The sequence below is a fragment of the Bufo bufo genome, chromosome 4 (assembly GCF_905171765.1).
Source record: "Bufo bufo chromosome 4, aBufBuf1.1, whole genome shotgun sequence".
Lineage (NCBI taxonomy): Eukaryota > Metazoa > Chordata > Amphibia > Anura > Bufonidae > Bufo > Bufo bufo.
In genome coordinates, this window is record NC_053392.1 from 572,270,260 (window position 1) to 572,558,617 (window position 288,358).

A 288,358-nucleotide genomic window follows, 5' to 3' on the forward strand; every position below is an offset into this window, starting at 1 on the left:
AACCAATAGAAAAGTTGCCTACCCCTTAGTATATAAATGAAGACACTCCCCAGCAGCCATTTTGTGGAGTTTTATGTGAGAGAGAGAGAGGAGCTTGAATACTGTGCTGTGCTTTTTCATATTACATCCCAAATCTCATATAAATAATCCTGATAGTTAGTGTTAGATAGTAATAGGGAATTGTGTAGCTGAATAGCTGATAGGGTCCAGTGCTGGGTGTAGTGTAGTTATAGAGTTAGTTAGCTGAAATATATAATCCAGATAGTTAGTGCCAGATAGTGTAGGTTAGTTAGGGAATATTTTTGCTGAAAAAAAAATTAAGTATTAGGTATTTAAAGGTCAAATATTAGATTTAGGGCTCGTGCACACGAACATGTGCCGGCCCTTCCGTGCATTGGGGACCACAATAGAGGTCCCCAATGCACGGGCAACATCCGTGAGTCTGCTGCAGACGGATCCCAGACCCATTCACTTGAAAGGGTCCGTGATCTGTCCGTTCCGCAAAAAAATAGTGCATGAACTACTTTTTTTGTGGTTCGGAGGCACAGCCAGAAACACCACTCTGAGGTGCTTCCGTGGGATTCTGCACCGCATCTCCTGGATCGCGGACCCATTGAAGTGAATGGGTACGTGATCCGTGACACAGGGTGCACTCGGCCGGTGGCCGTGTATTGCGGACCTGCTGTATGCAGGCCGCAATACGGCCACGGGCAGAACACGTTCGTAAAGTTACCGTTATAAGATTGCATTGTATTGCTTTTGTATGTGTGTGGGGTCGGAGCAATCGTATATTGGCCAGCCTTAGCAGATGTACCTGTCTAGTGAAGTGAAGGTACGGTATGGGGTGTACAGCTGGTTCGCCTCCCCGTGGTGCACCCTGGGTAACGCTAAATGAACCAGCAAATTATGTCAGTCAGACAAAGAAAGCTTCTCCTGACCAACAGGACAAAAACTTTAATCTATAGACTATGTATGTGTGGGGTATATAGTGTGTGTTATTATATATATATATAGTGTGTGGCAGGAAAATAAATGTGCAATGTGCACGTGAGAGATATTTCTCTGCTGTCCATACCTACATGCTACAGAAATAGTGCTGTGATGTCACAACAATACTAAGTTCAACAATCAGTATTATGTTGTCAGACCTGATTAAAGGTGACGTTGTATGTATTGCGCTAAAATATTCGAATCAATAGTGGCGATTTGCGCGATCTCGAATACTTTGAAAAACTCTATCTGCATCTAAAGCTATTGTTATGACATGCATGGGATTTAAATCTAAAACAGTGCTGTAATGTGCAATTACTTACAGTGATCAGGAGTTCTTCCTCACCATCTTGAAAGTTGCTGCCAACCATTTTCATGACTTATGTAGCTATTATCTAATAGTGCGTGTGTGCGTATGTACGTGCGCGTGCGCATAATAGCGCAATCGAAAAGAATTTCACGAATATCACGAAATAACGAATATTTGGCGAATATTCGACTAAATATTCGTGATATATCGTGAATTAGAATATTGCCCCTGCCGCTCATGACGAGGCTAATCTGGCCCTGTCTCTGGCCAACCACTTCTCCAGAAGCTGCAGCAAGTATGTTCTGCTACTAGGGGCAATACCACTTGAGCTGCAGCACTGCAATGACAGAAGCTTAGACTGGACTCACAGTACTCTTCTGATTTGGTGGGACACTTCTCTTTTAAAACAGATTTGCAGCTCCACCTCCTGGTGATGTCACTGATGTAGTCTGTTGTCACTAGGAGTCCTCACCACCCCATGTTACTTAAGTCAACATGTGACTGGGTGAAGAACCGCCTTCACACAATAAACAGACATAAACCCTTGGCAACCCAGACAGTTTGTCATAAAAGCGGAAGAAACGCATAAAATGTCCAAAAATTATAAAATGGCAAACACAGTACTGGTAGCAACATTAACCCCTTAGTGACCACCCATACGTGTTTTTACGGCGGTCACTAAGGGGCCTTAGGCTGGGCCGCCGCGTTTTTACGGCGGCCCAGTTTAAGCGCCGCGCGGCTCCCCCGTGCAGCGGGGAGCGCGGACCTGGCTCTCACATGAGAGCCGGGTCCCTGCTCTAACAGCCCGGAACGGCAGGAGTGCCGATCCGGGCTGTTTAACCCTTTACATGCCGGGCGCAATGGCGCCCGCTGCATGTAAAGTGGTGACAGAGGGAGCGGACTCCCTCTGTCTCCCATCAGCACCCCGAAAATGCGATCGCGGGGTGCTGATGTGCTGGGAAGCTTACCTTGCTTCCGATGAGGGCCCGAGCCTGTCTTCAGTTACTTCCAGCAGGCTGTGCCTCTCTGGCGCAGCCTGCTGGTCAATGTTCGAATAGCATTGCTATTGAAATGCAATGCATTATAGAGATAATGCATTACATTTTAAAAGCAATCAAAATACTGTATATTATAGTCCCCTTGTGGGACTATTAAGTAGTAAAAAAAATAGAAAAAAAAGACACATTTATTAAATAAAAAAAATTCCATAAAATAAAAAAATATGCCTTTTTTTCCATTGAAAATACGCTTTTCAATAAAAAAAATTGCAAAAAAAAAATATCCCCCATATGTTTGGTATTGCCGCGTCCGTAACGACCGGGACTACATAAATATTACATAAATTATCCCCTATGGTGAACGCTGTAAAAAATAAAAAATAAAAAAAGACAGAATTTCGAATTTATTCTTAGTTTCCACCGAAAAAAAACGTAATAACAAGCGATCAAAAAGCGGCATTTACTCCAAAATCATACCCATGAAAAATACAAGTTGTCTTTCAAAAATCAAGCCCTCACACAATTCCATATAAAAAAATAAAAAAAAGTTATGGGTCTTGTGAAGTGGCAATGCAAAATAATTTTTTGGGTTAATAAAAGGTGTTTTATTGCAAAAAAAGTAGTAAAATGTAAACAAAATTATAAGTATTTAGTATCACTGTAATCGTACTGACCCAGAGAATAAAGATATTATGTTATTTGTACCGAAAAATGAACGCCAAAAAATGTATAATGTAAAAACGCAGTGGCAGTATTGCTATTTTTCCCCATCTCCCTCCCAGAAAGAGTTAATAAAAGTTAATCAGAAAGTTATGTGTACCCCAAAATGGCGCCAATAAAAACTACAACTTGTCCCGTAAAAAACAAGCCCTCATAAAGCTATATAGATGAAAAAATAAAAAAGTTATAGCTCTTGGAACGAGACCATAAAAAAAGGAAGAAAAACGCTTGGTCATAAAGGCCCAAACAGGCTTGGTCACTAAGGGGTTAAGGGGTTTTCTGGGACTTGGATATTGATGGTCTGTCCTCAGAATAGGTCATCAATATCAGATCAGTGAGTGTCTGACAACCAGCACTACCACCAGGCAGCTGTTTTGGGCAGCCATCAGAAACTACACAACGGACAGAAGGCTCCGTCTACGGTGTATTTTCCGTTGCCAGTGTACTGCAGCTCAGCTCCTATGCCCCGGCAGTGGCGCTACACAGTGGATAGAACCGTGTGATTTGGGTCCCGTCCACTGTATCGTTTCTGGCACAGGCAGCTGCCCAACAGCTGATCTTTGAGGTTGACCAATATTATATTGATGACCTATTTTGAGGATACTATAAAATTAACGAAAAATCCCTTTAAATTATAAGGTGAGTTTTGCTACCCCATTACATGTTTATTTCAGAAAGAATATGGGGGCACATTTATTAAGACCAGCGTTTTAGACGTTGGTCTTAATAAAGCTCCATAGATGGCGGTGGATCCGCTAGAGATATGATTTGGAGGATTTATCCCTGCATCTATCTGCTTCCCATCTATCTGCCAAGAGGCAGTATTTGACATGGTCATTAATCTCCTGTATATTCGGTACCGTTGTTGATAGCCAGTGTTTGAGAATACATCGTTTAGTGGCTAGTAGGACAACATGAGCCACCAATGGTGTCTGAGGAGCGGTTATATGAAAGAGGAGTTCCCCAGGGGTTCGATCTAGTTTTGTCTAGTTTATTATTGAAATCCTGTATTATATGTCCCCATAAGTCTGCCACTGGCTTACATTACCAGATGCAGTGGTATAGGTCAGCGCTGGGGAGCGTGCAATTAGGGCATATTGTCTGTCTTCCCCCATAAGAGATAGCTTTACTTGTCTTAAAGGGTTTCTATCACTTCGTTTCACCTATTTAGCTTTCAGACACTAGCGATCCGCTAGTGTCTGCTTTATCTAACCATCCTAATATAAGAGCTTATTGTCCTGCCGTTTAGCTAAAAAAATAACTTATATAGATATGCAAATGAGCCTCTAGGTGCTATGGGGGCGTGATTAGCACCTAGAGGCTCCGTCTACCTTAACAAACTGCCGCCGCCCAGCGCGTCCCTCCAGCCCGCCCATCTCCTCCGGAATGCGATGCTCCTCGTATTCGGCGCATGCGCAGTGAATGTCTGATCGCTTCCCTGCTCAGACATCTCCACTGCGCCTGCGCCGATGACGTCATAGTGCTCCGAGGAACAGGCGCAGTGGAGATGTCTGAGCAGGGAAGCGATCAGACATTCACTGCGCATGCGCCGAATACGAGGAGCATCGCATTCCGGAGGAGATGGGCGGGCTGGAGGGACGCGCTGGGCGGCGGCAGTTTGTTAAGGTAGACGGAGCCTCTAGGTGCTAATCACGCCCCTATAGCACCTAGAGGCTCATTTGCATATCTATATAAGTTATTTTTTTAGCTAAACGGCTGCCCAATAAACAGTTATATTAGGATGGTTAGATAAAGCAGACACTAGCGGATCGCTAGTGTCTGAAAGCTAAATAGGTGAAACGAAGTGATAGAAACCCTTTAATATTAAAACCACATATGGCTTTGTGTATAAATTTAAAGTGCGTCTCCCTCCATGTTTCACTGGAGACAGCTTTTTGTACATTTTTCCATTCTCTCAGGATGTCCTTTGTGCGTATGTGAGAGTTTAGATTCTTGCCCCATCCCTTAAAAAGGATGTTTCTGTTTTAGTGTGTTAGACACTTCCTGATCTCACCGTATAGAGAGGCTATGGAGATGGTGGTATGTTTGGGTAAGATCATGTCATCAAAATCATTTGGAGAGAATTCCAAATTCTGGGTGCCTCCATGGGGAGAGGTATTTAGAGATGAGGAAGGGTAAGCGATTTAGTGTTCTGGCCGCTTTCCAAGCTGCCACTTGTCTTTAAGTAATACACTTTTTTGGGGGAAGGCTGAATATCTCGTGTGTAGTAAGACTCCATGGCTGTATCAGTTTTGTCTCTAAGGTGAAGTTAGAGAATTGAGATGTCCTCTTGATCCAGTCTATGCCATGTCACACCAAGCTGGCTACATTGTAGTGGCGTATGTCAGGAAAGCCTCTATTCAACATAAGTGTTGGCAATGAGATTCTTGGTCTTTTGCCCGCCCAAATAAAGCGACGAAAGTCTGCATGAAGAGTATTAACATCTCCGTGTTTTAACAGTAGTGGTATTGTCTGCAGCTTATATTGTTTTTTGGGGAAACATTAATTTATATTAAATAGCATCTGCCCATCAGGGACAGAGGAAGATGTTTCCATCTCTCTAGGTCAGATGACATGCGTTTGATCAGATCAGGGTAGTTTAGATGGTACAGAGATTCTGGCCTTTTGCCTATGTGAATTCCCAGGTATTTGATAGAGCGATGGGCTATTTTCACCGGGAGAGTTTCCCAGGTTGTGGATCCTCATGCCTGAGTCAGGCACAACATTTCACATTTAGATATATTCACTTTGAAGCCCGAGAAGGAGCTAAAGAGGGTAAGAAGATTGAATAATTTCGGCAGGTCCGTTTGCGGACGTGCCAGGAAAACCAACAGGTCATCCGCGAATAGCGCAAGTTTAACTTCAGTATTGGCCACTATGATGCCTCGGATATCTATGTGGTGATAGGGGGCAGCCCTGGCATGTGCCCTTTTGGAGTGTGAATCTGGGGGATAGAAAACCTAGAGTGCACACCTGTGCCATGGGGGTATCATATAGACCTGTTAGATAATGGCAAAATGGCCCCACCAATCCCACCGAATCCAGCACTTTGTGCAGCCATTCCCAAGCCACGTTTTAAACGCTTTCTCTGCATGAATTGCTATAATGGCCGGGGACTGGCCGACCCGAGGTCACACCTTAATGTCATCCAGCACCGCCAGTACTTTTCTAATGTTCGTTACCACAGCTCTTTTTTGCATGAAACCCGCTTGTGCTGGTGTAAGAAGTTCAGGCATCATCTTAGCTAGCAGACCTGCTAGTATTTTAGACATTATCTTTATGTCTACATGTATGAGGGATATTGGCCTATAACAGGTTGCCATTAAAGTGTCTTTGCCCGGTTTTGGTAGCACTTTTATATATGCGGTGCTCGTTAGTTTTGACATCTGTTGACCCGACATATATTAATTGTACAGGGAGGTCAGTAGGGGTGCAATAGTGTCTCTCATTGTTTTATAGAATTCTCCTGTAAAGCCATCTGGGCCTGGGGCCTTATTGGATGTCAAATTCCCAATAACCTCTATTATCTATTGCAATTGGGGTGTTCAACGCGGCCAAATCTACAGGAGTAATTTTGGTATAACAAAAACAAAGACAGGTGCACTCTGCGGTCTTACTAACCCTCATACTGGTGTAAAATTGAGAGATTAGCCAACATATCCTGCTTGGAGGACATGTCTGAGCCCGAGCACCGCACCAATCTCAAGTAGCTTGGGACCTAACGCTAAACCTACCTGGGCCGTATGGGCAATACCAGGAGCCAGTGGGCAAATAACAGGAGCGCAAGGTCCGACTCACAGCAATCTCCCAGTAACCTCCAGCCTGTGACCATGCATACAATGGGAGGAGGCAGAGAGCTCTGAGCCCCACCCAAGACTGGCTGATATAGCCTGGGCCTCACATGTGCACCAGAATGCTGGCTGTGGATGGAAATAAAGGCACATTTAGACTAGGAGTTTCTACACCTCCAAAAAATTAAATAAACAGGGTATTAAAAAGCAGGAAGTGCTCAACCCCATATGCAGTGGTGCATCTATACCGGGGGGGCAGATCCTGCACTTGTGGTCCGCTGCTAATGGCAGTTCCCAGCAAAAATGCATACAATGGAGGATGCCTGCAGCGGACCACAAGTACCACAATGGACATCCTACACAGGATAAAAATAATATAAGAAAAACAAAGACAGGTGTCCTCCAAGCAGGATATGTTTGCTAATCTCTCAATTTTCACACCAGTATGAGGGTTAGTAAGACCGCAGAGTGCACCTGTCTTTGTTTTTGTTATATTATTTTTACTGTTTATCACATCCACACATTTGCTATCCTGTGTAGGATGTCCATTGTGGTACTTGTGGTCCGCTGCAGGCATCCTCCATTGTATGCATTTTTGCTGGGAACTGCCATTAGCAGCGGACCACAAGTGCAGGATCTGCCCCCTTCCCCCCCCGTATAGATGCACCACTGCATATGGGGTTGAGCACTTCCTGCTTTTTAATACCACGCCAATCTGTAGGAGTAATTTTGGGCAGGGGTGTGCGAATGAGCCACTCCTTTGCCTCATCTGAGTGTATCCCTTTTCATCTTTTAGAGCCAGGATTGGGGGAGTATGGAACGGTCCCCTCGCCAGACGCGCCAGTAGTTTTCCTGCTTTGTTCCCATATTTAAATAGTTGGGCTTCAAATTGTGTCCTATATATAGTTTCTTTTTTATGTACCCATTGCTCATATGCCGCCTTCGCCTTAACCCATGCCTCTTTGTTCTGGGGGTTTGGGGAGATTTGATATTTGGTATATGCATCTATAAGAGTGTGACTGCATTTTTTTTTTTTACCATGAAGCTAATGTATTCTTCCCACCATTTTCTCGGACTCAAATTCACCATTACAATTCAAGGCTGATGAAAATTTCCAGACAAAATCCAACCCTCTGGGGATTGTGTCTGTTAAGGTAAGTTGAACTGGGGCGTGATCTGAGATTACTAGGTCCACCATCGATACTGACTTGGTTCTAGTTTGTAGGGTAGCTGATAGTAGGAAACAGTCTAGTCTGGACCATGAATCGTGGGCATTAGAAATGTGGGTGAATTCCCTTCCCTCAGGGTGTGTAGCTCTCCATATATCACATAGTGAATGAGGAATCCCTACCTCTCGGGATGATCAATTAGCGACGGTCTTCAGAGTGGCTGTACACCGTGTTCATGTCGCCTGCTATTATTTGGTTTTTAGTGTCATTCAGGAGTCTGTGTCCTAGTTCAGCATAAAAAGAGGAGTTAGCATAATTCGGCCCATATACATTATACAGGTGAAACTCGAAAAATTAGAATATCGTGCAAAGTTCATTTATTTCAGTAATGCAAATTAAAAGTTCAAATTAGATCTATGAGATTACATGCAAAGCAAGATATTTCAAGCCTTTGTTATAATTTGGATGATTATGGCTTACAGCTTATCAAACTCCAAAGTCACAATTTTGAGGTACCCTTTGCTCAGGGGATATGGATTCATTAGCTGACTAGAGTGTGACACTTTGAGCCTAGAATATTGAACCTTTTCCCAAAATTCTAATTTTAGGCTGCATAAATGCAATTCCTTTTAATTTGCATTACTGAAATAAATGGACTTTTGCACGATATTCTAATTTTTCGAGTTTCACCTGTATATGCTTATATAGTCAGACGGAGAGTGTAGGCAGACCCGCAATATCCTTCCCTCCCCATCCGAGGAGCATGACTGCACAGTATATGGTGTCAACACCCCTGCTGTGGAATTTATGGATGGAGAGCACAAACCTTTCCCCACCCACAGTTTTTGCATTCTATTAATGTTTAAACATATTTTATTGAATTTTGATCTTTATAATTCAACGAAAAAAGGATTACATTACAATTCAGCTAAATATTTGCAATTTAAGTATATAAGTACAGGTAATCTTCACAATACCTTTCTGTATATCAAGAGCTAAATGATACATCAAGTATAATAAACTGAACAAATATGTCATATGATGGATACATTTAGGAACAGAAATCGAAAAATAAAAAAGAGAAAATTAATAAAAGAGAATAAAGAAGGAGAGAAGAGAGGAAGGAGAGGAAGGAGCGGGCAGGGGGTAATTATATGTGTCTAACAGGAGTGACTCCGCAAAATTGTGACTTATCCCACAAAGGTCATCAAATCAGGTGGCCAGCAGAGAAAGAAACTCTGGGGAATCTTGTGAATCTATCCAACATGCCCATGTCTTTAAATACTTTGCGGACTGATCCAATGCCTCTGAAGAGTTCTCCTCCATTCTGGCAATGCATAGCATTTCCTGAAACCATTCCCACATAGTTGGTATATGTGTTGTGCGCCAATGTCAAGGAATAATCGATCTAGCTGCTGTAATGCAAAATCGCAATATACAGTACTTCTCTTTTGAGAGACAATGGATCCCGGTAGGATGGAGAGGAGCGTAATCTGCGGAGTATTGTCCACTGTTTTCCTAGTGACACTATGGAATATATTAAAAACCCCATCCCAAAATGGTTTTATCCTTCACACCCCCACCAAATATGTAACATAGTGCCTCTTTCTTTGCCACAACGCCAGCAAGAATCTGAGACATTAGGAAAAATTCTATGTAGTCTGACTGGGTATCTGTACCAACGTGACGTGATCTTATAATTCTTTTCCTGAGCAGAGCATGCCATGGAAAGTCTGTGAGAAAATAAGAATGCTTTTTGTAGCTCAGTGCGTTCTATTTCGGTATCTAGTTCTTTCTCCCAACCCTTAACAAATTTAGGAGTTTCTTTATAGAGGTCTGTCAGCAAGTTCCGGTCAGGTGTGTTGGCGGAGAGGACTGGGTAAACACAGTTTTTGCATTCTATCGCTGTCCGCCTCACTCAGATGTGTCTCTTGAAGCAGAGCCACATCTGCCTTTAGCCTTTTTAAATGGACTTTACAGATCATTCTTTTTTGAGGAGACCATCATTCTTTTTTGAGGAGATTTTAACCCCTTCACATTTCAGGTTATCACCTGCATATATTTTCACTTGGTGCACTATAAGATACATCAGCCACAGCATCTCTCTCCTTCCCCAGAAACTGATAACATTAACAGAACATGTTGCACAAAAGAGTATTTCTGTAAAAATAGAAAAGAATAAAAGTAGTAGAAAAAGGGAAATAAAATAAAAAATATCAATAAACAGCCGAATGGGGCAACCATGAGGGATAAGGGCCGCCATCTTGCGCAGCTGCTAGAGACTCCACTTTTTTCAAACATGGTGGTCCAACATTAACACCAAAACTCAAGGTTAGACTCCAGTCTGTCACTTGTTAGAGTTCAAAGAACAAGCCTATCGACCCCTTCACTTCAAAAGATCATCCCCTGTAGATCACCCCCACACCACTATAAATGCATTGACTATAACCAAAGGATATATACAGGGAGTGCAGAATTATTAGGCAAGTTGTATTTTTGAGGATTAATTTTATTATTGAACAACAACCATGTTCTCAATGAACCCAAAAAACTCATTAATATCAAAGCTGAATATTTTTGGAAGTAGTTTTTAGTTTGTTTTTAGTTTTAGCTATTTTAGGGGGATATCTGTGTGTGCAGGTGACTATTACTGTGCATAATTATTAGGCAACTTAACAAAAAACAAATATATACCCATTTCAATTATTTATTTTTACCAGTGAAACCAATATAACATCTCAACATTCACAAATATACATTTCTGACATTCAAAAACAAAACAAAACAAATCAGTGACCAATATAGCCACCTTTCTTTGCAAGGACACTCAAAAGCCTACCATCAATGGATTCTGTCAGTGTTTTGATCTGTTCACCATCAACATTGCGTGCAGCAGCAACCACAGCCTCCCAGACACTGTTCAGAGAGGTGTACTGTTTTCCCTCCTTGTAAATCTCACATTTGATGATGGACCACAGGTTCTCAATGGGGTTCAGATCAGGTGAACAAGGAAGCCATGTCATTAGATTTTCTTCTTTTATACCCTTTCTTGCCAGCCACGCTGTGGAGTACTTGGACGCGTGTGATGGAGCATTGTCCTGCATGAAAATCATGTTTTTCTTGAAGGATGCAGACTTCTTCCTGTACCACTGCTTGAAGAAGGTGTCTTCCAGAAACTGGCAGTAGGACTGGGAGTTGAGCTTGACTCCATCCTCAAGCCGAAAAGGCCCCACAAGCTCATCTTTGATGATACCAGCCCAAACCAGTACTCCACCTCCACCTAGCTGGCGTCTGAGTCGGACTGGAGCTCTCTGCCCTTTACCAATCCAGCCACGGGCCCATCCATCTGGCCCATCAAGACTCACTCTCATTTCATCAGTCCATAAAACCTTAGAAAAATCAGTCTTGAGATATTTCTTGGCCCAGTCTTGACGTTTCAGCTTGTGTGTCTTGTTCAGTGGTGGTCGTCTTTCAGGAGGTATAGACCTAACTAAATGCTGAATTGGTAGTTGTACGTAAGAAATCTGTCACAGAAACCAACTACCTAAAATGTAACTTTTAATCAAAATAGGCTAAAATAAACACATTATCCCTCACTAGGGGACTGATAGACAAACAGAAGACATATACAGACAAAAATAGAGCCAAAACAAGGACCAGGTAAGGGAGGGCCAATGTGGTGATATGGCAGGACCAAACACAAATGGGTCACTAAGTGTATCCCTGTGATGTCCCTGTGTTGTTCTTAGCCCGGAGATGAACCCTGATGGTGGGAACACTCCGTCCCCGTACCTAACCTAATTGTCCTTGGAAAGCCCTAATCTCAAAAAAGACCCATATAGATGTCCGGGTCCTGGGATATCTACTATACAAACAAATATAGTGTCTTATCAGACAATCCAGAAATATGTCTGGATAATTTAGAGACAGAGTCACAACTAATACAGATAGCTACAAAGTGGCGCTCTGAAACCGGGTCTCGACGCGTTTCCCCTCAACAATATGGTTCATCAGGAGACCAATGACATAGTGATAAATTATGATAAACACATGGAGTATAGATGAATAAGTTGCCTTAACGGTAAACCGACAACAATGGTTTTTCAGTCAAATGACCGCATCGGAAGATAATCCGTACTCACGGTCAAACCAACAAAAATAGAGAAAACCATGGGAGCCACATCTTTAATGCCCCCTGGAACACCCCATGCTGCTGTCTACTGCCTGCTGAGTCTACTAGAAGGGATAAGTATTTTATTACTATCAATGGTCCTTCCTTTGTGATGTTAGCTTTGTTGCTTTATTTCAGACAGTGCGGTGCCGCATGGCGGTGCTCCAGCTATTTTGGTTTTCTCTATTTTTGTTGGTTTGACCGTGAGTACGGATTATCTTCCGATGCGGTCATTTGACTGAAAAACCATTGTTGTCGGTTTACCGTTAAGGCAACTTATTCATCTATACTCCATGTGTTTATCATAATTTATCACTATGTCATTGGTCTCCTGATGAACCATATTGTTGAGGGGAAACGCGTCGAAACCCGGTTTCAGAGCGCCACTTTGTAGCTATCTGTATTAGTTGTGACTCTGTCTCTAAATTATCCAGACATATTTCTGGATTGTCTGATAAGACACTATATTTGTTTGTATAGTAGATATCCCAGGACCCGGACATCTATATGGGTCTTTTTTGAGATTAGGGCTTTCCAAGGACAATTAGGTTAGGTACGGGGACGGAGTGTTCCCACCATCAGGGTTCATCTCCGGGCTAAGAACAACACAGGGACATCACAGGGATACACTTAGTGACCCATTTGTGTTTGGTCCTGCCATATCACCACATTGGCCCTCCCTTACCTGGTCCTTGTTTTGGCTCTATTTTTGTCTGTATATGTCTTCTGTTTGTCTATCAGTCCCCTAGTGAGGGATAATGTGTTTATTTTAGCCTATTTTGATTAAAGGTGGTCGTCTTTCAGCCTTTCTTACCTTGGCCATGTCTCTGAGTATTGCACACCTTGTGCTTTTGGGCACTCCAGTGATGTTGCAGCTCTGAAATATGGCCAAACTGGTGGCAAGTGGCATCTTGGCAGCTGCACGCTTGACTTTTCTCAGTTCATGGGCAGTTATTTTGCGCCTTGGTTTTTCCACACGCTTCTTGCGACCCTGTTGACTATTTTGAATGAAACGCTTGATTGTTCGATGATCACGCTTCAGAAGCTTTGCAATTTTAAGAGTGCTGCATCCCTCTGCAAGATATCTCACTATTTTTGACTTTTCTGAGCCTGTCAAGTCCTTCTTTTGACCCATTTTGCCAAAGGAAAGGAAGTTGCCTAATAATTATGCACACCTAATATAGGGTGTTGATGTCATTAGACCACACCCCTTCTCATTACAGAGATGCACATCACCTAATATGCTTAATTGGTAGTAGGCTTTCGAGCCTATACAGCTTGGAGTAAGACAACATGCATAAAGAGGATGATGTGGTCAAAATACTCATTTGCCTAATAATTCTGCACGCAGTGTAGTGTTGTTTGGGCATTAATGGTTACTTGCACGGTGAGCATCGGGTTCCCCAAGAGTTCTCATGTTGGTTCTGGGGGGTATCAGGTGTTCTGGTGGGTATTATTCTCTCTGGACTCCGCGACAGACCAACGTGATGTATCTTCTTGGTTTTCTGGCTTGTCTGCGTATTTTCCGGCGGGTAGGTGATTGTTCCGTTGCAGAGGAGATCCTCGTCGCTGCGGCCCAGGGATGTCATTGTCCAGGCTGTCTTGCGCTTCTTTTATGGAAGTGTAGGTTGTTGCGGTCCCATCCGCATGGAACACTTTAAACAGCGCTGGGTATAGTAGAGCAAATCTGATGTGCCTTTCATACAACTCCAAGCATATGATGGAGAATTCCCGCCTTCGTCTCAGCACTTACGCTGAGAACTCTCCGAAAATCAGGAGTCTATGTTCTTTAACCACCTGCCATCTGGGCCATTTGCCCCCTTCCTGACCAGGCCAAATTTTGCAAAACTGACATACAGTATCTCACTTTATGTGGTAATAACTTTGGAACGCCTTTATTTATCCAAGTCATTCAGAGATTGTTTTCTCGTGACACATTGTACTTCATGATAGTCATAAATTTGAGTCAAAATATTTCACCTTTATTTATGAAAAAATCCCAAATTTACCCAAAAATTTGAAAAATTCGCAATTTTCTAAATTTCAATTTCTCTGCTTTTAAAACAGAAAGTGATACCTCATAAAATATTTATTATTTAACATTCCCCATATGTCTACTTTATGTTGGCATCATTTTGGAAATGTCATTTTATTTTTTTAGGATGTTAGAAGGCTTAGAAGTTTAGAAGCAATTCTTCAAATTTTTAAGAAAATTGCCAAAACCCACTTTTTAAGGACCAGTTCAGGTCTGAAGTCACTTTGTGGGGCCTACATAGTGGATACCCCCATAAATGACCCCATTGTAGAAACTACACCCCTCAAGGTATTCAAAACCGATTTTACAAAATTTTTAACCCTTTAGGCGTTCCACAAGAATTAAAGGAAAATGGAGATCAAATTTTAAAATTTCACTTTTTTGGCAGATTTTCCATTTTAATCAATTTTTTTCTTTAACACATCGATGGTTAACAGCCAAACAAAACTCTATATTTATTACCCAGATTCTGCGGTTTACAGAAACACCCCACATGTGGTCATAAACTGCTGTATGGGCACACGGCAGGGCGCAGAAGAAAAGGAACTCCACATGGTTTTTAGATGCCATGTCCCATTTGAAGCCCCCTGATGCACCCTTACAGTAGAAACTCCCAAGAAGTGACCCCATTTTGGAAACTAGGGGATAAGGTGCCAGTTTTATTAGTACTATTTTTGGGTACATATGATTTTTTGATCATTCATTATAACACTTTATGGGGCAAGGTGACCAAAAAATTGGTTGTTTTAGCACAGTTTCTATTTATTTATTTTTACAGCGTTCACCTGAGGGGTTCAGTCAAGTGACATTTTTATAGAGCAGATTGTTACGGACGTGGCGATACCTAATTTGTATACTTTTTCTCATTTATTAAAGTTTTACACTATAATAGCATTTTTGAAACAAAAAAATTATGTTTTAATGTGTCCATGTTCTGAGAGCTATAGTTTTTTTTATTTTTTGAGAGATTTTCTTATGTAGGGGCTCATTTTTTTGCGGGATGAGGTGACGGTTTTATTGGTACTATTTTGTGGGACATATGCGTTTTTGATCACTTGGTGTTGCACCTTTTGTGATGCAAGGTGACAAAAATTGCTTGTTTTGACACAGTTTTTTTTTTTTTTTTTTACGGTGTTCACCCGAGGGGTTAGGTCATGTGATATTTTTATAGAGATGGTTTTTACGGACGCGGCAATACCTAATATGTATACTTTTTTTTATTTGTTTCACTTTAACAGAATAATAGCATTTTTGAAACCAAAAAAATGATGTTTTAGTGTCTCCATGTTCTAAGAGCTATAGTTTTTTTTTTTTTTTTTGAGAGATTTTCTTATGTAGGGGCTCATTTTTTCGGGATGAGGTGACGGTTTTATTGGTACTATTTTGTGGGACATACGCGTTTTTGATCACTTGGTGTTGCACCTTTTGTGATGCAAGGTGACAAAAATTGCTTGTTTTGGCAGTTTTTTTTTTTTACGGTGTTCACCCGAGGGGTTAGGTCATGTGATATTTTTATAGAGCTGGTTTTTACGAAAGCGGCAATACCTAATATGTATACTTTTTTTTATTTTTTCTATTTTTAACTTTTTTTTTCATTCCTTACTTGGGGACTTTTTTTTTTTACATGTGAAACTTTTTTTTATTTTTTATTTTCAACCTTTTTTTTTATTTTTTTTTATTTTACACTTTTCGTCCCCCATAAGGTCATACAAGACCTCTGGGGGACATTTGCTTCACTTTTTTATTTTTTTTTCACTGTTGATTTCTCCTGTAACTGGGGCTGACATAGTAGCCCCAGTTACAGGACAAATACACCCCTAGAGAGGCTGTACAGCAGCAATCCAGCGCTGTACAGCCTCAGAGCAGGGCTGATCGAGGTCTCTGAGAGACCTCACACAGCTCCTGCACACTCCGGTCACGGCGGTCACATGACCGCCGTGCCGGAACAGGAAGCGCACAGCGCTTCCTTCTCTGCAGACACAGCGCTCGGTGAGCGCTGTGTCTGCAGCGATCTAGAAGGCAGGGACACCTGGGAACTGTCCCTGCCTTGTCTTAGGGTTGCCCTGCTGTCACTGACAGCGGGCAACCCGATCAGCAGCTGCACGATTAGCGTGCAGCTGCACTTTCTGAAAAGACGTTCTGGAACGTCCGTTCAGAAATAGACGTCCACCCATAGGACGTTTATATCCTATGGGCGGACGTAAAGCGGTTAATCTTCACCGCTGAGCGGTTTTGTTTGTAAGAGCGCAGTTTTATTGCTGTTTTATCTATAAAGTACAGGTATTTTACTAATACTGGCCTGGGGCGCCTCGCCAGTGCACTTGGGGCCTTCAAGTTATGGTCTTTTTCCGCCTCGTAGGTCAGTGACAAATCTGTGTGCCCTTTCTACTTTGCACTGGTTCGGTAGCCCCAGCACTACTGGTATATCACACTTACATGATCTGCAGGTTGTTCCTGCGGGAGCGATTCTCAAGGTCGTCTACCTTGTCTTTTAATAGTCTATTATCCCTCAGCACTGACTCTAGGTGAGTTTTCTTTTCATGGCAAGAGCCTTCAAGTAACTGGATCCTGTGCTTGGCTCCGTCGAGTCTGGCGCCATGTTCAGCGGCGGAGGCTTGAAGTGTTTGCAGCGTCGACCCTATAGTAGTAGCGAGAGACTCCTGGACGTCTGGTAATATTCTGTTGGCTACTTCAATTGCCACCTGTTTGAAGTCAATTTGCAGTTCCTCGCCGGCTATGTCAGCTTCCATGCATGTAAGCTCTGCTTGGGCGCTAGAGGTTTGCGAGGTCGGAAGTACTAAGTCATCCTTTGCCATTTTTGATTCCCGAGCTGCAGGTTTCAACTGTTCGCTTTGGCTTTTTGTCTTGTTCTTGCTCCCCATGGTTAATAAAAAACGGTCCATAGGTGGCCGCCAGCCAGGTGATGATGATGGTCCCGGTATTTTTCCGGTTTGTAGGGGAGAGTAAGATTTTAGAGTTTCACCTCATGGAGCTGCAGCTACTTGCGTCTCACCATGTTGGCGCCGGAACCGAAAGTTCCAGAGCACTTTCTGAATAAATTCAACCCAAATCAAAGTTAAAGAGAATCTGTCACCATGAAAATGCAAAGACAGACAGACATCGTGTGACAGTGCAGCAGGGTTTGCTGAGCAATTTTATATATAGTTTTGTCGGAAAGGATTTAGTAAAACTTGTATTTTATTTATTGAAATGGAACCTGTTGCCTTGAAAATGCAGTGCAAGCTGCAGGCAGCATGTTATAGAGAAGGAAGAGCTGAGCAGATTGATGTATATTTTTATGGGAAAAGATTCAGTATAAACATGTATTTTATTCATTTAAATTCCTGCTCATTCTAAGATTTGAAGTCCAGGAGGCGGTCCTATCAGTGATTGACAGTCTTCCCTCCCTCTATGACTGTGTATACAGAGATAGCTGTCAATCACTGATAGGACCGCCTCCTGGACTTCAAAGCCCAGAATGAGTAGGAATTTAAATGAATGAAATACAGGTTATTCTAATTTTTTTCCCAATAAATCTATACAGTATATCTATCTGCTCAGCTCCTCCTGCTCAATAACATGCCACCTTCAGCTTAGACACCATGTTACACATGATAGTTTCCCTTTAAGAAATTTGCTCATCTCTATTTAATATTAATTTGTAATATTAAAATTACAACGGCGACATTTAACTAGCCTCCTGTTTTTCTCCCTAATTTTTAGGATTATACCTACAGAGATGTAATATGCTCAACGTAACTGGAAAATAGATGAACGTATAAGGAAGGAAAGTGTTCTTCTGGAATACAGACCTCCTGGTGATGATTATACCTTTGAAGTTTTAAAGGAAGATATTATTTTAAATAATGACCTGGTATCAAATGTCAGAGCGTTACAGGAGGTAGAAAACTGAAGATATTGGTGCTTTTATTTGCTGAGCTTGTGAGAAATCAGTTCAAAGCAGCAGCACCATCAAGATAACCACAGTCTTAAAGATAAATCTCTTGTGAATACCAATGAGAACTAGGACTTCATCGGTTTGGAGTGAAGGAACTAGATTAAAGGAGTACTCTAGGCTTTTTTTATTTTATTTAGAAAGCCATATCTATGCAGCTGAACAGGAAGACTTTGGAATTGGAACACATCCGGTCAGGACCTGAGCAGAAGAGTCAGCAGCTAGTCTAAGTGTGGTGGCATTGGCGGCACAGAGGACGAGCAAGTACTGAGTCACAGGTGAGAAGAATGTGAGATTTTCAAAAAAAAAGCCTGGAGAACCATTTTAGACTGATTTTACTGCACCAGACTATCATCAGGTCATGTATCAAAAAGTGTTTATGGCTCTTTTGTGGTGTAAAAAAAGTTGCAAATTATGGCGCCTACCATAGTGGCTCTGGTGCCGGCATACTGCAGCTCAGCACCCATTCACTTAAAAAGCATTTGTACCTGTGAAACTGGCTGACCTGTAGCATGTGTGCTTGGCAGCTGAAGACATCTGTGTTGGACAGGACCAGGGGTGATGAAGTTTTCACTGCATGGCCCTGTCAATCAAATTGCAGAGCAGTTGTTGTAGAGAGAGCAGAGCCTTTAGCTGTAACGGCAACGCTCCTGTTGCTCCTAGAGGCTCATTTGCATATATTAAAACTCATATTTCTCAGTAATGCGGGCACATATGAACATTGGACCAACACAGATGCCTTCAGCTGCCAAGTGCACATGTAACAGGTCAGCCAGTGTCATAGGTACAAAACTGCTGACAGATGCCCTTTAAATGGGATCTGAGCTGTAATGCGCCGGCACGGCCACTACACAGTAGACAGAACCTTCTGCTTCTGGTCCTACCCATCAATATCTAAGTACCAGAAAACCTCTTTAATTGTATAGCGCTATTCGATTACACTATATATGGAGCTGTTATTTGGTCAATGTGTATTGTGTGCACTACTGCTGTGTGATATATTATTATTGCTATGCATGGTGTGGCTGCACTATTTAGCATTCTTATTTAGGCAAAAATATGGAGTGTTATTTGGCTAGTTAATGCACTATAACATTTGGTGCTCATACTGAGGCACTCTCAGGGGCGTAGCTATAGGGGAAGCGGCTGCTTTGGTGCCCGAACTCAGAAAGGGCACGAACTCAGGAGGAAGACTAAAAGATTTTATTTTCAACAGTATTATACAATGACATTATATAGAGAGACACTATGGGAAATGGGTGGAGCGGCTGCCAGGCCTCGTCTGAGAGAGCGATCTTGACTAGCCACAGCAGTAGGGGCTACAGGGGAGTAGGAGGTTGCGAAGAAGTTACTGGGGGGGGGGGGGGCACATTCAAAAATTTGCTGTGGGGCCCAGTCATTTCTAGTTACGTCACTGGGCACTATAATGCAATGATTTACATACTGTATGACTCAGCATTACATGAAGAGAGGAGACACCAACATAATGTAAAGTCAACCTTGAATACCAGCATGTAAACGGGGTATTTGGCAAAGTTTGCACAACCCTGGAGAAGACCTTTAACCGTCTACTAGTTGCGGCTTCAAAATATGTCGGCAATTTGTAAATTCTAAAGAATAGTCAACAACCTGCAACACAGAAAAGCCAGATAATCCAAGCGGCACATTCCCATTGTGCCCTATGGTGGATATCAGTGTGCATGCAGTTACAATGAGCTATCTATAGGAAATATCATGCCTGGGTAATTTTACCTACTACATACACTACACTGGTTCCATACATTTAGATGTAAAAAAAAAGGATGCAATAAGATTCTACAATTCAATAAAGCTGACACCAGGATCTCTTCCACTGGTGGTTGTGCAATCATTGAAATCAAAATGATTTCTCTATGGGAACCATACCGTATTTAGCTGGAACAAAATGGATAAAAGCTTAATGCTGATAAATAATAGCATGCTATTAAAAGCCCGCAGAATTAGGAATGCAAAAAAAAAAAAAACTTTTATAGCAAAGTTGTTTGGAGAACAATAAAAGTCTTTTTTTCTAAAAGCTCTGTAAAATGTCAGCTTTAGACAGATAATTGCATAGCGCCGACTACCTTCCCTTCACTAGGATGATTTAAATAATGCATTTAAAATAATAATAATCAAGTATAAGACAACATGTAATGTTACGTGTCACTGTGCAGCAGATAAAAAGCTTCTCATGACCAAATATGTCTGTCTTTGTCGCACTCGGGTAATAATTATGATGTTGGTTAACAGGAAACTTAACTATTCCGCACTCGCTGCTGCTTGATGGAAACTTGAACTGAAGTTGTTGAACAGAGCGAACGTGGAATTGTCTTGTAAAATGGAAAAGTCTCAGAGTTTAGAAGAGGACGGCACGTTCACGGGATATTGGTGGTAATTTAGTAAATGAGTCCCATTTATTGGCTTATGTGAAAATGATAGTAAATGTATAGTAGGATTGATCTAATCCGGTGTCACTCTTTAGGACTTGGGAGATGGCAGCAATTAAATTTATGGATTATCAGGTGGCTTTATTTATTTATTTGTTTATTTCTTTTCTTAAAAAAATTTTTTATTGGCTTTTTGAAATCTAAATCATTAATTAGTAAAAGTGGTGGTGAGTCCAAAGAAGTATTCACGCTGGACTAATCATTTTTGAATCTGCCTGTCAGAGCATCATTTTCTAACCAAAAGAGAGAAAAAATCTAAGGGGGTAATTTATTAGGACCGGGGTTTTAGACGCCGGTCTAAATAACCCCTATATCTGGCCGGCCTCTACATAACTTTGGCGTATCCAGCACCAGTCTAAATGTAAGCCATCTTCCTAGCTGTCTTAAATTTTAGACTATTTTCTACGCCTAAAACAGGCGTAGAAAATGATGACTGAGACGGGCAGCCAGACCCACCCACGGCACAACCACTTTTTTAGACCTGGAGTGAACAGGGAAAACTCACAGATCTGCACCAGAAATACACCTAATATAGGCGTATTTCTGGATAATACATGAGCCCCTAAATCTATGTGTAGTGAGAAAGAATAATAGGGTACATAAGAATCTCTGTCTAGAAAAAAAGTCTCGAAATTTTAAACATTCCTATTTTTTGATAATAGCTCCCATTTGCGCAAAACAGATGGTCCTTTATGAGATTTAAAAGCATTTAAGACCTCAAAGTCATAAGAATTATTAGGCACAATTGATACAGTAGTTTCCACAATTTAGCTATTTGGGAAGATGCCTCTAGAGTATGATATGACCAACTACAGATATTCCCAAAATTAAGGAAACATAAAGCAATGTAAGAAGATACAAGGAATCATCGTGAATGATAGGTACGTGTCACCGAGGTTCCTGGCCTCAGTGGAGAAAGAGCCGGTTTTTATGTGTCAGCAGCAGTTGCTGTTTGACACCTTGGTACTTAGCATGGGCTGTAATAGCTGATCCGGGACGGCTCTTACTGGGAGTAGTCAAAGTGCAGGGTGGGTGACTACTCCCCACATTATTCCAGGCCGGGTTTTGCCAGGCATAAAAACCGGCCAGCACTGCCAGGTGTGGTGGATTTACCTTCATCTGACAGTGGAGCTCAGGAGTCTGTGTACTGTGAACTGAGGGCTGTGCTGGGATTTGAGGTTTGCGCTGGGCTGGAGGACTCAGGCCCCTATAAAGGCGAACAGGCCGCCTATAGCCTTGATGAGGCTGAATTGCTAACAGGGTGTGAATTAACACCCAGGAGAAAAGGTGACTTTTATTGTTTATGGACTTTCCTTGTGTGTGAACAAACACCATGCCACCTGCGTTTTGTGATACACCTTATCTGCATTTTGTTGTACACCAATGTGTGAATAAACACCGATGTTTGATTCAAGAACTGTGTACTTTGCCTCTATACTGCATCCGCTAGTCCTAACTACCAGAGCGAATCCCCACAGCAAGCAATGGATCCAGGGTGATTTATACTTCATTGACATTGAATATTATGCCGAAGCTCCCAATTAGAGATGAGCAAACCCTTGAAGATTTGTTTTGTTAGAAGAGATAGAGATCCACACACGAAGGACATGTTTAATTCAGCTTTCTCTTCAAAAGGGTTGAGAAACCCTGATTGTTTCACAATGGCAGCATATCCTTCCAGTCATTGCTCAGCCTTTTAAACATACCTATGTAGTAAAACTAGAAAAATATTTAAGCCAGCCTCATATCTGCAACTAGCTTTTTCAGAATAAAAGAAATGTTACGACCAGTGGATGGGTCCTACTGGTTAAACCAGAGAGTGTGTCAACCAAGGGATGGCAGCCACTAACCCCTAGGGCTGTGATGGCTAACTTCCGGCACTCCAGCTGTGGTAAATCTACAACTCTCAAGATGCACACTTGCTTGGCTGTTCTCAGAACTTCATAGAAATGAATGGAGCATGTTGCTAGTCGTAGTTTCACCACAGCTGGAGTGCCAGAGGGTAGCCATCACTGACCTAGGGTGTTATTCAGCACTCTCACCGAAGACAGGACAGAAAGCAACAAGAGAGAAACTGAACCACTACCCACAGGATTAGCTAATATGGTTGACAGCTGACTCATTGAGTTAGACAGGTAACGCTCCAATAGCTCTAGTTGCGGTTAGAGCCGCAGTTAGTGTGAACTGAGTCCAATAGCAGACACGGTGGTGAGAAGTGGTATTGCAGAGAAGACTGGAGTAAAGGCAGCGGCTGATGATGATGATGATGATTGTCAGAGGCAGAAGCTGAAGCGTAGTCAGAGACAAGCCAGAGGTCAGAAGCTGGTATCAGATAGTAGCGTGGTACAGAGGATCAAACAGGTTCAGGGTCAGACAGGTCCAGTAGTCAATGCAGGCGGCAGGCAAACAGAATGGTCAAACAGGCAGGGTCAAACACAGAAGATCAGAACAGAACACCTTTTCTATTACTGATAGTAACTCAACGCTCAGGCAACTTCCTAGGAGAGGAAGCTGCTATTTAAACTTGTAAAAGGCATAACAAGTCCTTTATCAGAGCAAATTAGATAGAATGAGCATTTCTAGTTAAGCGGCCTTGGGGGGACCTCTGGGTAGATACTATTTCTATTATGGAGATCAGTTAATATACTGTACATGATGACAACTGTGGGCTAGGCAAAGTTACTTTGGGTTTCTGTGAAAAAAATAAATGAAAATTAGCACATCTTACATTTGCTTGCATCAGAAAGGCTTAGGCCCCTTTCACACGGGCGAGTATTCCGCGCGGATGCGATGCGTGAGGTGAACGCATTGCACCCGCACTGAATACCGACCCATTCATTTCTATGGGGCTGTTCAGATGAGCGGTGATTTTCACGCATCGCAGCAAGCTCTATATTCTGCGTTTTTCACACAACGCAGGCCCCATAGAAGTGAATGGGGTTGCGTGAAAATCGCAAGCATCCGCAAGCAAGTGCGGATGCGGTGCGATTTTCACGCACGGTTGCTAGGAGACGATCGGGATGGAGACCCGATCATTATTATTTTCCCTTATAACATGGTTATAAGGGAAAATAATAGCATTCTGAATACAGAATGCAAAGTAAAATAGGGCTGGAGGGGTTAAATTTTTTTTTTTTTTTAATTAACTCACCTTAGTCCACTTGATCGCGCAGCCGGCATCTCCTTCTGTCTCCTTTGTTGAATAGGACCTGTGGTGAGCATTAAGTACAGTTACAGGACCTTTGATGACGTCACTCCGGTCATCACATGGTACGTCACATGATCTTTTACCATGGTGATGGATCATGTGATGACCGGAGTGACATCATCAAAGGTCCTGTAACTGTACTTAATGCTCACCACAGGTCCTATTCAACAAAGGAGACAGAAGGAGATGCCGGGCCGCGATCAAGTGGACTAAGGTGAGTTAAATTATTATTATTATTTTTTAACCCCTCCAGCGCTGTTTTACTTTGCATTCTGTATTCAGAATGCTATTATTTTCCCTTATAACCATGTTATAAGGGGAAATAATACAATCTACAGAACACCGATCCCAAGCCCGAACTTCTGTGAAGAAGTTCGGGTTTGGGTACCAAACATGCGCGATTTTTCTCACGCGCGTGCAAAACGCATTACAATGTTTTGCACTCGCGCAGAAAAATCGCTGGTGTTCCCGCAATGCACCCGCACATTTTCCCGCAACGCCCGTGTGAAACCAGCCTTAGGGAAGTTAATCTGAATATGTTTCCCAGAAACGCAGAGGGACATTACCTGGCCTGCAATACTCCACACATGTACTATGCATACCAAGTGCTTTTAGTAATGAGAAAGAGTACTGCCCAGACAACGCATATATATATTGCCAAGAAACCCACAGTAGCATACTAGTCTCTCTGTCTCGCATCTCTCTCCAATTCACCTGAAGAAATGAATCACAAAAAATTTGGGTTTTTTCCTATCCAAGTGTATACTACAGAGCCATCCCATAGAAGTGAATGGGATGGCTTGTAATAACACCTGCTCACTGCTGCGTTGTTGACGGCGAGCAGGTAAATGATGAAGGGAAGGCTGCGCTCGCATGGAGTGCGGCCTTCTCTTCAACCAGCTGATCGCAGCGGCTGCCGACTGTCGAACACCTACCGATCTGATATTGATGACCTGTCCTGAGGATAGATTACCAATATTAAAATCCTGGAAAACCCCTTTAATATACTGTTTCCAAATAGTAGCAATATCAGGCTGGGAGCCCATTTAAAGTTATATACAGGCAGCTTATTAACCAATAAAGGCATTAGTGAGGCTCCTCGTGCTATGATTTGCTCTATAGTAGCCCATTTTTTATCTGAATTCCGTGTCCACCATTGTTTCATTTGGTCAAGAGGTGACACATAATAATACGTGTTTAAGTCTGGTAACCTCGTACCGCCATGAATCCATTTATATGTCTTAGTGAGAAATCTTATTCTAGATTTGCCGCCAGACCTTATGAAGCTATTAGTAATTCGTTGTAAATGTGAAAAATATAAATCTTGTAATGGAATTACTAATGTAGGGAAGGCATTACCATCATTTTAATTATAGTGATTTTCCCCACCCAGGAGGAGAAAATGCGTTTATAAGAATCAAGGAGCTAAGGGACAATATTAAGCAGAGGCAAATAATTGTGCTTGAAGAGACTATCAGATCAGCAGTGTGAGGGAGACCCCTAAATAGAGATCCATTGAAAAGGAAATTGGGAAATTATTTTTTGCTTCACTAAGTCGGAGACACCAATATTTTATCAGATGGTTTTAAATAAGGGCAGGACAAGATCTATTGATGGCTAAGGCAAGGGTTGCCAAGTGCATGCAAATAGGTTAATTTGGAATTTAGATTGTGAGGCCAACAGGGATAGATACGGATGTGGGTGATGACAATATCTGTACAGTACTGAGAATATGTGGTGCTAAATAAAAGAGTATAATAATCATTTATTTAACTCCTTCAAGCCTGTAACGGATCCGCTTCCGTTAATGGACGCTTCCTAGCTTGCGCCAAGGACCACAAGCACCGCACTGGACACCACAACCACCGCAGACTCCACAACCGCCGTAGCTTAACCGGAGCCGTGCCGTCTTCCTTCCACCCTGAATGAACCTCCAGCATTCAGGACCGTGTGGGAAAGATCTCTCCTCCAGGGAATATGCAGAGCATAGCAATCCCCAGCGTGATGCAGCAATTCCCTCCAATAACGAGACGAGGCTGCGTTTTGAAGGGTTAGAAAAACATGAACTGAGCTGAACTCTTTATTGAGGGCTACCCGCCTGTATTTATGCAGGTCCCCACAATGCATCATGGTTTCCTCCTCTCTGCCCTGGATACACCCGAAGTACCATTCAATTATCTCCCAGGACAAAGGGAGATCACCAATACACATGTGGGAACAATAGGAGAGGAATCCCCACCCGAATACACAAAATCCTCCCTTCTGTTTGGGATATAATTATGGATTAACATAACTATCACAGACAGTAAAAATACAGTTTTTAAACATACACTGTAACTTTAAAACCATACATTCTATCTCCATAAAAATTACATATTTAAACTCAGCATACATCAAACATAAACACTTCCAAAAATCACACAAATCCCTCCAGCGGATCAAAAGTTTAGTGGAAGTCCTTTATGACCGACCGCAAGCACAATTTCCTGCCCAAAACAGTTCCATAGATTTGGGCTGTGCAGTCGGTCAATTTCATGCAGAAAAACGACTAAGTCCCCTCTTCGAACGGGACTTAGTCTCTGGAGCTGAAAGTTCAGTATGGAAGAAGGAAATATGTCCCGGGGCCATAGTCGTAGGGCAGGAGGCTAGCCATAAGTCCTCTACAATGCCCAGTGGCAAATGGCAGTTTGTCACACATCTCCCCTTTGGGGGGAAGACTAACCAGGCACCTGACCTTCTGTCGGTCAGTGCCTCCGTTAGTCGATCCACCAACCCACAGTAACCAGATGCCCGAGTAGCCCACCCACAACAAACAGGTACAAGGGTGACCCACCCACAAGAAACAGTTACACCTGGGTATTTTGCTGTGGTGATGGGGCAACATGCTGTGAGGACTTGAGGGAGGGCAGAGGCCGACTGCACTCTGCCCAGCTGCCAGCTCTTCTGTTGGGGTGCTGAGACCATAGTCTGGCTCAGTAGCCAGAGGAACATGGGAGTCAGCAGGGGTTAACATCGCCTCTGTTAACCCTGAGGCCACGTTAGGAGTTAACTGGGGAGGGGAATTTGTACTTACCCCCTCCTCCTGTTGTCCTGGTGAGGGTAGTGGGGGATCTGGACAGGCTGTCCAGCATCCTGGTAGGTCAGGCGCAGAGACCACGGTCCCATCTGCGCCGTCTGCGCGATTGATGTCTCCCCTTGTTATGGTAAGCTGCCGCTGGGGAGAGAGGGTGCTTCGCTCCTCTCCCTGAAACACAGGCTGCTGCTGGGGAGGAAGGACGACACCTTCCGCTCCCTGGGGTACACACTGTCGCTGGGGGGGAAGGAGGACACCTTCAGCTCCCTGGGGTTCACACTGCCGCTGGGGGGGAAGGACGACACCTTCGGCCCCCTGGGGTACACACTGCCGCTGGGGGGGAAGGATGACACCTTTGGCCCCCTGGGGTACACACTGCCGCTGGGGGGGAAGGACGACACCTTCGGCCCCCTGTAACTCACGTTTTTGCTGGGGCGCAGGGACGGAATACTTCGCCATCTCTGCCCGATATTCTGCTTCCTGCTGCAGATACTCCGCCAGTTCTCTCCTCACTTCCGGTACCAGTTCCTCTGTTAGGTAGGGCCCGTAGATAGCCAACTGCCTCTTCAGCATAGCGTCAAACCGTACGTGGCTATACCAATACTCCAGCTCTGCTTGGTGTTCCCAGGATGCTGCTCCTCGCACTAGGGAAGCCACCCCACCGCTGCCACCAATGTAACGGATCCGCTTCCGTTAATGGACGCTTCCTAGCTTGCGCCGAGGACCACAAGCACCGCACTGGACACCACAACCACCGCAGACTCCACAACCGCCGTAGCTTAACCGGAGCCGTGCCGTCTTCCTTCCACCCTGAATGAACCTCCAGCATTCAGGACCGTGTGGGAAAGATCTCTCCTCCAGGGAATATGCAGAGCATAGCAATCCCCAGCGTGATGCAGCAATTCCCTCCAATAACGAGACGAGGCTGCGTTTTGAAGGGTTAGAAAAACATGAACTGAGCTGAACTCTTTATTGAGGGCTACCCGCCCGTATTTATGCAGGTCCCCACAATGCATCATGGTTTCCTCCTCTCTGCCCTGGAGACACCCGAAGTGCCATTCAATTATCTCCCAGGACAAAGGGAGATCACCAATACACATGTGGGAACAATAGGAGAGGAATCCCCACCCGAATACACAAAATCCTCCCTTCTGTCTGGGATATAATTATGGATTAACATAACTATCACAGACAGTAAAAATACAGTTTTTAAACATACACTGTAACTTTAAAACCATACATTCCATCTCCATAAAAATTACATATTTAAACTCAGCATACATCAAACATAAACACTTCCGCAAGCACAATTTCCTGCCCAAAACAGTTCCATAGATTTGGGCTGTGCGGTCGGTCAATTTCATGCAGAAAAACGACTAAGTCCCCTCTTCGAACGGGACTTAGTCTCTGGAGCTGAAAGTTCAGTATGGAAGAAGGAAATATGTCCTGGGGCCATAGTCGTAGGACAGGAGGCTAGCCATAAGTCCTCTACAATGCCCAGTGGCAAATGGCAGTTTGTCACAAAGCCCTATATATATTTTATATATAGGAATAGAAGACAATGGCAGCACAGCAGGCCAAATATAAATATGGAGGAGCGAGCCAATGGATCCAGCAACAAATCCAGGACAATATAAAAATTAAAATAAGTGGAAAGAAAAATACTTTATTCATCCATGTGGTTGCATCGTCTCAGCTCATCCATAGAGCCTTTCTACTTTGAGGGTAGAACGTAGAAAAGGTTGCCATTTCCTCCATTCGAAATGGAAGTTAACAGGATCAGTGGAGGTCAAGAGAAGGTCTGGAAGACCAAGAAAATTTTCAGAGACAAACTCGTATGATTACTAGACAGGCATTTTAACCAGGGGTACCCAAAATTATGCATGCTACTGTAGTGTCCAGAGCATATGGTGTCAAGATAAATTGTGTCAAACAGTGTCCTGATAGTATCACATAAGCTCCTTTACCACTGCATGAAAATGACTCAACTTTACCCGACCCTACACTTTTTATTTTTTTCACTAGACTAAAGTTATACCTGCTACTTTTTTGGTATCTGATCTTAGGGGGTTCCTAATGAGTCAAGATGTTACCCTGAAATCATGTGATCACACTGCTGACAGTGTCCGAGGGAATCTTCACTACACTGCTACCAGCTACACTGAGGGGCACCATCTTCACAGTGGAAAACAAACCACCTGTACTTTATTTCATGTTGTCTGGAGGTGCTCGTCTGACTTTCTCTTTTGCATTGTACATTTGGGGAAGTGACTGCCTCCATTTGGACTTGAACTCCTGCCCATCTGCCCAGGACTTTTAATCAGAGTATAATATAGCTAGATTCTACATTTGCCTGAATTTATTTAGGCTTAGGCCCAGAAGAGGCAAGTCTTATAGTGTAGATCCCATCTGTTTTTAGCCACCTTGTCACTGGTAGATGGGCCCGACACAATTTTGATCAAAAATGTGCGTTAAGAGCTTCTAATTTTCAAATAGTAAGAAAAGCAGTGATGTAATTTAAATGTATTAAATGTTTTCAGCATTTGCATTTGTCTTTGCGCATAAAGCAGTGTGAATTTGTGCGGTTCTTCAGCTATCTGATTAACTTCGAACAGTCAAACAAATGGTAAAACATGTTAACATACAGTATACTGCACAGAGCTACTCAACTGAATACCCCATTTGGTAAGCAGCCTTAAGCAGCAGGAGATATTTTACCTGAGGTTAACTGCATGTAAATCAGGTGCAGTCATCAAAACTTTGAAAGTGCTAGGTCTATCTCCGAAATCTATTTTCCCATTGACTTTTATTGGAACATGACATGCTGCGGTTCCTAACCACATCATGACCACACCATGTGGTCATACCCTAAGACCTGTGCTGGTGACCTAATTTCCTTGCCAGAGCACTTGGGCACCTAGGTTGCTAGTTCCTGCTAAGGCATTAGTTTTCTGATGTCTGCCATATACTGACCTGTGCCTAGTTACCAGATTCTGCCTCCTAGCTGCCTGTCCTGATCTGTGCCTGTTTGTCGTTGTGAACATCTTCTGCCATTTGTGACCTTGGAGCTATATCACATATTTGCAAGAACTCAGCCTGCTCTTACTATCTCTTTACCTGTTCCTTCGGTGCCTTGCTTCGGCGTCTCTGACCCACGTGGGTCAGCTGTCAACCACACCGGGACTACTCTAGGAAATAGCAGTATGGTGGCTGACATCAGCGAAGTCCAGATACCTGTATAGGGGTTAAAGGGTGAATATCAGGCATATCTCTCTAAGGTTTAGCCCAAAGTCAATCCAGTTGGTTGACACAGTTTTAATGTCACAATACCATACCTCCCAACTTTTTAGACGGTTTGAGGGACACTTATGGTTCATGGTGTGAAAGATCCATTTTTCCTGCATATTTATACACTTCAATATTTTTCTTAGGGCATAATAGTGCAAACATTATACCTGAGATAATAAACACAGTGATGTCACAATACAGGGATAATACACACAGTGATGTCACAGTACAGGGATAATACACACAGTGATGACACAGTACAGAGATAATAAACAGTGATGTCACAGTACAGAGATAATAAACAGTGATGTCACAGTACAGAGATAATAGACACAGTGATGTCACAGTACAGAGATAATAAACACAGTGATGTCACAGTACAGGGATAATATACACAGTGATGTCACAGTACAGGGATAATATACACAGTGATGTCACAGTACAGGGATAATACACACAGTGATGTCACAGTACAGGGGCAATTAACACAGTGATGTCACAGTACAGGGGTTATAAACAGTGATGTCACAGTACAGGGATAATAAACACAGTGATGTCACAGTACAGGGGTAATAAACAGTGATGTCACAGTACATGGATAATACACACAGTAATGTCACAGTACAGGGGTAATACACACAGTTATGTCACAGTACAGGGGTAATAAACACAGTAATGTCACAGTACAGGTATAATAAACACAGTGATGTCACAGTACAGGGATAATAAACAACGTGATGTCACAGTACAGAGATAATATACACAGTGATGTCACAGTACAACTATAATAAACAGTGATGTCACAGTACAGGGGTAATAAACAGTGATGTCACAGTACAGAGATAATAGACACAGTGATGTCACAGTACAGAGATAATAAACACAGTGATGTCACAGTACAAGGATAATAAACACAGTGATGTCACAGTACAGAGATAATAAACACAGTGATGTCACAGTACAGGGATAATAAACACAGTGATGTCACAGTACAGAGATAACAAACACACTGATGTCACAGTACAGAGATAATAGACACAGTGATGTCACAGTACAGAGATAATAAACACAGTGATGTCACAGTACAGGGATAATAAACACAGTGATGTCACAGTACAGAGATAATAAACACAGTGATGTCACAGTACAGAGATAATAAACACAGTGATGTCACAGTACAGAGATAACAAATACAGTGATGTCACAGTACAGAGATAATACACACAGTGATGTCACAGTACAGAGATAACAAATACAGTGATGTCACAGTACAGAGATAATACACAGTGATGTCACAGTACAGAGATAATAGTGTCGTCACAGTACAGAGATAATAAACAGTGATGTCACAGTACAGAGATAATAAACAGTGATGTCACAGTACAGAGATAATAAACAGTGATGTCACAGTACAGAGATAATAGACACAGTGATGTCACAGTACAGAGATAATAAACACAGTGATGTCACAGTACAGGGATAATAAACACAGTGATGTCACAGTACAGGGATAATATACACAGTGATGTCACAGTACAGGGATAATACACACAGTGATGTCACAGTACAGGGGCAATTAACACAGTGATGTCACAGTACAGGGGTTATAAACACAGTGATGTCACAGTACAGGGGTAATAAACAGTGATGTCACAGTACATGGATAATACACACAGTAATGTCACAGTACAGGGGTAATACACACAGTTATGTCACAGTACAGGGGTAATAAACACAGTAATGTCACAGTACAGGTATAATAAACACAGTGATGTCACAGTACAGGGATAATAAACACAGTGATGTCACAGTACAGAGATAATATACACAGTGATGTCACAGTACAACTATAATAAACAGTGATGTCACAGTACAGGGGTAATAAACAGTGATGTCACAGTACAGAGATAATAGACACAGTGATGTCACAGTACAGAGATAATAAACACAGTGATGTCACAGTACAAGGATAATAAACACAGTGATGTCACAGTACAGAGATAATAAACACAGTGATGTCACAGTACAGGGATAATAAACACAGTGATGTCACAGTACAGAGATAACAAACACACTGATGTCACAGTACAGAGATAATAAACACAGTGATGTCACAGTACAGAGATAATAAACAATGATGTCACAGAACAGAGATAATAGACACAGTGATGTCACAGTACAGAGATAATAGACACAGTGATGTCACAGTACAGAGATAATAAACACAGTGATGTCACAGTACAAGGATAATAAACACAGTGATGTCACAGTACAGAGATAATAAACACAGTGATGTCACAGTACAGGGATAATAAACACAGTGATGTCACAGTACAGAGATAATAAACACAGTGATGTCACAGTACAGAGATACTAAACACAGTGATGTCACAGTACAGAGATAATAGACACAGTGATGTCACAGTACAGAGATAATAAACACAGTGATGTCACAGTACAAGGATAATAAACACAGTGATGTCACAGTACAGAGATAATAAACACAGTGATGTCACAGTACAGGGATAATAAACACAGTGATGTCACAGTACAGAGATAACAAACACACTGATGTCACAGTACAGAGATAATACACACAGTGATGTCACAGTACAGAGATAATAAACAATGATGTCACAGAACAGAGATAATAGACACAGTGATGTCACAGTACAGAGATAATAGACACAGTGATGTCACAGTACAGAGATAATAAACACAGTGATGTCACAGTACAAGGATAATAAACACAGTGATGTCACAGTACAGAGATAATAAACACAGTGATGTCACAGTACAGGGATAATAAACACAGTGATGTCACAGTACAGAGATAATAAACACAGTGATGTCACAGTACAGAGATACTAAACACAGTGATGTCACAGTACAGAGATAACAAATACAGTGATGTCACAGTATAGAGATAATACACACAGTGATGTCACAGTACAGAGATAACAAATACAGTGATGTCACAGTACAGAGATAATACACAGTGATGTCACAGTACAGAGATAATAGTGTCATCACAGTACAGAGATAATAAACAGTGATGTCACAGTACAGAGATAATAAACAGTGATGTCACAGTACAGAGATAATAGACACAGTGATGTCACAGTACAGAGATAATAAACACAGTGATGTCACAGTACAGGGATAATAAACACAGTGATGTCACAGTACAGGGATAATATACACAGTGATGTCACAGTACAGGGATAATATACACAGTGATGTCACAGTACAGAGATAATAGACACAGTGATGTCACAGTACAGAGATAATAAACACAGTGATGTCACAGTACAGGGATAATAAACACAGTGATGTCACAGTACAGGGATAATAAACACAGTGATGTCACAGTACAGGGATAATATACACAGTGATGTCACAGTACAGGGATAATGCACACAGTGATGTCACAGTACAGGGGCAATTAACACAGTGATGTCACAGTACAGGGGTTATAAACAGTGATGTCACAGTACATGGATAATACACACAGTAATGTCACAGTACAGGGGCAATACACACAGTTATGTCACAGTACAGGGGTAATAAACACAGTAATGTCACAGTACAGGGATAATAAACACAGTGATGTCACAGTACAGGGATAATAAACACAGTGATGTCACAGTACAGAGATAATATACACAGTGATGTCACAGTACAACTATAATAAACAGTGATGTCACAGTACAGGGGTAATAAACAGTGATGTCACAGTACAGAGATAATAGACACAGTGATGTCACAATACAGAGATAATAAACACAATGATCGCACAGTACAGAGATAATAAACAGTGATGTCACAGTACAGAGATAATAAACACAGTGATGTCACAGTACAGGGATAATAAACAGTGATGTCACAGTACAGAGATAATAAACAGTGATGTCACAGTACAGAGATAATAAACAGTGATGTCATAGTACAGAGATAATAAACACAGTGATGTCACAGTACAGAGATAATAAACAGTGATGTCACAGTACAGAGATAATAGTGTCACAGTGATGTCACAGTACAGAGATAATAAACAGTGATGTCACAGTACAGAGATAATAGACACAGTGATGTCACAGTACAGAGATAATAGACACAGTGATGTCACAGTACAGAGATAATAAACACAGTGATGTCACAGTACAAGGATAATAAACACAGTGATGTCACAGTACAGAGATAATAAACACAGTGATGTCACAGTACAGGGATAATAAACACAGTGATGTCACAGTACAGAGATAACAAACACACTGATGTCACAGTACAGAGATAATACACACAGTGATGTCACAGTACAGAGATAATAAACAATGATGTCACAGAACAGAGATAATAGACACAGTGATGTCACAGTACAGAGATAATAGACACAGTGATGTCACAGTACAGAGATAATAAACACAGTGATGTCACAGTACAGGGATAATAACCACAGTGATGTCACAGTACAAGGATAATAAACACAGTGATGTCACAGTACAGAGATAATAAACACAGTGATGTCACAGTACAGGGATAATAAACACAGTGATGTCACAGTACAGAGATAATAAACACAGTGATGTCACAGTACAGAGATAATAAACACAGTGATGTCACAGTACAGAGATAATAAACACAGTGATGTCACAGTACAGAGATAATAAACACAGTGATGTCACAGTACAGAGATAACAAATACAGTGATGTCACAGTACAGAGATAATACACACAGTGATGTCACAGTACAGAGATAACAAATACAGTGATGTCACAGTACAGAGATAATAAACAGTGATGTCACAGTACAGAGATAATAGTGTCATAGTGATGTCACAGTACAGAGATAATAGACACAGTGATGTCACAGTACAGAGATAATAAACACAGTGATGTCACAGTACAGAGATAACAAATACAGTGATGTCACAGTACAGAGATAATACACACAGTGATGTCACAGTACAGAGATAACAAATACAGTGATGTCACAGTACAGAGATAATAAACAGTGATGTCACAGTACAGAGATAATAGTGTCATAGTGATGTCACAGTACAGAGATAATAGACACAGTGATGTCACAGTACAGAGATAATAAACAGTGATGTCACAGTACAGGGATAATACACACAGTGATGTCACAGTACAGGGATAATAAACACAGTGATGTCACAGTACAGGGATAATAAACAGTGATGTCACAGTACAGAGATAATAAACTGTGATGTCACAGTACAGAGATAATAGACACAGTGATGTCACAGTACAGAGATAATAAACACAGTGATGTCACAGTACAGAGATAATAAACACAGTGATGTCACAGTACTGGGATAATACACACAGTGATGTCACAGTACAGGGATAATAAACACAGTGATGTCACAGTACAGGGATAATACACACAGTGATGTCACAGTACAGGGATAATAAATACAGTGATGTCACAGTACAGGGATAATAAACACAGTGATGTCACAGTACAGAGATAATAAACACAGTGATGTCACAGTACAGAGATAATAAACACAGTGATGTCACAGTACAGAGATAACAAACACTGTGATGTCACAGTACAGGGATAATAAACACAGTGATGTCACAGTACAGAGATAATAAACACAGTGATGTCACAGTACAGGGGTTATAAACAGTGAGGTCACAGTACAGGGATAATAAACACAGTGATGTCACAGTACAGGGATAATACACACAGTGATGTCACAGTACAGGGATAATAAACACAGTGATGTCACAGTACAGAGATAATAAACACAGTGATGTCACAGTACAGGGATAATAAACACAGTGATGTCACAGTACAGGGATAATAAACACAGTGATGTCACAGTACAGAGATAATAAACACAGTGATGTCACAGTACAGGGATAATAAACACAGTGATGTCACAGTACAGAGATAACAAACACACTGATGTCACAGTACAGAGATAATAAACACAGTGATGTCACAGTACAGGGATAATAAACACAGTGATGTCACAGTACAGAGATAATAAACACAGTGATGTCACAGTACAGAGATAATAAACACAGTGATGTCACAGTACAGGGATAATAAACACAGTGATGTCACAGTACAGGGATAATAAACACAGTAATGTCACAGTACAGGGATAATAAACACAGTAATGTCACAGTACAGAGATAATATACACAGTGATGTCACAGTACAGGGATAATAAACACAGTAATGTCACAGTACAGAGATAATATACACAGTGATGTCACAGTACAGGGATAATAAACACAGTGATGTCACAGTACAGGGATAATAAACACAGTAATGTCACAGTACAGGGATAATAAACACAGTAATGTCACAGTACAGAGATAATAAACACAGTGATGTCACAGTACAGGGATAATAAACACAGTAATGTCACAGTACAGGTATACTAAACACAGTGATGTCACAGTACAGGTATACTAAACACAGTGATGTCACAGTACAGGTATAGTAAACACAGTGATGTCACAGTAAAAGAATAATAAACTTTGTCTAGGATTAATGCACACAGTGATGCAATAGAACAGTGACAATCCGCACTTGGCAGACTTGGAGGCTATTTTTAAGCCTCTGCTTGTCTAAGTAACCATCAGCACCCTGTGTAGGAATGCTACCTTTCCTGACAAAAAAATACTGACCAATTGTACATGGAAAAAAAAGGGGTGGGGTGGTTTTGGGGTTTGGCTTAATGCAGGGTGTTATTTGACACCAGTGGTTTCTTCATACTTTTTTAAAGAGCTAATTTTGTTCATCATTTTTGCAATAAAATTAATTTTATATTTGATACTTTTTTTATATTATACTGTGTGCCCCCACTTGTCCGATCCTGGTAGTTAGAGCAGGAGTTTTCCCCAGGAGGTTCAATCGGGTTCTCTGATTTCTCCAATCTCTGCTCTTTGAGCAAGAGCATGGTTGGCCGCCTGCTCTCTTGCCCACAGGGAGCCCATGCTGCTTGTTAAAGGGCATCTGTCAGCAGATTTGTACCTCTGTCTTCAGCTGCCAAGCGCACATGCAACAGGTCTGCCAGTTTCATAATTACTAAACTGCTGACAGATGTCCTTTATTGCTCATGCACACGAACATATTTTTTTTCCGTTTCCGTTCCTTTTTTTTTTTATGGACCGTATGCGGAACCATTCATTTCAATGGGTCTGCAAAAAAAACGGAAGTTACTCCGTGTGCATTTCCGTATGTCCGTATTTCCGTTCCTCAAAAAAATAGAACATGTCCTGTTATTGTCCGCATTACGGACAAGGATAGGACTGTTCTATTAGGGGCCAGCTGTTCCGTTCCGCAAAATATGTAATGCACACGGACGCCATCCGGATTTGTGTTTTGCGGACCACAAAATACATACGGTCGTGTGCATGAGCACTTTAAAAGGTGCAGAAATAAGGTGTATTGTGGTTAGTGACATTCACTAGAAAACCCCTTTAAGTACTGGTAGGAGTTTGACATGCTCCTGAACTGACCTATCCCCTGAAAAGAATTCCTTATACTTTTGTTCGATCTGAGACATTGTTAATAAAGTTTATTCTTTTCCTTCGTCCACTCTCTTTGACAGGAAACTATCCCTGAGATCCGGTTCTGTCATGATAAATAGAGGTCAGCTGGTAAGTACGTACAGCAGCAACACAGGAACAGCTCATGGTTGGCCCTATCCGGTTCGACTGTCCCACCACTCTCCGGAATACAGAGGGGGGAGCACTTTTTACTTTACAATCTTGGCTGTAATAAACATACACACAAAGTACAGACTACAGCCTGGTATAATATAGTACAGAATATTTTCGCTTCTGCTCAGTTTTTACAGCCTAATCTACTTGTCGCCCTCAGAATCGCTTTCCCGTGACGTCACTCCTCCCCTTCCTGTGCATTGGGAGTTTCGGACGGTCACGTGCTCTCCTGTCCTTGGCCGGCGTGCGTTCTGATCAACATGGCAGCTCTTCTGGTTTGTGCCCGGCTTGTTCTGAGACAAGGAGTGCGCCTGATGCCTGTCTATGCCCGGCGGCAAAGCGCGGTGCCAGTCAGGTCATTGCTCTTCTGTATTTCTTATGTATCTGTGTCTATGCGTCCTCTAAAATATAGGAGAGGCCGGTAGTGTGCACCGTGCATGGCAGGTCTAACCCCTGTAGAAGGTTATTCTGTGCTTGGATGTATACCCTGCTCTGGTGCCAGGGTGCGGGGTTCATGCTGGGCTCTGGTGCGGGGTTCATGCTGGGCTCTGGTGCCAGGGTGCGGGGTTCATGCTGGGCTCTGGTGCCCTGGTGCGGGGTTCATGCTGGGCTCTGGTGCCCTGGTGCGGGGTTCATGCTGGGCTCTGGTGCCAGGGTGCGGGGTTCATGCTGGGCTCTGGTGCCAGGGTGCGGGGTTCATGCTGGGCTCTGATGCCACGGTGCGGGGTTCATAGTGGGCTCTGTTGCCCTGGTGCGGGGTTCATGCTGGGCTCTGGTGCGGGGTTCATGCTGGGCTCTGGTGCCCTGGTGCGGGGTTCATGCTGGGCTCTGGTGCCCTGGTGCGGGGTTCATGCTGGGCTCTGGTGCCCTGGTGCGGGGTTCATGCTGGGCTCTGGTGCCCTGGTGCGGGGTTCATGCTGGGCTCTGTTGCCCTGGTGCGGGGTTCATGCTGGGCTCTGTTGCCCTGGTGCGGGGTTCATGCTGGGCTCTGTTGCCCTGGTGCGGGGTTCATGCTGGGCTCTGTTGCCCTGGTGCGGGGTTCATGCTGGGCTCTGGTGCCCTGGTGCGGGGTTCATGCTGGGCTCTGGTGCCCTGGTGCGGGGTTCATGCTGGGCTCTGGTGCCCTGGTGCGGGGTTCATGCTGGGCTCTGGTGCCCTGGTGCGGGGTTCATGCTGGGCTCTGGTGCCCTGGTGCGGGGTTCATGCTGGGCTCTGGTGCCCTGGTGCGGGGTTCATGCTGGGCTCTGGTGCCCTGGTGCGGGGTTCATGCTGGGCTCTGGTGCCAGGGTGTGGGTTTTGCGCCTGGATGTGATGCCGCTGGTTCGGCTTTGTCTGTCTATGGTGCATGTTCCGGTTTCCATCCATTGCACAATTGCTAAGTGCCGTTTGCATTGCTTCCTTTTAAGTGTGATTGTGTCAGACTGCATGAGCACCATAGACGAGTTCACTGGGCCACTGATGTATGGGGTACCGCGCCACACGGCAATGCTCCCTGTCTCTCCCGGATTTGTTTACCACGGTGACCTTGACTATAGTATTAGAACATCTGTAGAATGTGACTGGTGGGCGCGGGTGCTGATTAGGGGCTTTAGGCTACTTTCACACTAGCGTTACTCTTTTCCGGCGCTGAGTTCCGTCCTAGGGGCTCTATACCGGAACATAACTGATCAGTTTTATCCCCATGCATTCTGAATGGAGAGCAATCCGTTCAGGATGCATCAGGATGTCTTCAGCTAAGTCACTAAACGGCGTTTTGGACGGAAGAAATGCTTCGGTATTATCTCCGTCCAAAATTCTGAATCAGTTGCCGGAATGCTGGATCCGGCATTAACATAGTACATAAGGCCGAAAAAAGACATCTGTCCATCCAGTTCAGCCTGTCATCCTGCAAGTTGATCCAGAGGAAGGAAAAAAAAAACCCTGTGAGGTAGAAGCCAATTTTCCTCACTTTAGGGGAATAAAAAATTCCTTCCCGACTCCAATCAGGCAATCGGAATAACTCCCTGGATCAACGACCCATCTCTAGTAGCTATAGCCTGTAATATTATTACGCTTTAATTTACATATTAGTGCCGGATCCGTCCTTCTGATCTGCGCATGCACAGACCGGTAAAAATAAGAACAAAAATACATAACAGATCCGTTTCTCCAGATGACATCCGGAGAGACGGATCCGTTCTTGCAATGCATTTGTAAGACGGATCCGGATCCGTTTGCACGCTGATTGCCGGATCACTCTGCCGCAAGTGTGAAAGTACCTTAAACATCTTAAAGGAGCTCGGTTGGAATGCTTCTGAATGTGGGGCTGTGACCTTTGACTTCAGGAAGGTCACTGTGCGTCCTGTATGTTCTCTCCCCTCCTGTCAGCAGCAGTGAATGGCATTCCCTTTGTTTTGGTGGCTGTTACCAGTAGGAGTTGACTTAGTAACATTGTTGCTTGTAGGATCACGTCTGATAAAAGGGATGAATGTGTGAATGCAGAGGATGTCCCTACACGTTCTGATGCTGTCCAGTTGGTGCTATCCATGTCAGACTGTGTATGGAAACATCCTTTATAACATGGGGAATGGTAATTCCCAATTTATTCTTTACTTTTTAGATAGATTCATTGCAGAGGAATTGCACAATGCTAGAGTACCCCTTTAATTTAGAATACTCAATTTTTTAAAAGAGGTCTTTACTCCGAAATCCCTGACGATCAGTTATCGGATACCGAGTAAATGTACTATCACATATCGGCCGTTCAGATAAATGTCTCTGTAATACATGGATGGGATGAGTGTGCCAGAACGAGCCCCACTGTTTTTTGCTTTCCTCTATGGGTCATAGAGGGGGGCGGGGGGGGGGGGTTCCCTAAATAGGGCCTATAGGGAATATGGACAGAAATGTTTATGATGAGACAACACCTTAATTCTTTAATGATTTCTGTTAAAGAAGCACTCCGGGATCTTTTTTTCTTGCCTGTTGATATGCCATTTGTGGGTTGTCTGCCATCTTGATTCCTTCTTCCCCTCAGATATGGTTTCCCTAATGAATCCTATGATGCCTGGCTTTACAGAGAGAGAAGGGACGGAGTCTCGCCACACTGCACTGCTCTGTGTAATGGCAGCCATGACAGATCAGTGACAAAGAGCCGCTGTCCCCTCACACTGCAGGGTCTCAATGCCCTCCTATGTGATGCAGCTCCCATCTCTGTCCTGTCATCTCCCCTCTCAGCTCTTACATGCAGGGAGACCTACATAGAACTACACTGGAGAGTCAGCCCACACAGATGGTACAGACCGTCCGTGTGAGTAAGGAGGGTTATATAACTGCAGCTAATCACTGTATACAATCACCTGTTATATTTCTGCACTCCTGGTTCTTCCCATAGGGGAGGCATTAGATGTTCAACAGAACACAGGGGTCTACAGAGGAACATGGAGGGGGAAGGGGCCTAAGAGCTGCCAGGAGATATATAGTCCAAACTTCTGGGCAGCACCACCAAATCAAAGTAGAGACGGAGTGCCAGAGGTTAAGGCGGTGGTCCTACCACCCATACATCTACAACAAAATAAGGAATTGAACGATTCGCTCATCCCTAGTGATGATGTCATTCTGTGGTTCACAGGAAGAGACTGAGTTCCTGGCTCCACAGTAGAGCAAGACCTGAGCTGCTGGTCAGACTTGAGGTCACATGACCAGTTTCCCATAATGAAAAGGTTCATGTATGTATGTAAATGCCCAGAGTGCTTCTTTAAGGAAGATGCAAATTTTTGGGGGAGAATTCCATTAAGGGTCCATTCACACATCCGTATGTGCTTTGCACAAAACACGGACTGCACACCGCCGGCTTTATAATAGAAAATGCCTAATCTTGTCCGCGATTGCGGACAAGAATAGGACATGTTCTATTTTTTTCGGGAACGGAATTGCAGATCCAGAAGTGCGGAAATGAATGGGTCCGCAATTCCGTTCTGCAAAATGCGGAACAGAATTGCGGAGGTGTGAATGGAGCTTAACTCGTATATGTATGTGTTTCTTCATTATCTTTCAGGTGTCTGAGCAGCTCGTCCAGATTATTCACACTCGTCGCACAAGAGCAGGGGACCACAGACGCAGAGTCTGCCCCAGTCGCCAGGGTCCGGTCATGGCAGGAAGGTCCATGGTCCATTCATCTGATAGGGTCCAGGCTGAAGAGAAGTGGTCGTGTTGGCAGACAAAAGCTTCTTAGAACTTTTGAAGAAGTTTGCAAAACAGGTAAAAAGACGGTATTTAATAACACTGTCCAAATTGCAAGCGTGTTACATCTTTTTTTTTTTTAACCCCCTCCAAGTTTACAGCTCCTTTGCTGTCCTATGTGCACCAGTTAAAAACCACAGTCTACCCTTGGCCGTGGTGTGTTCCTGCAGTTGTACGTGAGGCTACAATCAGACGGGTGGCATTGGGGCATCAGAGCCAGATCGCAGAAGTTAAAGTGCATTTAGATGCGTTGCGCTAAATGCACTTTATCGGGAAGGGATTGTTCCATCCCGACAATTGCCTGCTCGTCACTGGAGGTGAGGAACTGCATTTACACGTAGCATTCATTTCCACTGCGTGGGGACGAGCAATGGCAACTGCAGTTGCTTTTCCCCAGTGTGGTGGTGGTGGGGGGGGGGGGGGGCGACCTCTGTTTTCCTTGCACAGGGGCGGCCACAGCCACCCGCTTGTGCAGGGAGCTTCAGCCAGGCCTAATTACTTGAGTAGGGCCTTACTGTGTCTCTCCGCACATTGGTTGGAAACAGATGTGGCGTCTTGCCAGAGTTGTAGCTCCTTCATTCTCAGGATCTAGCAGCGCGCTGTTACTTTGGACGCCGCCTTAAGAGGCTGCAGGTCCCTAGGATATACCCTCCTTAAAGTGAAGGAGAGCGCTTGTACTGTTAGCTCTATTCATGTCTACTATGGTAGTTGTGAAAAAAGCCGAGCCATCGTTCTTGGCTGTTTTTGGAAGGCCCATAGAAATGACTGGAGAACGCATCACGCAAACGTTTCCACCGGTCTGGTCACTTCTATGGGACTGCTCGGCGATTTGTAGTAGTCCCATATTAATAAACGCGCAGTTGTTGTCCTCTTATTATTTTGCGGGGTCCTCTTCTGAAGATAGGCGCTGGGCCCACCTCTGAGACCTGCACTTATCAGTGGCATATCCTAGCTATATGCCGCCAGCGTTTCAGATGAGACAACCCTTTTAATGTCTCTACCATGTAGGCTAGAGGTTACACTTGCAATATTATGGAGTAAATTCTTAAAGTGATTCTCCCCTATATTAGATATACCAGTATTTAGTGATTGGATAGGGTCGACTGCTGCAACCCCAGAGTCGATCAAAGGTGTCTTTAGGGCTACGCTTTGCACTTTTCAGTCCTAACCCACGTCATGTTGGGAGTGGAGTTGTGCGGGTCAAGTATGGATAATGGAGTCCAGACCTGAAGGTAGGCACGGTTTGGCGGACATACCTATTGATTTTCTGAAAAGTTTTACAGTTGTGCTGACTTGATACAGTTGTAGCAGGTTCTAAATATATATGGACTTTCTTTCGGAATATTAAAGGTTCACGTTCCCTCACGGCAAACGGAGATCTTGAAAATTGTTCTTAATAGAAGCCATATTCTATGTTAGAAACTAGAAAGCCCACTTACTATCCCTTATCTATAGTCACATGTCTATATGTGATATCTTTTACAATCATTTTTTTATATATATTTTTTATTTAAGGTAAACCCAACAGCAACCAGGCCTGGTTCTTTTTGCGGGCCTGCGGCCCTTTTATGCCAGAGGTGCCCCCGGTGGAGCGGACGGAGATGGCAAGCAGTATCTGGAACAAGCTGAAAGAACTGGGTACGGTTTACTTTCTTACTGCTCGCTCATTGCGCGCTTGTACGGTGCAGTAACTTTAAAGGTATCTGTAGTAAGTATATGTCGACCGTTCACACGAGCTGACTCCAGAGTCCGGCAGAGGGAAAGGGGCTGCTTGTTAATGGCTCATCAAAGGGGTTTCCAAGCAGGGAGACCCCCTGTATGATGTTTCTATGGAATAATGACGCATAGGGGCGATTGCTGACTTCATGATACCTACCCTTTCATGGTCAGGCATTACCATTATGGTTTTGCATATTTAAAAGGGTGCCGATGCAACCAGTCGGTCTGCACCTTCCCCATTGCTTGAATCTTTTAGGGAGGGGAATAAATGAGCCCCACCTCCAAATGCTGATTAAAGGGTGATTCCCCCATCTCATAAAGTGATAGCGTATCAGTTGGTTATACCATTGCTTTGTGATCTGCGATAGTCTGATCTCTAGGACCTCCACCGATCCTGCGAATGGGGCCCACTTCAGTTTCCTGCACAGCCAGGGCGCTACTGTGCTGGAAAAAAACAGTGGATAGACCTGCATTATGTCCCTTCATTCCCAAGATCGGTGGTGCTCCTAGAGGTAGGACCTGCACTGTTGATAAAGTAAAGACCTATATTTAGCCATGTGCCATCGATTTTCGTTCAGTCCGTATTTCCCTTATGGTAAGAGCCTATCAATATGGCGGTATTAATACCTTGTATTCTTGTTTTCTAGGTGTGGAGTTTAATGTCAACCATTACAACACACTGCTGGAGGTCTACATCCACAACGAACATGTCTTTTCACCCACTGAATTCCTTGCCAACATGGAAGCGGCTAATGTGGAGCCTGATCAGGTGGGTGTTTTATTGTTACCCAGAAGACATCAGTCAAAGACTTGGCTATTTAACCCTACAATTTCAAGGTCTCGCGTAGTGGCCACGATGCAATTTTACTGTAGATCTGCCTGGTTGTGTGGTTTTGCAGGAAAAAAGCATTTTCACTTGCGAAACCACGTGGCCATTGACTGATTGAAAGGCACACAGACTTGTGGCGGAACCGCATCTCACTGCAGGTTTTGGCCACATTGCCACTGCACCTCAGTCCCGCTGTTGAACATGCTGTAAAGTAAGGCTACTTTCACACTGACGTTTTGGCTTTCCGTTTCTGAGATCCGTTCAGGGCTCTCACAAGCGGTCCTAAACGGATCAGTTTTGCCCGAATGCATTCTGAATGGAAAAGCATCCGCTCAGAATGCATCAGTTTGCCTCCGATCCGTTTCCATTCCGCTTTGGAGGCTGACACCAAAAAGCTGTTTGCAGCGTTTTGGTGTCCGTCTGACAAAACTGAGTCAAACTGATCCGTTTTCTATGACACAATCTGGCACAATAGAAAACGGATCTGTCCCCCATTGACTTTCAATAGTGTTCAAGACAGATTCGTCTTGGCTATGTTACAGATAATGCAAACGGATCATGCGGTTGTATTATCTGAACGGATCAGTCTGTGCAGATCCATGACGGATCCGCACCAAACGCGAGTGTGAAAGTAGCCTTACCTGTCTGACGATTCATGAAAGTAGCCATGTACAGGAACGGAGGCAAAATTAGAAATGGCTCACGAGCATAACAAAAGCGGCAGAACATGCCTCGTAGTAATAATTTTGCGGCCTCTGTGTGCCAGGATGTGAAATGTATGCAGGAGCCGGCATAGGTTCCAGCTGTAATTTACATTAGTTTTTAAGTGTAACTGATGTTGGACTTGTTGGCCCACATAAACCCTGCTCACTTTTTAAAAAAGCGTGGGATTAAAGAGGGTGGAGATTTCAAGTTTTGGCGCAAAACAGGGTGTGCATAAAAAATGGTTTTTTTTTTTGTATGCAGGAAAACTGGCAAGCAAGCTTTATAAATTCCTACATGGTGTCTGTAAAGTCGCTCAGTGTTTTGTGCAGAGTTTAAGCGTGAAACACTTTATTCACTTTGCATTTATAGTGTACATCACGTCTGCCTCTGATGTAGTATATGCCACTGTATAGGCATACCACACCTATGGGCTCCCAAAAAAACAAACTGTACCCAATAGAGATCATAGGAGCAGTCTGTTGGCCCCTGCCTGGTCCAGAGTGGGTTATTGAGATGCTTGAAACATTTGCTGCGAGCTTCCCCAGAATACACTCGCTTGTCAAAATCCAATGTATTTTTATAAAGAGTGAGGGCTGTATTACAGTGGCTGATAATCGCCAACTAGTGTTCACATGAACAGTCGTTAGCGATCTTCTTGCTGTGTAATACTAGTGCTGATTGCCCGCTCGTTCATGGGGCAATTCAATAAACATGTTTAAAAATCAGCGCATGAAGGCGGCAGATTGTGCTGTCTAAGGCTACATTCACACGTCAGTATTTTTCTATATCCCGATTTTCGGTCAGTTTTTTGCGGATCCGTTGTTCCTGAAAATGTTTCCGTATGTCATCCGTTTTTTGCGAATCCGCAAAAAACGGAAACATGTATAAATTTCAATAAGCAAATAAAGTTGTTTGGATTTCTTTGAAAAAAATAAAATAAAAATTTAAATGTAATTTCCAGGAACGGAATCCGCATAAAACAGATGACATCCGAATGTCTTCCGTTTTTTGCGGATCCATTGACTTTGTATTGTACCAGGATCCGAATTTTGCGGAAAAGAATAGGACATGTTTTATATTTAAACGGACATACGGAACAACGGAAACGGACAGCACACATTGTGCTGTCCGATTTTTTTCCCAGGACCCATTGAAAATGAATGGGTCCAGATCTGTTCCACAAAAAACGGAACAGATCAGGAAAGAAAAAACGGACGTGTGAATGGACCCTAATAGCGATCTGCCGCCGACATACCACAAGACAGCAGGTGGACAAGTGATGACATTCTGTGGAGACGATCACTGTATGTAATAGCAGCAGTCTGCCACATCAGCCTGTCTAATGCAGGCTTTACCCATTCAAGCGACAGCCAGTTTGGACCAAATACCGGAGCCCCATTTTTCAAATCTGACATGTCAGTTTATGTGGTAATAACTTTGGAACGATTTTACTTATCCAAGCCATTCAGAGATTGTTTTCTCGTGACACATTGTACTTCATGTTAGTGGTGAATTTGAGTTGATACGTTTTACCTTAAATACATAAAGAAAAACCAAATTTGCAGAGAAAATTTTCAAAATGAGAATTTCTCCGCTTTTAAGACAGATAGTGATACTTCATAAAATAGTTATTACTATACATTCCCCATATGTCTACTTTATGTTGGCATCATTTTGTAAATGTCATTTTCTTTTTTCAGGAAATTAGAAGGCTTAGAAGTTTAGAAGCACATTTTTAAGAAAATTGCCAAAACCCACTTTTTTAAGGACCAGTTCAGTTATTTTGTGGGGCTTAATTAGTAAAAACCAACCATAAATGACCCAATTTTAGAAACTACACCCCTCAAGTTACTCAAAACTGATTTTACAAATTTTGTTAACCCTTTAGGTGTTCCACAAGAATTAAAGAAAAATGAAGGGGAAATTTTAAAATTTCCTTTTTTTTTTTGTGTAGCAGATTTTCCATTTTAAGCAATTTTTAATGTTACACAGTAAGGGTTAACAGCCAAACAAACCTCAATATTTATTGCCCTGATTCTGCAGTTTACAGAAACACCCCGTATGTGGTTGTAACCTGCTGTACGGGCACACGGCAGTGCTCAGAAGGAAAGGAGCGCCATATTGTTATTGGAGGGCAGATTTTGCTGGAATGGTTTTCAGGTGCCATGTCACATTTGAAGAGACCCTGAGGTACCCTTAGAAAGAAAACCTGCAAATTTGACCCCATTTTGGAAACTACACCTCTCAAGGAATAAATATAGTGGTGAAGTGAATGCTTTGACCCAACAAGCGTTTCATAGAATTTAGAAACGCATGGCTGTGAAAATGAAAAATTAACTTTTATTTCCAATATAATGTTGCTTTAGCCCCACATTTTTTATTTTCCTAGGGGCTAACAGGAGAAAATGCACCCCACAAGTTGTTATGCATTTTTCCTTAATACGACAACACCTTGTTCGTGGTCGTAAACCGCTGTTTGGGGACACGGCAGCATTCAGAAGGGAAATTGCTGAATTTGCTGAAATTGTTTTAGGGGCCATAACATTTTTACTTTTTCACCAATGTAGCTGTGTGGGGGCTTGTTTTTTGCTGGACGGGCTGTAGTTTTTATTGGTATCATTTTGGGGTTCATGAGTCTTTTTTTGATCACTTTTTTTATGGAGGTGAATTGGGTAAAAATGGCAATTGTGTTAGTGATTATTATTTTTTTTTTTATGGGGTTCCTCTTGTGGTATATTATATGATGATTTTATTCTGTGGGTTGATACTGTTATGGCGCTACCAAATTTATATAGTTTTATTTTTATGTTTTACTACTTTTTCAGCATAAAATCACTTCTGTGTTAAAAATAAATTATATTTTTCATAGTCATATACTAATGTCCATAACTTTTGTTGTTTCACCAATGTAGCTGTGTTAGGGCCTGTTTTTTTGTGGGACGGGCTGTAGTTTTTATTGGTATCATTTTGGGGTGCATATGACTTTTTGATCACTTGTTTATTTTTTTTGTTGAGCTGACAAAAACAGCAATTCCGTCATTGTTTTCTACATTATTTTTTACGACCTTCACCTCGTGGGATTAGGAACATGATGCTTTTATAGATCAGGTCGTTACGGATGCTGCGATACCAATTATATGTAGACTTTTTTTATTTCATTTTTTTTAATGACCTAAATGAACGGATATGAGGTTAATTTCTATTTTAATTTAGGTTTTATTTTTTCCTTTTTTTATTTTTTATTTTATTTATCAAGACTCATTTGGATCTTGAAGATCCAGTGGGCTTGATGGCTGTACAGTGCATTGCAATAGTCATCTATAGCAATGCACTTTATAGTCTGTATTACAGTTACACTAAGGTGCAGATCAGACCCTCACAGCTGGCAGCCCGGACAGCAGAGTGTCAGCTGTAAGTTACTGCTGGCACTCTCTGCTGATGGCAGCGGCTCCGTTCCTGAGCTGCTGCGATCATAGACGGCAGAGAGGATGAGGCTGCAGGGGGATATCAGGAGGCAATGGGGGCCACTAAATTACTGGGGGCAATATAAATATCAAGGGCACATTGGGGGTCTCATCCGATTTCACAGCCTGAAACCAGCATTTTCACACTAAAGCGCCTCGATTGGTTAGTCTGCAGAGACTAACCAATCGGAGCGCTTGCTGGCAAGGGACCACTCTCGTCCCTTGCCGGCTTCCCCGGCGTGTCTGATCTCCGGGAGAGCGGAGACTCCGGGGCTGTAACACTTTATAGTAATATAGTATAGTAAGAAGTTTGGACGTGACTGTACGTCGAAATGCAGTAAATTACTTGCGATTTGGACGTACAGTTACGTCCAGATGCGTGAAGGAGTTAATACTATAAAGGCATACACAACATGCAATTGACTAGGGAGATGGATGTGTCTGTCTGTCTGGTTTGTGTTACATTAGAAATGTCTTTCTTATCCAGCATTGTGATCATTTCTTTTCGTCTTCCAGGGCACTTATCAGGGGCTGATTGCAGCGTATTGCAGTGAAGGAGACATCGATGGGGCAAGGTGTGTAGTAAATGTGGAGTGGCACAGCTCTCTTCTAAACAGAGGACACTTAGAAAGGGAAGACTTCTCTATAGGAATCCTTCAAAATTGTATAAAAATCCTGAGCGTGGAATCCCAGCCTTCACCAAATAGACACAGCGGTCTCCGGCCTGTTGTATAGATTGGTCTTTGTGAGGCGCCGCCTAACATTTCTATGTACCTGGGGGACTAAATGATGGCTCGGCAGCTCCTGTAAGTGTTCGCTGTTAGTGGCTTTCTTGACCTCGTAACAAGAGGGTATTGATATCCTGAGCATTTATTATATTATCACCCCTCCTGACATGTTACTTATAATAAAAGTTCTGGAGCATTTATCCTTATGACTCTATGTTCTGCCATTCCTTTATTATTCCTGCTGGAAGTTACAAATGAAGCAATGAAGCTCCAGCCGGGTGTTACCAGTTCTGGGTGCATCCTGCCCAGTCTGACACTGATGGGATAGCTTCACTGTGCGGGGAACACTTCTAACTGGTAACACCCATCTGCTAGTAATTAATTCATAACTCCTAAGTAGGAGTAATAGAGGATTGGCACAACATTAGGTGACCAATATAATGCTCCACAATTGTTATTACAAGGGGAATGCAAGTAGTTACTAAAACAGACATTAAAGGAATTGGATATCTGGGGACCCACCTCTTTATTTCATGGCTACATGTGATATCAGTTAAAAGAGAAAAACTGTCAGTTGTCTTTACTCGTCACTCCCTGATGTGAAGCCGGAGCCGCTCATCACTATCTGGTTATGAGGCGGGACTTGCAGTTCCAGCATACGCTATAAGACTACAAGTCCCAGCATCTCCTCCTTTTCCTTCTGTTCCTCTATACCCATCTACTCCACAAGCCGTGTCCCCTTCCCATCCAGGTATGAACATCCGCAATCGCATCACTACTTAGGGCTGGCGATCGTACTGTCATGTGATTGTCGACAAGCGACGTGAATAGAAGGGGAGGCGCCCCAAGTCATGTGACAGTGTAGCGAGGAATCCGCAGAAATTCCTGAGCAGTGGAAGCGCCTCTTTATTCGCACAAGTACATTCATGAATATTTGAATAAAATAAATGTACATTTTTCTTTGAATTGCATTTAATAAAATTAAATTGAACAGAACACGGCTCCAGCACCCTGCAGAGCCGCTGCCAAGAGGCTGACACCAACCTATATGATATTGATGATCTATTCTAAGGAAAGGCAATTGTTTTTCCGAACCCAGAAAACCCTGTTTAATCAGTATTTCAGTTAACTTTTATTAATTTTTTTCCAGCCAAATTTTAGGATTTATGAAGAGTAAAAATTTCCCCATCACTGAAGAAGTATTCAATTCTCTGATTAAAGGACATGCCAGAGCAGGGTAAGATCTCACCTTACACCCCACCAGTGTGTGATTGTTTAAAGCCGACTTTCTGATATTTTTCACTACAGCTATAATCGGTGACTGTTGTGTGTACCTGTAGACAGCGGCGGACTTTACTACCATGCAAGACAAGCAAATGCTTTGGACCCCAGAGATCAGGGGGCCCCCTGCTGGCCACAAGCGGATGTAGAAAATCACAACTAAGAGGGTGCACATGCCACTTGTTCAGCCACAGAGGGGCTCAGGGGAGAGCGGTGGTGGGGGCCTTTACCAGCTGTAGAGCAGTATACTGCTGGCAGTCCGGCTTGGCAGGCCGACATGGGTGTAACTTATGTGGCTGAGCTTACTGTTGCCCCCCAGACATAGCTTTGCTTGGTGCCCAAGAAATGCCAAATTTGCCCCTCATCATAGACACTCCAGGAGGCACCTTGTCCTCCTGAGCCTATAATCCCAAGCCTGCGCAGTACGTTACACCATCCATGCATGCGCAGTGCATCTGCTTCTGCTAGCCCAGATACAGGTGACAACTGTGCACGAACCAGTGCGGCGCAGGTGTGGGAATACAGGGCCAGGAGAGAGGACTCGTCATGCAGAGGGGGAGTGGACAGCGCTGCAGAGAGGAGGTTTTAGGGTCTACTGAAGCTAGTTTCCACCCCTTGGTGCACTGAAGTCCTCATTTGCATAAGAATTAAAAGTAAAAAAAAAGCAGAACAAATTTTCTAATGAAATGTATTCTTTTAATCAGCAGGATCCTCTCTACCAGGCGATATAACGGGTTTAAGGGGGTTGATCCTGCTATTAAGCCTATTTCAAGGCTTGCTTTGGAATTTGTCACCAGGTTTATGCTGTCCCATCTGGGGACAGCATAAGATCTCACGGACAATGTATCCATTTTGCGGTCAGTAAATCTGCATTTTTTTTAGGGAGACCCTTTGATGATCCATGTGCCTTCCGCATCTGTGTGTCCATTCTGCAGAAATATAAAACGTGTCCTATACTTGGCCACAAAATGTGGACCGCGGACACATGGAACTCAGTGGGTCCCCAAAAAATGCGTATGCAACACGGACAGTATCTGTATTTTGAGGATTTGCAATTTACGGACTGAAAAACACACAAGGTGGTGCATGCATGAGGCCTAAAGCGGTGATGGGACCCAACCGCTTATGGGTATTGAGGACTCCACAGTGAGCGCACATCCTGCAGAGGACTCCAGCTCACGCTGCAGCTGATATCCAATGATTTTATGGAAACTATTGTAAGTGACCCAGCAATGGAACCTGTCATTTATATACGCCACCTCCCGACTGAGCCCATGTAGTGGAGTGCAGAGCACACTTGCTTCTCATTACAATGCCTGGGGAAATATTATAGAATACGTTTTGTGTAGTGGCAGAGCTAACAGAAATGCAGGAGGATTTCAGCTCCGAAGCCCACAGAACCTTATGCAGCTCCCAGTGCATGCTGGCATAATGTGTTGGTCGGTGCAAGTCATTCTTTCTTCTTCCTTCCAGTGACATGGAAAGTGCCAAGAACGTCCCTTCTATCATGCACAGCGCTGGGATGGAGCCACGATGGAGCACACATGTGGCACTATTAAATGCATATGCTGAGAGGGGAGATGTTGAAAATATCAGACAGGTACCTTCTTTCTGGTTTCATTCCTACAGTGCATCTGATTTGATGGAATAACTACTTTGCATATGCCTATTAGGCCCCTTTCAGACGAGCGAGTGTCTCACTCCAGCGCAGCACCCAGCCTGAACTCCCAGCACTGACGGGGTCACCTAGCGTTAGATTGATTTATGATGTTATGTAACCCTTACAGTTCTGGAATGTATTGGATAAGACTGACAGCATTATGTCAGTGTCCTCTAATACATTCCAGAACTGTAAGGGTTACATAGCATTATATTGATTTATGATGTTAGGCTACTTTCACACCAGCGTTGTTTAAATCCGGCGTTCAATTCCGACACCGGAACTGCCCGCCGGATCCGGAAAAAACGTGTGAAAACGGATTACATTTGAATCCTGATCAGGATTTTGATCACAATGAAAAAATGCATTGGAAAAAACGGATCCGCCATTTATGGACTTTAACTTTTTTTTTCACATTTTTCGGGTTCAACATGCAAAAGCCGGATCCGGTTTGACTGAACACACAGCGCCGGATCCGGCGTTAATGCAAGTCAATGGGAAAAAGACCGGATGCGGCGTTCAGTCAAAGTGTTCAGGATTTTTGGCCAGAGGTAAAAATACTGCATGCTACGTTTTTCTGAAAAGCCTGATCAGTCAAAAAGACTGAACTGAAGACATCCTGATGCATCCTGAACGGATTGCTCTCCATTCAGAATGCATTAGGATAAAACTGATCAGTTCTTTTCCGGATTTGAGCCCCTAGGACGGAACTCGGCGCCGGAAAAGAAAAACGCTAGTGTGAAAGTACCCTTATGTGACCCCGTCAGTCCTGGGAGGTCTGGCTGGGTGCCTCGCGCTGCGATTCCGCAGTGAGACACTCGCTCGTCTGAAAGGGGCCTCCCGTTATGAACCCCCTGCGATAAGCGCATCCTGCTCTGCCAAATTCAGCATACCCATTTATTTCTATAGGGCCTGTGTAAAACCAAATAAATGTAAAAAGCAGCCACAGTGATGATGTTATAAACCACACATCCGCCATGGTAATCAGTTGGTCATTGGGGGCATTCTCATTTTAAGAAGTGAGACACCCCTTTGTATTGGAATAGATTATAATCCGTTTTACGGTAAGCCAATAATATCGTATAGGTGGGGGGGGGGGGACTGACTCTTGGTCCCCCTGTTGATCAGCTGTTTGAAGGGTCCATGGTGGTCATGCGAGCCCTGTGGCCCCCTTGTTGCTTACATTGCTCTATACACCTCCATGCTGTAGTGGATATTGCAGCTTTGTCCCATTCAGGCTGGGGTGCTAAGAGTAGGACGCCCTCTGGTCTGATATTGATGGCCTATCACAGTGAAGGCTAACCTCCGGCACTCCAGCTGTGATGAAACTACAACTGCTAGCATGCTCTATTCATTTTTATTGAGTTCTGAGAACAGCCAAGCAAGGGTGCATCTTGGGAGTTGTAGTTTTCCCACAGCTGGAGTGCCGGAGGTTAGCCATCACAGGCCTATCCTAATAGTCGTGGTAGCCAGATCATAGTCATCACTGTCTAAAAGATGGAATACCTCCTAAAAGGGATTCTCTAGCTTTTTAACAAATTTTGGCTCTCCTTGCCGGACCTGTGGAGTGGTGCATACTTCACTGCTCCCCGCCACTTGGTTCTGACTCATTTGGTCCACTGCTGCATTTGCCGAGCTCCGTTGCATGCTTCTTAGCTTCCAGACCAACAGGTGTCACATGTGTCGCTGCAACCAGTGACTGGCCTCAGCAAGGAGGTGTCCCATAAGAGGCACGTGACCCGGTGATATACCGCTTGGGGTACCTTTGCAGCAGCACACTTGACTGTAGTTCATGCCAGAAGTCTACAAGCAGGGCCTGGAGTACAGCAAATGCAGCGGTGAACCAAAGTAAGCGGATCTGAGTGTTGGAGAGCAGGCAAGTATGCTTCTTTCTACACATCTGGTGGGGATGGGGAAGGGGGGAGCCAAAATTTGTTAAAAAGCTGGAGATCCGTTTTAAGGATAGGCCATCAATACAGTAACCTTGGAAAACCCCCTTAAAGGGCATCTGTCAGCAGTTTTGTACCTATGACACCGGCTGACCTGTTACATGTGCACTTGGCAGCTGAAGGCATCTGTGTTGGTCCCATGTTCTCATGTGCCCGCATTGCTGAGAAAAGTGATGTTTTATTATATGCAAATGAGCCTCTAGGAGCAACGGGGGCGTTACCATTACACCGAGAGGCTCTACTACTGCCGCGCCCTCTGCACTTTGACAGGACCAGGAGTGATCACATTTATACTGCCTGGTCCTGTCAATCAGAGGGCGCGGCAGTTGCAGAGAGAGCAGAGCCTCCAGTTGTAATGACAACGCCCCTGTTGCTCCTAGAGGCTCATTTGCATATATTAAAACATAATTTTTCTCAGCAATGCGGACACACATGAACATGGGACCAACACAGATGTCTTCAGCTGCCAAGTGCACATGTAACAGGTCAGCCAGTGTCATAGGTACAAAACTGCTGACAGATGCCCTTTAATTTATTCCAAAGCCAACATAGATATTTTCAACAATTATTTATGTATCAAAGTTTTTTTATATATATAATTTACTGCTCTTACACCAACTTTGTGCACTTATTTTTGGCAGATTTTGAGCAACAGTGAAATTAATATTCCACAGAAACAATTGGCTTCAGTTATAATTGCACTGGCGAAGTCTGGGTACTCTCAGTATGTCCCCGATGTACTTGAGCACATGCCAAATTGCATATCCTTTTCACAAGGTAATTCCACTCATTGCATGTTTTAATGCTACATATTTCCTATATTGTAGTAATCGGCCTGGAGCAGCAGCATACCTACGTACTTCTCCTTACAGATGAGACTTGACAAAAGTCATTCCCACCGAAAGGTCGTCCTTTATTGCCTCAGAATATATGTTATCCAAATAAGAATTGGAATAATTACACTGGAGATTATAGGGATTTTGTCAGCTAGTTTGAGCCTATAGAGCTGCGGACATGCGCTGCTAGATCGCCACTAGCACGTCTGCAATATACGAAAAAAAAAAAAAAAAAAAAATATATATATATATATATATATATATATATATATATATATATATATATATATATATATATATATATATATATATATATATATATTTTTTTTTTTTATATATTATTAATTAGGCTAGTAAGGAGCCCCGCCACACCCACTGTGAAGGGGCTCCTTACATCCTTACATCCTCCGAATCTCCTCCTTGCTCCCCCGACCTCACAGAGTTGAAGCGCTGTAATCATGCGCGAGTATGCCGCATGTAAATGTGTGGTGTCCTTTCCCAGTGCTGGCATCAGCTTCAGGCAATGAACTGAATTTGTTTATTAATGTTTTTTGTATTTTATGACACTTTGCCCTACCTAAAGCGCACATTTTTCTGTGCGCTTAAAATCTACTTCTATGTTCACTGCTGACTGCTCAGTGGAGTTGACATTTTTATCAATCGGGCCGCAGCGCAGTGAGTACGGGCAGGAGCGCACATTGCTGCTCCTGCCTGTGCCCTCCGGAGGTTTACCAACTCCTCGCGTATCACATGGGTACCTTGTAACCAATGTGTTATGCTAGGGGGACACGGGCAGGAGCCACTCCGCTCAGCTAATCCTGGACCCATGTGCTATGCCAGGATTTAGTAAACCTCCGGGGGGCACGGGCAGGAGCGGCAATATGCGCTCCTGCCCGAATTCATAAAAATATCATGCCCGTGCTCCGTACACCGCTGAGCTGTCAGCGGTGTACAGAAATGTCCGTTTTAAGCGCACAAGGAATGGTGCGCTTTAGGGAGGGAAAAGTCTAATAAAAATACAAAATCCATTAATAAAGTAGATTAGAAAAAGTTTTATTAGGGCATTAAAGACATCTTATTAAAATTTTAGTCAAAAGTTTAGTTACTCTTTAAGCATACAGTGAAACGTGCGCTCTAGGTAGGGAAAAGTGTAATAAGAATGCAAACATTAATGAACTATATTACAGAAAGTGTCAGGCTACTTTCACACTAGCGTTCGGGTGTCCGCTCGTGCGCACCGTTTGAAGGGGCTCACGAGCGGCCCCGAACGCATCCGTCTGGCCCCAATGCATTCTCAGTGGAGGCGGATCCGCTGAGAATGCATCCGCCTGCCAGCGCTCAGCCTCCGCTCCGCTCAGTGAGCGGACACCTGAATGCTGCTTGCAGCGTTCGGTGTCCGCCTGGCCGTGCGGAGGCGAGCGGATCCGTCCAGACTTATAATGGAAGTCAATGGGGACGGATCCGCTTGAAGATGACACTATATGGCTCAATCTTCAAACGGATCCGTTCCCCATTGACTTTCAATGTAAAGTCTGAACGGATCCGCTCAGACAACTTTCAGACTTAGAAAATTTTCTAAGTAATAATGCAGACGGATCCGTTCTGAACGGATGCAAACGTCTGCATTATCGGAGCGGATCCGTCTGATGAAACATCAGACGGATCCGCTCCGAACGCTAGTGTGAAAGTAGCCTTATTAGGGCATTAGGGACAGGCTAACAAAAATGTATACAAAAGTTTAATTACTCTTTAAGGAACTGTTGAATACCAACAAAGAAAAATAAAAATACTGCCTTTCTTCAGACTTGAAGAGTGCGCTGAATTTTCTTGTATTATCCTTGAGGTTGGAGAACATTTCTAGTGACACCTCACCAGTTCATCGGTGCGTTATTTCAGTCTACATATATCCACAGGATAAGACGTGTATAATAAACGCAGACCCCGCCTCTGGGGGCCCCTGACTCCCACTCCTTGTATTGTCTGGTGCCGCTGCTGAAAATGCGTTTGTTGAATATGAAGTCGCCGACCGTTCTCGCTCTCATATCATTTGATCTCTGAACTTTTTCTCTGAATGAGAGCATCAGAGCGGTGATTGGCCAGTGTGAGCAGGCTTTTAGGCAGGAAACACTGAAAGATTGGTTTCCGTAGGTAAAATATCCAGTATGTGAATGTGTTGTTCTGCTTTTATGGACACTAATATGCAGTTTTCGATTCTTACGTAGACATCATAAATCTCTGCTTGGTGTTATTGACTCACGGCTATGAAGAGGCAGCGCTAGAGGTTGCAAAACAGCTAAATGCCTGGAAACCAGCTGATGGAAATTTGGAAAGTCAACCTGGCGATTTCTTCCTCCGTCATTGTGTTAATTTAAAAATGGTGGGTTCTTTGGGGACATTTATTAAAGTTTTAAACCACTATCTTAGTATAAAGAAGTCTGAAATTATAGTGCATGTCATATTTGCGCCTTAATTTGCAGATTTTTGAGCTTCTCGCTATTTTTCTGAAGTGGCCAGAAAAGGGGGCAGCACTTGGTGGGAGGGGGCGGAGCCTATGACAGCCACAGATTTACTGTAACTTGCCCCAGAAACTGGCGTAAATTATAATTAAAGTAGATTTGGATTTCTGGCACATGGAGTGGGAGAGATGTGTCTAATTTATTAAGAAGCATCTGCCTCTTTATACATTTATACATTCTTTATACATTTTTAAATTTTTCTCTTTCTCTCTTTCTCTTTCTCTCTTTCTCTCTTTCTCTCTCTTTTTCTCTTTCTCTCTGTGTCTCGCGCGCTCTCTCTGTGTTTGTCTCTCTCTCTCTCTCTGTGTGTGTGTGTGTCTCTCTCTCTCTGTCTGTGTTTCTGTCTCTACTTTTTTCTTATCCTTTTCTCCCTCCCTTATTTCCTCTCTTTTTCCCTTTTATTTTTTTTCTTTCCCATCCCCCCTCTGTTTACTCTCCATCTTTTTCTTCTTTTTGATTTTTTCCATTTTGTCCCCCTTCTCCCACAGCCGGTCAGTGTTCTGATGAAGTGTGCCGACCAGATGCTGGCTGCCGACATGCACAAGCAGCCCAAGGAGTTCATGTTACAGTGTGCTTTGCGGAGTTCTAACTCAGGTACCTTCTTGCATCTTTTGCTGCTTCTCCATCCATTTTTAGTCTCTTTAAAAAATAGTACTTGCTGAGATAGTACAAAGCTGTCTGCTTTGTTGTTTGGATTTGACTTGACAACTGTCTGCATGTTCTTGCTTCCAATAGTTCTTGTTATGACGGCGCTGTTTTCCTTTTCTCTTTTGTTTCAGACTTGGCCTTGGAGCTCATGAGGGCCATGAAGGATGAAGGGATACCTCTTAGACCTCGCTACTTCCGGTCGGTACTCACTCAGTTGCGCAACAGGAACGATCTGCAAGGTTTGCACTTCACTTTTCACTTTGCACTATTAATACATTTAAAGGGATCCTGTCATCACCGTCTTGGACTTGTATCTCTGTAATACATGTGTAGCGCTGCAGATAAGGAGTCCAGATCATTATTCCACTGCTGTCTGTGCTCATACCTGCACTGACGCACAGAAGTCCTCTCCGTTACTTTACCACTGCACAGCAGTCCAGACGGTGGATATCAGCACAGCTTTGAGAGCTGACGGTGGATATCAGCACAGCTTTGAGAGCTGACGGCGGATATCAGCACAGCTTTGAGAGCTGACGGTGGATATCAGCACAGCTTTGAGAGCTGACGGTGGATATCAGCACAGCTTTGAGAGCTGACGGTGGATATCAGCACAGCTTTGAGAGCTGACGGTGGATATCAGCACAGCTTTGAGAGCTGACGGCGGGGGAATTAGGAGCAGTAGGAAAATAAGAGATCTGGACTCTTTGTCTGCAGCGCTACTTATGTATTACAGCAGATACAAGCCCAAGATCATGCAGGCAGACATTTGCTAATGATTCTGCTACGATTAACTATTTGTCCTCAAAGTATGATGGCCATCAGATCCATTCTGTCCAAGGCTACACAATGACTTTTGACTACAATTCCCCGTGCAAGATGACTAGGATGACACCCTTCTGAGTTGCACACCCTTTCTTCTTTACCGTAGAAGTAATTGGAAGGCACTTTGCGTGAATGTCTGTGTCAATCGCTCCAGTGCATCTTCCATTATAAGTGACCAGCAGTCTTGATTGGATATATCCTGCCGTTTTGTGCATTCAGCTTATTTGCAGAGCTATGGCTTTCCTTGTGTCTCCATGTTGACCTCTTCCATCTGTCCGGCTGCTGTCTGTGAGTTGGCAAGCATAGAGGGTGGAAGGAGTGGTGAAAGGCTCATAGACTGCGGGTACACAGCTTTTTATTGGCGGCGTACTGCAGCAAGATTTAACCCAACGTATACCTCTAGTGGAAGTCACCGAGCTGTGCTGCTCTTTAGGCATACAGGTTCCCCACTTCTCTATGGTATGATGATATGGCCTGCTGGAAGCCAATAATACACTATTTTGGCTGGCCACTGGGTTACTGGAGCCCTATGGATTTGTTTGACATGTATGCCAGGAGCAATAACGCTAAATGAAGAGTGCTGCCACAGTGTTTGCAGAGCATAGCACACGACTACACAGAGCATTTGTTTGTAGTCTGTAGCCATGGAGAAACATAGGTCTGCATTGGAGCTGTAGACCCAAAACGGGACATTTTGAATCAAGACTGTTTGCACAGTTGCTTCACTTTTTATCTAGAAATACTGGCGAAGGGAATAACAAAAAGTTTCACAATCCATTGTAATCAGGATTACATTATAGTAATTTATCAGAAAAGACTAAGTTTACTAACGCTCGATGGAAGAATTTAACGGCGTGCTTTCCAAATGTTACGAGGATGATGAAATTGAAGTTCTGTTCGGCTCGGGTCTCCTGTGCATGGCTTTTATCTATGTATATATGTATGCTCCGCGATCACTCAAAAACACAACTATCGATTTCAACGGAACTTGGTGTACACATCCCTTGCTACCTGGAAAGTAATCTTGCGGGGTCACAGCTCTCTAGGACATACCGTTCCTGAGATATTCCCAAAAAATGATCTGCATTAGTCAAGCAAGTCTTTCTCTTCATATCCCAACTGCCATACACACGGTCACATGTCCCTTATCAGCCAATAGAAGCTCGCAGGCCGTTAGCCTCCACATACACACAGTTTTACTCCAGGTTTCCATAACAACCCAGCCATTTTTCTTCACTGCTGTAGGTCCGCTTTAGGCTAGGGCTACACAACGACAATAAGTCGCACGACACATAGGGCACAACTACACTGCTACATTGATGTCGTGCGACAATTTTTATAATAATAGTCTATAGTGTTGCACTGCGACGCGACAGTCGCAGAAAAATCCAACCTCGGATGGATTTTTTGCAACTGTCGTGTCGCAGTCACAGCATGTCAGTGCGACACCATAGCCTATCATTATAAAAATTGTTGCGCGACACATGTCGTCGTCGTGTAGCCCTAGCATTGAAGGGGCAGGGTGCTGTGGAGGTCACTGTTAGAGGCCTTCACTGTGGATGTTACTGTTAAGGGGCAGGCCGCTGTGGAGGTCACTGTTAAAAGGGCGGACACTGTGGAGGTCACTGTTAAGGAGGCAGGGGGTACTATTAAAGTCAGCAGAGTACTGTGAGGTCACTGTCAAGGGAGTGGGGTGCTGTGGAGGTGACTGTCAAGGGAGTGGGGTGCTGTGAAACTCACTGTTAAAGAAGCGGGGTACTGTGAAGGTCAAAGCTAAGGGGATGGGCTGCTGTGGAGGTCCCATTTTAAAGTGGCAGGTCACTGTGGGGGGGGGGGTCAGTGTTCAGGGATGGGGGGCTGTGGAGTTCATTGTTATAGTGGATAATGTCGATATCTTTTAACGACACACAAACATTAAATGAAATACGGTATATGAAATATACCCGTGCGAAGCCGGCTCCTTCTGCTAGTCCACCATATAAATGTCTCTTGCTCGTTAATGGGAAAGCAACTTCTTTTATTTCAGATAAGTCCAGACCTTTAAAAGAATGGAGTCTCCTAAATTGTCAATTTAATGATCATTTAAAGTATGATAGAAGCGTTGAGTACAGCAATCTAGACATCTAGCAGACATTTTCTACCAAATGCGCGACTGACCTTAGCAACTGAAAATTTATTTAGAAAAAAAAAAAAATTCCCTTATGAAACCTTAAGTGGTCCTAAGCGTTTACAGCACTTTCCTTTTGTTACACGTGGGACACCATTAGAATGGGACCAAATTAAAACAAATATGGCTTCCCCTCCTCTTCCTCCCACCGATCTAGAGTACGGTTTATTAATTCTTTGAGCTCTATTAGCGGTATTTCACAAAGTGTAATCTCATAAAAAAAATGATGCTTTTAACAGAAGTAGTTTACCCGTGGGAAACAAAAAAGTATTTTTCCATCTTATCGCGCTGTATAATGCACCGCAGATTGAAGGGTGGAATTGCTGGCATGACACCAGGTGACAAACAAAATGCACAAAAAGAAGCGAAAAAGAATAAAAAGAAATGCTTTTAGCTGATTTATTCTTGTTGCAATTTCACCTAAAATATACATTGGCATTAGTGCTTGAAGTTGCAAGCAAATATTCCCTAATAGTCCATGGCTATGAATCTCGGAACGTGTTCTGAAAGCTACTTTCTAGAAAGTTATCCCTTGAGAACCAGACTCTTAAAGTGAGTGTCCACCCTTAAACACCATTTTGTTCTTTTATCTAAACGGGTCCAAACTGCTTACCTAACTTTTTCCATTTCTTGGGCTCCCATAATCCTTTTGTGGTGTATTTTTTTTTGGACACATAAGGCGGTTTTATATATATTTTTATTTTTATTTTTTTTTGTAAATTAAATTTTTATTTTTTTAGTATTGTATGTGTACAGATAGTTAAACAAATATATTTTTTTTTTTAAACTCGTTTTATTGAAGTTTCAATAAAAGGCATACATTTAGGCATCAAAAACAAAATTGTAGCAGCCCGCGCAGGGGAGCTCCAGGTATCATGGCATTTTACATGAAAATCACATATGGGCAAATACAGTAACTCGGAATAGGAGCATATACAAGCGCATAAGCATATCATCATGCTTCATAAAGCACTGAGCCAGGCATTAAATACATCATTGCACAGTATTCATCAAAGGGGTGCATCATGTAGACCTTGCTTATATAGAGTGCATGTGCATGGGTTGCAAAGTCAAAGGTGAGGAGCACCACTCCCCCCATACCTTTTGAAATTTCTGCGGGCACCTTCTATGAGTGTATACTACTTTCTCCATAGACATGGCTTGATTCACCAGTGCTTTCCATTGATTGACAGTTGGAGGCCTGTCTGCCATCCACCTCAGCGCTATTGCCTTCCTAGCCATGAATAAAGCCTCTCCTAAAAATATCCTCTGGTGATGTGTCCACTGCTCCTCATCCAGGACTCCCAGGACACAAACTTTAGGACAAACAGCTAGCTGAGCAGGGACCATTGTTGAAAGAACGTCCACAACCCCACCCCAGAAGGCCTGAATATAGCTGCATCCCACATCAAATGCCAGAAATCAGCCCTTTCCTCTTGACACCTATGACATCTACTACTGGGAGACCTTCCCATTCTATATAACCTTAGAGGAGATAAGTAGCTCCTATGGAGAATAAATAGCTGGGTTAGTCTGTTGTTCACTGAAGGGGAAACCCTAGTGGGCACCAGCAGAGCCTCCTCCCAATCCTCGGCATCAAATGTAATGATGGAGTCTCTCCACTTTGCCTCTACCTCCAGAGGTTGGAGTGCCATGCGCTCTCCCAACAGATGAGTATATAACACAGAAATTACTCCCCTGGGACCCTGTGACCTTAATACCCCTATCAAGGGATACTTAGAGATGTTCTTACTCTCACCTCTAAATTGAGCAGTTAGGGCATGCCGCAACTGAAGATATCTATAGAATTGTGTATGAGGAATCTCAAACTTCTCTTGCAATTGCTGTAGAGATCGCAAAACGCCTCCTATATATAAGTCCTCCAAGGTCCGAATCCCTTGCTCTTTCCAATCCGCTGCTCCCTCCAAATTCACCAAATGTGGAAACATAGGATTATCCCAAAGAGGAGCAGTATCTGGCAAATCCTTGTATGAGTTAGGTTTGGCCGCCCTCCAGACCTGGTTGGCTAACCTATGGGCAGGGAGAAGCCTACCAAGCACCTGATTGGGGGCTTCCAGCACAGGCCACAAAGTGGAAAGGTTAAGATACTCCCTCAGCCAGTATTCCGGTCCCGGCAGTTCCCCCTGCCCCACCCATGCCGCTATGTATTTCAGCTGACTAGCTAAGTAATACAGAAAAAAGTCAGGCAGGGCCACTCCACCGTGAAGCTTGGACCTCTGTAGGACGTTCAATGAAAGCTTCCTCCTAGCTCCCCCCCAGACAAAAGCAGCTGTTATCTTGTGCAATCTGTCAAAGAAGGTTTTAGAGACCGGGGCGCATGCGTGTGACAGGAGATAAAGACCCTTCGGAAGTAAAACCATTTTGACCAAATTCAATCTACCCATTATCGAAAGCGGTAAGGACTTCCATGTTTTAAATTTGTCATGAATAAGATTCTATAGGGTCTATATTTCTTGCCACTGATACATGTGGATCCCTAGTGATCACAATGCCAAGGTATTTAAATTGATCCACCACTGGTAAGTTAAGTAGCCTTTCGGGCCAGTCATGTGTCCAGAGGGGCATGATAGCAGATTTTGTCCAATTTATGTGCAAGCCCGAATAAGTACCAAACCTCTCTATCACTTCCATCGCACTTCGGAGGGTTCTCTCGGGCTCATCCATAAACAGGAGCAAATCATCAGCGTAGAGCCCTATTTTCTCTACTCTATTCCCTCTAGAGATCCCCAGAAAGGCCTCATCCTGTCTAATGCGTAGCGCAAGATGCTCTATCACAACCGCAAACAGCAGCGGGGAAAGGGGACAGCCCTGCCTCGTGCCTCTGTGAAGCGCAAAGGAATCAGATTGAGTGCCATTCACTAGTATATTTGCTTTAGGGCTCTGATACAGTATTTCAATCCAGCTTACAAACTGAGGGCCAAAGCCGAAATCTCTTAAAATCTGCAGCAGGAAGGGCCATTCCACAGAATCAAAGGCCTTAGCAGTGTCTAGGGACGCCAAGGCCCACCTCCTACCTTCCGCCGCCCCGATCTGCGCTATTACCTGCGCCCTTCTAATGTTATCAGAGGTCGTCCTGCCCGGCATAAATCCAGCCTGATCCTTATGTATTATGGATGTCACCACTTTATTTAGGCGTGAAGCCAAAAGCCTAGTCAATATCTTGTAGTCTAAATTTAACAATGAGATTGGTCTATAGGACCCACACTCATTTGGATCCTTGTCTGGTTTTAAAATTACTACAATGGTGGCATCATACAGGGAATCAGGTAATAGACGCCGCCGAATCGACTCCGAATACAGTTTAAGGAGTTGGGGGTCCTAGGATATTGCTGTATCTGACATATACTTCCACAGGGATCCATCCGGGCCTGGCGCCTTCCCTTTAGGTAGATCCTTAATGGCTAGTTGAATCTCCTCCAGTGTTATATCTGCATCCAACAACCGTCTATCCTCCGCGCTAATCTTAGGGTGGGACACCTCAGCAATATAGTCACACAGCTCTCCAACAGTATATTGAGCTGAGGAACTGTAAAGCGACTTATAAAAGCATTTGAAAGTATCTAGAATACCCTCCACTGATTCCAGCAGCTGCCCTCTAGAGTTTAATATGCGCAGAACAGGGGGGGACATCTGATTGGTTCTTGCAATCTGGGCGAGGAGTTTGGCCCGCTCTATCCCCAGATTCAAATGACTGCTGCTTCATGAAGAACATTCTGCGCTCGCTTTTTCTTTAATGTGCAGCATATAAGATCGACCCCTCGTCATCCATTCAATTCTATTCGCCTCTGTGGGATCTAGACAAAAAGAGGCTTCTGCCTCCCTACACTTGGTGTGTAGCTCAAGCTCCTGACGGGCAGTGCACTTTTTTACATAAGAAATGGAGGACTTCAGGCAGCCCCTCAGGTAGGCCTTCAAGGTGTCCCACAATAACAAACCTTCCGTCTCATCTCCCTGCATCTCCAAGAACACCTCCAGTTGGTCAGGAATCCTATCATTCTGAGTAAAAAGCGTGAGCCAAAAGGGGTGAATCCTCACCTTACCCCCCCCAGAGGCGGCACCAGGGACATTCAGACGCGCTACTATTGGAGCATGATCTGAGGGGCCCTGTGGCACATAGGTAATATCAATCAGATCTGTATACACTGTGGCATTGCCCAAGACATAGTCGATTCTAGACAGCGCGCCTCTAGCGGGGGTGAAGCAGGAGTACTCCCTCAACCGTGGGTTCCTAAGTCTCCAAAGGTCCAGCCATCCCAATTCTGCAGCAATTCTAGATAATGCAGTGACAGAGGAGGATTCATTTATCTGCATCCCGGGTGGGCGGTGCCTGTCTAGCTCCTCCCCCATGACCATATTGAAGTCGCCCATGCAGATTAATCGGGCCGAGGGATATTGTGCTGCAAATCCCAATGTCGTCTGCAAGAGTGAAACCCTGGCCGGAGGGGGGTTGTATAGGTTAACAATAACATAAGGCACATGATTAATAAACCCGTACACCATTACGTATTGCCCCTCAGGATCTACAGCAGTCTGCTGTGGCTCCCATATTAGGCCCTTGCGAACCAGTATTGCTACTCCTCTAGAGTGTGAGGTGCCATACGCCTGCATAGACCATTGCACCCATGATTTAACTATTCTGTGCCCAGTGTCTGGCGTCAAATGAGTTTCCTGAAGTCCCAGAATGTGAGGGCAGTATCTCCTGACATGCGAGAATACCGCGATCCTCTTATTTGGTGCGCCCAATCCTCTCACATTCCAGGACGTCATTGTTAAAGACCCCATGGCTCAGCCATCAATACATCTACCATACTAATGAGGGTCACTCTGTCAGATCCAGCACAGTACCCCACTTTCCTAAGCAGTCTCTTCGCCTCCTTAGCCCATGATAAATATGCAGATGCCCATGCCTTAATCAACAGTATAAACATAGAACATAACATATGATGAATTAACAACTCTAGATATTCATCCAGTACAACCATTAATGCGTTAGTTTCGTGGTAACGTGTTCGGGGACCGGTACGGCAAAGAAGTTGTTCAGGCCCATACCGGTGGCCGGACATTCCCTGTACATGTTGTAGTACAGCTGTAATTATTAAGAGGAACAGCGGATAACAAAATATATAATGCACAACCGGGCCTCATACCAGCTATTAATGAACAACAGTAGCCAGCATTAAAATTCTAGAAGGCCCAGCGGCTGAGAGTGTCCGTGGCATACAAGTGAGAAGGAGAACACAGCATCACATACACTTGGACACTGCGGCAGGTACCATATTACTCAGTACAATACCCCATAATACTTGCTGCGCAGTCCCAATGTCCCGGTTAGCGCGGTCTTGGGCGCCTGGATAACCAGTCCTCTGCTTCCTTTGGATCAGTGAAGAAGAGCGGTCTGTCCCCATCGATCACGCGGAGACGAGCTGGGTAGGCCATCGAATATTGCAAATTTAATTCACGGAGACGTCTCTTTACCGAGACAAAAGTGGCCCTCTTCTTCTGCAATTCCGCAGAAAAGTCCGGAAATAATGATATGTTAGCGTTGTCGTACATCAGCGCTCCTTTGCATCTTGCCTGACTTAGGATTAAGTCCCGGTCCTTCCAGTTGAGCATACGGGCCAGCAATGGTCTCGGCGGGGCTCCCGGGGGAGGTGGTCTGGCAGGAATCCTATGCGCTCTCTCCACCGCGTACGCGGTCGAGAACGCGGCATCGGGAAACTGGGCCTTGAACCATGCCTCCAGGAAATTAGCAGGATCCCTTCCCTCCGCTCTTTCGGGAATACCTAGAATCCGCACGTTGTTGCGGCGGGACCGATTCTCCAGGTCGTCGCACTTCTGCCGCCATAATCCCACGGATCTCTCCACCTCCTGCAGTCTTGTGTCCAGGGGCCTAGTATAATCCTCCAGCGCCGACACCCGATCTTCCGTCTGCTTAACCCTCTCTCTCAGCTGCTGTACGTCCTGCCTCAACAGGCCCAGGTCCACCCGTACCTCCTCGATCTTACACGTGAGAGAGGACTGGCAGGAGGAGATTGCCGTTAGAAGCTGCTCCGATACTGCTTTTAGGGTAATTTCTGGTTCCCCAGCATCATCAGGCTCTATCTGTTGCGCGACCTGCCCGCGAGTCGCCGCACGTGGAGTGGCGGGAGGGCCGGCGCCATGCTGGTTATCTTGGCGGGCATATTCCTTCAGCTTCTCAGCTGCCGATTGCGCCTTGCTGGGGCCCATTTCGAGCTGCCTGGGCTTCCTCCTTTTCCTCTGCACTTGCCACTCGGTATTTGGCATAGACAGCTTGGCAGGATTGATTAGGATTTAGTACAGGGAACGGAGCCTCTCTCAGATGCGTGCGTTCATGCCGGCAGTCAGGCCACGCCCCCCCCAAACAAATATATTTTTAAACATTTAGGGGCACATTTATTAAAACCTTCGTTTTAGACGCTGGTCTTAATAAACCCCTAAGCTGGCGGTGGATCCGCCGAAGTTATGAAGGAGCGCTGGCGGATCCACCGCGGCTTCTAAATGTAACACAGCTTCCGAGCTGTCTTGCATTTAGAGCTTTTTCTATGCCTGCCGGCCTGTTCCCTTCCTCGCCACACCCACAATTTTAGACCTGAGATTGTCGCAGATTGTGGCGCAACTAACTGTAAAAGACCTCTGAGGGACATTCTTCTCTTTTATTTATTTTTTTATTTTCCATTGTTATTTGGGCAGTGTTAGGCGGAGTGCACACGGGCGTTGCGGGAAAAATCGGCATGTTTGGTACCCGAACTTCTTCACAGAAGTTCGGGCTTTGGATCGGTGTTCTGTAGATTGTATTATTTTCCCTTATAACATGGTTATAAGGGAAAATAATAGCATTCTGAATACAGAATGCTTAGTACAATAGTGCTGGAGGGGTTAAAAAAAAAATAATAATTTTTTACTCGCCTTAATCCACTTGCTCGCGCAGCCCGGCTTCTCTTCTGTCTTCATCTTAGCTGTGTGCAGGAAAAGGACCTGTAGTGATGTCCGGAGTGACGTCACCACAGGTCCTATTCCTGCACACAGCTAAGATGAAGACAGAAGAGAAGCCGGGCTGCGCGAGCAAGTGGATTAAGGCGAGTTAAATTATTATTTTTTTTAACCCCTCCAGCACTATTGTACTAACACTGCCCAAATAACAATGGAAAATAAAAAAAATAAAAAAAGAAGAATATCCCTTATAACCATGTTATAAGGGAAAATAATGATCTGGTCTCCATCCCGATCGCCTCCTAGCAACCGTGCGTGAAAATCGCACCGCATGCGCACTTGCTTGCGGATGCTTGCGATTTTCACGCAGCCCCATTCACTTCTATAGGGCCTGCGTTGCGTGGAAAACGCACAATATAGAGCATGCTGCGATTTTCACGCAATGCGTAAGTGATGCGTGATAATCACAGCTCATGTGCACAGCCCCATAGGAATGAACGGGTCCAGATTCGGTGCGGGTGCAATGCTTTCACCTCCCACATTGCACCAGCGCGGATTACTCGCCCGTGTGAACTCAGCCTTAGACAGGAAAACAGTCATCTGTTGCTGCATTAGTCACTGACAGAGCTCATCTGGGTCTTCATAAACCCATCCGCTCTGCCATGATGAGGTGGACCTGGTGACCACATTGCAGGTGCCAGTACTCGCCGAGGGCTTTCTAAGCTACAGTAGAAAAGACAGAAGCAGTTACATTGCAGAAGCTTTACAGATGCACCATACATTTACAGTAATGTGTGTTTAAAACCCATGGTACAGTATATAGTTATAGGATTACATTATAGATTTCTGGCTGTCTGCAGCCACCACTAGAGGGAGCTTATAAAGGTTTTCAGGATTTTTTATATTTTTTTATATTGTTGGTCTATCCTCTGGATTGGTCATCAATATCTGGCGTCCGTCTCCGACACCCGCTGCTGATCAGCTGGTTTTCAGTAGCTCTCGTGCTGGGGGCTCCAAAATGACCCAGCTCTGTAGTGGACACCACTGCAGCGCTGCTCCCATTCACTTTAATATAAGGCTGCTGTATAGTGTGACATATAGCTCTATATTTCTGAGATATTCTGCCCTAAAAGTATTGCTTCTGGAGGAGAGTGCCTATATAACCCAATATCTGATGAAACGTGATTTATTTTTTAATTTTTTTGCGGGTTTCTGAGGAATCCAACAGAAAGGCCCTCCTATACATTCACCCTTTTATAGCTCTGTACAGCTCATGTGCAAAGTCTTAATAAAGCCGTGCACACATTTGAATAACGCGTACCTGCAGTTGTTTTTTATTATTCAGAAATTAAATTATTTTAATGGCAAAATTGTGACTTGCAGGAATCACATTTTAATAATCGGCTCTGCAACAAGGTGCTTTAAATGATGGAAACTCTCTAGCAATTTTTTTTTCTGTGTAGTGCAGAATAAGCTGTTATGGAAGATGAATGTAGATACAGTGTAATGTATAGAATATATATCCCTGTGATTACCTGTCTTAGTTGATGCATTTTATAGGTTGGCTGCCATCTTGATTCTTACTCCAATCTGGTTCCCCTTATACCTGGCGTTGCAGAGACGGCGTGGACGTTCCCCCCCCCCCCCCCCCCCCCCCCGGATAAACTTATGGCAGTCTGACCTTCATGGAAACAGATTGTAATTAGTTATGAGAGTAATTATTTTATTGTATTTTTTTATTTTAGTAATGATTTTTCCCACCTTTTCAAATCTTAGAAATATACCTTTACCTCAAACAAAAAACAAAAAAACTAACTTGTGCATCTAGTAATAGCCAAGCCATTCATTATTTGTAAATCCAGACAAAAGGGTAAACTAGACGAGTTCTGCCTTGTGATTTCGATGCCGTCTCCACCTCTAACCACAGACCTCCCTGCTGGTGACCAAATGTCCTAACATCTGTCCAGAATCTAATTCCTAAAATAAAGGTTTTCCAGACAAGTCAAGAAGTATAATCCAAGGAAGATGTAATTAGCTTCCTAATTAGGGATAAGTCTGAATCACTAAGGTATTTTTGACACACTTTGTATGGTACCCAGATCTTTCTCATAGAAAATGGAGACTGGGGTCTTCCCATCTCCGACATTAATGACATGTCGCTAGGCTATGCCATCAGTCACAATCCAACTCTGGGACCTGCTTCTTTTTCCCAAACAGGCCCCCTGAAGAGAAGGAGAGCACACCGCGCAAGCATAGGCAAACTCCAATCACTGCTATTGGAGTTTCGAAAAATAGCCGGCCATTTCCATCAGTCCCATAGCGGTAAATCATGAGATGGCCATATGTGCGCATTGCACCCTCCATTCACTTCTATGGGAGTTCCAAAAACAGCTGTGCATGCTGACTCAGCTTTTCTCGGAACTCCCATAACAGTGAATGTAGAGCACACTGCGCATGCGCTGTATGCTGTCCTTTACTTAGAGGAGCCCCTTCTGGACATAGGAGCTGGTTCCACACCTGACATCAATGAGATATCCTAGAAATATGCCATCAATGTCTGAGATGGGCCAACTTCATTAAAGTGAACCTGTCAGAGGAATCTGGGGGCAGGACATGATTGAAAAACTGATCTCTGTGATATGTAGGTTAATGTATTTTGGAGCCCATTAACGAGTACCATTTGACGGTACGGCATGTCGGATGGTGTCTGCATGCCGTTTACGTGCAGCAATCATCGTATTTGTAATACTATCAGTCGTCCTCCATAGAGTTTTTTATTTTGTCGACAGCACAGTCTGTGTGCACGGGGCGCAGGAACGAGCGTTGTTTATTCACAGTCATCGACCCATTAAAAGGTTGTCTCGTTACAAGAACTTATCCTCTATCGACAGGATAGGGGATAAGTGTCTGATAGGCGGGGGTCTGACTGCTGGGGCCCCCACCGATTATTAGAACGTGGGCCCTTGTTCCCCCGACTTCCATGGAACAGCAGACTACATTCAGCTCAGTGCTTGTACTCTACTATATCCGGCAGTCTCATAGAGTTGTTAGAAAAGTAGCTCTAAAGTGGGCCATTTTGAGCCTTAGCAACGCTCCTGCTGGAGAAGAAGGGTGAAGATGGCGGCAGGACAGATAAGTAATGCCTGCTCCTGGCCAGGTCAGGTTTCTCCCGTGGTAGGCCTTTTTGTCGATTTGCTAGTTCCCGCCCCGCGGTGAGCTCTTCCGCAGGGGGAGGGCATGTTTACTTCCCAGGATCCGCGCAAAAAGCTGTCGTTTCGGGTGCAGCCCGCTGGACCTTCCACGGCTAAGCAATCCGCAGCCTGAAGGTGCGCCGCCACCTGACAGGGTGAGGGGCCGCCTCCTCCTCTTCTAGGATGTCTGGTGGACCCATGTCTCCGACGCTTGGGCACTCGAAGTTTTATCCTCAGGGTATGCGATCGAGTTCTCGTCCCTCCCCCAGACAGGTTTTTTCAATCCCGTCCTCCACGGGACCCCGAGTGGGTGGCCGCCTTTCCCCAGGCCATTCAGTCCCTCCTGGACCGAAGAGTCATCTCTCCTGTTCCCCCAGCAGAGAGTTTCAAGGGGTTCTACTCCAAACCTTTTTGTGGTCCCCGAAAAGAAGGGCTCTGTGTGCCCAATCCTGGACCTCAAACTGCTGAACAGGTTCCTCCGCCTCCAGCTGTTTTGGATGGAATCCCTTCATTCCCTAATTGCTTCTCTGGAACAGGGGGAATTCCTTTCTGCTGTAGATATCCAGGACGCATACCTTCACATCCCCATCGCGCCGAGCCATCAGCGCTTCCTGAGGTTTGCAATTGAAGACTATCATTACCAGTTTGTCGCCCTTCCATTCGGACTGGCGACTGCACCTCGGGTCTTCACAAAAATTCTGGCCCCTCTTCTCGCCCTGCTCTGTTCCAGAGGCATCTTCCTTATGCCTTATCTGGGCGACATCCTCATCAAGGCTCCCTCTTACGCTCAAGCCGCGAACAGCGTAGAGATCACCGTGGAAGCCCTTGCATGCTTCGGTGGCTGGTCAATCTTCAGAAATCATCTGACTCCCTCCAGACAACTTGTGTTTCTGGGTATGCTTCTGGACACTGAAGCGGCACAGGTTCGCCTTCCTCCGGACAAGCGACTGGCCTTACACCTCTCGGTGAGATTTCTTCTCAACTGCAGGCTCCCGTCCATTCGCCTCTGCATGAAGATGTTAGGGAAGATGGTCGCCTGTTTCGAGGCGATTCCCTTTGCCCAGTTCCACTCTCGCACGTTCCAGAGAGTGATCCTGTCCTTCTGGGACAAATCGTCCCAGAGTCTGGACTGTCCCATCCGCCTCTCTCTCCTCAGGTGAGATCGTCCCTCTGTTGGTGGCTGTCGGTTCCAGTTCTGGGAAGGTCCTTCCTTCCAATATCCTGGACGGTTGTTACCACCGACGCCAGTCTGCAAGGTTGGGGAGGAGTTTTCCCTCCCAGGGCAGTCCTAGGCACATGGTCTTGGTCGGAGTCCAAGCTTCCGATCAATGTCTTGGAGCTCAGGGCAATTATTTTATCCCTCTGACACTGGACCCATCTTCTAAGGGGTCGTCCGGTCAGAGTCCAGTCGGACAACGCCACGAAGGTGTCGCACATCAACCACGAAGGGGGGAACGCGCAGCTTCGCGGTGATGCAGGAATCTGCCAAGATCTTGCGGTGGGCGGAGCCCCACGTACCAGCACGGAATCTGTGGATGGCACAGTTAAGGGGTGGGGGTCTGTGGATGGCACTGTTATGGGGTGGGGGGTCTGTGGATGGCACATATATAACACTGCCATCCACAGATCCCCCCCCTGTAACAGTGCCAGCCACAGATCCCCCCCCTCCCCCCAACAGTGTCCGTCATCCACAGATCCCCCCCATAACAGTGTCCGTCATCCACAGATCCCCCCCATAACAGTGTCCGTCACCCCCAGATCCCCCCATAAGTGTCCGTCATCCCACAGATCCCCCCATAACAGTGTCCCGTCGTCCACAGATCCCCCCATAACAGTGTCCGTCATCCACAGATCCCCCCATTACAGTGTCCGTCATCCACAGATGTTTAAAAAAAAAAAAAATTACTGTCTGTTACCAAAAATCTTTTTTCAATAAATTGTACAATAATTGTACATTTGAATATCTACTTGCCATTATTCTGACTATGTTTCTGCTTTCAGAGCTAGTTATTACTTACATTATTACAAAAAACAGTAATAATTGAATGCAGTGACAATAATTTATGATAATAAAGAGTGGACACATAGTCCTACAGATACAACCGGCCCTTTGAGGGTGACCAAACTGCTGATGCGGCCCCCGATGAATTTGAGTTTAACACCCCTGGTCTAGCCCTTAGTTCTTTGAAGGGTCAGGTGTCGGTGCTTTCTATCCTTTTCCAGCGCCCTCTGGCCCCCCTGGGGCCTGTAAAAACCTTCCTTCAGGGAGTGGCACATATGGTTCCTCCGTACCGTCCTCCTTTACCGCCTTGGAATCTGAATTTAGTCCTCTCAACGCTCCAGGCTTCTCCCTTTGAGCCCTTGCGGGAGATTTCACTCCAAATCCTGTCCTGGAAGGTAGTTTTTCTTGTAGCTATCACATCCATTCAGACGGGTGTCCAAATTGGCGGCGCTCTCTTGTAGAGAACCCTTCCTAGCTCTTCACAAGGATAAAGCGGTTCTCCGGCCCGTTCCTTCCTTTCTCCCGAAGGTGGTCACTGACTTCCATATCAACTAAGAAATTGTTCTTCCCTCACTGTGTCCCTCTCCTGCACACCCTAAGGAAAGGGAGTTACACCATTTGATGTTTTCAGGGCTCTGAAGATTTATTTAGGCAGCCTCCAGTTCCTTCTGGCATACGGACTCCCTTTTTGTCATTACCGGAGGGTCCTCGCAAGGATTGGCGCCCTCCAAGGTGGCAATCGCACGTTTGGATTCGTCTGCAATTGCGTGAAGCATAACCATGCCCGGGGCAGGATTCCGCCCTTAGGTTCACGGCTCACTCCACCAGAGCGGTGGGGGCGCATCTTGGGCTCGGAGGAATCGCGCTTCGGCCGCGCTAGTTGTGTAAGGCGGCTACTTGGTCCTCCTTACACACATTCACAAAATTTTACCAGGTGCATACTTATGCATCTGCGACACTGCCTTGGCCCGCTTGGTCTTGCAGGTGGAAGTTTAGATGCCTGCAGGGACGCTTGCTTCCATGGGTCTGTGGTTTTTCCCTTCCTGTGGACTGCTTTTGGACGTCCATGGTTCCTGTGTCCCCCAATGAATATGGGCGAGAAAACAAGTTTTTTGTAAAACTTACCAGTAAAATCTCTTTCTCGCTCTTCATTGGGGACACAGCACCCACCCAGTATTGTTGTTCGGGCCACAGTTGCGGCAGTTGCTGGTTAGAACCCCGTTGGGTCCTTGGCATGGTTGGTGTTCCGTGTTTTTTTTCGTTGGTTGGCTTGCTTCTCCTACTGCTTATGCACAAACTGAAGCTCTCTCTCCAGGCTGGAGGGGGTATAGCTGCCAGGGGAGGAGCTAACAGCTTCTACTTAGTGTCAACGCCTCCTAGAGGACACGGCTATACCCACGGTTTTTGTGTGTCCCCCATGAAGAGCGAGAAAGAGATTTTACTGGTAAGTTTTACAAAAATCGCGTTTTTACTTTTTTCTCTTTAGAACTATTAGACTCCCTTGATCCTGTCTCCTATTCATCCTAATAGGTCTCTATTAGGGTGAAAAGGATTTTTACTCTCTCCATTCTCGGCTATGTCTCGTGCATAGCTCAGCATGGAAATTGACAGGCCTGGAGGGCTTCAGCAACGTCCAGGCTACAATGGCAACTGATTGGAGTCCCCCAATTTCACTGCAAGGGCTTTTTGGAAGGCAGAGGGAGCCGCATCCCTCTGCTTTCGTTCACAGGTGCTGCGATCAGCATTGATTGCTGCACCTGAGGGGTTAAATGATGGGGGCAACGCGATAGCCGTTCCTTGTCAGTGCAGCCGGGTGCTGACTGTATGATAAGACTGGCACCCGCCACGTATAGAGCGAACTTACTGCAGAGGCCCGCTCCATACATCCCCTGTACCACCGTAAAGTACCGGTACGTCACAGTGGCTGAAGAAGCTAACCCCCATAACAGCTAAAATTCAGTTATGAAATTCACTCACTGATATGTGAAGCATTACTTTTTTAAATATATATATAATTGTTTTCTTTTTATATTTTATGAATATATATATTTATTTTTTTTGCTCTGTATTATGCTTTGGGTGTAACTACGCATTGTCTGTGTGAGATTACTGTCCATAAAGTGTATTGCACTCAGTCTATTACGTTCTAGGCTGTTGTATTAATGCTTATGAGAGAGATTGTGGGTAAAAACAGCCACCTTGGCCCAAACTAAGCGGCCCGCCTGCTCTGGCACAAACAATACTTGCAGTCAAAGTGCCCATAATTAATGCTTTATCCTTTTTTTCACGTCTCTGACTTAAATAAGACGTTTTGTTTAAGGCAAACTTGAGCAGCTGATGCGACTTTAATTTAGTGTGACTTGCCTGCATGTATTTTTAAGTGCTCAAAGGGAATTCACATCATATTACTTGCACCGTAGTGCACCGCATAAAATATTCATGGAAGTGTCACTTTTCCATAGGTGGCACTCCAGGGCAGAGCAGGAGACTTTTCAAAGTTTTGCATAAAAAAAAAAAAAAGTAAGAAATCTGCAAGGCGAGTAGTTCTGGGGTTTGTTAGCATATGCTGTGACGGAGCACAACCCTGCAGCTTTCGGCAGAAGGCTTTTTGTACCAGCGAGATGTCAATACCTGTAGAACTTTTGACATAAGGAAGATAACTGTGTGTAATGGGATGAAAGCAAAATCTTGTAAATAGTATAGATCGCGTGGGCCAGCCCTCCGGCACTGCTCAGTTAATGCTTCAGCTGACTGATGCGCTCGTTCTATTAACAACTCTAGATTGTGGAGATGGCCTGTGTTGTCTTACTATACTTTTCCAATACCTCTGAGATACTTTGTAGTTTGAGAAATGATTTTTGGTGATTTTTGATATTTTCGGAGTTTTAAAGGCTTATGGAGATTTTTTTTTCTTTATGGAGGTATTATTGCATTCTATGTTTTCTGCAGCCTTCATTTTCACTGTATCTGCAGAACGTTACTTCTGCTTCTCAGCAGGGCTGTGGAGTCGGAGGCAATTTTGGGTACCTGGAGTCGGAGTCGGCAAAAAATGAACAGACTCCGACTCCTACTAGATTTAAATTGGAATAAAAAAGGAAAAAGCAAGTTTAAATGTCCCAATTCACAAAAAGTTATAGTTAATTACCGTATTTTTCGTCCTATAAGACGCACCTAGGGTTTTGAGGAGGAAAATAAGAAAAAAAATATTTTGAACCAAAAGGTGTGCTTTTGGTGGGTTTTGAACTAATGGTGGTCTGTGGATGGCACTGTTATGGGGGAATCTGTAGATGGCACTGTTATGGGGGAATCTGTAGATGGCACTGTTATGGGGGGAATCTGTAGATGGCACTGTTATGGGGCATCTGTGGATGGCACTGTTATGGGGGCATCCACAGATCCCCCCCCCCCCCCCTATAAAAGTATAAAAGTGTCCCTGTGTAGTGAATGGGGGCCAGCATCTGTTTCTGTAATGGCAGCGGGGCCCGGTGCCTGCTTCATTCATAAAGGGGGCGGAGCAGGCGCGTGACGTAGTGAGCTACGCTACGAGCGCCCACCCGGCCTCCTGACTGCCAAGAAGTTAGTAGTAAGTAGTACAGCGCTAGATTTAAGATGATTGGAATACTTTAAACAATACCCACAAGTTAGATGTGATTACCGTAGACTACAGTGAGCGGGGCCCGGTGTAGTAGAATACAGTGACTGCACCAGGCCCCGCTGCCATTACAGAAACAGATGCCGGCCCCCAGCCCCTCCTCCCTCTCAGCCTATTCCCCGGACGGTCGCAGCATTCGCCCCATAAGACGCACTGCTATTTTTCCCCCACTTTTGCGAAAATATGGTACTTCTCTACTGTAGAATAAAGGCCAATGCATTGCAGTGCGTCACGTTACCGCAAAACGAACACGTTAAAGGGAACCTGTCACCAGTTTTAAGGTGTCCCTAACTAGGGTTGTTGCGGGTATCGAAATTTCGATACCCAATCGATACTTTTGTCCCGGTATCGATACGATACCGGATTTCCGTTTTTTTCGATACAGGGCTGCGCTTCTGCGCAGTCTAGTATCTCTGAACATGAGCGCGCTGCTATCGCGCGCTCATGTTCTCTCAGCAGCACGGGGAGAAGGAAGCTGTCCTCCCTCCCCCCTGTGCTGCTGCCACCAATGAGAAGAGAGGGGCGGAGGAGGGGCGGCAATGAGAAGAGAGGGGCGGAGGAGGGGCGGCAATGAGAAGAGAGGGGTGGAGGAGGGGCGGCAATGAGAAGAGAGGGGCGGGCGCACTGCGCCCCCAATGATAGGATTACTATCGGAGCGATGGGAGGAGATATCAGCTTCACTAGTGGGCGTTCCTTTTCCCTGCGCTGCGATTGGACAGCGCTACAGCCAGGGAGAAGGAACGCCCACTAGTGAAGCTGATGTCTCCTCCCATCGCTCCGATAGTAATCAGCAGCATGTGGAGCAGGAGAGGAGACAGTAATGGGGCACTGCGGGCGAACGGAGCGGCGCCCAGGACTAAATGGTGAGTGCTGAGACATCGCTGGGCGCCGCTCTGTGTGGCCTAATAGTGAAAGTCTGGACTCATATACAGTAGTCAGTCTTTAACACATACAGGAGGCGGGTGCCGGCAGCAGAATCGCATTGCCGGCACCCTGCCCCTGACAGGGAGCTGCGATCAGCGGCAGTTAACTGCCGCTGATCTGCTAGTACCCGCCTCCTGTATAAAGGGGTAAAATCATTGGTGGTGCAGTGTGCCCCCCCCCCTCAATCCCCCCATCCCATTAAAATCATTGGTGGCACAGTGCGCCGGCCCCTCTCAACCCTCCAGTATTAAAATCATTGGTGGCAGTGGCCACAGGGACCTCTCCACTCCCCCTCATTGGTGGTGCAGTGGCAGCTTCTGATCGGAGCCCCAGCTGTGTAAGCCTGGGGCTCCGATCGGTTACCATGGCAGCCAGGACTGGTTGCCATGGTAACATCCCTGATGCTGTGTGCACAAAGCACAGAGCAGCAGGGACAGTGTGGAGTCCTATTCACCCTGATAGAGATCTATCAGGGTGAATAGGAAAAGGGATGAAAGATCCCAGGTTCTAGCCCCTAAGGGGGGAAATAGATATTAAATAAAAAGTGAAAAAAAAAAAAAACACTAAAATATGAAGTATAAATCACCCCCCTTTTCCCAATTTCACATATAAAATATATAAATAAACATATTACATCGCCACGTCAGAAAAGTCCAAACTATTAAAATATAAAAAAAAATCTAGGTGGTGAATGCCGGAACAGAAAAAATAAAATAAAAACTGCGCGATTCGCCATTTTTAAAAATGAGGAATGCACGTGGCTTTTTTTGTTTTTTTTTTTCGCGTGGTATCGAATGGTATCGAGTATCGCAATACTTTTTCATGGTATCGAAACCGAATCAAAAATTTGGTATCGCAACAACTCTAGTCCTAACTAAGGGCAACATAAATAAGTGACTGATTTTCTTAGCAAAATGCTGGGTCACTTTCTTTAATTGACCCAGTCAATCTGCCAACATCTTGTATGAAAAGCTCCAGCTGATAATGATGAGTCCTGAATATTCATGAGCTCCTGACTCTCCCCGCCTACCTGCTGCTGAATGACAGTTTGTTTCCATATGAATCAGCAGCAGGTGGGCAGGGGAGTGGCTATAGCTCTGAATTAAATATATACGCTGGACTCAATGACATCACACTGGACTCAAATCAACTCATTAGCATGCGGCATCTTTGTGTGTATATTATGAGGTAACCATCTGTCACACCAGTAAGTGAATACATCTAAGGTACTTTTTAGTAGTTAATGATTGTATATAATTAGTTAGATTATAATTAAATATCCACATGACAGGTTCCCTTTAAGTGACCATAAAGAAGCATGCTTTTCATATGCTTCACTATATGGCACGCAACGCACAGTTAAGGAGCGGCAATACTTATACTTTCCATTGTGTTGTGTTCCGCTGTTAGAGCGAACGCAACGCCCATGGTTAACCTCGCCTCTCACTGATAACTGAATAAGTAAATATGTTTTTTGCAGGACTAGACACTTGTATAAGTGAAGGGAATGGATGGTCATTAGTTCAAGACTGAAGCTGTAAACCACTTTAAAAACTGCTGTCATTCAGCTAAGGCTATAAAGACTTGTAAACTCAGATTGTTAGCTTAAACTTTAAACATGACTATGGGATTCTACTAGGGAAATTATGTTTTAAAATAAATGCCCCTTCCCCTCCCCCTTCCTGGATCCCCCCACTGCCCTATCTTCAGTAGAAGATCAGCACACAAAGGAGAAGGCAGCGGCTTCCTAGCCAGTAGTTCTGTGGTAATGACATCTATGTTGCCTTTCTTTCCTTCAAGGAATGTATAAAATACATTTGCATATTAAATACAGAGGAGTCGGAAGTACCAAAAACTGAGGAGTCGGAGCATTTATCTACCGACTCCACAGCCCTGCTCAGCGAGTTTGTCTGAGAGCTGCTTTGACTGGTCGATCTGTGGCCCTTTATCTCTAGTTCCCTGACAGCTCATAAACGTTCATTAAAGGGAGTCTGTCACCTAATTTTCACTTAATGGGGTTTTGCAGCTGCTACATATTGATGACCTCAGGATAGGTCAATATCTGATCTGTGGTGGTCTGACCCTTGTCACCCGGCCGATAAGCGGAGGAAGAGGGGCTTGTACCAGCACTGCTCCCTCTTCATGATTACTCTGCGCGTTGTAAAGCTTACGAGTGAATGGAACAAGCACTTGTAATTGCACTGCGCTTCTGAGACGACACACAGTATAATCCTGAAGAGGACATACCGCTCAGGACACTGAGTCACATCCTTTGGTTCTTCCCGAAGATGCAAAGTTTTTGGGAGACAGTGATGAGGGAAGCCAACTCAATCACTTCTGCTTCTGTCACGTTAACCCCGGAATCCGTCCTATTGTGGCTTCCTAGTGACACTTGGCGTCTGGATAAAGGTGACTTCGTCACCCACTTAGTAGAAGCGGCGAGACTATTGATCCTCTTAAAGTGGCTTACTAAAGAACTTCTTACTTTAGAGCAGTGGGTTGACAAGATGGACCAGATATGTCATCTTGAAGAATTAGCGGGGTAGGGAGACATGAACTCCAGAGATATATGAAATTGTGGGGTCCCTGGAAGCAATATCGAGGGCCAAGATCACTTAGCCCCCTCGACCAGTACTCAGCCACCCATACTAATTTATGTCTCACTGATAGATAGGTTTTGATTAATTTTTCCATTACATTATACACTGCTCGTTTCCATGGTTACGACCACCCTGCAATCCAGCAGCGGTGGCCATGCTTGCACACTACAGAAAAAAAGCACCAGCCTATGTGAGCTCCCATGGTCCTGGCCACCAGAGAGGCCGGTTTGTAAGCACGGCCACCACAGCTGATCGATGGGGTCCCCTGTGTCGGAATCTGATATTGATGTCCTATCCTGAGGATAGATCATCAATATAAAACCCCTTCACAACCCCTTTTATGCTTCTGTCATTGTCCTGCTGTACTTGAAAACAGCATTCTGAACATAACTTTATTATCTTTTAGTTTCCGCTGCTTGCAGCAAAAATCTATCTTTGGTATGTAAATTAGGCCCCAAGGGGGGCGTTCTTCATCCTCCCTATTCCAAAGCCCACCTGTCCTAAAGGTAATTAGCCTCTCCCCTCTCCTCTCTATCTCCCTGCAATGTTATTCATCCCCTCTGTGAAATGCAGTCCGGCACCTGCGTATTAGAAACACCGCTGTGGGCATTGGGTTCACAGCTTGTAATGTGCATGCACTGCCAAGCAGAGTGCCACATACCCGCTGGAAGAGAAGTCACTGTGGACATGGGACCTGCTTGAAGGTACGTACGAGTTACAGGCGGTGAAGCCGATACCACTGCGGTGTTTGTAATGCTCAGGTGCTGGACAGCATTTCACGGCAGTTGATGAAACACATTGCAGGGAGAGGGGAAGGGCATTGGAGAGGAGCTATGTACGTTTAGGACATGGGCACAGGCAGATTGGAGAACGCCCCCTGGGCACTTGGGACCTACTTTGCATGTCAAATAAACATCACTTTTTGCTGTAAGCCACTGGCACAGAAACTAATAAAGGCATGTTCAGAATGGTGTTTCGGAGTACAGCAGGACACAGAATCTTAATTGGAGTGTGGTTTGTGACATAAACAAACATGCAATGATAAATCTTGTTGGGACACAATTGCATTTTTAACTCTTAGTGACATCATTAATTTTAGTAATATTTTCCCCCTTTGTGTTATAACATTCATAACTTTTGAATTTTTTCTTCTAAATTTTTTATTTTTATTTTGGGGGATTAGTTGTAGGTTTTTAGGAACCATTTTGAGGTGTGTGTATATATAGTGTATTAATTAACTTTATTTTATTTTTAGGGGGAAAGATTTTTAAAAAAATAGCAATTTTTACACTATTTAGTGTGATTTTTTTTTTTACGGCTTTCACTGTGTGGTAAAAATAACATAATTTTATTATGTGGGTCACTACAATGATTATAATGACACATTTCCATATATTTTTACTGTTTTCTTCTCTCCTCCTGCAGCTGTCAGCTGCTCCCTCATTTTCCTCCGGACTGAAAGGGAGGGGGAGGGAGGCTGCTTTAACTTTATCTCTGGTTTGGTATTGTTTGAAAGCTGACATTCCAAGCTTTCAGACAATACCAGAATGACAGCAATATGTTCAGTACAGGGGAAGATATCACTGATAGAAATCGGGATGCTGTGAATACAGCTGAAAGTGAAAGTAAAAGCAGGTTTTACCCGCAATTATTCCCGGCTCGATTTCTAACAGCGATTTCTCCTCTGTTGCTTGGACTTTAGCTGTCATTTTGGTCTTGTATGAAAGCCTGGAATTCCAGCTTTCAAACAAGACCAGTTGTATGTTTCTACCATTCAGGAGAAAGCAGCATCTAAAGCAGCCCTCCCCCCTCCACTTTCTGCCTAGTTTGGGCAGAACATTAAGTACTTTTCCCACTGCCCAAGCTGGACTCGGGCAAAACAGGTGTCCCCAAAGATGTCCACAGCCATTAAGGGCACTTGAAAGGGGTTGTCAGGCAAATTCTGTATGAGGATGTTCTGTGTTCATAGAGTATTAATTTGGGACCTTCAGTAGAGCGTGGCTGCACAGAGCATCTCAACATATCTTCATGTGCGCAGACCTGACTTTTTGACTTCAGGCAAAATTGGTGGAGAAAGGGGTCTGATCCAGACCTTGTTCATAGACAATGGCCGTACAGGATGAGGCAAAATTGTAGACCCTTTTAACTGAAGTCATTTGTAGAAAATTGGCTTCCAGTGTGTGAAAATATTAATTGGCAGGGAGGCTGGATTATTTTGAATTCAGCTTAGTTTTTTCCAGTGAGAAGAGGGTCATGTGATATATCAGTCTTGGCTAGTATTTACTCAAAAACACACTGGGAGTGTCAGTTTTGACTTTTTTTAATTTTTTTAACCTGTTTAGGAGTTAAGCGAGGTCAAAATTGGTAAACTTTGTCCGAGTCCAATTTATCTGTTTTCCCCATCAGATGCCCCCTGCAGCCTCCAGTGCTCGAGGTAGCTTTTGAATAGATCGGGAAGCAGACGGCTCCATTCACAGTGTAGTGGTCATGCTGGATTACTGCAGCTTAGTTCCCATAGAAGTGAAGCTGCAGTAACCCAGCACGGTCACTACACTTTGAACGGCGCTGTACTTCCTGTTCCATTCAAGAGCTCGTTCCAGCGCCAGGAGGGGGATGTCAGACCCTCACCAATGATATATTAATGACCTATCCGGAGAATAGGTCATCAAGTTCAGGAGCTTCAAAGACCCCTTTTAGCATTTCAAACGCCTCCTATGTTCTTATTCATGGCCATTTCCTTTTAACAAGTGCTGGATTATGATCATTATGTAATACTCTGTTTCCCCTGCGATAACGCTGCAGGGAAATTGTAAACTTATTACCAGGGTGTTGGCTCAGTTGGAAATAGTCACTTGACCCCTTTTTTTTGTCTTCTAAAGGCTTAATTCATTTATTGAGAACTATGAGGACCCTGGGGGTGGATGTGGAGCTGGACGTCTTGTCTAAATGTATCTCCTGGATTTTCTCAGAGGTTAACTCTGGCCAAGCCATTCTGCAGGTAATATCTCTTTCTCATACACCGTATTTTATGACCACGAGAGTGATGACCTCTGAAGTTCAAGATCTTGTGACTTGCAGAAAATTCATGGAGAAAATTGTATACATTTTTGTAAAGTAACAATAGCTCTGGAGCATCAGTCATTAAAAACTACGGTTTCAGAACTATAATATGGCTGTTCTTCAGCTTTCTATAGGATCGGCCTTTAAATTAAGATTCATGGGGCTCCCAACTGCTTGACTCCAAGCACACCTATAGTCACAAGCTCTGCGCTCCCTTAGTTGTTTACACAGCGCCTGGTATGCCAGACACAGCCACTCTGAAATGTATGGTGGTGTTCCTGGTAAACAATAAAGGGGCTAAATCGTCATGACCCTTCAGTCAGCTGATCTGTAGGAATATCGTCCGCTCCCCAATCTGATATTGCTGACGTATGATAGCGGTAACCACGATGCGGTTGATTCAGCTTCAGACCTCTGTGATGGATAATACAGCTGTTAGTTTAGCTTTTCTAGGTGCCTTAAAGGCGTTATCCGAATTCCAGCCAATAGCAGGCTGTGATGGTGACGAGACCCTTTAAGGCTGGTCCCCGTCACAGCCTGCTATTGGCTGCTCCCCTCCATCACCGAATGTTTTGATCCATGCGACGGGGAGATACAGCGGCAACCCTACAGGGATACGGAGCGACGTGGGTGCTGGGGAGCAGGTAAGTATAATGTATACGAGGTGCTTGGGCATTAAGGAGGATCTTTTAGAATTTGGATAACCCCTTGAATAATTATTCACTGTTGGATAATGGAGAAAACAATTGTTCAATTGAAATAATAAAAAAATGCCCCTGTGTGTGGCTATTGCTGTTACATACTTGTCATGGTGGCCCCTGCTATTCTTTTTTTCTTCCCTGAACGACAGTGGACGCATCTGGTGGACTTTCTGCAAGGGAATGGAAAGAAGTACCAGGTGGCGCTATAACAGATTTGAAACAGCAGTATCCGGCACAGGAGCATTTTATTTTTTTAAGTGATTCATTAGAAAAATTGTGCTTGTGTCATCTAACATAGATATGCGATATTTATTTTAGGATAAATGTCTAACCTTGAATTTTATATTTTTAACCAATGGTAAATGAAATAAGATGCTGTGCTTCTTTAATGTTGAATTTTAATATTGATGGCCTATCCTCAGACAGACGTCCCAGAGTGGACGACCCGCGGTGGAGATCATACTTACTTGGACCGCACAGCTGAGTTCGGTCTCTGTTGCTTCCAGGCCACGCTGAGATCCACATCGATGGACTGGGAGGGGACATGTGACCACTGTAGCTAATCACCGGCCATAGCGTTGACCTGCTCCCCTTGCGTTACATGACCAGTTGTTGTGATCGAAGAGGAGCAGATCACCGTTGTGATTGGCTGCAGCGGACACGTGTCTTTCCGAATGTTGATCTCAGCGAGGGAGGGCCAGAGACCGAACCCAGCGAAGGGAAAGCATTCCATTTTGTGACTTGACACAAAACCGCTGCAAACTGTGGTTTCGTGTATGGTCATAAAAATGGAAATAAAAACGGATCTGGCACTAAAAACAATCTAAGGGTACATTCACACATCCAAAAAATTTTTCCGGATCCGTTCCGGATTTTGCGGAACCATTTATTTTCAATGGGGCCGGAACGGATGCTATGTGCTGTCCGCATCCGCATTTCCGGATCCGCAATTCAGTTCCCGAAAAACATAGAAAATGTCCTATTCTTGTCTCCAATTGTGGACAAGAAAAGGCATTTTCTATTATAGTGCCGGCAAAATGGGGAATGCACATTGCCTGTGTCCGTGTTTTGCGGATCCGCAATTTGCGAACTGCAAAACACCTACGGACGTGTGAATGGACCCTAAGACTACTTTCACACTAGCGTTTTTGCTGAATCCGGCAGGGATCGACAAACGCTTCTGTTGCTGATAATACAACCATCTGCATCCGTTATGAACGGATCCGGTTGTATTATCTGTAACACAGCCAAGACGGATCCGTCATGAACTCCACTGAAAGTCAATGTGGGACGGATCCGTTTTCTATTGTCAGAGAAAACGGGTCCGTCCCCATTGACTTGCATTGTGGGTCATGACTGATCCACCTCCCATGACGGAAAGAAAACCGTAGCATGCTGCGGTTTGCTCTCCGGTATGAAAACTGAATGGAATGCATTTTGGAGCATTTCGTTCTGTTCAGTTACGTTTTGTCCCCATTGACAATGAATTGGGGCAAAACGGAAGCGTTTTTTCTCGCCCATATTCCTTGGGGGACACAGGAAACCATGGGTATAGCTCTGCTCCCTAGGAGGCGTGACACTAAGTGAAAGCTGTAAGCCCCTCCTCCATCAGCTATACCCTTCAGCCTGGAGAAGAGACTGCCAGTTTTTGCTTAGTGTCCAAGGAGGCAAGACACCCCCTGCTTATGCAGGGTTGTTTTCCTATGATTTTTTATTTTTGCGTTATTTGTTGTTTTTAATTCGGTTTTTTTTCTACTTACAGGGACAACAGAGGCGCATTAGACCCCTCTGTTTCTCCCGGGGTTGAGTTGCGCCAGTGCCGGTAATTCCGCACTGCCGCCTCCCCCACAGAAGACAAGGTGGACCAGGGCAGCCTCGCTCCCCTGCGTCCCGCCAGCTCAGGGTCGCCCGCACGCCAAGTCCCTCCCCCGGCTTCCTGCCACTGCGGTGCCAGGAGCTGAAGGGGCGACCCCGCTGGATGGATTGAGGGTGAAGACAGCGTATGGTGAGACAGGCTGCTCCAGCCTCCCCTTCCTCCCTCCCACCGCTGCTACAGGCCTCCTGGGCTCCCATGGCCACTGTTACTACATGGCCACTGCTACATCGTGCGCCCACCCCTCCCCCCCCCCCGGGCATATATCGGGACCGTTACCGGGCAGGGGAGTTTATCTGGGCAAGTCCTTGGCAGGGACGCTGCCTTCAGGGGACGGCTGCGGGAAAAAAGCAAGCCGTCTGCCACATCCAGGCGCGGAGGGGGCCGCTTTCTTGGCGTGAACGGCGCCATTTCAGGCCGGCACTTCATCATCCTTGGGGGTTAAGATCATTTTGCCGCGCGCGCGCGGCTCTGCTTCAGAGCGGCAGGGAGGGGGCGGAGCTTCCTACATGCGCTCCGCTACTTCCGGGTTCATCGCACAGTGCTGCGTGGAATCCTCTCTGCAGTGCGATCCGAAGCCGGTGCTGCTGCCTCTCCTCCACAGCCTCCTCAGTCTGTTCCCCTTACCGCTGCCGCTTGCATCATCCGGGTCTGGTAGGACTTTTAACCCCCTCCGTGCCACAGTACTGTCGCTTGGGTGTTATCCCCGTTTCTTTCCTTGGGGTCTCCCACTTTAAGTGCAACATCTTTGTTCCACCATGTCAGACCCTTCTGCAGCCGCCAAGCCTTGGTACCATGCCTGTACTGCTTGTAGGGAACCCTTTCCCCGGGGGCAGTCTGATCCGCACTGTACTGCATGCCGGGCTCCACCGCAGCCTCAGTCGCCCGCTGTGTCGCTCCCTGCTGCCTCTGACCCGCCTGACTGGGCTAGATCCCTGTCCCAGGCCGTGGAAAGCCTCACTCATGTCGTGGGCCGCCTAATAGACAGGCCGCCTACCCCGCAGGACGCCACTCTTACTGTCGCGCCCTCCGGGTCCACCGCTTCTGCCGCTGCAGCGGGTTCACTCTCCTTTAGTGACCCCTCCCGAGCTAGGCACTCTCAGAAGCGTATTAGAGTAGAGCGAGCCTCCTCCTCGGATGCCTCCCTCTCCCCGCCACGCGTGCGCACCCAGACGAGCCTCTCCTCTCCAAAGGATTCGCTCTCTGAAGGTGAATTGGCGGTTTCAGATTTGGAAATGGACTCGGCCCTGCCGTCCAAGCTAGCCTCAGCGATGGGTCAACTCATCTCTGATATTCGTGACACCTTTAAGGTGCAGGATGATCCCCCTAGCTCGGACGCAGCTAGCGTCTCATTTATCAGACCCAGGCAGGTCTCAAAAGTCTTTCCAATCCACTCTGATTTCTCCTCTGTGGTGTCTAAGGCTTGGGCTCGCCCGGACGCCCGTTTTGTCAACCCCAAGAAGCTGGACATTTGCTATCCTTTTCCAGCAGATGTCGTGGCCACATGGTCTTCCCCACCCAAGGTGGACCCCCCTGTGGCCCGGCTGTCAAAGAACACGGCCATCCCTGTTCCCGACGGGTCCTCTCTTCAGTCAGCGGAGGACCGTCGCATGGAGACCCTTTCTAAGGGCATTTTTGCTGCCTCCGGTTCTGCTCTCAGACCGGTTTTTGCCTCTGCTTGGGCAGGGAAAGCAATCTCTGCTTGGGGTGCGCAGCTGGAACAGGAGTTGGACTCGGACGTCCCTATCCAGGACCTGCGTTCCTTGGCCCAGCTTATTGTTCGGGCCGGGAATTTTGTTTGTGAGGCCTCCCTTGATGCGGGAGCCCTTATTGCACGCTCCTCCGCCCTGGCAGTTTCCGTCAGGAGGGAGCTCTGGCTGAAGGTTTGGAAAGCGGACGCTGCCTCCAAACGTTCCTTGGCGGGGCTACCGTTTGCGGGTTCCCGCCTTTTCGGGGTCCGCCTAGACGAACTTATTTCGGAGGCCACGGGTGGTAAAAGCACCCATCTTCCTCAACCCCAAGCCAGGGGCGCCCCCCGCGGACGCCCTGGTGCGTCTCGTTTTCGGTCCTCCCGCAGGGCCTCTGGGGCTCCCACCACAGCTGCCGCTTCGGCTCCTCCCCAGGACAAGCATAGGAAGCCGTTTTTTCGGGCGCAGCCCTCCTGGCGCAAGCCGCAGGCTGCCCGCACACCCGCAGCAAAGCAATCCTCTGCCTGAAGGCGCGCCCCCACCCACCCGGGTGGGGGGCCGGCTCCTCCTTTTCAGGGACGTCTGGTTGGCTCACGTCTCCGACGCCTGGGCCCTCGAAATTGTGTGCTCCGGATACAAAATCGAATTTGCATCCTTCCCTCCAGATCGGTTCTTTCGCTCCCGCCCGCCACGGGACCCGAAACGCGCGGTTGCGTTCTCCGCGGCCGTTCAAGCCTTACTGGACAGGGGGGTGATTACCCCCGTTCCTCTAGAGGAAAGGTTCCAAGGGTTCTACTCGAACCTCTTTGTAGTTCCCAAGAAGGGAGGTTCCATGCGGCCCATTTTGGACCTCAAAAAGCTCAACCGTTTTCTCCTCCTTCGACGGTTTCGGATGGAGTCCCTCCGTTCCGCGGTGGCTTCCCTGGAGCAGGGAGATTTCATGTCTTCCATCGATATACAGGATGCCTACCTCCATGTTCCGGTAGCCCGGTGTCACCATCGCTTCCTCCGATTCGCCGTGGGGGACCTCCACTTCCAGTTTGTCGCCCTTCCCTTTGGGCTGGCAACAGCCCCCCGGGTGTTCACCAAGGTCCTGGCCCCGGTTTTGGCCTTACTCCGTTCCAGGGGTGTTTTTCTGCTACCGTACTTGGACGATATCCTCATCAAGGCTCCGTCCCTTTCTCAAGCGGTTGCCAGCGTGGATCTCACTCTAGAGACTCTGACGAGGTTCGGTTGGGTCATCAACTTCCCCAAGTCCTCCCTTCCCCCCTCCAGACAACTGGTCTTCCTGGGAATGCTTTTAGACACGGGAGCGGCGGAAGTACGTCTTCCCTCGGAAAAACGTCTGATCCTCCGTGGGGCGGTTCGGGGTCTCCTTCTCCACCGTCGACCGTCCTTCCGCTTCTGCATGCGGGTCTTGGGGCAGATGGTTGCCTGCTTCGAGGCGATCCCGTTTGCGCAGTTTCACTCCCGCCCTCTCCAACGGGCGATCCTCTCCTCCTGGGACAAATCGCCGCAGTCTCTGGATCATCCCTTCCATCTATCGCCTCCGGTGAGGTCATCTCTCCGCTGGTGGTTACAGTCCCCTCTTCTGGGCAGGTCTTTTCTGCCACTCAACTGGTTGGTGGTTACAACCGATGCCAGTCTCTTGGGCTGGGGAGGCGTGTTTCCTCCCCGATCCGTCCAGGGCATTTGGTCTCCATTGGAGTCCAAACTCTCGATCAATGTCCTGGAGCTGAGAGCGGCCCTTTTGTCTCTACGACACTGGACTCATCTGTTGAAGGGTCATCCAGTTCGTGTACAATCGGACAACGCCACGGCTGTGGCGTACATAAACCACCAGGGGGGCACTCGCAGCGCTGCTGCAATGAGGGAGGTCTCCAGCATTCTCCGTTGGGCGGAAGCCCACGTCCCGGCCCTATCTGCAATTTTTATTCCAGGGGTGGACAATTGGGCGGCGGACTTCCTCAGTCGCACCACTGTCGACCCCGGCGAGTGGTCTCTTCACCCGGAGGTATTCGAGGCCATTTGCCTTCGTTGGGGCATACCGGACGTGGACCTCATGGCCTCCAAGTTCAATCACAAGGTCCCCGCCTATCTGTCCAGGGCCAGGGATCCGGGAGCTTGCGGAGCCGACGCCCTCGTTCTTCCTTGGCGAGGCTTCGCGCGTCCATACATATTCCCTCCCATCCCACTCCTGCCCAAGGTCCTTCGGAAGATCGCGGCGGAAGGCGTCTCGGTGATTCTGGTCGCTCCGGACTGGCCCCGCCGGTCTTGGTATGCCGACCTCATGCTGCTCCTGGCAGACGCGCCCTGGCCGCTGCCCGCCAGGGAAGATCTTCTCTCTCAGGGACCGATCTTCCACCCGCGTTTAAGGTCCCTACGTTTGACGGCGTGGTTGTTGAGACCACCGTCCTGACACGTAGGGGTTTTTCTGCGGACGTCGTCCGCACCATGATCCGCGCCCGTAAGCCGTCCTCTTCTAGGATCTATTATAGGACCTGGAGGACCTATTTGGGGTTCTGTGCCGATCTAGGGATTCCTCCGCTCCGCTTTTCTCTCCCACCGTTTTGTCCTTCCTGCAGAGCGGACTTGCCCAAGGTCTGGGTCTTAGTTCTTTGAAGGGTCAGGTGTCTGCGCTGTCCATTTTGTTTCAGCGCCCACTGGCCCCCCTTGGTCCTGTCAAGACCTTCCTTCAGGGCGTGGCTCACGCGGTTCCCCCGTACCGGCCTCCGGTACCGCCCTGGGACCTGAACCTGGTTCTCTCAGCGCTCCAGGCTTCTCCTTTCGAGCCTCTGCGGACGGTTTCCTTGCGACTTCTGTCCTGCAAGGTTATTTTCCTTGTAGCCGTCACCTCTCTTCGGAGGGTGTCCGAATTGGCTGCACTCTCCTGTCTGGAACCTTTCCTAGTGTTCCACCAGGACAAGGTAGTTCTTCGTCCGGTCCCTTCCTTCCTTCCTAAGGTGGTCTTCGCCTTTCATCTGAACGAGGACATCGTTCTCCCCTCTTTGTGTCCTTCCCCTTCCCACCCTAGGGAGAGGGAACTTCATCGCCTGGACGTTGTCAGGGCGCTCAAGGTTTACCTGGAGGTAACCAGCTCTTTCAGGCGTACTGACTCGCTCTTTGTGGTTCCGGAGGGGTCGCGCAGAGGGTTGGCGGCATCCAAAGTTGCTATCGCCCGTTTTGTCAAGATGGCTGTTACTGAGGCTTATCTCGCCAAGGGCAAGGTTCCGCCCCTCGGTGTTACCGCTCATTCCACTAGAGCGGTCGGGGCTTCCTGGGCTCAGAGAAATCGGGCTTCTACGGAGCAGATTTGCAAGGCGGCCACTTGGTCCTCCTTGCACACCTTCACCAAGTTCTACAGGGTGCATACTCATGCGTCGGCTGACGCTGCTTTAGGCCGTCTGGTGTTGCAGGCGGCAGTTGATTGATGCCTCCGGTGTTGGTCTAGTTTGTTCTGGTCCCTCCCTTCTGGGACTGCTCTGGAACGTCCCATGGTTTCCTGTGTCCCCCAAGGAATATGGGCGAGAAAAGGAGACTTTTGTATTACTTACCAGTAAAGTCTCTTTCTCGCTCTTCCTTGGGGGACACAGCACCCGCCCTTCATTTGGGTTTACAGTTGTGGTTCCGGCTTGGTTGCCCCCGTTGGGGCTTGACTGTTCTTTTTCCGGTTGGTGGTTATCTTTCACTACTTGGACACGCAACTGGCAGTCTCTTCTCCAGGCTGAAGGGTATAGCTGATGGAGGAGGGGCTTACAGCTTTCACTTAGTGTCACGCCTCCTAGGGAGCAGAGCTATACCCATGGTTTCCTGTGTCCCCCAAGGAAGAGCGAGAAAGAGACTTTACTGGTAAGTAATACAAAAGTCTCCTTTTTCCGGTATTGAGACCCTATGACAGATCTCAATACTGCAAAATAGAAACGCTAGTGTGAAAGTAGCCTAAGGCTGGGTTCACACTTGAGCGTTTTACAGCGCGTTCAAACACGCTGTAAAACGCTCAACACATGAAAACCAATGCTTCCCTATGGCCCTGGTTCTCACTTGAGCGTTTTACAGCACGTTTGAACGCGCTGAAAAACGCCCTACGCTCAAACAAGTTCTTGAGCTTCTTTGGGGCGTTTTGTCGCGCGTTTGCAGCCATAGGACACTGCTGTTAATCACACAAACGCGCGTAATACGTGCGTTGACTATGGACAAAAACGCGCGACACAAACGCGTGTTAAACGCGCATATCAAATATGCTCAAGTGTGAACCCAGCCTTACTCAATGGTGGGGGATCAGTTGTTTTTAGGAGCATTTTTTTTCCCCTTTTGATTTCACACAACCGCATACTAACAGAACGGATACATCCTGATGTAAAATGAAAATCCGTTTAATTCCAGGATTGAGATCCTCTGCCGGATCTCAATTCCGGAATTAACACAAGTGTGATCTACACTGCGGGTTGGCAACTCTGGGTGGTCTCTCTAAGGCCTCATTTACACGTCAGTGTTTGGTCAGTGATTTCCATCAGTGAATGTGAGCCAAAACCAGGTGCGGCTCTAAACACAGAACAGGTGCAGATCTTTCCATTATATCTGCTAAGGCTCGAACTCTGGTTTTGGCTCACATTTTCTGATGGAAATCACTGACCAAACACCGACCTGTGAATGAGGCCTAACTCTTGGATAACCCCATTAATATCTGATTGACAGGTGTCTGACTCCTTGCACCCCCGCCGATCAGCTGTCCTGCAGTAGCTCTGGCACCAGTACTGCACAACTCTATCCGTTCTGTAGGGGATATGGCCGATTATTGCCGCACTGCTCCCACAGAAGTGAATGGAAGTAGCGCTGCAGTTACCAGCTCCGTCCGCTACACAATGGACAGAGCTGTGCAGTTCTGGCACTGGAGCCACTGCACAACAGCTGATCGCCGGGAATGTGGGGTCTCGGACCACAGCCGATCAGATATAGATTATACTGAGGATAGGCCATCAATAGTAAAATTCCAGAAAACCCCTTTAATCTTTGCAGAAATCCAAATCTTCCTCGTTGTCATGCTTACTGCAGCTGCCACTGGGTTCAGGGCCCCTGTTCTCTTGATCAGTGGGGGTCCCAGCAGTAGGACCCTCTCCAATCTGATAGTTATCAGGATAGAGGATAACCTGTTATAATTGAAAATACCCATTTAAGGGAGTTTACCCTCTAGAAGTTGGTGAAAAATTGTCTGAAACTTTAAGTGGTACAAAACTTGTGCACAATTTTTATTTATTTTTTTGCTGCAAATTAATCTGGAAAGCTCCTAGATGGGACAAGCCCAGGCACTGAGCATATACACAGATATAATACAAAAATGTATCTTTATTGAAATTGATAAGTCAAATAAATAGATGCATAAATTGACAAAGACAAACACAACCACATGGAGAGTGCACAGAACACGTCGGGACATCAAGTTATAGCATTGCAAGTAGTGGAAAAGGTGGGATGGAGAAACAAGTCTACATAAATACAAAATCAAACCATGTGGCTCCACAACGTAGATACATTTTTTTTAAAAAAAAAACATGATTCACAACATATACACAATACAGACCCGGCTAGTGGCGCCTACAAGAGACCCCAAGAATTAATCTGGAATGCTGTTGCATTGAGCTTTGTAAATTTCCCCCATTATTTTTAAAGGGTAACTGTCATAATTTTTTATTTTTTGTTATGTAATTGGATTGGTCTGACTAAGGGTACTTTCACACTAGCGTTATTCTTTTCCGGCATTGAGTTCCTTCCTAGGGGCTCGATAACGGAAAATAATTGATCCGTTTTATCCCCATGCATTCTAAATGGAGAGAAATCCGTTCAGGATGCATCAGGATGTCTTCAGTTCAGTCTTTTTGCCTTTTCAGCATAGAGATAATACCGCAGCATGCTGCCGTTTTATCTCCGTCCAAAATTCCGGAACACTTGCAGGAATGCCGGAATTTTTTTTCCCATTGAAACGCATTAAAGATATGGCCCCGAGTGTTTTCGGATCCGTTTTTCCAGATGACACCGGAGAGACAGATCCGGCATTTCAATGCATTTGTCATACGCATCCTGATCTGTCTAACAAATGCCATCAGTTTGCATGCGTTTTGACGGATCCGGCAGGCAGTTCGGCGATGGAACTGCCTGACGGTATCCTCTGCCGCAAGTGTGAAAGTACCCTAAGTTTACCTTAGTTCCCTAGTTAATACTTTTGTATAGGTACTGAATCACCTAGTAGTTGCAGCATGTTCTTTCCTCCCCCAGGCATTTCAGTGGTGCCGCTAAAACAGCGTTGCTAGGTGTCCTCCGTCTCCTATCTTCTATATATAGAAGACGGAGGACGTAGTAGTGGGCAGTCCTGAACGCTGCGTGCGCGCTCCCGTCAGGCCGGGATATCGCAGATATTTGCGATTGTAAATATTCTAATCGCAAATTTTTAATCAACTACTCAGCAGGAAGAGGGTGTGTTTAAAGGGAACCTGTCACCGGGATTTTGTGTATAGAGCTGAGGACATGGGTTGCTAGATGGCCGCTAGCACATCCGCAATATCCAGTCCCCATAGCTCTGTGTGCTTTTGTTGTGTAAAAAAAACCAGATTTGATACATATGTAAATTAACCTGAGATGAGTCCTGTCCCTGACTCATCTCACGTACAGGACTCCTCTCAGGTCAATTTGTATATGTATCAAATCGTTTTTTTTACACAATAAAAGCACACAGAGCTATGGGAACTGGGTATTGCGGATGTTCTAGTGGCCATCTAGCAACCCATGTCCTCAGCTCTATACCCAAAATCCATGTGACAGGTTCCCTTTAAGGCTGGAGAAAGCCGATTGGTTGGGGTGAGGCTGCACGTTCCCAAGATGAGCCAAATTAATTCTGGGTAGTTAGGGAGGGAGGTCTTAGCCTCAGGGTAAGGGCATCGGCGGCCATCTTGAGAAGATAGTCAGAAAGGAGTCTTGTGAGGAGCGGTTGCTATGGACGGAATCTTACTAACAAGCGGTATGTGAGCACAATAATTAGTGATTATGGATTATCACCACGGCAGCAACAACCTATATGAAAATTACATTTTGAGTGAAAATATGACAGTTATCCTCTAACTTCTAGGATAAAGAATGTCTGGAAGACCTTGACAGTGTGTGTCTGTCAGCAGTCAGACGAGGACTCTTCACTGGGAATCTGACAAATGTGCACACTTTCTGTAAGTATCTGTGTGAATCACATGCAAAACCGATAATGATGCTGAAGACGGGTCCTTTCACCTGCTCCAGAAATGCTGCAGCAGATTGCATGTTTCTTTAAATTTGTCTTGTAGTCTTCTGCAGTTCATGGATTTGAAAATCATGGCAAAGGTATTGCACACGACCGTATGTATTTTGCAGTCCGCAAAAAACAGATCCACAAAAAATAGATGACATCCGTGTGCATTCCGTATTTTGCGGAACAGAACAGCTGGCCCTTCATAGAACAGTACTATCCTTGTCTGTAATGCAGACAATAATAGGACATGTATTTTTTTACAGACCGGACACGGAAAAAAAATAAGTTCTGTGCATGAGCCCTAACCCTGAGGATACCGGAGGTTTTTTCGTTTTTGTGTTTTCATTTATCTTCCCGATCTTGTCCCACGACAAAAACTTAATCCCTATCCACAGTATAGGGGATAATTGTCTGATCTGAGCCGCTCATGAGAATGGGGCCATGTTTCCCCATTAGATTGTGCTTGTGTGTCCACTGCTTCATTCAAAGAGCTGCTAGTTCTTATGTTCGGTGTGGGCTGCCGTGGTTGGACCCCCTTCCTCCCCACGATCAGACGCTACGTTGTTGCAATGGGACAACCCCTTTAAAGTAGCTGTCGTCTTTTCACATTCTCCTTTTGTTAAGGGTCTCCCTCAAAAATTAGCTGATCACAGGTTGTCCCACTAATCAGGGCCCCTCAGCTATCTGCTATTGTCTGTGTGGATATCTGGCAGCTGTTCATCAGTTTCCCTGCAGCACCTCTACAGGGGTAATAAAGTATTACACGATGTCCATTAAAACCAGTTGCTGTTTATCTACGGTACAGACACCTTGGGTCCTCCAGAGAGCGAGACTCTCCGTGTAGCCACTCTCTGCTCTAGATTATTGAGCTTCAGTTCATTCAGGATAGCCTAATTAGGTATCTAAACCAGACGGATACTTCTATGGAGATGGTTAGTAGCTCGCCGTGATGATCAAGAGCTGCATCCTACCAAAAGATATGCTGGTGCTCAATGAATGAGAAGAATATATGGTCCACAGAAGGATCGGCTTTGTACACCTCTGCTCTGAATTGTCTGTGCCAAGGAGAGGAGATTTATTAAAACTGGTCTAAAGGAAAACTGGCTTAGCTGCCCCTAGCAACCAATCAGATTCCACCTCTCATTTTCTAAAGGAGCTCTGAAAAATGAAAGCTGGAATCTGATTGGTTGCTGTGGGCAACTAAGCCATTTTTCCATTAGAGGTATTCCGATTTTAATGATTACATTTATTTATGTTGAGAATAGGAATTTTCTAACTTAATCTCTTTAAAATTTTACTTATTATATCTACATCTGCCTCTCCCTAAAGAAAAAATGGTACAGTCCATTTATTTCTATAGTCTAAAGGAGAGTTAGATAGGACTAAACATGGTGGCAGTCATGTGACCCTCAAATATATCATGTGACGTGGGTTTGTCAGACTGCCCAGGTATCTAACAGGTGGCACTGAGGAGCATAACATGTACAGTATATATAGTATTACTACCTACAACTGTCAGTGTCGATGTAGAAGCAGATTCATGTGTGTGTTGTGGTTTTATTTATTTTTATAACACTTATTTTTATCACCTTCATGACATCACTAAGGCTGGGTTCAGACCTGAGCGTTTTACAGCGCGTTCCTACGCGCTGTAAAACGCTCAACAGGCAAGAACCAATGTTTCCCTATGGGAAGGGTTCTCACCTGAGCGTTTTACAGCGCGTACGATCGCGCTGTAAAACGCCCGACGCTCCAAAAAGTTCTTGAGCTTCTTTGGGGCGTCTTGTCGCGCGTTCCCGTACATAGACTTAGCGGGAACGCGCGACAATAGGCGTTCGCTTGTTCCGGAGCCGCGTATGTCAGACGCCCGTAGAATCTCGCATACAGAGCGCGACATCCCGAACGCTCAGGTCTGAACCCAGCCTTAGAGACAGGCAGCCATTTTACAGATCACTACAGCGACACAATGATGTAGTTACTGTAATGACCACAATGAAAATCCTGATTCCACCACATGTATCTCACACTGTATGTAACACTGATTACTGAATGTCTGGGTGTAAAGAGGGTCACATGACTGATGCCATGTTCCGGTTAGGCCATGGGTGCATTACATAGGACTGATACATGGGGTCAACTGCCTGATATAAGAAAGGCATGTATGTAGAATTTTAAATACATATATTCGAAAATTGTATGATTTCCTATTATATAAACAAATAAATTAAAACATTTTAAACTGGAATACCCCTTTTAAACCCGTTTTGATGAATCTCCCATTTATATGTAACATGTATTGGAATTTTTCTTTTCAGTGTCATCCTCAATTACCACAATTTCAAAGGACAGAAACATAGTGGCTGCTTTAGGTGCTGCACTGTTAAAGTAAGTAAGAAAACTTATAAACGGACACATCCAGAGAACAATATCTGAAAATGCACTGTGTTTTATTGATAATTGTTAAACATTTTTTACAGAATTATTTTTTTTAGCGTTTTTATGCGTTTGTGTGAAACACCTTGGATTTTTAAGTGTTTTCATAGCGTGTCTCTTTTTTGGGAGTTTTCATTTTTTTTGTTTTGTTAGCCTAGGTTCACATATGTGGTGAATATTGCTTTTTTCTGTCACGAAATAGCACAAAAAAAAAAAGGGAAGTAGTGACTAATGTCGGATACCCTAGGTGTGCACCTGACCCCATGCACACGGCCGTGTCCGTTTTGCGGTCCACAAACAGTGGATCTTCAAAATACTAATGAGGCCCATGTGCTATCCACGTGTTTTTTTATATATATTTTTTTTATTTAATTTTTTTTGTGGACTGAATGACTGTGGTCCGCTTTTTGCAGAACGAACATACGAATGTGGAAAGCGCACAGACCCATGTGCTTTTCTGTATCCATATGTCCGTTCTGCAAAAAGACGGAACATGTCCTGTACTTGGCCACAAAATATAGGCCACGGAACTGTTTAAGTCAATGGGTCCGCAAAAAATGCGAATGCAACGCGGAAGGTATCTGTAGTTTGCAGACCGCTGTGTGCATGAGTCCTAAGTCTGAGGCTGCGCGGCAAAAAGTGTTGCCTAACAATCACCATGCAATATTATTGCGATATCGCATCTGATGATTGTCAATGGTGTGGCGATGCGACATCTCCGGGACTGCTACGCTGCAGTCTCAAGAAAACCAACGCTTGGATTCTTGGTTGCACGAGACTCTGCCGCCATGGACCACAATACAAGTTGTGTGTGACTGCACCTTGCCTGCGACTTTTCTGTGGTTGGCTTGCGTTTTTCCAACTCTAATATAGTGGTGTGAATTATTTTAGACCTGCTGTCACGTGATGCATGTTGCCACGTAGTCCAGCCTGTTAGGGCCGCACAGAATACCACTGCATGCAGTTTTTTTTTTTTTGTCCTGTATTTTCCCCATATTCTGTAACTGAGTCCTATAGAGAAGCCTATTGGAAAAATGCTTTATAAAAACTCCATGCCCAGAGTATGACCCAAAAGACGCTGTTAAAATGCCATGAAGCTCTGTTTGTAGGGCGTTTTATATTCAGCTATAGACATGGATGAAACATGGCCGCCCAAAAAAAAATATAAAAAAATGACGAATGTCACGAAAAGCCAGCCTTAGGCCTCTTTCACTCGAGCAATACGGATTGTGTCAGGATCTGTTCAGGGAAAAAACTGATGGTTTTGCACGCCAGTTCGTTCAATGCTGTCTGCGATTGCATTCAGGTATGTGCGGTTTTTCCGTCCGGATTGGATGTGTTTTTCACGTGTGTGAAAAAAAACCTGAAGAATAACAATCTACATCTCCTAGCAACCATCAGGGTAAAACACATTACATCCGGATTCCTTCCAGGCCCCATTCACTTCTATAGAGCCAGGGCTGCGTGAAAAACGCACAATGTAGAGCATGCTGCGATTTATTTATTTATTTATTATTATTTTTATTATTTTTTTCTTCCCTGAACGGAGAAAGGATGCATTAAAAACGTGCACAGACTCATCAATGAATAGGTCAGGATTCAATCTGGATGCTGTGCGTTTGCTCCACACATCGCACTTGGACGGAAATCTCGCTAGTGTGAATGAGGCCTTACGGAGGCACTTTTCATGTATTTGAAGACATTCTGTTTACTTCTAGTGACTGTGACATGACTCACTGAGCTGGATTTGTGGTCGCTTCCCATCCCCCCCCCACTGTTCTTGCTGATTACACATAGTCCTTTATTCAGCAGGGGGTGATGGTCTGCATAGATTTAGAAGTCCCACAGGATAAAGAAAAAATAATTGGTAGCTTTTCAGCATAGGTTGGGGATGTTCTGCAGGATACCTTTTAGCATTCATTTCTGATTACATAGGATCGGTGTATGTGACATGACACTGTATACGTCAGGGTTATGGTTGGTGCATGTGTCGATGTCCTCTGCATATTTGGAGATGTGAAGTTTAAATGCAATGTTAACCTTACATGGGTTGATTTTAGGGTTTTCTGCGGCGGCAGCCCCAGCTGGAACCCCTGGAGTAAGAAGTGTTCAATTCTCCTACAGCTCCCCCATAGGTGGAATAAATCATTACACAGTTCTTATTTCAAAGCTGAACCCAGACATATCCCCTGTTTTCACCCAGGCAGCCCCCCCAATATGAGCATTTCATGCTCCGATGCTCTCCTTTGCCCTGTGCTGAGGCTTTTTTTGGAGATCCGGTAACGTACCGACTATCTATGGGGAAAGCTAGGCGGAGGCTTCTGCCACCAGTATTGCCAGTGCCGTCACTAACACTAATGGGCGGGCTTTAGCACTGCCCTAGCCCGTAAAACAGCTAGGGCAGCGCTAAAACCCGCCTATCAGTGCCTGTGACGTCACCGGCAACACTGCTAGGCGAAAGCCTCCACCTAGCAGTGTAAAAATCAGTACAAAAAAGCCTTTGCCCTGCGCAGGCCAGAGGAAGGCAAGGGAGAGCATCGGAGCATTAAAAATACTCAGTGCTCATATCAGAGGGGCTGCCGGGGTGAAAATGGGGGTATGTCCGGCTTGAGCTCTGACAACCCTTTTAATGCCTCTCTCGCATGTCATTGAATCATGTACATGTGCACTCTGTGGTCTTCATGGACCGTTCACGTATCCATTGACTTTATGCTGCATTCACATGGCCGTATCCGTTTTGCGGTCTGCAAACTGCGGATTCACAAAGTCCGGATACCGGCCGTGTGCATCCCACACTTTCCGTGGGCCCCGTTTAAGAAATTTCCTATTCTTGTCCACAAAATCTAAAAGCTGCTGTCCGCTTTTTTTTTTTTTTTTTTTTTGCGCTCCAATGGAAATGAATGGGTTTGAGCACGATCCACAAAAATGCAGGTGGGACGCGGACAGAAAATACGGTCATGTGAATGTAGCTTTGATGTGTGTATTCACATAGACCGTGGGTCCGCGGTGACATCACAGTAGCATGCCCTGTTTGGTCCGTAATTATGGATCCCTCACACACATCATGGTCTATGGACTGATAAAAACCACGGACACAACATGGGCGGCATCCGAGTTCTATCCGGGCCATTGGTAGGAGATGCTCTGGAAACAAATTTTTAACCTAGCCTTCATCCTTCACGCACAAACCACTGACCATCTTGTTACAGATGTCACATGGACATGGATGTGTGAAAGAGGCCTAAAACAGTGGCCTGTCCATGTAATGTGTTTTTGTGCCGGGCGCTCCAGAGTGAGCCCTCCACCTGGGCTTGTAGAGGAGTCTGGTGGGACTTGCCGGGGTAGTCTCACAACCACGCTGTCGTTAACTAAGGGCCTAACATACAATAGAAAGCCATTCTCCTATTCGCCCGGCGCTCTATTGCACCACCGAGGGAGGTCGGACAACCCCTTTACCATCATGCCATTATTCTTTTTTTCTCCATTACTTTCAGATGTAGCAGAGCTGAGTATTTTAATTGAAGACTCTAGATCAATAGTGTGTGCCATGGGATTTGCCTGCAGCCCTGTGTAAACTAACTCCCAAGATAACGTATCAAAAAATTGCGCCGTAGAACAAACTGGTCCCTGCTACGGCATGACAAACTCGGCTCTGCTCTATAGGCAAGAGCAAGCGAGCCGATCTCTAATTATTTCTCCACTTCACTAGTGCTTCCGGAGAGATAAGGAGCGCTGGGTTGTGTGTGCTGCGCACGCTCATTTGTATGTTAATCCCGGGGGGGAGGCTCCTGATAACGTTGAATGGATGGATGTGATTAGGAGCCCTGACAATCTGCCAATATCTTCCATGAAGTGGGTGGGCACCCGCGAGACGTTTTCCCTGCTCGCTGACAGATTGCCGTCAGTTTTGTCACCGCTATGGTAAATTCTCACGCTGCCTTCTTCACAGCATATGACGAGGCACACATAATCGGGGGTTGGGGGGATAATTATCGTTCTTTTAACTAGTCTTGGAAATGAGCTGAAACTGCAACTTTTAATCACAGCCATTTATACCTTTTGATTTTTACCTTCAAGAACTGCTGTCTGTACCGGGTACCTGTGATGCCGCCCTGTCACATGTATCGGCTCTGATATGGTTCTCATTGGGTTACCTTCCATCTGTTCCCTGTATAAAAGCCCCAAATAATTCACCAGTGAATACAAATGTGTTCTAATTTCCGGTGGTATATGTATTTCGGAAAGCTGGGTGACAACCAATATGGCCGCCACGACATCAGTTGTCACTAGCTTTGGATCTTAATAGGCCTGTTGGTGCCATCGTCTAGTTATTGGTCCCATTTTTGCTGCACAACTGGTCAGATGTTCTGCTTAGGACGAACTTCATGGACATTTGGGTAGCTCCCGTAAAACGGTGATGGGAAGACTGTTCATTTTTTTTTTTTAGTTATACTAAAAATCTGCCCCACCCCATTGTATTCCTTTATGATAAAAAATAATAATAAAAATATCCTACATTCAGATTTTTTCCCTTGCCATTCTGAGTTTCCGCTTCAGTTCTCCTCTCTCTGTAAGGCTACAGCAGTGACTCGAGTCAGAAAACCAGTCAGTATCTGGTGTGGCCACCATCTGCCTCACACAGTGCCACACATCTGTCGCTTAGAGTAGATCAGGTTGTTGATTGTGGCCTGTGGAGTGTTGGTCCACTCCTCTCCAATATCTGTGCGAAGTGTCAGAATATTGGCAGGAACTGGAACACGCTGTCGTATACACCGATCCAGAGCGTCCCAAACATGCTCAATGGGTGACATGTCCGGTGAGTATTCTGGCCATGCAAGAACTGGGATGTTTTCAGCTTCCAGGAATTGTGTACAGATCCTTGCAATATGGGTCCGTGCATTATCATGCTGCAACATGAGGTGATGGTCGTGGATGAATGGAACAACAATGGGCCTCAGGATCTCGTCACGGTATCTCTGAGCATTCAAAATGTCATCAATAAAATGCACCTGTGTTCGTTGTCCATACCATACGCCTGCCCATGCCATAACCCCACAATGGGCCACTCGATCCACAACGTTGACGTCAGCAAACCGCTCACCCACACAACGCCACACATGCTGTCTGCCATCTGCCCTAAACAGTGAAAACCGGGACTCATTCATGAACAGAACACCTCTCCAACGTGCCAGACGCCATCGAATGTGAGCATTTGCTCACTCAAGTCAGTTACGACGACAAACTGCAGTCAGGTCCAGACCCCGATGAGGATGACGAGCATGCAGATGAGCTTCCCTGAGATGGTTTCTAACAGTTTGTGCAGAAATTCTTTGGTTATGCAAACCGATTGTTGCTGCAGCTGTCCGGGTGGCTGGTCTCAGACGATCATGGAGGTGAACATGCTGGATTTGGAGGTCCTGGGCTGGTGTGGTTACACGTGGTCTGAGGTTGTGAGGCCGGTTGGATTTACTGTCAAATTGTCTGAAACGCCTTTGGAGACTGCTTATGGTAGAGAAATTAACATTCATTGCACGGGCAAACGCTCCCTCGAACGTTGTGACATCTGTGGCATTGTGCTGTGTGACTAAACTGCACATTTCAGAGTGGTCTTTTATTGTGGGCAGTCTAAGGCACACCTGTGCAATATTCATGCTGTCTAATCAGCACCTTGATATGCCACACCTGTGAGGTGGGATGGATTATCTCGGCAAAGGAGAAGTGCTCACTAACACAGATTCAGACAGATTTGTGAACAATATTTGAGAGTAATGGGTCTTTAGTGTATGTAGAAAATGTTTCAGATCTTTGAGTTCAGCTCATGCAAAATGGGAGCAAAACCGAAAGTGTTGCGTTTATATTTTTGTTCTTTGTATGTTTCTAACTAGGCAATTGAAAGGACTTTACAATTCACTTACTTTATCTCCAGTTGCTGCTTTCTCAGATTTCACTAAGGGTCACATGACCTGTGATTTCATCCTCTCCCTGCTCTGATGATTCGTGCACAAGCTTGAGAGAGCAGATATGTGCCTGTACACTAGACTGTCACTGTGCTGGCCACACACACCCTGTACTGCCGGCTGCTGCTTATTGCTCTCTCCCTGGATTCTTGAGGGAAAACATTAACCCCTTCAGCTGCACAGACTCAGGGCTGAAGGCTTTACTCAGTAGCTGCAGGCAGTGAGGAGACAAATGCTGACAGAGGAGATCTGCAGAGCATTGCACAAGAACAGGTAGGGGGAAGATCCTGTGTGTATCAGCAGTGTCATTGTACAGCTGGGACTTCTAGTCCTACAAATACAACCTGCTGCTGAGTCTCCCAGCAGGCAGACATGTCACTCAGGGCAGCTCTTGTATTCACTCCCTTTGCAGAGCAGGGGGAGGGGCAGAGATTGGTGTTATTGCAGGTAAACAAAGGGCCATTAGAGAACCAGGGAAATGTGGATTTTTTTATTTTCTTTGCCTAAAACTTGCTTAGCTTAGTTATGTTACTGCCAATCAGATTTACAGTGCAATATAACTTTTTTCATAACTCGGACAACCCCTTTAAATGAGTTGATATTGGGATGTTGTGCTGCTGCAACACCCAGCAATCAGCTGTAGTTTCTGGGGAAGACCTGTTCAGTTCTCCCTGCAGCGCCACCATAGGTGAAATGAAGCATTACACCGTCCCTATTTAAAGCCTGTCCTTTCCAAACGTATTTGTGTGCAGGGCTCTCCAGAGCAACTTCTCCACTCTGGCTAATGGGTGAGGGTGCTAAAATGAATCGGGGGCACCTATACTGAAGGCCTTAAAATAAAGACTCCTTATACTCGCCTGTTTCTCCTCGCTGTTCTGAGTCGCAGCTCCAGCGGGAGGAGCACCGGAGAGAAACGGGTAAATGTACGATTTTATTTGAAGGCTGCTCTAATATCCTAAAATAAGGCTACTTTTTATACTAGCGGTTCTATTTTGCGGTATTGAGATCAGTCTTAGGATCTCAATACCAGAGAAAAACACTTGCGTTTGGCCCTATTCGTTGTCAATGGGGACAAAACGTAACTGAACAGAATGTTTCAGAATGCATTCCGTTCTGTTTGGTTGCGTTCCCATACTGGAGAGAAAACCGCAGCATGCTGCCGTTTTCTTTCCGTCATGGGATGCGGAGCAAGACGGATCCGTCATGACCCACAATGCAAGTCAAAGGGGACGGATCCGTTTAACTCTGACACAATAGAAAACGGATCCGTCCCCCATTGACTTTCAGCGGAGTTCCTGACGGATCCGTCTTGGCTATGTTAAAGATAATACAACCGGATCCGTTCATAACGGATGCAGACGGTTGTATTATCAGTAACGGAAGCGTTTTTGCTGAGCCCTGCCGGATCCAGCAGAAACAATAGTGTGAAAGTAGTCTACGTTTTTTCCAGCATACTTGTCTCAACCCTAGTCTGTTCCTTTGAAATCTGTCTGACCACTGGGACCCCATCGATCATTAAGGTGGTCCTGAGTCCAGTATGGAGGTATGGTCATGCGTGCTCACTCTAGGAGTCCAGTGGTCATGCATCTCTGGCACTGACGGAGAGCGCCAACTAGAGGCTCGGCTGTTTGTCAACCCCATAGACCTAGAATGGTGCCTCAGGGAGCACACTCAACCATGTTTGTACAATGAGCAGCAGTAGAGGGCTTGAGAACCCCATTCTGGGGAATATCCCAGTAATGGGCCCCTTCCCTCCCTCCAGCGATAAGACCTTTTGCGTGCAGTTACGGAAAATGATTGATAACTTATGCTATCATAGCACATTGCGCAGCTATCTCTGCTACATCTGCTTTGCTATATATGATTTATGTTTAGTATGTGTATAACATTTTACCAGCTCTCATTATGTGACCAATTACAGCAGATACCATAGTGTGTGCTCTGAATGAGGGGCTGTCCGCATTGCACTTACAGGGCACTGTTAAATTTGTGTAGGTGACAGGTGGTTTCACTTATTTGTATCCTTCGTATTAATACATTTTACATATTTTGATGCACTTAAAATTCCAAATGGCAGAGTGAGCGTGTAACGCGCTGTAGCTGCTTTTTCCTCTTAGAATGGGTTTATTGACATTTCTTGTCCTCTGCTGCCACCTACAGGTACAAAGATGTAGACATGATTGCAAAGGTAAGTGCATGCATTTTCTTTTTCCCTGAGTGTTGGTATGCTTGTGGTTATTAATTTTCTATAATTAAAAAAATATATAATTTTTTTTTATTTAAAGTATTCGTTTTTTTTTTATTAGCTTTTTCCAGGCTTCTTATTACTTTTGGTATCTTTTTGAAGGTAGTCCAGTAATGAGAGGTACACTTTCCAGGTATATTTCGGTAATGTCAAATTATCTCCTATCCACTGGCTAACTGGTCAGTGTGGGTCGGACTACTGGGACCCCAACCAGTCCTGAAAATGGGGCTCCCGTGCCCCTGTTATGATGGAGCAGCAGGTTGAGCCTGTGCTCTGTGGCTCGGTTTATGTGCTACTCCCATAGATAATGATTGGAGCGGCAGCATCTGTCCTCAGGATCGTGGGGGTCCCAGTTAGTTATCACCTGTCCAGTGGATAGGGGATAACTTGAAGTTATCGGAATACCCTGTTAGACCTCTTTCACATGATCGATACAGATTGGCTCAGGATGCGTTCAGTGAAACTCGCACCATTTCGCGAGCAAATTCAGTCAATTGTATCTGCAATTGCGTTCAGTGGTTCAGTTTTTTTTCCACGTGGGTGCATTCAGTTTTGATGCGTTTTCACACGCGTGAAAAAAAAAACAAAACTGAATATTTACAAACAACATCTCCTAGCAACCATCAGTGAAAAAACGCATTGTATCCGGACGCAATGCGTTTTTCACTTAAGCCCCATTCACTTCTATTGGGCCAGGGCTGCGTGAAAAACGTGCAATATAGAACATGCTGCGATTCTGATGCAATGCAGAAATGATGCGTGAAAAAAAAAAAATGTTGGTGGGCACGGACCCATTGAAATAAATGGCCCAGGATTCAGTGCGGGTGCTATTCGTTCACATCACGCATCGCCCCCTCGCGGAACACTCGCTCGTGTGAAAGGGGCCTTAAGATGCTTACTCGGGTACTGTCTAGGAAGTGCTGTCAGTGGGGCATGGATTCACGACCATTAAAACTTCCTTGATTTTACAGAAAACTGTTTAAAAAAGGGAATGTGCCATCAGAAAATGAACTATCATTTAAATCAAGTTTTTATATTGTAATTCTAAAATCCTGAAGTTTTTCGTACTGACCAGCAAGCCTAATATGTCAAGACTGCAGCTAGTCTTATTTACTGCAGAAAGTAGGTGATGTGAACATGGCGAGGAGCTGAAAGGGCTTAGCAATCCTGAAAGTTTCATAAACTTCTATTACACAATGATTTTGGTCTAAGACTGGACCGGCCCTTAAGGGGCTTTTCCAGGATTCTTATATTGACGGCCTATTATCAGAGTAGGCTATGAATATCAGATCTCTCGCCCCCCCCCTGATCAGCTGTTTCCAAGTAGCTCCGACTTTGTGACTACACAGCTGCCTCCATTATGTAGTGAATGGAGCCAGTAACTGCAGTACTGCTCCCATTCAATGGGGGCTGTGCTGCAGTAACCAGCTCCGTTCCACTTCACAGCTACAGTAACCAGCTGTACCTGGGGAGGAGCTTATAGGACAGGGTGCGGGGTGTTATAGCTCTCCTGATAAGATATTGATGGCCTGTCCTGAGGATGGCTCAAATTCTAGTCGGCTCTTTAAAGAACACCTGTCACCACACCTGACATGTCTATTTTAGAAACTACTTGCATTCTCCATGTAATAACAATTCTGCATCCTCTATTATGAATCTATGTTGTATTATTTCAACTAGCAGTTTATGAATTAATTGCCAGAAGTCTGCACCCAAGGTCAAACTGGGTGTTACCAGTTGGGGTGTGACCCTGCACCGTCTGACACTGGCAGCACTGATTGGATAGTGGCAAACTGCCCAGGGACACACCCAAACTGGTAACACCGAGTTGTACATTTCTTTATAAATGTCTAGCATGAATAACAGAGGAATGGCCCAAAATAGATTTATAGGAAATGATGCTCCAGAATTGTTACTACATGGCGGGTGACAGTAGTTACTAAAACAGACCTGTCAGGAGAGGGGAAGGGTCCTCTTTTTCTGACACAGGGACAAGTGGATCCAGCAGGAAGAAGTAGAAGCCCTTCATTTATATTCCCTATTCCTATTGAATCTGCTTCTGGCTTTGGCTCAAAAAAACGGCACAAAAACCTACCTGTGCGATTACAGCCTAATACGGAGGCAATCGTTTTATATTGGACCTGAAAACACGTGTATTATAGGGGTTCACTGGTCAGACCTTCCCTTTCATTTGTCTGGACCTGAAGACCTTTGTCTGTTCTCATCACTTCAGGACATAAGAGGGTTAAAAGGTCCAGTCTGCCCGAAAGTAATGTTCTTTGTGTGGCATTTCGTCCCTGTATCTGTTTTTCTCCTGCAGTAAATTACTATGATGCCGTTTGGAATAATATGTCAGGAGGAGAAATGCTTTATTATTTGGAGAATTCAATTTCACTGGCGGCCGTCCTCGCCCGTGTGTGTACTTTTCTCCCCTTCTCTCACTTGGCTGCAATCGATGATTATTCTGTCTTCACAGATAACAGGGCTCTTGTACAAGGACGGCTCCGACAGCAAAGATTCTTCAAGACCGACTGGTAGCGTTTCAATTTCTATGATTGTAACTTATCCATAAATCTGTTCTCGTGTGTAATGACTGGGCGCCGGGGGACTGCAGCCACGAACCCTGATGGCGGCTATTAAGAAATGCTTAGAATAGTGTAAGCTTAGTGATTGGCACAAATTCTAAGGTCCACATTGAGAACATTATCATTCGTGGGGCCCATAATATATACATGCCTTGGAAAAACAAATCTAAAAAATGTATGAAATATTCCAGTATATGATTTATAACACTCATATTTCCATTTTTGTGCAATGTCTTAGGTAATTTTATACAGAAATATCCAGGTTTTAATTTATTTATTTTAATGTTTTTTTTATTAAAATACTTTTTTTTTCAATTATACTTTATTTGCTTATTTTTCTAATTTAAAATATTTTTTATTTAAAATATAGATATTTTTTTTTAATATCCTTTTTTAAATTAATATACTTTACATATTTTTTAAGCTAGAGAGCTTGATTATTTTACAGCAGTTGCATTGAACTCTATGGATATATTATCCCCTAGAAGCATTGCTTAGACTTATCTCTGTAATACGGCATCATAAGATTCCTATGGCTGAATGACCAGGACCCTCTGGATCCATCGAACTAGGTGGGAGTTGCAGTTCCCAATCTACTGTGGTCATACAGTTGTGGTGGTTGTGTCAGGAAATGCCTCCAGCTAATGGGCATAAAGAGTCCATAGACCCTTAAAGGGGTTTTCTGGGATTACAATAGTTTTTTTTTACAGATATCTCCATGTAGCTGCTTAGCTCATGTACATCTTCCTCTTGTGTTTCTTTCCAATTGGACTCTCCTGGCCAGTTTTCACCATGTAAACCAATCCCTCTGGTTTCTTTTCATCCTGTATTTAGCACTTCCTGTTGCTGTATCCAACCAAACCCATAATGCATTTCTCCTTCCTCTACCACAGCTCCCGCACCGCCCCTAACACAGTTACATAACTACTCCCCATCACTTCCCCTAACAACACCCAGCTAGTGTAGAGCTCCTCCCACCAGCTAGTCACATACACTCCCCATCACTGCCCCTAACACCCAGCTAGTGTAGAGCCCCTCCCACCAGCTAGTGTAGAGCCCCTCCCACCAGCTAGTGTAGAGCTCCTCCCACCAGCTAGTGTAGAGCTCCTCCCACCAGCTAGTGTAGAGCTCCTCCCACCAGCTAGTGTAGAGCTCCTCCCACCAGCTAGTGTAGAGCTCCTCCCACCAGCTAGTGTAGAGCTCCTCCCACCAGCTAGTGTAGAGCTCCTCCCACCAGCTAGTGTAGAGCTCCTCCCACCAGCTAGTGTAGAGCTCCTCCCACCAGCTAGTGTAGAGCTCCTCCCACCAGCTAGTGTAGAGCTCCTCCCACCAGCTAGTGTAGAGCTCCTCCCACCAGCTAGTGTAGAGCTCCTCCCACCAGCTAGTGTAGAGCTCCTCCCACCAGCTAGTGTAGAGCTCCTCCCACCAGCTAGTGTAGAGCTCCTCCCACCAGCTAGTGTAGAGCTCCTCCCACCAGCTAGTGTAGAGCTCCTCCCACCAGCTAGTGTAGAGCTCCTCCCACCAGCTAGTGTAGAGCTCCTCCCACCAGCTAGTGTAGAGCTCCTCCCACCAGCTAGTGTAGAGCTCCTCCCACCAGCTAGTGTAGAGCTCCTCCCACCAGCTAGTGTAGAGCTCCTCCCACCAGCTAGTGTAGAGCTCCTCCCACCAGCTAGTGTAGAGCTCCTCCCACCAGCTAGTGTAGAGCTCCTCCCACCAGCTAGTGTAGAGCTCCTCCCACCAGCTAGTGTAGAGCTCCTCCCACCAGCTAGTGTAGAGCTCCTCCCACCAGCTAGTGTAGAGCTCCTCCCACCAGCTAGTGTAGAGCTCCTCCCACCAGCTAGTGTAGAGCTCCTCCCACCAGCTAGTGTAGAGCTCCTCCCACCAGCTAGTGTAGAGCTCCTCCCACCAGCTAGTGTAGAGCTCCTCCCACCCAGCTAGTGTAGAGCTCCTCCCACCCAGCTAGTGTAGAGCTCCTCCCACCCAGCTAGTGTAGAGCTCCTCCCACCCAGCTAGTGTAGAGCTCCTCCCACCCAGCTAGTGTAGAGCTCCTCCCACCCAGCTAGTGTAGAGCTCCTCCCACCCAGCTAGTGTAGAGCTCCTCCCACCCAGCTAGTGTAGAGCTCCTCCCACCCAGCTAGTGACATAGACAGTCCCCTATCACTGCTCCACCCACGGACATAACATCACAGGAAATAAGGAGGACCTGCATGGACATGGTCATGTGACCACAGCCCAGAACAGGAGATAGGAGCAATAAAAGTAAAATACATACTTTGCAAAATTACAGCGACCTTCATAAATGGTTATTTTAAAGTGTGGCAGCCTGGAAAACCCCTGGAGCCCCAGCAGGCTCTCAGTTTAGATTTTATTTTTATTTTTTCAATCAGTGGTGCCCTATGCAACTTGGCATAGATCTTTGCAATGTTTATTTACTGAATATAAAGCTAATGCAGGATGTGAACAGGGATTCTGTGGTCAGACCCTATTATATGGCAGTGCTGGAAAGCAAGATCTGGTGTTCTATGGTGCAATGAATAGGAGGCACAGATATATATTAATATTAGAATATGTGTGTATACAATTTTTTGCACCACTATTTTACTAGTTATGCCGCCCTGTGCACTTACTCCTCACAGAGGCGACGGTAATATTTGCATTTTTTTTTTTTTTTTTTTTTTGTTCGGCTCTTGCTTTACAGCGAATCAATGGTAAAAAAAAAAAAAGCGCAAGGAAGATTTAGTCGTGAAAAGCTGTCACTGGGTCTGAAAATAATTAATATTCTTTTCAGTCCCCAGTTAGATATGTGCTCCCAAACCACATAATCTCTCTGCCTCAGTGATCATTGTTGCCGCCGCAGCCTCTCATCAGGGTGACATCTCACACCAAAATGATTTCTTATAAATTAATCTTGATAACATGACAGTCCCAGTAATTTCACCGCAGCGCTTTCTCCTTTCTGTTTTTCTCTCCTTCCTTCCTGCAGACTTTATTGGCTATTTGCTGTATTACGTGATTGACAGAATGAGCGGCTCGGAGGCGCAGGCCATGGAGGAGCATCTGAGACAATACTTCCATCAGCTTAAGGAGATGGTACCATTCTCGTTATTTCCCCCCTTCTCTCCTCTACATAATGCCTGCTCCGCCTGACACGTCTCTATTAGGTTTCTAAATTGCTGCTTTTAAGTAAAACCCGACCACTTCTCAATGTCACGCTGGAAGTTGGAGGCTTAAATTATGTCGGAGATAATTTCTGTTAGACAGATTTCATTTAGTCTGTGTTTTTAAACTAATATTTTTTCTAATCTATTCTTCCTGCTCCCACCATGTGTTTATTCTTTTTGGTACAGGGCCTAACGATTGACACGAAACAGTACAGAGGTATCGAAAAGCTGCTGGAACGTCATGGAGTCTCGCAGTTAAATGAGGTGGGAAATTATCGGGAAACAAAATAGGTGAAATTTATGAAACTGACTGGGGGGGGGGAATAGCTGTTGCCCATAGCAACCAATCAGCACACAGCTTTCATTTTGACAGAGCAGAACAGGAAATGAAAGCTGAGCTGTGATTGGTTGCTATAGGAATACAAACCGGCTGAAAGAGAAATTGCCTTTGTTGCTCATAGCAACCAATCACAGCAGGGCTTTCATTTTCCCAGCGCACAATGCGAAATGAAAGCAGTGCTTACTTTTAGCCACTTTTTTTTTTTTTATAAATCTTCCTCAAAGTTACTCTTTCCTGTAGTCTCTTAAATCCTCTAGCATAGTTGCCAACAGTCCCAAACTTGCACGGACAGTTCCTAATTTTCAGGGCATGCAGTGTTTTAAGAGAAAAAAATACCCCAACACAGATGACAAAAACGCTGTGCGTGTTGACTTCTTCAAATAGTTTACTTTAGTTTCACTTGACAACTGGATGTCCCCGGTTTGGTAACTACTTGCATTCCCCATCTATTAACAATTCAGGAGAATCTTTTCATTCTAAGGCTACATGCACACGACCGTTGTGTGTTTTGCGGTCCGCAAAACACATATGGCGTCCATGTGCATTCCGCCATTTGTGGAACGGCACGGACAGCCATTGATATAACTGCCTATTCTTGTCCGCAAAAGCGGACAAGAATAGGACAGGTTATATTTTTTGGTGGACCACATTTTTTGGTGCATCTATTGTGGCCCCATTCAAGTGAATGGGTCCGCACCCAAGTCGCAAAAACTGCTGCTCGGATGCGGGCGAAAACAACGGTTGTGTGCATGTAGCCTAAGGCTACATGCACACGAACATTGTTTCTGTGTCCGTTTCGTTATTTTTTTTTTTGCGGATAGGATGGAGACCCATTCATTTCAATACGTCGTGTGCTGTCCGCATCAGTATGTCCGTTCCATAGCCCCGCAAAAAAGATAAAGCATGTCCTATTCTTGTCCGTTTTAGGCATTGTTACAATGGATCCGCAAAAAAAAACATGCCATACGGATGTAATCCTTTTATTTTTATTTTGCAGATCCGCAATTTGCGGACCGCAAAACACATACGGTCGTGTGCATGTAGCCTTACTCTGTTGTTTCAATCCTCTATTATTCCTGCCAGAAGTTTATGGAGCAATTGCTAGCCGCTAGGCTGTGCCTATGTACAGGCTGGCACTGCTTGGAACTGGTGAAAAAAAAAAACATTGCAAAACACTGTTTTAAAGGGGTTCGTCATAAAAATAAAAATCACATGCTGTTAAGAATCTCGGTCATGTTTACGAGCTGCAGACACCATTGACAGTGCGGGCACACTTTTAAGAAAGAAAAATGACTTGAGACTTTTTATTCTCTGACCTGTTAGAAAGATACATGATGTAAACTATAGTGAAGGTAATCTTCTTGCCAGTGGCCGTATTTGTGATTTATAATCTCCCTTCTGATCCTCAGTTATGTCATGTGACCAACACTCTGACTCTCCAAATAACACAGCATCTTATTTGTGGACAGGAAACCAGTTTCTCTATGTATTCCTATGGGAGCCTGAATGTCCGTCTCATAGGAATGAACAGAGACGTAACTGACCACCTGTCCTGAGTCAGTTGGAAACGTTTTAGTGGAAGTGCTTTTTTAAGAGGCGGATATGCCATGATTGATGTAGAAAATGAATATCAGACACCATATAGCACATGCCAATTTCTTTCTAACAAAGCTAGAACCAGCCCTGTACCTCACATGGGCCCAGAGATCTCCACATTCATTGCTCCGGTAGATTTATTTCAGTTTGGCAGCTCAGGGGCGTGTCCTTTCTAGAGGGAAGGAGTGGGCCCTGCCCTTTCAGGAGGGAAGGAGGCGGGGGCCCTGCCCTTTCTAGAGGGAAGGGGGCGGAGCTGTCCTTTCCTAGGGGGTGTGCCCTTCCTGCTGTAACTGTTTCAGCTTCTGCCAGTAGATTTGGCTGGTGGCTAGTTTTTCATGCTGAGTTATTGTTTGCACAACCCCTTTATGGCAGAGGTGGATGTACTCGTTCATTTCCTGGCTTATACAGTGAATGTGACTGTGGTTCTTACTTTAAAGAGTTGGAGTAGGCCGGTAACCTCCGGCACTGCAGCTGTTGTGAATCTACAACTCTCAGCATGCACACTTGCTTGGCTTTTCTGGGAACTCCCATAGAAGTGAATGGAGTATGCTGACCCCTGCAGTATGTGTTGTTTCCCTGCGGCGCCACCACAGGGGAAAATGAAGCATTACGCAATGCCTATTGAAATCAATGGCTTGTCTGTGTGATGCAGGACGGAGAAGTCCTCCAGGATGAGAGACGCTCTTTGTAACCGCTCTCTATTCTCGCCCCCTGTATAAACTCCACGGGACAACCCTTTGGAATTGAAAAAAAAAAAAAAAAAAAAAGAATAGTTTGTTACATTATAATATTCAAATGTTTGCTCATCCCAGAACTATATTATCGCTACAGTCTCCATTGGCAAGAAACCAGAGCGCGTCCTTGGTTGCTGGAGAGTTGTAGACTATCTCCGCATGCTGACGGTGTATGTGAATGGACGCCATTAGTGTGCTTTATATTCATTATTACTCTTCTTCCCTTGTTTGTCTTTGTAGGATCTTAAGAAGTTGCTGAAATTCAGTGCATCTCCTGTGGTAGGTAGATCCCACCCTACTGCTCCATTTTAGAGAAGACCTTTCACCTCCTGTGCTGTGAACCGTTACCCCCCCCCCCCCCCCCTTAAATTTATCATTGCACCTTGTTTTTTTTTTTATTTGTGCCATGTTCTTTTCTGCTCCTAATGCACATTTTTTTATAAAGGCTGTCATTTTAAAGGTGTTTTCTAAATAGGACAGTCCTTCAATGTAGGTCTTCTTAGGGCGTATGGACATCATACTTTGGGTACTTCGCTCATAACCCCTCATTTTTAGCCAGGCCGCCTACTACCGGGTCCGCCATTCCTATGAGTGAAGTCTCTTAGGAACCGTGCTCCTTCTCCTGGCTATATTGCCTGATAGACATGGATTTCAAAATCCAGACCAGCTGCATTGTATGGCCAAGCAAAGCTCGGGTCTAGTGGCTGCATCTGGGGGTCACACGATATTGCTGTTTGCCAAATGTGTAGAGTTGGTGCTGGACTAAAGGAGCCATAGCTGCAGCATAGGGCTCCTAATATGACTGTGTAGTTCCATCCCAAAAGGGACCGGCCATCTTCAGAAGAATGCATGCGAGTAGAAGACTGCAGCACAGCTCAATTCAAGCTAGCTCCCGATATTGATGGCCGATCCTCCTGAATGGTGGAAGTCCGACACCCACACCAATGCTGGAGCTTCAGGGTGTAGTGGCCACGCTGGGTTACTGCAGCTCAGCTCCCTTACTCCCATTATTTATTTTTTTCCTTTTGAAATAGCGCCACTCTTGTCATAGGCTGTGTCTGGTATTGCACCTAAAGGGACCACTCCAGGCCAATCTAATAAACTATTTTATGCCTACTGCAAGGCCTAAGGCGGCAGATCAGGACTCAATTTTCAAAGAACACCAAAGATCAGTCATGTATCACCCCGTCAGGCCCTGCGCTAGGCATAACACAGTGTGGCAGTCTTGCCTGGGATATTCCTTTTAAAGGGGTTGTGGCGTATCGCTACGATTTCAGATAGGTGCGGATCCCACCTCTGGAACCTGTTCCTATCTTCAGAATGGAGAGCATCCGCATATGCGCCGCCACCCTCCATTCACCATCATGGGACTTCGGAAAATAGCCAAGCTCGCTCACTTGGCAATTTTTGGAAGTCCCATAGAAGGGAATGGAGATGGGGCCTTGCATGCGCTCATGCTCTCGCTTCTCTTCGGCGGCCCTATTCTGAAGATAGGAGTGGGTTCTAAATGTGGGACCTGCACCTATTTGACATGTGTGGCATAGCCTAGTGATGTTAAGATGGGAAAAACCCCTTCAACCCTGATGCAGTGAATGGGGCTGAGCTGCAATACCAGACACAGCCTGTGGACTAGAGGGGTGCCATTTCTAACTTTAATAATTCCTTTTAAGGTTTTATTTCTCATGCTGTATGTGATGAGTATACCTCAGCAGAAGTATAGAAGATAAGCCCCATAGGGGAAGTGGCAGCCAATTTACCAAGTGACCATCCATGGACAACATAATCTGCCCTGGGGCCATTTCACATGACTGTAGTCCCACGCAGGCACCGGCCATGTGAACACCGCATCATGGTGCTGATCCATTGATTTTACTGGGTCCGCGATCTGCGACAGATAGGACATCCATTCCAGGCAAGATAGTCTATCTTTCGCAGTGCAGAGACACACAGGAGCCCTTCTGTGGGCTTCCGGGTCCGTGCCTCAGTTCCGCAAAAGACAGAATATGTCCTCTCTTTTGCCGCATCTTGCAGATCGCGGAGCCATTGAAGTCAGTGGGTCCGCACTGCGATACGGAGTTCGCACGGCCTATGCCTGTGTTTTGCCGACTCAGTTTGCTTGGCAGCACTAACGTTCATGTAAATGGGCCCTTAGTAGATATATATTTTTTTTATCTCCTAGGTAGAACCAGCTGAAAACATTGCTGCATTGGAGGAAGAACTGGCCAACCTGAAGAAAGAAAATCAGCCTGTTGAATCCGTTTTACTGAAACTTCTTGGCGTCCTACGTGCAGATAAGGTAATGGTGGCTTCGGCTCTGAAGACTTACATCGCAGTACGCGGATGAGATGAAGGGATTGGTCACGCAGAATACCTGCCTTCAGAAGTGAGGTCTGGTTAATGTTGGGGTCAGTTCACAAGACTGATTTTCAAAAAGCGTGTGAAAAAATCTGCGCTGAATACAAGCAGATTTTTACGCCTCAAAATGATGCATTTCTTGAATGCATTTTTTTGTAAAGTCTGTCTTTTTTTACTTTATTAAGTTCTATAGTTATATTCTTTTGGCTACAAGCATTTTTGCCGCATTTATGCAAGAAAAATGTGTGAAAAAAAAAAACCTGCGTATGTGCACCTTTCAAATGGTGCATTGTTTTCTGCTTCCCATTAATTTGAATAGGAAAATCTACGCTGATTCTTCCCCAAGAAAGGCTACTTTCGCACTGCCTGCCGGATCAGGCAAACGGACAGCATTTGTAGACTGATCCGGATGCGGATCCGTCTTACAAATGCATTGCAAGAACGGATCCGTCTCTCCGGATGTCATATTTTTAGTAGTACTTTTAATGCCGGATCCGGCATTCCGGCAACTGATCCGGAATTTTGGACGGAGAGAATACCGCCAAGATATTTCCTCCGTCCAAAACGCTGTTCAGTGACTGAACTGATGACATCCTGAACGGATTTCTCTACATTCAGAATGCATGGGGGAAAAAAAACAGATCAGTTCTTTTCCGGTATTGAGCCCCTAGGACGGAACTTAGTGCTGGAAAAGAGTAACGCTGGTGTGAAAGTAGCCTAAAAAAGAAGCCAGTGCTGCTTCCCATTGAAATGAGTGGGAGGCTGTTTTGAGGCGTTTTTGGAGCAGATTTGTAGCTGATTTTGAGGCAGAAACGCTCCAAAATCAGCGCCAAAAAACAATTGATGCTTAGATATAATTTGAAGGCAAAAATGCCAAACTTTGAGAAAAGTTACGGATGGCACATACACAACCTATGCACTGGCCTATTGCTTCTCAGTGTAATAAACATGTACACTGCGCACTTTGGATAAGTCGAAATGGATAGGACCGCTCACCACGTCAGGGTGGCCTCTTTCGATTGGACCCATCAACCCAACAGCACCCCTGCTGTCAGGCTAAGCCACCCTGGCATCTTGATCAAAACAAATGCAAAGAGCCTGGTGTTCATGATCATAAATTATGCAGCAGTAGATGGATGCATAGTATGTGGACGAGCCATCCATATCTGTTTCTCTACAGTTGTATTCTGAAAGCATTGTTTCTTTAAATTTATTCTCTTATTATAGAAAGAAAACAGCGCCACTGTTGTCTCTAGGTTGTGTCTGGTATTGCAGTTCAGCTTAGATGTCGCTGTGCATTCTCTCATGGAGCTGGTGGCACATCTGGATGCTCTGCTTAGGGTGTGTTGCAGTCTCCGGATATTAATGACCTATCCTTAGGGTAGATCATTCATATCCAATCAGTCAGGGTCCGAAACTCCCAACCCCTACAAATCAGCTGTACCATGGAAGTAGCACTGTGAATGGATCCGGAAGCCGTACTGAGTCAACATTCACCTGAGGCCTCATGCACACGACCGTTGTGTGCGTCCGTTGTTCCGTTTTCCGTGATTTTCTGCGGACCCATTGACTTTCAATGGGTCCGTTGAAAACTTGGAAAATGCACAGTTTGTCATCCGCGTCCGTGTTTCCAGTCCATCAAAAAAATACGACCTGTCCTATTTTTTTTGACGGACAACGGTTCGCGGACCCGTTCAAGTCAATGGGTCCGTGAAAAAACACGGAGGCACACAAGATTGTCATCCGCGTCCGTGATCAGTGTCCGTTTTTTTTCCTTGATTTTCAAGGCAAACTTTTTTTTTCACTTTTCTTGTCTGGTGATCCTCCAAAAATCAAGGAAGACACACGGAAAAAAAACAGACACGGAACAATGGAACCCCGTTTTGCGGACCGTAAAAAAATACTGTCGTGTGCATGAGGCCTTAATTGGAGCTGAGCTGCAGTAACCCAGCATGGCCTCCAAACTTTGGACGGATCCGTGCTTCCTGTTCTATTTAAAGTACTACGTCTAGCGCCAGAGGCTGCAGGTAACGGCTGATCTGTGGAGTCCGAAATGTTGGACTTCCAAAGATCAGATTATAATGACCTAGCCTAAGGATAGCTCGTCAATATCAGGAGCCTGGAAAGATCCTTCAAATATTTTACAATGAAAGCCCATTCTTAAAGGAGTATGCCCAATTTTGATGTTTAGAGCATACCCACAGGAAATGCCATAACTAGTCTCCCACCATCACGGCTGCTCTACTGGAAAAGTCACCGTGCATGTGCTGCTTTTTCCATTCATTCTATGGGAATTCTGAAACGAGTACACTTGAGGCACCCAAAACGCGCACAATGTATTAGCCGCATTCACTGAACTGCTCCTAGGCCACTTGGCCGATGAGTGTGTCGTCATTGGCCTAGGGAAAGCTGAGAGAAGGCCTGGCCCTCACAGGAGCGCCAATGCCTTCTCAAACACAGCTGGTCGGCAGGGGTCCCGGGAGTTGGACCCCCACCAATCAGATACTGGTTCAGGTCATCAGTATAAAAATCTTGGAAAATCCCTTTAAGTCTCCTCTTACAGGGTATACTAGAATACAGAAATGTTTTTTTAATTTTACTTTTTTATTTTTTTAAAGGGGTTGTACCACTTCAGTAAGTTGCTCTTATCATGTAGAGAAATGCACTTACTAATGTATTGTGATTGTCCATATTGCTTCCTTTGCTGGTTGGATTAATGTTTCCATCTCATTATACTATGTTTGTTTCCATGGTTACGACTACCTTGCAATCTATGAGTGGTGGTTGTGCTTGCATACTATAGGGAAGGAAAAGTCCCAGCCAGCACTTTTTCCTATAGTGTGCAAGCACGGCCACCACTGATGGATTTTCAGGGTCGTCGTAACCATGGAAACAAGCAGTGTATAATGTGCTGGAAAAATGAATCCAGCCAGCAAAGGAAGGAAATTGGATAATCACAATACATTAGTAAGTGGCTTGTATTAACTTTCTCTACATGATAAATGCTATTTGCTATAGTGTGACAACCCCTTTAATTGTATTGAAATACTTTGTACAAGTATCAAAGCATCATAAAAACTATATAGATGTATTAATCATATTGACCTACAGAAGGAGATCCTTTTTGTATACAGTGAACAGTGTAAAAACAAAACCCAAACGACCATGGTGGAATTAATTTTTTTCTCTTTCACCCCACAAACAATTTTTGCTCAGTGTTTCACGATAAATTATATGGAACGTTAAAAGGGTCACCAGGAACATCACTGATAGACCAGGCACAGTGCCTTTCACTTAGCTATCTGTTGCTTCATTCTGGAGGAAAAGTACTTTAAATCCACATTAGAGTCAACGGTTAAGTGCACTGAGGGCGGGCCCAAGACACTTGCCCCTCCTTCTGCCAGCCCCTCCCTCTCTTTCATTAATAGTACCAGTTAGTCATCTCCCCTGGCCATGTCAATCACGAATGCGAGGGAAGAGGAAGCCGGAAGAGCAGGGGTGCACAGAGTAGCTTGAGCCCGCCCTCGGTGCACTTAACTGCTCATTTGCATGTGGATTAAAATTACTTATTCTCCAGAATAAAGCAGCGGATTGCTAAGTGAAAGTTATCATTACATTCATCTGGGCTTGCCTTGCCTTGCACTTTCTGCGCCGGTCTTGATATCCTCTGCGCCACTGGAGGATGCCATTAGTTTATGACCAGGAGCACGCCCCGTCATAGATTATGGTAGACGCATTCTCCTCCAGTCTGTGCCTCTAAACAGTTCAGAACTGCCCTAGATTTACAGGCCGCGTCTCTTTCGGGAAAGTGGCGATGGTGGCGTAAAATCCGAGAGATGCGACTATTTTCACATAGTTCGCCACTTTTCAGGCGCAAGGGAGATGTTAAATCTCCCCCATTGTGCTTGATTTTACCAGTGAATTTCTGGATTACAGAGTCCCTTTAAATCAGGCATGCTCAACCTGCGGCCCTCCAGCTGTTGTAAAACTACAACTCCCACAATGCCCTGCTGTAGGCTGATATCTGTAGGCTGTCTGGGTATGCTGGGAGTTGTAGTTTTGCAACAGCTGGAGGGCCGCAGGTTGAGCATGCCTGCTTTAAATAGTACCATTATAAAAGGACAACTCATCCTGCAGGGTGAAAATACAAATAAAAATGGTTATCCTGACGTTATAATGGTGTAATATTGTTGAAGCTGTTCTGGAGTGTTTAGGATTGAAGGGGTTAAGCCCGACATGAGCCTGTGCAGAGCACGCTGCGGCTGCGAGCCTGATAGGACTTGTCATCCGTGCGGAGAGTCCGCTCAGAGCCGCAGCTCCTCTTTATTTCTATCTACATTGTCAAGCAACAGATACGCGTTTCCAGTGATTTGCAAGTCAAATCCGGACATTTCTAATGCTGGGATTGAAATTCCATTTTCCCGTGGAGGCGAAGCGTTTTGCTAGATAAAGGTATTCATACGGTCCGCCACCAGGCATCCAGCTGCACTTCATATTCATTTCTCGAGAGCATCTACAATTTATGGGATATCATCAGACTTTTGGGGGCAATTTCTTGTTCTGAGCGATTTCTCGCCTTACCCTTGGTTTTTTCCGTCGGGAAAATGATTGCGGTTGTGTATTTCGTATCTCCGGAAATCCACTTTGAGGACTTGGTTGTGACAACATTACAGATAACATAGTATTTGAAGCCTGAGATAATTTGAAGGTTTAGTCCTCGACAGGCTGTGTTTTGAGGAATCTTCAGTTTTGTGCCAGCGACATTTTAGCTAACCTTTTCATGCAGTCTTATCGCACACAGTAGTCCGTAATTGTGTTTTGTGTTAAACACATCATAGATGTGGTATTACATGGATATGGGGGGGGGGGGGACGTCATTTTTCTACCTTCCTGTTTTATTTCCCTATATGTTTCACATAACCTTATAGGTTTTACAATCTCCACACTGTAATCTCCAGAGTGAAGGACCATGTACAGCTCCAAGGAACTTTCTCTAACTCTGCATCCATTAGTCCCGAAATTCTGATGGTCCAGCAGTTTCTGCTTTCATGGGAATCCTACATTATTTAAAGCAAAATAGTACAACAAATAATAAAAATAAAACAATAATCCCAAACTATACTCATTGGCGTAAAATAAGCTACCAAGAAGGAGTTGTTGAATGGAGTGAAACTTCCTATGTGTGGATGTAATGATGATATATGAAAGTGATTACAATATTAGAGCGAAAGGAGAAGTTTATTGCAGAAAAATGCAATTTAAGGGAGTCTCTAGGACCCGGTTGGGTGACCTCTAGCCTGGATACAAGATGAGGTACGGCCTCTAGCCTGGATACAAGATGAGTTACGGCCTCTAGCCTGGATACAAGATGAGGTACGGCCTCTAGCCTGGATACGACATGAGATACGCCCTCTAGCCTGGATACGACATGAGATACGCCCTATAGCCTGGATACGACATGAGATACGCCCTCTAGCCTGGATACGACATGAGATACGCCCTCTAGCCTGGATACGACATGAGATACGCCCTCTAGCCTGGATACGACATGAGATACGCCCTCTAGCCTGGATACGACATGAGATACGCCCTCTAGCCTGGATACGACATGAGATACGCCCTCTAGCCTGGATACGACATGAGATATGCCCTCTAGCCTGGATACGACATGAGATACGCCCTCTAGCCTGGATACGACATGAGATACGCCCTCTAGCCTGGATACGACATGAGATACGGTTGGGCATGGAGGCATACAGGTTATGGTATCCTGCAGCACGTTTGCCCCCAGATACAGCTGGGCCTGTAGATCCTTCAAACTCGTAGGTTGCTGAAGATAGCATCCCAGCTGGTCCCATAAATGCTTGATTGGCTATAAATCGGGTGACCAAGTAGCCAAGGAAGTCTTGTAATCTGGTGGAGACATTCCCGGGAAGCCCTTGCTGTGTATGGGTGAGAATTATCCTGCTGAAAAATGCCAGTTGGAAGCCCTGCCATGAGAGGCAACACACGTGGCCACAGGATGTCCTGCACGTATCGTATTAGTGTCCCTCTTACCACTACTAGGCGTGACTGACTGTTGCATGTGAAGTCTCCCCAGATCATCTCACCATCAGTTGGGGCAGTGGCTCCACAGCTAAGACAGGGTTGAAGTGCTCACCACCAGGACTCCATACTTAAACCCGACCATCATCTGTTCCCAAATAGAACATGGGTTTTCACTAAAAACAATGAGTCTAGTCTGTAGCAGTCCAGGTTTCTCGTTCATGACACCACTACAAATGAAGATGGTGGTGATTGGTTTTCAGTCTACGGCAGGACATGTAATGGGTGCCATGACACCAAATATTCTTCTGCTAAGCGTCTGGAAATGATCCAGGCAGAGGCAGGGATGTGTAGTGAAGATGACACCTGTGTCTGGATGGTGGACAACAAAACCGTGGGAGCTGTTCGTGCTTGTTCTCAGATCAAATGATCCTCTCTACTGGTGACCTGTCTGAGCCGTCTGGAGCCTGTTCACAGTGTGCGTGCTCTCGCATAACCACTGCTCCTAACAGCTAGGTCAGAACGCCCTAGATAGCAGACAGTTGGTTGAAATCCTGCTTCTCTCAGTCCAGTGATGCACCACCTCTCACAGTCTCAACTGGGCAAAATGTTTTTGAGTGTGTCGTAGAGGCATGTCTAGCAGTCAGCGATCGCTTGCCAAGAGGTACACTACCCAAAAGCAGCATCTGAAAGTCTTTTAAGTGGAGGAAGCACTTTTATACCCTCTTGTGGCAAGACCCATTGTCTAATCAGACCACACCTGTAATCATTTACATATCTGCCTGAGACATAACTGAGTGCAGAGTTTTTCTGATCTTTAGCAGCCCCTTTAAGGCATAAGATGACTGTGATTAAAAAAACAAAACAAAAAAAAAAAGACCTGGTAGTATTTTTACATTATAACTGGACTGTCTTATGACTTTGCAGCAATTTTGTGAAAGTTATAATAAAATTTGCTGTTTGCACTTTAATGCTGGAGCTTGTACAGCAACCTGTGCTACGTGCATCGGCAATGGGGATAAGCTGAGTAATGATTACCTGATTGTTTCCCGTCGTGCCCAGAATGATGGCGAGCCTATCGTCTATTCAGATGCCGTACCACTTGTGATCTAGAAACAGTTATTTTAGCTTGTGGACCTTCCAGTTTTTCAGACCTGATATACTTTGTGCTGTTTGCCTGTTTCTAGTGTGGAAAAAGTAAATTCAAGCAGTGTCCTAATATTTGTTGGGGTCTGGAAATCGTCAGCAAGTATGATCTGATTATTCTAAGTTATGCTGCGCATGAAAACTGGGAGTTATTGATGTTTCAGTAAATGTGCTGCAGACTGGCTTCCAGTGGTGCTGCTCGCAGCCTGTGTGTTTGATGCAGCATTTTGGTCTATTTGAAGGGGTGAGTGTGACAAAACCTGTGTTGCTATAAAATTGCGCAGTTGTTACATGTGAGTTTACCTTCATGGCGACAATCAATACACATAACTGAATTGTCAGCAGCAGCTTACTGATGGTTTCCTACCAGGAATCAGTCTATTAGGAATATGCTTAGTTTAGCTTTTGATATATAAGAGAGCGGTTTTATCAAAGTGTAACCCACTCAGCGCTCACATGACGGTAAAATATCCACTTTTCCTTTTCCAGGATTTGCCGAAAGCCCTGCAGTTAAAAGCCAAATACGAAGATGACTTTACCTTTGGCATGTATATGAGGCTCCTGTCTATATGCTGTGAAGAAAATAATGCACAGGAGGCGCTAAAGGTGAAGAAAGAGATGTAAGTAGACGGGAGAGTGCACTCCATTCATGGCACTCCGCAGATCCGTGGTGATGATGGTGGTGCACCTTCACTCACTGGAGACAGCTGTTTTGACAGCTCAACCAATATTCACCTGTGAATTTACAAAGAACTATTGACAGGTCTGGGGTGCGAGGCACTGAGTGTCTCGTGCAATCAGGTCCTGGAGAGTTGATGGCTTCATTGTCGCCTCAGTGCACAAAATGGTTGCGTAGACAATGTCAAGTCCTGAAGAATTAGCCGAATTGAATAGTTGATACTTAAATCTTACATTACCGCAACTCCTTATTATGTAATCTGAATAGGTGCGACATTTCGAGATATCGGCGCTCCATTTGGTCTGACACAGTGCTCCAAAACCCCTGCATAGACATTGGGGGAAATTTGACAAAACTGGTCTAAAGAAAAAACTGACATGGCAGCCAATATGATGCCACCTTTCATTTTCCAAAGGAGCTCTAAAAATGAAAGGAGGAATCTGATTGGTTAATCTGGGCAACTAAGACAGTTTTCCTTTACACCACTTTTTGATAAATATCTTCCATTGAGTTTAAAGGGTTTGTGCCTGCCTACCATTGGTACCACCACTAATCACGAGATTCCCTAAATTCAGCATTCAGTCCATTCATTCCCTGTGGGATTGTAGGAAATGGCATACAGAGTACAGCATTCGGCAATTTCCGACTGTCCTATAGAGAGTGATAGCAGTAGGGGGGCAATCGGCAACCCCGTTCTGGTGATTAGTACACAGACGGACCCCCAACGACCAGTTGCTTCTCTCCTATACTATGGACACAGCTGCTGAATTTTTAACTTGCTACAAACCCTTTAACTTATTAAATTATGACTACCTGTAGCCACCACTAGAGGGAGCTTACTGCATCTTGTATGTGCATTGACCTGAGTTATAAACTAGAATGCCATAAGCTCCCCCTAGTGGTGCCTGCAGACGGCAAATATTTTATCACCACTTAGGGGATTTGGCACTCTGTATGATAAAGGTTGAGTTCCTTCAACTATAAATGCATCTGAATATTTGTACATATGAAATTTGAGGGGGGGGGGGGGGGTTGATTGCAGAGGGGGGAGCTGACTAGGATTAGAAATTGTTTTCCCCCAGAGAGCAGTGCCTCAACTGTCCACAGGTTGTATCTGGTACTGCATCTTCTTAGTTCCATTGAATTGAATGGGGCTGAACCACAATACCACTTACAACCTGTTGATGGCAGCCATGCTTTTTTTTTTTATTGTTTTTTTTTTTTTTTTTTAATCTTAATCCCGTTTATCCCCTTTAGGCTACTTTCACACTTGCGGCAGAGTGATCCGGCAAGCACTTCCGTCGCAGGAACTGCCTGCCGGATCCGGCAAAACGTATGCCAACTGATGGCATTAGTAAGATCTTAATGCCTGATCAGTCCGAAAAATGCATTGAAATGCCAGATCCGTCTTTCCGGTGTCATCCGGCAAAACGGATCCGGGATTTTTTTTTTCCACCTTTTTTTCGGTCTGTGCATTCCGGTATTTTGAATGACTGATCTGGCACTAATACATTCCTATGGAAAAAAATTCAGGCAAGTCAGTTTTTTTTGCCGGAGATAAAACCGTAGCATGCTGCGGTTTTATCTTTTGCCCCGATCAGTCAAAATGACTGAACTGAAGACATCCTGAACGGATTACTCTCCATTCAGAATGCATGGGGACATACCTGATCAGTTCTTTTCCGGCATTGAGCCCTTTTGACGGAACTCAGTGCCGGAAAAGAAAAACGCTAGTGTGAAAGTACTCTTAATTTGTAGATTTCAACTGGAATCCGTATTTTATGTTTAGTGTCAACACTGTATTACAATATATCAGTGCTACCACTTTTTTGTCTTCTCCCTCACACAGAGACCAGAAAGGCTTCACTGCTGTTCCCACCACTCAGAAGTATGTCACCCTCTTAAGGGTCCTTACAGAGAACGGTTTAATAGAAGGTAACACCAGCGCCTTACATGCATTATCTTGTGTGGTAAAAGTATCTTGGCATCAAAATAACAAAAAAACAGACTTACAGTTAATGGTATATCATGCCCCAGAAAGTGCTTGAACGTTTTACATACAAATTTGCATGTGAATTCACCCAGAGCCGCTTGGCCAGTGCAGGCCATTAGTTTTAATGGCTTGGCAGGCTTGTCATTTACATTTGCACAGCTCAGTGGCTTTTGCATTTCTGTAGCGCTTCTTTTTTTTTCTTTCTTTTTTTTTTTTTATTAGCTTTGCTGTTTGGATTGAGTTTGAAGATCATGACTTATGGCATAAATTGCGTATGTGCCCAGACTAATGGCTTGCTTTGTGCTTAAGGAGGTCTGATGGCTGAACAGGAACCTAAAACTGCAACCTTCCTGGAAAGGGACAGTGGCCCCTGTAATGCCTGTGCGCGCGGCTGTATAGAGACCTACATATGTGTAGATGTCATTTATGTGTGTGTGTATATGTATATGTATATGTGTATATATATATATATATATATATATATATATATATATATATATATATATATATATATATATATATATATATATATATAAAATTTACATTATGATAGCTTTTTATTTTGTCATTATTAAAGGGGTTTGTCCACAAGAAACATTTATCGCCTAACCACAGGATATGTTTGCAGCTAGCCCCCCCCCCCAATCACGAGAAGGGGGGTCCTGTGTCCCCTGTTGGAATTGAACAGCGGTAACACGTGCACACTACAGCTCAAGTCAAAGGACTGATAGCCGACCACCGCACCAGTCAAACAGAGGACAGGGACCCCGATAAAGAGGAGCGAATTAATTTGTACGAACCGATACTCTTCTCTAGACGCCTGTTGTCTGTGGGGGTCACAAAGGTTGGACAAATCATATACTTATATGTGGACAGAATTGCGCTTCACTAGGCTGATAAAACTTGCTGACAAGCCTTGTGGACATTTTAGGTTTGAACCAACTTTCCCAAAACTGTCTCAGCGATTCGAAATTAGAAAATAAGCTGTCTTTTCAGAAACGGCGCCTCTTCTCCGTGGGCCAGTCCAGTATTACAGCTGTTCTGTTCGCTTAAATAGAGCTGAACTGCAATAGCGGACGTGGCCTGTGTAAGAGTGGTGCTGTTTCTGGTAGGACAGTAGACCCTCCTTTAAAGAGGACCTTTCATCGGTCCAAACATTGTGAACGAAGTATCATGACATGTAGAGCGGCGCCCAGGGACGTCACTGCACTTACTATTATCCCTGGGCGCCGCTCCGTTCTCCCGTTATGTCCTCTGGTATGTTCGGGGACTTAGTTATAGTAGGCGGAGTCTGCCCTTGTTCTGCTGGGCGTCTCCTTCTCCTAGGCTGTAGCGCTGGCCAATCGCAGCGCAGAGCTCACAGCCTGGGAGGTTTTTTTTTCTCCCAGGCTGTGAGCTCTGCGCTGCGATTGGCCAGCGCTACAGCCTAGGAGAAGGAGACGCCCAGCAGAACAAGGGCAGACTCCGCCTACTATAACCAAGTCCCCTAAGTCTCCGCCTACTATAACCAAGTCCCCGAACATACCGGAGGACATAACGGGAGAACGGAGCGGCGTCCAGGGATAATAGTAGGTGCAGTGAGATCCCTGGGCGCCGCTGTATATGTCAGGATACTTAGTTCACAATGTTTGGACCGATGAAAGGTCCTCTTTAAGTAGCCTATGTGTGTTCTTTATTTTAAAAGGCTTTTTCCAGGATTTTATAACAGATGACCTATCGTCTTGTGAGCGCTGAGACTTTCTCGCAGCTTACCAAGCACAGCACCTTTAATTGTATAGCGACTGGTGTCACATTCTGCCCCATTCACTTAAATGGAGCTGAGCTGCGCCTAGGCCAAGTGACCGATGAACAATGTTGTCGCCACAGCGCCAGTTCCTTCTCAAACAGCTGATCAGCGGGGGCCCTGGTGTCAGACCCCCACCGATCAGATACTGATGACCAATCCAGAGAATAGGGGTATTCCCATCTCAGACAATGGAGGCATAGGATATGCCCCCATTGTCTGATAGGTGCGGGTCCCACCGCTGGGACTTACAACGAGAACAAAGCAGGGAGCGCTGTGGCTGGTGGACCCCGGCATGCGCGGACCCCGCTCCCATTCATTTCTTTGGGGCAGACGGCAATAGCCGAGCCATCTCTTGTCTATTTTCGGCAGTCTCATAGAAATGAATGGAGGTCGGCTGCACCCTCCGTTCATTTCCCCGCTCCGTTCTCATTGTAGGTACGGGTCCCAGCGGTGGGACCTGCACCTATCAGACAATGGGGGCATGTCCTAGTGATATCCCCCCATTGTCTGAGAAGGCAAAACCCCTTTAACTGTTCGTGTTTTATTTTTTTTACTTTATTGAAAATGTACTCGTGGATACTTGGCCAGGGAGCCGAGCATTGCCCTTCATTCAGTTGGTGACCATATTAACATTTTGAATTAAGAAGCCGGCGGGGCATCCTTCGCTTCCCATAACGGCGAGCTATTTTATTTACATAAGGTCGATTGCGTTTAAATATGTGAAGATTTACAGGCACATTCCAATTTTCAAAGAGGCATCGCGAAGACGGCGCACTCGCTCATTACACATCTCATCAGCTGCTCTGCAATATGGCCCTCGGTAGAAACATTACGTGCTTGGCCAGGCCGCTGGAAGTAAATTTAGCTTTAAGCTTCCCTTTATTGTTTAAAATATGTACCAGCGTAGGGAGATGTGCAGAATCAATGAGCCAATGCACTGAATATAAATAAAGCAGAAGTAACTCGCTCGCCTCTAGCCCCGCGCAGGACGGCCACTGGTGAGGAATCCACATTTTCTACGCTTTATTTGCAGAGTGTAATTATTTTCTCGACTGTTGCTTTTCCCTCCACCACTTCCGAAAAAACAGCATTAAACTGCTTTAACCCCATAGGTGTCATGTTGTCAGGGTTAAAATTGTAATCATCATTCCCCCCCGGGCATTTTTTTATGAGAGATGACTTATCGTGACCTTGGCTTGTTCCTCCCCCCCCTAAAGTTCCCTTCCTTGAGGTTTGTTAAAGCATATTGGAGAAGTTGTTGGATCTTTTTGTTTTGTCATCGTCTTTTTGCCAACTACGTCTGCAGCCTTAGATAGGGAGAGTGTTTGTAGCCATTGACACTTGTATGCCCACAGCAGCACAGAGGGTTTCTGTTCATCAGTGCACATCATGACATATTTAGGTCTCGTTATTTAGATAGAAAGGTGTAGATTAATGGGAGTTTTTACTGGTTTGTCGCCTACATTGTCCTAAATTAGATAGGGTTGGGCTTTTTTGGTAGCCCTTGAGAATTGAATGTTCACTGCAGGGTGTGTGTAGGTGGATGGAGGGATCGGGAGGGGATGGTGGGAATTAAGAGGGGGGATCTGGGGTTGATGGAGGGGAAGAAGGGGTGGATGGAAGGAAATAAGTGGGAGGGTTGAAGGAAATAAGTGGGGTGTGGATGAAGGTAAATAAGAAGGGAGGTGGGGTGTGAATGGAGGGAAGTGGGGGGTTGGAGGGAAATAAGAGGGTATTTGGGTGGGTAGTGGATCGAGGGAAATAAGTAGGGGGGGTGGATGGACGGAAATAATAAGGGGGGTCTGGGATGGATGGAGGTAAGTATGTGGGGGGTGGATAAGGAGAATTAAGTGGGGGTTTGATGGAAGGAAATAAGTGGGGGAGGGGGTGAGGAAATAAATGGGAGGTGGATGGAGGGAAATAAGTGAGGAGATGGGCGTGAATGCAGGGAAGTAAGTGGGGGGTGGAAGGAAGGAAATAAGCGGATCCGTCCTCCATTGACTTTCAATAGTGTTCAAGACGGATCCGTCTTGGCTATGTTACAGATAATACAAACTGATTCATTCTGAACGGATACAGACGGCTGTGTTATCTGAACGGATCTGCACAAAACGCGAGTGTGAAAGTATCCTTAGATGTATTTCTTCTATTTTATACCTTGTTCTGTTAAAGGTAATTGCGATGCAGAACTCCAGGTGACCTGCATAGACATAGTTACGGTTGCCTACCGGTAGCCACTAGGGGGAGCTTAGTGCATATTATACAATAAACTCCTAAGCTCCGCCTAGTGGTGGCTGCGCCCCCTATACATGGGAACCACAGCCCTGCGTATATAATATGAAATGTTTTACCACCAAATGTTGCCCCCCAAAAAATCACATGGTGGGAAATAATTAGAGTTTTACTTTGTTATTGGATTTCTGCTTATAAGAATGCAAATAGCTAGAAAGCCTGGATTCTTCCCATATAATGGCTATGGTATGCTGGCACGGTTCCATCGCAAGCTCGCCCGGTGAATGTAGGACAAGTTCGCATAGAGCATGTGGTCTATAGAATGTCACATGTGATTAGTGTCAGAGATTGCCACCATTCCTCCTGGTCGGGAAATGCATAGATATGTAAATGTAGCACGGCGGTCGCGTCAATACATTGGCGGTGTAATGGAGCATGAAGCTGTGAGGAGAATCTGGGGCTCGTTCACACTGCCCCACCACCACCAAAGTTTGCAGTACGTCTCAGACATACGCATGATGTTTATTCTCATCCATCAGAACTGGGTATTTAAAAAAAAAATAATTTAACTGTGTTCATAGAAAGCGATTTTATTATTTTTTTTTTTTTATAGTTTTGGGCTGTTTTCCTCTTTCAGTTCGTCAGTGATAATACATTGTCTTTCTGTATCAGTCAGCACAAATAACTCCCCTATGTACACAGGCAATCCATTGTCGGTTTACTCCCGCCGTGAGGGGAAGATGTTATCTGCAAGGTAATCCTCGTGATAATAGGAGATACAGAATTAGGATGACAGCTTTATTGATCTTTTGATAGATCTAGATAAAGATGCCCACAGAAGAGCATTGCATCGATTAGACTTCACATCCGCGTGGAGCCTTTGTTGCAGTTTCCGGCATGTGCCAGATTTGGGAATTCCAGTATTTTGGCGGGACTGAATACTGGAAGTTAAACGCCAATCTGTGAACCTAGCCTTAGTGAAATTTGTATTACATTAATTAGGTCACTGTGTCTGACTGCAATCATGGCCTAATTGAAAAAGTCATTTGAGTCTGTCGACGCTGTTAGGCTACTTTCACATTTGCGGCACAGCTCTCCCCCATTGACTATAATGGGGTCCGATGGAGATCCAGCCACTACCCACCAAATATAACGGGATTCAGCTGGACAAAAAATGCTGCGCACAACGGTTTTTATCCAGCCTATTCCTAGCTTTCTGTGCCGGGACAGCCTGTCGGAGAACCGTGCTGCAAATGTGAAAGTAACCTTAAAGGGGAGTCTTTCACCTAATCTGAGCGTTTTAGACCGCTCACATCAGGTTATAGACTCTTTGACCCTCATTACAGTCGTACCTTTATGGGCAGAGGAACAGATTTTCATATTGCGCATGCGCCGGCCAACTAAAGGCAGCCGGCCCGCCGTTCTCTAGTGACGCTCGTGACTTTCGCCGGCATATTGCTGCTCCTGCCCGTGCTCCCCGTAGGTTTACTAACTCCTGGCATAGCACATGGGTACCCTGTAACCCTGTACCATGCCAGGATTAGCTGAGCAGAGCGGGCTCCTGCTTCTTCCTGCTCCGCTAAGAGAACTGCATGTCAGCACTTAGCTTAGCGAAGCAGGCAGAAGCAGGAGCCCGCTCCGGTCAGCTAATCCTGGCATGGTACAGGGTACCCATGTGCTATGCCAGGAGTTAGGTAACCTCGGAGGGCGTTACGGGCAGTAGTAGCAATGTGCGTTCCTGCCCGTACTCCCTGCACTGCTGCGGCCCCATTAATAAATTTCACACTCCGTACACCGCTGAGCTGTCAGCGGTGTACAGAGAACGGAGTTTTCAGCGCACAGGGAATGGTGCGCTCTAGGGAGGGCAAACACTGAGAAAAATACTAAATTAATAAAGTATATTGGGAAAAGGTTTAGTTACTGTTCAAAAGTCTAAACGGAGAAAGTTAAAGAGCCAGGACAGGAAGTAAAATACACGGAGAGACTTTTAAAAAAATGATATCCAGAATGTTAAATAAAACATTCACATATAGGGTAATAAGTGATTAGGTTTTTTGTTTTTTTTAAAGTGTCCCTGTAGGTATATTAAAAAGATTCTTAATTTTTCTTCACAGTAAAACTGTTTTTGAAATTCATCAGGAACCTGTTGTTAGCTTTGGACAGACCCTAGTTTTTAGAAAGGTCCCTTGACAATAAGCTAATGAAAAAGTCCCCCCCCCCCCCCCCCCCCCCCCAACTGCTGGAGTGATCAGCTGTAATCTGTGGGGAAACTAGGTAGTAGGTGTTGTCTTCCTGCATCGCCACCACAGGTGAAATGAAGCATTACACTGTGTCCATTCATCAATAGGTTATCGGTGTAATATAGGACATTCTTTAAAACCAAGAGATCATTATCCTGAACACAGGATCCTCCCTCTATTAATTCTATAATAGGTGGATGAAAAAATAGACCAACCAACATAACTGTATGCCTATCTCTCTCTCTATACTACATCCTATCTGTCTGTCTATCCCATATCTGTCTATCTCACATTTATCTATTTCATATTTATCCTATTGCTCATAGTACTTTTATTTTTATTTTTATAAATATACTTAATACCTTGAGTTTCCCTTTAAGATTTTGTTAAGAGAACTTACCACATCTGTTTTAGTGTATTCCACATGAAATTAATAGCAGAGCATCTTCTCCTAGAACTAGTTCCTCTGTTATTCCTGCTTGGAAATGTTTGAATAAATTGACACCTGTTCCCTTGGTCCATAGGGTGCATCAATAGGGGTATTCTCATGCAATGCCCACACTTGTGTTAAATCCATATCACATGCATATGAATGCGGTTTCTGCAGCTCCGTTCACATGCATAGGACAATTGACACTCTGCGGTAAGCAGCCTGCCAGTTACTTACGGAGGAAAATACAAGGATTAGCCCCTATTGAATGACGACGGGGCTAATATTCGTGTGCATCCACGCCAATGCAGGTTGCAAATCCGCAGCATAAAATCTGAAGTTTTATTCTGTTGTGTGAACATGGCTTTACACAGTCTGACGGTGTCGGTGCATAGAGACACTGCCATTGACGAGGAGAATTGTACTGTCCAATTTTCAATCTATTCAAACATTTTCAGGAGGAATAGCAGAGGAGCAGTTTAAAATTCACTGTTCTAATGAAAGATACTTTGGTATAGTTATTTTAAAAGAAACGTTTTCCAAAACGGGGAGGGAGGGCTCCAATTGCTGTTTGGGCCCAGTGCGATTAAAGGGGTTGTCTCACTTCAGTAAGTGGGATTTATCATGTAAAAAAAGTTAATACAAGGCACTTACTAATGTATTGTGATTGTCCATATTGCCTCCTTTGGCTGGATTCATTTTTCCATCCCATTATACACTGCTCGTTTCCATGGTTACGACCACCCTGCAGTCCAGCAGCGGCGTCCGTGCTTGCACACTATAGGAAAAGGCGCCTATGCGTTCTCCCATGGTCCCAGCCACCAGAGAGGCCTGCGCTTTTTCCTATAATGTTCAAGCACGACCTCTGCTTTTGGATTCCAGGGTGGTCGTAACCATGGAAACAAGCAGTGTATAATGTGATGGAAAAATGAATCCAGCCAGCAAAGGAGGCAATATGGACAATCACAATACATTAGTAAGTGCCTTGTATTAACTTCTCTACATGATAAATGCCATGTGCTGAACTGAGACATCCCCTTTAAGCACAATGCACGCAAAGTTAGGGGGTGGGCTGCAATTTTGGGTGTTTTCCAAAAGAAAAAGTCTGAGTTGCCACTGGCTAATCCGTCCCCACATCACGGGTGCTGCACTGATAAGGGATGATGTCCATATGCTTATTATACGTCCCTCCTAACCTTTTGAGTGCTCTGACGTTGGATCAAGCCAATGTCATCCACGTAACCGGAAGAAATAAGCGGCAACTACGACCTTGAGAGGAAGAATTGCGCCTGTTTGTGCTCCGTGCACCCCCCCCCCCCTTGCATCTCTCATGTAAATTGGTCAAAACATTTGCGTGCGCGATAATTAAGAAACAAGGCGCGACGTAAATCCCCTTTACTTATCCCACACACCAAAATGTTTATTTCTGCCTCCCTAATGAGGCTTAATGAGCCTAATGTTTTAACATGCAGTCTGCTGGAAAGCTTTCATTGGCTCTGCTTGTCTAATTAGTATCGACACAGCAAACAGACCCTATCGGTATCAGGCCATTAGTTTGGCTGTATATACACTGTAAATACATCTTTATTATCTGGCCTCCTGACAAGCCATCTGCTGAAGAAACAATGCCGCGATTTAGCAGATGTTGGCACTGAACGATAAAAGCATCCATTTAGTGAGATCGCGCCGCCATAGGGCAGACAGGACAGGGTTACACGGTGAAAGTGGGCACGCGGCTCCTATCTGTAATTTGTAGTCACAGTTGCGGGGAAATGATAAAACCATGCTATTGTGGATTTATAATTGTAGTCTCGTTTAGAAATGCAAGTAGTAATTAACTTGAAATCGGCATTATACACCAGAATTTGCATTTCCTGCTGGGTTGGAAATGCTGTTTTAATAACAGTTTGTTTTCACTCCATGAAATTACCTAAGGGTCCTTTTGTGTCGCTCCATTGTAGACGCGATTAACATTCTGAAGGAGATGCAAGAAAAAGATGTTCCCATGAACGAGGCCGCCACCGATTACTACTTCCACGTCCTCAACAACATGGCCTTGAAAGGTGACGCCCAGGCTCTCAACCTCTTCCACGAGTACAGCGTGATGATGGGCCTGATCAACCCCAACGGCAGGATGTGCGCCCCGCTGGTGATGGTGCATCTGAAAAAGTAAGTGCTGGTTGGGGCTCATTCAGATGTGTAGAAGGGACAGCACCCGGACTAAACACTAACCCAGTGTAGTCAATGGGTCAATGCCATTGTGCAATTTTTCCTTAAGGGTGATCGGTCCATGTAGAGAATTTCACAGCCTGCGCCATTTAGGTCAGATTTTTCTGCAAAACTCGACCTTCTGCTTAATCGTCATGGTGATCGGGCAGGCATCGGATCGCTGTAAAAGCCGATGCCGGCAGATTAACCGCTTCTATGCCACAATCAGCGCTGACCGCAGCATAGAAGGTGCATGCTCCGGGTGAGGGAGCCAATCGGGTTCCTGCACTGCTGTGGCGGGGACCTGATGTGTTACAAGGCAGCCTGATGCCATGCACAAGCTGCCCAATGCCTTGCACGGCATTGGAACCTGCCTTCTACGGGTGCCCAGGCGATCCAGCCCCAGGCTCGTCTCCTAGGCAACCTGTTAGTGTATTACTCAGTGTAATCCACTAACAGGCAATGCATTACAATACATATGTATTGTAATGCATTGCAGAGGGGATAAGACCCTCAAAAGGTGAAGTCCCAGAGTGGGACAGAAATAAAGTAAAAAAAAAAAAAAGCAGAAAACGACCCTTTCCCCTGATTTTAGAAGAAAAAAAAATTTTGAAAAAATACACACTTAAGTATCGCCGCATCCATAACGACCGGCACTAGGTATATCACATGATCCACCTGGTCCGATAAACACCATAAAAAATGGTGCCAATAAAACCGTCACCTTATCCTGCAAAAAATGAGCCCCTACATAAGAAAATCGCTCAAAAAAAAAAAAAAATAGAGCTCTCAGAACATGGAGACATTAAAAAATCATTTTTTTTGTTTCAAATATGCTATCATTGTGTTAAAGTGAAATAAAAAAAGTATACATATTAGGTATCGCCTCGTCCGTAACAACCAGCTCTATAAAAATATCACATGACCTAACCCTTCAGCTGAACACCGTAAAAAATTTTTTTTTAAATAAAAACAGTGCCAAAAAAGCCATTTTTTTGTCACCTAATATCACATAAAGTGCAACACCAAGTGATCAAAAAGGCATATGCCCCCCCCCCCAAAATAATACCAATCAAACCGTCACCTCATCCCACAAAAAATGAGACCCTACCTAGGACAATCGGTCAAAAAATAAAAAAGCTATGGCTCTCAGACTATGGAGACACTAAAACATAATTTTTTTTTGTTTCAAAAATGCTATTATTGTGTAAAACTTAAATAAATAAGAAAGTATACATATTGGGTATTGCCATGTCCGTAAGGACCTGCTCTATAAAAATAAACTGTGCCAAAACAACCAATTTTTTGGTCTCTTTGCCCCATAAAGTGAAATAATGAACAAAAAATCATATGTACCCAATAAAAACTTTAACTCTTCCTGCAAAAAATGAGCCCCTGCATAAGACGATCAGCAGAAAAATAAAAAAAATAAGGCGTTCAGAAAATGGAGACTCAAACATTTTTTTTGTGTAAAACTGAAACAAAGAAAGTAGACATATTTGATATCATTGTGTGCGTAACAACCTGCTCTAAAAAAAATAGCACATAATCTACCCTGTCAGATGAATGTTGTAAAAAATTTAAACTGTGCCATAGCTGCCATTTTTTTGTTACCTTGCCCCACAAAAAACGTAATATAGAGCAATTAAAAAATCATATGTACCCCAAAATAGTACCAATAAAACTGGCACCATATCCCCAATTTCCAAAAAGGGGTAATTTTTTGGGAGTTTCTACTCTAGAGGTGCATCAGGGGGGCTTCAAATGGGACATGGCATCTAAAAACCAGTCCAGCAAAATCCAAAAACCATACAGCAGTTTACTACCACATGTGGGGTGTTTCTGTAAACCGCAGAATCAGGGCAATAAATATTACGTTTTGTTTGGCTGTTAACACTTGCTGTGTTAAAGAAAAAAATGGATTAAAATGGAAAATCTGCCAATTCTTGTGGAACACCTAAAGGGTTAGCAAAGTTTTGTAAAATCAGTTTTGAGTAACTTATCTATATTATATATATTAGTGTTATGATATTAACGACCAAATTGTGATGACTAGATGGCTGAGTCAGTGCATCTCCAAACTGCTGGTCTGGTGGGGTGTCCCTGGTAAGCAGTGGTTAGTACCTACTAAACTGACCCATGGAAGGACAGTTGGTAAAGCGGCATTAGTGCCCAAGCTTCATTTATGGCTTTGGGGAGTGAAGGCTAGCCCATCTGGTCCAATTGCTAAAAAAAAGGTCCTGCTGGCTGTGATAGGAGTCAGGGCACACAGTGCATCATAGCTTGCTGAGGGTGCTGCATAGCACGGAGCCCGGGCCTAGTGCCCATGCTAACCCCTGTCCACTGCCGTAAGCCCATGGTATGGAAACATGAGCGTCAGAACTGGACTTCGGAGCACTGGAAGAAGGTGGTCTGGTCTGATGAATCACATTTTCTTTTACATCGTGTGATTAGCTGGGTACACGTGACGTGGGTCACTTACGTGAGGAAGAGATGGCATCAGAATGCGCTATATGAAGAAGAGGAGCCGACAGTGTGTTGCTCCGGGCAGTGTTCTGCTGGGAAACCTTGGATCCTGCCATTCACATGTACCACCTACCTAAACACTGTACAGACAAGTACACCCCTTCATGGTAACAGTATTCTCTAATGGCAGTGGCCTCTTTCAGCAGGATAATGCTCCTGGCACACTGCAAAAATTAAAAAGCGAACAAAAAGTGTACCCTAAAATGATACCAATAAAAACTCCAACTCTTCCTACAAAAATTAAGCCCTCACACTGCTCTGTAAAAAAAAAAATAGAAAAGTTATGGGTCTTAGGAAGCGTTGATGCAAAAATATTTTCTTTTTAAAAAAGGTTTTTTATTGTGCAAAAGTAGTAAAACGTAAAAAAAAACTATATGTATTTGGTAACGCTGTAATTGCACCGACCCGGAGAATAAAGTTATCTTGTTATTTATGCTATAAAATGAAAGCCGCAAAATGTATAAGAACTGTGGCAGTGTTGCTGTTTTTTTCTCATCTCCCTCCCAGTGAGTGAATAAAAGCTAATCAGTAAGTTGTGTTTACCCGTAAATGATACTATTAAAAACTACAACTTGTCCCTCCAACAACAAGCCCCATAAGGCTACATCAATAGAAAAAACATTACAGTTCTTGGAAGGTGAAGATAAAAAAAAAAAAATACAAATAATTGCTTGGTTATTAAGGCCTAAAACATGATCAATTGATCAATTGGTCACTAAGGGGTTAAGGAATATGACGAAGAGTTCCAGGTGTTCACCTTCAAATTCTCCAGATCCCAATCCGATGGAGTATCTGTGGGATGTGCTGGATAAACACATCCGCTCCTTGGAGGCTGAAACGCACAACTTTTAGGATCTACTGCGATTGTCTTGGACCAGATTCCACAGGACCTGCCTCGATGGCTCAGAAATGTTTTAACGGCAGGAGGGGGACTTACTTAGTATTAGGGTTCATGCACACGACTGTATGTATTTTGCAGTCCGCAAAACATGGATCCTCAAAAAAATATATCCGTGTTGGATCCGTTTTTTTGCTGATCTGTTGTAACAATGCCTGTCCTTGTCCGCAAAACGGACAAGAATAGGGCAAGTTATATTTTTTTGCGGAATGGACATACGGAAACTGAATGCACATGGAGTCATTTTGGGTTCTTTGCGGACCCATTGAAATAAAAGAATTGTTCCGCATACGGACCTGTAAAAAAACGAAACTGAAAAAAATATCTAGTCGTGTGCATGAGCCCTTAGGCAGATGGTTTTAACATTATAGCTAGTGTATAGATGTGTCCACCCTTCAGCTCTAATTTGCTTAACACTTAGGATACCGGAGGTTTTCTCGTTTTTGCGTTTTCATTTTTCTTCCCTATCTTCCTTGAGCCATAATAAGCTGTATGAGGTTTTTTTTTTTCCGGGACAAGTTGTACTTTCTAATGCAATCATTTAATATGGCAAAAACCCAATTCCTCCACCGTTCTATGGGTTTTCTGCCCACGGCGTTCCATTTGCAGCAAAACTCGCCTGTGTCCTTCATTCTCTGGGTCATTACGATTACAACAATACCACATATTTATAGGTTTTTATGTCTAAATTTACCGTATTAGAAAAACCTTTTTAGATTTTAATAATATGGACATTTTCGGGAACGGTGATGCCCATGATGTTTATATATTTTTTAAATTATTTATGTATTTTTTTTATTCTACGGTGATTTAAACTTTTATATTTTTTCAAGTTTTTATATATTTCTTTACAGTTTTTTTTTTTTTTTTTTGTTTTTACTTTTTTATGATTTTTGAAGCTTGTTTTTTACATCCATTGTTTGAACAAGAATTGCTCATTTCTTATGTTGGCCTGCCACCTGTTGGCCCAAATAAGAAATGCAGCTTCAATGCCCTGGGTCTCTTCAGAGAGAATTTATGCTTTAATTAGGGGTGGGCCCTTAACTTTGTTTGGGCTATATATAGGTTTCTCTCCAGAGAGACCCAGCACATTGAAATCAATTACCGGCATCCTCATTGGCCGCAGAGGATGCCGGTAAGAAGCCCGGAAGTGCAAGGTTCCGGATTTTTCACCCTTTAGATGTTGTGATCTCAATTGATCATGGCATCTAAAGGCTTTAAAGGGGTTGTCCAAGTTATATTTATTGATGACCTATCCTCAGGATAGCGAAAAATTATGTTTAGAGCAGCACTTCTGTACCTTCTTGACTCCATTCAGGAGGTATGCATCAGCCAGTCTTGGGCCCCCGATCCACAGCAGCCCACCAATAGATATTCAGTTAATCGATGACGGCAGCATTATTCTCCATTAATTCCTTATTGTTGGTTTATCAATGATATACGTACAAAACAGACCCATAAAAACAGCAACGTTTCGACTACTGCGTAGTCTTTATCAGTATCAGATCAGCGGGGGTCCGACACCAGGCACCCCCGCCGATCAGCTGTTTCAAGAGAAGGCGCGCGCCGTGCCAGCGCTGCCTCCTCTTCACTGTTTACCTTCTAGCCGTTGCATCTGCAGCGGTGAGCAGGTGTAATTACACCCAAGCTGTCCCATTCATTTCAATGGTACGGATTGCTATATAGGAGTAATCCGTACCATTGAAATGAATGGGACGGCTTGGGTGTAATTACAGCTGCTCACCGCTGCAGATGCAACGGCTAGGAGGTAAACGGTGAAGAGGAGGCAGCGCTGGCACGGCGAGTGCCTTCACTTCAAACAGCTGATCAGCGGGGGTGCCGGGTGTCGGACCCCCGCCGATCTGATATTGATGACCTATCCTGAGGATAGGTCGTCAATAAATATAACTTGGACAATCCCTTTAATGACCGAAATCGGCATTATTGCCGGTTGTGGTCATTAGCCGCGGGTCTCTGCTGTTTGAAACAGCGGAGACCCACCGTCCATGACGCCAGCTGCACGCGCGAGCCGGCGCCATGTTTGCACTTTACTCCATATCAGCAGTGAAGGGGTTAAGGTCTCCCACACAATATCACAACATGCTGGCAAAACCCTTGAGAGGCTGCAATGTACAACACAACCACTGGGTGGCATCACTAGATGCATATGAGAGACATCTTGTGACATAATATCACAGAATGGTATTGTTTTAAAAAGCTGGATATCTAGTGGCATGCATATCAGGAGATGTCCAGCCAAGAGGAAAAGTAAGGAAGGACACGTGTGTGTGTGTGTGTGTGTGTGTGTGTATGTATATAGATCCAGAAAAAGAGCGGCACTCCGGTAGATAAAAGCAAGTGAAACCTTTTATTCACCCAGGTGGTGCAACGTTTCGGCTCCAAACATGAGCCTTTTACGTGCACCCGAACCTTTCCTCTTTAGCCAGTGCCGCCATTTTTTCATAACTATAACTATATATATATATATATCTGTGTGTGTGTATGTATGTCCACTAAAAGAATCCACACAGTCGCATTTACAATCGCGAAATTTGGCACACAAGTACATCAGGTGTCCAGGAAGGTTTTAGACCAGGTCTCGGCTCTCTAGGACGTACCGTTCCTAAGATATTCCCGAAAAATGCATTAGCCAATAGAAGCTTGGACGCATGACCCTTATCAGCCAATAGAAGCTCGCAGGCCGTTAGCCTCCACACATACAGTTTTACGCCATTTTTCTTCACTGCTGTAGGAGAGCTTTAAAGGGTTTCTATCACTTGGTATCACATATTTAGGTGTCAGACACTAGCGATCCGCTAGTGTCTGCTCTAACAAACCATCCTAATATGATAGGTTTTGGGGCGGCCGTTTCGCTAAAATAAGAACTTATATCTATATGCTAATGAGCCTCTAGGTGCTATGGGGGCGTCATTAGCATCTAGAGGCTCCGTCTACCTTCATAAACTGCCGCCGCCCAGCGCGTCCCTCCAGCCCGCCCATCTCCTGCTGAATGCGATCCTCCCCGTGCGCGTCTCTGTTCGGCGCATGCGCAGTGAATGTCTGACCGCTTCCCTGCACAGACATCTCCACTGTGCCTGTTCCTCGGAGCACTATGATGTCATCGGCGCAGGCGCAGTGGAGATGTCTGAGCAGGGAAGCGGTCAGACATTCACTGTGCATGCGCCGAACAGAGACGCGCACGGGGAGGATCGCATTCAGCAGGAGATGGACGGGCTGGAGGGACGCGCAGGGCGGCGGCAGTTTATGAAGGTAGACGGAGCCTCTAGGTGCTAATGACGCCCCCATAGCACCTAGAGGCTCATTAGCATATAGATATAAGTTCTTATTTTAGCGAAACGGCTGCCCCAAAACCTATTATATTAGGATGGTTTGTTAGAGCAGACACTAGCAGATCGCTAGTGTCTGACAGCTAAATATGTCAAACGAAGTGATAGAAACCCTTTAAAGGAAATCTGTCACCAGGATAATTGCTATTGAAGTAAAGCCATGGCCTAATAGCACTTAGTACCTTATTTCCAGATGTGCCCTTTGGATTTTCAGAGGATAAAAACATCTATTGCTGGAACAGTTTATTTGGTATGCAAATGAGCCAGTAAGGTGCCCAGAGGGGCGTCACTCTTGGAGGAAGGAGCCCAGACACGCCCCTTGCCACAATGTGTCCACCCTCGAAAGACTAACTTCAAACCTCCGCCCCCAGGTCCTGCTAACCCACGCCCCTGATCCGGTTAGGTCACGCCCCCTCCCACACAGCCTACAGGAATTGAAAAAATAAAGTAAAAAATCAACTTCTGGCAGCTGCAGGGGTGGGAGGGACGGTGACTTTCTCCCTGCAGCTCACACTCAGATAGCACAGTGCTGCTGTCTGAGAGTGAGCTGTTCAAAAGGACATCCTTGTGTCTGTACAGGCCCTGCGCCAGATGGAGGACAGGGATTCTGACTGCCGGACTGTCTGGCCTAAAACTGGACCTCTGTCCACCCTAGGGGCAGGCTGCTGTGGAGGTCACAGTTGAGGGGATGGTCCGCTATGGAGGTCAGTGTTAAGGGGCAGATTGCTGTAAAGGTCACTGTTAACGGTGCTGGCCTCTGTGGAGGTCACTGTCAAGGGGGTGGTGTGCTGTGAAACTCGCTGTTAAAGGGGAAGGCTGCTGTAAAGGTCAAAGTTAAGGGGGTGGGCTGCTGTGGAGGTCCAATATTAAGGGATCGGGCACTGTGGGGGCAGTCAGTGTTAAGGGGTGGGGGGCTGTAGATGTCACTGTTATAGTGGATAGTGTTGATATGTTTTAACAACACACAAACATTCAATGAAATAGATGAAATATACCCGAGCGAAGCCTCTGTATCACCTATACTGGTATTTTATGTAGTAAGCAAATGCTGCAATATCCAGGGCAACTTTATTGTTACCATTAGGACTTTAGCGCTGGAGACGGAGGACAAAGACGAATGTACTCGCTCTCCCTTGCGGGATAAGACAGCGATAAGATGGTTCCTCGTCAAGGATCGCTGAGTCGTAATTAAGTTACATTCATGGCTATTGGTTTTTGAAGGATGATTGGTAAATGACTGGCTTGATGTGTTTTGTACGGATAGTGTTTGATAGGCTGATTTTTTTTTTTTTATCCAATTTTTTTTTCTTCCCTCCTCTGTCAGAAAATCCTGTTGAGTCTGATAATGTAAATGTGGCATTTCTTATGCCGAACAAAAGAGCAAGGAAATGAGCTATCTTGTCTAATCATTCAGTTGTTTAACACAGACTTCCAGTGTAGGCTTAATTGGCTGGAAAGCACTTGACATGTGAAGTTAGAGCTGCTCGAAATGCGTGTTTGAGTAAATTTTAAAATAAGTGACAGCTAAATTGTACCTAGGGAAATTACAAAGCCTTCAACACAGTTAATTTTTTTTTTTTTTTTGGGTGAGGATTAGTTGTGGTGAGGATTTCATCACTAGTCTCCTTGCAGTGGCCAGTTTGGGTTAACCGTTTCCTGCCTGGAGACATTTTTTTTAATCTTTTTAATTTTCAAAGGGTTACCTGTTCAGAAAGAAATGCCCGTCAGTTCGTATTCTTGTTTTTCACCAAGTGCCGACATCTGCTGCAGATTAAAGCTGGAAGGATTTGGGGGGGGAGGGGGGTGGAGTTTTATTTTATTTTTTTGTTTTTTTTTTATTCTGCAGTCCTCGCTTGTAATTCCCCTTTCTCTCCTCCTCTAGTGGTTTTCAGGTTTGAGAGCTTTTCAATCAGCAAAGCCCTTAGGTAAATTGCCACTTAGCTTAAGCCTTGTGCGTGACACTGCAGCACTCCACCGTAATATCAATCAATATTATGCATTTGCCACGTTACATCCCCCTCCCCTCCATTAAAGTTATAGAGTGCATGTTCCTGTGTGCACACAAGTAGTGATTAAAAAATGGGGCTTGTGTGTGTTTTAACCCGACGACTCAGACACACGTGTGTGCGCGCGTGGGGAGTAAATCAGGAGCCATCCACATATTTGTATTGCAGGAATGTTACATTGATCAATGTCGGCCGTTCCCACTGATCTTGGTGGGATCGGGCGACAATTTTATGTGTATGTTGACCGTCCCCCGTCAGAAGATTTGAGCGGAGGGTATCTCGGCAAGCCTAAGGGCGCATTCACAGGACTGTGCCGCGTTTTGCGATCCGCAAAACACCGATGCCGCCCGCGTGCGGACGGCCCATTATAGATATGCCTATTCTTGTCCCCGATTGTGGACAAGCATAGGACATGCTCTATATTTTTTGCGGAACAGAACACTGTGTGCCGTCCACATTTTTTGCGGCCCCATTGAAATGAATGAACAGTCATGTGAATGAGCCCTAAGCCTTTGATTCCACAGACGTTAACCCATTGTCAGAGATGTTTAGCAGCGGTATGTTCCTCTCTCCTCACTGAAATCAACATGAATGCATGTTTGAATTCCGTGAAGATGGCCCCAGGTTAAATAGTATGCTCCCTGGAGGTCTGACCGACGGTACCCCCAATGATCATGACAATAGGGGTCCCTGAGCTTCCTGTCTGAATGGAGTGGTGGCGTTAGTATGGTCAGGCGTCCGGCTTCCTGTCCGTTACAGGGCCTGGGTGTGCTCCTTTTCTGAGGCTTCTCTCACCCCAGTCAGTCACTAGAGCTGGTGGACATGTCACTGTGACTTACTGAGGGTGATAGAAGCACCTTCAGGTCTTCACGTTTTTTGTTTTTTTTCCCCCTTTCTATTTTTGTACCCAAGTTGGAGCGTGACCTGCAATGTCATCCTTTTTGAGTTGAGGTGTATGTGTGTCTACCACTCCGTTCACGTCTATGGGACTTCCAGAGATTACTAAACTCTTTACTCAGTGGTCCCACAGAAGTGAATTGATCGAGTGATCATGCGCAGTGCGCACCACCACTTGATTCATACAGGGATTTTTTGGCCCCTGATTCTCTTCATCAGTGGGGTTCCCAGCAGTCGGACCCCTAGGAATCATGCATCATGGATAGGTGATAAATGTTAGAAAACCTCAGATGAGAAGCATATCTTCTCCAGTAAGTCAAAAGTATAAAGAAAAAATTGTCTAATATTCTACACTAGCTCTCTGCTCTAGAGGTGACCCCAGCATTTCTCCACATAGTCATAATTTCTCCAATGCACCCAATTTTTAGCATTTTCATTTTCTGCTCTCTTCATTCCCAGATCCATAACTTTTTTATTTTTCCGTTCACATAGCCGTATGAGTGCTTGTTTTTGTTGAACAAGTTGTACTTTCTAATGGCTCCATTTAATATTGCATACAGTGCAGTGGGAAGCTGAAAAAAAAATTGGGTTTTGAAATGGAAAAAAAATAATTTAAATTAATTCCTCCACAGTTTAATGGGTTTTGTTTTTACGGTATTCCGCATGTGGTAAAACTGACCCGTCCCTTTTTTTATTCTCCGGGTCAGTACAGTTAAAATTATACCACATTTATGTCGTATTTCTTGTGTTTTAATACTGAAAAAAAAGAACTTTAAAAAAAAAATTATTATTTTTTTTTATTTTTTTTTTTTTCATCGCAGTATTGTGATCCACATAACATTTCTATTTTTTTAATTTTTTTAAGTTATGTCTATGGAGCTGTGTAGGGGACTCCTTTTTTGCGGGGCAATCTGTAGTTTTTACTGATACCATTTTGGAGTGTCTATGACTTTTTGAACACTTTTTATAAAAAAAAATTTGGGGAACAGAATCGATGGAAAAAAAATAGCGAATCTGCCATATGGGATAAATGTTTTCTGTGGAACGGGGGTAACATAGTACATAAGACCGAAAAAAGACATTTGTCCATCCAGTTCGGCCTGTTATCCTGCAAGTTGATCCAGAGGAAGGCAAAAAAAAAAACTGTGAGGTAGAAGCCAATTTTTACTCACTTTGGAGGAATAAAAAATTCCTTCCCGACTCCAATCAGGCAATCAGAATAACTCCCTGGATCAACGACCCCTCTCTAGTAGCTATATCCTGTAATATTATTACACTCCAGAAATACATCCAGGCCCCTCTTGAATTCCTTTATTGTACTCACCATCACCACCTCCTCAGGCAGAGAGTTCCATAGTCTCACTGCTCTTACCGTAAAGAATCCTCTTCTATGTTTGTGTACAAACCTTCTGTCCTCCAGACGCAGAGGATGTCCCCTCGTCACAGTGATTTAAACTTTTTTATATTATTTTTACCTTTCTTTTAGGCCCCCAAGGGGTGTAACAACATGCAGTCATCAGTTTGCCATTTCTGTATAGCAATGGGATTCGGTACATTGCTAAATAGAAAATTCTGTATTTTCCACCTGCAGGCTTACATTGGAATATAACCGTGAAAGGCCTGCTAGGTTCCAGCAGGCTCAGGTGTTTCCTTTCAAAGCGAATGAACAGCTCCCCCGATCGGAGTGGAAGCGCCTTTCTTCTGGGCTTTCAGATGCCGTGGACACATTTGACCATGGCATCTGAGGGGTTAAATGTCTACAAACAGCGTGATCGTCTGCTGTAAAAAAAATAAAAATCAAATACAAATATTAAAGACACAAGATACATGTATGCTGCAGGTCAGGAAAGGATTGATGGTGCAAACCGAATTATAATCTGTAAAGCATCTTGTAGATATTTTTGGGGTTCTTGATTTTTTTTTTTTTTTTTTTTTTCTTTATTTCAAATGGGTTCATACCTGATGCAGTTTTATAATTGTGGCCACCCTTAGTAAAGATCTACAGGTGCCCATGATTGGTAGAGATTTGTATATCACTCTGTATGGGCGTCTGTGAAAGGGACCTTTAAATCTACTGATGCCTTTTCTGTGTCCTGTTCTTCATCAGGAAAGTTAAAGGGACACTGCCGCTTTTTTTACCCTGTCGCGCCCTGTTATGTACCGGACGCAGACCATTTGTAACATAAAACAGTAATTTACCAGTTTTTATGTTTCATTATACTCCTCCACATGCTCGGTTGTATTTTTTATCCTCTCTGATCCGGTTTACTATGGAATTCCGGACTACAATAAAAATGTAAAACGTCTCCTGCTCGAGCTTTGAAACCTATTTTTTTTTTTATTATTATTATTATTATTACATCTAAGAGCTTTTTTTTTCTCCCATTTTCCCCAGTGTCTTTCTTTTAATTTCCTTTCCATCACGGCTCCATACGCAGAGAATATCTTTTCACATCATGCTTTCTGAGACTGAAGTCAATTAGCTTGTCCATTTGACTGGCACCATAATTGTTCATTAATTAATCGTTTTGACCTAAAACAGTTCTATTCACGCTGTGGGAATTGGGTATAGTCAGCACTGACTATAGGATAATTGTTTTGCCATCATTTTGAAAAGCTGAATTTTCTCGCTGAATGTAATGGCAATCATAGACTGCCTTTCTCCGTATTTATAGATCCATCTATCTCGCGCTCTGCGCTGTCGATCTTACCTCTCAATAGACAAGCCGGCTCGCCATTGTTTAATGCCGTTTTCAAAGTTTTGGGGATTTTTAAATGGGGCAGATTTGTCAAAGATGTGCTTTTAGTAAAAAAAAAAAAATATATATATATATGTATTTTAATAAAATATATCTCCAGATGTGACCATGTAAAATTGTACCCCACTCCAGTTCTCCCCGGCTTAAGCTCACGTGTCACCCAGCTACGATGCTTCCGCGAGCGTGACATGACCGTAATCTGAAGCGATACCCTCGGAGGGTCTCTATCTCTGTGGCAGCGTCACTTTGCAGCCTTGAAATGAACCTGCAATTTAGTCTTTACGCCAAATGCTAAAAAAAAAACAAAAACGTAAATGTCTCAGTGGGGTGCACGCTAGGGAATGCTAAATAGGGAATTGGCACGGGAACCCGTGGAGTAGGGCTCATTTTCACCCTTTTTGTCAGTATTTCTGCAAGAAAATGAATGTTTCCCTTGCATGTGTATTTTACTTTTTTAGCACAACCCCTCATCTGGGTGTAAAATAGTAATTCAGTTGCATGGCAACGCAGGCTGCTCGCAACGGGTAAAAATAAAAAAGGCAGTTTGATGGTAAGGTGTAAAATACGTTTATTTTAAAGGCAAGTAAAGTATGATATTTGTATGCTTTTCAGTACAGCTCCTGGTAAGTGTGTTGTCTTTTATATGCTGCAGGTGGCACGTCTTTGTGCACCGCTGCCAGTTATGTTTTCATTCAAATTTTAGTAGCTTTCTACTGTAATTTCGACCTGCAGAAGCAATGCGCCCAGGAACTTCGTAGCAAAACCACATCAGCTTGTGAAACTGGGCATGGTTTTGCCAGTCGCCATAAATGGGAGGAATTCAACACATATGAAAGCTCCCTTAGCTCTGGCTGACTGGCCATAGGTCCTACAGGGAAGCTGCCCGGTGGGCCGATGCCCAGGGGTGGGTCGCCTGAGCCCTCCTCGCGGCCAGCTAGTGGCAGTTTTTGGGCATGTATTTTGTGCTGCACTGGGGTGGTATAATGCGAAATATTGTATTGCTGGCCCCATCTACCTGTGCTGTACCTGCCCTATGTCAGTTTGGACCCGACTGCAAAGTAGGACCACTTATTTTTTTTTATTTTTTTTGTTTTATGTACACGACCCTATGTATTTTGTGGTCCACAAAACACATATCCGGAAATAAAAAACACATGTGATGTCCATGTTGCATCCATATTTTTTTTGCGGATCCTTTTAACAATGCCTGTCCTTGTCTGCAGAACGTACAAGAATAGGACATGCTCTATTTTTTCAAGAGTCCTTAGGGCAAGGAGATACTCTGCTGCTGCTCATCTAGGGGCAGTGAGGGAAGACTATATGTGGCTGTTGCAGGTGTAAGAGGGGCACTGCTTTGATTATTGCAGGGTTCATGCCTCCTGGTTGCAGAGTTTTTGGAGCATTCAGAACAGATTTAAGAGGAAGAAGAGGTATAAAGGTTTCTGATGTTTTGGGGGGAAAACGGTGGAGGACTGGAAACTTAAATTGGCCCTGGATAAAAAACTAAAAGTGGCCTCCATGTTAACGGCAGGTCCTCCTTGACGTAAGGCGGGGAAACACAAGTAGGTTAGCCAGCAATAACATAGTGCAGCATAAAATACCGTCCCAGCTGAAACAAATACCACAAGGCAATAGAAAAGAAATCCCCCCACCCCCACCCCTCCGAAGCTGCCCCTCTGTGGTGGCCAACAACAGCTTCCATGTTTAATCCTCCTCCATTTGTACCTAAGAGCAGGAGTCTTAGGCCTGGATAAGATGTGGGTGCGTTGCGGGAAAATGCGCGATTTTTCCGCGCGAGTGCAAAACATTGTAATGCGTTTTGCACGCGCGTGAGAAATCGGCGGGTTTGGGTTAGGTGTTCTGTAGATTGTATTATTTTCCCTTATAACATGGTTATAAGGGAAAATATTAGCATTCTTAATACAGAATGCTTAGTACAATAGGGCTGGAGGGGTTAAAAAAATGAATAAAAAATAATAATTTAACTCGCCTTAATCCACTTGATCGCGCAGCCCGGCTTCTCTTCTGTCTTCTTCTTTGCTGTGCACAGGAATAGGACCTTTGATGATGTCACTGTGCTCATCACATGGTTCATCACCATGGTGAGGGACCATGTGATTGGATCATGTGATGTGATGTCACCACAGGTCCTTGGCCGGCAGCTCAACATTACAGAAGAAGACAGAGATCCGCAACTACGCGATCAAGTGGACTCGGTGAGTTGAATTTTTTTAAATTTTTTTTTAACCCCTCCATCACTATTTTACTTTGCATTCTGTATTCAGAATGCTATTATTTTCCCTTATAACCATGTTAGAAGGGGAAATAATACAGATCGGGACCCCAGCTCGATCGTCACCTAGCAACCATGCATGAAAATCGCTCCGCATCCGCACTTGCTTGCGGATGCTTGCGATTTTCCCGCGGCCCCATTCACTTCTATGGGGCCTGCGTTGCGTGAAAAACGCACAAAATAGAGCATGCTGCGATTTTCACGCAACGCACAAGTGATGCGTGAAAATCACTGCTCATGTGCACAGCCCCATAGAAATAAATACATCCGGAGTCAGTGCGGGTGCAATGCGGAAAACTCGCCCGTGTGAAAGGGGCCTTAGGAGCTGAGATGTAGGCCACAGCACTACCAGCCCTACCTTCAGCATGCTGCTTGTACTTCCCCTTTAATGATCCTTATAATGCCCCCAAGAAGAAAGGTCTCCAGTGCAGACCGCAGGCCTTTTCCAGCCTACCACCTCAGACCCCTGTGTCCCTGCGCCATTTGTAACCTGCCTTATGTAGTGGCCTGTGGTCTGTGAGGGTGAACAATAGGTCAAGGAGCCATAGACAACCAACTGTATCTATGTCCTGAGAACAGCCATACCCTTGAATTCAGGGGGGTGCCATCAGCCGCTGTCCAGGTACATAAGTACCTGATACTCCAGTGTTAATGCTGAGAGCATCTGATCTTTCTGTAACCTGCCAGTGACCATGTGGAGGGCTTGGGCAGCCCCTCAGGAAATTTCCTTCGCCCCTGGTTGAAAACGTTGTCTTCTGATTTATCTATGCTCAACCGTGCAGTGTCTGCAGAGCCTGTCCTTGTGGACTACTAATTGGATCCATATGGTGGCACAATACATATTTCTTAACAGGAAAAGGGCAGCCAGGGACCTGTCCCCCCCCAAAAAAGTATTGCTTGATATGTCCGTCACATGATTGGTGTTGGGCTGACATCAAGAACCCCCATTAATTCCACGTATGGACTGGTCATGGTTACAGACATCAATGAAGTAATTGCTGCACATATGTGATGCTCTCTATTGTAATGACTGAGAATTATGAATGTCTCTGAGCGCTCTTATTCAAAAAAACTCATTCATTTCAGTACAGTTACCCAGTGACTGTCAGTTTTCCGTTGGCGGTCATCAATGCTGGACTCTTAATATTTGTTCTTCTGCTTTGTGCTATAGGAACGATGTGCCCGCCTCCCTGAATGCCATGACCGAGTGCATTGAAAAGTACAAGTGCGCCCCTCTGTTACATGACGTGCTGAGCATCCTAGTGGAGAAAGGAGAAACAGATTTCCTTAAAAAAGGTGAGCATAAAATCCACTTCCTGAGTAATATTTTATTTTTGGAATTCTTTTTCCGGATCATGATTACAGTAATGCATATGTTAATGGGCAGACAGGTACTAAATCCAATAGGTTTTCATGTCTGATGTTGGAACTTGTCCAGATTGGGGTCTAATATTTGCGCCATAGGCTATATTAACGTGAATATGACCGTTTTAACATTTTTTATGTACAAGATGTCTGTAGTTGGAGATTCTCTTGATACAGGGCTTCAGATCCCCTGCTTGGACATAGTTAAAAGGGTTTTCTCGCCCAATTCCTTGGGGGACACAGGAAACCTTGGGTATAGCTCATCTCCATAGGAGGCGTGACACTAAGTGAAAGACTGTTAAGCCCCTCCTCCACAGCTATACCCTCAGCCTGGAGCGAGCGACTACCAGTTTTTTGCTTAGTGTCAAGGAGGCAAGACACTCTCTGCACTGCAGAGCTGTCTTTGCTAAAGATTTTATTTTTTCTCTTTTTATTATTTTCAACTTTTTTCCTTTTTTCAACAGGGACAACAGAGTCGCATTAGACCTCTCTGTTTTCCCAGGGTTGAGCTGCGCCAGTGCCGGTTATCCGCACTGCTGCCTCCCCCACAGAAGAAAAGGAGGACCAGGGCAGCCCAGCTCCCCTGCATACCGCCAGCACAAGGGTCGCCCGCCTGCAAGCCCCTCTCCAGCTTCCTGCCACTTCGGTGCCAGTGGCTGAAGGGGCGTCCCTGCTGGATGGACTGAGGGTGAAAACGTCGACTGGTGAGGTGGCTTTGGCAGCCGTTCCAACCCCCCCCCGTTAGGGTTTTAACTTCTGTGTTGCCTCTGCCTAGCCTTGTCACATTACAAGGCTTGCTGTCGGCTTCCCCCCCCTTGTGTGTGTGGAGCAGGACGGAGCGGTGCTCGTGGGGGAGGGTTTACTGCACAAGTTTACCTCAGGTGCTGCGGCCTTGTGGGGCCGCCTTTTGTTATCTCGGCCAGTGCTGCCGCTGTGTTCAGCTGCTGGCTGACTTCTCTTGCCGGCTACCGGTGTGTCATTCGCCGCCGGTGTATAAGGAGGTGGTCGGGGGACAATATTTTCTCGGCGGCATATTTGTTTGAATCGCGCGCGAAAGTTCCGGCGGGGGGCGGAGCTTCGTTCCGCTTCTCCTGTACATGTTAGACATTCAGTCGGGGGGGCGGACGTCTTTCTCCCCGCTCCTCGCTGGCCCCGCCTCCTCTTCGTGCCTGCTCTCAGGACGGATCGTTTTTACCTCAGGTTTTACCTCTGCTGTTGCCGCTGCTGTTGTCGCTGCTGTTGTCGTCCGCTCCCACTGTGACCTGGTAGGACTGTTGACCCTTTCTAGCTCTGCAGCCCTCTGGCCTGGACGCTTTTATATTACTTCAGCCAACATGTCTGACCCCTCAGCGCCGGCCGGTCCTTGGTATCACACCTGCACCGCATGTAAGGCGCCCCTCCCTCAAGGGCAGCCTGACCCGCATTGCTCGGCTTGCAAAGCCCCATTACAGGGTCCGCCATCTGTTGTGTCACCCCCTGGCCTATTGGATCCCCCTGACTGGGCTAGGTCCCTTTCCCAGGCTGTGGTCAGCCTCTCTAACGTTGTGGGCCGCCTTGCAGAGGTATTGCCCTTATCGCAGCCGGATATTTCCCCTGCTGGGCCCTCCGGGTCCGCTATCTTAGCTGACCCGTCTGAATCCCTCTCTCCAGGCGACACCTCCAGAGCCCGTCAACCCCAGAAGCGGTCCAGGGCGGAGCGCCTATCATCCTCGGATGCTTCAGTATCACCCCCAAGGGTGCGCTCTCAGTCGGGCCCTTCCTCGATACAGGATATGCCCTCTGAAGGGGAACTAGTTGATTCAGATTGTGATATGGACTCGGCCTTGCCTTTAAAACTGGCTTCTGCTGTGGGCCATCTTATTAACAATATTTGTGATACCTTTAAGATTCACGATGATCCTCCTAATTCTGAAAAAAACAGTGTTTCCTTTTTTCGCCAAAAACAGACGTCTGCAGTTTTTCCCCTCCACACTGACTTCTCGTCGGTGGTTTCCAAGGCCTGGGCCCGCCCTGATGCCCGTTTTACCCCGCCTAAGAAGTTGGATATCTGTTATCCATTCCCGGCGGATTGCATTACAAACTGGGCGTCACCACCCAAAGTCGACCCCCCGGTGGCCCGTTTGGCAAAAAGCACGGCTATTCCCGTTGCTGATGGCTCTTCCTTACAATCCACTGAGGATCGCCGTATAGAGGCCATTACCAAAGGTATCTTTGCAGCCTCCGGTTCCGCCCTCCGGCCGGTCTTTGCTTCCGCTTGGGCTGGAAAAGCGGTTTCAGAGTGGGCTTCTCAGCTGGATCAGGAGCTTGACTCCGACGTCCCTATTCAGGACCTCCGTGCTCTAGCCCAACTTATCGTTCAAGCCGGCAAATTCGTCTGTGAAGCATCCCTTGATGCGGGGGCTCTCATAGCCCGTTCGTCTGCCCTGGCCGTTTCGGCCAGGAGGGAGCTTTGGTTAAAAGTTTGGACGGCGGACTCCACGTCAAAGCGGTCTCTTACTGGCCTTCCCTTTACTGGTTCTCGATTGTTCGGGACCCGCTTGGATGAAATCATATCCGAAGCCACGGGGGGGAAGAGTACGCATCTTCCTCAATCTAGGACTAGGACCACCACTCGAGGCCGTCCCACTTTTTCTCGCTTCAGGTCTTCTCGCAGGGCTCCCGCACCTCGCACCTCTTCAGGTCCATCCCCTAGCTCTGTCCAAGACAGACGTAAGAAACCTTTTTTTCGGACCCAGCCCTCCTGGCGCAAGTCACAGCCTGCTCGCCCTCCCGCGACCAAGCAGAACACTACCTGAAGGTGCGCCCCCACCCGCCCGGGTGGGGGGACGTCTCTTCCTGTTCAGGGACTTCTGGCAGGCGCACGTCTCCGACGCCTGGGCTCTCGAAGTTGTGTCTTCCGGGTACAAACTCGAGTTTACGTCCCTCCCCCCAGTTCGGTTCTTTCGCTCCCGGGTTCCCCGGGATCCCCAAGGGGCGGCCGATTTCTTTACTGCCACTCGCACCCTTCTGGACAAAGGGGTCATCGCTCCGGTTCCCATGGAAGAAAGATTCAAGGGGTTCTATTCAAACCTTTTTGTGGTCCCCAAAAAAGAAGGCTCGGTTCGTCCCATTCTGGATCTAAAACGGTTAAACCGTTTCCTTCGTCTTCAGCGATTCCGGATGGAGTCTCTCAGATCGGTGGTGGCCTCTCTGGAAAAAGGGGAGTTCCTGGCCTCTATCGACATCCAGGACGCCTACCTTCATATTCCAATCGCTCGGTGTCATCAGTGCTTTCTGCGCTTTGCAGTGGGGTCCGACCACTATCAGTTCGTTGCTCTCCCCTTCGGGCTGGCGACGGCCCCTCGCGTTTTCACAAAGGTCCTTGCCCCTGTCCTCGCCTTACTTCGTTCCAGGGGAGTTTTTCTTCTTCCATATTTGGACGATCTCCTTATCAAGGCACCCTCTCTGTCACTGACATCCGCCAGTGTGGACCTCTCGCTACAAACCTTACGCCGGTTCGGTTGGATTATCAATCTTCCCAAATCCGCTCTTGTTCCATCCAGGCAATTGATCTTTCTGGGGATGCTGCTGGATACAGATGCAGCGGAGGTTCGGCTTCCGTCAGAGAAGCGCCAGCTCCTTCATCGGTCGGTTCGGAGCCTTCTGACCCACCGCCATCCTTCCTTCCGGTTCAGCATGCGGGTCTTGGGACAGATGGTGTCCTGTTTCGAAGCAATCCCCTACGCGCAGTATCACTCCCGCACCTTTCAGACTGCCATTCTGTCCGCATGGGACAAGTCCCAGGAAAGTCTGGATCAGCACTTTCCCCTTCCCCCCCAGGTTCGTTCCTCTCTCCTCTGGTGGTTACGGACCCCTCTCCAAGGGAAGTCCTTCCTGCCGATAACTTGGTTGGTGATTACCACCGATGCCAGTCTGCGGGGTTGGGGGGGGGGGGGTGTTTCCTCCTCGGTCCGTACAAGGCACTTGGTCTCCATCGGAGTCCAAACTGCCGATCAACGTTCTGGAGCTGAGGGCGGTTCTCCTTTCACTCCGGCATTGGACTTCGCTGCTTCAGGGTCTCCCTGTTCGTGTCCAATCGGACAATGCCACGGCTGTGGCATACATAAATCATCAGGGGGGCACTCGCAGCGCGGCGGCGATGAGGGAGGTGTCTCTAATCCTTCGCTGGGCGGAAATTCATGTTCCAGCCATTTCGGCCATTTACATCCCGGGGGTGGACAATTGGGCGGCGGATTTCCTCAGCCGGACGACGATCGACCCGAGCGAGTGGTCTCTGCACCCCGACGTCTTCGAGTCTCTTTGCCTTCGTTGGGGTCGTCCGGACGTGGATCTCATGGCCTCCAGATTCAACCACAAACTTCCCACCTTCATGGCCAGAACCAAGGATCCGGACGCTTACGGCGCGGACGCGCTCGTCCTTCCCTGGACGGAGTTCTCTCTCCTCTACGTTTTTCCGCCCCTGCCTCTTCTTCCACGAGTCCTTCGGAAGATCGCGGCGGAGGGCACGCCTGCGATCCTAATAGCCCCGGATTGGCCTCGTCGTCCTTGGTACGCCGACCTTATGTTGCTCCTGGCAGACGCCCCCTTGCCTCTGCCTCTAAGAGAAGACCTCCTCTCTCAAGGGCCGATCTTCCACCAGCATTTAGGGTCGCTACGTTTAGCGGCGTGGCTATTGAAACCGCGGTCCTAACGCGGCGGGGGTTTTCTGCTGACGTGGTCCGTACCATGATTCGTGCGCGTAAACCGGCATCGTCCAGGATTTATTACCGAACCTGGCGGGCCTATTTGAATTTCTGCGAGACCTTAGATGTTCATCCCCTTCGGTTTTCTCTCCCCACGATTTTATCCTTCTTGCAGTCTGGTCTGGACTTGGGTTTAGGTCTCAGTACCCTAAAGGGTCAGATCTCAGCGCTTTCGATCCTTTTTCAGCGACCTCTGGCTCCGCTCGGTCCAGTTAAGACTTTTCTTCAGGGGGTTGCTCACTATGTTCCCCCGTATCGCGCTCCCGTTCCATCTTGGGATCTTAATGTTGTGCTGACGGCTCTCCAATCTTCTCCTTTCGAGCCTTTGCGCAGGGTTTCCCTTCGCTTGTTGTCTTGCAAAGTTTTTTTCCTCGTTGCCATCACGTCTCTTCGGCGTGTGTCTGAATTGGCGGCACTTTCTTGCGTAGAACCCCTCTTGGTTTTTCACCAGGACAAGGTGGTTCTCCGCCCGGTTCCGGACTTCCTTCCGAAGGTGGTGTCCGCTTTTCACCTGAATGAAGATATTGTCCTTCCTTCTCTGTGCCCGTCCCCGTCTCATGCTCGGGAACGGGATCTTCACCGTCTGGATGTTGTTAGGGCTCTGAGGATCTACTTGGATGTAACTAGACCCTTTCGGCGCTCGGATTCTCTATTTGTGGTTCCGGAGGGTCCGCGCAGGGGGCTGGCGGCATCTAAAGTGGTTATTGCCCGCTTCATCAAGATGGCTATTGCTGAGGCTTACCGTGCTAAGGGCAGGGAACCGCCCTTTGGTGTTACCGCTCATTCTACCAGAGCGGTCGGGGCTTCCTGGGCTCAGCGGAATCGAGCTTCGGCTGAACAATTGTGTAAGGCGGCCACTTGGTCTTCTTTGCACACTTTCACCAAGTTCTACAAGGTGAACACTTATGCATCGGCGGATGCTGCTTTGGGCCGCCTGGTCTTGCAGGCGGCGGTTTCTTGATACCTGCGGTGGTTTAATTCATCTTGGGTTGTGGTCCCTCCCTATTTGTGGACTGCTTTTGAACGTCCCAAGGTTTCCTGTGTCCCCCAAGGAATTGGGCGAGAAAACGAGATTTTTGTATAACTTACCAGTAAAATCTCTTTCTCGCTCTTCCTTGGGGGACACAGCACCCACCCATTGTTTTGGTTGCCCTGACGGGAGTTTTGACTTGTTGGTGTTAATTTGGTTGATCCTTGCCTTTGTTTTAACTACTTGGGCACATAACTGGTAGTCGCTCGCTCCAGGCTGAGGGTATAGCTGCTGGAGGAGGGGCTTAACAGTCTTTCACTTAGTGTCACGCCTCCTATGGAGATGAGCTATACCCAAGGTTTCCTGTGTCCCCCAAGGAAGAGCGAGAAAGAGATTTTACTGGTAAGTTATACAAAAATCTTGTTTTTCTGGGCTCCTGATGTTGATTACCCATTCTCGGTATAGGTACTTTAAACTCAATAATAATACAGTGTATTCCAGAGCGCCTCCTTGTGGCAGCTGCAGGGAGCAAGACAATCACATTTAAAAGGGTTTTCGGGGCTTCCAATATTGCTGAACCTATCCTTATCGTAGGTCATCAGTATTCGATCGGTGAGGGCTGACACCCAGCACCCCCACAGCTGCTCCCTGCAACCACCAGCACCAGAATCGCCTCCTGTAACGGAACAGGAAGCACGACTCCGTTCTCTGTGCCGTGGCCGTGCCGAGTTACTGCAGCTCACATCATATTCCCTTAGACCTTGCACTACAGTACCAGCAGCAGGCACCTGGACGTACAGGTGGGCTACTGTAAAGGAGGGGCTGTAGATCTTACGGGTAGCCCTCCTTTTTGCTGATCTGTAGAAGTCACGATGATTGGAACCCCACGAAAGGGATGGACCATGAATTTTGGTTTTTGGGACCCCAACATTTTTTGCTTAAAGGGGTTTACAGGATTAGAAAAACGTGGCTGCTTTGATCCAACGTCAGTACCACACCTATCTCCATGGGTTGTAATACCGCACGCAACCTGTGGACAGGCTTGGTGATGCTATTAGAAGAAAGCAGCCATGTTTTTATAACTCTGGACAAGCCATTGCCAAAGACTGAAAACTTAGACACTCTATGTTGTAGGATGGTCCAAATTGACAGAATGGACGACACAAGTAGGCAGGGCCTGCAATACTATAGTGCAGCACAAAATAACACCCCAGCACAACCAAATACCACAGTGCAATACAACATACTGCCTCAGCAGAACCAAATACCACAATACTGCACAATATACTGCCTCAGCAGAACCAAATGCCACAGTGCTGCACAATATACTGCCCCAGCAGAAGCGAATACCACAGTACAGTATAATATACTGCCTCAGCCAGAAGCGAATACCACAGTACTGCACAATATACTGCCTCAGCAGAAGCGAATACCACAGTACAGTATAATATACTGCCTCAGCCAGAAGCGAATACCACAGTACTGCACAATATACTGCCTCAGCAGAACCAAATACCACAGTACTGCACAATATACTGCCTCAGCAGAAGCGAATACCACAGTGCAGCACAATATACTGCCTCAGCAGAAGCGAATACCACAGTACTGCACAATATACTGCCCCAGCAGAACTAAATACCACAGTACAGCACAATATACTGCCTCAGCAGAACCAAATACCACAGTGCAGCACAATATACTGCCTCAGCAGAACCAAATACCACAGTACTGCACAATATACTGCCTCAGCAGAACCAAATACCCCAGTGCAGCACAATATACTGCCTCAGCAGAACCAAATACCACAGTGCAGCACAATATACTGCCTCAGCAGAACCAAATACCACAGTGCTGCACAATATACTGCCTCAGCAGAACCAAATACCACAATACTGCACAATATACTGCCTCAGCAGAAGTGAATACCACAGTACAGCACAATATACTGCCTCAGCAGGAGCGAATACCACAGCGCTGCACAATATACTGCCGCCTTTACCACGGTATTCAACTTTATCACTGACCTGAGGATGGTGATACAGTTGAGTTAAGGAGGGCACCTGCTGCCATTGGTCAGGTACAAAAGTACCTGATGCTCCTAGCTGAGCATCGGATTGTTATGTACCAGGCCTGCTGAGGAGGGCTCAGAATGCCCCCTGGGCATCGGCCCACTGAGAAATTTCCCTGTCGAGTCTATGGCTATTCTGCCCCTGCATTTACCTATTTACATAGACCAATGTGTTGCAATGCAAGACCAACAGAGCAGCCAGTTGCGACCAGTGTAACATCGCTGTTTGCCGCACGTACTGCACGTCCTCCAGATCACATCCCCCTGTATAAACATGATTTACGTGTCTGCCATCAAATTGCTTCTTTCTAATGTTTCTCTGTTAAGTTGCATGCGTGATCTTTTGTCTCCCTTCTCGGAAGCATCATCATTTTCCCCCTTCTCTTTTTGTACAATTTAAGTAGTTCTTCCTAGACATTGCCAAGAGCCGAAGTGTAATTTGCATTGTATCGACTCACAAAGCCTAATTTATGTCATCTCATTGCGGCTTGGACATAACTAATATGCAAGCTCTGAATCCAGGTAGAAATGTTTATACGAGAAGCCTAAGAGAAAAGGCTTTTTGTAGCACTTAGAACATTCTGCTAACCTAAGCGTTTAATTACAAGCCTTCCCATTGAGCCGCCTTTTTTTTTTTAATCCAAAGAGTCCGCGGTTAGTCCAGACGTTTCAACAAAGCCTAATGAATGACAGGTATTATGCTGACAATATTATCCCGGTGCCCTCCCATGTTTTCCTGGATAATGAATTAAACCATCAGCGACCATACTTCATTCTAACTCCCAGGCCCTTTAGACGAACGTTCGCTGCGGCTTTTGTGGATAATAGCCGTACGTTTTGTAATTGATCTGTAATTGAGAATCACCTTTTCACCGGGAACATGTACTGCTGCGGGCACAGCCATTGTCTGCTTCCTCCCTAGGACTACATGAATAGACTTTATTTTACCCTTTTAAAAACTTTATATGTGATTAGGGAGGGGAAAGGTGAGCACCTTTTTTTTTTTTTTTTTTTTTTTTTTTCCCCCTTTACCAAATCATTCACTTTTTGAAAGCTTATTCTACATGTGAAAGCAAATCCAGCTCACTGAGAAGTATATTGTACAGGGCAAGACTCACTAGGTAACTGTGCTGGTGAACCCTGCTGTGACGTTATGGACAATGTACCATCTAAAGCTGCCCATGGCTATTCCTCCAGACTACCCGTGCACATGTACACTTGGTTTGGCCAAGCGTGCATCTATTCTATTTGGGGACAGGGAAGTACGCTGCTGCCAGGCTCCTCCTTGAGAAGAAAGAGACCTTTCCCCTGCAGTCTGCCACTGGAAGAGAGTCGGGACCATACACATTAGATGGTTGGGCAGTCCAATCGAAAAAGGTGGCTCTTTCAACATGCATCCGATTGTATATGATGAGTCTGTCACTAAATACCCCTCAATAAAACCAGCTGACATGGGGGCCGTGCCCTTGTCAGCTGAATCTAATGATGTTGGTCCCATCTCGCTCCGTGGCTGCAAAGCAGCGTTTTAATAACGTGCAAGTGAGTCCCTGGGTGCAACAAGGGTATTGCCGTTGCACCCAGAGGCTCCACTCGCTCTCCTACAGGCCACGCCCCCACCACTCGTATTGACCTGGCCAGGTAGTGAAGACGTTATCATGCCTGGCCTCAAAGTCTTGCGCCTTCACCTTTTGTTTTAGAGTTTGCCGTGAGGCCACTTCAGAATCCATCAGCCAGGTTGCTTCTGTAGTGTACTGCGCCAGTTCCAAATGCTGAAGCAAAGGTGTAGGGATGAGACTTCGGGGCCTGGCCTGATTATGTCTTCACTGCCCTGTGAAAGTGGTAATGGAGCGGCCTGTAGGGCAGTGAGCCGAGCCACTGGGTGCAATGGTAACACGCTTGTTGCACCTAGGGACTAATTTGCATATTGCAAAAATGTTGTTTTCTCCGCACTGCAGCCACTGGGATGGGACCAACACCATTAGATTCAGCTGTAAATGACACATCCACGTGTCAGCTGGTTTTATTGAGCGGTATCTAGTTACAAATTCCGATTAAATAATAAACAGTACAGGTGAATATAAGAAACTTTGTAATATTCTTAGCAGCACTTATCTCCCCCTCACAGCTCACTTTTCTTCATCCCCCTCCATATACTTCTTTGAGCAGCGCATGTGTTTCTCTGCAGCTCCTGCACCCTCTCCATAGACTTTTATCAGAGGCTGTAATCTGATCTGATTTAGGAGGTGAAGTTTAGACTTTAGATAAATCAATAGTACAGCTGAATATAAAAAAAGTTATATATTATATACAAGAAAAATTCACCTTTTTTTTTTCTCTAGCAGCTCACTCCTCCTCCCCATTCTCTCCATAGACTTATATGGGCAGAATATTTGTCTCTGCACTTCCTCCTTCCCTCTCTATAGACAACTACACTGCTCAAAAAAATAAAGGGAACACTTAAACAACACAATGTAACTCCAAGTCAATCACACTTCTGTGAAATCAAACTGTCCACTTAGGAAGCAACACTGAGTGACAATCAATTTCACATGCTGTTGTGCAAATGGGATAGACAACAGGTGGAAATTATAGGCAATTAGCAAGACACCCCCAATAAAGGAGTGGTTCTGGAGGTGGTGACCACAGACCACTTCTCAGTTCCTATGCTTTCTGGCTGATGATTTGGTCACTTTTGAATGCTGGCGGTGCTTTCACTCTAGGGGTAGCATGAGACGGAGTCTACAACCCACACAAGTGGCTCAGGTAGTGCAGCTTATCCAGGATGGCACATCAATGCGAGCTGTGGCAAGAAGGTTTGCTGTGTCTGTCAGCGTAGTGTCCAGAGCATGGAGGCGCTACCAGGAGACAGGCCAGTACATCAGGAGACGTGGAGGAGGCCGTAGGAGGGCAACAACCCAGCAGCAGGACCGCTACCTCCGCCTTTGTGCAAGGAGGAACAGGAGGAGCACTGCCAGAGCCCTGCAAAATGACCTCCAGCAGGCCACAAATGTGTATGTGTCTGCTCAAACGGTCAGAAACAGACTCCATGCGGGTGATATGAGGGCCCGACGTCCACAGGTGGGGGTTGTGCTTACAGCCCAACACCGTGCAGGACGTTTGGCATTTGCCAGAGAACACCAAGATTGGCAAATTTGCCACTGGCGCCCTGTGCTCTTCACAGATGAAAGCAGGTTCACACTGAGCACATGTGACAGAGTCTGGAGACGCCGTGGAGAACGTTCTGCTGCCTGCAACATCCTCCAGCATGACCGGTTTGGCATTGGGTCAGTAATGGTGTGGGGTGGCATTTCTTTGGAGGGCCGCACAGCCCTCCATGTGCTCGCCAGAGGTAGCCTGACTGCCATTAGATACCGAGAGGAGATCCTCAGACCCCTTGTGAGACCATATGCTGGTGCGGTTGGCCCTGGGTTCCTCCTAATGCAAGACAATGCTAGACCTCATGTGGCTGGAGTGTGTCAGCAGTTCCTGCAAGACGAAGGCATTGATGCTATGGACTGGCCCGCCCGTTCCCCAGACCTGAATCCAATTGAGCACATCTGGGACATCATGTCTCGCTCTATCCACCAACGTCACGTTGCACCACAGACTGTCCAGGAGTTGTCAGATGCTTTAGTCCAGGTCTGGGAGGAGATCCCTCAGGAGACCGTCCGCCACCTCATCAGGAGCATGCACAGGCGTTGGAGGGAGGTCATACAGGCACGTGGAGGCCACACACACTACTGAGCCTCATTTTGTCTTGTTTTAAGGACATTACATCAAAGTTGGATCAGCCTGTAGTGTGTTTTTCCACTTTAATTTTGAGTGTGACTCCAAATCCAGACCTCCATGGGTTAAAAAATTTGATTTCCATTTTTTTATTTTTGTGTGATTTTGTTGTCTGCACATTCAACTATGTAAAGAACAAAGTATTTCAGAAAAATATTTATTTAATTCAGATCTAGGATGTTATTTTTGTGTTCCATTTTATTTTTTTGAGCAGTGTATGAGCAGTTATAATTTGGTCTTTTAGTGAGCTGACAGTCTGCCTCGTCTCTCAAAACAGAATTGGCAGAGAATGTTAGGGAGAGAAAGAGGCATTTTTACTACAATATATTACAAACTTTCTTATAGTCACTAGTAGTACTGATGTATGCAAATTTTTTACACTGAATATTTAAAGGGTTGATTATGACCAACCTAAACTTTTGTCTTTGGCCACATAACCTTTGCTTTTAAGTAGGTGAAGAATCCCTGTTATAAAAGCTAATAAAATAAATAAATTCTGCTTTTTTTATTTATTTTTTTTATTTGTGATTTCCGTTTAAATGCAGTTTTCTGAGTGGTTAAGACAGAGCTTTTTCTCACATCATTTGAAATTATTACAAGTTATTGGTCAGATCAGTTTTTTACGATTGATTGATCCTTGGGATAGTTTATCAATATCAGATCGGCAGGGGTCTGACTCCGGCACCCCCGCCAATCTGCTGTTTGAAGAGAAAGCAGCACTCGTATGAGCGCTGCCTTCTTTTCTCTGTTTACCTGCTCGCCTTTGCAACTGCAGTGGTGAGCAGTGTAATTACAACTGTCGCATCCCATTCACTTCTATGGGACAGCTCTGCCCTATTCACTTGAACAGACGGAGCCGTCCCATAGAAGTGAAGGGGGGAAGCCATACTTATAATTACACTGCTCACCTCTGCAATTTCTGTGGCAAGCAGGTAAACTGAAGAAAAAGCAGCGCTCATACGAGTGCTGGCTACTCTAACAGCTGATCGTTGACCCCTGCCTATGTGATATTGACGTATCCTAAAGGAGTTTCCCCAACTTTGGCATATTGGTAGTTATATGCCATCACTCCTTAATGATTAGGGGTCTGACTACCAGTATCTCCATCTGTTCTTGGAAGGATCAGTCACAGATTTTCCCTTCACTGGACTGTTCCTGTCCTCCTGCTGCAACACAGTCCCTGAGATCTGACCTCCACCAATTATGAAGTGATTGCATAGCAACATACCATAGCTTCTTATGAAGGGAATACTTCTTTAATTCTACAGACACTCAGTAGCATTACTCAGTAAAAAAAAAATGGATCCAGAGTGGGTGATTATTTTTCTTTAGTCTCTGATGCTACATTTAGTGATTGGCCATGCTGGTCTGTACTGGAGCAAGTCATCTGCCATCTGAGAAAGCACTGTTATCTAAAATGACACAGAAGTTTATTACAGAATGTAGTCGGACTACTGAGCTCTGACTGAAAGCAATGGAAGTTATGATCAAGAGGTGGCCTAGTAGCATCGCCCAACCCCTGAAGGATCTGACATACTTTGTATTATTGAAGGGAGTTGTCTCAGCACAAATGATGATAATGGAGCTGGATGCATGTAACTTGCTAGGAAAGCTCAACAACACTTTTGTTTACTGTGGGTTTTGCGCTACTCATTCCATGGGCCAATTGGTTGACCAATATGCTCAGCCATTAATGAAGCTTTCCACTCTGTACAATACCTACTTTATAAAAGGGTTCCTTGGTCATAATCTGATCACAAAGTGCGCCCCCCACCCGTTGGAACCTAGGGCAGTCAGCTTTAATTTGGCAGGGAACTTGTTCATTCTCCCTGCAGCGCCTCTACAGTGAAAATTAATAATTACACTGTGCCCATTTAAATCGGTGGGTTGTTTGTGTAATTCAGGACAGGATAAGTCCTCCAGATGCAGAGCTCCTCTTTGTAAACGCCCTCCACTTTGGGCAAAAGATGACGATCCTGATCTGAGAACCCATCTTGGAATTTCCAAACCAGACAATCCCTTAAACTGTGGGATAACCATGCGGAAAATGTAAATGACATTCTGCACTTTGGTCATAAAGGGATTTTCAGTGCCCTTATTACCTGTTTTTCCTTCACCTGTTCTATACCTGTTTTTCCTTCACCTTTTCTCAGCATCCCTGCATCCTGTCAGGATATTTACATGTAGAACTTCCTGTTTTCATCAGCTTCCTGCTGGGTTTGCGAACAAGACCCAGCATGCTTTTCTCTATAATGAGAAAGGGATTGCGCTGCCTGCCACCCTGTACTTTCTGCAGTATTAATGCCCCTTACCCCTCTCTCAGGTTGATTTGTTAAGATGAACAAACCCAGTGAAAAAAATTGCATGGCAAAACCCAACAGGAAGTGGTTAAAAACAGGAAGTTCTGAATGTAAATATCCTGCCCTGATGAAATGATGCTGAGAACAGGGGAAGGAAAGAACAGACATAAGAAGCAGATATTTGGGGTATAAATAGTGTTTGCGGTACTGAATGCATAGAAAAAAAAAATCTTATGGGAGCAAAGCAAAATTCTTCCAGATACAGGGCCACACTTGCCATAGTTGGCCTCCTTCACGTCAGTGGAGTCAAGCTCCAATACCAGACAACCAATGGACAGGAGTGGCCCTGTTTTTTGAGGAAAGCAGCCATGGTTTCTACTCCTGTACTAATACCTTTATTACCCTCTAGCTAGAATCCTGTACCCATTTTTTTCCCTTTGATGCTACGTACTGTATACATTGTGCATTGTTCTAGTGACTATCAAGTCATAGAAACCTCTTAACAATAAAATCCTTTTTGTCGCCAACAGCTGTGGACCGCTTAAGTGAGTTCATGGGCGAGCAGTCCATGCTCCATGAACTTTTCTTTGCTTTCATCAGAGCTGGAAAATACAGCGAGGCCGAGAAGATTGCAGAGGTGAGACTCATAAATGAACTCCTCTAATCACGGTGTCATGTAGCGGCCATGTTTAATTGGAGCACATTTATTACGGTAACCTTTAATTATGCCGCCTCGGGTTCATATTAATAGAATATAGCTTTAATAATGGGAAGGCTGGAAAAAAAGGAAAGGACAGGCCTTAGCGGCCGGCTACATAAGTATGTCTTTATCAGCGTAATTATAGACCAGGACAAGCGGCCTCATCTGCGTCTGGAATCTGTCTCCTTGGCTTATTGTGGTCAGACGGAGGGGAGGAAGATGACGATGTTTGCATAAGACATCTTGAATTAAGGAACAATTAAATTATCGTAGCATTCCTGGGTGTAAAGTTGTTTAATCCTCCGAGCTCAGGAATTCTTTGTTGTACTTAAAAGCTCTGGAATTTAATTTGCGTCCGTCCTTGCTAAGATTTAGCCGTTGCGCTTGTCTTTGAGTTAATCAGCCAAGTGCTGTTGGCTAATGTTTGGCATTTTCATTTACCGGGATATTTTTTTATTTTATTCTCCTGTTTGTCTTTTATTTTCATTGTCCCCTCCCGCCGTAGTAAGCAGCTTATAGGACTGGGGTAGGTGACAAATTTGGTCTGCTAGGGCTTAGTATATTTTATCTGGGAGTTGATTGAAATTTTCCTTCCTGAAACTGATAAGTCGAAAGAGAAGCCGTAGAGAGTGCGCCCAGAGAGTAATTATGTTCCTCGTAACTTTTTTTTCCATTCTCCTGGGTTATTTTTCTAAGGGGCACTGTGTATTATTGGCACACTGTAAGGATTTGTAATTCTGTCTTTTACTGATCTTCCTAGGGCATTTAAAGGAACGGGACATTCAATTATAAGACAGCAGAGCTTTAGTGAAAAGGTTTTTTTCTTTTTGTTAAATACAGATTTCCATAATTTGGTTTAATATGATTTATATATAATTGGCCATTCTAAAGTGAAAGTGAATTCCCACCCCATACACCATTTTGTGTTTTTCTAGCGGTCAGACTCTGAGCTCTGTTTTCCAGATACAGAGGTTTAAATTCCCTGCATAGACATAGGCTACATGATGGAAATTGTGGATGCCACCACTTACTGCATACTCTTTACATTGAACTTCATCATAAAATAGTAATACATTTTCCTAAAGGAATGTCCCCATCTGGATATTTACAGGATATTCCATAAATCTCTAATAGGTGCTGTTCCCACCTCTGGGCAGGGGCGGTTTGGGAACTTAAAGTGGCCCTGGAAAAAAAATAAAAAATAAAAGTGGCCCCCTGTTGTAGAAGTCTCTAAATTGACCAGAGGCAGGACAACATAATTAGGTGGAGTCAGCAATATAATAGCGCAAAATACCACATACCACAGTGCAGCACAATATATTACCCCAAAAGCTGTCCCTATGTGGTGGCCATCGATAGCTGACATTTTCTCTTTTCCTTCTCCTCCATTTGTCTCTGATTAAGATGTGGAGCAGGGGGCTTAGGAGGCGAGATGCGGGACATAGTTGAATTCAGGAGGACATGTGCGGTCACTGGCTGGGTACATGAGTACCGGATTCTCACAGCATTACCGCTGAGAGCTCATTATGTACCCAGCCAGTAAGGTGTATGGCCAATCCGCCTCTGAGGCCCTAACGTACACTTTTCTCCTTTCAGTGCAATGGGATTTCTGAAAACCTAAGATCTGCTATTTTTGCAATCTCCATAGTGGTAAATGGAGGGGTGGTCACATATGCGCGCCATGCCAATCACTGCTATGGAACTTCTGACAATAGCAGAGCATGCTGGCTTGGCTAGTTTTGAAGGTACCATTGCAGTGATTGGGGAGGACCCTGTGCATGTTCGGCACTTCTTTATAAGTTTATATTCCTATTGGTTGACACAATAGCAGTCTAAATCACACAAAAAATGTTGTGCAAAGCATCTAAGAGTAGGTTCACACTTCTGTTGTTTTAGCAGAGAACAGGCTGCCAGAGTTTACCGGCTATGGCTTTGCCGGATACGGACATTCACCGCTGAACCCCATTGACTATAATGGGATCCAGCCACTTTCCGGCCTAAGTGCTTGTTTTAGGCCAATTAAAAACTGTTGCATGTAAAGTTGGTCTAGCTGTATGAAGCTGTATCACTACATAACGAAGCAAAATTTGGAATTCAACAGTCTGGGAAAGCTAATAACCTCTGCAGAGATGTTATGGATGCCGCATTTTGTACATAAATTCTGCACACACACCAGGACAACCTGAGTATATATTATATACCGTATGTAGTTTGAGTATACCTCCACATGCCCCCAAAGCTGCTGAAAGGCAAATCTGCACAATTTTATATAGTGAAGAAAGGAATTATCACTGCGTAACTGGGCAGATTAGCTACTCAGCTTTACATGCTATAGATGGTACTGTGTACAGTATACATTTACATTTTATCTTCCTTGAACCATAACTTTTTTTTTATTTCTGTTCACATAGCTCTATGAGGGCTTATTTTTGGTCGAACAAGTTGTACTTTCTAATGCCGCCCTTAATTAGGGCATACACCTCCACCGTTTTACGGGTTTTGTTCCCACGGCGTTCCGTTTGCGGCAAAATTTATAGTTATATCTACTGAGCTGTGTGGGGCTAATTTTTTGCGGGACAATCTGTAGTTTTTACTGATACCTTTTTGGAGTGTGTGTGACTTTTTGATCACATTTTATTAAATTTTTTTGGGTAGGAGAAACAATGAAAAAATTGCAAATTGGCCATTCCTCGTATTGGAAAAATATTTTTATATTTTAATAGTACATTAATAGTTTCGGTCATGGTGATACCCATGATGTTTATATTTTTTGTTATTTAGGTATTTATTTTTTTAATTCAGTATTTTTTTACTTTTTTGTAATGATTTTAAAGCTCTAATATGAGTGTACAAAAATGCATTTTTTATTTTTTTATTTTGTACAATCATGTTTTTTTTTTTATGGATTTATTATTGACTATTGCCTATTTCTTATGTTGGCCTGCCACGTGGTCGCCAAAATAAAAATTGCGAGGCTGAGCGCATTCAAATCAATTACTGGCATCCTAACTGCCCACATCGCTCCTTATCCCTGCACGGCCGCCTCTGCATCGCTCCTTATCCCTGCACGGCCGCCTCTGCATCGCTCCGGATCCCTGCACGGCCGCCTCTGCATCGCTCCGGATCCCTGCACGGCCGCCTCTGCATCGCTCCGGGTCCCTGCACGGCCGCCTCTGCATCGCTCCGGGTCCCTGCACGGCCGCCTCTGCATCGCTCCGGGTCCCTGCACGGCCGCCTCTGCATCGCTCCGGGTCCCTGCACGGCCGCCTCTGCATCGCTCCGGGTCCCTGCACGGCCGCCTCTGCATCGCTCCGGGTCCCTGCACGGCCGCCTCTGCATCGCTCCGGGTCCCTGCACGGCCGCCTCTGCATCGCTCCGGATCCCTGCACGGCCGCCTCTGCATCGCTCCGGATCCCTGCACGGTATACTCACTGTGAATATACTTACCTGGGTCCCAGCTCTTGGTCCCTGCACCGCCGCTTCTGCTTCTCCCAGTGCACAGATGAAAACATCCGGTGGCGGGGGAGCAGCTAATGGCACGCCGGGACGGGGACGAGCCTCCCTAGCATTGCAGGTGACGCTAGGGAGGCTCGTCCCCGTTCCTGCCTGCCATTTTCTCCTGCCTCCCCCCCCCCCCCTGACGACACTGGATGTTTTCATCCGTGCATGGGGAGAAGCAGCAGTGGCAGTGCGGGGACTCGGGTAAGTATTTTCAACATGGGGGGCAGGTATTGATATTGGATAACCCCTTTAACTTCATTTTTAGCCCCTTTAGGGGACTTTGCAGTCTACTATAAAATCACTATGTTTCTGTAGAGTCCTGCCACAACTTTGCTATGGCAGGCCTGGAAAATTTTACAAGGCTCCCAGCTGCCATAGCAGCTGAATGCATTTTGGGTTCTTGACACTGGAGAGGAGCGCCTTGCTCCTTGGAAAAAGATCCCTCAGCTTCTATAGTTGCAATGACGACTGCAGCTGAGTGGTTAAATATCCTTGATCGGAGTTATCTCTGATCACGGACACTGCTAGCAGGTGTCTGCGGTATAACAAAGAGCACCGGAGAGGCTGCCATGTTTAAAATCCTACTTTCCACTATATGTATATGGCGGATCACACAAAGAGGTTAAAATTGATGGCATATCCTCTGACCTCCAGCGAACTTCATAGGCCAGTAACGTCACATTCATTAGTGACATGGTCTATGTGTTGCACAGTCCCAATCAAGTGAACTATCCTGGGTTGCAAAACCAAGCACAGCTGCTGTACAATGTACGAGCCTGTGCTTAGTAAGCTGTGAGGAGGCCGCAGCTCCCACCGGGGCACCAAGGCCTCTTCAAACAGCTGATTGGTGGGGGTGTCGGCTGTCGGAATCCCACCGGTCAGATATTGATGACCTATCCTTGAAGGTAAGCCATCAGTGTTAAACTCCTAGAAAACCCCTTTAGGCCTCATGCACACGACCGTTGTGTGCATCCGTGGCCGGAAAATGCACCGTTTTGCAGCCGCATCCGTGATCCGTGTTTCCTGTCCGTCAAAAAAATAGGACCTGTCCTATTTTTTTGACGGACAACGGTTCACGGACCCATTCAAGTCAATGGGTCCGTGAAAGAACACGGATGCACACAAGATTGGCATTCGAAGATCCGTCTGCATAAAAGCTTTTTCAGAGATGAGTTTTCACTTAGTGAAAACTCAAATCCGACAGTATATTCTAACACAGAGGGGTTCCCATAGTGATGGGGACGCTTCTAGTTAGAATATACTACGAACTGTGTACATGACTGCCCCCTGCTGCCTGGCAGCACCCGATCTCTTACAGGGGGCTGTGATACGCACAATTAACCCCTCAGGTGCTGCACCTGAGGGGTTAATTGTGCATATCATAGCCCCCTATAAGAGATCAGGGGCTGCCAGGCAGCAGGGGGCAGACCCCCCTCCCTCCCCAGTTTGAATATCATTGGTGGCCAGTGTGCGCCCCCCCCCCCCCCACATTGTAATATATCACCCCCCCCCCCCCCCCCCCCACATTGTAATATCACCCCCCCCCCTTCCCTATTGTAATATCATTGGTGGCCAGTGTACGGCCTCCGTCGGCCCCTCTATTGTAATTTCATTGGTGGCCAGTGTGCGGCCTCCGTCGGCCTCCCTCCCCCCTCTGACCACCAATGAAATTGCAATAGTGTGCGGCCTCCCCTCTCTCCCCCCCCCCCCACCCGATCATTGGTGGCAGCGGAGATTCCGATCGGAGTCCCAGTTTAATCGCTCTGGGGCTCCGATCGGTAACCATGGCAACCAGGACGCTACTGCAGGCCTGGTTGCCATGGTTACTTAGCAATATTACAATATTAGAAGCATCATACTTACCTTCTGGCTGCTGCGATGTCTGTGTCCGGCCGGGAGCTCCTCCTACTGGTAAGTGACAGGTCTGTGCGGCGCATTGCTTAATGATCTGTCACTTACCAGTAGGAGGAGCTCCCGGCCGGACACAGACATCGCAGCAGCCAGCAGGTAAGTATGATCCTTGTAATATTGCTAAGTAACCATGGCAACCAGGCCTGCAGTAGCGTCCTGGTTGCCATGGTTACCGATCGGAGCCCCAGAGCGATTAAACTGGGACTCCGATCGGAATCTCCGCTGCCACCAATGATTGGGGGGGAGGGGAGGAGAGAGGGGAGGCCGCACACTGGCCACCAATGAAATTACAATAGAGGGGGGCCGACGGAGGCCGTACACTGGCCACCAATGATATTACAATAGAGGGGGGGGGGGACCGCACACTGGCCACCAATGATATTCAAACTGGGGAGGGAGGGGGGTCTGCCCCCTGCTGCCTGGCAGCCCCTGATCTCTTATAGGGGGCTATGATATGCACAATTAACTCCTCAGGTGCTGCACCTGAGGGGTTAATTGTGCGTATCACAGCCCCCTGTAAGAGATCGGGTGCTGCCAGGCAGCAGGGGGCAGTCATGTACACAGTTCGTAGTATATTCTAACTAGAAGCGTCCCCATCACTATGGGAACGCCACTGTGTTAGAATATACTGTCGGATTTGAGTTTCACGATGTAACTCAAATCCGATGGTATATTCTAACATAGAGGCGTTCCCATGGTGATGGGGACGCTTCAAGTTAAAATATACCATCGGATTGGAGAAAACTCCGATCCGATGATATATTAACTCCTGACTTTACATTGAAAGTCAATGAGGGACGGATCCGTTTGAAATTGCACCATATTGTGTCAACGTCAAACGGATCCGTCCCCATTGACTTGCATTGTAATTCAGGACGGATCCGTTTGGCTCCGCACGGCCAGGCGGACACCAAAACGACTTTTTTTTCATGTCCGTGGATCCTCCAAAAATCAAGGAAGACCCACGGACGAAAAAACGGTCACGGATGACGGACCAACGGAACCCCGTTTTGCGGACCGTGAAAAAATACGGTCGTGTGCATGAGGCCTTAGTCTGGTTTTGCTGGCGTCCAGCATTTGAGGTGCTGAGCCTATCTTGCCTGCAATTCTTCTCATTTGGGTTCTGGATTCAGCAGGGAGTTGGATTTGATGCGGTAAGTGAAAATATTGAAGTGGGAGAGATGATGATGTGTTCCCATCGCTGGGTGATTGACTGACTGCGCTTGGCGTTCACAATCACTAATAACCCATGTGATTGATAAGGTGACATGTTTAAAAAACAGTTGTTTGGGGGAAGGTGTCAAGGAAGAATGGAGGCTTTCTGCGCTTTGTTATCCTCTTTGTTCTTATGCTAATGCTATTGAGCGTATTTTGTTTCTTTGCTATTGTTCCAAGTCGTTGTATTTACAGGAACGATTTTTTTACATCCCAAGTCAGTTCTTTATGACGGCAGGAACAGCCGTGGAAGGGAGCACAGCCATTGTTAAGTATATCAAAGACTTGATGTTGTTAAAGGGGCTGTTGCCCTTGGCGAACAATTCTTTTATTTCACATTAATACAGGGTAGAGCCATATTGCTCATTTCCAGCCACTTATTTCAAGTGGAAAAACAAATTTCCTTCCCTAAATCCACCATGGTGTTCGTGGTGAACTCACGGTCATCTGCTCTCATGTCAATTATTTACTTTCCACAGACTGCAGTTGACACCGAGGACCTACCGCAGTGTTTCTTGAAGTGTCTGTGGCGTGACAGACGCCCACGAGGCACAGAGAGATACTTCTGTTTTAGGGTGAAGTATAAGATCTCTTTATAAAGAGAAGATAGAGGAAAAATATGCACTCGCTGAACAGCATACAAATCCTACAGTGGGGTTTGGGGTCCAGAAATGTGGAGGGTTCTGGCGCTTACTATTCCAGACACTTTGCATGTGCAGAGATGGCGATGGATGTCCTTGAACAAGTAGATAAGTCTGTGCTGATGGAAGTATTTGCTACATGAGGCCAAAGTCTTGGGGTTGTCTAGATAGGCTGCCCTAGCCCTGTGCCTAAATACCCCTGCCCGGTCTCCTCTTAGGAGACTCATCCCTTGTGATTGGCTAAGAGGACTAAGCAGGCAATTATTGGGAAGGAACTGTTCATTCCTGATAACTGCCTGCTCAGCATGTAATCTATTACACTATTAGTGGAAAGTTGATGGCTACTACAGTCGCTCGTCCTCATACAGATTCATTGTTTCTTTGCAGCAGATCACTGTTTACAGCACAAGTTCACCCGATGAACAAGACTTTTTATTGTCATTATCGGGCACCAGCGTTTCTGCTAACATTCGTTCCCGATAATAGCCCTGTGTAAATCCGGCTTAAGGCACATTAAGAAGAATCTGGGGGAACAATTATGATCCATTAAAGGAGTATTTCCATGTTGTAAAGTGATGGCATAGGATATGCTATCACTTTATGATTGGTGGGCATTTTAAGGGGACAGCGCTATGACTCATTCATTCTCAGGATCAGGTCACAGGCCCAGATATGAGCAGATCAGCTGGCTGGCCCCATTCACGTTATCTTTATGCCTAGCCTAACTCTTCCCAAGATGCCTGTAAGTTCAGCCTCCTGCCGTTCCTTCCAACTACTTCCGTGTACAGGTCGCAAAGACTTTGGGGGTCATTCATTAAGACTGGTGTTTTAGACGCCATACTTAACCCCTGCGCTGGCGGTGGATCCCCCGAGGTTATGAGGAGGCGCCGGCCTCCACATAACTTCACCACATCCACCGCCAATCTAAATCTATGCCAGCTTCCTTGCTGTCTTAAGTTTAGACCATTTTCTACTCCTAAAACAGGCGTAGAAAATGATAATTGAGACTGGCCCGCCCGCGCCGCGCTCCTTTTTTTTATCCCTGGAGTGAGAGATCAAAAGTCGCAGATTGCGGCGCAAATAACGTTTATGCCGCAATCTGCTCCAGAAATAGTCCAAAATAGGTGAATTTCTGTTAGTAAATGACCCCCTTTATCTCTTTCGGAGACAAAGGATCGGGCACGTAGATGTTTCTACAGAGATTTGCCATAGGGGAGGAGACAGGTGACCTGCCCATGCACCTGTTTACTAGTCAGAGACCTAATTACCTAATGTGTGTGGGCATCTTTATACTTGCCAGGCCCCCAGGATGTTAGGATCTATGCTGCCATTTTGTGAGTTCCTAATAAATAAGAGCAGATTCAATTAAAGGGGTTTTCAAAGTGTTTTTTTTTATATTTGTTTTATTTTTATTTTTTATAATACTGATGACCTATCCTTTGGATAGGTCATCAGTATCTAACCGGTGGGGGTCTGACAGCTGAGACCCCCACCGATTAGCTGTTCGAGAAGGCAGCGGTACTCTCAGTAGCACTGCAGATTTCTCTAGGCCGTGTGACGTCATGTTCATCGGTCACATGGCCTAGGCGCAGCTCAGCCCCATATAAGTGAATGGGGCTGAGCGCAATGCCAAGCACAGCCACTATACAATGTATGGCACTGTGCTTGGTAAGCAGAGAGAAGGCCGCAGCACTACTGCGAGCCCCGATGCCTTCTCGAACATCTGATCGGCGGGGATCCCGGGTGTCAGACTCCCTCCGATCAGATACTGATGACCTATCCAGAGAATAAGTCATCAGTAAGAAAAATAACTTGGAAAAAACCCTTTAAAAGCTTCTACTATACTTGGACATCTCATAGATGGAGCCTTTACAAACTCTTTTTAGACAGAATTTTTCAGAAATCCTTATGGTTCATAAAAAAAACCATCCAGGTGATAAGGTATGAAGGCCAGCAGAAATCAGACTACTTGGCAATTTCATTCAGCCAGTTATGCGGTCACATATGTCCACCAAAATAGACAACGACCACCGAAATCATTACTGTACGTTCATAGCAGACGTGACGATTCTCTTCGATCCTCTTTTGCCCCCTGCCTTCCCGCCACCATCCACTATGGAGCCCGTCGTCTGCCTGTATACATTTCCGATAGCTATGCACTTTTCCCAGATTGATTTTTGTAGAGGTGAACTTGACTCTTAAGTTAGATAAGTCTGGCGCAGAACGGGGAGAGATTGCTTCTCACGCAGTCTGCCAGCCAGGCTCGGATGTTTGTAATTCACTCAGATGTAAGAGATAAGCTACAAATATGGACTGCTGTGCAAGCCAAGGAGATTTAGTTAATCTGACCTAGATGTTCTTTTGATGATTGAGACCCTGTCCAAGCGCAACTGGTTCTCAATATCAAAATGAAATGCAAGGATATCTGGTGCTCGGGTCGTTTGTCCTTGCAATGACAGCCTTTTTCAATCAGCCGGGAACAAGAGGGGGATTTACTATATTAAGTTGTGAGGCTTTGCAGCTCTTTAGATCATTGGCATTTGAATCTGCAATGATATTGAAAGTTGTCAGTGAATGTAACTCCTGTCTCTTCGGGAGGAGGATTAGCATGAAGTGAGACCAACTTTTCCGGTGTAATTGTATTTACCTCCATTCAATCAGCCCCACCATAGCACCTGATGCGTCCTGAGCTGGGATCGAGCGTTGGATGGATATTGTCCGTCTTATAGGTCATTCTGCATTACAGTAGAGACCTCCCTAGATTTCGACCACTAATGGCACCTAATTGTTATCATTTTATGCCCCGCAGAGCGGCTTCGGTCCCTTTTTTTGGTAGCTCTCTGGTTCATAAATGGCAGAGCTGCAATTGGGATAGGTCCGCACGTACTGGAATTGCAGTGGTTTTTTACCTGCGAACTTGCCTCGATAAAATCTGCACTGAATATAGTGGCATGCTAGTGGATGAGATTTTACAAATTGCATCCACATTTTCTGGAGAAGAAAAGAAGACCCTTTAATAATCCTGCACAATCTATGTGTATTATCTAATGATAACCAGTGACATGGCATAGGGTGGAAGCCACAGTATTTGCCAGCCGGTGAGGACTATATATCTTACATTATATGTAGATCTTCAGCAAATAGAGCTCAGGTACTTATTTAGGTATTAAAGGTGGTCATAGACCTACAATAGATGTCAGCTGTACGTCTCAAAGTCGCCATACACATCGCCATCACGCTCAGTTAGGCCAAGCATGCATGTGTGCTCAGGAGTAAGTCACTGACAGGCACCTCTGGTGGCGGCTCATCTTCCTTGAGGATCAGGCGTGATGAAATTTAACATTCTCAATCCTCCTTTTCCCCAACGTCTGCTGAACAACTATCGTCTAGATGCCTAATACACATTAAATATAAATCAACTATTCCCGTCAAAATAGTCACATTCAGCCAATGTTAGTCTAATGTGTACGACCTTGTTTAAGGGAACCTGTCACATTGAACATGGTGTTTGAGCTGCAGGCGGCATGTTATAGAGCAGGAGGAGCTGAGAAGATTGATATATAGTTTTATGGGAAAAGATTCCGTAGAACTTGTATATCATTCATTTATAGTCTTGCTTATTCTGGGCTTTGAAGTCCAGGAGGCGGTCCTATCAGTGATTGACAGCTATATTCGTATACACAGTCATAGAGAGATAGGACCGCCTCCTGGACTTAAAAACCCAGAATGAGCAGGAATTTAAATGAAGAATATACAAGTTCTACTGAATCTTTTCCCATAACACTATATATCCATCTGCTCAGCTCCTCCCGCTCTACAACATGCTGCCTGCAGCTCAGACACCATGTTCAATGTGACAGGTTCCCTTTAAAGAAGCTGTGCTCCATCAGTTTGGAAAGATGTATAAAGGAGTGTTCACGTACTTAACTTGTGTACAGCCTGTTTTATGCCGGAAGCGTCACAGCTGATGACATTTGTGCGCGCATTGTCTGCCTATCCAGCATCCAGATCGTTGGACAGAAAAACAATGTGTTAACGTTTTTCTGTCCAGGTTAAAAAAGTTTGCACCAGATGCCAGAATGATCCCATAGGAAACCATGGGATCAGTTCAGCCGCCCGTTCCCTCCAGCTTTTTTCTGTACCACGTCTGAAGGACATTATTGACAGATACTGTACGTCTATATGTGAAGAACTCACCAGGACAGTAATACAATTCTGGTTTAGGTTCCCCTCCCCTGACTGCATTACGGTGTGTAATCATGACATCCTGGGCTAAAATTTGTCTTTTTTTTCTTTTGCTTTAGACACCGGGCTTGAGAGCATATCCAGTCAAGATGAGCTGGTTTACTGATCGATGCCTCAGGACCAACCAGGTAATGTATTGCTGAGATGCTTTGAGCACCATAACTGGCAAAAGAAAAAAGAAAATAAATTGTTGCTTCCAATATCTTTAGAGGACGCCATTGCCGATTCTCAAAACTTAACTAGTTTTCACTTTCTCCATCAAAACTAATATGGCCAAGCAGAAATATCAGACACAACCTGGGCTCTGCTGTACTTTTTTTTTTTTTTTTAAAGAAAGTAGCTATGTTTATTTCATCTTGGACAACCATTTTAATAGAACTCCTCCCCTTCCTGTCTGCACAGGAAGAGCTCATGAGTTAGTGATTCCCAAATGGATTTTGTGGTTCCCCAGTAGGTAGCAGTAAGACTCGTCACTACTGCACTAACGATGACCAACTGATTTCGGCCTGACTGAATGTGTGTAGTATGTAAGCTGGCAACGAATGTAGGTCAGAATATAAAATTCCATAATGCTTTCTTCTTCTGTACCGAGCTGCTTTGGAATTGGAAAGAAAATAGAAGTTCACTGATAGTGGAAACCTTTCAGGGGTCCCCCGTTGGGACTGGCATAAGTCAATGGAGTCAGATACTGGACCTCAAGGAAATAGCCAGGCCTCAGGTTGCTGTGTCCTCCTTAAACACTAAGTTTCACTGTAATCTGTAAAACTGGATGAAGTCTGGAGATCAGCCTGTTGGTCGGGGGTCAGCAACCTTCGGCACACCAGTTCTTGTGAAATTACTGCTCTCATCTTGCACACTTGTTCGGCTGTTCTTACAACTCCCGTAGAAGTGAGTGGAACATTCTGGGAGTTGTAGTTTTGGAGCAGCTGGAAGATCAGAAGTTTGCTGATCCTTGATGTAGGGCAATAGGTAATTTCTTGATGTCGTCAAAATTGAGGAAGCAGCACTTCACCTGCCTAGCTTCTTCTCTAGTACACCTCTAGTCAGTACAGTCATTGTTGGAATGGAAGATAAAGGTGAAAGAAGATGGACCTATGTCTTTTTTTACAATCATATTAACTATGTGAGATAAAGATGACTGCTATCCAGGTCTCAAGTCTAATAGAGATATCCAAGAACAGATGTCAGGGTATTTCTGGGACCCCCAAGCGATCCTGAGAATGAAGGGGCACAGGACTGGTTTAGCACTGCATCCTATTCACTGATTTCCCTCCACAGGGAATCTATGTAATTATTTGGTTGCTTGGGACCGTAGCACTCTTATTACTAGAAGTGTTACCTGCAGTTCTTGTTATTTTATTCATTTTTACCTGAAATTCTTCTCATTTCTCTCCCTATACAGGTGGAATTATTGGAGAAATGTGTAGAAATCTCCCAGAAACTATTTGACTGCGATAGAGAAGACCTGTACTTTCAGTTATTCAAAATATACGGTGAGTGTTATTTCATTACTGCCTTGAAATAATTTTCTTTAAATATCTTCAACTTTTTTTTAATTAAAGGGGTTTCCCTCTTAGACCTTTACGATACATTATAAGTGTGTAATAGGTGAGGGTTCCACGACTTTTCCTGAGCCAGCTGTTTTTTTTATAACTTCCATAGTCTTTAAAGGATCAGTCCGTGAAGAAAATTTTTGAGAAACGGTTCATTGTCTGAGCATTCATTTCCTGGATCAGGAAGTAGAGACCAGCGGGTCACAGTTGCCCCAACACCCTCTTTAAATAGATTCGTCCAGCCTTTTTTAAGTGAAGCCTCTCCTCAAGGTGGGCCATCAAAAGCTGGGGTCCAGCACCCCAAACCACCACTCCTCATGGTGCCAGACCCCCACTGATCAGCTAGTGATAGATTATCCTGTGGACAGGCCATCATTAAAGAAGGCTGGACAACCCCTTTAATGGGGGGAGAGGGACATGTCAGCCCACCTCGTCATACAGATGTCACATTTGTTGGGTTTACCATTTAGGTCTATGGTGAGAAAATCCTTATGATCATTGAATTGTCGCAGGCCATGGATTTTGCTGGAGCACCTCATGCCACCCGAGGCAGGGGCGGATTGGCCATAGACCCTACAGATAAATTTCCCGGTGGGCCGATGCCCAGGGGGCCACTCAAGCCCTCTTTATGGCCGCAGGCCAGGTATATAATGATATGATGCTTAACTGTCGCAGGTGAACTCAACTGTATTACTGTCCTCATGACGGTGATACAGTTGAAAATTGTGATGAGAGCGGCAGTATTCTGTGCTGTCCTGTGGTATTTGGTTCTGCTGGGGCGGCATTCTGTCAGTTGGAACCCACCTACAACATGGAGCCTCTTCTAGTTTTTTCCAGGGCCACTTTAAATTCCCAATCTGCCCCTGACCCGGGGGCATAGGTTTTTCGAGCACACATAGTATTATATTTGACAGGAAATTCACAGCTCGCTCTTCTTTCTCATATCAACGGCTTCATTTCTACTTATTTTACATCAGATAAAAATAACGACTGGGAAAGGGCGAAGAGCGCTTGGCAAAAAATGAAGGAGGAAAGCGTCCTACCCCAAGAGACGACGCTGAACCTCCTGAAAAGCATATTTAAGAAAAATGGACAAGATATTAATGTTCACATCCCAGAGGTAACGTCAGTTGGATTCCGTCCAAGCCTTTCTTGTGCCTCATGTTAAGATCCCCCCTGATCACTAACTGAGAATGTAAATGCAAATCCGAAAACGTCTCTTCCCCTCCTGTCTGGGTGTTTTCTTCAACCCTTTGTTTGGTATACAGGTGAAACTCGAAAAATTAGAATATTGTGCAAAAGTCTATTTATTTCAGTAATGCAAATTAAAAGGAATTGCATCACTGCAGCTTAAAATTAGAATTTTGTGAAAAGGTTCAGTATTCTAGGCTCAAAGTGTCACCCTCTAGTAAGCTGATTAATCCATACCCCCTGAGCAAAGGGGACCTGAGATTGTGACTTTGGGGTTTCATAAGCTGTAAGCCATAATCATCCAAATTATAACAAATAAAGGCTTGAAATATCTCGCTTTGCCTGTAATAAGTCTATCTCATATCTTAGTTTCACCTTTTAAGATGCATTACTGAAATAAATGAACTTTGCACGATATTCAAATTTTTCGAGTTTCACCTGTATCTGTTTCCCGGAAAGTTGGGTGAGAACTAGCATTGATTTCTTACATTCAGTCCTAATGTGTCACGCAGGTTTTTTTCCCCGTTTACTGGCCGTTTTTTGCGTTCCGTATACGGAACCATTCATTTCAATGGTTCCGCAAAAAAAACGAAATGTACTCCGTATGCATTCCATTTCCGTTTTTCAGTTCCGTTTTAAAATAGAACATGTCCTATTATTGCCCGCAAATCACGTTCAGTGGCTCCATTCAAGTCAATGGGTCCGCAAAAAAAACGGAACACATACGGAAATGCATCCGTATGTCTTCCGTTTCCGTTCCGTTTTTTGCTGAACCATCTATTGAAAATGTTATGCCCAGCCCAATTTTATCTGTGTAATTACTGTATACTGTATATGCCAAACGGAACAGAAACTGAAACACAACAGAAAACAAAAAACGGAACAGCGGATCCGTGAAAAACAGACCGCAAAACACTGAAAAAGCCATACGGTCGTGTGCAATAGGCCTAACAAGGTATATTTACTCCACCTCTCAGGTGCCAAACTGGTGCTTACAGGAGGTCGCAGGGTCAGACACAGATAGCTGAGGGCCCCCCTGTACTAGAGAAGCCTGTGGGCCCCTTGTTCTTAAAGAGCTCAGCATAGCGCACTGCCATGTCTCTCCAAGAACCCGTCAGTGACTAAGAGCTATGAAATTCATGAGCTCAAGTCCGTTACATAAATTTGCAACCTACTTTGAAGTTCTGGGCCCCTTTGCAGCTTCACAAGTAGTACTTATGCTTGCCTCTGCAGGAGGAGACCGTGTGGGCAAGTGATATGTCCAGTGTCCCAGAACATTTGCACATATACTGTATATCAAAGGAGAAGTCTAAATGTGTTGTAGTATAAGGTTAAAATATAACATTGATTTAAAGGGTTATTCCGGTAGGTAAGTCATCGATAACTATCAGATCGGTGGGGGTCCTACCACTGGGACCCCCACCGATCTTAAGAACAGTTGCCCTGTACGCTCTGCAGGGCCCCTGCTGCCAGAGATAGCAGAGCGCTTACCTATCTCCGGAACTCCCATAGAAATGAATGGAGCAGCGCGCCGCTCATGTGCAACTGGCAGCTCTGGTCATTTTAGGGGAACAGCAGGGGGCCTACCGAGGGTACGGGCCCACCGTTCTTGGGGTCGGTGGGGGTCCCAGAGGTAGGACCCTCACCGATCTGATAGTTATCAATGACTTTTACCTACCGGAATACCCGTTTAAGTCCATTAAAAATTTGTACAAATAGGCCTTAAATAAATTTGCAGAAATGGGTTCTACATTTTTAGGGCTCATGCACATGACCGTTGGCTGTTTTGCCTTCCGCAAAATTGCGGCTCACCAAAACACAGAACGTCTAGCCCCTAATAACACAGTCCTATCCTTTTCTGTATTGCGGACAAGAATAGAACATGTTCTATTATATTGCCGGGCTGTGGAACGGACATAATCATGCAGACAGCATGCAGGTGTGCTGTCAGCATCTTTTGTGGCCCCATTGAAGTGAATGGGTCCACATGCGACCCGCTGAAAATGCAGATCTTATGTGTGACCAAAAATACGTTCCTGTGCATGTGCCCTTAGGGTGAGAAATGTAACAAGTTAATAAAGCTTCATCACTCTAAAACTGAAAAGTATGCCGCTTTCCTATATACTTTATGCATCACAGTCCCTCACTATTTTCAAGTTTTTGTTTGCTGTCAGTGAATGAGAACACTCTTGATTACATTCAGAGTCTTCAATTCCATACAGTAGCTTGTCCGGTGAGCTAAATGCATCAGCAACAGCTGCACAGGTCTCTCTGGTAGTTTGCTACAATGTATCAGTCTGATGTCCAGGCTCTTCAGCTCACAGAGCATTGTCTAGACTGAAAGCAGGACGAGCTTATGACTTCTTGTGAATGTAAATGCAAGTTCAATGACAGCAAACGCGTATCTTGAAAAATGGTGAACAATTGAAACACATACACGTGCAAGTATGTAGAATTAGCAAGTGGTAGAAACCCCTGGACAAGCCCTTCAAAATTTTGCCCTGGAAAATAGCCCACACCCCATATTTTTTTTTTTTTTTTATTCCATTTTTTTAGATTGAAAATACTACTAAATCAGTCCGAGGGTCTGGTAGAAGAGTCATAGACTTGTGTATGGACGGCCAGATTACAGGTATGTGCTGCATGTGTTAACTTTTTATTTGGTGCAGTTTCTGATTACGTGTTTAAGGCCTCATGCACACAGATGTTTTTTTTTTTGCGGTCCTTAAAAACGGTATCTGTTGTACCGTGATCCGTGTCCGTTTTTTCATCCGTGGGTCTTCCTTGATTTTTGGAGGATCCACGGACATGAAAAGTGAAAAAAAAAAACTAAGTCAAGTTTGCATTGAAAATTATAGGAAAAACGGACAAGGATCACGAATGCGGATGACTATCTTGTATGCATCCGTGATTTTTCACGGACCCATTGACTTGAATGGGTCCGTGAACCGTTGTCCGTGAAAAAAATGGGACAGGTCTTATTTTTTTCACGGACTGGAAAAACGGATCACGGACGCGGAAGCCAAACGGTGCATTTTCCGATTTTTCAACGGACCCATTGAAAGTCAATGGGTCCGCGAAAAAAAACGGAACAACGGCCGCGGATGCACACAACGGTCGTGTGCATGAGGCCTAAAGGGGATGTCAGTTTTCTTACATCCTATAATACAGTTCTGACTTAAAGAGGTTTTCAGAGACCCTGTAAAAATTAAATGGAGTCTGTCACCTTCGAACAAAGCACAGTAGGGTAGGTGCCTCAGAACATAAGCATAACTTTTTTGTAAAAATCCGGTCCTCCAATTATGAGAAGTGCTTTATTTTATGTTTATGCAAAAAAGGTTTTTGGTGCACCAAGGGAGGGGCCATTCCATATGGTGCACCATGGCTCCACCATAACACCGTCCATCACAAGATTTGGTCCGCACCGCAAAAAAAAAATAGATCATTCTATTTTTTTGCAGAGCGGAAGCATGGACTGAAATCCCACGGATGTGCTCTCTAGTGCTTCTCTGGGCTTCCGCTCCATGCCTCCACACCGCTCCATGCCTCCACACCGCTCTGTGTCTTGCAGGTTGCCCATCCATTCAAGCAATGTTTGCGGGCCGCAATACGGGCAGGTGCCGCACACGTACCTGTGCGTGAGCCCTTAGGCTTAGTTCACACTTGGGGTATTTTCACACTTGCGGCAGAGGATTCCGGCAGGCAGTTCAGTCGCCGGCAGCAATCCGGAAGCAAACGGATGCATTTGTGAGACGGATCCGCCTGACAAATGCATTGCAATAGGGGATCCTTCTATCCGGTTGTCATCCGGAAAAACGGATCCGTGTTTTTTTTTTTCCCTCATATTTAACCTGTTCCGGACATGACGTATGTGTATTTCCTATCACCGCCGCCCCCGGCGGGCGGTAATCGGAACAAGGTGCCTTCTCAAATCATTGAGCAGGCACCTTGGGTCAATGCCGCAATACAGAAAAGGATAGGACTGTGTTATTAGGGGCTAGACGTTCTGTGTTTTGGATCTCACAGGCCGGAAGCTGTATGAGTAATATACAGAAGTATTGGAATGCATTATAAAGGATTAGACCCCCAAAAGTTGAAGTCCCAAAGTGGGACAAATAATAAAATGAAAAAAAAAAAGTTTAAAAAATAAAGTTTTCACCACCCAAAAAGAAGTTTCAAGTAAAAATAAACAAAAACTTCATTTTCCCCAAATAAAGTATACATATTAGGTTTCGCGCGTCCGTATCGACCGGCTCTATAAACATATCACATGACCTAACCCCTCAGATGAACACTGTAAAAAATAAAAACTGTAAAAAATAAACCATTTTTTTGTCACCTTACATCACAAAAATAACAGCAAGCGATCAAAAAGGCGTATGCCCACCAAAATAGTACCAATCTGTCACCTCATCCCGCAAAAAATGAGCCCCTACCTAAGACAATCGCCCAAAAAATAAAAAAAAACTATGGCTCTCAGAAAAAAAGCTGTTATTGTGTAAAACGTACATAAAAAAAAAAAAAGTATACATATTGGGTATCGGCGCGTCCGTATCGACCGGCTCTATAAAAATATCACATGACCTAACCCCTCAGATGAACACCGTAAAAAAAAAAAAAATGCTAAATAAACCTTTTTTTTTTGTCACCTTACATCACAAAAAAGTGTAATAGCAAGCGATCAAAAAGTCATATGCACCCCAAAATAGTGTCAATCAAACCGTCATCTCATCCCGCAAAAATCATACCCTACCCAAGTTAATCGCCCAAAAACTGAAAAAACTATGGCTCTCAGACTACCGGTATGGAAACACTAAAACATGATTTTTTTTTTTGTTTCAAAAATGAAATCATTGTGTAAAACTTACATAAATAAATAAAGTATACATATTAGGTATCGCCACGTCCGTGACAACCTGGTCTATAAAAATATCACATGATCTAACCTGTCAGATGAATGTCGTAAATAACAAAAAATAAAAACGGTGCCAAAATAGCTATTTCTTGTTACCTTGCCTCACAAAAAGTGTAATATAGAGCAACCAAAAATCATATGTACCCTAAAATAGTACCAACAAACTGCCACCCTATCCAGTTTCTAAAATGGGGTCACTTTTTTGGAGTTTCTACTCTAGGGGTGCATCAGGGGGGCTTCAAATGGGACATGGTGTCAAAAAAACTGTCAAGCAAAATATGCCTTCCAAAAACCGTATGGCATTCCTTTCCTTCTGCGCCCTGCCGTGTGCCCGTACAGCGGTTTACGACCACATACGGGATGTTTCTGTAAACTACAGAATCAGAGCCATAAATATTGAGTTTTGTTTGGCTGTTAACCCTTGCTTTGTAACTGGAAAAAAATTTAAAAATGGAAAATCTGCCAAAAAAGTTAAATTTTGAAATTGTATCTCTATCTTCCATTAATTCTTGTGGAACACCTAAAGGGTTAACAAAGTTTGTAAAATCAGTTTTGAATACCTTGAGGGGTGTAGTTTCTAGAATAGGGTCATTTTTGGGTGGTTTCTATTTCGTAAGCCTCACAAAGTGACTTCAGACCTGAACTGGTCCTTGAAAAGTGGGTTTTTGAAAATTTCAGAAATTTCAAGATTTGCTTCTAAACTTCTAAGCCTTGTAACATCCCCAAAAAATAAAATGTCATTCCCAAAATGATCCAAACATGAAGTAGACATATGGGGAATGTAAAGTAATAACTATTTTTGTAGGTATTACTATGTATTATAGAAGTAGAGAAATTGAAACTAGGAAATTTGCTAATATTTCCAAATTTTTGGCAAATTTGGTATTTTCTTTTATAAATAAAAAAGCTTTTTTTTTACTCCATTTTATCAGTGTCATGAAGTACAATATGTGACAAAAAAAATCTCAGAATGGCCTGGATAAGTCAAAGCGTTTTAAAGTTATCACCACATAAAGTGACACTGGTCAGATTTGTAAAAAATGACCTGGTCCTTAAGGTGAAAATGAGCCCGGTCCCTAAGGGGTTAAAGGTCTGCGCATGCGCAGACTGCAAAACTGGATCTGTTTTGCCGGGACATTTGGGGCCAGATCCGGAATTAATGCATTTCAATGGAAATTAATACCGGATCCGGCATTCCGGCAAGTGTTCAGGATTTTTGGCCGAAGAGAAAACTGCAGCATGCTGCGGTATTTTCTCCGGCCAGAAAACGTGAGAGGGACTGAACTGATGCATCCTGAACGGATTGCTCTCCATTCAGAATGCATTAGGATAAAACTGATCAGTTTTTTTCCGGTATTGAGCCCCTGTGACGAAACTCAATACCGGAAAACAAAACTGCTAGTGTGAAAGTACCCTTACGTTATTTGGTCAGTTACAGTATTTCCATCAGTTATCGTGAGCCAAACCCAGTAGTGAAACCTACTCGGAGATCAGGTGTAATGCTTTGATTTTGCTGTGTTTTTGACCTGCACCTGGTGTGTTTTGACTCGCAATAACTGATCAAATAACAGACGTGTGAACTCAGCCTTAGGCCTCTTGCACACGACCGTATGTATTTTGCGCAAAAAACGGATCCACAAAAAATACGGATGACATACGTGTGCATTCCATATTTTGCGGAACGAAACAGCTAGCCCCTGATACAACAGTACTATCGTTGTCCGTAATGCGAACAATAATAGGACATGTTCTATTTTTTTGACGACAATATGGAAACGTTTTTTGGGCAGACCCATTGAAATGAATGGTTCCGTATACACTCCACAGATAACGGAGTGAAAATAAGTTTGTGTGCAAGAGGCCTTACTTACCTTTTTAGATTCCCTTCTGTTCCACCAGTGCTGCTCCAGTTCTCCCTAATAGACTGCTGCAGCCAATCATTGGCCAGAGCTGTCACATGGGATAGTTGGGCATGGCAAGTGACCACCGTGGCCAGTAATTAACTAACGCAATCACGTGGGTTAATCTGCTGGGGAACCGCTGAAACAGCGGGGGATTGGACAGATGACTAAGGCTACTTTTATTATTATAGAACACTTCCTGCCATAACCTCAGGTTTTTTGTGGTCTCGGAAAACCCCTTTAATTTGTTTTTAGATGAGGGAAGGATCCTGTTTAGAATTAGAGCTCATGCATACGAACGTGTGTCGCCCGTTCCGTGCCTTGGGTACCGCAAATTGCGGTCCCCAATGCAGGACACCGTCCGTGTGGCTGACGCAGACAAACTCAGACCCATTCAACTTGAATGGGTCCAGGATCTGTCCTCACCGCAAAAAAGTTCTATTTCTTTGCGGTGCAGAGGTACGGGCCGAAATGCCACCTAAGCACTCCGTAGTGCTTCCTTAGCTTTCCGTTCTGTGCCTCCGCACTGTATCTTCCGGATTGCGGACCGAATGGGTCCGCATCCGTGATAGGTGCCCATATATTGCGGACCCGCTGTATGCGGGCAGCAATAGGGGCAACGTCCGACAACGGGCATGTGCATGAGCCCTTACAGAAATTAAATACTTGGAGGGAATGGGCTGAACTAAGAAATCGGACACAGCCCATGGACAAGTGGCGCTGTTTCTGGGGGGAAAAATAGACCCCTTTTTGTTCTAGACACCCCCCTTGCATTTAGTTAGACTGAATATTACAAAAATAGCTGCTTATGTTATTCAAGAATATAAATGGACGTCCTCTGAACTGGAGAGCTATGGGATAAAGCGGTGATCGTGGGGGCTGTGATCTCATTGAAAACCATTAGTCAGCCTCCCTCCAGCCTTAAATGGCTGATAACAGGGAACAATAGCCTGCGCTCCGCTGCACAGGAAGCAGCCGCTTGTGTTTGTCATTGATCTATAGAAGCTTTGAAGCCATATCTCCAGTATGGAGCAGAATCCAGTCTCCTCATCCCGATCGCTGTTATAAATGCTTCCACGCGCTTCAGTCTGGATTACGGTTTCAATGATGTGTTTATTGCCGCACAGTCTCGTTCTGGTGGGTTATCTGCGAGATGTATGGCTAGCGTTTTTTTACGATTCCAGATTTTCCTTTCATAAACTGACAGTTTTTGTGAATATGTGAAATAAAACTGTTAATTAGTCAAAGAAGCGCGGAAAAGGTTTTTTTTTTTTTTTTTATCTGTTCCTTAAAGAAAGATCGCAAAGAAATGTTTCTACTTCATGTAATATTAGCTCAATTTTTATGTGTCGTTTTTTTCTTAATATTTTTTCATTCAACGCTCATCTTCCCAATTGAAATCTCAGGGGGTAAAATTTCATCCAAAATTCCAGATTTAGAGAGATTTTAGATTAGCGCAGCTGAATGTGGCTCTGGAGGATCCAACGTGTCCGTGCATAACACAGGCATCTCATTGGTTTCTATGGGCACTGTGTAATGCTTCCTTTCACCTGTGGAGGTGCTGTAGAAGAAATGACCACTTGCTGTCTGGTTCCCTCTCAGCTTGCAGCTGGTGGCCAGCAGTTCCAACATTGGGACATTTCATGATGATCCTCCTAATAAGACAGGATTGTCTCTGAACACCACCAAATGCCTTGTGTAAAAAATCACAAATGTAAAAAATAGCAGCGACACGTGGTCGAACTATAAAAGGTATAAAGGAGATTACTTCTCTCTGAGGACACAGGACCAAGCCAGTATCCACTGCAGCCGCAGGTAGCCTGGTGGTGCCCAGTGATCTCTATGGCCTATTCGTAGTAGAGCAGCGTATGGTTGTCCTTGACCACAAGTGTAATTGGAGATCCACCATGCACTATAATTACATAAAAAAGTAACTTGATGGCCCTATAGCCTAGGGATGCTTAACCTGTGCCCCTCCAGCTGTTGCAAAACTACAACTCCCAGCATGCCCTAATAGCTGTAAGCTGTCCAGGCATGCTGGGAATTGTAGTTTGGCAACAGCTGGAAGGCCGCAGGTTGGGCATCCCTGGCCTAGAGCTACCTGTTTCAACCAGCTGGCTAGCAAATGACGCAGGGCAATTCATGCCAGAACTAAGGGTGAATTCGGACGTGGCAGATTTGCTGCGGAGTCTACTTGCAGATTTGCCGGAGTATAAACCACAGTAGATTACCGTACAAGGCAAGTGAGTTTTCCAGATCTCCTCCACGTGCTACGGACATTTTCCACCTGTAAAATAAAGCATGCCGTGGATTTCCCACATCTCAGCATCTGTTACCTTGCAGATCTTTGCCACTTTTAATATAGGGGGTGGTGGGGGCAAAATTAGCAGCTAAATCTGCAAGTACCACATGCAAGTTTTCCTGCGGATTCGCCTCCATAAACTTCCTCAGTTAGGGACGACTGCACATCCAGAACCAAGAGTTTCTAGACTTCTGTTGAGCGGCACTTCTTCACCAATTCAAAAATTTTCTTCATGGTTTCGTTTTAGATGCGTTTGCAGTATTTCGTGAAGCCGAACAAAATAACGTCCCGTTAACAGGCAGAACGTACACAAGTCTTATCAAAGCGCTGGTGAAAGAGGGCTTACTGAATGAGGCGGCCAAAGTGGAAGCTGTGTAAGTATGGGGAGGTGTTACGTGGACCCCTGCCTTGTGACACGTTCATCTGTGGTTGAGGAATGATACTGAATATTTGGGTCTTGCTTGACATGTGGATGTCATTGAGATGCATCTCCACCTGAATGATGTAGTGCAATGCTACAAAACCTATTGCAGGGGTCTGGACTATTGCTAAGGGACTGGAACCCGACCCAGCTCTCGGGATTGAAGGCATTCTCTCTATATACACAAATGGGTATATATCATTTCCATCCCTGGTGGCCTAGGTCAGTGAAGGGGTCGGTGTAAAATTGTTTGCTCTTGAGGGGGAATTGCCCAGATTGACATCCCTAAAACCTGCCCTGTCCCTACCTTGAGAATTTTTAAAAAATTGGATACAGTTTGTAATAACTTTATTGATAAGTACAATTCAAGGACTCAACTTTCATTACTTTAAGGGCAGATTTGTACCTATGACTCTGGCTGACCTGTTACATGTGCACTTGGCAGCTGAAGGCATCTGTGTTGGTCCCATGTTCATATGTGTCCGCATTGCTCAGAAACATTGTTTTAATATGTGCAAATGAGCCTCTAGAAGCAATGGGAGCGTTTCTATTGCACCTAGAGGCTCAGCTCTCTCTACAACTGCAGCGCCTCTGCGCTTTGACAGGGCCAGGCGTAATGACGTTTTCACTGTCTGGCCCTGTCAGAGCGCAGAGGGCGCGGCAGTTGCAGAGAGAGCAGAGCCTTTAGGTGTAACAGCAACACCCCCATTGCTCCTAGAGGCTCGTTTGCATATATTAAAACCTTATATTTCTCAGTGGACACATATGAACATGGGACCAACACAGATGTCTTCATCTGCCAAGTGCACATGTAACAGGTCAGCCAGTGTCATAGGTACAAACCTGCTGACAGATGGACTTTCAAGGGAAACGGTCACCTTGAAAATGCATTATAAGCTGCAGGCAGCATGTTATAGAGCAGGAGGAGCTGAGCCGATTGATATATGGTTTTATGGGGAAATATTTGGTAAAACTTATAATTTATTCATTTATATACCTGCTCATTCTGTCAAGGAGGCGGTCCTATCAGTGATTGACAGCTCTCTCTGTATACACAGTCATAGAGGGAAGGCTGTCAATCCCTGATAGGACCGCCTCCTGGACTTCAAAGCCCAGAATGAGCAGAGTGAATAAATCATAAGTTTTACTAAATATTTTTCCATAGAACTACATATCAATCTGCTCAGCTCTTCCTGCCTGTAGATTATTTCTCATTTTCATGGTGAAAGGTTCCCTTTAGGCCTCTTTCACACTACTGTATGTCTATTTCTGTGTTTTGCGGTCCGTTTTTCACGAATCCGTTGTTCCGTTTTTTTGTTTCCGTTTCGGTTCTGTTCCGTTTTTCCGTATGGCATATACAGTATACAGCAATTACATCTAACAAATTGGGCTGGGCATAACATTTTCAATAGATGGTTCCGCAAAAAACGGATATGGAAGACATACGGGTGCATTTCCGTATGCATTCAGTTTTTTTTGCGGACCCATTGACTTTAATGGAGCCAGGGAACGTGATTTGCGGCCAAATATAGGACATGTTCTATCTTTGAACGGAGATACGGAAACGGAATGCATACGGAGTACATTCCGTTTTTTTTTTTTTTTTTTTGCGGACCCATTGAAATGAATGGTTCCGTATACGGAACGCAAAAAACGGCCCGCAAATCGAAAAAAAAAAAAGGTAGTGTGAAAGAGGCCTTAAGTAGTGAAACTTGAAGGCCTCAAGTTGTACTTGTCAATAAAGTTATTACAAACTGTATCCAGATATTTCTGGGGAAGATGGTTTACACCCAATATGGCCTCCAGTGGTGCTTTCTCCAAGGATTGACACTTGGCTTTTGTAAACTCTCACGGTCGGGACAAGGCAAGTTATCCTGAATCTTTTCCTATAAAACTATATCAATCTGCTCAGCTCCTCCTGCTCTATAACCTGCTGCCTGCAGCTCAGACACCGTGTTCAATGTGACAGTTTCCCTTTAAAGGCTTTTTTTATAGTGATGAAATATTGCTTTAATATTCCTTTGCTGTTGGTGGTCCGACGCCTTTGCTTTAGGGTTTTCTGAGCTGTTTGCTTTGCAGAGCACTGCATCATGGCCTCATTCGAGTGAATAGGGCCAGTGTCGCCACCGTGTAAAGAAACGTAAAATAGGATACAGCGCCTTTAAGGGCGACTCTAACTATTTTCTATGTAATGTATCGATGGATCACGCATTAATAACATTAGCATATTGTTTGTTTTTGCGGGTTGCTTGTTCATTACATACTGGCATATAGTTTTGGGGCTCACCAGCAGATTTGTTGCACGGCTAATGACTTTCGTGTCGTCGGAGGGCCGTGAAATTAGATGTAGTAGTACTGGAATGAAAGATTAGGTCCGTAATAGTGGCTAACATCTATTTAATCACACTGAAGATTGAAAGATTGGGGGGAAAAGTAAATCCCGTGTTACATGTAATTTACAGCCTCCTGCGTGAAATGTTGATTTAAGGCCTTCGACAGATGGGACCAAGTAAGAAGTGGAACTGAGCAATGAGTGCTTAGGCAGGGATTAAGAGGATTGCTCCGTACAGTAAGAAAATCCTGTGTCCAATGACTATGGCTGACCCCCCAGAGGCTGAAAGTGACTGAGAGGAGGAGGGGGGGCGATAGTCCTGTTCCGTCCTCCACAAAGGATTTTGCAGGGATTGATGAGAATAATTTAGCCTAGACCCCCGCTTACTTCGCAATCTGCTCAGCACATAAGTTTGAGTAGGTAGAATAGACTGCTCAGTTGGTTAGCCTCAAGACGATCAGAGCGATTTATCTTGATTGTTGATATTCTAAATGACAATGCCCTGGTAATCCCTCGCTACTCTCACTGCTTTCCCTGTCAGAGGAGATTGTTTTGCTCCTGTTAATCTAGAAATGAACTTTCGCAAAGTTACGCCCGGATTTCATTAGTGGTCGGCAGATGCTGGGAGAGCAGATGCCATTGCAAGCTAGACCCCCTTTTTTTTTTTTTCTTAATTCGAAAGCTCGCTTCCGCTAAAACGCCTTCGCAGCGTGATTCGGAAGGTGACTCTTGAAATTCTTGCCTCCCCCCCCCCCCGACAACGCCACCTTTGTCACATAAACCCCCCTTGCCTGTGACAAAAAAAATGAATCAAAGTGCTTTCCTCTAAAGCAAAGAAAGGGGGGGGGTCGTGTAAAAAAAATATTGCATAGATTTCTATTTTATAATTAGGATGATGTAAATGAACAGCGTATAAAAGGGGTATCTGACACCATCCCCGCTGCAGCGACGGAACAGGCGCGGTTATTTTAATCATCTAACATGTCAGCGTTCTCGGATCCGAACCGATTGTTTAAAGGGGGAGAGAGAGAGAGAGGAGGGAAAAAAAAGAAAAAAACCTCTCCAATTTGTTTCCTTTTGTCGCTCATTTCCAACTTTTGTCATCTGTCAGATTAGCGGGAAAAAAATAAAAAAATCTAAGAAGAAAAGAGGGAAAAAAATAATTTATTCTTGCATCCCCATTGACAGGATCGCACAAAAGCTTGTCTCCAGGTCGATATTTTCCAGCAATATTTTTAACATATGAACAGCAGTTTTTGTAATTTCACCTCGGAGCTCAACCATTTATTATCGTATCAGAAGCATGTCAGTAATTCCTTTTCTTAAACGTCTGCCTTGGTGTTTTTTTTGTTTTTTTTTTCCCTCCTAGCGCCAAGAACCGCGTCAGGAACTACAGCCTGAGGGGTACAGCCGGTAATCTCCTCATCGAAGAGCAAGTTAGGCGGGACTGTTTGAAAGGTATGTCACAATGCTTGACCTTTACGTCACATTAATGCCTCTGTAGATCTTTCTTGTAACGCCCTTCGAATACTTGGATAAAGGAGTCCATTTAGCAAATTACCTGCTTATCAAGAGCCTTTTGTGGCGGCGGAGAGACGTAAATTACTGTACATGCATTTATAATACATCGTGAATATGAATGTACTTGTCATCTGACCACTTAGTCCGGTTTCCATTCCATTTAACACAAGATGTTTTTTTTTTTTTTTCTCTTCTTAAGATGAAATGTTGCTCTTCAGACATGCAAAATTTGTGTTCTAGAAGCCGGAGAGAGGGGGGGGGAGAGCTGGGAGTGGGTGCCCAGAACGTGTTAAAATTCACAGCACAAGTCAGTTTGATTTCGCAAATTAAGATACTTTAATGCTGATGAACGATTCCTCAGCGGTTGATTTTTTTTAAACATTTTTTCATGTTTTTTTTTTTACTTCTTTCCAACAAGTTAAATTGAGTGTTAAATGTATAGGATTGTGCGCTAAATGATTACCATATTGATTTATAGAAAAAAAAACAACATTCACTATATATATATATATATATATATACAGTGGGGGAAATAATTATTTGACCCCTCACTGATTTTGTAAGTTTGTCCAATGACAAAGAAATGAAAAGTCTCAGAACAGTATCATTTCAATGGTAGGTTTATTGTAACAGTGGCAGATAGCACATCAAAAGGAAAATCGAAAAAATAACTTTAAATAAAAGATAGCAACTGATTTGCATTTCATTGAGTGAAATAAGTATTTGAACCCTCTAACAAAAAAAGACTTAATACTTGGTGGAAAAACCCTTGTTTGCAAGCACAGAGGTCAAACGTTTCTTGTAATTGATGACCAAGTTTGCGCACATTTTAGGAGGAATGTTGGTCCACTCCTCTTTGCAGATCATCTCTAAATCCCTAAGGTTTCGAGGCTGTCTCTGTGCAACTCTGAGCTTGAGCTCCCTCCATAGGTTTTCGATTGGATTAAGGTCCGGAGACTGACTAGGCCACTCCATGACCTTAATGTGCTTCTTCTTGAGCCACTCCTTTGTTGCCTTTGCTGTATGTTTTGGGTCATTGTCGTGCTGGAACACCCATCCACGACCCATTTTCAGTTTCCTGGCAGAGGGAAGGAGGTTGTCGCTCAGGATTTCACGATACATGGCTCCGTCCATTTTCCCGTTTATGCGAATAAGTTGTCCTGTGCCCTTAGCAGAAAAACACCCCCAAAGCAAAATGTTTCCACCCCCATGCTTGACGGTGGGGACGGTGTTTTGGGGGTCATAGGCAGCATTTTTCTTCCTCCAAACACAGCGAGTTGAGTTAATGCCAAAGAGCTCTATTTTGGTCTCATCAGACCACAGCACCTTCTCCCAGTCACTCTCTGAATCATTCAGGTGTTCATTGGCAAACTTCAGACGGGCCTGCACATGTGCCTTCCTGAGCAGGGGGACCTTGCGAGCCCTGCAGGATTTTAATCCATTGCGGTGTAATGTGTTTCCAATGGTTTTCTTGGTGACTGTGGTCCCTGCTAATTTGAGGTCATTAACTAACTCCTCCCGTGTAGTTCTAGGATGCTTTTTCACCTTTCTCAGAACCATTGACACCCCACGAGGTGAGATCTTGCGTGGAGCCCCAGAGCGAGGTCGATTGATGGTCATTTTGTGCTCCTTCCATTTTCGAACAATCGCACCAACAGTTGTCACCTTCTCTCCCAGCTTCTTGCTAATGGTTTTGTAGCCCATTCCAGCCTTGTGCAGGTCTACAATTTTGTCTCTGACATCCTTGGACAGCTCTTTGGTCTTTCCCATGTTGGAGAGTTTGGAGTCTGCTTGATTGATTGATTCTGTGGACAGGTGTCTTTTATACAGGTGACTAGTTAAGACAGGTGTCCTTAATGAGGGTGACTAATTGAGTAGAAGTGTCTAACCACTCTGTGGGAGCCAGAACTCTTAATGGTTGGTAGGGGTTCAAATACTTATTTCACTCAATGAAATGCAAATCAGTTGCTATCTTTTATTTAAAGTTTTTTTTTCGATTTTCCTTTTGATGTGCTATCTGCCACTGTTACAATAAACCTACCATTGAAATGATACTGTTCTGAGACTTTTCATTTCTTTGTCATTGGACAAACTTACAAAATCAGTGAGGGGTCAAATAATTATTTCCCCCACTGTATATATATATATATATATATATATATATATAAAAAATCAACGCAGCGCTCTTCTTGTAAAAAAAAATCGCAGTGTCTTTATTCACACATGTGACACAAAATAGGCAACGTTTCAATCCCCTTCCGGGATCCTTCTCAAGCCAAGTGGCTTGGCTTGAGAAGGATCCCGGAAGGGGATTGAAACGTTGCCTATTTTGTGTCACATGTGTGAATAAAGACACTGCGTTTTTTTTTACAAGAAGAGCGCTGCGTTGATTTTTCATGGATATACATGCCTGATGTCGAGGGTGAGACGCGTGCACCTGATAAACTATAAAAGCGAGTGCTGCCGGAATATATATATATATATATTTATTTATTTTCAACGCCGGCTAGGAGGATCTTTAGGGAGAGTCGTCCTGTATGACAAGCGCCTTCGATGTATTCCATAATTTGCCTACATCAGAATGGTTGGGGTTGGATGAGATGTTGGTAGGTTTGCGGTTGCTGTAGGCCAGAGATGGCTAACCTCCGACACTCCAGCTGTGGCGAAACTACGACTCCCAGCATGCTTCATTCATTTCTAAGGAGTTCTGAGAACAGCCAAGCAAGTGTACATCTTGGGAGTCGTAGTTTTACCACAGCTGGCGTGCCGGAGGTTAGCCATCACAGCTATAGGCGGTGGTGTCAACCACGAGGTCTGATGTCAGGGCGGGACAATCGTTATCTGATGTCATGGCGTAAAAGTGCTTGTCCCGTGAGGTTAACCACTATCCGTATATCCTATGACGGCACATGGATGTGACAGCAGGGTGTCCACCTCAGCCAGAGTACGGCCGCTCACAGAGTGAGACTCTCGCCCCGTCAGGACTGTACCATCCCATGTATGTTGTGTGCATGGAACAGGTTTTGTGAACTTGCGTGTTCTTAGCCTGTACCCTGGCCATGCACAGTTTGGATGGAAATAATAAGAATCTTTTTGTAGTACTTTTCAATCATAGGTCACATGTACAAAGTGACTTTGCCTCCATGGCTGCACTTCCTGTTGTCACTTCTGCAAAACTGTCCGCAGCTGAACAGAAATATCCCTAAGTGAAACGCAGTTACCAAATTTTAACCCGTCATTTCCTTTTTACGTGTGTGTGTGTGTGTGTGTGTGTGTGTGTATATATATATATATATATATATATATATATAAGGATGGGCAGCACTCCAAAAAGTAAAAAATACAAAAGTCTTTATTTACCCCAGTGGGACATGCGACGTTTCCTCAAGCAGTGTACAGAGACAAAATGCCAAAAATATATAGCAACATACTCATTCATTAAGATTAGCAACACATGTGCAATTAATTCATAGTGATTAATAATTTCTTTATAAAATTTAAACATAGTCTAGTCCAGGGATGCTCAACCTGCGGCCCTCCAGATGTTGTAAAACTACAACTTCCACCATGCCCTTCCGTAAGCTGTCCGGGAATGAAGGGAGTTGTAGTTTTGCAACAGCTGGAGGACCGCAAGTTGAGAATCCCTGGTCTAGTACATGACAACCTCTTTCTGACAAAAGCTAGAACCAGCCCTGTACCTCACATCGATCCAGAGATCTCCCCATTCATTGCCCCAATTTTTCTGCTAGATATATTTCAAGCTCACAGCTTAGCGGGAGTGTCCTTTGTACTGCAGCTGGGGGTATTTGAAGCCTAGAACTGAGCATGTGCTTCCATCTCAGTGAGCAGGACCAAAAAATGACAAAAAGAGCAAACAGCAGGTGGCGCTATACAGACAGATTTAATTGAATAACTCCGTAGCTATAATACATTTTTAATGACATGCGAAAACTGTAGAATATTATTCGTCAGGCAACCCTTTTGATATGTATGGCGTCCTCCCGACTCTTCCCTGATGGCTGGTGTTCGGGAAATTAAGGAGGAGGCATGTTGATTTTCAACTGCCCCATCCTTCCGTTCTCATGGAGATAAGCCGCTGCCAGTGGTGCCTGGCGGCAACTTTCTCCCCTCTTTCCATTCACTTCTTGTTCGGCTGAGCATGGGTATGTATGGGAGGATCGAGAGAGTGAGAGCTGTTGGCCTCCAGGTATCTCCTGTATGGCTTTACTTCTCTCTCCCTATTGAGAACACATGCATGCCATGTATACGGCGGAGTCCGACAGCTACTCATTGTTACCACCAGCATTCGGCAGAATACGGGGCAGTGTTTACCAGGGGATGGCCTGGTTAATGTATCTGCTGTGATGCTGGCGGATAAAGAAGTGTTCTCCTTCGATAGTAGCCTTCGCTGTGGAACGCCATATCATTTCCGATCATTTTTGAAAGCGATAGCGGTTTATCATAGCTCAGATCCATTATTTGTGTTTTCAGATAAATATGAACCGGCCATTAATACATTTTGTCTGGCACCCAGATTGCCATTTGTTCTTTTCTCTCTGAGTGCACCTCCAGGAATACATGATTACTGGGCACGAAACGCGGCGCTGCTTTTGTGCTGTGTCTGTGTCAGATGCTATCAGAGGCTGCGTCTAAGAGGGGGGGGGGGGGGGGGGGAGTAATGCCATATTGCTTCCTCAGCAGCTTGCCCCATGCTCTGCCAGTTCCATCATTAATCTCGTGCACATGACATTTTTCTGCAAGTCGCTAACATGACAGACGGCAGAGTAAATTCCAATCACTGGTCCACTTGTCTCTTCTGTTTTACGGGCCTGGTGATCTGTGATGACTGCAGCGATTTTTATCTTGTGCCGTTCTTTCCTCTTCCACAGATGCGCTAGTCACGCTGCAGACCATGCTGGAAAATGGCAGCAAGCCCATGCGGTCCGCGTTGACCAAACTCGCCAACGCTCTCGCTTTGAATGGCGACGTTCCGAGCCTTGAAAAGATAAAGATGTTAACTGAACGCCATGAATTACCTGCCCAAGTGCTGCCGCAGAGTCTGAACAGCTGTGTGGCTTTGGCCCACCTGAATAGGTAAGTGCACTGCTTTACGGCCTGAACGCCCTACTGCTGTGGAAGAGATCTCGCTCCGTGCATTTCTGAAGTAGTAAATGCGCGCCGCAACATCAAAGGGCTATTGAGACATACGTTGTTTTTTTTCTGTCGGCACGAATCCATGTTTCTGATTGACAAAACTAAAAAAATCGGACACGACCGTGTGCATGAGGCTCAAAGGGGTTTTCCGGGATCTGAAATAGATTTTGATAGCTGATGGTTGGGGGTCCAACTCCACGCATGCAGTTTTTAGGGTAGCTCTGTCCATTTTGTAGTGGATGGAGCTGGTAACTGCATCATTGGTCCCAATCACTTCAACGAGCAGCGCTGCAGTTCCCAGCTCCATAATTGGTGGGTGGGCGGGCGGCGTGTCCGATATCAATGGCCTATCCTGACAATACACCAATTTTAAAATCCCAGAAAACCCCTAGGTTCACAAGTGACTGATTTAGCTGCAATTTTCGTGCGGCAAATCTGCAGCGTTGTACTGTACCGGCGAAAGCTTTCAGGAATTCTCACTCACAGCTGACAGAAAATATTTGCAGCAGAAACTGACCTGTCATTCAGATTTTAAATCTTATGTCAATTTCCTTGCGGATTGCACCTTTTCCAAAGCAAAGGAATGGAAGTCTTATTATCTGCAGCTTTTCTGCAACAAAATCCGCAGCGTGTGAACACACCCCTTTGGGGCGTTATTATTTTTTCTGCTGCAGATTTTCAACTGCAGAAAATCCGCAGCTGATCAGTCGCTTGTGAACCCAGCCTAAACGTGGCTGCCTTCTAAGTTGATTTCAGCCCCTTACTGATTTACTGGATAGCCTCCAGGTGGCGCTGGAGAGGTAACTTTCTTCGGTCTGGAGGATATGTTTTCCCCGGGAGCACTGCCTTATTAACTGGATCTCCCTAAGCGGAATGTATACCTTTTTATGAGAAAAGTCACTATTCCAGTTCTCTAATTTAAAGGGGTATCCTCCTCATCTGAGACAATGGGGGCATATCGCAAGGATGTACCCCCATTTTCTGATAGGTGCAGGTCCCACCGCTGGGACCTGCACCTGTATCGACAACAGAGCTGGCAAAGTGGTGGCTGGAGGACTCCGGTCCGGCCACCACCAAGCGTTCTCCACACAAAAGTGAATGGGAGCGTACCACACATGACCTGCCACCACCCCCGATCACCAGCGATCGGCTATTTTCGGCAGCCCCATAGAAATGAATGCAGGGCGGCTGCACATGCAGGACTTTCCTGGCTGCCTGTCAGTGGCGACTCTAGGAACAATATATAGGGGGGGCACATAAGATACCACAGTCAAAAATGGGGGGCACTAATAATTTTCACCACTTAATGTAATGCTATTACATCCAGTGACGTCTCTTTGATGTAGATGTTCTCTTTCCTCATATTCTCCTTTCAGACCAGACAATTTTTCAGCCATTTCTCGTCTCTGCAGTTTGACAAACAAAATCTTAGTTTACTACTTTTCCATCATCCTCCCATCTTCTGCACAAATCATCCTACCACCCCCAATACTGTGCCGCTGTGCTCCCCAATATTATACTGCAGAAACTGATAAACCCCCTGATAATATTAGTACCATGCAGATAGTGCCCTTCAATAATTATTGGCACACAGTGCCCTAAAATAAGTGTGCCCAGCAAATAATGCCCCTGACACTAATAGTGTAAACATAACGTCCCCCAAAAATAATTGTGGTAAGCTGATATATACTGTGCCAAGGTGCCCCCACAGTAATAGTGCTCCCAAAAGTCCCCACCAATAGAAATAATTCTCTGCTAGAGCACACATGGTAGTAATAGTGCTCCTACAGTGCCCCCAACATGTCCCCACTGTGCCTCAGAAGTAATAATGCTCCCATAGTGCCCATACTAGTAATCATGTTCCCCATAGACCCCCAGTAGTAATAAACCCAATCATAATGCCCCCCAGTAGTAATAATTCTCCTTACAATGTGCCAGTGCAAAAAATACCACTTTTAATGCTCCCAGTTGAGCTAATATCCCCATAATGCCCCCATAATGTGCCAGTATAAAATACCCATATATAGTGCACCCAGTAAATGCCCCATAGTGCTCCTCTTCCCCTTCTTCCTAGTGCCCCCCATAATGTACCAGTATAAAATGCCCCTATACAGAGCCCCCCATATAAAATACCCATTCTTTGTGGCCTCAGTAGATGCCCCATAGTGCCCCAATAATGTTCCAGTAAGAAGTGCCCCCATAGTGCCACCTAATAACGTGCCAGTAAAAAGTGCCACCAATGTGCCAGTAAGTGCCCCATAGATGCCCCCAAATCATGTGCCAGTAACAAGTACCCCCATAGATGCCCCCCAATCATGTCATTAACAGATGCCCCCCAATCATGTGTCAGTAACAGATGCCCCCGATCATGGGCCTGTAGTAGTACCATATAAAAAAAATAAACACTTATACTTACCTCCATCAGGCTGGCAGCGATGTGACGCAGGCCTCTTCCGGCCTGTGTCCTGGTCTGTGCGGCTCAGTCGGCGCGATGACATCATCGCGCCGCCTGCATCGGCCTCTGATAGGCTGCAGGCCTAGTGCCTGCAGCCTATCGGAGGAACTGGGAAGGGCGACACCTCTCCCTCCCCTGCCCCGCCGCAGCACTTCCATCTGTATCGCTGTCCTGAGGATACAGATGACTATGGAGATGAACGCTTCCACAATGGAAGCGCTCATCTCCCTGTGCCCTGCCGTCGCACCCCACGTCACCAGTGGCCAGCGGGGCTCAAGATGCAGCTGCTTTGGGCCCCCCAGGAGCAACTGAGCCCGGGGCAGCTGCCCCTTTTGCCCCGCATTAAAGACGGCCCTGGCTGTACTAGCGGCGGCGGTGGCCAGCGTTTTAAAGGGGGGGGGGCAAGGAATAACCTAGGGGGCAATTGCCCTCCTGTAGCGACGCCTATGCTGCCTGTACTCCGACAATGGACCCGCACCTATCAGACAATGGGGGCATATCCTAGCAATTTACCCCCATTGTCTCAGATGAGACAACCGCTTCAAAGGGAATCTGTGAGCAGTTTTCTGCTGCTCTCACTTCTAAATCCTAACATCCCGGCGCATGCCAATGAGTCCCCATATTCATGAGCTCACGGCTCTTCCTGCCCTCCTGCCTCCATATGAATCAGCAGCAGGTGGGCGGGGGGGGGGAGCCGTGAGCTCATGAATATGGGCACTCATTGGCATGCACTCGAGCTGTGTAGCCTAAGATTTTAGCAAAATGGCTGGGGCAATTAAAGTGACCCAGCATATTACTAGGGAGATTACTAGTCACTAGTTTCTATTGCCCTTAATAGTTAGGACTCAGTAAAACTGGTGACAGATTCCCTTTAAAGAGGTTCCTGGCATTGTACGGATTAGGGAATATATTCATCCAGAATTTTATGACTTGCTTAGGAATGTTTTCTTGTGTCTGTGTAAAATGCACGGTTTGCCTCCCTGGTGCCTGTTAATGGATACCGATCCCTGATTTTATCTGATAATTGCCTGGCGGTATAGACTGAACACCATGTTGACAGACAGGGATAGTTGTCTTCAAATTGCCACGAGAATACTAAATGGAGTCTTCTAATGGAGATGTTGCAGTAAATGAAAGCATTCCCTATTGTCTATATGTCTCTTTCCTTTCACCAGAAGTGACAGTAACTGATGTTAGAGAAAATAAGAAGTCTATATGAAGCCTCAGGAAGACACTAAAGGGGCGTTCCAGTCCTTTTGTATTGATGACCGCTCCACAGGACAGCTGAGCCGTCAGTAGTGTGGGGTCTCCAACCCCTGCCGAAGAGATATTGGTGGTCTGTCCTGAAGATAGGCCATTAGTATAAAAGCAGTGGACAAGCCCTTTAAGTTTCAAAACCTGATGGAGAACGTATAGTAAATGTGTGTGCGTCAGTCATACAGTAGAAGTAACTTTTGCATTTGTTTTAGAGGGGGATGTTCTTAGTAAGTTGTCCCCCAGAAATGACCCTGGTCACATCACTTCTTGTTCCTTATTTAAGATTCTTTTGGTTACTACTGGAACCAGTCAACACTGCGCTGACAGACGACACGTCCCGAAAGGCTTAGGCTACTTTCACACTTGCGGCAGTGTGATCCGGCAAGCAGTTCCGTCGTCGGAACTGCCTGCCGGATCCGCCAATCTGGATGTGACTGAAAGCATTTGTAAGACTCATCCGGATGCGGATCCGTCTCACAAATGCATTGCAAGAACGGATCCGTCTCTCCGGTTGTCATGCGGACAGACGGATCCGTCTTGTATCTTTTTTCACATTTTCACCGGTCTGCGCATGCGCAGGCCAGAAGGACGGATCCGGCACTCATACATTCCTATGAGAATAAATGCCGGATCTGGCATTCAGGTAAGTCTTCCGTTTTTTTTGCCGGAGATAAAACCGTAGCATGCTACGGTTTTCTCTTTTGCCTGATCAGTCAAAATGACTGAACTGAAGACATCCTGATGCCTCCTGAACGGATTGCTCTCCATTCAGAATGCATGGGGATATGCCTGATCAGTTCTTTTCCTGTATAGAGCCCCTGTGACGGAACTCTATGCCAGAAAAGAAAAACGCTAATGTGAAAGTACCCTTAGCTGAACGCCTGTAATGCACTAACTATAAAATGTGAACCGGCCAAGAATGCTGCAAGATATTTGCAAAGCTGTAGCCTGTCGCCATTCCTGGGGGGAGCTTTGTCATATTCCTGTGTTATTCCTCCTGGAAATTGATGAGTGAATTGATAACTGGATGTTACCAGTGCACTCTGACGGTACAGCCACAGTGCGGCCATGGCAGCCACTGCTTTGTTGTTGTCGTTTTTTTTTTTTTTAACTTATAAAAAACTTTTTTTTACTTGGTGTTGATTGTTAATGGCCGAGCGGTAACCTGCAAAACCGTGCGGCCATTATCAGTAGTTACTAATGAATTAAGGCTAGTTTCACATTACTTGTAAATGCTTCTGGCAGGGAAATAGCCTGGCGGAAGACATCATAGTCAGATACTACCTGACCCCGCCGAAGCCCATTGACTATAATGGGACTGGGTGGGGATCCGGCATTATTGCTGGGATTCAGAAGGCCAAAAAAACTCTGTCTGGCTAAATCCTGGCGCTAATGCTGGGAAAAGGCCGGATCCCCACCCAGTCCCATTATAGTTATTAGGGCATGGCGGTCCTCCAGCCTTCTCTGGCTATGTCGGATACAGTGTCTTCCAATAGACTGTTCCTCTGGTTGAACAGCCTGCCGGAAGAATTATGAATAAAATATAATAAAGAATGCAGCAGCTAGCATGGCCGCACCCTAATACTGTCCTGATTAATAATATAAAAGCTATAGAACGCCTTAATAGTAATTACTGACAGAGTGAGACTGTAGGGACACAACTCTGTCATTAGGAGGAATGATGACACCCAGTTGTCAGTGTATTTCTACATTTCTAGGAGGAATAACAGAGGAAAGGCATAACATAGAGTTCTAAGAATAGATGCTTTATGGAATGATTACTTTATGGGGATTACAAGTAATTACTAAATTAGACACGTCAGGGGAGGTGACGGCTCCTCTGTGAGATCAATTTGGGGAGATACGAAGACAATTCTATTGCGTGTCATCTATGCAGATTGTGATAAAACCTGAAGCTGTTCAGTAAGGATGGGTTCACATATGCGGTAAACTAATCCGGTGGTGTGTTCTCTGCCGGATCTACCAGATCCGCCACAGTCGGATAATGCCACACGCCGCCGGATCTTCTTTGACTATAATCCCGTATAGACAGAGTTCGAGTATAAGGGCCCGCTTTTGGCTGGAGAAATACCGCTGCATTATCCTGCTGTGCCGGATATGGTGCACTCCGATAGCCTACTCTTTGCCCTCAGAGGAGTGCCTACAAAGGGTTACTGGTGCTCAGGAGGAATGTGCTCATTGAATTAAATCATTTTCTTGCTCCGTGCTCTTACCGTGAGCTTGAGTAGCAGTAATATATAGCATTATATTAAAAGCCACAAGGTAATCTAAAAGTTCTTGCAAAAAGTAGAGGAACGCCACGATGAGTTACAGAGCCGGCCGCATTGGCTCGGGTGCAGAATCGCTGGACTTCTCAAACCATTCTTGCATGGCCTCATCACATGAGCAGGTAGGGCGGCTGAGAGCCGAGCCGAGCCATTGGCAAATGGAGTTGTCATCCCACGTTATGCAGACGGCGCGCCTGCTGTGTGCGTATATGTACACCCCCCTGTTGTAAACATATTAAATTATTAGCACAGTCCCTCGCAGGATAAAACCTCAAGCGCTGAAGTGCCTTACACAAATTATATTTATTATCAGTTTTTGAATCAAGCCGGACAGTTGTGGAGGAAAGTGCTGCCCGTAAATATTTAATTCCATATTACCAGAGTTCCAGTCATAGGTTTCCTACATAAATTATTGAATATTGAACATTAATGTTTTTTTTGGCATACATTGTTTTAACCTTCTCGCTTAACTTAGTCTGTTTTGCTCAGAAGGAAAGGCAGTCTTAGCGTCTTGGTCCATTAAGCATACTGCGCTCAGTCTTAAAGGGATATCCTCAGCAGGGGCCCGACACAGCTTGAGCCCACTCCAGTCAGGAGAAGAGGGGCTGTGTTCCCCTGTTTGAATGGAGTGGCAAGTCGCGCATGCTCGCTGCCACGCCATTCAGCTCTGTTGGTTTGCCAAAGATAGCCGAGCAGTTGTGATCTCCAGCAGTCCCATCGAGTTGAATGGAGTAGTGGACCCGCGTCCATGTCTGCCGCTCCATACAAATATGGAGAAATGGTGGGGGCCCGGAAGTCCGATACCCATCGATCAGACACTTATCCCCTTTCCTGGGGTTGTCTTAACTGGACACCCCCTTTTGAAGGGGTTGTTTAGCATTCAAAAAAGGTATTTATCCCCCCCAAAATGTAAAAAAAGAAATCGTATCTGCTCTTGAGCTGTGCCTGGTATTGGAGTATCGATGTGGCCCTCGACAGTCGGACCCCCACCGCTTGCTAGAACCAGGAGAGAGAAACGCTCACATAGCACGTTCTCTTCTCGCTGCAGGACACAGACGGGCCCATGGTCGTCTGCTACCGTGAGGAGTGAGCACTTTTCTCTCGTCGTTCTAGCGATCAGTGGGAGTAGCACTCAGACCCCACCCCCCACATCGAGCATTTCTTTTATTTTTTATTTTTTTTGAAAGCCGAGTGACGCTGTGAAGTTTTCCTGTCAGTTTTACACATTTGTGATATCATGTGTTAAACGTTTTGATTGCTGGGGTTCCAGGGGCAGAGACCCCCCACTGATCGCTAAAACGGAGGTGCAGAAGCCCCCTAGCTTAGTGCTTTGTCCCTTTGTTTCTGTTCAGCACAGAGGGGCGAACATTGTACAGATTCCCAGGATCTACATTCTGTGAATCCTAATGCTGTTCATCGGTGCAACCAGCAGAGCCGAGCAGATTCCAAGAGGAGCAGAGCTCGGATGTTTGCTTCTGCGCCCTTGTTTTAGCGATCAGTGTGGATGTTTGCTTCTGCACCCTTGTTTTAGCGATCAGTGTGGATGTTTGCTTCTGCGCCCTTGTTTTAGCGATCAGTGCGGATGTTTGCTTCTGCGCCCTTGTTTTAGCGATCAGTGTGGATGTTTGCTTCTGCACCCTTGTTTTAGCGATCAGTGTGGATGTTTGCTTCTGCACCCTTGTTTTAGCGATCAGTGCGGATGTTTGCTTCTGCACCCTTGTTTTAGCGATCAGTGTGGATGTTTGCTTCTGCGCCCTTGTTTTAGCGATCAGTGCGGATGTTTGCTTCTGCACCCTTGTTTTAGCGATCAGTGTGGATGTTTGCTTCTGCGCCCTTGTTTTAGCGATCAGTGCGGATGTTTGCTTCTGCACCCTTGTTTTAGCGATCAGTGTGGATGTTTGCTTCTGCGCCCTTGTTTTAGCGATCAGTGCGGATGTTTGCTTCTGCACCCTTGTTTTAGCGATCAGTGTGGATGTTTGCTTCTGCGTCCTTGTTTTAGCGATCAGTGCGGATGTTTGCTTCTGCACCCTTGTTTTAGCGATCAGTGCGGATGTTTGCTTCTGCACCCTTGTTTTAGCGATCAGTGTGGATGTTTGCTTCTGCACCCTTGTTTTAGTGATCAGTGCGGATGTTTGCTTCTGCACCCTTGTTTTAGCGATCAGTGTGGATGTTTGCTTCTGCACCCTTGTTTTAGCGATCAGTGTGGATGTTTGCTTCTGCGCCCTTGTTTTAGCGATCAGTGCGGATGTTTGCTTCTGCACCCTTGTTTTAGCGATCAGTGTGGATGTTTGCTTCTGCGCCCTTGTTTTAGCGATCAGTGTGGATGTTTGCTTCTGCACCTTTGTTTTAGCGATCAGTGTGGATGTTTGCTTCTGCACCCTTGTTTTAGCGATCAGTGCGGATGTTTGCTTCTGCACCCTTGTTTTAGCGATCAGTGCGGATGTTTGCTTCTGCACCCTTGTTTTAGCGATCAGTGCGGATGTTTGCTTCTGCACCCTTGTTTTAGCGATCAGTGCGGATGTTTGCTTCTGCACCCTTGTATTGTCAATCGATGGAGGTCCCAGCACCTGACATGACCTGCCACTTTGACAGTACTTTAAAGGGGTGCTTCCAAGACTTTTTAACTGATGATCTGTCCTCTGGATAGGTCAACAGTATCTGATCGTGGGGGTCTAACACCCAGGACCCCACCCAATCAGCTGATTGAGAAGGCATTGGCCCCCCTGTAAGCACCATGGCCTCCTTATAGCACAGCGTTGTACATTGTATAGCACTTGAATAGGACTGAGCTGCCCTAGGCCATGGTGACCAATGCATGTGACATCACTGGCCTAGGGAAAGCTGCAAGGAGGACAGGTCATCAGTTAAAACTTCTCGGAAAACCGCTTTAAACGGTGCTGGGCTGTAATACCAGGCATGGCCCAGATGTGGCCCTGTTTTTGGAAGAAAACGCAAATCCTTTTTTTAAGGCCTCATGCACACGACCGTTGTCGGTTTTGCGGTCCGCAAACCGCGGATCTGCAAAACACGGATGGCGTCCGTGTGCGTTCCACAATTTGCGGAACGGCACAGACAGCCATGAATATAACTGCCTATTCCTGTCCGCAAAACGCGGACAAGAATAGGACAGGTTATATAGATTTTTACGGAGCAACAGATGCAGACGGCATACGGAGTGCTGTCTTTCATCCCATTGAAGTGAATGGGTCTGCATCCGAACCGCCAAAACTGCGGCTCGGATGTGGATCAAAACAACGGCCGTGTGCATGAGGCCTAAAGTAAATAGTTTTCATAAATTACATAAATTTTCAAAAAATAATATATGGCCATTTTTACATTCCTATTAGGCAACATTTGGCTCCCAGATCATAAGACATTCCCTTGGCAATTAACGTATGATCTAGCAGAGACCCCTCCCTACATGTTCCAGGTCATACAATATCCTGATCCGTGATGTCCCTGGAATCTTTTAAACATTCACTTACTGTTTTTATGTCTCTTGTGTTTTCAGTGGAAACTTTGAAGAAGGGATCTCCATGTTGGAATCCATCTGTATAAATGAACCGAAAAAATCCTACACGTCCTTCTTGATAGGCCAGCTGCTGAAGAGCAACAAGGAGGAGGCACTGGAGAAATGTACGTCGGCTTTTAGTACGAGCCTGTCTAGATGTAATAAAGCTCTGTAGATTATCCTTCCACTTGAAGTCCATTTCCACATGGGTGCTACCTATTAAGCTGGGAGCCATCTACATCTGTGTCAGGTATGCGAGCTCTGGTCCATTCAAGTGAATCGGGCCAAGCTGCAATACCAGACGCGGTCAGCGGACTAGAGTGGCGCGCATTCAGAACGAGAAACACAATAAACTGTCAAATCTGGGGAGGTCTGCTTTGGACAAGCCCTGAGCTTTATTTTCTTGCTTTGTGGGAAATGTCGACTTTTAGGCTTTCCTTTCCTAACAGGAGTCACAGTGCGGTGCCACACAACGTTCACAAGCAGTGCCCGGAAGTCTGTCGGGTTCCACCAAGGCCCCTATTCTTTGCTGGGGAAAAAAAAATACTGCATACAGTGCTATTTCAGCCATCAAATTTGACGGACCTGATGGATCCTCAACGCAGATGTGATCAAAGCCTTAGTTGCACTCGGTTACACTTTGCAGACACATTACAGTCTGTGGGGGACGTTTATCAAGACTGGTGGTCCCATAATCCAGTCTTGATCCCCTTTATGCTGGTGTAAGACGTGTCTAATTTATTAGGCAGATACCTCTTAATAATTTAGGTGCACCTCTGGCTCTTGATGCACCAGTAACTCAAATGTACTCCAGCTAGGGGCCGGCGTAGACCCCGCTATTACTTACGCCCGTTTCTGGTGCAAGTTCTAGTAAATCTGGCAGGCTGTGATAGGCTACGACCCCTTGTGCTAAGCCACTCCCCTTTTCTCGCCACTTTAGACAAGTAGCGAGAAGCTCAAAAAGTAACGCCACAATAGGGAGATGTAAAAGCAGTTGTAAATGCCCCACTCTTCTCCTCCAAATCATGTAGAAGGGAGTCAGAGGACACTTGGGTCTACTGTGCAGCCCCATCATTGAGCCATTTGTGAGGTCTCATTGGGTAGACCACCTCACAGTGATTTTCCTCCTATGTCTCTTCCGCTGTTGTGAGCTCCCAGCATTCCTTGACCACCACAGTACTACTATACACCTCACTGAACCCCGTACGTAGTGACCACATACTTTATCAAGTGTGCTCTTAGCCATTTTATATTATTACATTTACCTGGTACATGGTCAAGCAAAGCAAATGGCAATGGGTTTCCAGTTGTTCTGTCGGATTATTGCAGTTCTGGCTTCAGGTCCAGCAATGACCGCTGCAGGCAGTCATACCATCCGCTCCTTCATGCTGTGTGGGGATCATCTGAGGAATGTCACTTCTATGGATGAGTGAAGCTCTTCTCTGGTCCAGCATTTGGTTAAGACCTTTTCCTGGCATGTTACTCACCAATGTACTAACTCTCTTCCGTTGGCAGTGAGCATCTTGGCAGAGCGCTTGGCCAATCAGTTTGCAAACTACGGACCTGTTACCGATCTCTTTCTGAATTATGTCAAAGCGGGAAGAGAAGAAGCAGCCAGTCATCTATTACAGGTAACCCATAAGTAATGCATGCGGTGAGTGCACATTTTTTAAATGCCCATGTACCCCCCCCCCCCCCCACCCACCCATGGTCAGTAACAGCCGGTTCAGACCTGAGCGTTTTACAGCGCGTTCCTATGCGCTGTAAAACGTTTAACAAGGAGAAACCAATGCCTCCCTATCGGCATGGTTCTCACCTGGGCGTTTTACAGCATGTACGGTCGCGCTGTAAAACGCCCGACGCCCCAAGAAGTTCAGGAGCTTCTTTGGGGCGTAGTGTCGCGCGTTCCCGCACATAGACTTCCGGGAACGCGCAACAATGGGCGTTCACTTCTGTCCGACGCGCGATTGTAAACGCCCGTACAATGACTCGTACAGAGCGTACGTTCAGTACGCCCAGATCTGAACCCGCCGTAAGGCATATTGAACTGTTTTGAGGCTTACTGCCCCCTTACAGTCCAGTGGCCAAACTGCAACAGTACAGCCAGTCTGCTGTGACCTATAGAACTTGTTTCCATTGAGATACACCTACAGTAATTAAGTCAGTCCTGCTTTTAAAGTCTACATTTTTCAAACCAGCACCTGCATCTGAATAATTCTGTAATTGCATGTAATTAAAAAGTTAGCATAGCCACTACGCTATGCAATAAAATGTATGAGTATTGCGCCACCCGCTGCTTTTCCTTGTTTCTCTGTCCACCTCACTGAGGTGGTCACACGAGCTCAGTTTAAATCTCCATAGGTAGCTGCCATGTTAGAAGCTGTGGCAGTTACAGTGGGAGAAGGACACGACCCCCTGAGAACGGACTCACCCCCTGAGCTGCCAGCCTGAGGAGAATCGAGCTGAGCAACAGGAGCCATGAATGTGGAGATCTCTGGATCCATGTGAGGTACAGGGCTGGTTCTAGCTTTGTTAGAAAGAGGTCATCGTGTCCTATATGATGTCTGATTTTCATTTTTACATCAATCATGGCATTACCCTTTTTTAAGAGGTTGTGCAGGATTTTATTATTGATGGCCTATCCTCAGGATGGGGGTCACCACCACCAATCAGCTGCTTACTTATATCTCTGGTGCCAGGATTACTCGGCTCCATCCATTGTGTAGTGGATGGAACTGATAACTGCAGTGTTGCCCCCATAGAAGTAATTAGGAGCACCGCTGCACTACACACTGGACGGAGCTGTGTACTTCTGCCGCCAACTTCCGGCATCGGAGCAACTGCAGAACAGCTAATCACTGCGCATGCGCAGCCACCCTCCGTTCATTTTTATGGGGCCGCCGAAAATAGGCTCGGCTATTTCCGTCGACCCCATAGAAATGAATGGGAGCCTTAGCAAATCCCACTCACTTGTATGGGAAGAGCGCTTGGCGGTGACCAGACCCCGGGAAACCCAGAGTCCTTCAGCCACCACTCTCCCTGCTCTCGGCGTAGGTGCAGGTCCCAGAGGTGGGGCCCGCACCTATCGGACAATGGGGTTATATCCTAGGGATATGCCCCCATTGTCTGTGATGGGAATACTCCTTTTGCATGTAAAGCTAATCCTCACAATGCAGAATACTCTTGGAAAAGCAGACAGATTGTCTGATTCCAAATGCCAATCATTAGATGTGTTTTTGTAATTTTTTTTTGCTCTTTTTTTCCCCGCTTTGGATGTGAATGGAGACTGTTAGTGCGCAGAAAAGTTAGATATTTTTACAATACTCCCGTACTGCTTATGGCATATGGCTACCGATGTGATTGGTGGCATGGACAGCATATTGGATCACTAAATCCTCCTGCACACACGCATATTTCACAGAGCTGTAATAAAGCAGCCATAGAAGTGTATGGGGCCTCGCCCTACCTCCGGGTGCCTCTGAATTTAGTGTTTTTGTTGAATTCCATATGAATCACAGCATCAGACTCCATATTATGGTCTTCTAGAAGAGAGTCACTGTGATGGACGCCATGCAGCGATACCTGGGATGTCCCTTGTAAAGGACGGATATTTCAGGCGTCTCGGGAAATGAGTTTTCAGCGTGGTCTCACAATTTTTCGTAGAGATTTAAAAGCTTGTATTAATTTTACTAGAATTTTATTTTTATTTTATTTCTTGATTTGTGGTCTCCCTTTACAGTTGTCAGGGGAGGAATTACTTTGTATACATTATTTTTATTTATCTGTTCATTGCCTATTGAAATAAATTATGCAGGCCACACATTTCACACCGACAGACGTGACCATTCCATTAACACGGATGGTACGAGGGGAAGCACGCGGGCAACGCTAACGCCTTACTCGCTATTGGCATTGCCCCGCGCTCACGTGTTGATTGCTTATTACAATCTTAATTTTTTTTCTTTTCGTTCTGGTGCGTGTCCCCGGCGTGCGAAATGAGAAATGCAGGCTCTTCCCAGTTGCCGACATTCTCTGCAAAATTAGCAGTCGTCAGGGAGCGAGCCAAGCGCATTCAGTGCCATTTGACTTGTGCTAAATATAAAGCGAAGCCGGCGTGGAAGGAGCGGCTGGTGATGAGAACTGCCACTGGTCGCGTACACAAACAGACGCAGACGGGGAGTCTCGTCCCCGCAGGTGGCAGTCAAACAATCACAGCGATCCCGCAGATTGCCGGGTTTCTATAGACTCCCTGTGTCAAATTAAGGCCTGTTACCAATTTCCAATAGTAAACAGCACTATATTCACTTAAAATGCTTAGCAGCTGGTAAAACTGCAAGCCGTAAAATAGAAGCAAAACCCCTGCTTTAGTCATCACGGTAGACATCAATTTGCATGTTAAGAAGCAGCCGAACCTGAAGGATCTCTCTGGAAGATGGGACTGCCAGCGATGTCACCAGGATCTCCTGCCTGAAGAATAGGGCATTATGTAAATGTTCCTCAGGATTGAGAGGTGACACACGCAGCCGCGGCTGACAGCCAGGAGGGGTCCAGACAGAAAACAGTCGCCACTTAAAGGAACAGGACGCACATCACGCTCAGATGGACCTTTGCAAACATTTCTGCTTTCTTCTCCAGTCACACATCCATCTACTCGCTCCACACACTTTCCAAAAATGTAGAGAACGCGAAGGCTACATTACTAAGGCCATGTGACATGGATACACTGTCGGTTTTTCATGGCCATTTTCTACCAGTTTTGCATCCGTTTTTAACAGCCATTAATAATGGATGGTTTTCATGGGATTTAAATTTAATAAAAGCCAAACCCCTGCAGTATACATAAAGTCCACCCATAGTGGCCCCCAGCAGTAATAATGTCCCGCATAGTGAGCCCAACCAGTAATAATGTACTCCATAGTGGTCCCAAGTGGTAATAAGGTCCCACTTAGTGGCCCCAAACAGTAATAACATCCTCCATAGTGGTCCCAAGCGGTACTCGCGTCCCCCATGGTGGTGCTCAGTAGTCCTAACGTCCCCCATAGTGGCCCCCAGCAGTAATGACGTCCCCCCATAGTGGCCCCCAGCAGTAATGACGTCCCCCCATAGTGGCCCCCAGCAGTAATGACGTCCCCCCATAGTGGCCCCAGCAGTAATGACGTCCCCCCATAGTGGCCCCCAGCAGTAATGACGTCCCCCCATAGTGGCCCCCAGCAGTAATGACGTCCCCCCACTGTTAATGGGGATTTAGCTCATGCATTTTTAGGTGTTGCTAAAGCTATTGTAACATTCATTTAAAAAAAAAACTTGTGACGTCCCAACGCCCAGACCCCTACCAGTTGCTAAAAGGAGACGGTAGAAGCAGTCAGCCAAGCGCTGTCACTCGTTGAGAGGGCTCATAGACTTTCTATGATCTCACCTAAAGCTAGTTAGGAGACCCGGATCACTTGAGTGCTTCTGCCTCCTTGTTATCTCCGTACCCGTTAACTCCCTCTAATCAAAACTCGATGTCACTATGTCAAAATCTTTACATACTTTTTAGAGAGATTTTTTTTTTAATCAGGAGTAGCGTGAATGGGAAGTTTTATTCTGCCAATTCTGCTCTCTCAAGTGTCCTTGAGGCAGAGCTTCCCTGTGAAGCTGTGTGCTTTCTCCATTTAACTGCTTCACAGCTCCTCCCCTCTGCTCTGAGTGACGGCTGTTGTGGTCTCCTGGTTGGATGCTGCAGCTGTCACTCAGAGTAGAGGGGAGGGGCTGAGAAGCAGCTCAACGCAGAAAGCACTTCACAGTGAAGCTTCTCCTTTGGGCACTTGAGAGAGCAGAGCTGATATAACGGGACCCCTTAAAGTGACCCCCTTAAAGTGGGCAGGTACAGCAGAAAGCATTTGCAGTGCCTTCCAGATGCAATACCCGCGTGACGACAGCGCAGCTGTAACATATAGCATTATACCTCCACGACTGGCCGTACAGCGCTTTGCGGCGGAGCGCAGCCTCGTGATTTTTAAGGCTTGTCATGTAAACTTCTTTCTCCCCCAGCAACTTTAACTTTTGTCTCTCTGAAGAACTGTCTATTTCATTGAAAGGCATTTATAAAGCAGATTGAAATCAGTCCCTTTGTATGCGTAAGTGGAGGTAATTATACTTTAAAGAGAACTTGCTTTGTACATTTTAATTTTTTTAAAGAAACGAACAGTTATCTCCCTGACACCTTATTAAATGTATAATTAACCTTATGATCCCGAGCTCACTTATGAATGCTTGGCAGTATAATTGGAGATGAATAGAATTCCTTCCCCCTCCTCCCATCTTTCTTTTCCAGTCCCTAAACCTCATTTTTCTTGGCTCTACTGAAGCATTGTTTTATTTTTTTGTCTTTTATACAAACCTGCAACGTGCGGTGCCAAGGACACATTTACCACAGATTGGCATGATTAGGCAGAGCGCTGCTGTTTGCTCTTTATCTGACGCGGTGATTAACCCGCGGTGTCTTGCCAGGGTGCCATCTTGTATACTTTTTGTTTTTGTTTTAGTTTTATGTTGTTTTTACTTAAACCTGAGATGTCTAATCAATCCTGATTTCTGTCATGCCTACAGAGATGCAGTGCCATCCTGGAGCAGAGAGCACAGTTGGCGCGCTACATTAACAGACAGATGGGGCGGAATGAGGTACATCATCGAGCTATAGAGTGTTTTTTGTTTTTTTGTTTTGTTTTTTAATGTAATTTGCATGATGTCTATGAAAGATGTGTTTCCTTGAAGGGGTTGGCCACCCACTACTACCTGGTCAGACCTGCAAAAGGGAAGTAATAATTACCTGCTCCCTGCCGCTGGGTCCCAGCTCCTTCACTCCCCATCCTCCACTGTCTCGCTGGGGTCCCCCACTGTCAACACCACCGCAGAGGTGACCTGCCCCCCATTGAGTCATGTGACCAATTAACCTGACAAAAGGGGAGCAGGTAACGATGCAGCTCTGTCAAAACGGAAGTTGACAGCGGGGTAGGGGGGGCTTTTGCCATTTAGATGCCACATTTCTGTGTAATACCACTCATGTCACTTTCATGTCTCAGATCAAACTATGCCTCCCCGCTTCCTTTAAGGGTTTGTCCACTCCTTAATTACTGACGACCTATCTTAGGCCATTAATACCTGATCAGCTGGGGTTGAGCTGTTCTGCAGTAGATCCGTTGCCAGAGCTACAGCTCCATCCATTCTGTAGTGGACGGAGCTGGTTACTGCAATGCTGCTCCCATTAAAGTGAATGGCAGCAGCGCCGCAATTACATGCTCCATCCACTACATTATGGATGGAGCTGTAGTGTTGCAACTAGGGATCGACCGATTATCGGTTTTACCGATATTATCGGCCGATATTGAGGATTTTGACAGTTATCGGTATCGGCATCTATTTTGCCGATATACCGATAACGTGTGGGGAACACAGAACGCGCTGCTCTCAGCGCTCTCTGTGTTCCCTCCGCAGCACAGGGGAGAAGGAAGCAGTGTCTCCCTCCCCCTGTGCTGCTGCTGCCGCTGCCGCCAGTGAGAGGGGAGAAGACAAGAGGAGGGGAGGGGCTGTGGCCGCTGCGCCACCAATGAAGATGAGTCTTTCATTAATTCATATACAGGAGGCGGGAGCTGGATGCAGAATCACATAGCCGGCTCCCGACCTCTATGAGCTGTAGCTGCGATCTGCGGTAGTTAACCCCTTAGGTGCTGCGGATCGCAGCTACCGCTCATAGAGGTCGGGAGCAGGCTATGTGATTCTGCAGCCAGCTCCCGCCTCCTGTATGTGAATGAGAGAGGTATCTTCATTGGTGGCGCAGTGCGCCCCCCCCCCCCCCCCAAGCCCCCCAGTATTAATCATTGGTGGCGCAGTGCGCTCCCCCCCCCCAGTATTAATCATTGCTGGCAGTGGCCACAGGATCCCCTCTCCCCTGCTCCTCCGATCGGAGCCCCAGCTGTGTAATCCTGGGGCTCTGATCGGTTACCATGGCAGCCAGGACGCTATTAAAGCCCTGGCTGCCATAGTCAGTAACCTTGCTGCTGTGTGCACAAAGCACAGAGCAGCAGGGACAGTGTGAGATCCTATTCACCCTGATAGAGATCTATCAGGGTGAATAGGACAAAGGGTTCTAGTCCCTAAGGGGCTAAAAGTTAGTAAAAAAAAAACAACACAAAAATATTAAGTATAAATGAAAAAGATTTACAAAAAAATAAAATAATACACATTAACAATAAACATATTAATTTTCAGCAGATTTGTAACATAGTAACATAGTACATAAGGCCGGAAAAAGACATTTGTCCATCCAGTTCGGCCTGTTATCCTGCAAGTTGATCCAGAGGAAGGCCAAAAACCCTGTGAGGTAGAAGCCAATTTTCTCCACTTTAGGGGAATAAAAAATTCCTTCCCGACTCCAATCATGCAATCAGAATAACTCCCTGGATCAACGACCCCTCTCTAGTAGCTATAGCCTGTAATATTATTACACTCCAGAAATACATCCAGGCCCCTCTTGAATTCCTTTATTGTACTCACCACCTCCTCAGGCAGAGAGTTCCATAGTCTCACTGCTCTTACCGTAAAGAATCCTCTTCTATGTTTGTGTACAAACCTTCTTTCCTCCAGACGCAGAGGATGTCCCCTCGTCACAGTCACAGTCCTGGGGATAAATAGCTGATGGGATAGATCTCTGTACTGACCCCTGATATATTTATACATATTAATTAGATCTCCCCTCAGTCGTCTTTTTTCTACAGTGAATAACCCTAATGTTGATAATCTTTCAGTGTACTGTAGTTGCCCCATTCCAGTTATTACTTTAGTTGCCCTCCTCTGAACCCTCTCTAGCTCTGCTATGTCTGCCTTGTTTACAGGAGCCCAGAACTGTACACAGTACTCCATGTGTGGTCTGACTAATGATTTGTAAAGTGGTAGGACTATGTTCCTATCACGGGAATCTATGCCCCTTCTGATGCAACCCATTATCTTGTTGGCCTTGGCAGCAGCTGCCTGACACTGGTTTTTGCTGCTTAGTTTGCTGTTTATTAAAATTCCTAGATCCTTTTCCATGTCAGTGTTACCGAGTGTTTTACCATTTAGTTGTGTAGGAAAACTTTTTTTTTCTCAAAAATAAAAATACCCAGAATATCGGTATAAATTATCGGCTATCGGCCTGAAAGTTGACAAATTATCGGTATCGGCCCTAAAAAATCAATATCGGTCGATCCCTAGTTGCAACGGATCTACTGCAGAACAGCTGAACCCCCGCTGATCAGGTATTGATGGCCTATTCTGAGGTTATGTCATCAGTAATTAAGAAGTTGACAACCCCTTTAAGACACTTAATCAGAACATAATCCCTCCTTCCATGTTCATCTACAGGAGGAAGAAGTGACGCGTCTGATGGAATTACTCTCCGATCCATATTACAAACAAGTCCTCTACAGTTATAAGATGAAAGGCTACGGTAAATATTCTCTGACTCCACTTGTGTGTGTTTTTTGACGTATTTCCGTTTTTTTCCTCTGACTGTAGTATAAACAGGATAAGGGAAAGATGAGTTATTAAATATTAGATTTTGATTTTCTTCTTGGGGGAAGCTGATGAATATTAGTGTTGTGTGTGTATATTATGCATCCATTAAACGCTCATTAAATGTGGCTTCTCTGAGCCAGCAGTCAGATTCTCTATCCTAAGTCCCACAGAAAGCAGGTGACATTGCTTCACAGGACACGTAAGGCTGTGTCCACATCACGTCTCTGATACTCCTTTTAGTGCTTATGACCAGGAAAGCTCCGGCATAAACACATAATGTGTCCATAAGGTTACATCAGCCAGACAGAGGCCAAAAGTGTGGCTTTTTTGCCTCCACCTGCCTGGAATGTCCAGTACGGGATAGCCTCGTATACTGTGCTACTCCATGCCACAGCATCCTGTAAAAAAATTAAAATATATGGGCGTCATATACTATACCGAAATACGCCTATATTAGGTGTATTTTTGGCGCAGATTGCAGCGCGAAGGTTATTTGCACCGCAATCTGCGACACTTCCCTACTCACGCCAGGTCTAAAAAAGTGCGCTAATAAGGGGATGTATCTGAAGGCCCATCTCATTTACCATTTTCTGCGCCTGTTTTAGGTGTAGAAAATGATCTCAATGGAAGACGGCAAGAAAGCTGGCTTACATTTAGACCTGCGCAGGATGCGCAAAGTTATGTAGAGGCTGGCGCCAGCTATAGGGGCTATTAAGACCTGCCTCTAAAATGTGTATCTTTCAGAGGTATGTGCTTAGGGCCACGTTCACACTGCCATGCTGCCACCGTGCCCATGTTGCTGACCACAAGCTGTGGGTCCGCAAAACAAGAGCATCGGCAGCCTTGGAAAAATGGGTCACTTTCACAGACGCCAAGATCTCAGGAACCCATCATATATGTTTATATCCCTGATGTGGTCAATTTACACTTTATGTATTGTAACACCTAAATGTTCTTTACCAAACCTTAATAAAAATTATCTGATCCAAAAAATGTACACTTTATGTACAGTTTAATGTGAGCATCTCATCCATAGACTGTGTGTATATGGTATCCATAGCGCACCGTTCACCCGACAGAAGCCAATTTAGTGTCCTTTTGGCCTTCATTGTGGCGTGGTATAAGGCTGAGTTCACATGAGCGTGTCCGGATGCGTTGTGGCAAACCCGCGCGAGTAGGTACACAATTGCAGTCAGTTTTGACTGCGATTGCGTTCCGTTCAGTTTTTATCACGCGGGTGCAATGCGTTTTGCACGCGCGTGATAAACTGACTGTGTTACCCAGACCCGAACTTCTTCACAGAAGTTCAGGTTTGGGTTCAGTGGTGTGTGGATGTTATTTTCCCTTACAACATGGTTATAAGGGAAAATAATAGCATTCTTTAATACAGAATGCTTAGTAGGTGGTCAATTGAGGGTTAAAAAATAGAAAATAATTAACTCACCTTCTCCTTGATCGTGTAGCTGCTGGTCTTTTTACTTCTTTAATCATGAGCTGCCGGCTAAAGGACCTGTGGTGACGTCAGATCACATGGTCCATCACCACGGTGATGGATCATGTGATTGGACCATGTGATATGACGTCACAACAGGTCCTGATTAAAGAAGTAAGAAGAGACCGGCAGCTACGGGATCAAGAGGAGAAGGTGAGTTAATTATTTTTTAACCCTCAATTGACCACCTACTAAGCATTCTGTATTAAAGAATGCTATTATTTTCCCTTATAACCATGTTATAAGGGAAAATAATACAGTGAATAGACTGTCATCTTAGCAACCATGCGTGAAAATCGCACCGCATCCGCACTTGATTGCGGATGCTTGCGATTTTCACTCAGCCCCATTCACTTCTATGGGGCCTGCGTTGCGTGATAAACGCACAATATAGAGCATGCTGCAATGTTCACGCAACGCATAAGTGATGCGTGAAAATCACCGCTCATGTGCACAGCCCCATAGAAAGGAATGGGTCCGGATTCTGTGCGGGTGCAATGCGTTCACCTCCCGCATTGCACCCGCGCGGAAATCTCGCCCGTGTGAACTCAGCCTAACGTTTTAATACTCTATACATTGGCATACCTCGGCAGTAAACATTGGGGACATCTTCCTGACGTGTACCTCTGTCGGCAGGCTGGAACGCCGTGTGCACAGTCTCCCTTTTCACACTTCAATATGGCAAACCTTCCACACAGTGTATTGTTTATGTCATTAATTTACCCGACCGTTTCATCGAGCCGCCTTTTAATCCTTTCCTCATATTTCCCTCTAGAATCCAACAAGGAGGTTGAGGCAGCCGTCTCTTTGTACGAGAAAGCCAAAGCCGAGCACATTGATCCAGATGAGCTGTTCCTAAAACGCCTGGCAGTCCTTCTAAGAGGCGCGGAGAGGCCTGTCCCATTCTCTGAGCCCCCAGTGAGTACTTCCTAATTATACATACCTCTACGTGGTATGAGCTGGTAATAAACAGAACTCTGCGGTTTTGGGAGGAGGGGGGAGGGTCTGCTTAATTACACGGGGATTAAATCTTGTGTGAGTATCCTCTCTGGGCCGTGTGCATGTGAAGTGCTCGCAGCTCCCGGATTAATTTAGTTATACTTTTGGGAGACGATAACCTTCTGTGGATTATTGTGTTAGGAGATAGAATCAGCCAGGCACATCTGCAGGTCATATTGAAGGTAGAGCCTGGCCCGCCGTCCTCCGAGGACCAAGCGCTCTCACTCAGTTTTTTTGGAGCTTGAAAGGTGATTTTAATCCCTTATATGTATCGACCACTAATTGCTTTCGTTTAGCGGCGTTTCATTTTAAGACGAGCGGTTTCACCAGAACAACACATCTTGTTTTTTTTTGTCAGAGGTTTGTTTGCAGCTTTCAACTCCTAGCAGAAACCAGAACTTCCCAAGATGTGGTGATGTAGATTAACGGTGACATTCAAAAGCCCCGAGTTCCACGACTATAGTATTAGATAATGGATCCACGTATTTTGCGAGACATTTTGAAACCTTCTTTTGTTTCTAAAATAGCCAAATGAGGATTTTTTTTGAGACTCTTTTTGTATTTTTCCAAATGTTAATCAAAACTCTGCATAGATAAAAAAAATGCCACTCAGTCTGACTATTACCAATTTTCAAGAAATCGTGGGCAAAATGCTAAATAACCTGAACATGGTGTCAAATTCCCAATACGCCCCCCGTGAAATTCTATGGCATTGTTCTCTTCCTCTGTATGCAGACGTTTCTTACATAAGAGTCTTTCAAAATTGTGCTCTGTTCCAACACTATGTTGGAAGCCTATTTTGCCAGTATCAAAATCTGTGGTGTATTCTACAGCAGAAACCCTCTGGTGTCTGACAAGAATTTTCTATTTGAATGTGGTGGACCCGCCCGGGCGCCTGCCATGGTTTCCACAGGTTTGCGTCTGGAAGTTAGGCTTCCAGGATGGACGTGTCCATTGATGATACAGTCTGGAAAACCACACCTAAATAAGTCACGGCCGCATGAGCAGTGGCGTGGACTCCCTTTGAACATAATGAGAGGCTTTTTTGACGTGGATTCCACATGGTTTTTGGTGCAGTCTGCTGAAATCCACAGAGACCATGGCAGGTGGCCAAACGCTGATTGGTTGCATTGCATGGGGCTAATCAGAGTGAAGACCTGCTGCGGAAACCTGAGGCTTAGTCTGGGTTCCGCAAGCAAAATACTCGTCAGATTTTTCTGACCAGGGGTAGAATCCTCACAATTTGAGGCAAGATCCATGGCAGAAATATTTTGCTGTGTCCGTGCTTACCCTGAGTTCTGCAGATGTTACCGTCACACCTTTATGGTGGATTAACACGAGCCGAGTAGCAGTCGATTATTAGGATGGAAGCGATCCTTCCCAACAACTGGCTGCACATTCAGCGGGGGGGGGGGGGTGAAACGCGGCATTTACATGCAGAAATCACCTCCACAGTATGAGAATGAGCAATCGCTATTGCAATCGATCATCCTCATACAGGCGCATTGTTTAGACAGTACGATCTGCTGCCTAGAAACGATAATTTATTTGCCTGCAAGATCGACAGTTTCATCTGATGAATGAGCTTTTCGCTCATTCATCGGATGATCGGCTGCACCTTTAGACGGGCAGATTAACAGGAACGAGCGTTCGCAGGAATGTTCATTCCTGATAATCTGCCCGACTATCGGGACGTGTAAACTCGCCATTAGCCTTGGAGTCAGAAATCTAACTGCCCCATATAAGCAGATCAGTACTATCTGTATTGCATTAAAGTTAGGGGCACTTTTTTTTACTTTCAGCCTTAGGTTACACACTTTGTACTAAAGCTGAGTTAGTCATCTTACACATGGATTGGACATTATAATAGATTCATCCTCTTTCCTCTGTGATCCACATTGCGATACCATGATGGATTGGGTCAGTTCTGTCTTTCTGTGTTGTATTTCCGGACACTAAAACTTTCTCATTATGTTTTCTAGGAAACCTTAGAATATTATAAAGAAAAACTGAAGAAACAAACGTCACAAAACGATGAAGAGCAGAGGGAGGAATGAGAGTTTTTGTTTTCTTTTACATTTTTACAATGTTTTTTTTTTTTTATGTGTATTTTGTTTCCCATTGTAAATTGTAATGTGACTGCTCCGTGAACTTTAATTAAACTGACCAAAAATAAAAGTCTGGATGCGTGTGTTTTGTCTCTGAAATTTACTGGATCGTTTTCATATCAATCACTTTTTAATCTGTCAGTGTTTCATGCTATTATTCCAGTTTCTCAAAAGATGTAAGGGGTTATTTATTAACCTGAAATATGCCCATCAATCTGCGACTTTTTCCCGCTCACGCCAGGTCTAAAAAAGTGGACGTGGAGGGGAGGGGGATGGGCTTTCAGGCCTACCTCATTCATCATTTCTCGCCCATTTTCCTTGGGGGACACAGGAGACCTTGGGTATAGCTCAGCTCCCTAGGAGGCGTGACACTAAGTCAAAACTGTTAAGCCCCTCCTCCAGCAGCTATACCCTCAGCCTGGAGAGAGAGAGAGGGCTGTTTTTTTCTCTCCTTATAATATTTTATTTTTTCTTCTCTTCAGGGACAACAGAGACGCACTAGACCTCTCGCAGTTTCTCCCGGGGTCGAGCTGCGCTAGTGCCAGTCATCCGCACTGCTGCCTCCCACACAGAAGGCAAGGTGGACCAGGGCAGCCTAGCTCCCCTGCATCCCGCCAGCGTAAGGGTCACCCGCACTCCAAGTCCCTCTTCCAGCATCCTGCCACTATGGTGCCAGTAGCTGAAGGGGCGACCCTGCTGGAACGCTATGTTTGTACGCTATGGAATTCTTGTTGGCTGCGCTGGACGCTGCAGCCTGATCTCGGTAGAGCTGGCCATGTGCATGCCCCCCTTCCATAGGCTGCATGTTGCGCTCCCTGGACACGGCGCTGGCCAAAGTACATGCCCCGTTCCCTGGGCGGAATCTTGCACCCCGCCCCCGAGTACAGTGTCGACCTGGTGCATGTCCCCTTTCTATAGGCGGAATTCAGCACTCTCACTGGCTGCGGGCTGGCCATGTGCATGACCCCCTTCCAAGGCGGAATACTGCACTTTCACCGGCTACGGTGCTGGCCATGTACACTACCTCCTTCCATAGGCGGAATTCGGCACTCACTGGATCCGCTGCCGGCCATGTGCATGACCTCCTTCCATAGGCGGAATTCAGCACTCACAGGATCCGCTGCCGGCCATGTGCATGTCCCCCTTCCATAGGCGGAATACTGCACTCTCACTGGAGGTGCTGGCAACGCGCACATCCTCCTTCCATAGGCGGAATTATGCACTCTCACTGGATTCGGTGCCGGCCATGTGCATGCCTCCTTTCCTTAGGCGGCATAATGCGCTCTCACTGCCTGTGGTTGTTCTCTCACCGGTACGTTGCTGGCCATGTGCATGACCCCCTTCCCTGGGTGGAATACTTGCACTCCAACTGGATGCGGTGCTGGCCATGTGCATGACCGCCCCTCATTCCATAGGCAGAATTTTGCACACTCACAGGACTCAAGGCTGACCTTGTACATGCTGTGCTGGCCTCATGCATGTCCCCCTTCATTGGCGGGGTAGTTGCACTCTCACGGGATACGTGTTAGGTGGATTATTACACTATCCCTTAATGCAATGGTATCCAAGTGCATGTCCCCTTTCCCTAGGCAGACTTCCTGCGTTCCTACTAGATTCAGTCCGGCCATGTGCATGACCCCCTTCTGGGCAGAATATGGTATGCCCTACTTCTCTGAAGTCGGTACTGGTCTTGAGCATCACCCCCTTCTTTGGCAGGCCTTTACACTCTTGCAGAATGCAGTGTTTGCCAGGTGCATATCCCCCTTTTCTAGGCGGACTGCTTGCGTTCGATCGCATACTGTACTAATCTTGTGCATGACTCCCTTCCAGGCGACATATTGCCCTTCTGTAGATACTGTGGGGCTCTGTCGATGGCCCCCTTCCCAGAGTGAATATTTACAGTGCCGGTGCCTCTACATAACTTCAGCTCTCCACCACCAGAGCAAGGGCTTTATTAGGACGGACGTCTAAAACGCCGGCCTTACTAAATAATGTTGGTTCAAAATCAGGACCACACATAGAACCCTGGAGTGATCCAAGTTTGGTTCAGTAGAGCTACAAGGGGTTGGGATGTGGCAGCTATGTTGTGGTCATGTGAAACCAGCCTTGATGTGTATAAACTCTACATTATGAAGGTGTTTGCGCCAATACAGCTGGCTTTATAATGGTATAATGGGAAACCGCAAACTGTGAAACGACCCACTTCATACACAGCTCCACATCTGCTGGATGTGTAATTCACTCATATAACATGTTTTCCATACATGGTTGAAATGTATTCTTTTCCAAATACCACAAACTGTGCCCCTTAGGAATGCTTGAGGATTAAACGGTACAGTTTGAAAATGTGATATCATAGACATTCTGTATATAGCAGGAAGTAGGCTACAGATGAAAAGGAGTATAGCTGCAGGATCTGACTACACATGATTAGTTTGCAGTCTGTTACTATGGAGATACATACTTTTGCATAGGAACTTACTAGGAAATTTTAAGACTTTTATTTTGACGTTGGAGCAATAAAAAATAAAAAAAATGTTTAGAATGTGGACACTTGTAATTTTTGTAAGCCTTTGTCATTTTTGCAGAATGAAAGCCAAGTAAAAGACCGTATGGTCATGTCTGCATTGATTGTAACCAAATGTAGTGGATGCACTTGCTTTCCTATGTAAAACCACATTGTGATACCATGAGTTGGAAAGGGCATCATGCAAGCATTATTTTCAGATTTCCATAGAAGCAATTTTAGTCATTTTCTGTAAACTCTCCTGTGAAAGAGAGGGTGGAGAAAGAAAGTGCCCTCCAATGCAGCGGTGAAATTGTACTAAGGCCTCATGCACACGACCATAGCAGGTCCGTATTGAGGCCTTCGAACAGTGGACCTGTAATATACGGGCATCGGCCGTGTGTGTACTGTATCACAAATGTGGTCCCATTCACTTGAATAGGTCCGCAGGCACACAGTTGGTGCCCGTTCATTGCGGACTGTAGTTCGTGGTCCGCAGCACGGGCATTGCAGGCACACAGTCATGTGCTGGAGGCCTAATTGTGCCACCTCCTAACTGGTCTCTTAATCAGGTCATAGGGTTTAAAGCCACAAATGAATATCATTACACATTGTACTAAATATTCATGGCACAAGAAACCATTGCTCTTACAGGGCCGATAGGGGACAGTGGCTGTCACTTTATGAGGGGAGCTGTGTTATAGGGCACTGAAAGTGAATGGGAGCTTTGAGGGGATTATCATGCTGCGCTGCTGGCTTTATTATAGGGGCTCAGGCTGGCTGTGGTTCAGGGAAACTGAACATGATATTGTCCATATGTTTAGGTGTAGGGTGATTAATGGTCCCTGCAGTGATACCACATGTATTGTTATATTATTCCAGCTGTGTGACCCTCACCACCACGGAAGGAGTAATATGGACATTCATCCCCTCCCACTGTTACACAGATCTTACTTGGCAGGCGCTACTACTATTTTAAGGATTTCCATAATCACTGGGGTTTCCTACACTGGATCAGACCCCTATATACAGTCAGGTCCATAAATATTGGGACTTCAACACAATTCTAACATTTTTGGCTCTATAAACCACCACAATGGATTTGAAATGAAACGAACAAGATGTGCTTTAACTGCAGACTGTCAGCTTTAATTTGAGGATATTTACATCCAAATCAGGTGAACGGTGTAGGAATTACAACAGTTTGCTTATGTGCCTCCCACTTCTTAAGGAACCAAAAGTAATGGGACAGAATAATAATCATAACTCAAACTTTCACTTTTTAATACTTGGTTGCAAATCCTTTGCAGTCAATTACAGCCTGAAGTCTGGAACGCATCATCCCTGGTGATGCTCTGCCAGGCCTCTACTGCAACTGTCTTCAGTTCCTGCTTGTTCTTGGGGCATTTTCCCTTCAGTTTTGTCTTCAGCAAGTGAAATGCATGCTCAATCTGATTCAGATCAGGTGATTGTCTTGGCCATTGCATAACATTCCACTTCATTCCCTTAAACTCTTTGGTTGCTTTTGCAGTATGCTTTGGGTCATTGACCATCTGCACTGTGAAGCGCCGTCCAATGAGTTCTGAAGCATTTGGCTGAATATGAGCAGATAATATTGCCCAAAACACTTCAGAATTCATCCTGCTGCTTTTGTCAGCAGTCACATCATCAATAAATACAAGAGAAGCAGTTCCATTGGCAGCCATACATGCCCACGCCATGACACTATCACCACCATGCTTCACTGATGAGGTGGTATGCTTAGGATCATGAGCAGTTCCTTTCCTTCTCTATACTCTTCTCTTCCCATCACTCTGGTACAAGTTGATCTTGGTCTCATCTGTCCATAGGATGTTGTTCCAGAACTGTGAAGGCTTTTTTAGATGTCGTTTGGTAAACTCTAATCTGTGGCCTTCTTGTTTTTGAGGCTCACCAATGGTTTACATCTTGTGGTGAACCCTCTGTATTCACTCTGGTGAAGTCTTCTCTTGATTGTTGACTTTGACACACATACACCTACCTCATGGAGAGTGTTCTTGATCTGGCCAACTGTTGTGAAGGGTGTTTTCTTCACCAGGGAAAGAATTCTTCGGTCAACCACCACAGTTGTTTTCCGTGGTCTTCCAGGTCTTTTGGTGTTGCTGAGCTCACCGGTGCGTTCCTTCTTTTTAAGAATGTTCCAAACAGTTGTTTTGGCCACACCTAATGTTTTTGCTATCTCTCTGATGGGTTTGTTTCGTTTTTTCAGCCTAATGATGGCTTGCTTCACTGATAGTGACCGCTCTTTGGATCTCCTCTTGAGAGTTGACAGCAACAGATTCCAAATTCAAATAGCACACTTGAAATGAACTCTGGACCTTTTATCTGCTCACTGTAATTGGGATAATGAGGGAATAACACACACCTGGCCATGGAACAGCCGAGAAGCCAATTGTCCTATTACTTTTGGCTCCTTAACAAGTGGGAGGCACATATGCAAACTGTTGTAATTCCTACACCGTTCACCTGATTTGGATGTAAATACCCTCAAATTAAAGCTGACAGTCTGCAGTTAAAGCACATCTTGTTCGTTTCCTTTTAAATCCATTGTCGTGGTGTATAGAACCAAAAAATTTACAATTGTGTCGATGTCCTAATATTTATGGACCTGACTGTAACTTTAGTCATTGCACCTAGTGTGATGTGGTACAGAGCCGGGGTAATTACCAGTGGCCTCTGGTCATCGATTGAGTATTAGCAGTAGAACAAAGCCAGCACACATGGAAGACAAGGAGCCATTCAGACAGTCACTGTGGGCATGTCCCGGGCATGTTGTGTGTGCCCGGGTAAAAAAACAATCTCACCCAGGTCCTCTGATCCCATGTATACAATGGCACCCAATAATGTTTGGATAAATCTAGAAGCAATGTCGATCATGAGGAGACATGTTACCAAAAATATCGGTAACGTCAGTGCAAAATAAATTCCGGCACAGACCTTTAAGTAGTAATACTGGTTGGTGGTTTACCGGTCTGATGCAAATCCTAGCAATCATGCATATACATCCAGTGGATAATGGCAGAATGATGCTCAATAAGATGTAACTTTGGACAGATGTCAAAATGAAAGGTCTGTGGAGGAGACGATGGCAAGCTAAAAAGGTACGGGTAAATGATGGTCCTCATACACTATATGTTCTTTGGTTTCAGACAGCTGCTACTGATGAGGAGCAGAGAAGAGTTACGCTTTTTTGCCTTTTTCTTTAGGTTTACCTATTATACTAATATTGGGATGGTGAACTCCTACAACAGATCCATCTCTGTTGTAAAATTCATGGCTACTTTGGGGAATCCCTAAGGTTACGTGTATCATCAGGGACCCTAATTGAGAAATAAAACTGACATACTCAAACTTGATCTGTGTAATCAACTGTGTACACTGAGACAGGTCATATACCGTAGTTATTATAGGGCTCTTGGAGAGCAGGAGGTCACATCACCTTTGCGATTGAGCGGAAAAAAACCTATGCAAGACTCTCCTCCCCAGAGGAACCACAGATGAAGAAACCTATCCTGCATGGTAGAACCTGGCACTCGAATGGGGGCTTATCTCCTGAACAGTGAGAGCACAGACCTTGAAGTTCTCTTCACCTTTGTCAACTTGGCAGCAAAAACTTGCACAAGTCTCTTCTTTAGACGAACATGTTCATGGATTGTCTCAGTCTTCATATCTTTTTTTTTGGTATTTTATTATTTTTTTATTCTAAATTGAGGAAAACCAAGCTCATGCAATCAAGAGCCTTGCCAAAAACATTTTAACCAAAAGAATCCTTTTATATTTATGGCACTCAACCTTGGAAAGATCACTCAAAATCCAACACTCCACCGCAAATGGAGTCACCAATTTCAATTTTTGGGTAATATATTTATGAATTGCCCCCCAATATTGTTTTAGTTCTGGACAAATCCAAAACATATGTAAATGATCTGCATCAGGTGACTCACTCCGTGGGCAGTTAGAAGTGTTTCTCAAACCCCGTTTGTTAAACCATAAAGGTGTAACATAAATTCTGTGTAGAATATTAAATTGAACCAATATGTGATTAAAATTGTGAGAAACTAATCCCACATTCACCAGTATATTATCCCAGTCATCCGATCCCTTCTCCAGGACTTTTGTCCAGGGGAATATATATTAATAAATCGTTCTTTAAGTTAATGTTTATAACATTGAGAATTTTTTTTTATCCTCTGTGCCGGCTTTACTATCAAATCATGCAAAATGTGGAAGTGTCTATGTCAAAAAACTATTTTTCTTTTATACTAGAAAATGCCGAACGTAAATGAATATACCTAAACCTCGATAAATTGGATATATTTTCTCTTTGTGCTAACTCCAAAAATGAAAAAATATGCCTATTCGCAACCACCTGTGCAAGATAATAAATATTATTCTTTTGCCAATACTGATCCCCAGTAGTGTTGATTGAGCATGCTCAGCCGGACACCAGTTCAGCTCGAGCATCTCGATGCTAGGCACATGGCGGTATTCGGCCGAATACCGCATGTGCTCGAGCGCAATGCTCGAATCTCCTCCCTGCACGTTTGTTGGCTGCTACGCATTTGTTGGTTACTGGCATTACAGTGATTAGCTGGCCGAAACGCGTTATCGGGTGCTATATAGCACCCGATGACACGTGTTCAGCTCAGTGTTAGTCAGGAGAGCTGAGATGAAGAAGGGAAAGATAGTGTAGGGAGTGAAATGTTGTCAGAGACCCAAAAGTCCTTTTAAGGACTATTGATGTGTGTGGCAGCAGCAATATATATTTTTAGCGGAACCTGCGCTAAATTGTTAAAACTTTACAGACCCAAAAGTCCTTTTAAGGACTGTTGTGTGTGGCAGCAATATCTATTTTTAGCGCATCCTGCGCTAAATAGCGTGCAATAGTGAGGTCGCTGCAGACAGTGACATTATCTGCGCTACATCTCCTGTGTAACGTGTGCACATCCAAAAAATATCAGTGACATCCAGTGTACTTTTTCCATAGACTGTGTTCGCTGCAGACAGTGACAGTACCTGGGGTACATCTCCTGTGTAACGTTTCCACATCCCAAATACCTGTGACATTCACTGTTATTTTATTTTATCCACTGCTGACATCAGCGACATTATCTGCAGTATATCTCTTGTGTGACGTTTCCACATCCCAAATACCTTTTTTTTGCGCATACACTTACAAATCCTATGCTACTGTACGTGTGACATACTTTCAAGCATATATAACATTTAATATGAAGAAGGCGAGCAGTAAGGGACAGGGAAGTGGCTGTGATGGTGCACGCAGAGGCTGTGGCCCTGGGCGCGTGGAAACTGTGCCTGCTGCCGGAGCACAAGAAAAACAATCATCCACGATACCTAGCTTCATGTCCCAGTTTGCAGGACAACGCTCTTTTCAGCACCATTCCTTCATCTGGGCCTCTCGACAAGCCCGCTTGAAGGGGGCATGAGATCTTGTGCCCTGATTCCCAAACTCTTGAGCATCAACAGTCACAAGAAGATGACGGTGGGGAACGGCAATTAGTGTTTCACGAGGTGGATGATGATGATTATGAGACACAGTTGCCAATAAGTCCATGGCAATTAGTGTCTCAAGAGGTTGATGATGAGGATGAGACACAGTTGTCAATAACTGAGGTTGTTGTTACGTCAACAAGTCAGGAGGATGAGCAGAGTGAGGAAGTGGAAGAGGAGGTGGTGGACGATGAAGTCACTGACCCAACCTGGGAAGGTGGCAAACTGAGCGAGGACAGCAGTACAGTAGGGGAGGGATCTGCAGCAATGCAACAGGCTGGAAGAGGCAATGGGGTGGCAAAAGGGAGAAGGCCTGCCACACCAAACAGGCCTGCAACTGTCTCCCGGAGCACAGCCTTGCGGAAATCTCCCTTTCCAAGGGGTAGATGTTCCGCAGTCTGGCGCTTTTTTGAGTTTTGACGACAAAATAATTGTAATTTGCAACCTGTGCCATACAAAAATGAGCAGTGGCGTGAACACTAGCAACCTCACCACCACCAGCATGATCCGCCACATTGCATCAAAGCACCGTAATAGGTGGGCCGAACGCCTGGGTCATCAATCTGTGTCTGCGGGTCACACCACTGCCTCCTCTTCCCCTGTGTTACGTGCTGGCCAATCGCCTGTCGAAGGCGCAGGCCCGGATGCATCCCACCCTGCACATGGACCTTCGCAAGCACCATCAGTGACCACATCCACTTCCGTGTCCCAGCGCAGCGTACAAATATCCTTAACCCAGGCATTTGAACGCAAGTGCAAATACCCAGCCACCTACCCACAGGCCATAGCATTAAATGCACCACTTTCCAAATTACTGGCCCTGGAAATGTTGCCATTTAGGCTTGTGGACACTGAGGTGTTCCGCAGCCTGATTCCGGGGCCTGTCCCTCGTTACGCAGTCCCCAGCCACCACAATTTTTCAAGCCGTGCTTAAGCTGATCTGCTTAGGTGACAAACAGCACACCGCCGCAGAGCTGTGGCAGGGGATTAAAGACCAGACTGAGCTGTGGCTCTCGCCACTCAACCTAGAACCAGGCATGGTTGTGTCTGATAATGTTAGTAACTTGGTGGCGGCTTTGGAGCTCGGCAAGCTCACACACATTCCATGCCTAGCCCACGTCTTCAACTTAGTGGTTCAGCGGTTTCTCAAAACCTACCCCAATTTGCCTGAGCTACTGTTGAATGTGCGCCGCTTACAATTGCCAACTCACCGACTGTTCTTGCGACGTGAGCACGCGCTGGAACTCCACGTTCCACATGTTTTCCAGGCTTTGTGAGCAGCAGAGGGCAGTAGTGGAATACCAGCTGCAACATGGTCGTCGCCTTTCCAGTCAGCTTCTGCTCTTCACAAGCGAGGAGTGGGCATGGATGTATGACTTCTGTGAGGTTTTACGAAACTCTGGGGAATCAACACAGATGGTCAGCGCTCGCTGCTCACAATTAAGTCAGACGCTTTGCATGTGGAAGAGGTGGAAATAGGGGAAGACATTACACAGGGTGATAGCCAGACCACCCTCAATTCGTCTTCTCAGCGCAAATAGGATGATGAGGAGGAGGAGGAGGAGCAGGAGACGATTACCTCCGCTACAAAGGGTAGTACCCATGGAAGTTTAATTCCATCTGTTCAGCGTGGATGGGCAGAAGAGGATGAGGAGATTGAGTGTCATCCTCCTGATGACGACAGCAAAGTCTTTCCTGTTGGGACTGACTTTGTTAGGCTGCCTTTCCTGTGACCCACGCATTTTATGCATTTTGGACAACACCGATTACTGGTTGTTCACCCTTCTTGACTCCCGCTACAAAAATAACTTCTCTCATTCCTTTGGTGGAGAGGACTAGCAAATTGGTGCAATACCAGAAGGTCCTTGTGGAAAAATTGCTCCAAAAATTTCCAGCTGACAACGCTGGCGGCAGAGTATGTAGTTCCTTGGGCAACCGAGGAGGGGAGACGAGGGGAACACACAGCAGTTCCAACAGAGGCAGGGCAACACTCTCTCCAAAGCCTGGAACAGTGTTATGACACCCCACCAGCACCCTCACCCTGATGCGCGGCCTCGTGTCACAAGGAGGGAAACATTTTGGAAGATGGTGAAGGAGTACGTAGCAGACTGTGTCAGCATCCTCAATAATCCCTCTGTGCCTTACAACTACTTGGTATCCAAGCTGGACACGTGGCACGAACTGGCGCTCTACGCTTTGGAGGTGCTGGCCTGCCCTGCCGCCAGCGTTTTGTCAGAGTGGGTATTTTAGTGCTGCTCGGGGCATAATAACTAATAAGCGCATCCGCCTGTCAAATGAAAATTCTGACAAGTTGACTCTTATAAAAATGAACACGGCCTGGATTGCCCCTGACTTGTCTACTCCACCAGAGGAAAGCGGCTGAACATAAAGGCACTTTAAATGTGTCTTTTATAATGTACTGAATACACTGTATTCCCATGCACCCCTTCCACCACAAAAAAGGTATATGGTTCAATCTTCCTTTTCTCGTCCTCCTACTCTTCCATCATATCAACATGCTTATTAGTCTGCCCTCGCTCCTAATGTTGTACAGTCGTGGCCAAAAGTTTTGACAATTACATAAATATTGGAAATTGAAAAAGTTGCTGCTTAAGTTTTTATAATAGCAATTTGCATATACTCCAGAATGTTATGAAGAGTGATCAGATGAATTGCATAGTCCTTCTTTGCCATGAAAATTAACTTAATCCCCAAAAAACCTTTCCACTGCATTCCATTGCTGTCATTAAAGGACCTGCTGAGATCATTTCAGTAATCGTCTTGTTAACTCAGGTGAGAATGTTGACGAGCACAAGGCTGGAGATCATTATGTCAGGCTGATTGGGTTAAAATGGCAGACTTGACATGTTAAAAGGAGGGTGATGCTTGAAATCATTGTTCTGCCATTGTTAACCATTGTGACCTTCAAAGTAACGTGTGCAGCCATCATTGCGTTGCATAAAAATGGCTTCACAGGCAAGGATATTGTGGCTACTAAGATTGCACCTCAATCAACAATTTATAGGATCATCAAGAACTTCAAGGAAAGAGGTTCAATTCTTGTTAAGGCTTCAGGGCGTCCAAGAAAGTCCAGCAAGCGCCAGGATCGTCTCCTAAAGAGGATTCTGCTGCGGGATCGGAGTGCCACCAGTGCAGAGCTTGCTTAGGAATGGCAGCAGGCAGGTGTGAGCGCATCTGCACGCACAGTGAGGCGAAGACTTTTGGAAGATGGCCTGGTGTCAAGAAGGGCAGCAAAGCCACTTCTCTCCAAAAAAAACACATCAGGGACAGATTGATCTTCTGCAGAAAGTATGGTGAATGGACTGCTGAGGACTGGGGCAAAGTCTTATTCTCCGATGAAGCCTCTTTCTAATTGTTTGGGGCATCTGGAAAAAGGCTTGTCCGGAGAAGAAAAGGTGAGTGCTACCATCAGTCCTGTGTCATGCCAACAGTAAAGCATCCTGAGACCATTCATGTGTGGGGTTGCTTCTCATCCAAGGGAGTGGGCTCACTAACAATTTTGCCCAAAAACACAGCCATGAATAAAGAATGGTACCAAAACACCCTCCAACAGCAACTTCTTCCAACAATCCAACAACAGTTTGGTGAAGAACAATGCATTTTCCAGCACGATGGAGCACCGTGCCATAAGGCAAAAGTGATAACTAAGTGGCTCGGGGACCAAAACGTTGACATTTTGGGTCCATGGCCTGGAAACTCCCCAGATCTTAATCCCATTGAGAACTTGTGGTCAATCCTCAAGAGGCGGGTGGACAAACAAAAACCCACTAATTCTGACAAACTCCAAGAAGTGATTATGAAAGAATGGGTTGCTATCAGTCAGGAATTGGCCCAGAAGTTGATTGAGAGCATGCCCAGTCGAATTGCAGAGGTCCTGAAAAAGAAGGGCCAACACTGCAAATACTGACTCTTTGCATAAATATCATGTAATTGTCGATAAAAGCCTTTGAAACGTATGAAGTGTGTGTAATTATATTTCACTACATCACAGAAACAACTGAAACAAAGATCTAAAAGCAGTTTAGCAGCAAACTTTGTGAAAACTAATATTTGTGTCATTCTCAAAACTTTTGGCCACGACTGTAGAGGGTCAGCTCACCAGCAGGCCCTCACCTACAATCTTTTAGAGGGTCAGTTTACCCGCAGGCCCTCACATATAATGTTTTTGAGGGTCAACTCACCAGCAGGCCCTCAACCATAATGTTTTACAGGGTCAGCTCACCAGCAGGCCCTCACCTACAATCTTTTAGAGGGCCAGCTCACCAGCAGACCCTCGCATATAATGTTTTTGAGGGCCAGCTCACCAGCAGACCCTCGCATATAATGTTTTTGAGGGTCAGCTCACCAGCAGGCCCTCAACCATAATGTTTTACAGGGTCAGCTCACCAGCAGGCCCTCACCTACAATCATTTAGAGGGTCAGCTCACCAGAAGGCCCTCGCATATAATGTTTTTGAGGGTCAGCTCACCAGCAGGCCCTCAACCATAATGTGTTACAGGGTCAGCTCACTAGCAGGCCCTCGCCCATAATTTTTTCAATGATTAGCTAAGCAGCAGGCACTCACCCATAATTTTTTCAATGGTCAGCTCAGCAACAGGCACTCGCCCATAATTTTTTTGATGCTCAGATCAGCAGCAGGCATTCGCCCCTAATGCTTTAGAGAGTTGGCTCTGCAGCAGACCCTCACCCCTAATGTTTTAGATGGTCAGCTCAGCAGCAGGCCCTCGCCCGTAATGTTTTAGAGGGTCACCAGCAGGCCCTTGCTCCTAATATTTTTAAAAGGTCACCAGCAGACCATCAATCATAATTTTTCAAGGGTGTATGATGCCCTCCTTTATGTGTAATAAAGGGTGTATTAGAGTGCTGGTTCCTTGTAATTTTTGGAAGCCCTTTCACTTACTGCATAGGCTTTATGAGTGTAGGAGTCCCACTACCTGAACATTTGTACCACAATGTGAATGAGGCCCTCCATTATGTGATATACAGGTTGTATCGGAGTTCCTCTTCCTTGTAATTTTTGGCAGCACTTGCACTTTATATACAAGTAAATATACAAGAATGTTTCCTAACAATTTTTCCTCTAAAATCGATTTTATCTTTGGTTTTGTGCGTATTATTGTCAGTCTGTAAAAGTGGCATACTACTCGGACAACATCATTCCCAGCAGCGACCTGGGAGTCCAAGATGCATCCAGACATCCTCCCCGTGCTGTTCCCGAACCATTTCGGTGCTGTTTCCATCAATTGCTGACCTTTTCCTATGAACCAGACACCCTCCCCTCTTCAAAGAAGGGGGTGCCTGGTTTAATGCTCTGGTTCTCCAATTGACTTGCATTGTGCACCCTAGCATCCCGAGGTGTTCGACCCGAACACCCGAGCACTTTGGTGCTCGATCAACACTAGTCCCCAGCCAATTCATCTAAGGCCTGTAGATAACGATTATGCCAAAGAGTCGTACAACAGAGGGATCCCTTTATTCCCAACCAATCTCTAATAGTACTCCAGGACTTAATAAGTAGCTTCACAGCAACCCTATAATCCTGTTGGAGATTAATTAATTAATTGACCAGCCTCCAATAAAGTAAAAATATTATCATGTGTCTTCACCAAGGTTCTGGAAAGTGGGCTTTTCTCACATTCATAATACAGCCATAAGTGTGATGCTATATAATAGCCCTTAAAACAGGGAAGATTTAATCCTCCCCGTTCCATCAGCCTTTAAAAATACTCCAATTTAAGCCTTACTCGCTTTCTCCCCCAAAGTAGGTTATTAATAATTCTCTCAATCAGTTTAAAAAAAACTTGTCTTTAATCCATACTGGAGAGTTCCTGAGGATATACAATAATTGGGGCAAAATCACTATCTTTACCAGCCATATTCTATCGGCTTTAGATAGCAGGAGTCGAAGCCATATCTTTATTTTAGATCTCAATTTAGTTATCAGTGGGATCAAATTAAGCTCTAGAAAATCTTCAGTCTTAGAAGAAATAGTAGTACCTAAATATTCAAATGAATCAGAGATCCTCAAATTACTGGAAAATTCCTCGGTGAAAGGATCTAATCTGTCTAAAGCCATAAGAATAGTCTTAGACCAATTAATATCAAAACCAGAAACCTCACCAAAGCAGTTAACAACTCGAATAACCCTGAAGAGTGTGGTGTTCAGGGCCGGCGCCACCACCCGGCAAACCCGGGCAAGTGCCGGGGCCCCCTGCTCCTGGGGGGGCCCACTGTGCCCGCTCACTCCTGCAGCTGTGTCCTGCCTGTTCCGAATTCTAGGGCAGCTTACCCCAACAATGCAGACAATTTTCGCCATGTGCACTGCTGGGGTAAGCGGCCCCAGAACTCAGAACAGGGGAGATGGAGTTTCGGTAGATGATCGATCCTATGCTAGAATGTAGTTGTTAGAAGGAGGTCTGTGACATCACTAGTCACATGCTCCTCCATGGTCACATGACAAACCCTGACGGCGGCAGCAGCAGCAGCAGCAGCTTGTGGAAGGAGGAGGGGCTGTGTTTGCAAGAGGCAGAGTGAGGTAGGATGTGCTGCTGGAGAACCAGAACTTGTGAGGGGACGCATATGGAGCTCATATGTGAGGGGGCAGGTGGAGCTGAGATATGAGGGGGCAGGTGGAGCTGAGATATGAGGGGGCAGGTAGAGCTGAGATATGAGGGGGCAGGTGGAGCTGAGATATGAGGGGGGCAGGTGGAGCTGAGATATGAGGGGGCAGGTAGAGCTGAGATATGAGGGGGCAGGTGGAGCTGAGATATGAGGGGGGCAGGTGGAGCACTCAGGGGCAGTGGGGTTCAAGTGGAATCTGGTGCAATTAAGGGGGTTTATCATACAGATCTGGGTGTATTCTGAGGGCCATGATGTCTGTCTGTCCCTGTGTGTGTGCCCCTTTCTGTGTCTATGGCCTCATGCACACCGGCCGTGGGCATCACGGATGCGGACCTATTCACTTGAATGGGTCCGCAATCGCTCAATGGGAAGCACTACGGAGTGCTTCTGTGTTGTTTCCGTCCGTGCCTCCGCACCGCAAAAAAATAGAACATGTTCTATTTTTTAGTGCGGTGCGGTGCGGCCGGATCATGGACCCATTCAGGTTGAATGGGTCTTAATCTGTCCCGGCCACCGCACGGACGTTGCCAGTGCATTGGGGAACACAAATTGTGGTCCCCAATGCACGGAACGGACGCATAACGGCAGTGTGCATGAGGCCTGAGGCATTGCTTAGACTCCATCTCACAGTCTAGCCAGTGCCTAATGGGTTATGGTTTAGACCACCTTGTGGTACATGTTGATAATTCCCTTTTAAACCTCAGTCCATGTCCCCTCAGTACTGGGAATCAGTGGGGGTTATATTAGAAGGTAACAAAGTAAGGTGGAATTCCCTTTTAGATAGAAGTTGGTTAATTGCACAGGTATCTGTCCCTGTGTGTGTGTGTGTGTGTGTGTGTGTGTGTGTCTGTCCCTGTGTGTGTGTGTGTGTGTCTGTCCCTGTGTGTGTGTGTGTGTGTGTGTGTGTGTCTGTCCCTGTGTGTGTGTGTGTCTGTCCCTGTGTGTGTGTGTGTGTCTGTCCCTGTGTGTGTGTGTGTGTCTGTCCCTGTGTGTGTGTTTGTGTGTGTCTGTCCCTGTGTGTGTGTGTTTGTGTGTGTCTGTCCCTGTGTGTGTGTGTTTGTGTGTGTCTGTCCCTCTGTGTGTGTTTGTGTGTGTCTGTCCCTGTGTGTGTGTGTTTGTGTGTGTCTGTCCCTGTGTGTGTGTGTTTGTGTGTGTCTGTCCCTGTGTGTGTGTGTCTGTCCCTGTGTGTGTGTGTGTCTCTGTCCGTGTGTGTGTGTGTGTCTGTCCCTGTGTGTGTGTGTCTGTCCCTGTGTGTGTCTGTCCCTGTGTGTGTGTGTGTGTGTGTGTGTGTGTGTGTCTGTCCCTGTGTGTGTGTGTGTGTGTGTGTGTGTCTGTCCCTGTGTGTGTCTGTCCCTGTGTGTGTGTGTCTGTCCCTGTGTGTGTGTGTGTGTGTCTGTCCCTGTGTGTGTGTGTGTGTGTGTCTGTCTGTCCCTGTGTGTGTGTGTGTGTGTGTGTGTGTGTGTCTGTCCCTGTGTGTGTGTGTGTGTGTGTGTCTGTCTGTCCCTGTGTGTGTGTGTGTGTCTGTCCCTGTGTGTGTGTGTCTGTCCCTGTGTGTGTCTGTCCGTGTGTGTGTGTGTGTGTGTGTGTCTGTCCCTGTGTGTGTGTGTGTGTGTGTCTGTCTGTCCCTGTGTGTGTGTGTGTGTCTGTCCCTGTGTGTGTGTCTGTCCCTGTGTGTGTCTGTCCGTGTGTGTGTGTGTGTGTGTGTGTGTGTCTGTCCCTGTGTGTGTGTGTGTGTCTGTCCCTGTGTGTGTGTGTGTGTGTGTCCGTCCCTGTGTGTGTGTCTGTGTCTGTCCCTGTGTGTGTGTGTGTGTGTGTCTGTCCGTCCCTGTGTGTGTGTGTGTGTGTGTGTGTGTGTCTGTGTCTGTCCCTGTGTGTGTGTGTGTGTTTGTCTGTCCCTGTGTGTGTGTGTGTGTGTGTGTGTGTGTGTGTCTGTCCCTGTGTGTGTGTGTGTCTGTCCCTGTGTGTGTGTCACCATCACCATGCCCACAGTGTTCCCTTTGTCTTGACACAGCTGCATCAGGACATTCTGTGTGGGGCAAGATGAAGATGGAAGAGGAGGCAGCGCCACCAGCATGGAGTCCGTGGTAGAGGCACACTAAGGACGCAGGTAACACTACTACATGATCTACACTAGTGTTATCTGTGGTTTACATAGGACTACAGGTAACACTATCACATTATCAGCACTAGTGTTATCTGTAGTTTTTCATAGGACTGCAGGTAACACTACTACATTTTCTGTACTCAGATAGCCATGACTGTGTTATCTATGCTGTTACATAGGACTGCAGGTGATATCTACTGTATTATCTGTACTCAGAGAATTACCACTGTGTAAGGGGGCCCACTGAGACTTTATCGCCCAAGGGCCCACATGATCCTGGAGCCGGCCCTGGTGGTGTTAGTATGTTGTATATAAAATAAAACATGATCAGCATATAAGGAAATACGATCTATTCCCAATATCCCAAACCCTTCAATCCTGGGATCCTGCCTAACCCTAACAGCGAGAGGCTCAATATAAATATCAAATACTAGTTGAGAAAGTGCACATCCTTGATAAGTACCTCCCCCTAAAGAAATGCACCTTGTAAACATCTTATTAATATTCAACCTCGCCTTAGGGGATTTGTATAAGAGCTTGATCATATTTATAAACTTAGTCCCAAATCCCATCCTCTCTAATACCCTCCAGAGGAATCTCCACTCCACCCTGTCAAAAGCCTTAGAGGCACCCAAAGACAGGATGGAACTAGAGACCCCCCGGGAGGACTGAATATTGGCAAAAAGGCGGTGTACATTGTAATGGGTACCCTTATTAGGATTAAACCCGTTTTTTTCAGGGTGTATAATAGATGAAATAACTTTAGACAACCTGGTAGTAAGAATCCTTGAGAGAAGCCTAACATCTGTATTAAGTAAAGAAATCGGCCTATATGAACCCATATCTAAGGGATCTTTGCCTTTTTTTCAATATTAGTACTATCACAGCTTCAGTCATTGATTCCGGAAGACTACCGTCCTCTATTGCCCCAATAAATACCTTCAGAAGATGGGGGAGAACAGCCTCCCTATATTTACGATAAAACTGATATGGGAATCCATCAGATTATGGAGAGGAGTTCCCCACACAGACTTTTAAAGCTGCTTCTAAAGCCTCATGCAGATGTCCGTGGAACACGGTCCGTGAGATACCACACTGGCATTGCAGGAGCCCACTGCGTCATTGGTTGCTATGACGCCGTGCGCTCCTGCAATGCCAGTCCGGTATTTCACGGACCGTGTTGCACGGACGTCTGCATGAGGAGAGGTTTGCATCAAGGGATTCTCTTTGGATATCTGTAAGGACTGGAAGAGAGATATAATCCAAATATAGATCAATCGCTTCACCTGAAACACTATTTTCAATTTTTCAGATTTATACAGTTCCAGAAAATATTTCGCGAATGCCTCTTTAATGCATTCCTGATCTTGAATAATTGTACCTTCAGAAGAGCGAATACTAACTATCTCTTTTTTGGATCCTGATTGGAGATAACCCTGGCTAGCATTTTCCCTGGGCGGCCTAATCCCAGATCTACTAACACAGGAGTATACTCGTTTCCCCTTCCCTAAATATCCCCATGTATCTACAAAACCGGATTCCTGGCATAAATGGGATAAGGGAGACCCTTGATGCAGGATATACATATCTCTCTCCATGGAAACCCTATCCTTTTATGGATCAATGGCACAATTAAAGTCCCCATTCACTACAACAAGGCATTCAGGCCATTGATCCATAAAAGTTAATAAACAGTTAAGTACATAAAGAGAGAAAGGGGGAGGGATATAAATAAAGGCCAAAATACATAGTATCCCAAATAAATTTCCATATAGAAAAACCAACCTCCCCTGCTAATAAATGAGGAGGCCCGGCAGACAAAATCAATCCCCTTATGAATAATACTGTTACTCCTCTTGAATAGCTAGTAAAAGTGTGATCCCGTTTTTTTTGTATAAAAAAAAGTTGGGATCAATGGTTGGGTTGAAAGGGATTTTTCATAACTTTGCTATCTGATATGTTGGTAAGGCCTCATGCACACGACCGTTGTGTGCATCCGCATCCGTGGTTCAGTTTTCCATTTTTTTTTTCGCGGATCCATTGACTTTCAATGTGTCATTTGAAAAATCGGAAAATGCACCGTTTGGCAGCCGCATCCGTGATCCATGTTTCCTGGCCGTGAAAAAAATATGACCTGTCCTATTTTTTTCACAGTCAACGGTTCGCGGACCCATTCAAGTCAATGGGTCCGTGAAAAATCACTGATGCACACAAGATTGTCATCCGCGTCCGTGATCCGTGTCCGTGATCAGTGTCCGTTTTTTCCTATCATTTCAATTGCAAACTTGACTTAGATTTTTTTTTCATTTTTCAGGTTCGTGGATCCTCCAAAAATCAAGGAAGTCCCACAAACACGGATCATGGAACAACGGAAACCGTTTTTGCGGACCGCTAAAAAAAACGTCCGTGTGCATGAGGTCTAAGGCTGATTTGTCAGCATGCATTTGTGGGAGGGGCGGAGGCCCTTCATATACGAGCCACAGCCTCACTCACAGGCGTGCGTTCTCAGGTGCGGGGGGGGCGTGTTTTCATCCCTGCCGCAAGCAGCTCACACCAACAGCAGCTACGCTGAAGTGTGCTCGACTCGTAAGTATGCATGGGCCACAGTGCCCTGAGCCAGCCAAATTTTCTTACGGTAAGCGCAACTCTGGCTCAAGGACAACCGCCGCTCTGGGTTTGTTTCTGGCTGGGCTTGCAGGTCGGGTAGGGCTCCCGCAGCTCTTAAGCACTCGGATCATTATGATCTCCCTCCCCGCCTTGCGCTTTCCTTACCTGCACTCGCGACCACACCATCGGCTTCCTTGCACGTGCGGCACAATCACGGTCTCGCGCGGTGTGGCTGTTTCGTCTGTCTGTTAGTTCGCCACCCTGGTCTCTCGTTCACTGCTTCTAGTGTCACAGTTACGGGGTGTCTGCCTCCAGCGTTCTCTACCCTACCGGCTATGCTTCCTTGGATCCGTCTGTCTGGCACTCAGCTGCCATGTTGTACCAGCATTGCCAGTAGGAATAATGGAGGGATAGCAACAGTTCTGTTAAAGTATAGCTATTTTACTGGAAAGCGGTTCTGTTACAAAAAAAAAAAAGCGGTCTGTGGTGCTTGGGTGAGCTGGTTTTTGTGTTACTGTTGCATTCATGCCTCGGTTCGTATTCACTCAGCTTGGTCTCCTTGCCTTTGCTAGCCAAAACAATCTGCTTTGATTTATTTCAGCTGAAGCCAATAATTCAATAGGAGTGAGTTCCTACTAGGTATAAGGAAGTTGTACCAGCATTGCCAGTACAACTTTACTATTCACTTTGTATGTTTTGGTGAAGGGTCATGATTAGCAAAATGAAATTTGTCTTCTTCTTTCCGCGTCTGGATTTTAGTTTTCACAAAAAAAAAAGAAGGAGAAATACAGGTAAGATGGCGTTGGGTGTGATGATGGCACGTCGTAGGGCCTGTGACGCGTGGCGCTGCTACGAAGTGCTTGATTTGTTGCCCCGAGCCGGTCATGCACCCGACTCCGATGCATCACGGCTTTTCCCCGGACTTCCCGATCTCTTACAGGAGCAGTTCGCACTCCCCGCCCCCGTACCTCTTTCCCAGCAGACGTCGCCGTTCTCCAGGCAGCCGCTCCCTCCTCTCCACCACCCCCCTGCTGCCGCCATGGCCACTTCTCCGAGAGTCGAGGCCAATCCCGCTCCTGCTCCAGTCCCAGCCGCTCCTGCTCCAGACCCGGCACTCTCGCTCTAGAACTCGCAGTTCCAGATTCCCCGCTCCCCGTTCCCGCATTAACGGTACTCAGGCCGGCGCCACTCCCATGGTGGCCCTTGCCGGTACGAGGGCTGCAGGAGCAACCAGCTTCAGGGCTCCCCCAGTTACCGCTCCAGTCCAGCCAGTGACCATCATCCTCTTGCCAGCAGAAATGACAGGTACTTTAGTCTGCAGTCGGTCTCAAGTTGGAGCAGGCGCTAGGGCTCAATAACATTATTATTTTTTTTTTACACTCAGGGTTTCTGGCGAGGGTTGTCTTCTTTCCCCTCACGGTTGATCAGTTCTCATCACTTGGTAGATTCATCCGGCTCATGTTTTCAAATGATCAATGTTGCCACCTGACACGTTGTTAGGCTCACGCTTATCACACCATCCAATGTCTCTTGCCCGGTTGTTTATTCAGGTTTACGTTTATCGATCATTAATGTCTGTCCCCTGTTTACGTCTTTCAGGCTGCGTTCATTGGTCATTGATATCTGCTGCCTGTTCACTCTATTCAGGCATACGTTTATTATTTAATGTCCGTTGCCTGTTTACGTTATTCAGGCTTACATTTATTGATTACTAATGTCTGTTGCCTGTTTGCATTATTTAGGCTTACGTTAATTGATTACCGTTGCCTGTTTACGTTATTCAGGCTTACGTTTACTAACTACCAATGTCTGTTGCCTGTTTACGTTATTCAGGCTTACGTTTGCTACCTGCTAATGTCTGTTGCCTGTTTACGTTATTTAGGCCTACGTTCATCGATCATTGATATCTGTCGCCTGCTTACGTTATTCAGGCTTATGTTTACCAACTACCAATGTCTGTTGCCAGTTTACGTTATTCAGGCTTATGTTTACTAACTTCCAATATTTGTCGCCTGTTTACGTTATTCAGGTCCACGTTTATTATTCAATGTCTGTCTCCGTTTTACGTTATTCTGGCCTACGGTATCAATCATCATGTCTGTTGCCTGTCACGTTTCAGGCTCACGTTCATTAATCAGTATTGTTCTGTCGCCTGTCTATTTTTCTTAGGCCCACGTTGATTGATATCTGTCGCCTGTTTACGTTATTCAGGCTTACGTTTACAAACTTCCAATGTCTGTTGCCTGTTTTGCGTCATTCAGGCTTACGTTTGCTAACTACTAATGTCTGTTGCCTGTTTACATTATTCAGGTTTACGTTTATCAACTACCAATGTCTGTCGCCGGTTTACGTTATTCAGGCCTACGTTATCAATCATCATGTCTGTTGCCTGTCACGTTTCAGGCTCACGTTCATTAATCAGTATTGTTCTGTCGCCTGTCTATTTTATTCAGGCCCACGTTGATTGATATCTGTCGCCTGTTTACGTTATTCAGGCTTACGTTTACTAACTTCCAATGTCTGTTGCCTGTTTTGCGTCATTCAGGCTTACGTTTGCTAACTACTAATGTCTGTCGCCTGTTTATGTTATTCAGGTCTACGTTTATTATTCAATGTCTGTCGCCGATTTACGTTATTCTGGCCTACGGTATCAATCATCATGTCTGTTGCCTGTTACGTTTCAGGCTCACGTTTATTAATCAGTATTGTTCCGTCGCCTGTCTTTTATTCAGGCCCACGTTGATTGATATCTGTCGCCTGTTTACGTTATTCAGGCTTACGTTTACTAACTACCAATGTCTGTTGCCTGTTTACGTTATTCAGGTTTACATTTGCCAACTACCAATATCTGTTGCCTGTTTACGTTATTCAGGCTTACGTTTACTAACTTCCAATGTCTGTTGCCTGTTTACGTTATTCAGGCTTACTTTATTAATTACTAATGTCTGTTGCCTGTTTGCGTTATTCAGGCTTACGTTTTCTAACTTCTAATGTCTGTTGCCTATTGACATTATTCAGGCCTACGTTAATTGATTACTGTTGCCTGTTTACGTTATTCAGGATTACGTTTGCTAACTACCAATGTCCGTTGCCTGTTTATGTTATTCAGGCTTTTGTTTACTAACTACCAATATCTGTTGCCTGTTTACGTTATTCTGGCTTACATTTACTAACTTCTAATGTCTGTCGCCTGTTTACGTTATTCAGGCTTACGTTTATTTCTAATGTCTGTTGCCTGTTTGCGTTATTCAGGCTTACTTTATTAATTACTAATGTCTTTTGCCTGTTTGCGTTATTCAGGCTTACGTTTACTAACTTCTAATGTCTGTTGCCTATTGACATTATTCAGGCCTACGTTAATTGATTACTGTTGTCTGTTTACGTTAGTCAGGCTTACGTTTGCTAACTACCAATGTCCGTTGCCTGTTTGTTATTCAAGCTTTCGTTTACTAACTACCAATATCTGTTGCCTGTTTACGTTATTCTGGCTTACGTTTACTAACTTCTAATGTCTGTCGCCTGTTTACGTTATTCAGGCTTACGTTTATTTCTAATGTCTGTTGCCTGTTTGCGTTATTCAGGCTTACGTTCACTAACTTCTAATGTCTGTTGCCTGTTTACGTTATTCAGGCTTACGTTCAATAACTTCTAATGTCTGTTGCCTGTTTACGTTATTCAGGCTTACGTTTACTAACTACCAATATCCGTTGCCTGTTTACGTTTTTCAGGCTTACGTTCACTAACTTCTAATGTCTGTTGCCTGTTTACGTTATTATTCAGGCTTACGTTTGCTATCAAACATGGTCTGTTGCCTGTTTACGTTATTCAGGCTCACGTTAATTAATTACTAATGTCTGTTGCCTGTTTGCGTTATTCAGGCTTATGTTACTAACTTCTAATGTCTGTCGCCTGTTTACGCTATTCAGGCTCACGTTTACTAACTTCTAATGTCTGTTGCCTATTGACATTATTCAGGCCTACGTTAATTGATTACTGTTGTCTGTTTACGTTAGTCAGGCTTACGTTTGCTAACTACCAATGTCCGTTGCCTGTTTGTTATTCAAGCTTTCGTTTACTAACTACCAATATCTGTTGCCTGTTTACGTTATTCTGGCTTACGTTTACTAACTTCTAATGTCTGTCGCCTGTTTACGTTATTCAGGCTTACGTTTATTTCTAATGTCTGTTGCCTGTTTGCGTTATTCAGGCTTACGTTCACTAACTTCTAATGTCTGTTGCCTGTTTACGTTATTCAGGCTTACGTTCAATAACTTCTAATGTCTGTTGCCTGTTTACGTTATTCAGGCTTACGTTTACTAACTACCAATATCCGTTGCCTGTTTACGTTTTTCAGGCTTACGTTCACTAACTTCTAATGTCTGTTGCCTGTTTACGTTATTATTCAGGCTTACGTTTGCTATCAAACATGGTCTGTTGCCTGTTTACGTTATTCAGGCTCACGTTAATTAATTACTAATGTCTGTTGCCTGTTTGCGTTATTCAGGCTTATGTTACTAACTTCTAATGTCTGTCGCCTGTTTACGCTATTCAGGCTCACGTTTACTAACTTCTAATGTCTGCTACCTGTTCACGTTATTCAGGCTTACGTTAATTGGTTACTGTTGCCTTTTTACATTATTCAGGCTTACGTTTACTAACCACTAATGTCTGTTGCCTGTTTACGTTATTCAGGTTTACGTTTACTAACTACTAAGATCTGTTGCCTGTTTACGTTACTTAAATTTCTTATGTCTGTGGCCTGTTCACATTATTCAAGCTTACTTTTAATAATCCCGAATGTCCATTGACTGTTACGTTTATTCAAGCTTTCGTTTATCAAATGTCTGTTGCCTGTCACGTTCTTCAGGTTCACTTTTTATCGCTAATGTCTGTCGCTCCCCCGCTACAAGTGTTTCAGAACTCAATGTCTCGGTCGCCCCTTCCATCCAGGGTCCAAGCAGTAAAAAAAAATTTTTTGTCGCAGCTGCTTTGTCTTGTTTTAATTCTCCATGCTTTCTTTCAGGTCATGTGGGGGGAAGGAACAAGTAGGGCTATCCTCTCCAGCATTTCAGTCTCTGATCACGGTCAAAAGGCATACATCTCTTCAGCCAAGTCTCTCGTGCAAAAGTCGTGGTCTGTTAATACGGTTACAAGTTACAAAACCACCTGGAGCATTAATAGCAAATTTGCACTCCTCCACCCACGGGAGGACATCGACAGGACCTCGTACATTATGACCTTCTTAGCTTATTGCCATATTGGCCTTAGACTATCTCACAACACAGTTAAATTGTATTTGGCCTAACTTCAGACTCCCTACAACCACGTTAAATCGGGTTTTGGACCAGGTCCAGCATTTCCTCATGGTAGAAGATTCAGATAGTAGGTCGGTCTTCACGTCTCAAGCGTTAAAACAATTCTCAGGGGCACACAGTAGAACAACACGCGGACCATGGCTAGCAGGTAGCTGTTGTCTGGGGAACTATTCAAGGATTCTCTTCCTATCTACATGGTTCTTTGGCCCTCATTCCTGCATAGTCTAGGCAGTTAGGTTTCGGTCCCACGATCTCCTGAGGCTAGGGCATTGCCAGTACTCACACTAGAGCCAAAACTTTACAGGTTCAGTTGGTTTTCATGATCCATTTCTCAACGTATTCCTGGTACTCCATTCCGCTTCGGGGGCAGTATCCACAATATTAAGCATCATGTCTCTGGCCTTGTCATCCACAAGACGGGTTGTAGGTCTCCTTCTGGCCTTGCCTCACACACCCCGAATTTTTCGCTCTAGATCCCTGATGCCTTGCAGTTGGCTTTGGGATCAGTTTGCACATGCCATTTGAGTTCTTTTTCTACCCTACTTGGCTTGGTTTTTGCCCACTTATAGGCCTACCCTCGATCATGGCTTAGGGCACACAACAGCCATTTAGTCAGGTTAGTTAAGACACGCCTAGCTGGGTTGTTCCCGTTGTTTCTCTCCCCAGGGTTCTTTAGACATCTCTTGGCCGTCGCCATGACCACAAGTTGGTAAGGCTGATTTGTCAGCCTGCATTTGTGGGAGGGGCGGAGGCCCTTTATATACGAACCACAACCTCACTCACAGATGTGCGTTCTCAGGTGCCCCACCCTCCCTCCCTTATCTTCTCACTTCCACAGGGTATGCCCACTTATAGGCCTACCCTCGATCATGGCTTAGGGCACACAACAGCCATTTAGTTAGGTTAGTTAAGACACGCCTAGCTGGGTTAGGTTGTTCCCGTTGTTTCTTTCCCCATGGTTCTTTGGACATCTTTTGGCCGTAGCCATGACCACAAATAATAGATAAGAGGAACCTCACATACATGACTGAAATCTGTAACTAAGTAATTTAAATTGTTAGCATCAAAATTAACAGCTGATATGTAAAGAATCCTTTTATGTATACAAACAGATTGTAAACACCAGTATTGTCTAAAGCGGTTTTACTGTAACATATGTGACTCATTCCAGTTTCATCTGGAATTTCCCGCCAAAATATCTAAAATACATGTACTGTGAATAAAGTAATTAGATGTTTGACCATTCAGGTTTCATTGCAGAGTGGTTAGATATCTCCCAGCTGGAAAAGAGAATATTCACTGTAAGGGAGTGAACGGTCACGGGTGGAGGTCTGGGACCTCAGTGTGGAACTATATCAAAGCCATCTCGGATGTAAACGAGCTTTCAAAGTGGAATAATAAGTCTAGGCGGCCCAACCCCCCACCAAGGTGAGAGATCTCCTCCTCAGAAAAATGAGTCTCCACATAACTAACAATCGCTAGAAGGTGTCTCTTAACCTGATCACAAACTGCCTATATTTTTAATTTATCACCAAGACCCCGAACATACCAGGTTAGAATTGTAACCGACATCAAGCAAAAAGAAAAAAAAAGGGGGGAAAAAGAACATTTTTCAATTCCTACCTCTTTCCCCCCCAACCTGGGAGACGCATCGCAACCCACCCCACAAACAACATACCTCCCCCCCACCCTTTTAGCTCTTGTTCCGCCACCTTCTTAGGACAGATCTCTTAGCTAAGACCACCTCTCCTCACCCCCCCCTCCTGCCACAATAAAAAAATTAAGATTAGATATTATTCTGATCAAGCCAATCTACCACAAGGTCAGGAGTATTGAAGAAAAGAGTCCTACTATTTGAGATTATCCGCAGTTTAGCCGGATAAACAAATGAGTATTTAATGCTCTTTTTATGAAGTCGACTCTTAACCTCGGTATAGGTACGTCTCTTCTCTTGAAAATCCTTAGAAAAATCTGGAAAAAAGGACAGTCTATTTCCATTATATAAGATAGCGGGGCACTCCCTTGTCTTTCTCAATATCATGTCCCTATCTCGTGAAGCAAGTATCTTCACAAGAAGTATCTGTGGGTACCTTCCAGGAGTTGGTTTACCCCCTGGGACCTGGTGAGCCCTTTCCACAAAAAATAATGGAGAAAAATGCTCCTTCCCAAACCTCTCCAGAAGTCCCCTTCTATGCCGTCTGGTAGGCCCGCAATTACATCGCCTTGACCTGTCTTCCAAATCCACCATCTTTTTTCTTAATTAAACTTTTAGCCTCAGATCTCAACATGGGGATTTCCGTTTTAAACATTTTAACTTCCTTCTCCAGAACCTCCACAGTTTTTTCTATGGTAGTCACTCTGTCCCGTATTTTAGACACGTCATCTCTTATCAGAAGCACATCAGTCTGAATTACCCCAAGTTGAGTTAAAATATCTTTTATTAGCTCTCCATTTTTATTAACCGCACTCAAGATTTCATTGAGTAGTGAGGTTTCATCTTTGGACAAGGCATTTAAGTTACTCTCTCCACCCCCACCTTCTGAATATAATAATCCAATACTTCTTCTATTCTAGCTCCACCCTTTTTTTTTTACATCCAAATTGTGCGGCCCTTTTTGTCCCGCTCTTGTAGTTACAACCTTTTGGAGATTTCAAAAATCGTTCAATTTTGGCCGATTCTGTCCATTTCTGGCCAAATTTCAGCATAACGCCTATTTTGCTTGGGGGCCATTTTATATTTTTTCATTTTTTTTTATTTTCTCTTTCCTTTTCCTTTTTCGCTTCCTCTTAACCCTCCTTTCTTTTTTTTTTTTTCTTTTTTTTTCCTCCTTTTTTTTCTTATATTAATTACCACAGGGGAAAATACCATAAACAATCGAATCAAGACTTTCTATGATAAAAATAAAGAAAAAGAAAAAAACAAAGATGAAAAGGGGCAAAAATAGTTCATCAAAATAGTTCTTCCAATATACAGCCAGTACCCGTCCAGTAGTAGTCAGCAAATAGAGCAGACCTTTGGTGTAACAAGGCAAACACAGGAGGATCGAAGGGTATACGCTGGAGAGAAAAGGAGGGATGGCTCAAACATACAGACCGGGAAGAGGACACAGGGCAGCATCTCTTCAAACCTCGATCCCAAACCGGCAAGAAGCAAAGAACATGGAGGCGGAGGGTCAAGGAGCGGAGAGGTAAAGGGGAGCAGGCGTAGACCGGAGATAGGGACCATCCACGAGCGCCAGGTAGAAACAAATAGTCACCAGAAACAGGGACCATCCACGAGCGCCAGATAGAAACAGGCAATAGCGGCAGGGAAAGAAGCAGGGTGTTAAGGAGTTCCGAGCTTGTCCAGGATTCAGCGGCGGTGCTCAGTCTTAATATCTTAACATAGCTCAGCTGTATTGAAGTTAATGACGCCCTCTTATCCTACATGGTGGAACCTGGCTGTCTAGTGGAAGGGCTCACCTCTTCTATGTACACCACTGTGTGTAATAGTAATTTTTCCTAATAATTCCATAGTGTCTTGTATTCCAAATCCTTATACCTAATGTTCCTGTAAAGCCATTCTTCTATGTCATTGTCCCTTACAGTGTTGCGGGGCTGCTGATCTGGCATTGCTGCCCCATGTATTTAGATTTCACCTGCAATCTCGTCACGCAGCATTCATGCAGCACTGACTTTAAGCCAATGGGAAGTAACCATCACTAGTAATCGCAGTTACATGTGGATAGAAGCTGGAGTTTGTGAGGCATAAAGGAGGCATCAGCACAGCTCGGCTCTCTGAGCGCTCACACCAGTCACTTCTCAAGCCACCAGCACAGTAATTGTTTTGGTCACTTGCATAGTTGTAAAATTGCTCCAGTCCCGGGTGATGCACCCAGAATAGTTATGTAGCTTCAGTGTCAGCAGGAATCTGGGCAGCTGTTGATGTAGAGATACAAGATCACAAACCGTAAAGAGATTTTTATAACTGTTTCCAGCAGCTGATCTGCTGTAGAAAAGTAAAAGTGCCCGGCTGTGGTCAGGTCGGGGCACTGTTCATACATGCCTGGTATACCGTACACCGCTAGCAGTCTTACACAATTAACCCTTTGTTCAATGTGCAAGATGAATTCCCCTAAAACAAAAAAAAATAACCTTTAGACTCCCTACACTGTGAATTGGGTCTGGTATTTTCCACCACTAAAATAAAGCCATGGAAACCTCTTGTGTTTTATTCATAATCTATGCAGTTTTTCCGGCTTCTTTTCCGCCATAGAGAAGATGTGAAGACACCAGGAAACAAAAAACAAAAGTCTCAATATGCTGCATTACCCCCAAAAAAACACGATTAACCAAACCGCCAATGGAAAAAAAACGTGTCTTGCATTTCGTATTTCCCATAGACCTTCAGATAATATCTGGAGCTTGTGTTTTACCGCAAAAGTTTGTAATATACTTATCATCTCTCCTTAGCTCCTGAATCCACCTCATCTGCCAATATAAATAGTTCCCCTCTCCTCCTACGTCCTGGGCTGTGGAAGTGACATCCTGTCCATAGCCCAGGCCGAAAACATGGTACAGGGCATGACATTAGTGGATGCAGGATTTTCAGAAGAGGAGCGTCTTGTGACCGGGTTCCTGAGCAGCCAATTCATCAAGATGGTAAGTATATTATAAAATGTATTCTACAGGTAAGTTATAAGTAATTGTGTGTTTTGCTGGGTCCTAACAAACCTCATTAAATTGCCCTCTTTTCACTTTTGATCTGTTCCTAGGGCAATCGGGTGAAAACCATTATAGCCACCATTCTCGCTCTCACTGAGGTTGACGCTCCACTTTCCATTGTTCTGATTCTGAATGGAGTTCACTGGCCCAGATTTACTAATCCTATAGATGGTGTAAGCTTAGACCGGCAGACTAGACCTGCAACAGATTTATCACAGGGGCTCAGGCTGGTTGAAAAATCTGGTGCAGCGATAGACACTCTCTGACTAAATACTATTCGTTGACTTACATTGAGACAGAATTTTACGTTAGAACTGTGGTTCAATTTTGGTGCAAAATGCTGCATCTAAGGCCATGCCCTTTCCCATGAAGCTCTACCCCTGCTGCTAAGCCCTGCACCCTTCACCCTTCACAGAAAAGTTGGAAACATTGTAGTAAGCCAAACTGTGCAAATTTGCACCTCTTTTTAGACAGATTTTAGCCGCAGACACATTAGTAAATCTGGGCTACTGGTCGGGCAGTGATATGTTATGTAGAGCCAGACATAGAATCTTTAGAACCCAGGTTGGGAGAGAGCAGATCCAGTTTCCAACGGTTCTATCTATAGCTGTATCATGGCTAGCATTGCGATCCCAAGTCAATACGGCGCCATTACAGTTCCAACAATCAAACAATACCCACTGCACCACCTCCTGTAGTCCATGTTTAGCTTGGACCATCTCCCATAAACCGTAGAATTTATATAAATGGACAATCCAAGACACTAGAGCTTTTAAGGGAACCTGTCACATTGAACATGGTGTTTGAGCTGCAGGCAGCATGTTATAGAGCAGGAGGAGCTGAGTAGCTTTATACACTGCTCAAAAAAATAAAGGGAACACTTAAACAACACAATGTAACTCCAAGTCAATCACACTTCTGTGAAATCAAACTGTCCACTTAGGAAGCAACACTGAGTGACAATCAATTTCACATGCTGTTGTGCAAATGGGATAGACAACAGGTGGAAATTATAGGCAATTAGCAAGACACCCCCAATAAAGGAGTGGTTTTGCAGGTGGTGACCACAGACCACTTCTCAGTTCCTATGCTTTCTGGCTGATGTTTTGATCACTTTTGAATGCTGGCAGTGCTTTCACTCTAGGGGTAGCATGAGACGGAGTCTACAACCCACACAAGTGGCTCAGCTAGTGCAGCTTATCCAGGATGGCACATCAATGCGAGCTGTGGCAAGAAGGTTTGCTGTGTCTGTCAGCGTAGTGTCCAGAGTATGGAGGCGCTACCAGGAGACAGGCCAGTACATCAGGAGACGTGGAGGAGGCCGTAGGAGGGCAACAACCCAGCAGCAGGACCGCTACCTCCGCCTTTGTGCAAGGAGGAACAGGAGGAGCACTGCCAGAGCCCTGCAAAATGACCTCCAGCAGGCCACAAATGTGCATGTGTTTGCTCAAACGTTCAGAAACAGACTCCATGAGGGTGATATGAGGGCCCGACGTCCACAGGTGGGGGTTGTGCTTACAGCCCAACACCGTGCAGGACGTTTGGCATTTGCCAGAGAACACCAAGATTGGCAAATTCGCCACTGGTGCCCTGTGCTCTTCACAGATGAAAGCAGGTTCACACTGAGCACATGTGACAGACGTGACAGAGTCTGGAGACGCCGTGGAGAACGTTCTGCTGCCTGCAACATCCTCCAGCATGACCGGTTTGGCATTGGGTCAGTAATGGTGTGGGGTGGCATTTCTTTGGAGGGCCGCACAGCCCTCCATGTGCTCGCCAGAGCTAGCCTGACTGCCATTAGGTACCGAGATGAGATGCTCAGACCCCTTGTGAGACCATATGCTGGTGCGGTTGGCCCTGGGTTCCTCCTAATGCAAGACAATGCTAGACCTCATGTGGCTGGAGTGTGTCAGCAGTTTCTGCAAGACGAAGGCATTGATGCTATGGACTGGCCCGCCCGTTCCCCAGACCTGAATCCAATTGAGCACATCTGGGACATCATATCTCGCTCTATCCACCAACGTCACGTTGCACCACAGACTGTCCAGGAGTTGGCAGATGATTTAGTCCAGGTCTGGGAGGAGATCCCTCAGGAGACCGTCCGCCACCTCAACAGGCATTGTAGGGAGGTCATACAGGCACGTGGAGGCCACAGACACTACTGAGCCTCATTTTGACTTGTTTTAAGGACATTACATTAAAGTTGGATCAGCCTGTAGTGTGTTTTTCCACTTTAATTTTGAGTGTGACTCCAAATCCAGACCTCCATGGGTTGAAAAATTTGATTTCCATTTTTTTATTTTTGTGTGATTTTGTTGTCAGCACATTCAACTATGTAAAGAACAAAGTATTTCAGAAGAATATTTAATTAATTCAGATCTAGGATGTGTTATTTTTGTGTTCCCTTTATTTTTTTGAGCAGTGTAAATTTAATCTTTACCCATAAAACTATACAACTTGTATTTCGTTCATTTAAATTCCTGCTCATTCTGGGCTCTGAAGTCCAGGAGGCGGTCCTATCAGTTATCTCTATAACTATGTATACAGAGACAGCTGTCAATCACTGATAGGACCGCCTCCTGGACTTCAAAGACCAGAATGAGCGGGAATTTAAATGAATGAAATACAAGTTATATAGTTTTATGGGTAAAGATTCAATATATCAATCTGCTGAGCTCTTCCAGCTCTATAACATGCTGCCTGCAGCTCAAACACCATTTTCAACATGACACATTTCCTTTAATAAAATACTATTTATTCAATTCTTCATTAAAACATTTTGTCTTCATTGTCATTTCGGACATATTCGGCCCTTATGAAGACATACATACATAGTATATAAATAAATACTTCAAACTAATATAAGTGTGTGGAGAAATGAATCCCACCATTGCCCTAGTTTCATTATATTATAATAGTCTGCTATATACCCAATTATGGTCCTTTAGTTATCATATTAATTATTAACCCGTATGTAAATATTACTTAAATTCATGCAAAAATCAGGACCCACTAGGGGGGATGCCTCATCTAATAAGAACATAAAACATGCCTTTATGTATAATACTGTGATTGTGACCTCCAATGTCACTGAGGCCAAAATGTTTTAATGAATAAAGGCTTGTTCACACGAACGTGCCATATTGTGCGGTCCGTAAATTGCGGATCAGCAAAACACGGATGCCGCCCGTTGTGCCTTCCGCAATTCGCGGCCCCATTGAAGAGAATGGGTCCGCACCTGAGCCGCAAAAAATGCGGCTCGGATGCGGAACCAAACCATGGTTGTGTGAATGAGCTCTAAGGCTGAGTTCACACTTCAGTTATTTTGACCAGTTAATGTGAGCCAAAACCAGTAGCGAAGCCTACTCAGAGATCAGGTATAATGTAAAGATCTGCACCTGTTCTGTGTTTTTGACCTAAACCTGGTTTTGGCTCACAGTCACAATAACTAATCAAAGTAAGGCCTCCTGCACACGACCGTTGTGTGCACCCGTGGCCGTTGTGCCGTTTTTCTTTTTTTTTCGCGGACCCATTGACTTTCAATGGGTCAGTGGAAAAATCGGAAAATGCACCGTTTTGCAGCCGCATCCGTGATCCGTGTTTCCTGTCCGTCAAAAAAATATGACCTGTCCTATTTTTTTGACGGACAACGGTTCACGGACCCATTCAAGTCAATGGGTCCGTGAAAGAACACGGATGCACACAAGATTGGCATCCGCGTCCCGTGATCCGTGGCCGTAGTTTACTTTCACACAGATGGATCCGAAGATCCATCTGCATAAAAGCTTTTTCAGAGCTGAGTTTTCACTTCGTGAAAACTCATATCCGACAGTATATTCTAACACAGAGGCGTTCCCATAGTGATGGGGACGCTTCTAGTTAGAATATACTACGAACTGTGTACATGACTGCCCCCTGCTGCCTGGCAGCACCCGATCTCTTACAGGGGGCTGTGATCCGCACAATTAACCCCTCAGGTGCTGCACCTGAGGGGTTAATTGTGCATATCATAGCCCCCTATAAGAGATCAGGGGCTGCCAGGCAGCAGGTGGCAGACCCACCTCCCTCCCCAGTTTTAATTTTATTGGTGGCCAGTGCGGCCCCCCCGGCCCCCCCTCCCTCCCTCTATTGTATTATTTTCATTGGTGGCACAGTGTGCGGCCCCCCCCCCTCCCTCTATTGTATTATTTTCATTGGTGGCACAGTGTGCGGCCCCCCCCGGGTCCCCCTCACTCTATTGTATTATTTTCATTGGTGGCACAGTGTGCGGCCCCCTCCCCCGGCCCCCCCTCCCTCTATTGTATTATTTTCATTGGTGGCACAGTGTGCGGCCTGCCCTTACTTAGCAATATTAGAAGCATCATACTTACCTGCTGCGCTGTCTGTGACCGGCCGGGAGCTCCTTCTACTGGTAAGTGACAGATCATTACGCAATGCGCCGCACAGACCTGTCACTTACCAGTAGGAGGAGCTCCCGGCCGGTCACAGACAGCGCAGCAGGTAAGTATGATGCTTCTAATATTGCTAAGTAACCATGGCAACCAGGACTGCAGTAGCGTCCTGGTTGCCATGGTTACCGATCGGAGCCCCAGAACTGGGACTCCGATCGGAACTCTCTGCTGCCACCAATGATCGGGGGAGAGGGGAGGCCGCACACTGTGCCACCAATGAAAATAATACAATAGAGGGAGGGAGGGGGGCCGCACACTGTGCCACCAATGAAAATAATACAATAGAGGGAGGGGGGGCCGGGGGGCCGCACACTGTGCCACCAATCAAAATAATACAATAAAGGGAGGGGGGGCCGGGGGGGCGCACACTGTGCCACCAATGAAATGAATACAATAGAGGGAGGGAGGGAGGGGGGGCCGTGGGGGGTCTGCCCCCTGCTGCCTGGCAGCCCCTGATCTCTTACAGGGGACTATGATACGCACAATTAACCCCCCTCAGGTGCAGCACCTGAGGGGTTAATTGTGCGACTCACAGCCCCCTGTAAGAGATCGGGTTCTGCCAGGCAGCAGGGGGCAGTCATGTACACAGTTCTTAGTATATTCTAACTTGAAGCGTCCCCATCACCATGGGAACGCCTCTGTGTTAGAATATACTGTCGGATCTGAGTTTCACGATCTAACTCATATCCGACAGTATATTCTAACATACAGGCGTTCCCATGGTGATGGGGACGCTTCAAGTTAAAATATACCATCGGATTGGAGAAAACTCCGATCCGATGGTATATTAACTCCTGACTTTACATTGAAAGTCAATGGGGGACGGATCCGTTTGCAATTGCACCATATTGTGTCAACATCAAACGGATCCGTCCACATTGACTTGCATTGTAAGTCAGGGCGGATCCATTTGGCTCCGCACGGCCAGGAGCCGTGGATCCTCCGAAAATCAAGGAAGACCCACGGACGAAAAAACGGTCACGGATCACGGACCAACGGAACCCCGTTTTGCGGACCGTGAAAAAATACTGTCGTGTGCAGGAGGCCTAACTGAAGTGGTATTTTACTAAAGGGGTATTCCGGTTATATCAAGTTATCCCCTATCCTGTGGATATTTGATAAGTATTAGATTGGTGGGCATCCTACTGCTGGGATCACAAGTGCCCCAAAGCCCATGGAGCCCCCTGAAATGAACGGAATGGATGGTCAGAAATGCGCTTTATTCATTTCTATGGGAGTTCCGGAAATAACTGAGGACAGCGCTTGGACATCTCCAGAACTGTCATAGAACTGAAGGGAGCTGCCGTGCACATTTTCGACCACCTGCTTCGTTCATTTCAGGGGGGGGCTCCACGGTGTTTGGGGTTCTCGTGATTGGTGGGGGTACTTCTGCTGGGTCCTATGGATAGGGGATAACTTGATATAACCGAATACCCCTTTAAGCTCCAGTAGCTTGGATTTTCACTTTATAGAAGCCATTACAGTCCCCACAGAAGATTTTCTACACGCTGCTATTAAATTATTTTTTTCACAGATGGAAATATTTATTTATGATTGGGTCATACATGTGAAAGCATATCTCATAGTTACCAGAGGAATAGGCACTTTCCATCCTCTTTGGCAAGGTGTGCCAGACATTTAAGGATGACCAGGATATCCTCCACCTCATGACTTGGCATGTATTCAGATATCATCTTGTTCAGGAATTGTGGGTCATTTAAGGAGGAAATATCTTCAGATCCAGCGGTTCTGTCCTTCATGATCCCATAGGTGTTGATTAGGTATTCAGTAAAGTTGGGATGCACAGTGCGGTCATAGCCCAGCTTCTTCAACAACTTCATTGTGTGATGGTAGCGCAGGGTCAGCTCAGATCTTAAACTGTCGTCTACTTTGCCAGTCAGTGGACATGTGGCCACCTATAATCATGAAATATACCTTAAAGGGTTTTTCTGAGACTTTTCTACTGATGACCTACCCTTTGGATGGGTCATCAGTATCTGAACGGTGGGGGACCAAGACCTGGGAACCCAGCCAATCAGCTGTTTGAGAAGGCACCAGCGCTCGCAGTACTGCCACGGCCTTCTCTCAGCTTTCCTTAGGCCATGTGGCCTATGTGCAGCACAGCCCCATTGAAGTGAATAGGCCTGAGCTGCGATACCAAGCACAACCACTATATAATGTATGGCACTGTGCTTGGTCAGCGAAGAGAAGGAGCACCAGTGCCTTCTTCACCAGTTGATCGGTGGGTGTCCCAGGTGTCGGACTCTCACCGATCAGATACCGATGACCTATCATGATGATAGGCCATCAGTAGAAAAGTCTTGGAAAAACCCTTTTAAATACACATTAAATATACTGTGCTCTTCTTAATTGTATACAGCTGAAAACCCAGAATTAGCCAGGAAGGTCCAGCTTTGAAACCTTCTGTGCCACACAAAGCAGTATCTCAGCTGTCGCCTTATAAAGGGGTAGTCTCATTACTTTGTTAGAGCATATGGACATCCCCCCACTCAAGACCCCCTCTATGACCCAGATCAGAGAACCAGTATTGGCTGCTGCTCTGGTGGACTCTGAAGGGCTTCCTTTTAATGCTACATCCCCCCTGCTGATTTGGTTGGTTGCCACTTTCCTGCCTATTTCGGCGCTTTGCTGGGGTTTTGGGATCTAGACCTAAGCTAGAACAATGCTCCAAGTAGTGACTGATAATCCTGGCCTATTGAATTTTAAACCCCTTATATTTATCCATACATCTACTTTCACTGGAGTAGCTTGGACTAGAAGGAAGGACACCAATTGTATAAGCAGTAATACATTACATTTCTCATCTTCCACTCATTTTCAGTTACAGTTTGTATTACACTCCAGAGCTGCATTTACAATTCTGCTAGTTGTTATTGAAAACAGTCAACAAGCTTGTTGACAGACACACCCATAACATCTTTGACTGAATGCAATGGAACAGCTATTATTATTATTTTTTTATCAGAGTATAATATAGTGTTTGGTGTATAGAATACACTACCAAGAATCGGACAAAAAAAGCTTAAGCCCTGTACAAAAAATTAACTAGAAATGTATGCTGGGAGATTTCAGCTGCAGAGTTGTGAATACAGCTCTGAACATTAGTGCAGGAAGAAATGTAGACATGATCTTCAAGGGTATGTTCACACAGGGCTTTTTACCCCCACAAATTTCGTCCAGTATTTTCCTCTATGGATTGACTAAAATATGTATGTCCCTGCCCTCATAACAATACACCAACCCTAGCAAACATTTTGTTTTCCGCTCTATATAAATTAAATAAAATTACCTCAGTTTTCTCACCAGCCTCTAATTAGGTTAAGCTTAGGCCTCATGCACACGACCGTTGTTTTATTCCGTGTCCGTTATTCCGTTTTTCGTGATTTTCTGCGGACCCATTGACTTTCAAAGGGGTCCGTTAAAAACTCGGCTAATGCACCGTTTGTCATCCGCGTCCGTGATCCGTGGTTCCAGTCCGTCAAAAAAATATAACCTGTCCTATTTTTTTCACGGAAACGGTTCACGGACTCATTTAAGTCAATGGGACCGTGAAAAAATGCGGAGGCACACAAGATTGTCATCCGCGTCCGGGTCCGTTTTTTTCCTATCATTTGCACGGCAAACTTGACTTAGACTTTTTTTTACTTTCCTTCATGTCTGGTGATCCTCCAAAAATAAAGGAAGACACACGGAAACAAAAACGGAAACGGATGACGGAACAACGGAACCCCATTTTGCGGAACGGAACACAACAACGGTCGTGTGCATGAGGCCTTAGTCTGTGACTGTCTTCTCTGGCAGGCTCTTCCAACATAGAACAGCCTGTCGGAGTTCTTCGCATCCGGCATTGCCGCAAACTGCCGCCTGCCCGCCGGACTCCAATGACTATAGCAGAGTTCGGCAGAGATCCAGCTGCTACCTGGCAAATATGCTAGCAATTGGTCGGACAAAAACTGCTGAACGCAACTTTTTTTTTTTTCGGCTCATTCCCGGCGTTCTATGCCGGAACAGCCCGCCTGAGAGGACAGCAGCAGGTGTAAAACTAGCCTTAAGCTGACACTTACCGTACACCCTGAGCACCTTCTCTATTTTTGCCACTTTTACAAATAGTTGGTAAAGTTTTAAGCAATTTAGGTTTGCTACCTGTAAAATCTTCTCTTTTATATTGGCCACTTGGTATCCATACAGTCGTTGTTGCTCCGCGAAGACAGCACATAAAATCCGGCGGTCCAACTGAAAAGCTATCTCGCCAACAATGCGTTCACACTGCTTAACTTTTTCAGGATCTGCAAAAAGTCCAATAGTAAAATTAGGCGAAGATTTAAAAATGGCAGAATTCATACAAGTTAAAAGTGGCACCTTGTGCCCTTCTTACTTATGGGACACTGACTGACAAACATTCGGCAGGAGGTCATTGACCATCATGGAGAATATATTTATGGCACACGGCAAGCACCATCCCAACATAGCCTGTTCTTGGCCAACGTTTGCCCTCTTCTGTCTAAAACTAGGCAGATAAGAGAAGGTAGCACAAAATAGATGCCCGTGATGAGAACATAGTCCTGCCACTTTACAAATCGCTAGTCAGACCACACATGGATGACTGTGTACAGTTCTGGGCTCCTGTGAAAAGGGCAGACATAGCAGAGCTGGAGAGGGTCCAGAGGAGGCCAACTAAAGTAATAACTGGAATGGGGCAACTACAGTACCATGAAAGATTATCAAAATTAGGGGTTATTCACTTTAGAAAAAAGACGACTGAGGGGAGATCTAATTACTATGTATAAATATATCAGGGGTCAGTACAGAGATCTCTCCCATCATCTATTTATCCCCAGGACTGTGACTGTGACGAGGGGACATCCTCTGCGTCTGGAGGAAAGAAGGTTTGTACACAAACATAGAAGAGGATTCTTTACGGTAAGAGCAGTGAGACTATGGAGCTCTCTGCCTGAGGAGGTGGTGATGGTGAGTACAATAAAGGAATTCAAGAGGGGCCTGGATGTATTTCTGGAGTGTAATAATATTACAGGCTATAGCTACTAGAGAGGGGTCGTTGATCCAGGGAGTTATTCAGATTGCCTGATTGGAGTCGGGAAGGATTTTTTTTTCCCCTAAAGTGAGGAAAGTTGGCTTCTACCTCACAGGGTTTTTTTTTTGCCTTCCTGTGGATCAACTTGCAGGATAACAGGCTGAACTGGATGGACAAATGTATTTTTTCGGCCTTATGTACTATGTTACTATGTTCTCCCATTTGAGGCGGTAATCTCTAACCTGTTTCCGTACATCCTCCATAAACAGGAAATGTCCCACCCCTGATTCCCTGCTCACCACTGAGGACCCAGATTTGGGTCCTTCCCTAAATCTGATCCTTCCTGTAGACTTCATTATATTCTTAAAATTAACATTTTTTTTTATATTTTTTCGGTTTAGACAAACACCCAAAACTGGATTGAAAAACGGTCTTCTAGAGCAGTGGTCCTCTCAAAGAAGATGTCAGTATACTTAAAGGGAATGTATCACTTATATGTTTTTTACAAAGTAAAAGTAAAACATATTCCTTTTCTCTTGTCTGTTTTCATTTATCTGTTAGTAGATTTATTTTTTACTTTATTTTCTGTATGTAAATATGGGGGCAGCCATCTTGCTTGAGCTTCTGTTAACAGCATTCAGAGATATGTTTTACGACAGCCACATGGATCATAGGCACCATAGGAGATGATTCACTGCTGTCTAGACAGTTTTCTAGGTACTATGGGGGACGACACATTGAAGACTATAGGAGATTGTTGTGGGCACGCTCTGTGACATATACAAAGGTTGTTGTGCAGGGATGGGGAGTATATAAGATGTGACCATCACCCAGGGGCGTAGCTATAGGGGGTGCAGAGGTAGCAGTCGCTACCGCGCCCAGGGGCCTGAGGGGGCTTAAAGACTCTTGTGCCACATAAGAAGACACTGGTATTATAGAAGTGCATGCAGGTCAGGTTACACTTCTGGCTGGAGGGAAGGGTTTAGGTCAAGAATTTGGCATGGAAGGGGCATTTCAATTTTTGGCCTCAGGCAGCAGGAATGCTATGTGCTTTCCTGCCCCTGGCCACAAAGCACTGAGGGAAGGGGGGCCCAAGTTGAACTCTTACACCAGGGCCCATGAGCCTTCAGCTATGCCCCTGCCATCACCCATTATGAATGGGGGATCCCTTTAATATCTATATAGATGTTGACTGTCATTGTAATCTGACCATGATGATAATGAAATGACTGCTGATAAGTGATCTTTACAGAACGGCTTAGTGGCCAGTGTGAAAACTGCAGGATTTTTTTTAAAAAATTCTAAATAGTGACATGGGTAATTAATAGCATTCTTTGAAAAATAAATGTTGAAGTTAAATGTTTATCATAAAAATTTGATTACTGATACAATGGAAATTAAATCTGTTGCAGGAAATCTGGTCTGGATAATGGGGTGGAGAGGTTTCACTGTACTAAGCTTCAGATAGTATAAGGAATATAATTATGACTAGGAATAATAACAATTTATATGGAATACATTATAATAATATTCAGTATATAGATATAGAAAAGGTCACCTAGATGAGGCCATGGTTTGGTTGTGCTTGAGCTCGGTTGTGCTTCCTCTCCGGTTTCTAGAAAATACAAGAATAGATACTGCTGCATTGAGTACTTATCTGTAATGAACGTAAATGATAAAAATCTCTAGGAAATGCAGGGGTAACATTTGCACCCATGCCCTGGAGCCTGAGGGTGTCCAATGGTTACTTTGCCACACCAATATTATAAATTGTGCATGGCAGGTGGAGCATCTTATTACAGATAGGGCTGCTTCTCATGCCGTCTTAAACGTGTGATTTCATGGAGAATTCTCAAAGGCTTACATTAAAAGCTCTCTTTTGATTACCCCACCCCGATTCATTTCCTCGCAATTTTAATCCAGCACTTGCTACTTCATAGATCTGTGAAGTACATAGATGCAGTTTTGCAAATGTCCTCTTCTCAATGTGTGCTCGCCCTCATATACTAGAGCTAACCCCAAGAACCTCCTGTCCTCCTTTCATATACCGGGGGCCTATAAACCACCAGTCCATTCATGGAAGCTACCTACATCCAGAAACAGATCCTGGAAGGATTGATACTATGCATGGGAAGGCTGTAAATAGCTGTAAGCATTAGACTGGTACTAGATTACCTTACAAAGTAAAATTTGGTAATGAGATTCAATATATTTAAATTAGGCCACCAATCTGTAGTCTATGCATTATTTACCGAGATTACACAAACAAAATTTCTAACATCGGCCTTTGACAATGTCTGAATTGGAGCAAAACCACTATGTGCAAACCCAGTCTTACCCTGTGACTTAGTCTGCTGTTGCCCTCCACGGTGCAGGCTTCGAGCTTTTCTTCCATGGTCTTCTAAAGTACTACGAAGCTCTAGGTTCTCCTGAATCAGACCCATCAGTTTGCGTAGTTTAGTGTTCTCATTGAGTAGACGTGAACTTTCGGTGGTCAAGGTGTCTAAGTCGTCATTACCATTTAGTATAAGTTTATTGTCCATGGTGTTATTTGTAGAAGCTGCTGAAGACTTCTCTAGTGTTTGGATTGTGAAGCCCCACCTGCCTCGTAGAAAAAAACTGGTTAGTGCCCATATTGGAACGTATATGAACCTAACATTCCAAGCTTTGTGATGTCATCATCTGTGTCACAATGACCTGGTTACAGGCTCATCGTTCATTGCAGCCAGTGAGAATGCACAGCATTGACACTGCACAGCAGTAATACATTTTTTACATCATTAGAGATGGGTTGTAAATTACTCTAATGATGTCAAAAATGTATTACTGCCGTGTCAATGCTGTGCATTCTCACAACTTGTGCATTACAACTTGTGCAAACAAGTTTAAAAAGTTAATGAAACTGAACGTTTTTCTTCTCTAAGTTCTAATTTTAGAAATACATAATATCACAAAGGTTGTACATTTAATTATATAAAGGCTGCTACTGAGCGGTGAAATTCTATAGAGAACATATAGTACCTCTTTAGATGACCGCAGTGGTCCTCTCAAGGAACAGGGACAGTATACATAGGCTATAATGGAATTCAGTATCCATCATGGAAAATAGATCAAGGGTGGTCTTCTTTTTTTTTAAATCAGATATTTTTATTTGATTTTTACAAACATTTTAAGAACAAAGGTAACCCTACCTCCCCACCCACCTCCCTCCCAATCCCAGAGTCTCGTGACCAATTGAGTCCAAAGTCCTCGGATCTTGTATTGAGTTTGGCAGTAAATCTACATACACACATCATGCACACATCGTTTTCCATTTTTCAGGTCATATATCACATGTCTGACTCATACACATATTCGTCCCATCCGCATTTATTGTTCAAACACTCCATACTCATATCTTCCCTGCTCTTAATATTTAGAAGTATCAAGATAACACTGTATAGCATAACTGTCCTATGGGCTAAATATACCACTGTAATGCTGCATCCAGGAAAACCACACCATCTCAAATTTTTTAATGGCCCCTCTCTTCTGGTAGACGTATTTTTCCATTTGGACCAGATTATGTACCCTAGCCTCCAGTTCCCGCACCGTCGGTGGCAATATATCTATCCAGTGGAATGCATTACTTTTCCTAGCTTGATATAATACCCGTCCAATAGCCAGTTTCTTTTTTGCCATGCCCGGCAATATCTCAAAATGCCCCAATACACATATCAAAGGTGCAACGTCAAGGTTTACTTCAAAAACAGTGTTTATTAGTTCTATGACCTCTGTCCAATACCGCCTCAGTCTTGGACAGTTCCACATGAGGTGTATCAGGTCCGCATTGGATATGTCGCATCTTGGACAGAGGTCATTATCCCTATACCTCATTTTTTTCAAGACCACTGGTGTTCTGTAAACCCTATGCAATAAGTACAATTGGGAGACTCTCTGCGCTTCACTAACAGCTAGCAGCGGGCAATCCTCTAACACCTTTTCCCACTGTTCCTCAGTGAGGTTCGATATATCAGATTTCCACTTGGCAAATAATTGCAAAGGTGTATTTTTGATTTGCATGTCAATAAATACACTGTAATGAAGTGAAATGACACCATTAGTGGTACCACTTGTCGCTGTGAGATCTATAATACTGTGCTTTGGTGCAGGAGCAACTTTTTCAGACCTATCTTGTGCTTTTATGGCGTGTCGGAGCTGCAAGTATAAATAAAAGAACTTCTTCGGGATACTAAATTCCTGTTGTAACTGTGTGAATTCTTTCAATACACCCTCCGAATATAGCTGAGTCATTCTGTTAAGGTTATACGAGTTCCACACCCGCAATTCCGCAAGTTTGTCCAACTCTTTGTACATGTAATTAGGCCAAATTGGGGTATACACCGTATATCCAGAGATCTTTGTTACATCTCTGGCCTTCCACCACACCTTGTGAATGGTGTTCAACACTCCATAGCGACCCCCTTTAGTATGAAAGGCACCCTCTTCCAATGCAGACATCAAGCATGTCCGCCCTACAAGAAATCTCACTATTTTCCCTGCCGTATTCACTTTCTCTATATCTCCCCATCCTCTAATATGCTGTAACTGACTCGACAAATAGTATAGCCACGGGTCCGGTAGGGCCAGACCTCCATTTGTTTTAGGTCGCCGCAGAGTATCAAGTTTAATACGGGGGACCCCCTTCTTCCATATTAAGTCCCTAAACAGGGCATTTACTTTGTAGAAAAACCGAATCGGGACCCAACAAGGAGCATTATGGAGGAGATACAGTAACTGTGGCATCAAAATCATTTTTATGAGGTTGGTCCTTCCTACCATGGAGAGCGGCAGCTTAATCCATGTATAAACTTTATCTTTGAACCTGTTTAGTAGTGGCGTTAGGTTTAGGTTTTCGTAATCCCTAGTATCAGAGGTTATTTGGACACCTAAGTACTTAAAGGATGTTACTATCGCTAGGCCCATGGCGTCCTCCGTGGTCGGAACATCTCCTTTAGTTAGTGGCATTACTACAGACTTTGTCCAGTTAATACGGAGACCAGACATTGCTCCATAGTTATTAATGACCTGCATGGCTTCTTTAAGGGAACTTCTCCAATCCTCCATGAACAGTAGCAGATCGTCAGCATAGAGAGCGACTTTTTCAGTCAGCTCCCCATACTGAAAACCCTTCACCAAGGTCGCCTGTCTCAAAGCCTCCGCCAAGGGTTCCACCGCCACCGCAAACAATAGCGGGGACAGGGGACACCCTTGTCTCGTCCCTCTATGTAACTCAAAGGGATCCGACAAGGCCCCATTAATTCGTAGCACAGCTTTCGGGGATGCGTACAAAAGTTGTATCCACTTAATGTATTGGCTCCCAAAGCCCATCCTCTCCAGTACTAGCCATAAATATCGCCATTCCACACTGTCGAATGCCTTGGCCGCATCAAGAGATGCGACCGCCGCACACGAGGTGTGGACCTGGCTCGCCTGGATATTTATAAAAAGTCTTCTGACATTGACAGCAGTGGATGCATTTGGCATAAATACCGCTTGGTCTGTATGAATAAGCATCGTAAGGACCTGATTCAATCTATTCGCCATCACTTTTGCCAACAGTTTCACGTCAGTCTGCAGGAGCGAGATAGGCCTGTAGGAATCGGGTTCTTTGTCATCTTTACCGGGTTTCGGGATAAGCACAATGACAGCCTCATTCATCGAGGTAGGTAGGCACCCCGTTCTCTTCGCCTCCTTACAGACCTCCAGCAACTGCGGCAAGAGTATGGCCGAAAACCTTTTATACAGTTCAGGTGGTAGCCCATCCCTCCCTGGTGACTTATTATTGGACATGGATCTCAGGGCCTCCTCCAACTCTTTAACGGTTATTGGGGCATCTAACATATCCCTGTGTTCTCCCGACAGGGTACGCAGTGGCAACTGTTGTAGAAACTCACGAATTTGCTCATCTGAGGCAGTTATCTTAGATTCATATAATGATGAATAGAAGGACTTCATAATATGTGCTATCATGTCAGGGTCGTCCCTTAGTACTCCCTCAGAATCCCTAAGCGTCGCTATATATGATGTCTGTTGCTGGGCTTTAAAGATTAAGGCCAGCATTCTGCCCGCCTTTTCGCCCTCCTCATAATAGGACTGTCTCTGAAAGAATCTTCTATTCTTTGCATTCTGCAGCAACTTCTCATTCAGCTTTTCTTGCGCCTCTTTCCACTGCGCCTCAGTGTCTGCTGTTGGAGCGGCGACATGCGCTGCCTCCAAGAGCTCCCCCGCGGTAGTCAGTTTTTGTACTGTTAGTTTAGTCTCAGTCTTCTTAGCATTGATATCTACTATTAGCAGCCCTCTTAGATAAGCCTTCATAGCATCCCATACCACTAATTTAGATGCCGATGGTAGATTAATGTCAAAATATTCCTTCAGTTTATCCCCTATTCCTCCCATATCTGGTAACACATACAGCCAGTGTGGGTTAAACATCCAAACCATATTTCTCCTTATCATGCTGGGCTGAAAGTCAGCCACCGCCAGAACCGGAGAGTGGTCCGATAATTTACGAGGTAGGTATTTGACATCTCGGATCAGGTGTCCCATGCTAGCATTCCCCAATATGAGGTCTATCCTTGATAAGGAATCATAGGTAGAGGAGACACATGAATATTGTTTCATTAATGGATTTCTTAATCGCCAAAAATCTAACAAGAGGGACTCCTGCAAAAGCTTTCCAAACGGCGAGAGGCCACACCCAGAAGGATGTGATCCCCCTCCCATCCTGTCTAGCGCAGGGTTGACAATATTATTAAAGTCTCCCATAACTATGACCGGGACGTCCGGTACGTCCATTAGGTAGCTCAAAATAGCCTTAAGCACTTGTGGAGAGTAAGGCGGAGGGATGTAAACCCCTATTATTACACATGAGACATTATACAGCGTGCAATGTAAACATATATATCTACCCTCCTTGTCTATCTTATTTGAGATGCATTTGAATGCTATAGATTTATGTACTAGAATGCTCACTCCCCTCGCATATGTAGAGTATGTAGCATGGTAGCAATGTCTAGCCCAATGCGGACTGAGCAGTTTTGTTTGGTCCTCTAGTAAGTGTGTTTCCTGGATGCAGCATATCACAGGGTAGTGTTGCTTGATGTTATCTAAAATAGACCTTCGTTTAATACCCTCCTTCACTCCTCTGGTATTCCAGCTAAGGAATTGAACTATCCCTGCCATAGTAATATTTTAGTCATCAGGTTAGTAAGACGGATGTAATCTCGGGAAAATATTATTACAGGGCACAATAAATTCCATTTTTCATGCTTTAGGACTCTGTCTATATAACTTTGAGAAGTCATGGTCACACCTCACAGACTCTAACTATTAGAAGTATAAACCCCCCCCTTCCCTTCCCCTATCAATAATTTGAACAAAGAACTAAACTATACCCCCCTCTCAAAAACGGAAAGGGGCACTTTAGCCACCTCAGCGGGGCCCCACTACTAACACCTGTGTTATCAGGCCCGTGGGATCCAATTAACACCCGCCGCCCAGGCCAAGAACCTGTAGTAGGCCTATTCACCCCAGATGTAGGGCGGATCTGCAGTACCTATCTCTATAGGAAAAAACAGCAGTAACAGCAATAGAAACCCCCCCTCCCTCCAAAGTGTACGTTAAACTTAACAAATATACAACATACACCATCGCTCTCTGCACCTCTCAGAACAATAGGTATTGAACCCCATACAAAATATTTCCTCCATTCCTATCCAGCTTTTAAGACAGGAGTAATTATATTCTATACATTTGAACCCCTAGCAATAATAACAGTTTTGCCATTCACACTGCCACCCACACCATCCAGCACATCACACATCCTTATCAATGACTGTGCCAATTATCACCGCCTCTTCTGATCTTCAGTTCCCTTCTGCCGCCAGCTGTCCCTCGTGTCGATCCAGCCATTTTCTCGCCTCTTCTGGATACTCATGGAAAGTTGTAGTCCCAAGGGCCACTATCCGCAGTTTGGCAGGGTACATCATGGAGTACGCAACCTTCAGGGATCGCAGTTGCTTCTTTATGTCTAGGAATTTCGCTCTCCGCCTTTGCACCTCTTGAGAGAAATCAGGATACAGTGACACTTTATTTCCATCAATCTTAAGATCTTCCATTTCCCTGGCCTTCCTCAGGATAATGTCCCGGTCTCTGTAATGCAGCAATTTTATCAGCATGGGTCTCGGAGGCGCCCCCGGTAGTAACGGTCTGGTGGGAACTCTATGCGCTCTCTCTATTGCAAAAAACTTTGTCAGCACCTCCGCTCCAAACTGATTTTTGAGCCAGGTTTCAAAAAACTTTGCCGGACAATTCCCTTTAGCCTTCTCAGGGATGCCAACTATTCTGATGTTATTCCGGCGAGCCCGGTTTTCCAGGTCATCTTGTTTGGCAGCAATTACATCCACCCTCCTGGCGTACTCTCTCATGTCCCTTCTCAGGGGGGGGCAAAATATCTTCCACCGCGCCCATTCTGTCTTCCAGGGCTGTGGTACGTTCTGCCAGTTTTCTCATATCATGGCGGACAATGGTAACATCCTCTTTTATGGCTCCCACCTTTTCAGTAAGAGTTGCCAGTGACTTGCTGCAACCAGTTATGGCTGCCATTACGTCTTTCAGAGTGGGTTCATCCGCATCAGACTCTGCAGCCCCCATAGTATTTGCATCTTTATCAGGGCACAGTGAAGAAAACCTGTTGTACTGGTCAATACACTCCCCAGGTGATTCCTCTATTTCAGGGTCAGAGTCCATTTGTATGTCCCCCTTCACAGCCGCTTGCCTTTTTTGGGACCCTTTGCTTACCGCTCCTGCAGAGGATCTGGCAAATCTTTCAAGCCTGGCTGCAGCGTCCCGCTGTGTCTCTGCTGCCCGACCCTGTCTGCCTGGAGTTACCGCGCCGGCGCCATCTTGGGCCTCTCTTCCCCAGCTCTCCTGTCCTTTTTCAGCTTCATTTTGGAAGCAAACGGAGCAACCGATGCGATCCAGAGGTCGGCGGTGTATTAAGGGGTCGATCCGGAGCCTTTCCCCAGTACTTGGAGCCGCTTTTTGTTGGGTTTCAGGATGTTTTTACACACGGTGCAGAGGAGCTCGGCCGGCTTGCTGCCGCTCACATGCTCTGCTTCAAGGGTGGTCTTCTAATAGAGATGCCTATATAGGGCCTGAAGTGGGTACAAAAGTGTAACCAGCAACGGATTTACAGGATAATAATGTCAGGATAATCTACAGTAGGTGCAGATTGTCTTGCTACTTGGACTATCAAGTAGGCCAAATCTTAAAGGGCATCTGTCATCAGATTTGTACCTATGACACTGGCTGACCTGTTACATGTGCGCTTGGCAGCTGAAGGCATCTGTGTTGGTCCCATGTTCATATGTGTCTGCATTGCTGAGAAAGTTGATGTTTTAATATTTGCAAATGAGTCTCTAGGAGCAACAGGGGTGTTGCCGTTACACCTAGAGACTCAGGTCCCTCTACAACTGCCGCTCCACCCTTCACTTTGATTGATACAACCAAGCATGATGATGTTTATGCTGCCTGGATTTGTCAATCAAAGTGCAGATGCCCTTTTAAATCATGTGTGGTTTCTTTGTCTGGATTTAATTACATATTACATGCACTGTTTAGTGTATTAATTTGTAACTGTAAACCGACCCCCAAGGCTGCCCATAGGTGCAAGACTACTGTCCCTATAGAGAAATTGGGCTCTGAGGGTATCAAATCTGAATGGTCACAGTAACTGCTGATGAAATGTAAAAAGTGAACAATTCTTATAAATGTTCCTATAAGGCCTTATGCACATGGCCGTTGCTCGGCCGTTCCGTGCATTGGGGACCTCAATTTGTGGTCCCTAATGGACGGGCAACATCCGTGTGGTTTCCGCAGACGGATACAAACCCATTCAACTGCACTGCAAAAAAATATTATAAGTTCTATTTTTTTGCGGTGCGGAGGCACTCCTTAGTGCTTCCGTGGGGTTCCATGCCTTCGTTCTGCACCGTACCTTCTGGATTGCTGACCCATTGCAGACCACAATACGGGCACGGCCAGGCAACGGTCGTGTGCATTTTCTAGACTGTAGTGGAATCTGCGGGGTCTAAGGCTGTACCCTTTACCCTGGAGTGGCATATGTCTTGTGCATTACTGTATGTCATCAGAAAACTATGATTTAAATACATTTTTGAAGAATTGTTGGTGAATTGCTGGTATTTTTTTAAGTTTCCTATGGTCCATGTCACTTCTGTAAAGCATTTATCCAAATGCTGTTAACAGACAAGATGACAGCATCATAATCCTGTACAGAAAATAGATAAAATAAATCTACAGGAAATAAAAACTGATCTACAAAATAAATCTACAGAAAAATAAAAAAAATGCTTACCATTATCTGGTATAATTGGTAAAAAATATTAGATATACTCCATTTATTATGTGGTTCTCAGATGGAGTCAAGGGCCACCTCCGAGGTTTCCATATCATGGCTGGTTCATCACCACTGGTTAAAGATATACCACCACTATAGTAAACGTGATCAATTACAGTAACACATCATGGATGATCTATACAAGTCTTTATCCAGGAGTGATAAATTGATTTCTGAAGAGGGATGTACCGTATGTATAAATGAAGAATGTGGAAGAAATGATAAATTCTTTTGATAGATTTTTTGGTCACTGAGGAAGTTTATGGATTAATGTGCTGGATGAAGTCCCTGATCAATATACATAAAAAAAATGGAAGAATTGACTAATGTAATTGAAAATCTATCAATTAGTATTAATATAAGAATCTGAACACATGGGATGGATAGCTAGAAGTTGTTCCATGAGAAAATATTTAATTTCGCAGTTATCATGTAAAACATGACAAGTTTTCAATTATTACAAAATATGACCACTGTGTCTAGATACTGCAATTACACAATTATTATGGTGTTTTTATGGCCAGGAGGGTGCTATAACAGTTATGTCATTGGTAAGAAAAAGTCACTGCCTGCGTACAAGAGGAACCAGGTGAAGGGACTGAATTACTGAGCATGTGTGACCACTGGTACCGGACACATTCGGTGCACGTTCTGAAAAGAGACTAAAATATCTAAGTGTAGTACCCCAGACCTGGGAGTACTACAATTGTATCCATAATTGCTCCATTTTCTGTATATTTTACAGTATATGCAATACTATGGCCTTACTATGCATTTTGCAGCTACAATGTCATTTTATCCAGCAGAAGAGGTACTGGTTGGCACTGTCTGGCTGTAACAGAGTTAAACACACCTTGTTCCACCCCTCACAGTAGAGTGGGCCGGGTCCTACTTTCTGCCAGGAAGGGAAAGTCTAGAGTAGTTTTTCAGTCTACAGAATGGCAGGGCAGAGAGGGGACATGAGAGGTCCTGTGCTGATAGTAGGGAGTTGGGAAGTAGGTGATAGAGCACCCACTCCTAGGAACTGTATCTGAAACTCAGGATCCAGATATTCCTCTCCTGCCAGAGAGTTGGGAAAGTAGCTTGTAGAGCACAAATTCTCAAGAACCTGCTGGAGAGTTGGGAAGTAGCTCGTAGAGCCCCTACTCTCCTGAACCATAAGGAAGACACTGCTATGAAGTGAGGGAATACAGCTAAGCCATCATCAAACAATCACTAGGCCAGTATCATCTAAGTGCAGAACTGCAGCAATCCATTCTGCCACCATACCTCCTCAGCTGGTGCCAGAGAAGAATTGCACTGAACCTCAAGAGAGGCATAATTAATAGAGATTAACGAATATCTTGAAATGTGTTTCGGGTCCGTTTCTAACTTATTGGTCAGACCTTAAGAAGATTTGATTTGGGTAAAAATAGGTTCAACCCAAATTAGATTGCTCTGAGAAGTTTTGTATGGTACTCTAAGGACTGTATGCAACTGCTTTCCAGCTCTTTAACGCCAAAACAGCATTAGTAATCTTAAAGTGACAGTGACATATCAAGCCTATTTAATAACACACTTCACTGTTGGATTTGTTATGCTTTTTTGAAATTAAGAAACATAAAAAAAATGATCCCCTATTGGAGGGAGATGCCTAGCCGTGCTTATACACACAGGGTAGTATCAGAGTAAGCAGTGGCTTGTTCTGAACAAGCAGTCTAAAAATGATTCCTTAATAGGGGCACATATAGTAGTACCCCCAAAAAATATATGCTGACCGTGATGCTGTGCAATATGTCCAGCCATGTTTGGTACACCTATTATTAGCTTTCCATAGGTTTTAGGAAAAAATGCACAATTGGACATAGTCTGCAGCAAAAATATATGCCGATCGTGATGCTGCAAAATTGAAGAAACTTGAAGAAACTTTGCAAGATTTTTGAAAAAAAAAATACACAATTGGACAGTGTCCTTTGCAATTGTGATGTTTTAAAAAATCAGCAATCAGTACATATGATTTTTTTAGATAAAAACTGCAAAAAAGCCTTTTTTTTGTCACCTTACTTCACTAAAAGTGCAACACCAAGCGATCAAAAAGGCGTATGCCCCCCAAAATAGTACCAATCTAACCATCACCTCATCCCACAAAAAAGCTCCTACCTAAGACAATCGGCCAAAAAATAAATAAAACTATGGCTCTCAGACTATGGAGACACTAAAACATGATTTTTTTTTGTTTCAAAAATGATATTATTGTGTTTAATGTAAAAAAAAAAAGTTGACATCGCCACGTCCATAACAACCTGCTCTATAAAAATACCACATGACCTAACCCCTCAGATGAACACCGTAAAAAAAATATTAATAAAAACGGTGTCAAAATAAAAATTTTTTGTCACCTTACATCACAAAAAACTATGGCTCTCAGACTATGGAGACACTAAAACATTATTTTTTTCTGTCTAAAAAATTATATATTTTTGTGTAAAACGAAAAAAAAAAAAAAGTAGACATATTAGGTATCGCCACGTCCATAACAACCTACTCTATAAAAATACCACATGACCTAACCCCTCAGGTTAACACCGTAAAAAGAAAAAAAGTGTGTCAAAAAGCCAATTTTTTTCACCTTACATCACAAAAAGTGTAATAGCAAGCAATCAAAAAGTCATATGAACCCCAAAATAGTGCCAATCAAACAGTCATCTCATCACGCAAAAATAATACCCTACCTAAGACAATCGGCCAAAAAATAAATAAAACTATGGCTCTCAGACTATGGAGACACTAAAACATGATTTTTTTTGTTTCAAAAATGATATTATTGTGTTTAATGTAAAAAAAAAAGTTGACATCGCCACGTCCATAACAACCTGCTCTATAAAAATACCACATGACCTAACCCCTCAGATGAACACCGTAAAAAAATATTAATAAAAACGGTGTCAAAATAATTTTTTTTTGTCACCTTACATCACAAAAAGTGTAATAGCAAGCAATCAAAAAGTCATATGCACCTCAAAATAGTGCCAATCAAACCGTCATCTCATCCCGCAAAAATAATACCCTACCTAAGACAATCGACCAAAAATAAAAAAAAACTATGGCTCTCAGACTATGGAGACACTAAAACATTATTTTTTTTTGTCTAAAAAATTATATATTTTTGTGTAAAACGAAAAAAATAAAAAAAGTAGACATATTAGGTATCGCCACGTCCATAACAACCTACTCTATAAAAATACCACATGACCTAACCCCTCAGGTTAACACCGTAAAAAGAAAAAAAGTGTGTCAAAAAGCCAATTTTTTTCACCTTGCATCACAAAAAGTGTAATAGCAAGCAATCAAAAAGTCATATGAACCCCAAAATAGTGCCAATCAAACAGTCATCTCATCACGCAAAAATAATACCCTACCTAAGACAATCGACCAAAAAATAAAAAAAACTATGACTCTCAGACTATGGAGACACTAAAACATTATTTTTTTTTGTCTAAAAAATTATATTATTGTGTAAAACTTAAATAAATAAAAAAAAGTAGACATATTAGGTATCACCGCGTCCGTAAGAACCTGCTCTATAAAACATCACATGACCTAACCCCTCAGGTGAACACCGTAAAAAAAAAAGTGTGTCAAAAAAGCTTTTTTTTGTTACCTTACATCACAAAAAGTGTAATACCAAGCGATCAAAAAGTCATATGCACCCTAAGATAGCACCAAACCATCATCTCATACAAAAAAAATTAGCCCCTACATAAGGCAGTCGCCAAAAAAAAAAAAAAACTATGGCTTTCAGAATATGAAGACACAAAATTATTTTTTTTCAAAAATGCTTTATTGTGTAAAACTGAAACAAACAACCAAAAAAAGTTGTCAGATTTGGTATTTTCACGTCCGTAACAACCTGCTCTATAAAAATACCACATGATCTAACCTGTCAGATGAACATTGTAAAAAACAAAAAATAAAAACAGTGCCAAAACAGCTATTTTTTGTTGCCTTAAAATGAAATGTTTTGACTCAATTTTGTCACTGTCATGAAGTACAATATGTGACGAAAAAACAATCTCAGAATGGCCTGGATAAGTAAAAGCGTTTTAAAGTTATTACCACATAAAGTGACATGTATCAGATTTGCAAAAAATGGCCTGGGCAGGAAGGTGAAAACTGGCCTGGGGTTGAAAGGGTTAAACTTGGGATTGTTTGCTTACTGTTACTATACACGAAAATTGTCCTGTATTGCAGTGTATAACAATTCTACCAACATCCTATTGCACCAGGACTTCAGCATCTGTGGCCATGATCTCAGTTATCTCCAAGCCCGGGCCACACGACTGTATTTTGGGCCGCGTCTGATCTGCATTTTTTGAAGATGAATGCGGACCATGCATGTGGCTGCACAAAATGCGGATAGCACACAGATGTCATCCATGTACTGTCGGCATCTGTGCTGTAAATTATAGAACATGTCCTATTCTTGTCCGTTTTGCAGACAAGAATAGGTATTTTGACAAAGGGGCGCACAGAAGGCTGGTATCTGCATTTTGCGGACCACAAAACGGATGCGGCTGTGTGAATGTAGCCTTAGGTAATTAACATAATGACACCCGATGTGGTCGGATATGTTAGGCAGCAAGTGAACAGAATGCTTTATGTTGCTGTTTTGGAAGCATTAAAATGAGCGAAAATTTTCATGCAGATTTCTGTGCGTTGTGCAGTTTTTGATGCAGTTTTGCTGCAGATCTCACCCTTGCTTTGCAAAGAGTGAAATCTGCACAAAAAAATCATTGGTTTTCTATAAAGAAATATCATAGCCGAGAATGGATTGAGATCCCACTTCCTATGAGATCAGGAAATGCTGTCCTAACAGGATGGGGTCCATGGGTGTCACTACCAGGGTGGCAGGCATAGCTGCTGTTATGGTGACCACCACTAAAAATGCCCAAAACTAGAGGTAAGGTGCATTTAGTGATGACTGTGGATGCTGGAAGGAGGCGTTACCTTCTGCATTATCTCTGAGTTGTTCAAAATGTAATATAAACACGTCTACAGTTTTCAAGCAAACACCTGGATCTGAATATGTTTGTAATTGTATGTACAGTAATTTAAAAAATCTTAGCTACTGAGTTATTCAATTAAATCTGCCTGTATAGCGCCACCTGCTGTTTGCTCTTTTTCTAATTTCTCTGTCCTGCTCACTGAGATGGAAGCACAGGCTCAGTTCAGTCCTTTAACTACCACCAGTTGCAGCAGAAAGGACACATCCCATGATAAAGGACATCCCCATGAGCTGTCAGCTTGATATAAATCTAGCAGAGCAATGAATGTGGAGATCTCTGGATCCATGTGAGGTACAGGGCTGGTCCTAGCTTTGTTAGAAAGAGGTTGTCATGTATTTTTTTTTACATTATTCATGGGATAACCCCCTTAAAGAGGTTTTCCAGTTTGTATCAACATCCTTTAAAATAATCCTATATGAAGGTTGATGTAATTTTGTAATGTTTTTTTTTTTACCTTTATTGCGCCTATCTCCTGTTCAGGGCTGTGGTCACATGACCATGTCCATGCAGCTCCTTCTTATTTCTTGTGATGTCATGTCCATGGGCAGAGAAGTTATAGGGGATTGTCTATGTGAGTAGCTGGTGGGAGGAGGGCATTGTTAGGGGAGTGTCCATGTAACTAGCTGGTGGGAGGAGCTATAAACTAGCTGGGCGTTGTTATGGGAGTGTCCATGTAACTAGCTGGTGGGAGGAGCTATAAACTAGCCGGGCATTGTTAGGGGAGTGTCCATGTAACTAGCTGGTGGGAGGAGCTATAAACTAGCTGGGCATTGTTAGGGGAGTGTCCATGTAACTAGCTGGCTGGGAGGAGCTATAAACTAGCCGGGCGTTGTTATGGGCGGTGCTAGAGCTATGGCAGAGAATAAGAAGTGCATCATGGGTTTGGTTGGATACAGCAACAGGAAGTGCTACATACAGGATGGAAACAAACCAGAGGGATTGTTTTAGGCTACTTTCACACAAGCGTTTTTGCAGGATCCGGCAGGGTTCAGCAAAAACGCTCCCATTACTGATAATACAACCGTCTGCATCTGTTATGAACGGATCCAGTTGTATTATCTGTAACATAGCCCAGACGGATCCGTCATGAACTCCACTGAAAGTCAATGGGGGACGGATCTGTTTTCTATTGTGTCAGAGAAAACGGATCCGTCCCCATTGACTTGCATTGTGGGTCATCCGTCTTGCTCCGGATCCCATAACGGAAAGCAAACCACAGCATGCTGCGGTTTGCTCTCCGGTATGGGAACGGAACAGAACGGAATGCATTCTGGAACATTCCGTTCTGTTCAGTTACGTTTTGTCCCCATTGACAATGAACGGGGACAAAACGGAAACGAAACGCTAGTGTGAAAGTAGCCTTATATGGTGAAAATGGGTCAGGTGATTCCAAACTGCAAAAAATAAAAGCATGGGCAGGATGTACATGAGGTAAGCAACTACATGATTATATCTGTTAGAGACTATGGTAATCCTGGAAAACCCCTTTAAGTCAAGCAAAACAGTTAATGGAGAACAGCTATTCAATTTGTGAACAACCCCTTTAAAAAATGTAGACTGCAGTATGTATTTTTTTTTTTTTTTAGGGAGGGGGTGTTGCATAGTATTAAAAAGTATTATAGACTGTGAAATTCAATATCATTGAGATAAAGGTACGCCCAATGGTGACTATCAGCATCCACTTGGCTATTGAAGTCTATGGGCATACATACCTACCCCATCTAAGGTGCTGATACATGTATATTCTCCTCACTGTAAAACAGCATCAGTTTAGAGCTAGAAATTTTATTGAAACTCAGTTCGTCAACCTTTTTATTTATTTTTCTCTGACAGTAACTGGGCGACGAGATCGAAGAAAAAAACGTAATTGCAGAAGTTACCTTTTGGTTTTTAATCACCCAAATCGATCACCAAAAATTATTATTTAGATGTCCAGACTTGTCAGGCTAGTTGACAGAGACAAAACCACCCTGGTCTTTGCGGAGAGTCTTGCTCCCGGTATCATGCTTGAGCAATACAATCGCTAGTACAGAGCTGTTCCGTTAATGACAATGGGTAAGTAAAATGACATTTATATGCATATAAACCCGTTTTTAACTCAGCTGGAAATCTCTTTCTTGCAGCAAGGAGCCGAGGAAAGTGACAAATGAGCCGTAATCTAAACATGCAAGTTGGAAATCTCCCGCTGAGAATATAAGAAAATATGTTCCAGTGCGGAGATTCTGCTCGACAGCCAAATGACTGACAACAAGATTAAGGAACGGGGCTGTTTGTTTCCCGGAGAAATTCCAAACAGAATATTTTACAATTACGGCACAATATCCGACAAAAATGTAACTAAGAGATCACGTTAATTACGAACACCTGGAAAATATTTCCGTTTAGGTTCTTAGCGTGCTTCACGTGAACGATCTGTCGCAAAATATCATGAACGAGAGATCGTGTTCCAAAAAAAAAAAAGAGGCTAAAGGTGCAGCCACACGGGGTTTCCAATCCCAGGATTTCACCCTATGCATTGCAAATCGATTGGTAAGAGTCGATTCATCTCACCAAGCAGAGTACTGCACCTGCGATGGGGTGTCCTGAAAGCAGAGGATGCACCTCTCACAGCTTGATTGACAGGCAAGGATGGCCCTGACCATCTGCTCTGAGTAGTGGTGCACGTGCAGAGGTCCTGCTTCCGGAGCAGCGACTGTGCAGCACCATCCGCGGTGCATGCGCAGTCACAGCCACAGTTCAGCAGTCAACTAAGTTTATGCTGCAGATTTTTTTCACAGCATGTGGATGCGATTTCTTAAAGGGGTATTCCCATCACATACAATGGGGGCATATCGCTAGGATATGCCCCATTGTCTGATAGGGGTGGGTCCCACCTCTGGTACCTGCAGGGGAGAGCTGTGGCTGGAGAGCCCCGGATTTCCGGAGTCTGTCCACCACCAAGCGCTTCTCCCCGCTGCTCCCATAGAAGTGAATGGGAGCGCACCGTGCCCGTCCCAGACGGAAATAGTCGAGCCAGTGCTCAGATATTTTCAGCTAACCCATAGAAATGTATGAAGGGCGGCTGCGCATGCGCAGTGCACCCGTCCGTTCATTTCCCCGCTCCGTTCTCATTGTAGGTGCGGGTCCCAGCGATATGCCCCCATTGTGTGTGATAGTAAAACCCCTTTTAAAATCTCATTTACTTTGCTTCTACATGCAAGTCCACAGCATGTCCATCCCACCTTTTGAAGTATCCTAAAGGTGGTCTTACACATTAGACAAACGCCGGCTGAAGCCATCGCAGGCTGATCCCCTAATGTGTCTGGAGGTGTCCTGATCTTTCCCATGATGACAGATATCAACCTGCCCAGTTGTTCTGAAGGAAGGTAGAAATGTCTGGCAGCAGCTTATTCCCTACTCTTTGTTGTGAACACACACACAACTGAGTGAGCCAAGCATGCATGTGTACAGGAGTGGAGGGGGGGGGGGGTCAAGAGTAATAGCTGCCAGCTGAACACAGATATCTAAAGTGCACGGCCGCTTTAAAGGGGATAATCAGGAATGGATAATAATGACCTATCCTCAGGATAGGTCATCATTATTACATTGGCGGGGTCTGACACCCGGCACCCCCCCCCCCCCCCGATCAGCTGTACTGGGAGACAGCGCATGCGCCATCGCCCTTCTCTCTTCCTGCCCCCCGCTGCTGTCCCATAGACATACAGCAGCGGACAGGAAGACAAAAGGGAGACGGCACGTGCACACTGCGTGCACTGTCTCCCCATACAGCTGATCGGCGGGGGTGCGGGGTGTCAGACCCCCGCCAATGTGATAATGATGACCTATCCTGAGGATAGGTCATCAACAGGGGCGTAGCATGCACTTTCTATAATACAGATGTCTTCTTATGTGGTACAAGGGTCTTTGGGCCCCCTCAGGCTCCTGGGCCCGGTAGTGACTGCTAACCCTGCACCCCCTATAGCTACGCCCCTGGTCAGCAATATTAAAAAGCCCTGAGAACCCCTTTAAGGCTATATACACATTTCTGGAGCACATGAAACTCCATTGGATCCCATTATAAGTCAGTGGAGTCTGTCAGGCATGACTTGGATCTATCCCATGGAACAGCATCAAGGCTTCCATCAGAAGGAGAGGCCACAACGCAGACAAGGCTCTTGTTCAGACCTCGACTTCCGTGCACTGGGACTGAATCATTTTCTCCATTCTGTCCAAGTTAAGGTAAGGTTAAGTGGGTTTTTCCCACAAAGAATATTCTTTTATACAGTCCAGAACCATTCATCTCCCTGGTGCATGCGCAGATAAGCTGGATTCTGGAGTCTGTGCATGCGGCAGGGAAAAGAATGATCCTCATCCCACCCACAGGACTTCTCCCGTCCTGGGCTGCGGAAGTGACCTCACATCTATAGCCCAGAGTGGAAACCTGGTAACTGATGTGATGTTGGAGGGTGAAGGATTTTCCGAAGAGTAATGTCATGAGTCCAGAGCAGCCAATACAAACAATGCTGGGACAGTAAGTATATTGGAAATTTGTATTTGCAAGCAAGATATGAGTACTTAGAGGGCTTGTCCCACAAAAATATTCTGCAGTTTTCAGAGCAGCACCCGAAAACTTTTGCAATCACATAAAAAATTTCATCTGGGCACTGAATTATTCTATGAAATCTATCTGTGTAGCGCCACCTGCTCTTTCCAATTTCTCTGTCCACATCTCTGAGGTGGACGCACATGTTCTGTTCCATCCTTCAACAGCCACCAGCTGCAGCATAAAAGACACGCCCTCTGAGAAGGACACGCCCCCTAAGCTTTCAGCTGGATATAAATCTAGTACAGCAATGAATGGGGAGATCTCTGGATCCATGTGATGTACACGGCTGGTTCTAGCTTTGTTAGTAAGAGATTGTCATGTACTATGTGGTGTCAGTTTTTAGTTTTGATGGAATAACCCCTTTAAGGTGGGTTGCTGGGTCCCAGTGAACCCCTTAGACCATTGTGTAATAAGAAGTTCTGTAAAACTTTAGAAGCTGAAAACCTCTACTTCCTTACACTTCTCACAGCTGTTTGCTACTGTTAAAATCTAGAGATATGAGGGGCACTCTCTACATAAGGGATCACACAAACAGTGGATTTGACCCAATGGGAGGGAATTTCATTTAATTACACATACTATATTTAATTCCAAATAATATAAGCTCTAAAATCCAATTACATAAATGACATAAAATAGAATAAATCAACTTATCATAAAATCAGCTTGTCATAAAAATCACTAGAGAGGAAAACGTCCGCTGTATCTATCTGCTCCTATGGGTTGGATATAACAATACAGTTCCAAAATGGAAATCCACAACGTACTGTTCAATATTTTTGGTACCAACTCAATTTGTTAAAGTGCAATTTGTGCAATGTGCAATCCAAGCAGCCTTAAATGAACAGTCCGGTCTCTTTACCTTCATAATAGCGGTGAACATTAATCCTGAGGGGTCACAGCCATGTACCAGTTTAAAATGTTTGGAGAGTGAGTGTGCCTCATAGCCCTTTTTAATGTTGGCTATATGTTCCGATACTCTCTTGGTCCTTCCTATATATTGCTTGTTACACCCGCATTGTAGCAGGTATATCACATCCATTGTATCACAAGGGAGACAATCCCTAATACTGAAAGTGAAGGAATTGGTAGCGGACTGTACCTTTTCACTCTTTTTTGGGGAACTTAGTGATTTTTCAGTTGGCACACCTCCCACATCTTAAGAATCCTTTTGTGGATAACCAGTTCTCTCCTACTTTCTTCACTGTCGGGGCCACTTTCCCTGCTAAATTTGTTGCTTTAGTGTATACAATATTCGGGGTGTCACGGAGATAGGTACCTATGATTTTATCCTTTAAAAAATGGTTCCAATGTCCTTTGACAATCTTTTCTACTGTGCGATATTGTGAGTTGAACGGTAAAATGAGTTTGGGGGTATCTTCATCTATGGGGGCCGCCTTCTTCACGAAGAATTCTTTCCTTTCCATCTTCCTCACTTTTAGGTCCGGATAACACACTATACGGCCGCCAGGCTGGTACAAGCACAAGGGTACCCAGCGCTGTGAATAAATTGAGCATTACACTTTAGCAATTAAAGCCGGACTGTTCATTTAAGGCCTATTGCACAATACCATATGGCTTTTTCAGTGTTTTGCGGTCCGTTTTTCACGGATCCGTTGTTCCGTTTTTTGTTTCCGTTGTGTTTCCGTTTCTGTTCCGTTTTTCCGTTCTGTTTTTCCGTATGGCATATACAGTATACAGTAATTACATAGATAAAATTGGGCTGGGCATAACATTTTCCATAGATGGTTCAGCAAAAAACGGAATGGAAACGGAAGACATACGGATGCATTTCCGTATGTGTTCCGTTTTTTTTGCGGACCCATTGACTTGAATGGAGCCACGGACCGTGATTTGCGGGCAATAATAGGACATGTTCTATGTTAAAACGGAACGGAAAAACAGAAATACGGAAACGGAATGCATACGGAGTACATTCCGTTTTTTTGCGGAACCATTGAAATGAATGGTTCCCTATACGGACCGTATATGGAACGCAAAAAACGGCCAGTAAACGGGAAAAAAAAACGGCTGTGTGCAGGAGGCCTAAGGCTGCTTGGATTGCACATTGCACAAATTGCACGACGGCACTATTGCACTTTAACAAATTGAGTTGGTACCAAAAATATTGAACAGTACGTTGTGGATTTCCATTTTGGAACTGTATTGTTATATCCAACCCATAGGAGCAGATAGATACAGCGGACGTTTTCCTCTCTAGTGATTTTTATGACAAGCTGATTTTATGATAAGTTGATTTATTCTATTTTATGTCATTTATGTAATTGGATTTTAGAGCTCATATTATTTGGAATGAAATATAGTATGTGTAATTAAATGAAATTCCCTCCCATTGGGTCCTATCCACTGTTTGTGTGATCCCTTATGTAAGGAGTGCCCCTCATATCTCTAGATTTTCACATTTTGCAACACAGGCCTAGGGTGAGGCCTTTAGAGGTGAGGCCTTTAGGGTGAGGCCTTTAGAGGGGAGCCCCTCTTATCTGTAGCCGCTGTCTTCCCCCTTGTTTGCTACTGTTGCATCAGCAGAATTCTGAGAATTGCTACAACGTATCATAATGTATCAGTCTGCGGTCTCAGGCAGGACGGCCCTGGGGCCAATCATTTCTCTGATATCGCTTTGATTTGTTGCCAGGCTTGGCTCATGCTGTGACATCGTCGGTGACGCAGTAAAATATTGTTTCACCGCTCAGTCCTGTCCTTAGTCAATAGTCATTAGAGGAGACCTTTCCCCCAACATCACATCACAGGTGTTACTCAGGGATCTGTAGACCCACAGACCTTACAGCTTCTTACAAATCCAACGCTGTTTCATCTCCCCCCATAGATTCCCTTTTAGAATGGACATGACGCAGTGCAGCTCTGCCAGAGGGTTTAAAGGGGAATAACTATTAGATCGCGGGGGTCCTACCGCTACATTCATTTCTATGGGACTTCTGGAGATAGCCCAGTACAGCACTCGCCCATCTCCGGAACTCCCATAGAAATCAATGGACCGCCCGTCCGAATGTGTGACTGGTGGCTCCGTTCATTTCAGGGGGGGCTGTAGGGGGTATAGGTCCCCATTCTCGTGATCAGTGGGGGTCCTCCTAGCACTGGGATCTAATAGTTATCCCCACCCTGTGGATAGGAGATAACTTGAAACAACTGGAATACCCCTTTAACCACAAACGCTTCCCACCGGCTTCTTCTGGTGAAGAGCACAGAGTAGTATCTGAAGCTGGGGCCACATGTGGCTCCTGAGTCACTGGTCTCAATCGCACTTCTAATTTTTGCAAATCATTGAAAAAAAAATTAATCCGAGCCTCTAATCAGAATTTATGTGTGTGACACAAATACCATAGATATCATGGGCAACAGTGACACCTGCTGGCGATTAAAACTAACTGCATGTAATTGAAGCAAGTTGCTTAGTCTTTTTGCGAACTATAGTTCTACATTATTATAAGGCTGGGGACCCATTCTGCGCCTGCAGGGAGGTAATGTGTCCCCAGGCGAGAAACGTGCGACCAACCCATATTCAGTTTGCCACAAATTGTTTGCAGCAAGTACAGGTTAAGCAAAAGTTTATTTATTTTTTTACATTAACCACATGGTATGGAAATGACATAAAGCTTACAAATGCCTATTAAAAGGGGTTGCCTCACAAAACAAATATTCTACATTTGGTAAACCAGCACCTGGATCTGAATACTTTTGTATAAAAAAAAATTTTGCATAGCCACTGAGCTATTTAATAAAATGTATCTGTAAAGCGCCACCTGGTGTTTGTTCTTTTCCTTATTTCTCTTTCCAATTAACTGAGGGAACGTATAGGTTAACTGGATGTCTCCGACAGATTTCACTGAGCGATGAAAATGCTATTGGAAAGAAAATCACAATGTACCGGTAAAAATGCAAAAAAAAAAAAACACACGCAATACATATTAACACAAGTTGTTTCCATGTGGGGCAAAAATCAAACAAATGGATATCGATGGCACACAGGGCTCCATGCTTAAAGGGGTTGTCTCATTTCAACAAATAGCATTTATCATGTAGAGAAAGTTAATACAAGGCACTTACTAATGTATTGTGATTGTCCATATTGCCTCCTTTGGCTGGATTCATTTTTCCATCACATTACACACTGCTCATTTCCAGGGGTTACGACCATCCTGTGGTTACAGTGGCCGTGCCTCCATACTTTACAATAAAGCACCAGCCTATGTGAGCTCCCACGGTCCCGTATCTACATATATAGAATGCAAATAATTCCACCCATTGTTGCTCAAATAATGCTGCCATACAATACCCACAGAATACTGTCATACATTACCCAAATAACACCGGTGCCATGTTGTAAAAATAAGGCATCCAAGTTAATAGTCACACACACAAGTGGTTGCAGCTGCTGCCCGTGCGCCCCCTACAGGTATGTGTCTGATAATGGCCAAAGCTACAACTTGTCACCACTCACAGCGGCCACATAGGATCCTTCTGTACTTTGAAAATAGTGAAGTAGCGCCATCTAGGGGTGTAATATAAGACTGTAATTACTGAAATGTCAAGTTTCTCCTCTTTACCTAATTACCATGCACTTCTAGCACAACAGCACCCACTACTCATCTCATCTATAGCAGGCCTGACTACCATGTCCTTTACTGAATTAACCGCAGGTCGAGGGTCAGATTTGCTTTATACACGATGTGATTGGTTTCCACTTTATCAGTAATAGTGTTACCATATTTTCTCCATGCAAGTAGACCTCCAACACTACACGAATGGTGCAATACGCCTGTCATCTGAATCTCTGGAGCACAATTTCATGCTATTCTCAAGAGCTCTGCTACCTGTCAGTGAATAGGAACATTCTTTTTTAGATCTACTGAAGATACTTTTATGGGAAATTAAATTTTTTTATATTTTTATTCCTAGGGAACTAGGGAACTTGAACTTGTTTGCACCTATAATATGCTGCAGTCATCCTGTATTGCAGTGCATTATGTCCATAAGTGTTAGGCCTCATGCACTCGACTGTGTGCCGGTCTTGCCCGTGATGCAGACCGCAAATTGCGGTCTGCGATTCACGGGCACAGACCGCGTGGCCGCCGTCTGCGGATGCTGCCTCATTCACTTGAGGTCCGCGATCCTCATCCAAAGGCCCGCAATGAAAAAAGTAGTGCATGCACTATTTTTTTGTGGTGCAGAGGCACAGACAGAAAACCCACTGAAGCACTCCTTAGGACTTCCGTGGGCTACCGATCCGTGGCTCTGTTCCGCACCGCACCATACCGTATCTATTTTTCCTACTAGAAGTTATGAGTGAATTACTAGCAGATTGTAATGAAGGTCCAGATGGATGCTACCAGTTGGGGGGGGGGGGGGGGGAGGGGGGGTGTCCCTGCACAGTCTGACACTATCCAGTCGGTGCTGCCAGTGTCAGTTTGTGCAGGGCCACCTACCCCAACTGGTAACACCCATCTAGACCTTCATTGGAAAATGCTAGTAATTCATTCATAACTTCTAGTAGGAATAATAAAGGAATGGTACAACATAGAGTCATAAGAACAGATGCTCCAGAATTATTAAATGGGTGATGCAAGTAATTACCAAAACAGACATGTCAGGAGAGGGGACAGGTCCTCTTTAAGGACAGCAAGATTAAAATGTAATTTATGACATTATAATTTTACCCATGAAAGGATAAATCAAATAACTCCAAATCCATGAATGTGTAGGTAATGGCGGTAATTGAAAATATGCTTAATTTTTACAAAATTCCTAAAGTGATTTTGCTCCATTCAAATTGTGACAGAGGTGAAATGGTTAATTGTTTTGAATGATAGAAGCTGTAAATCAAGTCTTTAACTTGTGAGACTCTGCTGCCACCTAGTGGCGCATTTAGAATTAGAACAGTCCGGTTAAGGCCTCTTTCACACTACCGTATGGCTATTTAAGTGTTTTGCGGTCTGTTTTTCACGGATCCGGTGTTCCGTTTTTTTGTTTCCGTTGTGTTTCCATTTCGGTTATGTTTTTCCGTATGGCATATGGGCTGGGCATAACATTTTCAATAGATGGTTTCGCAAAAAAAACGGAAACGGATACGAAAGACATACGGATGCATTTCCGTATGCATTCAGTTTTTTTGGCGGACCCATTGACTTTAATGGAGCCACGGAACGTGATTTGCGGCCAAATATAGGACATGTTCTATCTTTGCACGGAACGGAGATACGGAAACACGGAAACGGAATGCATACGGAGTACATTCCGTTTTTTTGGCGGACCCATTGAAATGAATGGTTCCGTATACGGACTGTATACGAAACGCAAAAAAAGGCCCGCAAAACGAAAAAAATAAAACGGTAGTGTGAAAGAGGCCTAAGTATAATATAGTGGTATAGATATATTTGTCTTATGTCAGTTCCAGAACTGAATAGAACAATGAATGATAAATATCTCAAAGACAATAAATGTTCAGTATCTCTGATTGACAACCATGCAGGAAAACACACCCAGAGGCTGAGAACCGCCCTGATTTACATTTAATGTCGCAACCAGTGGTGGCAGGAGTTACAGAAGGTTTGCTGAGGGGGTCATTTTTTGGGGGCTTGGAAAAATGTTGTAAAATCCATGTGTTTTTAACAAGGGTGTTTATTGTGACATTTTTTGGTCACACATTTGTGCATTTTTTCATAACTTAG

At 44.9% G+C, this 288,358-nt stretch overlaps 1 protein-coding gene and 1 long non-coding RNA gene across 2 annotated transcripts; one reads left to right on the forward strand and one right to left on the reverse strand.

Annotated features, from left to right (window-relative positions):
• The first annotated feature begins 38,100 nt into the window (after positions 1-38,100).
• LRPPRC (leucine rich pentatricopeptide repeat containing) lies at positions 38,101-222,699 on the forward strand. Its single transcript, XM_040430335.1, has 38 exons — positions 38,101-38,241; positions 41,923-42,125; positions 43,623-43,745; positions 44,474-44,595; positions 49,341-49,399; positions 50,703-50,789; positions 52,307-52,433; positions 55,084-55,219; positions 57,501-57,655; positions 58,283-58,388; positions 58,574-58,681; positions 83,652-83,770; positions 95,212-95,305; positions 97,680-97,749; positions 105,915-105,942; positions 108,476-108,533; positions 111,568-111,674; positions 111,932-112,009; positions 114,656-114,694; positions 116,595-116,711; positions 124,451-124,581; positions 126,490-126,575; positions 135,283-135,490; positions 151,427-151,551; positions 166,017-166,123; positions 177,759-177,827; positions 179,102-179,192; positions 180,230-180,372; positions 183,000-183,075; positions 189,809-189,935; positions 193,684-193,772; positions 198,725-198,929; positions 208,501-208,625; positions 210,016-210,131; positions 215,092-215,163; positions 217,882-217,966; positions 220,302-220,444; positions 222,508-222,699. Exons 1-38 carry the CDS (start codon positions 38,147-38,149, stop codon positions 222,580-222,582), a joined length of 4,104 nt encoding a protein of 1,367 aa, XP_040286269.1. The 5' UTR covers positions 38,101-38,146; the 3' UTR covers positions 222,583-222,699.
• LOC120999448 lies at positions 94,324-103,996 on the reverse strand. Its single transcript, XR_005778530.1, has 3 exons — positions 103,985-103,996; positions 102,505-102,506; positions 94,324-94,458 (listed from the first exon to the last, which is right to left on the reverse strand). It is a non-coding gene; the product is annotated as an uncharacterized LOC120999448 (long non-coding RNA).
• Positions 222,700-288,358: the final 65,659 nt, after the last annotated feature.

What these genes read in the sequence shown, in the direction of transcription:
- LRPPRC (XM_040430335.1), top strand. Translation starts at nt 38,147, where the DNA reads ATGGCAGCTCTTCTGGTTTGTGCCCGGCTTGTTCTGAGACAAGGAGTG. An exon ending in TAGGCGGGACTGTTTGAAAG is followed by an intron (nt 193,773 to 198,724) that starts GTATGTCACAAT and finishes CCTCTTCCACAG; the next exon opens with ATGCGCTAGTCACGCTGCAG. An exon ending in TCCCATTCTCTGAGCCCCCA is followed by an intron (nt 220,445 to 222,507) that starts GTGAGTACTTCC and finishes TATGTTTTCTAG; the next exon opens with GAAACCTTAGAATATTATAA.